This window comes from Telmatherina bonti (assembly GCF_933228915.1).
Source record: "Telmatherina bonti genome assembly, chromosome: 20".
NCBI lineage: Eukaryota > Metazoa > Chordata > Actinopteri > Atheriniformes > Telmatherinidae > Telmatherina > Telmatherina bonti.
In genome coordinates, this window is record NC_136618.1 from 30,166,008 (window position 1) to 30,378,712 (window position 212,705).

Here is a 212,705-nt window from a genome sequence, read left to right on the forward strand (position 1 = left end):
ACCCTGGCGGTCCGATCCCCGGCTGCAGAAGCTGGCTCTAGGGACGTGGAACGTCACCTCTCTGGTGGGGAAGGAGCCTGAGCTTGTGCACGAGGTTGAGCGGTTCCGGCTAGATATAGTTGGACTCACCTCGATGCATGGCTTGGGCTCTGGAACCAGTACCCTCGAGAGGGGCTGGACCTTCTTCTATTTTCTAATTCTGGTTCAATAAAAATATTTTCTTTTAAAAGCAAACAAATAAGATAATTTATTACATATTCCATCAGTCATAAAGTAATATTTAGTTGAACAATCCTTTAATGTTTCCGCTCCAGTCAGGTGTTTTCTGTTCCTCTCAGTCAGACTTCTGCACCTGTTGACAGGTATTTTGTCCCACTGTTCAACAGAAAAGTCTTTAATTTGTCCAGGACCCATTTGTTTGTTTGTTTGTTTTTCTTCAACTCAATTAAATGAAAAAACAGTGTCTTATATTACTAAATTATGTTTTTGTAAATTTTTAGTTATTGTTCCTTTTTTAAGTATCCGGTTATTTGAGTGACTGTTGTAAATTCAGCCTTTTCTCTAATGAACGGGGATGAATACATAACTGTATCATTATTTTTCATTTTATTTTAAGCCGAGCCTTTCCGACTGCTTTTTTCTGTCTGGTTTATGCTGCTGATGAGTCGTGAATTTCCCTGCTGTGAGACAAATAAAGAAATCTTGAATCTTGAACATTTTTTTCCATCTACTGCAAGCCTTCAGCTCTAACCTCCTCCAAGCTACAGCTGGTTTGAATTCTTGATATAAAAGCTGGACATTTCATTTGAAAAGCTCTGCTGCTCTTCCATCTTTAGAGGTATAATCTGCTGTTACTTTGAGATTTCCAACCCAAACTCAGTGCAGATGCTACGTGGTCATGGTGTTCCATTATGTCTTACCTGCCTGCATCCTCCATCCTGCTACCAGGAGTGTCAAACTCTGCTCCTTGAGGGTTGCTACCCTGCAGGATTTGGTTGCTTCGTTGCTCCAACACACCTGATTCATATTAAATGAATCCAACAGCTTCTTGTCAGCTTCTTTACAATGACTAATTTATTTATTTCATTTATTTTAGGGGTGTTGGAGCTTGGAAACCTGAAATACCTGCAGGGTAGCGGTCAGTTTAACACCTGACTGTCCTGTCTGGTACGGTAGATCCCTACTTTAATTGTTCCAGAGTTCAGTGTCTGCTCTGCTGCAGCCACGTTCAGTGTCTCTTTTCAGCCTTCTCTTCCCACACACAGGACTTCTCCATGTTCACTTCCTCAGTCTGTTGGTGGTGCACGTCATGCAGGGTCTCATCCCACCATGAAAGTTCCAGCTCCTCTTCCCACATGCTGGCTTTCACCGGGGGCAATCGTCCAGGCACATCCTGGATTTGTGCTGCTCGGTGTTCATGGAGCACGATTACCTGTCAGGGGCCTAAAATACTGCAATGACCCTTTAAGAACCGCTTTACGTTGCCTGTTGGGGACAGTGTAACTCTGTTCCAGGTATTTATCTGAGCTGAACTCGACAGTTCCACTGTCTCTTTTTTCCCCTAAATGCCACCACACAGAACACACACAGACACGCACACACACACACACATCCCCCCTCCAACATCCACAGGACGTTCAAACCTCAGAGGCTACAAGAGCATGAACAAAATGTCAGAATACTGGAACATTACAATGCTGCTGATTAAAATAAGCATTTACTATTATTATTATTATTATTATCATTATTATTATTATTATTATTATTATTATTATTATTATTATTATTATTATTGTTATTGTTATTATTATTATTATTATTATTATTATTATTATATTATTATTATTTTTGTTGTTATTTATTTTTATTTTCATTATTATTATTGTTATTATTAGTGTTATTATTATTATGTTCTTTATAAAGTTTAAATACAGTTGAAATGTTGGTGATCTGAGACCTTAAATCCAAACAAGTTGAGACGCTGTAAAAAATATAAATAAAAACAGAATGAAATTATCAACAAATCTCATCAAGCCATACTTTATACTTAAAGATGATGAAAAAAAACCATTTCAGGTGATGAAACTGAGATATTTTACCATTTTAGGGAAAACATAACTCATTTGGAATTTCGTGGCAGCAACACGTCTGTAAAAAGTCCGAACAGGAGCAACAAAAGGCTGGTAGAGTAACTGGTACAAATCAGAAACAGCTGGAGGAGCATTTGCTAACTAATCAGGTTAACTGGCAGCAGACCAGTAACATGACTGGATATAAAAGAAGCATTTCAGACAGAGACAGACAGAACTTTATCAATATGAGACAAACTAAATCCATAAAATGTGGAACAATTTCAGAAAAACTGTTCTGAAAAAATGATAAAACACTTTCAACATCCCACCATCTCTACAGTGTTTTTAATCCAGAGAATCAGGAGGAATCTCTGTATCCTGGGTACTTGGGGCCTTCACAATCTGCATGTATCTTCATATTACTTCAGTTTAATCTTATTTTTCTAATAATTGTTTTACAGAATTATTGATTTAGTTTTTTATCTTGTGTGTCTTTATTTGATCTTTTTAACCTTTTAGCTCCACTGTTTCTTCTTCCTCGTAGGGAACCTTCATGGCGGGGGCCGCACCTGTTTGACCGACGGGGCCGTTGTGGCAGGGTTCATCCTGCCAGGGGTGTTGGTAGGGGTTCTGCACTGCAGCCATATGGCTGCGGTGTGGACCCTGGCCTGGGCGTTACCTGTGGCGGTGTCTGTTGGTCACTCCTGGGGCGGCTCCTGACATGGACGGATTTCCCTGATGTCGTTTCCTCACAGCAGCGTCAAGCCAGATACTGATGACAGAATCCTGAAGTAATTAGTTTTTATTTTGGCAGTAATGGTTAGGGGAAGGGTTGGGTTGCGTGCATATGTGTTTTTAATTGTGAAACTATTTTTATTTTTATGTTGTTCAGCACTTTGATGTGCTTTTGTATGAAGTGTGAAGCTTGACTCTGTCACACTTGTTCCTACGCCTGCTGCCCGGAATCTTGGGGTCATGGTGGATGACCAGTTGACCTTTAAGGTCCATGTTGCCTCGGTTGCCCATACCTGCCGATATGCTCTCTACAACGTCAAGAGAATCAGACCGTACCTGACAGAACACACAACTCAGCTGTTGGTTCAGGCTCTGGTCATCTCACGCATCGATTACTGCAATTCCCTACTGGCAGGTCTGCCTGCATGTTCTGTTAAACCTCTGCAGATGATCCAGAATGCCTCTGGTTTTCAACTAACCCAAACGAGCTCATGTCGCTCCACTGCTAATCGCTCTTCACTGGCTTCCGGTTGCACGCATCAGATTTAAAGCTCTGCTTCTGGCATACAAAACAATAACTCAAACGGCTCTCGTCTACCTTCACTCCCTAATCCAGACCTACACTCCCTCTCCACAGCTACGTTCCACCAGTGAAAGACGCCTCGTGTTACCACCAATACGTAGGACTAAAGCACCAGCCAGACTCTTTTCCTCTGTTGTGCCACCATGTTGGAATGATCTCCCAAACTCTGTCCGCTCTGCAGAGTCCCTGTCTACTTTTAGAAGCAAGCTGAAGACTCAGCTCTTCAAGGAGAACTTCAACACTTAGTTTAGCTGTATTTAGTGGAAAGTTGGAGAACTTAGCCCAGTTCTTTGCAACAAACTTTATGGTATTAATTCTTTGTATTATAACATAGGTGATATTATGGGGTGGGAAGGGAGTAGACAAAAAAAAAAAAAAAAAAAGGGCTGTAGCACTTCATGTAAGGACCTGCGTCCAACTGGACAGTCCACCAGCACCTTCCTACAATGTCCTCTACTGTTTGGTTTCATGCTTGTGTTGTTCTCACTCATATTTAAGTCGCTTTGGATAAAAGCGTCTGCTAAATGACTGTAGAATAGAATAGAATCGAATAAAAGTGCGATACAAACAAAGTTTGATTTACTTTGATTCAGGTAGCACAACATGAAAACCAGACATGAGTTTTTTACTGGAAACCACTGCATGGACTCAGGAATTTTCCAGAAATCACAGCTGGATTTCTGTGGAACACAGTTCACCCTAAAATCCACACATGCAAGGTAAAGCTCCATCATGCAAGGAAGTTCCTGAAAAGCTGCTGTTTTATAAGGACCAAAACTCATTTAAACTTGTCTGAGTTAAAGTTAAAAACCACTCTGTGGGATGACAGAATGTTGTTTCTCTTTAGGCGTGTACTACAGCCAATCATCGCACAGGTGAGTTGGCATGTTTACGCCAGATGCCCTTCCAGACACAACCCTCTGCATTAACCTGGAAACGGGACACTTAGAGAACAATCATGTCCCCCTCTGGGTGCAGCAGAGTAGGCGAGCAGGACTCAAACCACAGACTGTCCGGTCTCAAGACAAGTTGAGAGAATAAGATGTGGAATAGTTTGTGGACAGCATGGACGGCGTGTCCTGCAGACTAAAGAGGAGAGGGAGCATCCAGCTTGTTATCAGCCTGCATCTCTGATGGGATGGGGTTGCATTAGTGCCGATGGCGTGGGCAGCTTCCACATCTGGGAAGCTCCATCAATGCTGAAACATCTGCTCCCATCCAGACAGCGTCTCTTTCAGGGAAGACCTTGCAGGTTCCACCATGCTGGACCACATCCTGATGGTGGAACAGGAGAACTGGTCTGCTGCAGTCCAGTTTCACCAGTACAAAACAGCATTAGAATTTAAGTTAATACAGATGAATACATGTTAGAGGAACAAATAATCTGTATTTTCATCCATATTAGAATTAGATATATCAGCGTAAAGCCCATCCAGTTAACGGCTGCAGTATGTTACCAGTATAGTACTAACCTCTGCCACCACAGTGTTGATTCCCTCACTTGATTAATTCATGCTACAATGACCGAAGCAGCATTCGGCTCCAGATGATTATCCAGTCGTACCTTGTTGTATGTGCTTGTTTGTGCCGCAGGCTGCTTTGAGAAGCCTAATGAAGTCCATATAACTGTTGCTTCGCATTAAAGCATGAATCAGTTATGACACAAATGCATAACCATTATCACGCACATTAAGACATTTATGCAAATGGACACACAAATGCGAAGGTTTTCTGCTGGTGTTTCACACTGCATTCTTGGTGCGCTGAAGCGTGATGTTGTTAGTTTTGCAGTTTGAGTCACCTGAGGCTACACATGTCCTGTTTTGTTAAGCACCGTCACAGACCAGGGTGTACAGATTGTGGCAGGTGACAATGCTCTCTGCTTCTGTGTTTGTGTCTGACGGATAAATGTGCATTCAGTAACACGCTACTAAGGATATCTATCGTCTTTCTGTGCATCATTAGTCACACACACACACACACACACACACACACACACACACACACACACACACACACACACACACACACACACACACACACACATGCTGCACCGGCACTGAAACAAAGATGTGCGATGGAGAACTTCAGTCCAGGTGTTGCTGCTGGTGCTTTTCTGACGCCTCCTGATAGTGCTCACAGACTAATATCAATATTTCTCATCTACCAAAACAGGAAATGAAAGAGAGCTGCTTTTTTTTCATCCCTCCATGTAACCCTGAAGACCCACTTATTAGCATCTGCGCCTCATGACTAAGCCTTGATTAAATCCCAGGTATCAATCTGAAACATGACTAAACACCCTGAGAGTGGTTTTATATTGAACTCTTGACGTGGCGTACGAGGCAGGAGCCACTACACATCGTGGTCTTTACAACAGAGAGAAGTAGTTGTGGCATCCCTCCTTTGTGATCAATATGAGGATCTTTAGCTCAGGGCCAAATAGAATTAAGAATTGCTTTCGGATAATGACAGTATCGACCGGCGCTCAGCAGAGCGTTTCAGGCTGTGGCAGGTTAATTCCCCTCTATGAAGGTGTACAGGGAGTCAGTGTGAGTCGGCTTTAATGGTCAAAGTAATTCTCCACAGCGTTTTGCTGCCGCTTCAGCTCTATTCACTGCAGCTACTTTCCTTCTCTGCCCCAAATGTGAAACCACTACAAAATGACTTATGACTTGTTCTTTGGAAGGAGCCTCGGCACCATTAAGAAGTGAAGACATTTTAGCTAAAGCGGCAGAAAAAAAAATAGATCACACTGGTTAAAGAAAAAAAACATCTACTAGCTGCAAGTGAGTGGAGTCATTTACCCTGCCGGGTCGGGAGTCCTGACGCAGCTGGAGGATGGCGCGTCAGGAGTTACAGAGCTGATGTCGACGCTCACATTGTAAAGATGTAACACAATCACAGACAAAAAGGACATTTTCCCCCTTAAATGAGTCAAAGCAAACAGGTTTCCGAGGCAGAGATACGGTAGGACTGGTGAACTAAAACAGTCCCAAACTGGGGTCAATATACATATATATATATATATATATATATATATATATATATATATATATATATATATATATATATATATATATATATATATATATATAAATATAAAATAAATATATAAAAATATATAGTCTGCAGGCCCTGAGATGGACTGACCACCTGTCCAGGGTGTACCTGTCTCTCGCCCAGTGATTACTGGGTTAGGGTTAGTTAGCTTCCCCATGATACTTAACTGGGACAGGCGGTTACAAAACATGATAGATGATCAAATAAATAAATAAATAAATAAATAAATAAATGAATAAATAAATAAATAAACATTTTTAAAAATGGATGGATGGGTGGATGGATGTAGTCTGCATTTTAAAATACATTTAGGATTTTTACCAGCGCTGTGAAAATTAAATCATTAATGTAGAGAAAATCCAATCCAACTTTATTTATAGAGGCTTTAAAACAACACAGTTGAACAAAGCGCTGTACACAGTCCCAGGATAAACAACATTATACCACAGAATAAAAAATATATAATATAAATAATAAAATGACCAGTCACAGTAACACATTATAGAACAATAAAAAAAATTGAAAAGTAATAAACAACCAGTGAAAAAAGGTGACTTTAGGAGCAGATTTCTAAACAGAAAGACACCCAGCCTGTCTGAGGTGCAGAAAGTAGAAAAGAATAAAAACCTTCATTTTTTTACATTAACTACTAACTTTGTACACATCTCACATTAACCCTATACAGCCTGCTGTTTCTGAGACATTTCATCACTTTATGGTGAAAACTTTGCTCAAAATCCTGTTGAACACAATCTGATAGGTCACACCATAATTATTTTGACATGTCACATGGTAACAAATGGTAAATCCCACCCAAGGCCAGATACAGACCTAATATTCCAAAGATTAGACTTTTTTAAAAAAATTTTTTATAGCATTTTTGGAGTTAAAAATCTGCATTTGACATTGTTTTTGCAAGAGAGGCTGATTTTGGGCGCGGAGGTCAGGGCTGTTCATTTCAGCCCCGCATGGACCGCAACCATACAGGTTTTTCAGTGTATCCCTGCTCCAACTCACCTGACCCAAATGAAATGGATCCAACAGCCAATGAAGTTCTGCACTATGAGTCATTAATCCGAGCCAGGTGAGTTGTTGCAGGGATAAAACCTGAAGAGCTGCGGCCATCGTGGGATTGAGTTGACCCTAATGTTGGCGACTTGTCACAGCAGTGAATCAAATCTACAAAAAACATTTTGTTCCATTTTTTATGGAATTTCCCTTTGGGGATTAATAAAGTATTTTTCATTTCATTCATTTGTTTAATTTGTTCTCTTTATTTGTGAAGATTTGGACAGTTTTCCAGCCTTATCCTCAGAAGATGCCTGCAGGATGACCCATTTGGTATATTAAATAACTGATCACTCAGTCGTTGCATGGGGGAAGTTTAGGGTCGCAAACAGCTACTTATGTTCTCTTTAATGCTGTGGCTGAAAAAGTTTGAGAACCACTGAACCAGAAAACATTTGGTTGAAGTTCCTCCTCTTCTTTTCGAGGTGATATTTTTTTTACTTGACTTACCTCCGAGTGAGAGCTCTCCGTTTGCATATTCCCTCTGTGAATAAAAGTAATTTACCTTGCTCATTATGTGAGACGTTGAGGTGTTTTGATGTTTGGAGATGAAAATGCTTTGAGATGAAATATTCATTTTTTTTAGTTGGCTTAATTATGTATGTGTCCACTGTCAAGTTGAAAACTGCTGCTGCGGTGAGGGATGCTTCAAGCGTACCTTTTTGCCAATGGCGCAGAATACATTACATCCTTATTACAGTGAGTGCCTGGCACACACACATATGCAACCTTATGGAAATATTAAATGAAGAGTCTGCACACCCCAGTGGACACACTGAATAAGCATGAGCATCTCTTGTTCCTGACTCATAATCCAAAGCTTGGGCTGATTGTCATTTCGACTCATGCACTGCGTCATCCATTATAGCAGCTCACTTTTATTTTACTAAAGACAAAAAGTCTACCAGTCTGATTGTTCTTCTGTTGAAAATAACCCCTTTAGAGACCAGTTTGGTGCTCTGATATGGGAGCAGATGGTTGGAGCGCCTCAGGTGCAATTTGCTTGGCATTATAAAAGTCACATTCAAGTGCATGTAGCTGTGTGGTCAAGTTACACACCAGCACGTCGAGCTTGGAGGGAGGGGTTCATCAGCAGACCTACATTTTGGGAAATACTCAAAATGGGAGGAAGATGAGAAGACTGGTGTGTAGTAGAGGAGCAAAGCCGTCAGTCTACAACCTCAGCTCGACCAAATCAGCTTCAGCTTCCTGCATTTATCTCGTATTGGTCCTCTTAGCAGAAGATTCCGTAGTTGTGGAGACATTTTCTGCTAAAAAGTAGGCCAATGTGAAAGCTACCAGAGATGTCATGGTCTCAGATAATGGACTCATGTCTATACTGGTCCTGCTGGAACTCAAATTCATTTGATCACAATATGTTCTTACAAAGGCTTGAACATTTTTTGTAATTAAAAGACACACGTAAGGTTGTTTTGACTCTAAAACATCTGATAGATTCCAGTTTTTTTACGCCAACATCAAGTCTTCCTTATGGAGTTCTTCAGGGTTCTGGATTTGGGTCCATCACAGTAAAACACAGAGTGTCAATTAAACTCTTAAAGAGTTGATTTTAACTCAGTTTTTAGATAACATATGATCCCAATCAAACTTAGAGTAAAACTATCTCGACAGCCAGTGGAGACTTTCCAGAGTTAATTCTACTTAATTCAGAGTCAAAATTTCCAATATTTCACAGTGGGTTTTTTTTTCAGACTATTCAGAATAAAATTATTACACTTTATAGAGCTATTTTCACTCAAATTCTAGTTTAAAAATTACACTCTAAGGTGTAGAATAATTGTATTTTTTATTTCTCGGCAGTGTTATTTTTTTATTGTATATTTTATGTATTGCATGTGTTGCTATACAGTTAATTGCTGGAATCCAATATATCAAAAATAAACACAAAATTTACAAGAATACAGTCACAACATTTATTATTTGACCAACATTAAATAAAATAACAAATCATTCCATCTTTATAGTGTCATGATGCTCACCAAAGAAAACAATATGGAACCACAAAATCAGCTGTCACTTGCTTTGTATGACATTTGAATGTCAAAAGGCCTTGGATAATCTAAGTTTTTTACATTAAAGACAACTAAATCATGATTTGTCCTGCTCACTTCATAGACATGGAAATGTTCTTGAACGGTTACTGTACATAGTGACAAAGTGAGCAGAAACAGTTTCTCATTCAGTATTAGAATGGGCTCAGTTTGGCAAAACAGGCATTTCAGACTCTACTTGACCACAAATAATCCAATGTGGGCGATAAACACCCAGTTCACTTTCATTACTTGAACACTACTGGGTACTTGCATTGCCATGGTAATTCCAGAACCTCCTTTTACCATCTGTAAAGACATCATTTTACTGGACCCATGTCTAACCATCTGAAGGATGTTGAAGATTGCCAGATGTATGCCATGTAATTCTGGTGTTTTTTGGCCAATGTTTTGGTGATGTTTTTCAATGACTTGTGCTGTTTCTTGAAAAAAATTGTGCTTACCTTCATAACGCATGCACCAACTGTGAATTACTGGTCCTATTTTTTGAATGGAGCAGGGATAATGGACAAGAAAATGGTGCTTTGGTAACAGTTTTTTATGTGGATACAATGTCTTGAACAGTTTATGGTGTTCCACAATCAAATTCTTGAAATATACACACAGACCTTGAGATAACATAGGTGAAAATACATTCAGTCATTAACTGTACCGCTTAGTGCAATGAAGGGTCATGGGGAAGCTGGAGACTATCCCAGCAGTTTTTGGGCAAAAGGCAGGGTACACCCTGGACAGCTCGCCAGTCCATCGCAGGGCCACACAAAGACAAACAACCACTCACTCCAATGGGAAATTTGGAGTAACCAATCAACCTACCATGCATGTCTTTGGGTGGTGGGAGGAAGACGGAGTACCCAGAGAGAACCCACGCATTCACAGTGAGAACACACAAACTCCACACAGAAAGGCCACTGTCCAATTAAACCAGCAACCTTCTTGCTGTGAGGCCACAGTACTAACCACTATACCACCGCGCAGGTGAAAATACCATGTTTACTATTTGTAACAATAAAAGAAGTAGGTCTCAATGTTGATCAGTAAAGGTTAACAAATCTCCAAACATGAGAGAAACATTTCTCAATAAGCACCATGACATCATTTGACTCTCCATATAAATTCACAGCCACTAGTCTATTGCTTCTCTCCATGATACCATAATCAAAACTTTGTATTCTCAAATTTAACTCCTCCAGTATAACAGGATGTTCTGTGAGATTTGCAAAAAAATAACTTTAGTTCCTACTGGGACACACCTCCCAAAACATCATGCATTACATCAACTGAAAAGTTGTCAGTTGTGTGAAAATATGTCAGTGAATTCAATAAGCACAAACTCTTTACTCCAAAATCATGAGGACAAAATGGATTATACCATTTCTTGACAGTGAGCAGTGTGGGTGTCTTTGGTACGCAACACTATCTTGGCAGAATCCTCAGAGAATTTGGTTTGAAAGTCTCTTTTTCAACTAAACAAAATCTGCAACAATGTCTGGCACTACAAGACTCCACCAGACCAACAGGCTATGTAAGCCTAAATTATTACCAGTAACTTGTGTCACACTGCCATGAACACGACCACCATATAGTGGAATCTCAATTCCATCATTTTCAAACACTTCGATATCTTGAACAGTGGGAGCAAGAATTTCACTAAAATCATGATGTTTCAGATATTGTGAATGAAACAGAGCACATAGGTGTATACTGGTCAAAGAAGAATTCCATTTTGGAGAGAAGTTTCTTAAGGTAAAATATATTGCACCCGATTTATGAATACTTCGCTTGGAACCGAGGGGATTTGCAACTTCAAAGTCATCCTGGAACATTTGGATCTGCACGTTGTGCTTTTCAGCTGAAAACAGAAGGTGAGTCTTCAATAAAGAACCATCACACAAATAACATTTAGCCTTGAATTACCAGTTCTCGAGTTTTTCAACATTTCTGCTGACAATATGCTGACTTTTAAAGATTGACTCCAGTCTAGATAAAATTGGAACATACATGGATTTATCTTGAACAACTATCTGATCATATGTTCCACTCTTTTTATTCCATCTTGTGTCAAATCTTGAGCCATTTACACACTCAACTGGTTCTACAGTTTCCCTCTTATTTGATAAAAACTTCAATCACTTGTATTCTGAATTGAGAGCTGTGAAAGGATTCTCCAACCCCTCAAAACATGCTTCAGCTTTCTTGCACATTTCAGTTTCTCTTTTATTACTAAATACATGTTTAATGACAGTTTCCTTTGCATGTTGTTGGGCATCTTTAGCAATCTCTTCCATGGAATTCACTACACAATTCACAACACTTTGACCTTCGCCTGCTGTTTTCAGATCAGATATTACAGCTACACAACTATTTATAAGGTCTGATGAAGATAATTCTGGCTCAGTGTTTAAATTTTTAGGCACTGTGTCACCATCAGCAGCATTAACTGTGTCAAGAACACTCTCACAAGGTAAAAAGTCTCCTGCAGGATTAAATGAACTGCTAACATGGCATTTGTTCAAGTGCTTTCTAAAGCAAGAATACCTACCAAAAGAACGTGTACATCCCATTTGGCCACATTTAAGATCAAGAGCCCCGCCAGGACAGAGACCATGAATTATCTTAAGGTGTTTTGCAAGGCCGTTTGGTGTACCATGATCACTTTTACAAAGAAAACACTTTTTTGTCTAATTGAATACTCTAATGCACCATTCTTGCTCTCAACACTGCAATACTGGCTTCCTCAACATCAATGTTGTAAATGGCTGTTTTTGCAGAAAAAATAAAAACATTTGTCAGGGAAGGACTGGATGGCATACCAAAGACGTAGTGTGCCATAAAGAGCTCGTCAGAGGCTTCCACTGACCCCGTTGCCTTACATCGAAGTGCAAACTTGTCAATCACAATGAAAAAGTTGTCGATGACGCTTCTTGTTGGTCCTTGTTCCAGAAGGTATGGTTGACTGCTTTGGGGAATCCTGAGATGCTGCTGTACACTGGTTCCAATCTGCATCAGTACATTTAACAGCAGTATTTAGTGACCAACCACTGACCACAGATCAAGTCATATAACTGTTCATGACAAAGAGATAATGTATTTTAAACCATTTTTTAACATGCCTTTAGGAATTTGATGAGGCAGTTGACAACTTCTGATGCAGACATCTCTCCTGGTGTCTTTCAGCCATTCGCAAAGGGTTGTAGCAAATGTAGCAGCGTTAATATAGTAGACATATCACTATCCCAGCCTTCAAACCAAAGACGGACATAAAAGAGGGCAGGATGAGAACATTAAAGGGGAAGTGTGGGCGGGAAAGAAGATGCTAAAGGCATGCCCTCAGTAGATATATAGTGCCAGTATGTGCATCATGCAAAATGACATCAGTGTGGCTAATGACCCCTTATTAAAATGGCACCTGTGAAGAGACACGCTTACGAAGCACAGCTCAAACTGCAAGCTATCAGCTTCGCGGACAAACATGGGAATTGAGCAGCCGTGAGAGAATCCAAGATCAATGAATCCATGGTTCGCAAGTGGAGGAAGCAGGAAAAGAAGCTTCGCCAAATCAAGAACACGAAGCTGAGTTTCCGCGGAAACAAGGTGAGGTGGCCCGAATTGGAAGACTGACTCGAGCCTATTCAGGCTTGGCAAAGGAACTCCAATTCTTTAATAAAGTACAACTGAACTCAGTTCTAATACCGCTGCCTTTTTTAAAACACACGCAAGCAAGCATGTTTTAAGCTAGAGTACCGGTATGTTTTACCATTGTGTATGTGTTAAATACAGAAATAGCACCATAACTGAGACTGTGCCTTATGGTCGTGAAAATACCGTACTTATTTTTAGAGACATTTCTTTTGCCTTTTTTCATTGACTTCAACTGCTAAGCAAGGTATCCAGAACCATTCTCTGGATCATAGTAATGTTCCTATGAAATTAAATTGATAAAGACTGACATCAACATTTCTGAGGACAACTGTGTGTTTAATGTGGAAAGGATCATTTTACTTATATCCATGTGGTGAAAATAGGTCTTCCAGATATGGAAACAGTGCAACTATCCCCTGTGCATACACCATTCTTACACTTTCAGAAGGTAATTCCTAATCATTTCTGCTTCCAGTATGCCTTCCTGTTCTGTCTAACCTGCATTTGGATCCACACCGCCATCATACAGACAAAATGGAGTCCAAAATAATTGTAGTCCAATTACAACAAGTCCATCAAAGGATTCACATTATAATAACTTGTTCATATAAACCAAGTAAAGTAACTGAGAAAACTAAAAGATAGCATTGAATCGTCTATTTGATTTAGTTCTTCTTGCTGAGCTGCATGGGGGGACAGTGGAGAGAAAATTTCACATCTTTGTAATCTGACTGATTGGTTTTATCTGGTTTCATGGAGAAGTATAGCTGAGTATCATCCAGATGAATCAAAATATATGCCATGCTGTCTTTTAATGTTACCTGATATTACTGTATGTGTGATGAGGGGTGGAAATGTCCCAGGAGATAGAGCAGGTTGTTTGGAGGTCAGCAGTTCAACCCTCCACGATGCAGCCCTGTGGTAGGCCAGTGTTCTCTGAGGGCCAGTCCCAAGCCCGAGTAAAAGCCCCAACGAAAACGTGCAAATATGGCTTCAGTAACAGATCAGCAGGTGGCAGCAGCTGATTTGCTGTGATGACCCTTTGACAAAGCCAAAACGGAAAGAGAAGGTATTGTATGTGAAAGATATTGGTCCAAGTACAGAACCCTGAGGAACTCCGTTTACACCACCAGAGTTAAATCTACCAGATTAAAGTCTTAAACCAGCCTAATATGGTTGTTTTGATCAACAGGCTACATACTTTTACTGTTTAATCTGTATTGATTTGTTTTTACTCTGCAATGAGTCCAGCAATGTTCTTGAGACGTTCCAGAGTGGTTACATCTGCGAGAACGCCTGCAACATTTCACTTCCTGCTGACATTTTCCACCTGAGGAAAATTTCTGGAACATCAGCTGGTGGGATGATTTGTGAACATGTCAGCAAATAGCCCAAATAATTTCCTGTTCTCATGCATGTGAGAGTGTGTGTGCGTGTTTATGAAATATGTCCTTCCTGCTGACTCGTACGCTGCTTTACACTCACTCCCTGCTACTGTGGATATGAACAGAAACCTGCATCACCTTCTTCTGCAGCTCCTACGTCTATCACTGTGACATGCTCATATGACCAGCTGTGGAAAAAATGGACCAAAATGTCAGGAGTTTCAGTGCTGTTCATGTGTGAAAATGGCTTTAATGCTTGCTGCCATTAAACGGACACGTCTTTATTAAGCTTGTTAACCAGCTGCTAGCTAAAGCAACTCCAGACTGAAGCTTTATTCTTACAGAACTGTGTGGTCATTTGGGAAATACAAGTTGGGACAAAGCTGGGGCAGGTGATCTTGCTCAGATTTACTCTGGGTGAAGTGGTTCCTCGTCCTGATAGTAGTTTATACATTTTGTAATTATGAACAAAAAGAAATCTAGTTAGACCCCTCAGTTTACAGTAAATCTGTAAAAACTCTGAACAATCCAAACGTTCTGACCCAAATGGAGTTCTTCATTTCTAATATGTTGTAAACTTTCTTTCCCAGCTCCCCTCCTCCCCCTCTCGAAGCGCATACCTGATAGCCACACCCTGCATATAAACAGCATGTTAGGATGAAAATACAAAGTGGTGAAGAAGAAACTCAGAAGGCAAACATGGCTGAAAAAATGCAGGAAGGATTTCCTGACCCGGCTCGGTTTATTTGCCTCCTACCGCTAAACAGCCGAGAAAGAGAAAATCGTTGGTGGTAAAAAGCTGCGATCTAGAAAAGCACTTGGAGAGCACAAACCTCCGCCACGGCCTTTAAAGAATTCCTGGATCAAAACGGTGATCCGGATCATCAAATTAGGTTAGTTCTTCCTTTTCACATTTCCAACTCCTGAAAATTTCATGAAAATCCGTCCATAACTTTTTGAGTTATCTTGAACACATGAAGATAAATGCCGATAAAAACATAACTTCCTTGGCGGAGGTCAGAAAAAAGCCTCGGATCACGCAAGGAGCAAAACCAGCTAAAAACGTACTTTCACATCTTACTAGCTCACCAACATTACCTACTCCAGCTTTAATGAAGACAATTCAGTGTTGTCTCATGTCCGTCAATCAAAGATAAAACTCAAACAGGGAAACATCCTTTAAGTTCCAAATGGGGAAAAACTGCACCCAGAACTTGTAAAGTTATTACCTCCACCAAGGAGGTTATGTTTTAACTGGCGTTTATTGGTTTGTCTGCTTGTTTGTGTTCAAGATCATTTAAAAAGTTATGGACTAATTTTCATGAAATTTTCAGGAGTTGTTGGAAATGTGAAAAGGAAGAACTGATTTAATTTTGGTGGTGATCTGGATCACCGTTTGGATCCAGGAACTTTTTAAAGGCCTTGTCGGAGGTTTGCGCTCTCCAAGTGCTTTTCTAGTTTTTCTATGCAAACGTGAGCTGCAGAATTAAAATAATCCTCACAAATAAAGATGTTCCTACAGCATTTTTTCAGCAATATGATGGGCAGATGCAGAAATATGGAAGTGCAAACCAGTAGAGCTTCATCAAACATCCTTTTTTTTAAAAAATCTTTTTTATTGGATTATCAGGCCCTGCGATGGATTGGCGATCTGTCCAGGGTGTGCCCTGCCTTTCGCCCAAAGACTGCTGGGATAGATTCCAGCTTCCCCACGACCCTTGATCGGTCTCAGCAGTTAGGATAATGAATGAATGAATGAATGAATGAATGAATGGATTTTCAGGTTCTGTCCTCTTTGTAGTTCTATGTAAAGTGTTGATGAACCCATCGACTGCTTTGGGATGTTGTTCATCTCCTCTCTAAAGGCACTAAAGTCAAGGCGTCATTCTCAGTCTTTCCAGCACAGTACAACATGAAAATGAAACGCTGCCCTGTCTCACTTTCAGTTATGTCCAGATGCCACACCGAGACAAACTTCTGCGCAAGCTTCAAAGGCTTTTCTTTGCGCTTCCCTAACACTTCTGCGGTGAATACCGAAGAGGGGATTAGGGCGCAGAGATGCTTGCAGCGCCCTGACAAACATCCCTCTCATCAGCCATGTGGGATTTTTCTCCTCAGCAGCAGTTCTCTAGCTGTACTCTAACAGAATATTCACCTACTGGTTGTTCTGGTGTTATTGCAGTCATTTCCTGCGCTGGAATTTCATTTTGGGGCTCCCCTTTCTCTCCTAAAACCTTCTAGCAGCCCGTCACCCTTTCAGCACCTCTGTCTGGTTCTTGTAAAGGTGTGGGTGGTCATGGTCGGACCCTGTAGTGGTCGCACGGATGCTGAGCTGTGAAATTACATGAAGCCGCCAGGCTAAGGCCCTCAGCAGTCCTCCCTTAATGAAAACTGTTTCCCACTGCGGACTGCTCGCTGTGCCTGAGACAATCTGTTCAACAACCGCTGCTTAATTCGCAGAGACTGAGTGAAAGGGGGACACTGCTGACATTTTGGATGTTCATTTATAGAGTTTTGCCACTTTTTTTTTTTTTTTTTTTTTATGAGACAAGAAAAATACTCTGCAGTTCAGAGAGTGTGTGTGGGAACAGAGTAGGTGTGTGGTATTCATATTCATCCAGTGAAAACAGCAGTGGGCCATCACAGATTAAAACATACACAAACATAAACCACCCACACACACCGTTAGCTCATACCGCTGCACCGCTAGCTGCACATGCTTCAATGGGAGTAATGTGACGTATAGATTCATATCATCAGAAGGGAAACAGCAAGTAAGCCCTGCTTTAAAAGGTCAAACAGTATTCATCAATAAGATGTTTTCATTGTGCTGAGGTGGAGAGAGCCTCTGTAAAGAGCATCTCTGCAGGTCGACTGGGAGATAGTCACTGTTTCACCAGCGTTAATGTCATTTTGTTGTTCTAAAAGTACCAAAAATGACCTTTTTAGCTTTGTGAATCAATATTTGTGGGTTAAAAGCGAATCAGAAACTGTGTGAAAGTATTTCTTTGGAAGATGGTTTTTATCCCTCTGCGCCGCGGAGCTTCTTCACCTCGCCGTTAACCATGTTTCCAACCAGCAGCAGCTACTTTCACTTTGCATGTTTCCATCAGGGTTTTATTAAAGTGAAATTTCAAACTGCAGATTTAAAAAGGTCGACGGAAATGGAAAAAATAAAAAGGGGAAAAGAAAGTAAAAAGGGAAAAAAAGAAAAACTTCCTACAAGCCTTTTTTATTCTGACTCTGTGTTTAAGCCTTTTTTTTTTTAAAGAAGAAGCTGATTCACATACTGACATATTAAATATTAATTCCTCCCAATCATGTGATTGATGAGTGTTTTACAGAATTATCATCAAAACTCTTCAAAGTCTTCTTCAGCTGTGAGTCTGTACCATCACAGATTAACATCACTGGCAAGTTTATTCGCTCCAAACCTGGTAATGGAAACTAGTCGGATATGTATTCTCTGTTTACTGACGTTTGGAAATGCTTTGCTTGTTGGTTGGGTTTAAAACCAAAGACTGTATAAAAGATGGGCGGAGCCTCCGTGACGTCACCAGTAGGTTTCTGAAGAGCTGAACTGAAGCTCATTGGGCGGTTCCTACCATCGCCGTCTATGCCCGAAAATACAAAATGAGCAGAGGTGTATTAAGTAGAAGTAAAAGTAAATATAAAGTAGAAGTCCAGCCATGTTTTTGGATCTACCTGTGCATTTAGAACAGATGTTTTCACTAACAGGCTCATCTACTGAGCTACTTAAATTCACCTGGTTTAGTGACTGGTTGGCAAGAGCTGCTGGACAGTACTTCTACTTTCTACTTCTACTGAAAATAGATGTGGATGAAGTGGATGAAGGGGGGACTGCAGTTTTATGCACTTCTGCATAGGCTTCACTTTTAATTGCCGGAGGCTGCGGCTTCATTGAAATCCGGAGCTGGTCAACACACCATGCTAATTACCAGTGTGTTTTACAGAATTATCATCAAACTTTACATGTTTTTACAATCATGTAAAGTTGGTGCAAAAATTAAGTAAATTAGTGTTTGGTGGACTTCTTCTTTGTTCCTGCCAGTAAATCTACACAGTCGAAATCTTGTTGCATCACTTTGCCAAAAATAAACTTCTAATTGAACAAATGATGCAAAAACTGAAGAGTCGAATATTTCCCAATGTTACGCTACAAGAGTAACCAAGCAAATAACAATTATGGTGCAATATAACTACACAGAGAAGTACCTAAAGCAAACTTAATGGAGTAGATGTAACTACCAGTTTTACTAATGTGAACCTGTTGGTCACTCAAGCAGGAACAGCTAACCACACTCAGCTCTGCTGCTCATCCCACAAATACATTTTCCCCACAAATGTGACTCATTTAACAAGAAAAATAAACAGACTTTCCAGCAGAATCCAATTTATTTCCAAAAGCCTGGTTATAAACTATAAATAACCCTCTAAATATTCACTTTCTCACTTCTTCTGACTTTCTTTTACAATTGTAATGTATTGTTTTGCAGCCCCTGGTGGGGCTCAGGCAACTAAATGATGACATATATGTAGTGCGGCATTTAAAATTAGCATCAGCTCAGGAGAAATAACACTATTCACTTTGTTGTGAGAGTTTTTGTGAAAGTAGTTTCATTTAGATGTCATTTTGTCATCTGCACCAGATGGATGGAAATGTGGAAACCTTAAAGACAGCTAAATATCGAAATATATAATCTTTTCTTTGTCATAACAATGTTCCTCTAACAGTAAGACGTATCAGTAGCTACCACGGGCTGTTAATAGAGATGAACGTAGCCTCCCTGACGTCACCCGTAGGTTTCTGAAGAGCTGAATTGAAGCTCAGTGGGCGGTTCCTACCACCGCCATCTTGGCAGAGGCATGCGTGTCGTCTTGCCCGTAAAATACATATATGGGCAAAGAGGTGGAGCTGAGAGGGGGGCTGTGAGCGTCATGGTGGATGATTGACATTGAGCGAACTCCAAGCTTTCTGTAGCTAAGAGCTAACCGAGGTAACCCGGAGCTAACAGGAGCTAACCAGCTAACGGAAGTAAGCCGGCTAAAGCTAAGTCACGTTGTTAACCGGCTAAAAACCACGGTTGTTCTACGTTCTTCTGACTTGAAGCAGGAGATCCGGTACCTGTCAATCAAAAGGACACGCCCCTAAATATGACGAACTTCGAGATTAAATTACTTTTAAACGGGCGAGTTAGAAAAAAATTCACTCCCCCCACAGTTGTCATGAAGATAAACCTGACCTATTAAACCTAAAATGGATTTTTGAACCAGGCTGTAAACATGTTTATTTCTGCTGGAAAGTTGGTCTTTTTAACATGGGAGTCTATGAGGATTTGCTCTGTTTTGCAGCCACTAGTGGATGAAGGGGGAACTGCAATTTTATGTACTTCTGCATAGGCTTCACTTTTAACTACTGGAGGCTCCATCCATCTTTCATGTACGGTCTATGGTAGCTACATACAGATGAGAGCTGCTGAGATGTTCGGACACAGAACAGCAACAAGCCGGAACTTTCCAGCATCGCTGAGATAATCGCATCTTCTTGTCACTGCAGTGTCTCTCACCTCACACGTATTAATTCAGCTCACACTGCGTTTAACTCTGAAAGGACTCCAGAAATAACGCTGTGTTTGAGTAGCTTCCACGTCTCCACCGAGACATGAACGCTGTTCCAGCCACAAGGACAAGCGAACAGTAAAACCCAACAAGAGCTCCAATAAATACAATATAAATTTAAACTGGGCTGTTCGGAGGACGGCTGTCTCCTTCTGACAGTCACAAGGTGTGTGTGTGTGTGTGTTTTCATGTGTGTGGGTGCACCCATGTGCAAAGATAATTCACACGCACGTCTCCGTAGCCAAAACAAGTATATTTCTTGGCCCGCCATGCAGACAGGCAGCGATATGTTCACCCGCAGGTCAGCAGCTCTGTGCCCTGCGGAGTCATGGGGGTGGGGGAGTTTGTCTGGGAGGCTTTCTGCAGCCATCCTCCCTGAGGGGGCGATTCAGCTCTCTTACTGTCTGTGAATACACAGTTATGGTAAAAAGAAAGAACACCCTTCTTCTACATGTTAGGACAAAGTAAAACACGACCTGGTCCTCACCAGAACCTCCCTTCAGCATCAGGTTCAGGTCTGGACCTTAACTCCTTGGTAACAACAGGATTTTCCTCTTGCAGCTATTCTGTTGTTGATGTGCTCAGAACCATGTTGTGTCACATGAGCCGGTTTTATCAAAGTTTGACACTCTGGACAGCTGGTGCGATGCTGAACATTATGACTAAACCCAGGGAAATGTGGCCGGTTCAGAGGCAACCATGCAAGCCCGTGTCCTGTTCATGAGTTTACAGAAACAACTATTATTTGTTATTTGTACTTAACTTGTATTCTCATTGTGCTGCCATTAACATAAACATTCAAAGCAGCAAGTTTCTGGCTTTAAAAGTCTGTTTCTGACTCGGTTTGATGGTAGACTAACATTCATTATGTGCATTCCTGAAGCTGCTGTTGCCCTGCAGGGTCCTGAGGCTTATAACTGCACCTCACAGCTTCTTTTCCAGCCCGGGGCATCATGTGACACCTATGTTTGCTTTACGACAGCCACAGTTGGAGATTGGAGTCACACTTAAGTCACATTTCCGGTGACTTCAGGCTTGACTTGGACTTAGAATATTTGTGAACAATCTTTTATTTTAATGGTTTTTTTCACGATCTTCTCTCTGTCTGATCTCCTGTCAGCTGTCATTTTCACAAGATGTAAGCAACAAACTGCCATTTCCATGCGATTAAACTCCAGGAGGCAGGATCCACCACATCCACCTCATAACACACCTGAGGCCAGTATGACAAAGCTGGATTTCCTTTTATCCAGGTAACTCCATGGTTAATCCTCGGCTAGTTCACGTCTTCCCAGGGTAAATCACCATGGTAACTTACGTAGAACAGGTTCTGTTCTGGATCAGAAATCCTGTATAAAAGCACCATCTCCTGATTAAACAGGTCTCTTCTGTTTGGCCATTCTGTCAATGAATGAGTGCTGATCATGAAAAAAGCGCTTAAGAAAGACTTTTTAGGGATAAATGCATCATTTTCATGACCAAAAGGCTATAAGGAAATATATAAAAGGAAAGTAAGGAGCTGAAGAAGTTCTGCCTGGCATGTCTGAGTTTTAACAAAGTGACCTTCTGCTTATGTCGTCAGAAGAAGCAATATTCTATAATTTGCTGTATTTATGTATAACAGAGTCTGCTATGGTCCTTCCTAGCCGTTGCTGCGGCGTTGCTTTTGGCCTGGATGATGTGTAGAAATTCTTTATTTTCTGTAGACTGATTGTCTGCTACTCCTTAGTGAAATAGCTGCTCTACAGGGTTTCTCCATGTCGGCTTTTATGCAGATGCCACAAGCTGCACCCTGTTATCTGGACGCGCAGTGTTCAAGATGCAAAAACCTTGAGTTGAATCATGGAGATGATCACTGGCTTCATCATACCCTTTCATCCAGGTCCTGGAAGTCAGCTCATGTAACAGCTGAGGTGTCCAAAGTGTGTTAATCTTCATGGTACCGCTCTTTGGAGAGCTCAGTCCCTGAAAGCTTAAGCATCCAGAACACAGGTGTCAAACTCCAGTCCTCCAGGGCTGGCATCCTGCAGGTGCTCCAACACACCTGACCAAATTAATAAACAGGTAGACAAGAAGCTGCTGGATCCATTTGATTTGAATCAGGTGTGTTGGTGGAAGGAAACAATGAAGACCTGCTGGATACTGGTCTTTGAGGACTGATCTAGAGTTTAGTACCACATCAGTAAACGTTAGTTTGTTCTAAAACGATGTAAAATAACGTTCAGATTGGCTCCGCTGAATGTGTTCAGAAGAGGAAAGAAGCATTAAACTGGGACCAAACTGGGATCAGAACTACTGTGAACAATGCAGTTTTACTGGAATAAGAAATTCCTAAATCTGTGAGGAATAGGTTTTGGACCAGCAAGCATTAAATGAAATGTTGATATTTTTTTCTGTATTCAATTTTTTAAAAGTTTCAGCTGAATAATTTATGTGGCCATCTTACTCTGTTGTTTCCAGCTCTTTTACAGAAACTGTTGCTTCTCTGAGATCACGCTGACATCATATGAACACATGGGAGTCTTGACTTTTGCTACATTGCTTCGTTGATTTGGATGAATAAGGATGGGGTGTAATGTCTCATGTTAAACTAAGGTTGTATTGATCCAACTGTAAGAGCAGCTAAGAACCAGATGGTTTTTTTATGCTCTGACATGGAAAACCTTAGAAATTCGGAAGGGAACACTTTCTTTTTCATATTTCTGAGAAAATCACCCATGTCATAGAATTATCCTGGACAGAGTGTGAAATTCAACCATGACATCTAATATTGTGGTGTTGGTTTACAGAGCTGAAAGATGTAGGAGAGATTGACTCAGACACCTCTGAAACTCTAAGCAACAGCATCCTGCTAACATGTCAACACTAACTTGAAGCGGTTCTGTGGTCTCTGAGTTTTTTCAATGCACATTTTCAGGCCTTGTGAGTCAGAAAGAAAAACCTAAAGCCTCCCCAAGTTTGATTAGAAAGCCATCTCAGAGATGGATGCAACCACTGTGGCATCACCTACTGGTGTGAAAACAGTTTAGTCACCACCATCTGTTTTTCTGGAACCAGAACTGATTGAATCTACAGAAGACAAAGAAGCTGAAAACCTGACTGGACAACAATTACTCAGATATTCAGATAGACGCCTTCCCAGAGGCGGATTAAAAGTGCACAGGCCCATGGGCCCAGAATGTTCCAGGGGCCCCCTTCCCCACCGCAACATTGTAAAAACTGTGAATGATACACTGTGAAATGACATTTCCAACATCTCTCAGCCAATGGTACCAATAGCAATACACTAGACACTCTGGTGTAACTAACTGGCCTTTATTTACATTTTGTTTCATGTCCAAACTGCTGGTGTTTGGCCTACGTGGGCCCCACTAGTCTCCAAATGGGCCCCAAGTGGGCGTGGGCCCATAATGCCCATTGGATAATCCGGCCTTGCACCTTCCTGGTTCTGGCTTTGCTCTGGAGTCACAGAGCCTTGCTACCTTCTGGCAAACTGGCCCACGTTCACACCAGTTTAACCATTAGGAGGACTTTCGTCTACAGAAGTCAACATGACCCTTTTGGCCCTGGAAGTGGAAGTCACCAGGCTGCTAAATATAAACAATACATTCAGATGGCCGAGCAGATTTCCTGAGATGTTATGATGTCACCAGGAGCTCTCACAAGTTTAGCCTGCTAGAATTTAAATCTGTTGCCAGGCAACGTTGTCTATAAACATTCAGGTTTTACGCTAAAGGAATGGTTCCAGTATTTGATCGACTTCAGTTCATCAATCCAAACCTTATTTCAGCGAGAGGTCTGCAGTCAGCCTACCATCTTCATCTGTGGAAGATGCATGGGGAGAGGCAGAACCTGGTCAGCTTCTTCTTCAGTGGTTTATAGAGTGGTAGGCTGCAATACCGCATCCAGCTTCGCTTTCGCTCGTCTTCCCTTTTACTCTTCCAGAATCTCATAAACTTTCAGAAACTTGTCAGTCATTTGGTCTGGTGTTCTTTATTTACTTTACTTTCCTTGTTTTAAGCAGAACTATGTAACTTTCTGACCTCCAAACTGTTTTTCTGACTTATTTTGATGGAACAAGGGACATTTATCGTACATATTCCTGGAGTCTTCGTTGCCCCACAGCATCTCGAGGGACTCTATCTGTCCTGGTTGCAAACAATCCATGAATCGTACTGATGTCCACAATCTTTATTTCTTCTCTGAAGACTCATGGAGCACTGTAAAAACAGGAAATAACAGTGTTTTAACAACAACATAACGGATCAGCCTTCACCGTGTACGCCACGTAAACCAGTGGTAGATAAGAATTGGTGATGTTAAGTAGTGATGATGTCTCTCTCTTTTCCATCCGATTCCCGCTGTCACTTCCGGGTCATGTGACTCATGTTAACTTAACCATTCAATTGGTTTTACCAAGTAAAATAAAAACGTATGGCAGAAACCTTATAAGGTAGAGTGCAAGTATGTAATTCTAAACATTTATATTTAAAAAAGAAACAATACTTAATGCAAAGGTTCAGCTTTGCCATGGTAACACATAAACAATCACACTTGCATCAGCTACAGGGACTCCTTATCAACACATCGGTTGTTTTAAACAATCACTGCTAATTCTTTAAAGAAATGCAACAGGATGAAGAAACAAAGAGACAGAAGAAGAGTTAAGACAACAGTAAACATCAGGCTGACTTTTACTAACTGAAGAGCGCTCAGAGAAGAGCCAGGATGAAAGCCAGAAGCTGAATTAGCCATCATTATGGGGTCACTTGGTGGGAAACTCTGTTATTATGGGGGGGTTTAAATGTTTTTCAGCAGCACTTAGTGGTCATCAGTGGTACTGCATGTTCATGCCAGCTTCACATGGTTGTGTCTGTAAAGAGTCACTGATCCTTCCTGTCAGCCACATGGAGCTGAGAGGAGCTCATCTAACAGAGTGTAGGATGTTTGGAAGTGTTCTTGGTCTGTCCTGCTCACCTTTCTCAGAAGTTTAAGGTGTGGTTGACTGTAAATGAGTGAGTCAGCTGCTTCCTGTCTTGAGAAATGAAAAGTCCAGGAGGAAGAAGGAAGTGAGCTGAGACTACGTGGTGTATAGACCGACGTCCAGCCTACAACACACACTTTGCAGACTGCGACAGCCTGCATTCAGCTCCCGGTGGATACTTTGCCTGGTATTTATTTTAGGAGCTTCCCCATGAGGATGATTTGACCTCCAAACTGCCAGGAGAAAAGAAAATCTCAGGCTTTCATCAGGAGTTGCTTGTTTGCTGTGAGAGGAAATAAAAAAGGGTCTTTCCATCCGAGCTGCGCCCACTCCTCCACCTCTGAAATTGATCTTTTCACATCCGCCTGGTATCAGTGGCTCTGATACGGCTCCACCTGAGCACCTTTACACTGAGTGAGTGTCTTTCAGCTGCAGTGGGGCTGCGATAGTGTTGTGTGGGGGGTTGGTGGTCTGCAAACGGAGGAGGAGGACCTCACATTTAGCTGCCGTCTCCAGGGAGAGATTAAGCAGTTCAGTGTTTGCAGCGTCTCTCTCGATCACTGCCTCTTGCTTCTTCCTCTCTGTTTGGAGCAGGGCAGGGTATACCTCTTCACTCCTCCTCCTTTCTGCGCTTTCTGTTCCTCCTTTCTGTTCTCGTTTCCTCTGCTCCTGCACTCGCTTGTCTTCTCTCCATCCATCCATCCTGCCTGGCTATGTCACTCTGAACCTCCCCCCTCCTGACTGTTTCCATTTTCACCCTCTGTCTTCTGCACATCCGACTGATTCTCTTTGCTAACAGCCAGATGGCATGGAGTTAGCGCACCCCCATGCATCCCACAGCACAGCAGCCCCTCTGTCCCCACTCTGGGATAGGCTGCTTCGGGTCGGCCGTCCCACTGAGCTGATCCTCTTGGTCCTGTGTGGAGCACCGTGGAGCTCAACCACCACTCACATTAATCTCCTAAACGATCTAGGACCTAAGAGGATCAATACTCATTTTCAGGGAGCAGCATGATCCCTTAATGTAGTGGTGGATGGCTGCTTATCCCCCCCCCCCCACACACACACACACACGCCCTCCTCTCTTCTGTTTTAAGTCCCCATTGGAAGAGCAAGAGTCAGTTTTTCATTTCATTTCATGGCCCATTTCAGTAAAAACAATATGTGGCTTTCATTACTGATGTCATCATTCAGGTGAACAGCATCTCGTCAGGACGATTGCTCTTCGATGTTTCTACAAAACCAGGCTTGTAATTACCCGTCTGCGAACCTGCATTTATCCAAATGAAAGATGGAGGTCACGAGCCATCTGAATGCAGCACGACCGCTTCAATATTGTTTCTGTTAGGCGCAAGATTTAGAGTAAATCCAGTTAGGCGCTGTTCGGTGCCCTTTTAACAAACCCGGGTCTGCTTCCATTGATAGTCCACTTTGGAGACCATAGAACTCTAGTTTTCTCGGAAACTGGGGATCTTGGTTCACGTGCAAGAGAATCCTGGTTCAGTTCACTTTCAGTGTGAAAGCAAATTGACCATCCATTCACCCCGTCTGTAACAGTTTGGGTTCATTGATCGAGCTGCCTCCTCTGCTGCTCATACTGAACAGATTCTGGTGAGAGCCACATTAAGCTGGAACGTAACGGTAAAAACTTGCGGTGATTGAGTTGCTTCAGTTCTGGCCAATCAGTGAGCCAGACTTTCTTCTCCTGTCTTCCTGGTCAACTGTCATTTCAGTGAATGTTGTCCCTGGAGTGCAGTTGTAACTGCATGATGTGATTCAGGTGTCTAGAGGAAAGTGTGAAAGCAAAACAAGGTGCAGCTTTTCAGAAATCTCCGCCCAATTGAATGGAGTCCCTCCATAGACTCATAGACTAAATAAAAAGATGGGCGGAGCCTCCGTGACGTCACCCGTAGGTTTCTGAAGAGCTGAATTGAAGCTCGGTGGACGGTTCCTACTGTCGCCATGTTGGCCGCGTCATAACCATCGTCTTGTCCGGAAAATACAAATATTGGCAAAGAGGTGGAGCTGAGAGGGGCATCATGCTGGATGATTGATTTTGAGCGAACTCCAAGCTTTCTGTAGCTACAAGCTAACTGAGCTAACCTGGAGCTAACAGGAGCTAACCAGCTAACGGAGGTAAGCGGGCTAAAGCTAAGTCCCGTTGTTAACCGGCTAAAAACCGCGGTTGTTCTACGTTCTTCTTACTTAAAGTAGGAGATCCGGTACCTGTCAATCAAAAGGACACGCCCCTGAATATGCCGAACTTTGAGATTAAATTACTTTTAAACGGGCGAGTTAGAAAAAAATTCACTTCCCCAACAGTTGTCATGAAGGTAAACCTGACCTATTAAACCTAAAATGGATTTTTGAACCAGGCTGTAAACATGTTTATTTCTGCTGTAAAAATGTATATTTCTGCTGTAAACATGTTTATTTCTGCCGTGAGTTTGGTCTTTTTAACATGGGAGTCTATGGAGAATAGCTCTGTTTTGGAGCCCCAAGTGGATGAGGGGGGAACTGCAGTTTTATGCATAGGCTTCACTTTTAACCACTGCAGGTTGTCGTTTGAGTCCCTCAGACTGTTGTGGTGTGAATGCACCCCAAAGGCCCGTTTATGCTGCCTTATGCGTTGAAATGGGGACGCCTGTTTCTGACATTGTTATACGTCGCTGCTCCCATAATTCCATGTGTCTTTTACATTGCTATAATTGTCATGTCAGTTCATCCACTCGTGGGCAGTGCTGAGTTCAGAGTTCAGTCCCAGATGGACAAAACTGTTGTCCATCTTTTTTAATCTGGCCCTTTCAACAAAATTTGGTAAAAAAAAAAACATTTTGTATTTTTACAATTTATAAATGTGTGATAAGTTAAAAATGATTGGAGTGTTGTTTTCTGTTCCTTGGTATCTATAGGTACTAATATCAGACTGTGTCAGACTGTGTTTTGAGCAAAATTTCTACCATAAATTGTTGCAAAATTTCTCTGAAACTGCTTTAAATAGTTAAAGTTTCACTGCAGCTGCACCTGATCACCTTTAATCATTTCATGTTAGCTTCAAGTTTAGCTGATATTCTTAAGAAGGACCACCAACAAAGGAAAATGGGAACGCTCTAACTTTCCACTGGATGACAAGCTTCCCATTTTTCCAGGGAACTCTGCCATCATCACGCATTTTGAATTGCTGTGTAGTTTATAAGCCACCTAAAGGTATATGACTGTGGAATCTCAACAAAGATCAGGGTTTACCAAACCAAACTGCACCAAACCATCACATCCCAAGCTGTAGCCATGGTGGAAACAGGGCTAAAGTTTATGCAGACAGACCAGTGGCCTCCAGTTACACTCTTTCCATGGTTTAAGGTGTTTGGTGTTTGGAGTTCATTCCAACCAAACATCCCATTACTTGTCTGGTCCATAAATGACATTGTTCCACAACTCTTGGGGTTTGTTCAGATTTGCAAGCAGATGCTGGTTTTATGGAGTTTTTCCACCGATGTAACCCTTCCCGAATAAGCCATACCTGTTCAACCTTTTTCTAAAAGTGTCTAAAGGCCATGAAATGAACATTTAAAGCAGGAGAGTCAAACTCCAGTCCTCGACGGCCGGTATCCGGCAGGTTTTTGTTGTTTCCCTCTCCCAACACAGCTGATTCAAATCAAATGGATCCAGCAGCTTCTTGTCAACCCATTTATCAGTTTCGGTCAGGTGTGTTGGAGCATGGAGACAACAAAAACCTGCAGGACACCGGCCCTCGAGGACTGGAGTTTGACACCTGTAATTTAAAGCAACTTAACACAAGTTTCCAGCATTAAAACTGTGTTTCTGAATCCTTTTGATGGAACATTGACATTCATGTAGAGTTGTTTTCGCCCTGCAGGCAGCGTCCCCGATCTGAAGAACCCCACGCAACTCTTTGTTTTTAACCTGGAGCATCACATGACAGTCATGTTTCACTATACAGCATTCAACACACACCGTTGCTAATTCATCAAAGAAATGCAAGAGGACGTTATCAGAGGAGGAGAGGAACGGAAAGAGAGGACGGGATAGGACAGGAGTCACATGAGGCGCATTTAGCCATTCCATAAGCCGCAGGTTTACTTGTCATTCCCTGTTGCTGAAAAATGACTTCATGATAACAGCCTCTCAATCCAAGGAAAATGGGAACGCTGACTTTCCGCTAAGCATCCCGGTTTTCCACGGAACGCAGCCGTCTCTTTATTGATCTTTGCTGATGCAGACTGTTTCTGTGGGTCCTTCTTTTTTCATTAGTAAAGTTGCAGGAAGGGAGGAGCTGGGCACCCTTCCCTCGCCATGTCTCATGGGCAGCCCGCGCTGGTGGGAGGGGTCACCTGGAGCAAGTTTGATTGTGTTGTTTATGCTAAAGCTATTAGTCTCTGTCTGGGCAGGCTGCCCTGAGAACCTGGACTGCTCTGCTGCTTCTGAATTATTCACCCCGGAGATCTGCCATCCTCCTGTAGACAAGCTGCCCCGTGCAGCTGAACGATAAGCTGACTGTCCGGCACCGGCCAGAGGACGAGGAGCTGCTTCAGAACCTCGATTCACTTCGAGATTTTCTTGTGATTTGGAAAATAAAAATCCAAACACATCTATGGTTCAGATTCTGTCCCATCACTGAGGTCATCCCTCCATCTTCATCATCACATCCGCAGGAATTCACCTCAAACATGTGACTCTGTGTTTTTCTTTCCTTTTCACAGAGCCTTCGTGATAAGCAGTGTGTGTGTGTGTGTGTGTGACGGTTTAGTACTGATTGGACACAGTCTGAAGCTGCTGATCATGCTTGCATGTCTTCCTCCTCTTCATCACCGCTGCTGTGAGCTGTGCTCAGGAGTACAGCGGGGTCTTTCTTTAGGTGGAGGATTGAATCGGTGATGACAGTCTCATGACCTCTTCGTCTCTAACACACACACACACACACACACACACACACGGTGGATTCTTGCTGTGTTTCACCAACACAACAGGTTGGCAGCTCAGATTTAGGCAGAAAATTTGACACATTTGTTTATTTATTTATCAAAACAAACGTCAAAACCTTTAAAAATGTATTTTTTATATTAAAAATTAGACTTTAAATTCTTCATTTTGCTTTTATTGGGTTTTTTTTTCCCACTTTCTTGGAAACAGTTCAGGAGCGTAAAAACACGCACGGCAGCGGGACAGGTTGGACACGTCCAGAACTCTGGCAGCGTGGGTCGGGGAGGTGGGAAGGTGATGTCGTAAAGCTTGTCGTAAACCAGGTGCGGAGAAGGGGAGGTGAAGGGAGGAGGAGGAGGAGGAGGAAAGGGGGGAGAGAGGGGGGTGAGAGAGGAGGTGACTCTCCGGCAGCATTTAGACACAACGAAAGGATCATGGCGGATGGCCCCAGGTGTAAGCGCAGAAAGCAGGCGAACCCGAGGAGGACCAGCGGTGAGTAAAACTAGTTCCGACGCGGAGTTATGTGCCGGTCTGGAGGGTCCACGGAGCGCGGCTCGTGTCGTGGGAAAGTGGAAGTGTGTGTGTGTTTTCTTTTTTTTTTACTTCTTTTTCCTCAGTGACAGAAGTGAAGTAGCGGAGCGCTGTATTCCAGCCTCAGTGTGGACCGTTATACCTGGGTCGCGTCTGTCCCCGCGCCGCACCGTTCCACGCGCCCCACGCGGACCGGAGCGCTCGCGCGGACCTGTTACGCACTCACACGCCTTCATTTAGTTCGGTTCTGTCGAGTTTTGGAAGCCCACAAACAGAACTTGGTCCCGTTTCTGTGAGGAAACGGAACACCTGACGGCGGTTCCGGCGCTCTGTAACTGTTTGGGTTCAGATCCGGGCTCCGGTTCCGGGACGTTGCGCACAGTTCGGCTGGTTCTGTGATCGGTTCGGACAGGGGTGTTTCTGTCTGACCGGAACCCGTGATGTGGTCCGCTTCGGCTCGCGGCGCTTTGTGTTTTTTTATTGTTTTGTTTTTGTTTTTCCGGGAGCAGAAATGTTCGTGGACGTGTTGGTGCCACAGGTTCGGACGGGTTTGCTGACAAACTAAGGGCTGAGTAAAGTATATCTGTGGATGGGGGGTACCCTGGGTTCCGGAGAGCGAGCAGTATCTCACGCGCTGCTTGTGTGAGCGGAGCGAGCGCGCGCCTTATAAGGACCGCGGATCCTCTCCCGTCGCTCGCTGGGAATCCTGATTCTGGACCGAACCTCCTCCTGACGCCGGGTTTTAACTACTCTTGGTCGGGTGTCGTCTCCCTTTAACGCTGCCGTGGACCTGACCCCACTGGGATGGTGCGTGTAGCGTTCACGCGGAAGCTGCGCGCGGCTGCCCCGAGCGGGTCTGGGACTCTTTAGAGCCTCACAAATACTTGGTTACCACGCGGGTGTCCGTTAATGTGGCGCGTGCGGGCCGAACATCGGGATCTGCTTCTTACTGAGGACTTTCTGGGTTCGGTGTTAGCTTTGTCCGGAGCGTGGACCGCGTGATAATGGGTCATTTCCGGCGTTTAAGTTGTGTTTTGGAAAGGAAACAAGCCTCTTTGTCATGGTTCCGCTCGGGTCCAGTCCAGCTGTGTGAGCTGGCGCTTTGTCATGGTTCCGCTCGGGTCCAGTCCAGCTGTGTGAGCTGGACACGCACAAGTGGGATAACGGTGTTATTTGGCTGTAACGGTGATCCGTGGGCGGAAGAATGCAGCGCGTGGTGTTGTGTTGCTGTGGACAGTCTGTCTCATAGATGATTTGGAGAAGGGACACGCTTCCTTCCTTCCTTCCTTTCTCTCTCTTTTATTTTTTGGTCCAAATTTCTCCATTTTGCTGCCTGTTATTGTGACTTTTTGTCAGGATCTCGTGAGCGCACAAGGTGCGGACACACCTCAGATAACGGTTCTGCTCTCAGGGTGTGGAGGGGCATGGTTCCTCCCCTCGTGGGAGGAGAGGAGTCTCTTTATTAGTTCTTCACAGGATGTTCAGTTCTCTCTTCATTGCTGTTCATCTGCCTAATAACAACAAAGTCTGCAGCTTTTCTCCGGCTTTGCTCCAGAGGTCCTTCATGCTTTAGCTCTTCTTCTTCTTCTCTCCCTTTAGAAAGGTAAACTTAGGAGGTTTTTGCTGCGAGTCCATTAGAAGAACTTGTTGCTTGGTGTTGTGTTGGAAGTTTGTGCCCAGCTCATTGATGCTGGGGGGGTTCTGGTTTGCAGAGATCAAGGTGGGCTGCTGTAAACATGGAGGTGTTAACAGCCTGCATGACGACAGGTGTTTGCAATGGACGGGACATTGCAGCGCCCCCCCCCCCCCCTTTCGGAGCAGTAATTTGGGAATAGAGGAATGTGGCCAGTATGACCAGTCCTTCCATAAACCAAGCAGTGCTGTTGGGATGTGAGTCTCCACCATCTGGGCAAGGTGCGCTTCCTTGTTTCAGTTCTTTGCCGGGGGGGGGGGGGGGGGTTAAGTTGTCTTTTTCAGCCATTCTGGCATCTTAACATCTCACCGCGTCTCCAGACCACTGACGTCGACCACATGCAGCAAGAAAAAGCAGCAGTCTGGCTGTAAAAAAGTGAAGCTTAGTTTAGGAGATCCAAGTAAGAAGCACCCTCCCCCCCCTCCTCCCACACACACACACACACACACACCACCACTCCAAAGCCCATCCTTTATTTTTGAGATGGTGGGGGTAAAGACACAGTAGCCGGGGTGCTGCTGATTGCCCCCTGACCTAGGCACCCATGCGTTCTTAGAGTATGACTTCACTCCACCCCCCCCCCCCCACCCCCCCCTCCGGTGCCATTGTGAGGCTTCCAGCATGTCCAATTGTGTTTGTGTTTAAGTCTGTTCAATAACAGGGGTGGGGGGGGCTGGAGTAAAGGAGGGTTGGGTGTTTCTCTGCTTCCCCCTCCCTCTTCTTTTAAACCCGGACCTCCATGTTCCCTGTGGAACAACGAGAGGCGAGGAGAAGGGGGGGGGGGGTACAACAGGTGACAAGTGGAGCGACTGGCAGATGTAAAGTATGACACACGCAGCAGCCATCCTCCACACACACACACTTCACAGTCAGTAATAATAAAATAACACTAACATATTTCTCTAGAAAAAGTTTTGCTGGCAGGCAAGCGCCATGCCCCCCCCCCCCCCCCTTCATCTGACACGTCCAGCAGAATTAAAATGACGTGATGGACGACCACACGTCCAGCTCTGTTCAGCCGGCTTAATGATTAGCCAGAGAGCATTAGCCTAAAAGAAGCTGCGCCAAAGCGGGAGTCACCGTCGGCAACCCCCTTAACTGCGCTTGGATGTGCTTTATTGGGGTTTGTGTGACTGAATGCCTAAATCAACCATTGTGTGTTCGGGGCCTTTGGTGAGAAAGCCTGAGGAGAAGGAGCCTAGTTACCTTTGCAGTTTGCCTGCTCTACCTCATACACTTTCAGCGGCAGAAGAAAAGGGCCATTCAGCGGCCCCGGCATGGGGAGGGAGAGCCCTTTTCACACTCGGCTTGTGGGAAACTTCTCCTCCATACTGTGCATGCCATTTGCATATGACCCATTCTTTTTGCAAAGGTCCCTGTGAGGGTGGAATCCGTGGAACGTTTGCAGAATTTTTTAAATCCCTGTCTCACACAGCCCCCCGAGGCCCTCGAGGGCCCACCTCGCAGCGCTCTGTGTGACATTTTTGTCTTGGAAATGTATCGTTACGCCTGAGTCACACTGGCTGGTATTAACACCAACGTTACAGTGTTTCTGTGTGCTGGGAGCCCCCCTCCTTCCCTTTCCCGACTCAGAATCACCCAGCATGAGCTGAGATCTGCCACATGATGATGATGATGATGATGCGACCCCCAAACATGGAAAAGGGGGGCGGGTGGGCATACAGTTGGTGACATGAGGATGAGGAGGTGGGGGGATGTAGCATCACAGTAGCTCACTCATGAACAAAAACACAACCGTTCTTCTGAAGTTAAGTCCACACCCCCCTTTCCCCTTCACCCCGCCACGCCCCCCACCCCCTCAAAGTGAGACCTGTGGTGTGCAGTCCTGATCCGAACAGATACAAGCTCCGTTTGCTGCATCGTGTCAACGCAGCCAACAGAAAACCACCTTTCTCAGACAGAACGTCAAACTCTTTTAACTTTTATTGAAACCCCCCAACACACACACACACACACAGGTGTGAGGATGGGGGATAATCTCAGCAGCTTGCAGAAGAGGCGAGGTATGAACCGCCTTCCAGGCAGCGTTAAACGCTGTGTGTTGATGTGTGTTTTTAATCATCCGTTTTGGTGTCTGCTCTTCAGGCCCACTCCGAGCCCCTCCTCCTCCTCATCATCATCATCATCACCATCGTCATCATCACCTCCTTCTCTCCCCTTCCTGCCCATCCATCCCTCCCCTCCTCAGTGGAGCGGTTAATGAAAAAGACCGGACTAACACAATGGCCAGAAGGCGGGTCCAGTGAGAGGCTCTTACAACAAAACCTCATGATGGGAAACCCTCCGCGGCGGTTCGCCCTCGGACCACCCCACCGTCACTTCCTGTCTCTTTTTTCCCCTAACGCTGGATGTCTTCTGCCTTTTAGATGTGCTTGACCTTGCTGTGGTCCCACAGTGTTCCTGTCCACAGGGATGACATCAGACGAAGAGTAACCCAGTGTCATGTATCGCGCTCTGAACGCGGCCGAGTGGTGGCTCTTCGCCAGCCGCCGATGATGGCCATATTGATTTTCCTCTCTGTAGCACACAGAACTGATAATGGCCCTCCCGAGGCGGCGCGCATTCATATTCACATCCTGATTCCAGTCGTGCAGCCTTGCTCCGATGTCCCGAGGGCCGCGGTGACTAACGGATCCACGCTGTTTCCAACCAACCAACGTAGAGAGTCGTTACTAAAAACCCAGTTACTAGTCAGAGAGAAGTCTGCTGGACGTCGCTGTGGAAACACACATAATACACACTCATAACACACACACACATGCAGGTTGGACTGATGTTGGTTTTTGTGTGTAAAAGAGATACTTTGTTTTCTCATCAGACGTTTATTTGTTTTATGTTACTGAACGGATTGGAAATCTGATCAAAGAGCAAGAAATCCAGGATTTGAATGAGTCTTCCCAATCAGCGTGTCGTCCTGCAGGTTTTCCATGTTTCCCTGCTCCAACACACCTGACTCTAATGAATCAGACATTGTGCAGAACATTAACTGGTTGTTGGATCCATTTAGTGACAAACCAGGAGACATGGTCATAAACTGGTCATTTTGAAGAAGAACATCTGGATGTAAAAATTATGACTCGTTAAAACTCGTCAACATTATAAACAGTTTATGATTTAAAATAAATTTAATCATTTAAAATAATTAATGGTGAATTTTAGTTCGTTGAGTAAACAAAGTCACGACTCTGAGGACTAAAGTGGATCTTCCCCTCCCTCTGCCTCTCCACCTGCCTACCCTCCCCCATCTCCACCTCTATCTATATTTCCATTTCTATCTCCCTATCTTCCTGCCTCTCCTTGACCCTCTCCATCTCCCTCTCCACCCCCCTGTCCACCTCCCTCCTCTCCTCCCTCTCCACTTCCATCTCCTCCACCCTCTCTACCAGCCTATCCTCCACCCTGACCACCTCCGTCTCCACTCTCTCCATCTCCCTCCTTCTCCTCCTCCACCTTCCAGTCTTTCTGTTACGACTCCTAATGAAGGCCGTATGGAGGATTATTATTTCCTTTGTGACTTAAACTTTTACGGTGACTCACTCTTAGAAAACTCCTGACCTCCACCTTTCTTTTCTTTGCTCCTTAACTTCTGACGCCAACGCCACCAACGCCGCCCTCTGGCTTTAGCTAGAGCTAGCTCATCCAACAGAGAGACAGACAGCGGAGACAGCCACTTATGTTAGCAAGCAACCAAAGCCAGGAGCCAATCACGACAGTTTAATTGGGCCATAAGGCGGGACTTATGTTACCTTTAGAGAGCATGAAAACTTCAGCTGTTTGTGTGACGAAGAGATGGCAGGGGCGACGCAGGACGTGTTTATACGTTGAGAGGGACGTTTTCATACCTTTCCCCTACAGTTACACACCCATGACTCGTGAGAAAGGACAGCCTGAAAGGGTGGAGCAGGAAGACACGAGTGTCAGTTAGAAGGGATCTTATCTGTCTAACAGACATACAAGCGTAACTATGGTTTATCTAATTATTCCTCACACACGTGCTGCTAGCATGTAGTGTGTTTCATTTACTACCTTTCTGTTTGGAAAACCCAACCGCTTCCTCCTCCAACATGTTGAGGTGTTTACTGGCCCCAACAGGCATGTGTGATAAGTGTGTGGGAATGGGAAAAGTAACCCTCTAACCACTTTCTAACATTGTAACCATGGTACCAGCCCCCTCCAACCGAACTGATCAACATGTTACCAGACTGTGGATCGTCTATGGTTACACGATCAGTATTCCACATGCAGATGTCCACTTCTCCCGACCGTGTCCCCCCACCTCTTTGTGTCTCGTCAAAGTTTTTAACCCTCCCGAGCCCCGACGTATTCACTCCTTTCTCATTTGTCTCGGGGGCAGCTGCCTTGGCTCGGACTCTCCAGCGCCAGCAGGTGCTGTAGGCATGCAGCAGCTCAGCTCTACAGCGCTCATAAATAACACCTGACAAAAGTATGAGAGCCGGCGCTCAAGCCAGAGCAAGGGGAGGAGGAGGAGGAGGAGGAGGAAGAGGAGGGGGTTGAGATTGAAAGTTTCCTCTGGAAGGAGAACAGGGTGTGGCTCACGGTCAAATACTGGCCTTCCCAAGAAGGACATGTTCAGAAAACGGAGCAGAGAAACCAGGTGGATGTTCCCTCATTTCCTCCTCACTGCAAACTTTTCAACAAACCGCTTTCATGCAAATGTCTCGTATAAAAGACAAATATGTCTTTTATAAAAGGGTTGTTTCAAAGACAAGGCCAGCTGGAAGTGACTGGTTAAGAAGAACCTGAAGAATAAGAGTGTTATCTTATTCCTGATTAGGCTGTAAGTGCACAGAAGCATGTTAATTTGGGCTCTAAAAGCACCGGAGGAGGTCAGAGAAGAATTCATATGCACACCTTTACAATCATCACCCGTAATGAAGCAGCACTCAGAATAAATGAAGCCATAAATCATCCCCGATCAAGGGCCATTAATGAACAAGGCTCCCAATGAAAGCTGCACTTTGTGCTTCTCGGATTCACCCACATCACACACACATCCTGTCTCATCACAAGCTATCGATCAGCCTCTCGGGGCGAAGGTTAGTTTGTCATTTTCTCTTACCTCACCATGAAACAAAACCAGGAAGTGTGAGAGAGATTACTGCCCAGGATGCAACCTGAAAGCCCTTTATCTCTGTGAAAACAAGAGGCTTCCTGCGGCCCTGCTCCCATCCAGGCCACCCCGCCCCCCAGTCTTCCCCCTTTAACCCAGCCGGGCCCCCAGCACCTGTGGCAGCCTATTTAAGGATCCTGACCAAGGCCTGTTGAGACCACAGACCAGGAAGAGTAAGCATGACAGTCTGGATTGTAACCGCTTCACGCCACTGAGGGTAGAGGAAGGTTTTCTCTTCTTCTGCTCAAACTTCTCCCGTAGCGGCGCGTCTTTCCGGTTGGAGAAACATGGCGGACAGGTGATCAGTTGTGATCGCCCACCAGCCCCGGATGTTGTGTCTGAACCTCAGAAAACACTCATTTTAGTTGCTGCCACTGCTGGTGAGGATGGCTTGTCTTGATAGAAGCCTGCACTGAATTTCAATGACCGCCCCCCCCAGCCCTCCGCCCCCCTTTCTGAGCCTTATTGCTGCTAACTGGCTCCTATTCACTGCAGTGTCCTGACTTCCTAGAGGGACCTAGATAAACAAGGTCTGTTCAGTCCCTGAAAGGACCAACCCCCCCCTCTGGCCTGCCCTGGTCTCTCGTTGTTGCAGTGCCAGGCTGCAGCGCACCACCGGCGCTGTCAGCGGCCGGCATGGTGCCATCAACACTGAGCAACACTTTCAGAAGGACTAAACTTAACTGTAGAAGGGCTGCCTATCTCTGTGTGTGTGTGTGAGGCAGTTATCAGTGGGTGTGGTGTGATGATGCAGACCAGGCTGACTTCCTGTTGTTATAGTCCATCAGGGGAGCTCAGGGGTGGGGGATGCTCCCATGAGATTACCCTGTGAGAGTCACATGGTCCGGCTGCCTTGCATTGAAAGGCCACGCTTTCTGTTTTTTTTTTTACCGTTTTCACTGGATGTGTGTGTCTCGGTGTGTTTAATGTGATTTGGGAACGCATTCCTGATCTTCACCTGAATTCTGACCTGATGGTGAAATTCCTCTGTCGGTCTTCCGCTTCTGTTTTTCTTTGGTTTCTCTGCCCGTCCCTCCATGGGGTGGGGGTGGGGGTGGGGGTGGGGGTGGGGGGGGGGTGGGGGGGGGGGCTCTCCCTCTCCCCCTATCTGTCCAAACCAGATGTTTAAAGGCTGTTTGTTTGGAAGTCACTTTGATTGATGCCCACCATAAACGGCACACTGCTCCTCTACGGCAAAATGTTTTAAAGACCAAATCATACAAATGGACCATTTCAGTGCATCAGCAGTCCCCCAGCAGTCATTTCCCACATGGGTGTGTTTGCAGGTAGAGATGATGGCCCGCTCCCAGCTCTAATAGCCCTCCCAGTCCAGCCCAGCTCCATCGCTCTCCGACTCAGCAGCTAATTTAGAGCAGTGCCCTTGTAATCGAACGACTCGTCTGATAAATGTATTGAATCGGGACAGATGTCCAGCGGGGTGTGGTAGTGACACAGCGTCTAGACGTGCTGAGAGCGGAGCAGGCAGCTCGGACGTGATTCAGATCCGAAGGAATCTCACCTCTGTCGTTTTAACTCAGCTGCCAAGAAATGGTGTTTTAACCAAATCAGGAGGACGGAGAGGTGCTCAGGGCAGCTGAAAGTCTAAAGTCCACCCTCAGAAATGCCAAGAACATGAACTGATCGTGCTTCAGTATACTAACAGGGTTGTAGCCTCATATTGGGGTTAAGCTTGATGCAGCCCTCCATTTGTAGGAAGCTGAATTCCACCTAATAATGGCGTTGTCCCATGATAGATACTGTTGATGTAAAGCTGTTGTCTGTTGAACACAGGCATGCTCTCTCCTCTGTCCTCGGGGAGCTTATCCCCCTCAGGCTGTGTTTTATTAAAAACCCAGGTTTAAATGGACCATCCTCTGATCAACAAGCAGATTAACCAACTAATAAAACATACCTCACGACATATAGAGCGGCCCCTCGGAGGCCCCTTCCTATTAATATACAAATATGGAGGATTACTGTCTGCTGTCTGCGTGGCCGTGGAGAGGGGATTAGGGTCCTGGTCCAGACAGATTGGATTTAATGTGTGTGTTAGACTAAATGATTGCTGCGCTGCAAAGCCCTCATGTACGTACAGGCTGATCTCTGCTCTTTGGCTCAGACGCCATCGCATCCTGTTGTGTTTGCTGGATCACTTACATGCATTACGTTTGTGGGTCAACTCTCTCTCCAGCCAAATAAACAATACGTTGAATGAACATAAAAAAACATAGAAAGACTTCTCATCTCATCTACGTGTTTGGTTTTAACATTACACAAGTGTATTTTATAAAAAATAAACTTTATTGTTAACAATAATTCCTTTTATTTACAGCAGCTTGATCCAGTTTTATTTATTTTGTTTGGTCCAATTTAAAATGCTTTGGTCCAGCTCGGCTGAGTTGTCAAGTATGGCTGAAAACTGGTGAAATCCGAAACGTACTGGATACAAAATTATTTTATGGTTTACATTTCAGATCAGGGAGATCAACTCCGGTCCTCGAGGGCCGATTGTCCTGCAGGTTTTAGGTGTTTCCCTGATCCAACACACCCGTTTCTGACTGAATGTCTCTCCTCAGCAGCTTGTAGTCAAGTTTTACCAAAATACGTTGAGATAAATCTGATTCAGATGTGCTGCAGGAGGAAATATCCAAAACCTGCAGGATGACGGCCCTCAAGGTCTGACTTAGCCCATCTCCGTCTTAGACTCTGGTGAATATAAAAATGACCCAGTTTCTCTTTTTTAGCTTTTCTTGTTGATTTTATAAAGGGTGCATCATGTGCGGTATCACCATCTTTTGTCGGCCAATCAGGCCCTGTTTTCACCGATGTGTCTGGGTCGATACGTAATGTTTTGCATTTCCAAAACCTGGGAATGGAGCCGGGATATCCAACCTGAACCGTCCTACTTTCTCCGTACCCTGTTGTTGGGATCCTAATCTTACCAATCCAACCCTAAAGATGGAACTTGACCCACTGCAATTCATTGATTGGTCAAAAGCATTGTCTCTTCCTGTGCGACTCGGCAGTAAGCTCAAAGCAGGAACATCTCCGTGTTACGTTGGAGAACACAAACTGCTGGATGTCCACAGTTCTCCTTTATTTCTGTGTCCCGTTTTTCTACAATTTGTGCCGTGACACCATGCTGTAAATGTGTCTGTCTGGCTTTCACCACAGCTAGCAGGTAAGGGTGCTGTTGGCTGTGGCCCAGCAGGGAAACCCCATCCTGAACTGGACCTGTTGGTGGGCTTTAATCGTGCTTTTGGGAGCTGATGAACAGATTTACTTTCCACTGGTGAGGAAAGTCAGTCGCATTGCGACATTCATTTTACCACGTCAGATATTTTCAGTCAGCACCATAAAAACTATGTCTGTAACGATACGCTTTTGTCCCCATTAGAGTCAGATTTGTTTGTTCTTTTGGGTTCTGATTCGACTTAAATTGCAATTCTCGCTATTTTTTTATATTGCTGATTTTTGTAGTGACTATAAACAAAATATATATATCTTTGCTTGTCATTTTTCTTGATTTCAATCAGGAACAAACAGCTCAGTTGCCAGACCATCATTCTGCTGCTATAACGCCAAAGAAAACACGTAAAAAGATCAATAAAACAATAAAAATGACAAAAATGTTATAATAGATTTTTTTTTTTATTTATTTGAACAAAAAGTTTTGATTTTAAAATTGCAGGGGTGGCAGTGGCTCAGGTGGTAGAGCCACTTGTCCTGTGGCCTGATGGTCGGCGGTTTGAGTCCTGCTCCTCGGCCACGAGGAGGATTGTTCTCTGAGAGCCGGTACCAAGCCCGGATTAATGCAGGGGGTTGCATCCGGTGTAAAACATGTACAGATTAACCCAAGCGATGACTCGCTGTAGCGACCCTTTCAACGGGACAAGCCGAAAGGGAAACAAATCTGAAGCAAAAAAATCCCAATATTTGATTTTTTTGTTCAATTTGATTCCCCACCCCGAATAAAAACGAATAAAACCTGTGAAATCAACATGATCAATTGATGATCACTGAAGAAACTTTTGCTTATTGTTGGATAGAGACTAACTTTATGATAGTATATTCCCCTTTTCTCCGCTGATATTAGGTCCAAAGTGATCATGTTGCTTTCTCTGTTATTTTTCCTTTTTGTTTCTCTGTTAGCTTATAGCTAGTAGCTTCATGTCCTCCAACTGGGAAAATAGCACTGATAGCTTAGCAGAGATTACTTTAAAGTCCTGACATCCTCTCCGTGAGCCCTCGTTTCAGCCTCCTCATCCTCCGGGAGTCGGGTTGGTTAAACTCCCGGAGGGACGAAGGAGAGCCGACTCCCCTCGGTTCTAATCACTAAAAAGTGAAAACACGTGTAGCATCCTATCCAGCAGATGTCCTACAGATAGCACTGGGTGTGTGTCCTCTGCCTGTTTTAACATGCAGCCCACACAGACACACACACACACACCCACACAGACAGACAGACACTTGTGTTTATACCCAAGGGCGGCCAGCTAAAGGAGAGCGAGCCCCTTAATCATGTCCCTGTCCCACGTCCTCGTTATCAGACACGATTAATGAGCTCTCCATTAATGAAAAAAAACATGGGTGCCAACCTGTCCTGTAGAAGAGACGAGGGGGGGGAGGGTAAGCGTAAACGCTCCCCAGGTGGACTGACATCATCCTCCACTGTAGATATGATAGCTGTCATGCTGCAGCTTTGTTGGGGGGGGGTAAAATCTCTAAAACCTCTCTCCATAGTTGTGATTGTTCGAAGTGAACCTCTGGAGTCTCATCTGTTGTGTCTTTGTGTGTCTGTCTTCCTCCTTTGTGTGTGCTGGCTATACGGCGTAAGCAGGGAGGGAGTAAGGGATGAGGAGAGGCTGATGAGACCGTGGAAGAGAGAGAGGGGGGGAGAGGGCGGCAGGTGCAACGGACACCCGGCGCAATCACCGGCATTCGGCTAAAACAGCAACAGGAAATCAACGTTGTCTTGGCAACCTGGCACTATCGATTAAGCACGGCCGTCTGTGAGCTCACATCGCGGTCCCGGTGGAGGTGGAGAGCTCGGGTTTCAGGAGAGAAGGAGGGCGAGGAGCAGTGGGAGGAAAAAGGAGTGGCGGCATGGCCTCCCTCCCAAGTGAAACTCATCAGCACGTCGCTGTGGATCGCTCAGATTTCTAGCGTTGCTCCTCCATCACCTCCCCGCTCCAGGCCTCCTCGGACACACCGTCAACACTCCCTCTATATCTCTATGGGCACGGTTCCGTCAGAGTTTCCAGACCATTAGTTCACATTGTGGTGTTTGATTTGAAGACCTGGTGGCACACGAGGAGGTGACTCTGCCTCGTCGGCAGGCGGGTTGCTGAGCAAACCGCTGTGATTACACCATAATTGTACACTGAAGTGGAGATGTTGCATAAGCCCCGCACAGGAGTAATCGATACGCAATATTGACCTGCTAGCAGGAGTATTTTTGGCTGAAGCTGCTCTCTCTACCTGTCTTTCCTTCTCTTCTTTGTGCTTTATGGTCCAGCAGTGGAACATTTCTGGCCTTCAGTCACTTGTTACACACGGACATTGATGGAGGAGATTTCCTGCCTTTTTTCTTTCTTTCTTTGTGGACAACAGCGTCCCTGTCTTCATCCCACTGACTTCCTCCTACCTCCCATGGTCAGCTGAACACAGAGCACTGCTCTGTCCGGCCATCATGTGGGTTTTACAGCCTTGTTAACCCTCCGATGTCTCCTGCTGCTTCCAGTTTGCAGCCCTAGCAGGTCACTTTTTACTTCAAGTATCTCTGGTCTGTAAAACAACAACCTGTTTATCTCGGTTGATGGACAAACCATCAAACTTATTAAGCAGCAACGTTGAAGACATCTCCTCCGACTGGACTTGGTTTTAATGACATTAAGGTACAATGTGGCGCATGTGGCCCAGAGTAATGTCTTACAGGCCTGCAGGGGCGCCAAACGTGCCCACTCTCCTCTCATCTCTCTTTATTTGGGGCTATTCTGGGCTGGGCTAATGTGGCGGCGGTGCTGCTGCTGAGTGAGTCAGCGGTCATTAGGGCTTACAGACAGCACTCTGCCAGAGGCCACAGGAGCCAGTCAGTCTAATGATGAGGCTGAGGAGGTGCCGCGGACCTGAGTAGCTTGGGGCGTCCTATCCGTCCAAAGAAGCCCCCTATGGCTCCACCCAACAGTGAGATCTTCTTTTTGCTCATTACATGATTGTTAACCCTTAAAACTCAAAGCCTTTGTTGCTATGTTTATTATTTTAATGTAAACAGTCATGTAGAAGCTCAATCCCTTCGATCCCAGTCATCATCCGGACATTCAGCCTCGGCTGTCAGAATATGAAGCTGAAAGAACCGGATCAACCGGATCAGTTAGAGAACCGGATCAACAGATAAAGAAACCTAAAGGTAGAACTTCCAGTATGTTGTTGAAAGAGAGACCAAGACTTTTCTCATCTATTCTCTCAAGTTTTGACTTTCAGGAGAAAAAGTATTGGTATTGACACAAACACATTCCTGTGATAGACTGGTAACCTGTCCAGGTGTACCCTGCCTCTCGCCCAGTGATTACTGGGAGAGACTCCAGCTTCCCCGCGACCAAGGCCGGATTATCCAATGGGAAATATGGGCACAGGCTCAGGGGCCCACACCCACTTGGGGCCCATGTGGGGCCCACGTAGGGCAAACACCAGCAGTTTGGACATGAAACAAAATGTACATAAAAGCCAGATAGTTACACCCATACCAACAGTGTATTGCTATTGGTACCATTGGCTGAAAGATGCTAGATTTGTCATTTCACAGTGTTTCATTCACAATTTTCACAATGTTGCGGTGGGGAAGGGGGCCCCTGGAACACTTTGGGCCCAGAGACCTGTGCACTTTTAATCGGGCCCTGCCCGCGACGCTTAATCGAACTAAGCGGTTCGGAAAATGAATGAATGACTGAATGATACAAACACAGAACAGAAACTATGAGCATGTTTACACTTTTTCCTCAGATTATTTGTTGCTCTTTACTTATTTATGCTGCTATTTTCCTACTATGCTCAGAAAACCAACCCAACTCAGCTGCTTTTTGGCATTACCATGCATCAGAACTGTCTTCTTGGCTTTATTCCGGCCATCGAGGACCTTTTTTCAGATACATTTAACTTTTTGCTCATGTGTTGATCTTTGTCTGTTTCTGACTGGATATTGATTTAAGATCTCTTACAGGAAGTGGCTTCCTCATCAAATTCTGGGTTAAAATAGAGCTCTCTCAGCAAGACACCTGTAATAGTGATCATTTTAATCACAAAATGTGATAAATAATATCCTAATGGTATCATAATGTACATTCATTGTGGATTTACCATTTAGATTCTGAATAAACACATGTGGCAGGATTGTAAACGTGCTGTAAACTTTTGTAGATCACCTAAAGGATAAACTATTCATCACAATTCACCCCACAGAGTTACAGCCTACCATTCCTGAGAAACTCTTGACAATATAAGCGATGGCATTCGGAGCTCTGGTGGAAGGGCTAACTGTGTGAAGACCATCAGATCCAGTCTGGTTCCCCTCTGAAGAGATTGACTGGACAGGAATGTAAACATGGCAGCCATATACACTGCTGTATGTACCACAGAGAACCCCGGAGCACTTTGTCGGGCTGAAAAATGGTCCGGAGCAAGCTGTAATCGAAAATATTTAACCTGGGAGGGCTCAGACTTGTACACGGAGACTTACAAGGACAGCTCAGCATTCCTGCCCCTCCACTCTTTTAACACCTTATCTCAACCTCTCACTCTAAAATAAGATGCACTCACACCATGTCACATGGCAGCAGCCGTCAAGCTCCTCAAATACCCCATGGCTCTAGGAGGCCGGGTGGTGCAGGTACTGGCCCCCCCAACACACACACACACACACACACGATGGCTGATACCTCTCCGTGCTTCCAGGACTGAGTCAGATGCTTTAAGTGGTGGAAATCTGTGTTTCTGCTGCTGTAAAGCTGCTGATCGTTTCACATCCCAGTGCAGGAGAAAAGCATCGTGAAACAAGTGTTTCCCCTGATCCTCCGGGCCTGTTTTGATGTGGTGATGTGACTGTTGAGCACAGGTGCTGCCACCCTGAGTAACTCAGAGCAGGTGGCAGCCACGATGACGCCGTTTGAGGTGGAAGACCTGCAGCAACTTCAGCCGCCTCCCCCCTGAGATCATCCCCTCTCCAGCTTGTAAAGGCACTGCTTCAGCTGTTCCTCCCCTCCTTTCCTTCACCTTTCATTTTCTCCTGAGGCGGATGAAAGGGAAGAGGCCTGCGGAGGCGTGGAACCAGTTTCCCAGTGACAGTGGTCACCGCAGCCTCGTCTCTCCACGCCGAAGTCCAAGCAGCTCATCACTCAACAGCTTCATGATGTTGGTATTCTCCCCAATGTCTTCTTCTAGTCCTCTTCTATGCCTCCAACAGCGGGCACTGGGCCAGAGGTGCTAAACAGCATCTTCACCTGGTGTCTGAGGCTCCTCTCATCCTTTATTCATTCCCATTAAAGGAGCATGAGAGTCGTTCTGCTGCTCCCTGTCCATTAGTGCCTCCAACCCAGTCCCCTGTACAGAACAGAACCAATGAAATATGCATGCAGAGGCTTCCCTCACACCTGTGAGGCTGTAAGAGGATGCAAACGGTACAACTGGGATATAAACAGTCTCATGGGATTGTGTCTTTTCTCTGTGGGTCGTAAAAGTTTGCACAGATCTCTAGTTTGATTCTTTGTTTTTTTTTACCGTTACATCGAGTCTCGTGGTTGTTCAGCTTGTAAAGAGCAAGACGTCTTTATGTGAGGAAGCTTCCTGTTCTCCTGAAATATTTATAATGTGAAACATAATAATACAATATGTGCGCACAGACACCTCCATGCTGAAGCTGGCAGAGCACCAAAACCTCCCCCAGATCAGCCAGCAGGTTCTGTTAGCGTGCACACAGCCGCGGGGAGTTGACGATGAAGACGGGACAGGAGTATTTCTGCTCTGTATATGTGTGTGTATCTGTCTGAGCTCTTTGATGAAGCTTTCTGTGTTGGTTTTTTAGTCTTTTTTGTGGTTGTGTTGGGTGTTATTTCCATACCGAATCTCTTCTTCTTCTTAATTTCATTCAATTCAATTCAACTTTATTTGTGTAGCGCCACTTCACAACAACGTTGTCACAGGACACTTTACATACACATCATTTCAAGCCAATTCATACATTTCCTATAATAGAAACCAACTGATTGCATCTAATCATGACTTCGATCCAATCCTCCACCTGCATGCGGCGACAGTGGGAAGGAAAAAACTCCCCTTTAACAGGAAGAAAACCTCCGGCAGAACCCGGCTCAGGGAGGGCAGCCATCTGCCTCGACTGGTTGGGGTGGAGACGACAGGAAAGACAGATCAACATGTACAACTGCACTTATTCAGGAAGACCTGCGGAAAAAAGGAGAAATAGTTAAAGATGGCAATATTGGCATTTATTTATACATTAATATATTAGAGTAATAGAGCGAGGTACTTCTCAGTGCATCAGGTAACATCCCCATTGCTACAAAAGTAATGGATGGCTAGACTACCCATAACTATAAGAGCAAAGAGCATAACCTGGACAGTTGGGTCCCGTACATGCAGACTCCAACTCAGGAGATGCTCATATCCTAACTATAAGAATCATGGAAAAGGAAGGTTTTCAGCTTAAGCAGTTCTTAAATGACAAACTGCTACAAGGCCTGTTTGTATGATGTTGATCCCAAAATAAACCTGAGAATTCATTTGAGAGTACTACAGATGTGTCAGAGTCATGATACATGTTACTGTCTTGGAGGAAATTCACCTTCAAAGCAGAAACTGTTCTAAAGCAAAGTGAAACCAGAGGACAGCAGCCCAACTCGTCTAGGAATGAGTAAAGTCGTGTATGATGCAAAAGTAGAAGCTAAAAACGTAAATCTAAGCAGTTTTCCAGATGTTTTGATTGAGATGTTACACAGGTAGTTATATCAGGAAGTCATTGGCTGTCGCTGATGATGGATGCCTCTGTCAGTGGTCAGTTATTGAGGGATCCAGAAACACCATGAGGATCCAGAACCAAGTGAAGCCAAAGATGGTTTTATGACAAGAAAGCATGTTTGTAATTACTGAGGAAGTATGGAGTAATATGATGTCAAACATTGGTTAGGCTACTAGAGATGCTGGATGTAAATTTATTCACTAGAGAATTGTGGTACTGGTACTATTATACTCTGTCAAAAATGTTTCAGATGAGCCTGTTTCAAGATAGTTACTGCTGGAAATGTGGCAATGGCACTTCATGTTTTCTGGAAGCGGCCCTTGGTGTATTCTTTTTGCATTGAAGTGATGAAAAAACTGGAAAAATTAACTGAACTACCTATTCCTAAATCACCACAACTGTGTCCACTGGGAGACCAGTAGATCTCCAAAGGTACTGTTTGGACTTGTGTTGGCTGGATCTGTTGTGGCTGCAGGACTAACTCTGAGGAACTGGAAGAATCCCCACAGGCCTCAGGTTGAGTACTGGGTTAAACTCATGATGAAAACCGCATCATCTGAGGCTCTAACTGCTCAGCTAAACAATGTCCAGGTTAAAAACAGGCCACATATGGAGTCATTTTCTGTCGTTTATCACATCACGTGACTTTGCTTCCAATATTTAATACCTTCCGATGTCCCATCTTTCCTGTTAGAATCAGTCAGAATCAGAAAGACTTTTATTGCCATTGTCTTCGAACATTTCACAGACTAGGAACTTGTTTTTCAGTGAAAAGGTTCTAAATAATAAAAATAATAATAAAAACACTGAATAATAATATAAAAGTAGAAATACAGCTATTTTACGACTATTTTACAAATAAGGTAAAGATGTCAAACTATGTTACTGTTCTCTTGATATGTTCTTTGTTCACTTGTTTAGAAAATCAATGAAACTTAAATGACAAAAAAGAGAACATGTTAGTGATCAGCAGATCTTTAACACCTTGTTTGTGTGGTTTTGCTGGAAGAGGAGAAATTCGCAGCGGCTCTTTCGGTTCATGTTTTCCATTTGGATGCTGATGCTTGGTGGAGTCTTGCAGCTGAGTTCCTCCCCACCATGTTGCTGCTTCCTAGTGAGTCCAGAGAATTCACGCTGACCCTCACACAGGGGCTCCGGTGAAGACGAGGGAGGGTAGCTAATGTTGATGCCATGCGGCAGTGCGTGGGGGGGGGTGTAACTGGGTGAGCACCTGTGCTGTAATCCAACAGATACTTCCAGAGGAGCCATTTAAAGTGAGTGCAGGCATTACAGAGAGGTGGATGAGGAGGTCAGGATTTTCCTTTAATCCTCACACGGCTGCTGGCAGAAGAGAGTGATGGGGGCACGGAGGCAGCAAGCTGCTGTAACAGGATGTTTTTGGAGGGTAGGGGGTAGCGGGGGTGGCTGGCACCATGCCACTGTTTACTGAAAGAGAACAGTGGACACTAATTACAGCCTGTTAAAATGTCACAGGGGCTGCGCGGTGAACATAGCTGCAGAGACATTAACACATGGTCACAAAACACCAGAAGACTTCAGAACCGCTCAGCATCCGGTCCGAAAGTCCACTAACATACACAACACGTTACAGTAGCAGCTTCATGGCTGATTTGATGGTGATCTATAATCTGGGAGGCTTTGATGCACCGCCGTGCTTATCAGCCAGCTTCTGTTTGGCCAGGCTGCAAACGGCAGTTTTAACAGGATGACAACGCCGCCGCTTAACCTTTGCTTGTTTTCTGCTCGGCTCTTTTTATTATTGCCGCTGTGTTTTTTTGTTTTTTTCTTTGTTTATGCATGGAAGGATTGACGCTATCGGCTGTGAGTCTGTGTGCAGGCATCTCTCTGCTACCGCAAGCAGAAACGTCAGGATGAAAATGCACTGTTTATCTGGCAGGATTGGTTCTTTGCAGCGCTCTGGTCCCGACACATCAGATGATACTTGTTGGTGTTGAGCACGTAGTGGGAACCGCGGCAGACAGCGGAGGTGTTGGTGGTGACGTGCGCCCCTCACATGGCGCCAGCTGCTTTTATTGGACAATAATGGGAGACTGGCGTGGATGACTTACAGGGACGCACCCGCAACCCTCCATATGGAGCGTTTTACTGCATCTGTGTGGTGTGTTTTCCGGCTTCTTTCAGGGAGAAAACCTGGAGCTGTGTCTTCTGAAAACATGGCTGAAGGGCCGTGTTTATGTGTTGATGTTAACCTCTACAGCATGAGGCCTGTTCTCCTGCCTCCTGTCCAACGTAAAGGAAGTATATCGTCACAGCTACATGGGTTATGACTTTGGTCTTAAACGCGAGCCAAGACGTGCTTCTGTTCTGCTTCCATGGATCTTTTGGAGCAGTGTGAATGCTCATTTGAACTCTGATGCGGACCAGTGTTTATGTGGTTCACCTCGACCACCTGTCGCAGAACGGCATGTCAGATAACTCATCGCCTCTCTGGCTCCTCATACTGGACAGATCCTGGTGAAGGAACACCACAGAAAAAGCAGAAACCCTACCTCTGCTTTACTGTATTGTTGGTAAACGAACCGTTTTGTGTCCTGATCGACCCATCAGCCAGATTTTTTCCTTCTTCCAACATCATTTCAGGGAATATCGTCCCCTAGTGAGGGATTGTTGTAACTGTGTGATGTTGTCCAGGTGCTGTTGTCTGGCTGAGTAAAGTACAGTGTGAAAACAAACCAACCCAAGAGAAGGTGTGTGTGTGTGGTTTTCCCTAACCAACTGAACTGGGTTCCCCAGGTAATCCTGGTGGGAATGTGGCCTCAGTGTGAATTCACCTGTAATACAGTAGAAAAAGTAAAAGATTATTTGCTCCTAAAATAAACCTACATTACGGTCAGTGGAAACCAGTAGACAGCAGCCCAGTTCATCTGGGAATGACCAGTTTAATGTCTGGTGAGGAACTCTTCTACATAGGTCTGGGCGATTAATCGCATTTTAATCTCAGTTACAATCTGAGTTTTCATCGATCATAAAAATAAAAGGGTGTGATTATTTTTCTCTCTGCAGTTTCCTCTCCTGCTGTCTTCAGCTGCTAACCGAGCGTCTCTGGCATTGCAGCGCTGTGCTGTAAACTCCTCCCACAGCCGCTTTGCTTTCATTCAGACACTGTTGCCAACTTGGCGACTTTCTTGCTAAATCTGGAGACTTTTTTTGTTAAAAGCGACAAATCTTTTACTGGAGTTATTAGAGACTTTTCTGGTGTTTTGGCGACTGACTTGAAGGCACATATTGTTCTGCAGTTACTGTAAGGAAGGAGCAGCGGGAGCCTCTCCCGTCCTAAAGCACTCCCAGGCGGCCAGTCTCAGTCGGCTCCGGCTGCAGGTCAATGTAGAATAACTGCAGTAGGTTGTGGAAGTTCACCTAAACATAGTTTATACCATTGTCAGTGACAACTGGCTGCATTATTTTCCTATACATAGTTTGGCGAGTTAAACACTGTAATATCCCTCCGTTGCGGGGCGTTACCATAGCAACGCGTTAACCAGCTGGTTCAGATCAGCCGTCTTTTAACAGGTGAATGAGAGAAACGCGTTGCAGCCTGACAGCCGTTGTTTGGCATAAAACGTACATCCAGGCCAACGTAAAATAGTTCCTATATAAGCGGTAAAAGCGGATTAAACAACTCGGAACCGTGCATTAGACGGTTATAATGCACGACACGGAGTCCAGAACACCACGACGCGCAGCGTTGTTTAAAAATACTGGATAGTTGTGTTAAATAATTGAGATATCAAGTTCAGTCAAAATAATTGAGATAAATTTTTACATATTCGAGCAGCCCTACTTCTACAGTAGAAAACATGAACCTGAGAAGTTTTCCAGGTGTAAAGGTGCAGATAAAGGTGCAGTGAAGGGAAATATCTCATCAGCATCTATGAAAGGTTAGAGTCAGGAGATTGCAGAGCTGGAGCCCATATTCGCCTTAGAGACACCATCAGGATGCAGAAAGAAGTGAATCCAGAGGTAATTTTCTCATAAAGCTGATTGGGTCTGAACTGTGTGTCATTCAGACGTCTGTGGAGCCTTTCAGCTGAGTTTCCCCTCCTTTTGCATGTTTGGATTGGTGCTCTCCTGTCCTGCTCTCATGCTGCCTCCTGTACAGATTGGCATTGGCGAATTATCAAGCTGACTCGTCTGCATGACGACCAGAGCTCAGCCGGACGTTGAACTCAGTTCGGTTAGACAATAAGGCGTCCATTGATGACGTCATCTCCTGGTCAGGTCTCCACGCGGTCTCGGGATGAAGTATTCAGCTAATGGACTAACAGTATTAGTTGATGAGATTAACCTAGACACGCACCGCCATCACATTACTGCAGTGCTGCATTAAGCAACACGCTTACTGTCCTGTTGTTATGTCAGCTGCTGTAAGTTCATTATTTCTTCTTCATCAAGATGGCGCAGGCCAAGACGCGCTCATATGCACCCGACTCAGCTGACTGACTGCTTGGTCACATTAGTTTCAGTCACATGCCAGCTTCCTCTGGAAGAGTCCCGTCCTGTTCCTCCGTCTGTCCGGCAGGTAGTGGAAGTGTCGTGTCAGCTCTGTGATAGCCCCTTCAGCTTCCTCTTTCTACCCCCCAGGCTGTGTTGTGGAAAACGAAGACATTTATGTGAATCATTAATCCCGTAGCGATGAGGAGAAATGTTTAAATAAGACAAACAGCCGGAGTGTGCTTCCTCTCTCGGTGCACGTCCGCCGTGAACACCTGGGAGAAGCAGCTGTAGGTGGTGATTACAGCTCAGAGAGTCCAGAATAAGCTCTCCTCCTCCCCGCCTGATCCCTTGCTCTCTTCTCTCCTTCTCAGCCGCCCTCTTCCAGCCTCCTTCTCTCTGAATCACTCCATCATGCAAGAAGGAGGACAGACGGACACAGTGGTGTTAAACTGCCTCGGTTTTCTGTGTGTGTTTAAAGTGTGTGTCGTCATGTATGTAAAGTGTCGGCCCGGCTCATCAGTATGGAGAACGTTGAATTCAGCTCTCACAGGATGAATAATGTTAGCTGAACGTTGCTCCATATGACCACCCTTGTCTCCACCCAGCACCAGTCTGTGTGTGCATGTGTGTGTGTGTGTGTGTGTGTGTGTGTGTGTGTTTACTGTGCTAAAACTTCCATCAATCACACACCCAGGACCTTTCAACAAGCTCCACACACACGCTGCTGCTGAGTTTATTAAAAGGCAAAGTGTTATCACCGACCTGTCTGACAACATCTGCATACAGCTGAGCTCCAACCACACACACACACATATTTACATACGTGTGTGTGTGCTTAGGGAGCTTAATAGTAAGAAGTGACGATAAGAAGAGCTGGTCCTGGTTTTTGGGAATCACCACTGTAGATCTGCAGAGTCAGACCCCTGGTGGGACTTTGGTTCTGAACCTTGGATCTCCATCTGTAAAACTGTCAGGTTCTCGAGGTTTTCCATCCTGCAACACACCAGATGAAGAATGTCTCGTTCCCAGGCCTCTGGGTGACGGGATTCAGCTGTGTGATCCAGATGTGTTGGGGAAGGGATGCATCTAAAAGCTGTAGGATTGTAGATCTAAGTACTGGTACAGATCAAATCCCCCAGATTAACCCTTCAAGTTGGAAAATACAAGTCAGGTTCACTAGTCTAAAACATTTGTTTCGCCGACTCGAGAACCAATCAGAACCCTCTCATCCAGGGGTGTCCATCTCTGGTCCTCGAGGGACACAATCCAGCAGGTTGTCCATGTTTCCCTGCTAAGAGACAGAGTTAAATGTCTGGATCATTGTGGAGAACCTCATAGGCTCTTTGAGTCAGGTGTGCTGGAGCAGGAATACATAAAAAGAAAAGGGGCAGCCCTCAAGGACCGGTTCTGGACACCCCTGCTTTTATCTCTAACCAGTAACAGAGAGTGGAGAGAGCCAGATTCCCAGCTTCCACAACCAGTCTACACATCGTAAAGTACCCAAACGGCCATGTGACCGTTGCCTAAAGGGGAGCCGGTTTGTGGAAACTCAGAGGTTTTCTGGACAGAAACGTGTCACTGCTGCTGACTAATGCTACGAAGGTTTCTTTAAGGTTGTATTTATCCATAAACCATAAACTCTGTGATTGGTTAGGGATCAGAGAGAGGTGACTGGTTGTTGAAGAGGTGTGTAAAACGTTGGGAAACGTTGTGTTCTTGCAGAATGAAGTCGTATTCGTGGTGGTTCAGGTTACAAAGCCTGTCGTAGCTTCATAAGGAACAGGAAGGCTGGTGTTCAGGGTCATGTGCAGCTCAGTGGAAATTCCCGCAGAGCAGCAGGGAACTCACACACTCTGCTCTGTGTGGCCCAGGATGGCCTCCGTACCACCAGGCTCTTCCTCAGCCCCGACACACCCCGCTGGGATGAGCTGTTTAACGGCTGACGTGCGCAGAAGAAGAATCCCAGAAAACATCTGGGCGTTCGGTGATGTCACACGGGACGTCCCGAGAGTCCGCTCCAGTGATCGCAGTGTGCTCTGGTAACGAACGTCCCACCCTGTTGGCTGTTCTGGGTGTGAACCCCGCACTGGCCTCCACGTTGGAGCCTCAGGGAGGAGAAAGCAGCGTCCGAGAGGAGCTGGACGGACTGGAAACACCGCCGTCTGAAAGTAGCAGGGTGGCATGAATATCTGAGCCAGTATACTAAATGAGATCAGCTCCTCTTCTGTCTGACTGGTTTCTGAGGAGGAGCAGCTCGTTTGGGGACTGGTTGGTTTCCAGTCCTGCTGATGGTGGAGGGGACTGGTTGGTTGGGCTGAGACGGCATGAGACGATTTAATTCGATTCGATTTTTGGGTGCCGATTCGATTTAAATTGCGATTCTCACAATTCTTCAATATTGTTGATTTTTGTAGGTTAAAAGCAAAAAAAAACATGTATAAAACTTTCTTTTTGGTCGTCATTTTTCTTGATTCCAATGGGAAAACCAACACCAGACCATCATTCTGCTGTCATAATGCCCTAGATTACTAGTTAAAAGATCAATAAAAACAATAAAAATGACAAAAAATTTGTAATGTATGTTAATTTATTTGAAAAAAAAATCGATTTTTTTGTTCAAGATAATCGATTTTAAAATTGTGAAGCAAAAAAATCCTGATTTTCAATTTTTCAATTCGGTTTTCCCGCCCCTACTGGCTGAACTGGTTGGACTGTCCATATGTCCCAGTAGCATCCCAGAAGACAAACCTATCCACACACACTGCGACGTGCACACACGCCTGGTTTAGCAGCATGTCCACCATCGTGGTCATTTAGCAGCAGGGTAATGGTGTGAGCAGCACTGGTTGACCGCTCTTCGGCTGGAGTTATCCTGAGGGAGACAAGGGGCGAAGTGGGGCGGGGCGTAACTTTTCCTGATCACACAGGAAAAGCCACTTAGCCTGAGGAAAAAGGAAAGGACACTGAGGGGGGGGGGGGGGGGGAGGGTGCTGGTGGAGGACTTAGGTGACAAAAGAGCTTTTGTGGATGTAAGTTTACAGTGTTAACCCCTTTCTCTCCCACTTCACATGAACAAGAAAAGCAGTGTGACACTGAGCCTGGGGCGGTGTGTGTGTGTGTGTGTGTGTGTGTGTGTGTGTGTGTGTGTGTGTGTGTGTGTGTGTGTGTGTGTTGGTAGGTGTGCAGGACGTCTGGCCTCTGGAGTCTTGTGACAGAGCTGACATTCTGCAAACTGGTGAGTGGTCAGTTGTTGTCCATATGACCCAGTCAGACCATCGCTTCCCGTTGACCTGCTGATGAAACCAAAGACCAGCCCCTCCCCCCTCCCCCGCCTCTTTCTGGGTGATTTCTGCCCCCAAAACTCAGACGTCTGTCAGGCGGCGCCGCCAACACCTGACCTTTCCTGAGGCGCTCACACCAACACCAACGTTACCCCGTTTCATCACTCTGTAAAGTTTCCTCCCTGCTGTCACTTGCTGGTTGTCTGTACCTTCCACCCCCCCCCCCACCGCCACCGCCACCGCGGCGTCCTCTCGCAGCCTCCATCTCCTGGCCGTCCTCTCACTCAGCCTCCCTGACAGTCGTGATACTCCCCCCCCCGAGGCAGCCGTCAGTTCAGATGAGCATCGTACGTGACAAGCCAGCTTTGTCTTTTTAAGCCATTAGCGGTTCTTCTCCTCCCACCTTTGCCATCATTCCCCTCCACCGTTTATCTTCCCTGCCCTCTTTATGTGCACGTCTGGGTGTGCACGTCTCTGCTGACTGGCGGCCGCCGTATTAATCTGCATAACAAACACATTCTTTGACCGGGGAAGACTGAACGTGTGAGGGTGCTGAACAAGGTTTACACGCAGGTACACAGGATTTAATGGGACTTTCCAGTTGGAGGATTGTTTATCCTTGTTTCTTCCTCCCTCTCTGCCTCCCTCCCTCCCCCTTTCATAGGCTAGTGCAATTCTCCCTGCTCAGTACTCCCCCACAGTAAATTGTCAGACCTAATACAGGCAGGAATGTCCAGTCACCTGCTCCTAAAATGCTGCAGCCCTGTGCTACACTAACCTAATATAGACGTGCACTGCACAACCTGGTTGGATAACAACGTTATTGCTCATTGCATATATTTAAACACACACACACACACACACACACACAACTCTGTCCCTGCTTGGCTGTTCATCCACAGTCCTGCAGGGTGGAAAACTGAGTCATGTTATGTAATTATGAATGATTTCTGGTTTTATTTATGGATGGAGATGGAGACGTTGCTGCATAGATCAGGCAGCCACTTGTTGATGACAAACCTGCTGACAGTGCAGGTGGAAATGTGGTCAATGTGACGCTGCTGATCTTATCGCCCTGTGAAATTTAACACGGAATTTAATTTTATTCAAGGTGTCATCAGAGAGCAGTTGAGTAAATTAAAGTATTTAAACAAACAGATGTACAACTTGGTGTGTACAATTAGTTTGGTTTAATAATAATAATTTATTTTAAGTAGTATTTTAATCAATAATTCACAAAAAGGTTCAAAGCATTTCAGTAAGAGCTGAAAATAGTGAGGACAGACGGATTAAATGCTCATTTTCCAACCATAAAAGCCTGAAAAGTCTCTAAAATATTCTCTAAAGTTTTATTTCTTCTTCTTGTTTCTCTGTTATGTTGTAACGAATGAACCTGAGGTATGTGGGAAAGATAAAAATGCAAGTTTATATGTAGGTGTATGATGTATATGTATGAAGAGAGTATGAATATGTAGAAAGGCGTATGACCACCTATAAACGTATATATATGTCATTGCTTTGTCTCTGTGAGTGTATGTGGATCACCGTGGGTGTGTATATGTGTATGTATGGATGTATTTATGCGGATGTGTACATGTCTATTTATTCCTTTTTGCATTTAGTAAAAAGAAGAAGAAGAAAAGAAAACTGACTATTTAAGGGATTATTTTAACAACTGCAAGGAAGAAAATATTATAATTGTAAAAGTATGAAAACATCAGTATCACTTCCTCCTGCTTCTTTTCAGACTCGATAATGACTCTATCTATCATTCTATCTATCTATCTGTCTATCATTTTATCTATCTATCTATCTATCTATCTATCTGTCTATCTATCTATCTATCATTTTATCTATCTATCTATCTATCTATCTATCTGTCTATCATTCTATCTACTGATTTTTCTATCTATCTACCTACATACCTACATATAATCCACCTCTCCCCATCCGCTACATCTTATATCCAGAAAAGGCCTGTTGTTGTTTACTGAAGGTTAAAATGAATGATCTTTAAGTGATTTTGGCCGTAATGTAACAGCTCTGAAGTCATATGAACATCTGAAACTGTATTTATGGTGATTATTGTCGTCGTTGAGGTTAAAGCCAACTGAGGCGGCTGCTGCAGCGTATAGAGGTCGGTGCTCCGGCGTTGCTGTAGCAGGAACCACGTTCTCTTCAAGCTCCAGCTGCAAAGCAGCTGAAAGAACAAAGTGTGTTCATCCGCTAACCTCAGTAATGTGAACTTGAACTCACCATGTGTATCAAAACTGAAAAGATTGTGTTAAACATCACCTGAAATATGTGTTGGATCGGATTACAGCAAACTAAGATGGTTCCAGATATTTGGACCCTGTCACTCATCTTTTCTCTCTGGCAACACGTTTCTGTTGGTTTGTTTCGGAGCAGAGCCGGCTTGTTAGGTCTGAAAGCGTGAGCGCCTTCAGGCAGTCTCTGTGATAAAATGTCACATCTCAACACAAAGTGGAGAAGCAGCTTTCAGACGGCGTCAGGCTGGATGGAGGCTGACAGCAGAGGTGACAGGGTTGTTTTATCCATCCCACCACGCTCCGACCAGATCTGACGGATTCCAACGCCATGCTAACCGGGTGTGTGCTCGCTCCTCTTCCTGCTGTTGCACACGTGTTACACGCTGACGGAGAGGAAACAAGTGTTTACCCAGGTGTTGGCCAAATATTGGTGTTGATTTTTGTTGTGTATTTTTGCTGTTGGGGCTTATTGACAGCGCAGAGGAAGAGCTCAGCTGACATACGGCAGCATGCAGGACTGATTGGTTGATATTGACGAAGAGGGAACACAGTGACGGAACAAAACAAGAAGAAAAAAGAAAGGAAGGTGCTTACCGGAAGCGTGATTGCAGGTTTTCTGGCTTCACCACAATTGACAGCAGATGTTTCCTGTCCTCACCTCCTTCCCTCCCCCCTCGGCTCACCCCCGGCTCCGGCACCCCTTCCTTCAGTCTCACCTGCTGGTGGTGCATGAGGCGGAGGAGAGGGAGGGAGGATCTTTGGACCTGGAGCCGCATGTTTTGGGAGTATTCCGCAGATATTGTGTGAGCGCCTCAACCACAGAGAGCTTTCGGCTTTCCCAGCATGTCTGCCAGGAGCTTCACACACAGACCACACACTCTCACTTAGGTGTACCCATGTTATTACCGTGGATGGGCTGTCTCACCTCCAGAATAAACAAGGGTTGGTAATAGTGTAAACTCAGTGGAGAGTGTGTGTGTGGTGTTCAGTCATCCTCTGATCCCTGCTAGCCCACCTGGCCTTATTTAGAAGAGTGTGGTTCATCCGAAAGCTCATTATCCTGGACAGATACACCATCAGCAGCCTCTCTGATTGGTCAAAGGACAGAGCTCAGAACAAGCATCCTCTACCTCCGTTCCCTTTACTCACTGACACCCACAGACTTCCTTTACACCCCCGAGTATCATCATGCAGATTTAGAGAACAATCGCTTCCATTAGCATTAGCGCTGTTATGAAAAGTGCTCATCAGATGGCAGATGAGTGACCTGCCGAGCCTCATTAGCCCACATCGCTGAGACCTTGATCAGCACCATTAAGAAGACAAGAGCTCATTGCCTTCGGGCTCAGCTCTGAAGTGATTCTCGCAGAGGAGCAGCGCCGCTCTGCAGGTCGTCCCGCCGTGTAATCCGAACCACTTGTTTGCGTATTAGCCCAGGTGAACTCTGCACCTAAGAATATCAGGGGAGTGTTTTACACCTCCGGCAGTTGCGGTGCAAGTAAATGGAGAAAATGAGTAATTGTCCGGTCTGCCTGGTGCTATTTTTACTGATGCTTCTGCTTTTTGACTTCCCATTCAGATGAGTAAGAGTCAGCTGGTGTTGCTAGGGGAGATTATGGAACTGTGTGTGTTTTGCTTTAGGTATCGGAAGTGTTTCCCAGCTGTAACCGTGTTAAACCTGTTAAACATAACTACAACTAAACCGAGTCTCCACTCAGGACCGCTGTGAACAAGCTCGCCATAAAAATCCCCGAATCCTTTGTTTTGTTATCGGCACTTGAGCTGACCTTCCTGACTCTGTGGGAGGAAGGCCCATGTTTTAACAAAACCAGCAGCGTTTACCTCAGCACTGAATGAGGCGCCTCACCTTGAGACGCATACTTGAGGTTTTGAATGGCATGGCTTTGTTTTACTCTGGTTTAGAGTTGGGTTTTCTATAGCTGTTGACTTCCCTGAGAAAACGGCATTGCAGAGCCACAAGGGCAGACTCAGTGACGGCAGAGTCTGTCGTCCTGGAGGATGCCTGTGGTAGTTTAACCGCTGTCTGCCTGGCCCTGAGCTCAGGATGAGATAAGTGGCGTACCTCAATGGAGGGAGCCGGTACCAAGGCTAAATATAGAGCCAGAGGAGAGGTAGAAGGGCAAACAGAGTCGCTGCTGCTTGTGATGAGTCAGTGTGTCTGATGAAAGGCAGAGCGACAGCACAGCTCACAATGTGTCAGTAAGTTACCTGAAATTAGCAGGAAGCGAGCGCCACCTTTGATCTGTCTCTGTAAGAGCCAAACTCGGAGAAAACTGTTTTGGTTGGACATTCCAGACATTCCTCCTAAACGTTCTGGTACAGGAATGTCAGCTCCAGCATAGCAGGTACGGATTTTAGGTTTCTTACCGATGTCCTCGCCGGTAATGAATCAAGGTGAAGGCTCACCGCAGACGTTGTGTTTGTTCACTGCGTCCAAACCTAAACATCACTTACTCAGACGTACACTCACACCTCGAGGGCCTCAGAGCACACCGATAGTCCAATCCCAGTGAGACTGGGATATTACCATCCCTATCTGGCAGGGCTCAGAGTGGGAAAGTGTTGGGTATGTGTACAGCGCTTTAGTCAACTGTGTTGTTTTAAAGCGCACTATAAATAAAGTTGGAATTGGAAAGCACAGATTGTTACATTCCTCAAACAAATCATCAGGATTGCTGTGTAAGGATTGACGATAGTTTAGTTTTTTACTTGTAGTTACACTCTGTTTAGTTGTAGTTTAGTTGTAGTTACACCCCGGCATTACACAAGGTGATGCCCCAGTGGAGTAGCGCTGGACCTGTTTTGGGATCGACCCAACGAGACACCATTCCTGTGCTGGTAATGGATACAGCCTGGCAGGTGCTGGGAGTCCTGCAGGCTTATTTAAGATCGGCTGACACGGACGGTCTGGCACTGTCTTTCAAAAGGCCAGGACAGAGGGACGCTGAGGGTGGAGGCGTCCACAGCGTGTGCAGGTTAGATTTGTAGGTAGAAAGCGTTTTAACCAGTGTGTGTGTGTGTGTGTGTGTGTGTGTGGACAGCGCTGTGGTATTTTTTCAGGTGTTCAACACATCCCAACTGATGTAGAAAAGCAAACTTTCGGAGCAGAAGTAAGCGCTCCACTTCCTCCACCTACCAGCGCTCTATCTCTCCGAAGCGTAGGCGTCGTCCTCCTGTTGTGTGCTAGCATGCTATCGCTAATGAGGCCAGCTGTCCAAACGCTCAGCCGGCTCGGCCAGAAGGGACTGCAGCCTTTGTTGATGCTAGGTGTTACATCTCCTGCTGGAACACACACTTTGTTTCAACACCACCAAACATTTGGCACAGGAAGGCCACCACCCCCCCCAATCACACACCCCACCTTCTCCTCACCCCCGTCTGCAGCTCCCACTTTTATTGTCCGCGCACCGTTGCCACCTCCCGCCTGCGCACAGCAGCGCATTGATTTTTCTCTCTACAGCTTTATAGTTGATCATTTTCTCCTGACGCTGCTGGCGGAGAGTGTTGCCTTTGTAATCGCTGACCTCAGCTCCACACCTGAGTGGCCGTGGCCCTAAAACAGCCACTCACACTCACCCCATAGCGCCGTCTGTTTCACACTGAAGTGTTGCGCCTTGTTTGGGCTTCTGGACAGGCAATGCATCACCTAGCAGAAAGATAGGGGGACTCAATCGCGTAATGTTGCCTGATTTACCAGTTAGGAGCTAAAATAGGGAGTATTTCTTGTCCAGGAGATGTGCGCCCCCCCCCCAGACAAGTCTGTGTTGGAAATGATGGCGTGGAGTGAAAGAGATAAACTCTGATAGGATGTCACAGCTGCAGCGATGACCCTGCCAGCCATTCAACAAATAACTCTGCTTCTCCCCTCCTTCTGTGCCACCTTTCATCCTTTCCCACCCCCACACCTCCTTCCTCCTGCCTCACCCCCCTCTATATCAACCTGAACCCCGCTCGTCTGCGGATACCGACTGGTTGTAACGACCCGCTCGGAGCTGAGAGACCTCACCGAAACAATTCTCATTGATTGAAACAGAAGCTCGCAGTCCTGCCAGATACGCCTCCTCTCGCAGAAATGTAGAAAACATTCGCAGCCACTTCAGAAAGATCTGGGCGAGTAGGTGGGGAGTGTAAAAAAAGAAGATGTTAAGGTGCTTTGTACTGGCAGTGCATAGTCAGTGCAGGTGGTGTGTTTGTGTGTGTCCTCTGCTGACTGGGCTGCTCTCTCTGGGAATTGATTTGGCCTCTGAGAGGATCTCTAGCTCTGCTGGAGGAGTGTGTGTGAGTGTGTGTGTGTGTGTGAGTGTGTGTAATGGAGAGACACTGGAAATGAAAAGACGACACGTCGGAAACAGGAGCATTTACTCGCTGTAATAACCCAGACTCTCTCTGCTGCACTTCATAACACAAGTGACCAGACCACAGGCTGGTACGCCATAGCTGCATCAGCTGGAACCATCACAGCGGGGGGGGTTGGGGGTTCATTGGTCCACAGGGGGCTTATCTGGAGCATTGGGGTGGTTGCTGAGGCCAGGATGGCCTGGTCCTTTTGGGTGTCGGATTGGGACCTGGGTACAGCGTCCTGCTCGTACCAAGCATAGACCGTAAATGAAAGATAGACGGAGCCTTCGGGGGTTAAAAGTGAAGCCTCTGCGGAAGTGCATAAAACTGCAGTTCCCCCTTCATCCACTAGGGGCTCCAAAACAGAGCAAATCCCCATAGACTCCCATGTTAAAAAGACCAACTTCACAGCAGAAATAAACATGTTTACAGCCTGGTTCAAAAATCCATTTTAGGTTTAATAGGTCAGGTTTACCTTCATGACAACTGTGGGGGGAGTGAATTTTTTTCTAACTCGCCCGTTTAAAAGTAATTTAATCTTGAAATTCAGCATATTTAGGGGCGTGTCCTTTTGATTGACAGGTACCGGATCTCCTGCTTCAAGTAAGAAGAACGTAGAACAACCGCGGTTTTTAGCCGGTTAACAACTTAACTTAGCTTTAGCCCGCTTACCTCCATTAGCTGGTTAGCTCCTGTTAGCTCCGGGTTAGCTCGGTTAGCTCTTAGCTACAGAAAGCTCAAAGTTCGCTCAATGTCAATCATCCACCATGACGCTTACAGTCCCCCTCTCAGCTCCACCTCTTTGCCCATATTTGTATTTTCCGGGTGAAACGACCCCTGTGCCCCTGCCAAGATGGCGGTGATAAGAACCGCCCACCGAGCTTCAATTCAGCTCTTCAGAAACCTACGGGTGACATCACGGCGGCTACGTCCATCTTTTTATATACAGTCTATGGTACCAAGCCGGCCAGAGTCTGATGGGGCTTTCGCTACATGGGAGGGGGGGGTCTCTGGCTGGCGCCATCCGCTGTCGTCTCCGTGGTGAGCTGATTTAGCCCGCCATACCCCCATAAATACATAAGGCAGCATACTTTGCATCTTACCTGCATAAATTAATTAACAGTTGGGTTTTTAATGACGATTTATACCATGACGATGAGGATTAATGATTTTTAAACTAGATAATTTTGATAGCATGAAACTATGAATTATATTAAAAACACACACAATGTTTTTTCTGATGAGTAATAGATAAAGCTGCACATTCAGCCCGAGTCTGGACGTTTCGGCGCAGTTTTGTCAGAACACCTTTGGGTCCTCCTCATCGGCTTCTGATCCGTGGAGGAGGCGTAGTTGTATTTGCGGACATCAGAGCGGAGGGTATTCTGCACAGTAATGTGTATGTTTGTACAATCATCGTGTTGTTGTGTAGCTTTACTACCAGTAGCCACACTTACAGTCTTGTCACTGGTCACTTTTTCTATGTTTTTCGACTTTGCGTCTCCGTCTCCTTTTGCTTCCCCTCTTCCCTTGTGTCCACCTTGTCAGGTCCAGCATTACAACATAACTTTGCAGCATCCAAAACGTTTGTTTTCAGAGCGACTTTGTTCGACACAAGGCAGCCAGACCCTCTTTCTGCCGCCGTGATCCTGGACAGGACAAGTTTAAAAACCCAGAAAACATCAGCTCCTCTCGCTTTAACGGCTTCCATCCTCGTGGAGGTCACTTCAAGTTTCATCCAATCTATTTAAGTTGGCCTGTGCTTTGTTTTAATTGCTGTTCCACCCCCCCTCACTTCCTCCACATGCAGTCCCTTTAATAGTTTTGACATTTAAATGACATAGTACGTATATTTAACCCTGCCAGCTCAAAGCCTCTCACATTCAGTGTAATTAAGAAGCACACACACACACACACACACACACACACACACTGTACAGCTTTTATCACCTTTATAAGATGTCGGCGGCGTCACTCTGCTTTAAAGACTAATTAAACAAAGACTGTCTCATCGTAACCTCCTCTCTTCTGCTGCAGTGACGAACTACAACAATGTGGTGGAGGCGGGCTCAGACTCGGACGACGAGGACAAGCTGCACATCGTGGAGGAGGACAGCAGCCTGGCGGACGGGGCCGACTGCGACAGCACGCTGCCGGACGACGAGCATCACCCGGCCGTGCACGGCTGGGACACAGGTGAGGCTCCCTTCTCCTGACTGCAGGAGCTGAAAGCCGGCATGTCACACAGCGGTGTTTGTCTCATTGTGAAGCGGAGCGTCAGGAAGCGGGTGCTACATGCAGAGGCTTTCTAACTAAAGCAGGAAGCAGGACGTTAAACACAGACAATGCCAACACAGGGAGAGACCTTCAAGTACACAAAACAGCCTCTCATTAAAGTGCCAGCGGTGAGCCTTACAGCACCGGTGGGCATTTCATCAGGGGGCGCCGTGAACTCCTTTTTACCTCAAACCGCCTGGCAGTGACATCAGAGGCGGCTGGTTGCCACGGGAAGCGCTGATGTCATGACCCTCTCTTTTTCAAAACAACCACAGGTGCTGAAGGATGTTGGTCTTTCGACCTGAGCCCAAGGCCTCTGTGATGCATGGTTGTGTGTGTGTGTGTGTGTGTGTGTGTGTGTGCAACAGTAACACACCAAACCTCATCAAATATTCAGCAACAAGCACTTTTACTTGAAGGCTGTTGCAACCTCCACGTTTTTGCTGGATTTTACACAGCAACAGATGTGTTAGGTAGGTAGGTGTGTGTGTGTGTGTGTGTGTGTGTGTGTGTGTGTGTGTGTGTGTGTGTGTGTGTGTGTGGAGGGTGGGGATATTTAGAAGACATAAAATTGTCTGGTGTCGTATCAGTTTTGGTTTAGGGAGGATTTTCTAAAATTCCTCACATATGAGTTTCACTCAGTTTCATCTTTATGGTTTCAGCTGAACACACACACATAAACAGTGTGTGTGTATGTGTGTGTGTGTGTGTGTGTGTACACACTCAGCTGGAGGAAGATTAAAGTGTTGCTGGTGAACATTAAGCGAGTGTTTACCTTCCCGCACGCGTCTTGCGGCGCTGAGCAGCCTGGCAGCCGTCGCTGTGGAGGATCCTGGTCAAACTAGAAGAAAAGCTTTAAAACAAACACGTTTCTCAGACTTTCATCCTCCTCTCTGATGGGTTCGCTCCCCAGAAACGAGTGAGTAGCGTGGCGTGGCCTTGAAAAATGACCACCACCCACTAATTTTCTGCTCAAATGAAAGCCCTGACACCCCTTCTCATGAGACTTCAGAGCTCTTGACGCCTCTCCTTTTCCTTAACTTTCTAACCTCGTGTCGTTTTCTGTTTGTTCCCGCCCGTCTTGGCTCCTCGCTGCCGGCTGCTGTCACTCCTCCTGTATGGTGGAGTAACCCGGCGTTGTGGCGGGAAACTGCAGCACGCCGTTCTCCTGTACATGTACTAAACTACAGCTCAGACAGCATGCGAGTGGAGCTGCAGAACGGCGACGTAATGAAGCCGTGACAGCAGCAGGTTAAAGAGAAGAAACGACTTTATAGCTGAGGTTGTAGGATAAATTTGTCTTTACTGATTATTACGTATCATATCCGTTCCAGGGACAGTTTGGACACCGTGTAAAATGTAAGTAAAACCAGAATGCAACGACTTATAGAGCTCATCAAGTCATATTTTATTCCCAGAACATAAAACCAAATCAGATGAAACTGAGACTTTTTATCATTTCATGGAGAATCTGAGTCTACAGTAGGGCTGGGTAATTAATCGGATTTTAATCTCAACTACGATCTGAGTTTTCATCGATGATAAAAATAAAAGGGTGTGATTGTTTTTCTCTCTGCAGTTTCCTCTCCTGCTGTCTTCAGCTGCTAATCGAGCGTCTCTGGCGTTGCAGCGCTGTGCTGTAAACTCCTCCCACAGCCGCTTTGCTTTCATTCAGACACTGTTGCCAACTTGGCGACTTTCTCACTAAATCTGGTGACTTTTTTTGTTAAAAGCGACAAATCTAGCGACTTTTACTGGAGTTATTAGAGACTTTTCTGGTGTTTTGGTGACTGACTTGAAGGCACATATTGTTCTGCAGTTACTGTAAGGAAGGAGCAGCGGGAGCCTCTCCCGTCCTAAAGCACTCCCAGGCGGCCAGTCTCAGTCGGCTCCGGCTGCAGGTCAATGTAGAATAACTGCAGTAGGTTGTGGAAGTTCACCTAAACATAGTTTATACCATTGTCAGTGACAACTGGCTGCATTATTTTCCTATACATAGTTTGGCGAGTTAAACACTGTAATATCCCTCCGTTACGGGGCGTTACCATAGCAACGCGTTAACCAGCTGGTTCAGATCAGCCATCTTTTAACAGGTGAATGAGAGAAACGCGCTGCAGCCTTACAGCGGTTGTTTGGTATAAAACGTACATCCAGCCCAACGTAAAATAGTTCCTATATAAGCGGTAAAAGCGGATTAAACAACTCGGAACCGTGCATTAGACGGTTATAATGCCCGACACGGAGTCTAGAATACCACGACGCGCAGCGTAGTTTATAAATACTGGATAGTTGTGTTAAATAATCGAGATCTCAATTTCAGTCAAAATAATCGTGATTATAATTTTTGCCATAATCGAGCAGTCCTAGTTTATTGTGAATCTGATGCAGCAACACGTCTGTAAAAAGTCGTTCCAGGATGATGTTTAGCATCATTAGCATCGTTAGCATCTCCTCTCCTTCTAACATCTGGAAACATCTGGGAAGTGATAAGAGCAGCTGCTGGAGTTTCAGGAGAGGAATGTCGTCCCGTTCCGGTCTGATGCAGGATTCCAGCTGCTCTACTGGACCTTGTTGCTGGATTTCTGCTTCCATGATGCTCCAGATGTTTTGTACTGGTGAAACTGGACTGCAGCAGACCAGTTCTCCTGTTCCACCATGCTGCTGGGATGATGCAGGATGTGGTTCAGCATGGTGGAATCTGCAAGGTCTTCCCTGAAAGAGACGTCGTTCTTTCTGGATCGAGTTCACGTTGCTTCTTTGTGCACAGTAAAGATTAACGCCCTGGACGCCCTCTGGAGTCCATGCAGTGATGGGAAAACGTAACCTCACGACACTCCCCATGTATGCGTTGGTTCTGTCGGGGAACTCCAGCTCCCTCCAGCCCATAAGACATGCATGTCAGGTCAATTGATCAAGTAATTTTTAATTATCATCTGCCAAATGACTGTAGAATAACCAATCATGTCTGGTTTTTAATGCCGCGCTGCCTGAACATCTTGTACATTCAGTTTAGACACACAGAGATTCCTCCTGAACGTTTGATATCATACACAGTTACATGTTAGAATGTATAACGTCTTTGTAATTTTATGTCAAGTAACATTTTTTATGTTTTTAGATCCAGTTTTTCTCAGCTTGGTGAATATCTGTCCATCTTTCCATCTGAGCGACTCTGCCTCTCTGAAATGCTCCTTTTATTCCCAGTCATGAATTAACCTGCTTAATCACCTCTGCCAAGGAGGTGGTGTTCTTACCGTCATTTGTCTGTTTGTGTTCAAGATAACTCAAAAAGTTATGGATAGATTTTAATCAGATTTTCAGGATTTATCAGAAATGTGAAAAGGAAGAACTGATTAAATTTTGATGGTGATCCGGATCACCGTTTGGATCCAGGAACTTTTTAGAACTGTGGTCCTTAGCGGAGGTTAACGCTCTCTGAGTGCTTGTCTAGTTGTTAAATGCTCCTCCAGATGTTCCAGATCTCTACCAGTCACTCTTTCAGCCTTTTGTTGCTCCAACTTTTTACTGTTTTATTGTTGCTGCATCAGATTCACAATCAGCTCATATTTTCCATTAAATGATGAAAAGTCTCAGTTTCATCATCTGATATGTTGTTTATGTTCTTCTGGGAGTAAAATATGACCTGATAGACAGGGCCGGATTAAAAGTGCACAGGCTCCTGGGCCCAGAGTGTTCCAGGGGCCCCATTCCACACCATAACATTGTGGAAATTGTGAATGAAACGACATTTCTAACATCTCTCAGTCAGTGGTACCAATAGTAATACACGAGACACTGTGGTGTAACTATCTGGCTTTTATATTCATTTTGTTGCATGTCCAAACTGCTGGTGTTTGCCCTACGTGGGCCCCGAGAGGGCGTGGGCCCCTTTGCTCGTGCCCACAATGCCCATTGGAATAATCTGGCCTTGCTGATAGGATTGTAAATCAGGGCTTTTTTGTCTTTATTACATTCCAACTTTTGAGGTATTTAGGTTGTGTGTTAATAAACTGTATCCTCAGTGTTCCTCTGATATTTAGTGAAGTTTGAAGGTCTCGTGTCCGTTACGGGGACTTTGCAGAGCAGGAAATCTGACTTCCCTGGTTGTTGCTATAAGGCGAGAGACGAGCCACCCCTCTGCACCGGAAAGGACGGCTCTCCAGAGACCAGGGAAGACCATCCAGCAGAGACACTAATGTTTGATAGTGCAAAGCTCCGGATAAGCAAATCACCCCAGACGTGGAAATACCCCACATCTCTCCTCCTGTTTCCCACCTGCTGATTTCAGATTATCTACGTCGTTTTCTGACAGTTGTGTAATTTTTGATTTTTTTCCCAGAACTTGACCTTTGATATGCGTCTCCTCTGCAAGATAAAAACTCTGAACTGGTGTGGATGCACGACCGCAGGAAGCAGTGAGGTCAGAGGTTGTCCAGGGCAGGAAGTGCATCGTGGGACGCTGCTGTATCATGTTGCAGAGATGTTGGCAGAGAAGGATGAGAAAGAGAAGAGGAAAGAGTGGGTGGTCCGCTGTATTTGTTGTAATATGCACTGTAGTTGCAATAAATAAAGATCTGAAGCGCAGCAGAAAACATCACGACGCCGGAGTTCAGGAGCTCGGTGAACCGATTCTGCGCGTGTGCAGCGGTGCGTTCACTTCCCTGCGTCAGCACATAAGTGTCCTGTGTGATGTTTCATGTCTGGGCGAGCAGTCTGATAAGACAGAGCCACCTCAGCAGAGGCTGTGAACCCTCCCGGCTCTGCTGTGAACTGAAAGAGAGACAAACACACATTGGGAAAACAACAGTATTTATGTCACACACTCCCAAACGGGACTCTGCCCTGCACACACACACACACACACACACACACACACCCGGCGTTCAGTCGCCTAGAGGTGAGACTGTGTGTGTGGATGCTGAGGAAAAGTCAGCCTGATCAGCACTTCCACACACACAACTTGGGATTTTTCTCATCATACAGAGCTGTGAAACGATACATGCCGCCTAGATATAATGCCACCCCTCTTTCCCCCGGAGTGGTTGTACGAAGCGACTTCAACGGCGCTTTTGACTGCTCATCCAGCAGCTCGGAAACGAACCTAAGAGTGGAACGTGTTGGACGTAACAGAACATCTCTGGTCAAACATGGTGGTGGTAGTGAGATGGTCAGTGTGCTCGATCGCTGCTCTCTACCAGTAAATCCTGAAGGAGAATGGAACTTTTTCAGATCTCTGCTCCAACATGGCATCTCCATGATGAACAGATTTCCTCTCTCCAGCCACAAGGTTTATTTCAATCCCAGTTACAGTGAAGGGGAACACTGGTGAGACTCGCTGGGATGTGTCTCGTACGTCCTAAACACAGCTGTTCTGTTATTTCTGTATTTAATGAACCATCTTAATGTTAGATTTTTGTTTATTTAGAAAACTTTTCTCACATTTTTTATAACTAGACTCCATATTTAGGCCACAGAGACAGTTTGACTGGTAGACAAATCTGACGACAGGACCAGAGTGGAAAAACAATGTGGAATGTAATTCATTTTTATTTATTCTTACATGTATCAGGACTTATTTATTCTTTTTTTTCATAAAATAGATAGAATATATTTTCCTCCCACTGTCCATAGACATGCATGTTAGGTTAATTGGGTACTCTAAATTGTCCGTAGGTGTGAATGTGAGCGTGTATGGTTGTTTGTCTCAGTGTGTCCTTGCCATGGACTGGCGAGCTGTCCAGGGTGTACCCCGCCTTTCGCCCAAAGCCAGCTGGGATAGGCTCCAGCTTCCCCGCCACCCTTCATTGGATTAAGTGGTTAGGTAAATGAATGAATGAATGAATATTTTCGGAACAAAGATTCAGAAGTACATCTGAAACCACCTGTTCATGCTCCCCACAGCCTTCATTTGGAAATAAACTGATATAACGTGTAAATATCAGTACATGTTCTCTGTGAAGTATAAATGAAGACGGTACACAGCTAAACTCTTCAGCCTTGCCTTCAAGGTTGGTTCTTCTATCTGAATTCCTGTTTGAGCTCTAAACTTCTATCAGATCGTAAGACTGTGCGCGAGCATCGTTTCTGCTTCTGATAGACGGTTCATGAGAAATCTCCAAAAACAGCCAGTTTGGAAGCATCTGTTCTCCAAGTCCCCCCGTTTAGAGACCTCAGCTTCTAAGAGGTAAAGCCCAAGCCCACTTCGGTTACGCCGCAGGACGATGATCTCCTGCACACCAGCAAGTCTATCTCTGAGTTGCCCAGAACGGGGAAAACTAAAAGGTTTCAGAGTTGCAGTCTGGACTTGAACCTGGCCGAGCTTGCTGGTTTCATCAGACCGAACACTTTTCAGCGTGACTCAACTAATTCTGCAAAGCAGACTGGACCAAAACTCCCCCATGTGGTAATAAAGACTCACAAATGCGGTTCACTGCAAAACTGCAAAAAAGTATGTAAGATTTCAAGGCGATTCTTTCCACCACCAGGTGGCAAACACCAGGTCGTGAACAAAACCACAAAACTGCTACCTCCACAAACGACCACAGGATGGCAGTAGTGAGCAGCAACCCCCCCCCCCCCCCACCCCCACCATGCCAGTTCCAATGAGGGCAGGAATCGCTTGTGAGCTGTAGCTCAGAGCCGCTCTGCAATAAATGGGCTTATACTCCCCCTACTGGTGGAAAAGAAGTACTTTTTTTTTTTTTTACTGGTCAGAAAACATTCAAGAAGGGTCATTAATTAAACTTGTAATTTAATAACGCATCAAATATGGACAGACTGGAACCTACATTTTTAAAAAAAACTATCTAATTATGATTGTAGTTATTTTTTTTAGTTAATTTATTTTGAAAATATTGAAAATATCTTACATAATCCACCTTTAAAAAACAAGAAAAAATATACAAAAATGAGGTAAATGTTGCTTCAAATAAGATCAATTATCTGCCAACAAAACAAGAAAATTTAGCTTGTCAAGAGTTCCAAAACAAGTAAAAATACTCTTAAAACAAGAGGAATTCTCTGGCATAAAAACTAAGAATTATCTTACCTTTAAAAAAATAATCATATTCATTCATTTTCTGAACCGCTTATTCCAATTCAGGGTTGCGGGGAAGCTGGAGCCTATCCCAGCCGGCTTTGGGCGACAGGCAGGGTACACCCTGGACAGCTTGCCAGTCCATCGCAAGGCCACACAGAGAGAGACGAACAACCACACTCATGCTCATGCTCACACTCACTCCTAGGGGCAATTTAGAGTGACCAATTAACCTATCATGCATGTCTTTGGGTGGTGGGAGGAAGCCGGAGTACCCGGAGAGAACCCACGCATACACGGGGAGAACATGCAAACTCCACACAGAAAGGCCACTGACCAAACCAGCCAAGGATCGAACCAGTGACCTTATTGCTGTGAGGCCACAGTGCTAACCACTGCGCCACTGTGCAGCCCAAAATAATCATATGTGTACTCAATTTAAGATTTTTAATCTTAGATTTCAGTTTTTGCTGTGTTGTTCGTGTGGAGGACGGAACAACGGGTTATCAGGGTTTCACACTGAAAGCTGCTCTGGACTGTTCTTTTCTTTTACCATATAAAGTAAATCATCATTTAATACCAACCTCCCTTTCATACCCAGGGATATCTTTAAACCTGCGGATGTATTGATTTTCTCATCTAACCCTTAGTCCGAACACAAATTAACACGTTTCTCAGAACACCGAAGTGTTTCCTCCTGCAAGCGGAGGAGAATGTGTCTCAGGATGCTGCTGAGGTCATGGGAGAAAAGCCGTGTGAGACGGCGGGTTAGCAGGATCTAATGTGGAATGAGAATTCCATGATCCGACTTTCTCAGCACCTGCTGCCTCACACACACACACACACACACACATGTTGACCAAAAAGACAGCCTCTTTGTGTGGCTGCTCTCTCAGGGCCGGAGCAGGGTGGAGGTTTCTCCCAGCACTCTTTAATAACCATGGCAACAAATGACTGTAGCGGCATTGTTTGGCGGCTTTGTTAAGGTGCACCAGAGGAAGCAGGAGTGAAGCTGTGTGAACCGACGCTGGTATTTACTCGGCTTCACCTGCTCCCATCTCTAAGGGGAACGCAGCTGACCCCGTCCGTCAACACGCTCGGCTCGGATCGCTCCGTGAAACATCTGCAATCCCGCGTGGAGGCCGAGCCTCTCCGCAGAGCACAGCGTTTGTGGATCTTCATCTGAGCAACGCAACAGGACAGAATTCATCACCTAATTATCAGCTCCAGTCACAACAAGGAGCCGAGCTAACACCGCCAGCAGAGCCGTGATGCTCGCAGTCGCCTCCGGCCTCGCATGCTAATGACTTTTTAAATACCATAATGTGTTTCTCCCTCTTTTTTCTGCATGTTTTAGCCACGCTGCTCGCTGTGACTTTATCACTAAGCTCTTATTTAAAGATGAAGGCGTCATTTGTTGAGATAGGTGTCTCTCCCTCCCTTTTCAGTGAAGGAGGACTGCACTTCGGATGCTGAGGATGACGTGAGCACAGACGCCCTGGTGGAGGAGATGCTCCAGCAAGGCGACACGGCCGTCATCTACCCAGAGGCCCCCGACGACGAGCCTCAGCGCCAGGACACCCCCGACACAAGCGTCCATGATGAGAACGGTACGGCACATTTCCCACCTGAGAGCTCGCAGTCGGCGAGCTGTTGTAGCAGCCACGGCGTAATTACTTCCCCGTCCCCCGACGCCCCCCCAGGGGACGACTGTACCTGCTCCCCGTCTCACCTCAGCTGTTAACTCCACCCCATTAGCAGCACTCTCAGACATCATTACGCTCTGCTGTTTGTTAAGTGCAGCACGTTGAGGGTTTTATGGCTCCAGGGCTTTTTGGCTTTTACCTGCTTCCACAGAGGGAAACAGCAGAGGGAGGGAGGAAGCAGGGGGGGGGGGTCAGAGGAACAGCAACACCTGAGTAAATCTGTCACGTCTCTGTGAGCTCTGACTCACGCCTACCTGAGCCGTAATATGTGTGTGTTCCCGTCCAAAGCCCTCACCTGGCCCACAGGGGAACTTAATACATCACCTGTTAACAAGGTAATGCTTTACCTGTGTGGGAGCCCGATCGCTGAAACCCTCTGTTCAGCAGGTGAGCCGCCCCCAGCATGCTGATGTGATGCTGATTTTGTTGTTTCTCTCCACCAATGCAGCTGATTCTAATCAAATGGATCCAGCAGCTTCTTGTCAACCTGTTTTTAAGTTTTGGTCAGGTGTGTTGGAGCATTGAGACAACAAAAACCTGCAGGATCCCGGCCCTGGAGGACTGGGATCCGAATGGAAAGAGCTGAATCTGGTAACAGAGGTGGATTTACCATCACTGGTTGGGAACTGCCGCTCTACAGCAAACCAGGAATGTTTGTGTCAGGACGAAGTTCAGAAGCTGCTGCTCACCTGGCTGCTGTTTACCTGAGAGGGGGGGGGGCTCATTCAGGACTTCAAAGAGCTTCAGATGAGTCCGTGTTCAAGCTTCCTCCTCTCTGCTCTCTTTGTGAACCAGGAACTCCTGACTCCTTCTCCCAGCTGCTCACCTGTCCCCACTGTGCACGGGGCTACAAGCGCTACAGCTCCCTGAAGGAGCACATCAAGTACCGGCACGAGAAGACGGAAGACAGCTTCAGCTGCCCGGAGTGCAGCTACAGCTTCGCGTACCGCGCCCAGCTGGAGCGGCACATGACGGTCCACAGGAACGGGCGGGACCAGGTAGAACCGCTTTGTTTCTGACTGGAGCTGGAGCTCAGAGCTGCTTCTCCAGCAAATAAACATGAACTTTTGCTCTTGATTGATTAATGATATTGTGACATGAATTAGCAGCAGTTTAAAGGTTGTGTTTACGCTGTGTATCTCACCGAGTGACCCTTCACCCCCCCCCCCGTCTGACAGAGGCACATCGTGCAGACGGGAGGCAATCGGAAATTCAAGTGCACTGAATGTGGCAAAGCATTTAAATACAAGCACCACCTGAAGGAGCACCTACGCATTCACAGCGGTGAGTGGACGGCCCCCGTCGCCATGGCAGCGTATTGTGTGTGTGTGTTCCCGTGGCCACAGATGTTTGGGTCCGCGCTGAACCAATATTTCTGTTTTATTTCTGTTTGTGTGTATCGTGTTTCTCCTTCTTAATGTGCCATGAGAGTGTTTCTTTTGGCTTTATGGGACAGCAATTAGAGAAGGGCTTTTCCCAGCGGTGCCGTTACATCAGCGTTTAAGCATCGTTGAGATGCATTAGAGCTTTTTCCTGTCGCGGTGCTCATAGCCTAGCCTGCTCATTTAGCTTCATTCACTAATGGAAATCTGTTTCTCCCCCCCCCCCCCCCCCCCCCCCCCCCCAACCTCTTTCTGCCTCTCTTTGTGGTTTGATTCAGGAGAGAAACCCTACGAGTGCTCCAACTGCAAGAAGCGCTTCTCCCACTCAGGCTCATACAGCTCACACATCAGCAGTAAGAAGTGCATCAGCGTCATCTCAGTTAACGGCAGGCAGCGTCTAGGGGGCGGTAAAACCCAGACCCAGGGCCCACCGGTGCTACCCACGACCCCCTCCATCCTCTGCAGCCAGATCAGGGAGAAGCTGGAGCACAGCAAGCCCCTGCAGGAGCAGCTGCCCCTCAACCAGATCAAGACCGAGCCGATGGACTACGAGTACAAGCCGACGGTGTTGACGTCTCCTGCTATGGCCGCCATGAGCGGTGGGGTCTTCAGCGGGGGCGCCGCGGCCCCTCTGCAGGGAACGGTGCAGGCGGTGGTCCCTCCCCACCGTAGGGCTGGTGTCGCCCATCAGCATCAACCTGGCGGACCTGCAGAACGCTCTCAAAGTGGCGGTGGACGGTAACGTCATCCGGCAGGTGCTGGAGAGCAGCGCCAAAGGCCCGATGAACTCAGGGTTACCCACTGGAACGCTCCACGCCCCCCAGCAACAGCTCATCTCAGCCATCAGCCTGCCGATTGTCGGTCAGGACGGAAATGCCAAAATCATCATAAACTACAGTCTGGACCCCAGCCAGGGCCAGCTTACAGCCCAGAACCTGAAGAAGGAGCCAGGGATGCCAGTTCACCCTACTGACACCTTCAAGTACCAAAAGCTCCCTGAGGATCTCACCGTTAGAGGTCCACGCCTCCCCGAGGCTGCAGAAAACAGAGGAAAAGACCACTAAAAACTGCCTCCTCTGTGACAGCTGTCCTGCTGGCCTGGAGGCTTTCCACGCCCTCAAACACTGCAAGAAGGAAGGTCTGTGGCTGAACGGAGCCGGCCTGGAGAAGTCTGAGTCCACCGTTGCTGCCCTGCTGTCAGAGGGGGGGCTCTGCAACCAGCCCAAGAACCTCTTGTCCCTGCTCAAGGCCTACTTCGCCCTAAACGCAGAGCCCAGCAAGGACGAGCTGGACAAGATCTCCGACTCCGTCAGCCTGCCGGTCCAGGTGGTGAAGAAGTGGTTTGACAAAATGCAGGAGGGTCAGATCTCCCTGGGGGCCCCAACACCTCCCTCAGAGGAGGAGGACACCTGCGATGCCCTGCCTGTGGTGTCGCTGGTCCCAGGAAAGGATTTGGCCGCTATCAGTCCTTCTGTGAGTCAGGACAGCCCTACAGAAGCCACTCCAGCAGAAGTCAACGGCGCTAACAGCCGTCCCGCCTCCCCCTCACCACTTAACCTGACGGCAGGTGGTCCCGTCCAAGCCGACACCCCCCACAGCACTGAGGGACCCCTGGACTTGTCGCTGCCAAAGGCCGCCAGGGACGAAGCGGAGAGAGTGGCGCCTAAAGTCGGCATTTATCCCTCCGCTTCCTCCGGCCGCACCAATGAGGAGGAACCCCTGAACTTAACTTGCACAAAGAAAGACGCATCACCACTATCGGGCGTGGGTGGCGGCCCCATCGCGCTGTACGCCAGCCAGCCAAGTGCCAAACCCCTGGACATCGTAACCACGATGCAGTGCCTCCGAGCGCTGGCCACCAAAAACAAACAGACTATCCTGATCCCCCAGCTGGCCTACACCTACACCACTACAGCCAACAGCCCCGCAGGGACCGACACGCCCGAAACCATCCACCTCAACGGGGTCAAGGTGCGCCAGCGGTTCTGCTTAAACCTCTGTGTGTGTGTGTGTGTGTGTGTGTGTGTGTGTGTGTGTGTGTGTATGGGACCAAAGGACATGAAGCTGCCCTTTGTTGTACACTCCTCATTGATCTGTTGGGATCTGTTGAAACGCAGCTCCTCATTGATTTATGGATGTTGTATTTTACCTCTGAGCGACGTGGACCAACAGAGATCCTCTCAGTATTAAAATAAATGGTAGAGAGGAGAAATTAATTAACACCAACCATTACTTTATCATGTGAGGTAAGGGAACTGGTTTGGGATGGGCTGTTCCTTCTCCGTCTGCGCTGCGCTACTTTCACACCATTACTACAGAAACTACAGGAATTTTAATACACAGCGCTGATTTGTAGATCAGATGCACATTTAAAACGTGTGTTTTCTTTATCTTTCTCCTGAAACATCGCTTCCTTTCTGACAGCCGTGCTCGGGTGTGTTCACACGACGGCATCGGAGATCACGGAAACAGTTTGAACAAGCTGCATTTTGTAATTTTACATTACATTCAGAAGTCCAGACCCTTTTCTTCAGACCTCCACCGAAGCCTCGCTTCCAAAACCCAGAAATGTTCCTGAAGGGTTGAGGGGGGGTGGGAGAAATGGCAGCTGAGTTTGATAGACGCATCACCCTCCAATCATTTAGAACAGGCTGGTTAAAACGATTGATGGTGTTTTTTCAGTCCTATCTAGTCCACAGACGACTAAATAATTCTAATTTCTTGTTACAGTATTAACCCTTTCATGCATAGAGGCCATATAGTGGACACCTATTTGCAAGCTTTTTTCTTGCATATTCATGAGTGAGGATGTTATTTTTGTAAATAAACCACTTCAGTGGATGTTAGTGAATCATCCAATACATTTCCACTCACTGGAGAATAAATAAATATATGATATAATTGAACATAATGTAATTACGCAAGTTCGCCTTTGCTATAAATAGGAAAAGAAAATGATACAGCTATATTTCATAGAAGATTTACATAATATAATTATGATTTTATATTATTTTATCAATGTTTTAGAGAATACATGAAATAAATCATAAATCGTGGTAAATTCTAAATATAACTAATAAACAAAAAAAGGTATCATGTCTGTAGAGGTAAATACTGTATTTAGAAACATTTTGCATTGTTTTTTTATTCATTCATCCATGAAAGAGTTCATTAGCTGTCTGCATTCAGGGTGAAAAGAGGTTTCAGGCATTTTAGTATAAAATGTTCCAATAAGAATTCTCTTACCCAACCAAGTTAAAATAGTTCAAATAGACCCAAAAAAATATATGAAAAACCTGGCGCTGCTTTTAAATTATGGTTCAAGAAAAATAAAAAACAAATAAAGAAGATAAACTGATATTTAGGTGAACAATCCCTGGAGGCGACGGCTGCCATCAGGTGTTTTCTGTAACTCCTGCACCTGTCGGCAGTAGTGAAGGGAAAATCATGTCAAAAAACCAAATATCAGGATTTTTTGCTTCACAATTTTAAAATCAGTTTTTTTGGTTAAAAAGTTTTTTTTTTCCAATTAATACTAATAATCCATTCCAAAGGTTTTGTCATTTTTATTGATCTTTTTACTTGTCCACTTGGACCTTATGGCAGCAGAATGACAGTTCGGCTTCGGTGTTGTTTTTTCCTCATTTCCTCGGGGATGAATAAAGTATCTTTGATTTGATTGATTGAAATCAAGAAAAATAACGAGCAAAACCAAGTTTTGTACATTTTTTGTTGTTTTTTTGTCTATGAAAATCAGAGAGATGTGACAATCTAAATAGAATCGGGACTCATCAGAATCGAATCGAATCGTGACAAAAGCATATCGTCACATCCGTAGTCGGCAGGTATTCTGACCCTCTGCTCATCAGCACAATGCTCTAAACTGTGCGAGATACACATAAATGTCCAGCGACACTTTCAAAACGAAAGTGTGCAGTACATTACATTAACTTGAATTATGCCTTTAATTGCAATTAAAAGCGGCTGGGATGGGAATCAGCACCTCCAAATCTGGTCCTTAGCCGGAATAGGGTGGATTGCCCTCTCCGGGTCGGGAGTGAGGTCCTGCCTCAAGGGGAGGAGTTTAAATTTCTCGGGGTCTTGTTTACGAGTAAGAGAAGGATGGAGCGTGTAATCGGTGCGGCGTCTGCAGTAATGCGGACTCTGCGCCGGTCTGTCGTGGTGAAGAAGGAGCTGAGCCAGAAGGCGAAGCTCTCGATTTACCAGTCGATCTACGTTCCTACCCTCATCTATGGTCATGAGCTGTGGGTCGTGACCGAAAGAACGAGATCTCGTATACAGGCGGCTGAAATGGGTTTCCTCCGCAGGGTGGCCGGGCTCTCCCTTAGAGATAGGGTGAGGAGCTCAGTCATCCGGGAGGGGCTCAGAGTAGAGCCGCTGCTCCTCCGCATCGAGAGGAACCAGTTGAGGTGGCTCGGGCATCTGGTCAGGATGCCTCCTGGACCTCCCTGGTGAGGTGTTCCAGGCACGTCCCTCTGGGAGGAGACCCCGGGGAAGACCCAGGACACGCTGGAGGGATTATATCTCTCGGCTGGCCTGGGAACACCTCAGGATCCCCCCCGCAGAGTTGGCAAATGTAGCTGGGGAGAGGGAAGTCTGGGCTTCCCTGCTTAGGCTGCTGCCCCCGCGACCAGACCCCGGATAAGTGGTAGAAGATGGATGGATGGATTGGAATTAAAAGTTTCATTTGTTCTTCAGCACAGAAACAAAGCTGACTTTCTCTGCAAGGGTGTCGCAGTTTGCGGAGGATGTAGACCCAAATGCAGGCAGGTCAGGCAGGCAGGTGCAGGAATCAGGAGGAACCGAGGACAGAAACAAGACAGTAACATGACAATAAACTGGCAAAGTGAAGTGGAAGTCAGGGGGTGTGTGTTTACACATCACTAGGTGATCTAATGACACAGGAAGCAGAAAGCAAAAGCAAAAACACTCCATAACTTGATGAGGGCTAATTCAGCACCCGTGCATCCTGTCTCTTCTCTGAGATCTCTGCAGCCAGTAAAAGTCAGTGTGATTCGGTGGGATGGTGCTGGAAATGACACTGCTTCAGCGCGGCATCAATACGAGCCCGAAACACGAGTTTTAAGGTTAAAAAGTTACGTAGAAATTGTTTCCAGCTCAGTGACTGCTCCAGATACCAGACAGAGGATGTGGTTCAGTAGCGCTGAATCGTCCATGTGGTTTGCTGGTGAAACGAAGCGTCTTCCTATCAGGCGTTGAGCCATCTTCCTCTGTGTTTAGGAGGAACGGCAGGACGTGGGCTCCGACGGCTTGTCCACCATGGAGGAGCAGAACGACTCCGACTCGGGCCCCGCCAGGAAGAAGATGAAGAAGACGGACAGCGGCATGTACGCCTGCGACCTGTGTGACAAGATCTTCCAGAAGAGCAGCTCGCTGCTGAGACACAAATACGAACACACAGGTAAAAACACACACTCTGAAGCGATCCCATGTGTGAAAATAACAAAGCTGTCTCAGCGTTCCTCAGCGTTGGCTCAGAAAGATGAGTCAGAGTGCAGGCGAAGGGGGATTTCTGAGCCCCAGTGAGCAGAAGGGTGGACACCCCCATTCCAGCAGGTCTTACTCAACCAGCAGCAGAGGTCTGAGAGTTTCTTTCCACCCGCTCCCACCTCTGAAAGCTCCTGAATGTTGCAAGAGGCGAGCTCTGCTCGTGATTTGGGCTGGATGATGATTCTGCGGCCAAGCTGGAGGTCAGCTCTCAGAGGCCTTTTAGATTCTTGTTCTGTGTTACTGCGATACCTGGCGCCGAAAAGCGCTTCCCAGCTCCAAGTGACCTCATCTGAGGTGAAACCGGCTGCTTGTGTTGAAACTTTCTCCTTGGAAACGCTGATGATAGATACCGGTTGCAGCTTTTACACAACAGCGTGGGGGTTTGGTCTGAAACCTGCTGTTTTCTGTTTCTTATGGACTTTTTGTTGTTTTTTTTAAAATCTGTTTTAGGGAAGCGACCTCACGAGTGCGGCATCTGCAGCAAAGCCTTCAAACACAAACACCACCTGATCGAACACATGCGCCTCCACTCGGGGGAGAAGCCCTACCAGTGCGACAAGTGCGGGAAGCGCTTCTCCCACTCAGGCTCCTACTCCCAGCACATGAACCACCGCTACTCCTACTGCAAGAAGGAGACGCAGAGTCTCCCAGGCGGGGCGGAGAGCCCCGAGGAGGACGGCGAGCCTCGGGCCGAGACGGAGGCTCTGCAGGGGCCGGATATGGCCCCGTCTCTGCTGGACTCGGACGAGAGAGGGAGCAGCACCAGAGAGGACGAGGAGAGCGAGGAGGAGGAAGAGGAGGAGGAGACAGAAGGCGTGGTGGACATGGACGAAATTCAAGTGGTGCAGATCGGGGACGAGGGAGGGGATGAGGAGGTGGAGGAGGAAGCGAAGATGGAGGAGGAGGTGCAGGGGAGTGCTCAGGAAGAGGAGGAAATCATCAGGAAGGAAGAGGAAGCAGAAGTGGAAGGAGGCGCAGACACACAGGAGAGCAAAGAGCTTCCTGAGGAGGAGGAGCAGGACTAAAAAAAAGAGGAGCCAAACTCCTCCACGGGACACAATCAGACTCCTCCTCCTCCTCCTTCTCCTCCTCCTCCTCCTCCTCCTCCTCCTCCTCCTCCTCCCAGACGTGGTCTGCTCACGCCGACGCTTCACTACTGTGTAAAAAAACAAAACAAAATCCAGGTGTGCCTGAAAATACTGGTGACTTTTCCACAGGAGGAGCGCTGCTCCTCGTTCGGAGGATCCATTTGTAAAGAGGAGGCGAAGAGGAATTTTAGCAAATGAAGGACGCGCATTATACAGACTATGGAAGTTAGAGCCGACACGTTTTAGATAATGTTTTATTACTAAAACACCTTGGGTCCTTTCTTTTTATCAGTGTTACTAATTTTATCGCTCATATTTTAACCTTTAAAGCTGTACAGTTGGGAGATATTTCTATGTTTTTATTGCCAATGAACAAAAACAAAAAGAAAAAAGAAGTCAGTATTTTGTTAAGTTGGAAGTACAATAAGAGAATCCTGTGCACTACAAGTGGCTTGGTTTACCTTCAGACGGAGTTGTGTTGTCTACCCTTCAGTATTATCCACGTCCCGCTTGCAGCTCCTCACGTTACGCTTTGTGTTCTGGTCCAATTGGGAGCCTTAAGAAGAAAAACATCTTTTTTTTAATGTACAAGTCAGTGTTAAATAGGAATGAACGGATAAACCTGGGCAGGTGGGTGCACCTACCCGACCACTGGTCATCGTTTGTTTAATCTGGACGGTTTGGCACATAACCTCCCTCTAACCTGCGCCGCTGCAGATTAAACAAACTACAGGCAGCTTCTGATTGACTTCAGGTAGAGAGCTGTCTGCTCACCCCGTCTCACCCACCCACTCCGAGCCCTATGCAAACCCAGAAGGAAGACCACAGTAAACCAGAGAAGCATGCATATCAGAAGTGCCATTGAATATCTCTGATCAGGTATCAGATGGACGATACGCCGGAATACTGTTGCCTCAGACTGGCCGCCACCAATCCCAGGTTTTTAGGTGACTTGCTTCTTTTCCTGCTCCGAGGGACTAACAGGTATGTTCCGGATTAACCGGGAGATGCTGAGACGAGCCCACCTCGCTTTTACCCCACAGTATTATGTTGCTTCATGCTCGGCTGCAGTGTGTGTACTGTATGTTTCCATCAGTGGCAGTATTATCCCCCCCCCCATGTAGCCATAGAGAACGTTTCTATTTATGTGTTACTTTTTTTTTTTATATCTCTTTATGCTTATTTATTACACCATGTAGTGTACAATACTGTAGTTTGTATTAATGCGATAATATATTTTAGTTTGGGAAAACGAGTGAAAGCCTGGAAGGATCCAACTCCGGCATTCCTGAAGTGTTTTTCTTCTGTCACCTGCACCCAGAAGCAGAACCTGTGACCTCTCATGGTGGTTTTCTTTCTCTCTCTCTCCCCCCCTCCCTTCCCTCCTCTCTACTACTAATCGTATGTCTACTAGCATGAGTGTGTGCTGTTTTTATTGAAGGATGATCTTTAACCACACAGACTGTCCTTGTTGCCAAGCCAAAATAATATTTCTCTATGTTTTTTTTTCTTTCATTTGTGCAAATTTGTTTTTCTTTTACACCACAATTACACACTTTTATAAGCCCCGCCCCCTTTTAACACCCTCATCTTTTTTTTTTTATAGTGATTGTTTTTGTTTTTGTTCTTTTTTTTTTTATGAGTCCCCATCTCACAATAAAACACATCAGTTACAAGCTGCTCGGTTTGTCGTCATTAATGACATTTTCTCCTCTCTGCTCAAGTAAATATTTCATAAAGTTGGTTTTTATTTGGTTCTTTAAGCAAATTGTTCAGGAAGATCTTTAATGATGGTCCCAATGGTTTTTGTTTTTATTCTGCCTTCTGGGCGCTTACAGTGTTTTGGTGATGAAAAGCAGAAATAACACCTTCTCCTCTCAAAAACTGTGTCAGCAAAATAAAAAATTATTGATCCCAGAAGAGAAACTGATCGCATCACAGTTGCTGCACATCACCATGAGAATCTCCCAAAGCTGCTCTGCTGGACTGAGATCTGGTGACTGTGGAGGCCGTTGGAGGACAGTGAACTCATCGTCATGGTGGAGATGATGTGAGCTTTGTGACATGGTGCATCATCCTGCTGGAAGTTTCCATCAGAAGATGCTACACTGTGCTCAGAAAGGGATGGACATGGTCAGCAGCAGGACTCAGGTAGGCTGTGGAGGTTAAACCATGTCATGGTGGTAGTAAGGGGACAAAGTGGGACAAGAAAACACACCCTAGCCCCGCCAGCAGCCTGAATGGTCATACAGCTGGCTTTCTGACCCTTTTATCTGAATGTGGAGCTGAACTGGAGACTCATCAGACCAGCAACGTTTCTCCATCTTCTATTGTCCAGTTCTGGTGAGTCTGTGTGAATTGTAGCCTCAGTTTCCTGTTCTTACTGACTGGAGGGAACCCGGCGTGGTCTTCTGCTGCTGGAGACCATCTGCTGGTTGGAACCAGTGTTTACTGGACTTCCTGTTGTCTTTCTATCATCTCCAACCAGTCTGTCCATTCTCCTCTGACACCAACCAGACATTCTGGTCCAGACAAACTGCTGCTCGCTGGATATTTTCTCTTCTTCAGACGTTCTCTGGAAACACTAGAGATGGTTGTGTGTGAAAATCCCAGTAAACACTCAGACCAACAACCATGCTGCGTTCAAAGTCACTTAAATCTCCGTTCTTCCTCATCCTGATGCTCAGTTTGAACTTCAGCAGGTCGTCTTCATCATGTCTGCATGACTAAAAGCTGCCGTGTGATTGGCTGATTATATTTGTCTTCACATGCAGTTGAAGAGCTGAAACTAATTTGTCTCTTTCTTTTGGTTTATGTTTTTTATTTTTTACATAACAAATAATTGTCTCATTGTCTGAAATCACTTTTATCTAAGTCTCTGGTCCATCTGTGGTCTTCAAGGCCCACCATTCTGCAAGAGTTTCCCTGCTGCAACACACTAGATTTAAACTAAATCTCCAACCAGCTCTGCTATTGAGCCGTTCCTTTAAGTCAGTAGTGCTGAAACTGAGGCTGTAACTGGGGATCCCTGGTCTAAGAGATGTTTAATCTGGGAAGTGCGACTTCTTATAACGACCCAGTCACGAGTGTGATCAGTTCTAATCAATACTTATTGTTTAGAAATAAAGTTGAATATTCAACAAAAAGCTTTCAGACCACACCGGGTTGGATGTGGAGACGTAAGTAAGGATCACGCTAAAGGTCTTTCAGTCCAGCCCGAAGGTCGACATTATTGATCCAGATTGGGTTTCTAGGTGGGGGCGACCTCCCTCTCACCAACCAGCCCCTCCAACTACATGAATTAATAATGGAAGGGACTAAAAATCCATAGTCAGTGGAGGAGCTGAAAACGATACAACAGCTGCAGAACAACTGGGTTTCATTCCTGTGTTGGTTTGTCTGACTGCAGAGTTTTAGGTGAAGTCCATTAAGGTGCTGCTGGACTGGGTAAGAAGCGGGGGGGGGGTGTCTGTCAGAGGTTTTTCATGCTGTCATCAGGTCTGACCGGTCCCTGAGAGATTCCAGCATCACAGCCTCCAGCAGCATCTTAGCTCTACCTGTTATAAATGTCTGTAATACCTGTTAAGGCTGCGCTCTGAAAGCCCACAGAGGTCAGCGTTGTGTGGCCCTGGGCTCCACGCTCGCCGTGCACAGCTGCTTTTACAGGCCAGTGCAGGAGCCAACATGCTGCCATACGTTCTGCTGGCCTCAGCATTTCAAAGGAAAATTGAAAAGCTATAACTGCTAAGAGGATATGGAGTGCTCTTGCCAATAATGGTGCAAAAGCCTGATGGAGTACCGCGGCTGCCGGGACTCTGACACCGAGCCAAGCCCAGGGGGCTGAAACTCCCCGGGGAAATTTAGAGGAAAGCCGAGAGGAGGAGGAGGAAAGAAAAGCCAGAGCTCAGGAAACAGCAGTCACTTAAATATCATGTTCATTTACTCAAGCATTAAATAGCAGAACACACACACACACACACACACACACGCTGTGTGTGAGGTGTAAAGAGGCAGGTTAATATGTCACTTCACGTTACAAACTGCTGTTTCAGAGTTTGAACACACTGGTCAGCTCGAGCTCGTGCATGAAAATCTGTTTATCCCGATGACAAACACGCTGTGAATAAATGTATGTTTCCACACGCTGGTAGAGCCGTCACACGTATGTTCCCACACCGCTAAGCAGCTGCTGAGAACCAGCAGTCCAGAGGAAACAAACACCTAAACAGAAAGTCAACAACTCAGCTTTAGATATGTTTTTATTTTATGGGATGTAAAATGTAAATAAAACTGATTTATAAATCCTATTAAGTCATATTTTATTCCCAGTAGAAGATAAACAATGGACAGGGATGGACTGGTGACCAGTCCAGGGTGTGTCCTGCCTCTCACCCAAAGGCTGCTGGGATAGGCTCCAGCTTCCCCGCGACCCTTCATCGGATTCAGCGGTTTTAGAAAATAAATGAAACTGAGACATTTTATTATTTGACAGAACAGCAGCAACAAAAAGCTGAAAAGTAAAAACTGGAGGAGCACTTAGCAGCTAAACATGTTAATTGATAACAGGTCAGTAACATGACTGGGTGTAAAAGGAGCATTTCAGAGAGGCAGAGTCTCTCAGATGGAAAGATGGAAAACGTTTACCAATCAGAGACAAGCAGTCTGAAAACATGTGGATCAATCTCAGAAAAAATGTTCAACATTAAACTGTAAGATGTTGAAGAAAACACCATCTACAGTGTTTAATGTCATCAAAAAATCAGAAGGAATCTCTGTGCGTACAGGACATGGCTCTAAATCTTGGGGTCACCAGCAGTGATCTTTGGCCCTTCAGGCAGAACTCCAAGACACTTTACTGAAAATACCTTCTTGGACTCAAGATGGACTCCAGAAATCACTGTGTGTGAACCAAGTGGCAATCTCCTGCGGTTAAAAGTGAAGCCGATGTGGAAGTGCATAAAACTGCAGTTCCCCCTTCATCCACTAGGGGCTGCAAAACAGAACAAATCCCCATAGACTCCCATGTTAAAAAGACCAAACATGTTTACAGCAGGAATAAACATGTTTACAGCCTGGTTCAAAAAGCCATGTTGGGTTTAACAGGTCAGGTTCACCTTCATGACAACTGTGGGGGGAGTGAATTTTTTTCTAACTCACCTGTTTAAAAGTTATTTAATCTTGAAGTTCGGCATATTTAGGGGCGTGTCCTTTGGATTGACAGGTGCCCGATCTCCCGCTTTAAGTAAGAAGAACGTAGAACAACCGCGGTTTTTAGCCGGTTAACAATGTGACTTAGCTTTAGCTCGCTTACCTCCGTTAGCTGGTTAGCTCCTGTTATCTCCGAGTTAGCTCGGTTAGCTCTTAGCTACAGAAAGCTCAGAGCTCGCTAGATGTCAATCATCCACCATGACACTCACAGCCCCCCTCTCAGCTCCACCTCTTTGCCCATATTTGTATTTCCCTGGTGAGACGGCACGCATGCCCCTGCCAAGATGGTGACGGTAGGAACCGCCCTCCGAGCTTCAATTCAGCTCTTCAGAAACCTACGGGTGACGTCACAGAGGCTACAGCCATCTTTTTATATAAACATCTGGAGCATCATGGAAGCAGAAATCCAGCAACAAGGTCCAGTAGAGCAGCTGGAATCCTGCATCAGACCAGAAGTTCATTTCTCTGTGTCTTGACCAGAACGCTGTTTAATGGAAATGAGTCTGAAGATCGTGGAAGTTTAAGCTGCTTTCGGTCCGAGTGCAGAGATTTCTCTGGATTGGCTGATTCTTCAACAATTTATTCAACATTCGACCTTCTGGACCTTCATCAAGACATGAAATGCTCCACATTTCAGCCTACTGTCCTCGTTGACGCAGCTGCTTCTGTTTTGTTTCATAATTGTCTTTAAACAATTCTGTTTTATTACATTTTTTAAATAAAATAAAAAAAAGGCTAAAAAAGTTGCAACTCAATCGAGTTTCACTTTTTAACTCATCACCTCCATCACTAATGCAGACACGTTTCCTCCTCGTGCCTCCTGACTGAGTCCTGTTGGTGTTTCTCAGACATAATCCTTGAAAAATCTGTCTATAAATGAAATAAATGCATAATTATGTTTAGATAAGTTTGTTGCGTCGATCTGCTGCAGCTGAACTCACTGCGAGTTATTACGTCTGCACAGTTTCTGTTGCTGGGACTGGAAGCTGAAAGCTTCACTGCCATTCATTCTCAAAACTCTTTCACTCTTTCTAACTTACACACACACACACACACACACACACACACACATTTAACATTACTGTTCTAGCAGATCGGTACTTTCTCTTCAGGGTGAGGTTCAGCGCTGACTTTCACCACTTCCCCCCTTCGTTACCACACTGAGACTTGAGTTGCACTAGAAAAACACCAGCGTAACCACAATCGCCTCACAATCCCTGCCTACACACACACACACACACACACACACACACACACACACACACACCGAGTGCAGGTACCTGCCCTCCCACATTGCTGGGACAACATGGAACAGCTCTCAGTCATGACTAGAATAACAAGGAGCTGCACAGAATTCAATTAAATGGTCTGCTCTTTGAAAAGCTACCACCCACCTGCCTGTGCACACGCACGCACACACACACACACACACACACATGCTACATGATGCTGAAAGTTACACACCTCCAACCAGCAACCCACTGTTGTATACTTTGGTCTTCCCACACATACAGGAAAGCATCCATGAACACGCAGGAATACAGTCTCCGCTGCGCGTGCGTGTGTGTGTGTGTGTGTGTGTGTGTGTGTGTGTAATCCCATTGTCCCGTCCTCCTCAGAGAAGCTCAGACCTTCAAGCATCGTCTGCAGTGCTGTCACCTGATTGGCTGCTGGAGGTCAGAGGATAAGCCCATAAAAAGGCGTGACATCTCTTTACACTTCCTTAAACGTTCACCTTTTTGTCCGCCCTTGTGTGTGTGTGTGTGTGTGTGTGTGTGTGTGTGTGTGTGTGTGTGTGAGTGTGTGAGTGTATGTACTCAAATTAATGATGAAACAAATGAGAGCAGTTTAATTAAATGAACGATACATGTGAATGTTACACCTGCTCATCATAAAGCAGACGTCCTTTGTCCAAGTTGTCTCCATCATCATCATCATCCTTCTCTTCAAACCATCCAGCATGAAGCAAAGGAGACGTGACATTTCCAGCAGCAACTTTCCTCTTTCCTAACCCCAGCCTTGGCAGATCTCAGTTATTTTGTGCTAAAATGATAATTTATATATATATATATATATATATATATATATATATATATATATATATATATATATATATATATATATATATATATATATATATACTGCATGTACTCACACACAAATGCAATGCTTTCAAGAATTTTATAACAATGCTGCAAACAATTTAAAGTGATTAAGGCTAAACATATGTAACTAGCAGGCAGCTAGTCAGGGTGCATGAAAGATGAGGATCTATTTGCAGGGAAAATATGCAGGACAAATGGTATTTAATCAAATAAAAATACTGCAGCAGCAAAAAGGACCTATAAGAACCAAAAACAAGAAAATAAAGAGCTTAAAGCGTACACAGAAACACTCAAGGTCTCAAGACAAGTGGAGAAAAAAAAACATGCAGATGTGAATAATGATGCTGAACCAAAGCAAGCGGTATGCATGGTGAGAAGTCTGATGACAAGAAGAGGAGAAATGTTGTTTAACAGGAAGTAGACTGAACTGAGGAACAAGCTCTTCCAAATAAAAACAGGAAACACAGAAGACATTAGAGAAGTCCAGAACAAAATTACTGAAATCCACCAGAACTGAACCAAGTGCAGCTTATTCTAATCTGATTACAAACTATAAAACCCCACTTGCTTTAGATGAAATTACTTTAAATAAGAATTTTATTCTTTTCATTAAATTAGATTTGAAGCCTTAATCTGGGACCATTAATAGGTCTATAAAACAGCAACATGTAATGAGTCAGAATTTCTTCAAAAGTGATTATAAGCAGTGATTCTGTAAGGAGGAAAACACTGAACTGAACCTTCATCTGAGATTTTTCTGTGGTCAAACCAGGTAGAAAGCCTTCGTAGATCTGCTGTATGAACTCCAGAACGGCCGGAGACAGGATCTATGTTAGACACGCTCCGGGAGATGTGATCAGACACGCTCAGCTTCGTGTTGTAAAGTATAAAAGTTTCACATCTTTGCCTCTGAATGTGGGAATGTTGTTGACTGGTTGTATTATATGAGCCCAGCAGCTCGTCTTCAGCATGTTCGCTTCGTCACTAAAACCAAGCTGATGTTATTAAACGTGTTGCAGCAGAGATAAAAATAAATGTTTAAACTGATCACTGAGATTTATTACAGAACATTTTCATCGTCTGCATGTTCTGGTTTTAGCTGTAGACCCGTTAACTTTAAATGGGATTTATGCTCTTTGAGTTTTTTTTCTTATTGGACAATAAATAAATCCTATTTTCCAAAAATGATTTATTATTTACTTGCTTAAACTTTTGGTTTTTCATTGTGCAGCTGTATCTGCAGGCAGGAACGAGCTTTCATTGTTTTAGAGGCCATTTATGTGTTTTTGTTTTCTTTTATGAGAAATGGCTGTTTGGTAAGTTAAATTATTTTTTTGTTTTATGTTTTAGTATATTAGGTTATATTAAACAGATATATCTTTATTTAAAGTCTGTTATTTAGCTTTTTGATGAATGTGAGAATGGTGAAGGAAGACAGGTCATTTATGTTACATCTGGGGGTGGTGTTTGTTTTTTTGGTTGGAAATCAGTGTCAGGTGGTGTGAGACAGGATGAAATTACTTCTTTTTTTTTTACCACTTTTGTTGGTTTTTTGTTAACTGGAACAAATATATAACAAAAATATATAAAGAAAAATAAATTATTTTTAATTTTCTAAATCCTTTCCCTTTTAATTTGGTTGGGTTTTGGAAGTGCGTACAGAAATCAGACAGTCCACGCTGCCTCCGCCTTTAAATGTAACGTGGAAAAGGCTGGTACAATTGTTGCTGAAGAAGCCTCTGACTGAACACACAGGTGTTTCCTGTAGAGGATGAGCAGAACTGTCCAGTCTGCCCAGCTCCAGAACCACACTGCCCACTACAAGATAAAAAAAAAAGACACTTCAGTTCAGAAGATTTACACCATACATTCCCTGAACTAAGAACCGCCTGCAGGCTGCAGTGGGAAATCTATTAAAACCAGTAAAACAGTCATTTCAAGACTATTTTAAGTAAAAAGTCCTTTTTCTTTAGGTGGAATTTCTTTCCCACTTTGAAGAAAATATCTTAAAACATCTGATTCTCTTTATTGAAGAGCTTCTGTTTATAGTTTAAATAACAAACAAATAATTTGGACTCATTGAAATCAATGAGATTAACGTTGTTAAAAGCGGCCGAAGTGCTTTCAGTTGAATCCATCACTCATCTCTCTACAGCGCCACGCTGGAGGACGTTCTGCACAACGTTCTGCAGGTGGAGGTGAGGACGGGTGTCCTGCTGAAGTCCAGACTGACCAGGATGAAGCAGGAGTAAAACCAACAACCTTCCAGTTACTGGACAGCCTGCTACTCCCCTCCTGCAGCCCGTAAGGTTTTCAGTGTGTCCCTCCTCTTCGGGCTTAGCAACCACATTCGTAGACATAACTTTTTAGCTCTTATGTCCTCAAGTCCACATGTGATCCTTTCATTTTATTCTAATTTGGTCCAAACAAGACTAAATAACAAAGTGAAACAAAAAATGCATGTAAAACAACTGCTTGGGCCTAAAGAGGTTAAACCACCCAAACGAACCGGTCGTTGCAGAGCTAGAGAGGCAGTGGGATTCAGGCGTGATGAAGCTCTGCCTGCTGGCTGACGGGACCAACCTGAACTTCTGTTGATACTTTTGCTCCAGTTGTGTTTGTGGTACTTAGTTCCTGTTGCCTTTGTGTCTTATGTTACGGTTTCTTGTCTTATTTTGTAGAGTTCTGTTGTCTTTACTTCCTGTTTACTTTGCTGAAACCTCCTCTGCTCCTGCTTCAGTTTGACTCAGAGTAGAAACAACACCTGGTTCCTTGTGTTTGTTGCCAGTCATCATCATCATCATCATCATCACCATGTGTTTCCTTGTTTTTGTTTCCTTCAGTCTCATTTCATTCTGTGATTATTAACTGTTTAGTTTTTCTACTTTAAACAAACCTGGAAAGCCGGACTCTCTCTCTGTACCAGCGTAGAGTCTGGGGTCTCACATCAACGGGTTTCTAGGGCGGGACAAACAAGCGTGGAAAAAACCAGTCAGTAAAATGGCGGACGTGACAATGTCTGGAAGTGTTCAGTAGAGCGAACGCAACAGAAGTAAATAAACATGCCGTGCAGGACATCGATCGCTCTGTAATGAATATAGAGCACTCTAGTCTGCCTTGCCAGGCTAATTTAAAACATTTACAGCAAAAAGAAACAAACTCACGCTACGTCCGTGCGCCATCTTGAATGTTTTGAAGAATACGTGGTGACCATAGACTTTATATAAAAAGTTGGGCGGAGCCTCCATGACGTCACCCGTAGGTTTCTGAAAAGCTGAACTGAATCTCGGTGGGCGGTTCCTACCATCGCCATCTTGGCAGGGTAAAAAAAAAACCATCTAAAAACCGCGGTTGTTCTGCGTTCTTTTTACTTGAAGCGGGAGATCGGGTATCTGTCAATCAAAAGGACACGCCCCTAAATATGCCGAACTTTGAGATTAAATGACTTTTAAATGGGCGAGTTAGAAAAAATTCACTCCCCCCACAGTTGTCATGAAGGTAAACCTGACCTATAAACCGAAAATGGATTTTTGAGCCAGTCTGTAAACATGTTTATTTCTGCTGTAAACATGTTTATTTCTGCTGTAAACATGTTTATTCCTGCTGTAAACATGTTTATTCCTGCTGTAAACATGTTTATTTCTGCTGTAAACATGTTTATTCCTGCTGTAAACATGTTTATTTCTGCTGTAAACATGTTTATTTCTGCTGTAAACATGTTTAATTCTGCTGTAAACATGTTATTTCTGCTGTAAACATGTTTAATTCTGCTGTAAACATGTTTATTTCTGCTGTGAAGTTGGTCTTTTTAACATGGGAGTCTATGGGGATTTGCTCTGTTTTGCAGCCCCTAGTGGATGAAGGGGGAACTGCAGTTTTATGAACTTCTGCGCAGGCTTCACTTTTAACTGCTGGAGGTTGCCGCTTGGTGGTAAAGCGAGGCAAGAGTCTCCTCAGATCAACCAATCAGAGTTTGTTTCAGACCAAATCTCAGTGAAGGGGAGGCACACCAGACCAGACTGAGTCGCTCTGTATTGAATATAAAGAGCGCTCCAGTCTGGCGTGCCAGGCTAACTGTAACCTGCTATGTCGGCACTTTTTCTTGCGTATTTAAACTTCTGATGCCTTCATCCACCTCTTCATCCTCCTGGCTCCACATTTAGGTCCTGTCCCCAAAACCCATTTACCTAAGGACCTGAACACAGTGTTTCCCTGCTTGTTTTAGGATATTTCACAAATTTTTCTTTTTCTCATCTTCAGATAAGTCGTGTTTTCAGAGAGGACTGCTGGTGGGAGGGTTGGAGAGACGATTTTACAGATAAGATCCTGTGTGAAAGGAGCAATATGATCTAAAAAAATCACCAATCCTGGTCCTCAAGGGCCGGTGTTCTGCAGTTTTACCATGTGTTCCTGCTACATGCACATTGATTTGAATCAGGTGTGTCGCAGCTGGGACACTTGGAAAACCTGCAGGAGACCGGTCCTCGAGGACCAGGATTGAGGATCCCTGGTCTAAAACAATATCACAGAGAGATGCGTGTGTGTGTGTGTGTGTGTGTGTGTGTGTGTGTGTGTGTGTGTGTGTGTGTGTGTGTGTGTGTGTGTGTGTGTGTGTGTGTGTGTGAAATAACCAGGTTTAGGAGTTAGTGAGTAGATAAGGAAGAAGTCATACAGTCTTAGACAAGCCGTTTAAGCAGTGCAGAGAATCTGGATCAGGTTTCTGTTTCTTCACCCTTTAACTTTCACACCGACCAAAAGATTAGAGAAAAATGTTTCTCTGTGTTTTTCTGTTTGTTTTGGACAAGAATACACAGAATTAATTATTTTAGCAACAGGCTGATATGTTTTAGACCCTACACACCCAAACCAGTAGCTGGAGATGCTCGGGCTGGTTTATTTACACGTTTTTTTTAGAGAACTTTATCAAAGTCACTGCAGATTTACTTTCAACAGATGGTGGAGCAGGACCTAAAGGGTTAAACTGCAGCCTTGTGGTCTCTGAGGACGACAGAAAACCACAGCGTGATGCTGGACTGAGACTCACTCAGCAGCCAACAGCTGAACGCTGATAAGCCAGCTCCCAGCCTTCTCGTGTTCGGGTTGGTGCTGGTCCTCCTCCTCCTCCTCCTCCTCCTCCTCCTCCTCCTCCTCCTCCTCCTCCTCCTCCTCCTCCTCCTCCTCGTCTCCTGTTATGACTGTGTCCAGCATCGTCCAACATCGCCGCTCTGCTGCGCTCCACCTTTGGGTCCTCTCTAGGTGTGACTCGCCTCGGCAGAGCCTGACCTTTAACCCTGGTCTTTCTCTGATTCTGCTTATAGATGTCCCTGTGTGTGTGTGTGTGTGTGTGTGTGTGTGTGTGTGTGTGTGTGTGTGTGTGTGTGTGTGTGTGTGTGTGTGTGTGTGTGTGAGAGAGGATAAAATAAGTCATGCAGCATTCTCAATCACGACTTCTTATTTCCAGCAGCTTCTCACATCCCTGCTCGCTCCCACAGTACAGTGTGTGGTTTTTCTTCTGTGGATTAAGCCGACGGCTCAGAGAGCACCTGTTGTTGTCCGTCTGGTAGTTATCAACATTTTTTACTCCTCTCTTCCCCTGCTGCAGCTCCTAAAGTCAGCTGAGCCACTCGTGTGTCTACAAGTCTCAGCTTAAACCAGGGCGGGATGTTTGCACAGGCTCAATGAAAGATGCTGGAATTCTGTCTCCCAGCAGATCATCTGCAGTTAGAGACGCTTTTTGTCCTTCAGGGTCACATGACGACGGTGAAAGCACGAGGTCTGAACGTTGCACATGCAGAATGAAGAGTCTTTGTTCGGTGCTGACGGGGATGAAATACTGAAGCTTTGCAGCAGCTGCTGAGAGGAAACTTCAACGTAGAACTGGACAATATATTGTAGAAAGAAACGTTTATAAACATAAACATGTCAGGTGTTGAAACTGAGACATTTTTTCATTTTGTGTAAAATCTGAGCTGATTGTGAATCTGATGCAGCAAGATGTCTGTAAAAAGTATTTCCAGGATGATGTTTAGCATCGTTAGCATCTCCTCTTCTTCTAACATCTGGAAACATCTGGGAAGTGATAAGAGCAGCTGCTGGAGTTTCAGGAGAGGAATGTCGTCCCGTTCTGGTCTGATGCAGGATTCCAGCTGCTCTACTGGACCTTGTTGCTGGATTTCTGCTTCCATGATGCTCCAGATGTTTTTTACTGGTGAAACTGGACTGCAGCAGACCAGTTCTCCTGTTCCACCATGCTGCTGTGATGATGCAGGATGTGGTTCAGCATGGTGAAACCTGCAAGGTCTTCCCTGAAAGAGACGTTGTCTGGATGGGAGCAGATGTTTCAGCATTGATGGAGCTTCCCAGATGTGGAAGCTGCCCACGCCATCGGCACTAATGCAACCCCATCCCATCAGAGATGCAGGCTGATAACAAGCTGGATGCTCCCTCTCCTCTTTAGTCTGCAGGACACGCCGTCCATGCTGTCCACAAACTATTCCACACCTTCATCCAGGTTTCCACTCAGAACATTTTAAATGAGCTTTGGTCCAGAGAAGACGGCGTGTTTCTGAATCCTCTTCACATATGATGGAGCTTTAACCTGCATGTGTGGATTTCAGGCTGATTCACAGACGGGGATTTCTGGAAGTCTTCCTGAGTCCATGCTGTCAGTCTTCAGTAGAGACCAAGACAGCAAAAACTGTTTGGCCCAAATGTACATTTTTGTTTGGCCAAATTTGATTTACAGTGTTGACAAAAGGAGTGGCTGACAAAACTCAGCCTCATGACCGAAATGTACACACATCCAGGCCAACAACTGACATCTGCACCACATCTGGCCCATACAACACTTGCCCAGTTCCATAACTGAACCATAAGTGTCAAACGTAGCCTTGATCCAGTCGTGTCACTGACCTGATGCCAAAGAAAGACATTTGGCTGGATATAGTTTGCCTGTTGACTGTAATAAATAAGTACTTTATTGTGTACATGTGAGGGTATATAAGCTAAACTACCAGCAAAAACTAAATAAGACACACCAGAATAACAGATTCTAGCTTTTGAAGAAATGGAAGAGGAAGTGACTTGAATTAAACTGATAGGTTGTTAAATGCTCCTCCAGTTGTTCCTGCTTTGTACTTTTCCAGTCTTGCTGCTCTTGTTCCAACGTTTTAGAGATGTGTTTTGACTGTTTTGGTCTCTGAGGAGTTTGGAGGTCAGGTAAACATCTCACACAAGGTGAGAAGCATCACTCACCTGCTGGTGGTTGTAATATTCAGATCATCCTGAATGCAGTTGTCTCTAAATTTTAATGTTTGAATTAAATTGGGACTTTGACTCCAAAGCACTCCTCTTCTGTCTGCCAGCATCAGGACGAAATCTCAGAGCTCCAGCGTACACAAATCTTAGATTTTATTTCCTTAATTCCAGTGAAATATGAGCTAACTTTAATAAAATGAGTGATAAGTTAGTTATATAGAAGAATACACAAAGGTTTCAGTGACTGATGCTTTGCTTTGAAGATGCAGCCATGCCTTGAATGACAGGGGCAGAGCTAAAGGAATTATCAAGGTGGCCTGGTCTCCTCTGACTGATTGGACACCATCAAAGGATCAACACATTACTGTTGAATGACAGAAATATGTTTCTAAACCTGCATGGATTACTAGTGTTTGAAATTAGTTCCCTATTTATTGGTCCTTTTAATTAAGATTTATATTATTACATTAGTGGTTGTAATTAGTACAACTGCAAATGTTATGTAAGATGATTAACCTAATGTTAGGATGCAGCTATGTGGCAGTGCTAATCTTGTTAGCATTAGATTTGTTAGAAAATGTGGGAAATATTATGTCATCTTTTATTTTCAGTGAGTGAATTTGATGACTAAACATCAACTCAGTTAATTATGATTTTTACTTTAGAACTGAAAATAAACTATAAAGTAGCTCAAAGAGAACTTCAGAATCCACGTTAGCGCTGACGAAGCTAGTGCTACACGATCCAGTTACATTTAAACAAGAGGCTAGCAAGGCTACTCAATTTTAAAATAAGCAAAAGTTTGACTAAACATCAACTTAGTAAATTATGATTTTTACTTTGGAACAGAAAATAAACTATAAAGATGCTCAAAGAGAACTTCAGTAACCACGATAGCGCTGACGAAGCTAGAGCTACACGATCCAGTTGCATTTAAACAAGAGGCTAGCAAGGCTACTCAATTTTAAAATAAGCAAAAGTTTGACTAAACATCAACTTAGTAAATTATGATTTTTACTTTGGAACAGAAAATAAACTATAAAGATGCTCAAAGAGAACTTCAGTATCCGCGTTAGCGCTGACGAAGCTAGAGCTACATGATCCAGTTGCATTTAAACAAGAAGCTAGCATGGCTACTCAATTTAAAAATAAGCAAAAGTTTGTAAGTTTGGAGGAAAATAAACTGCGTTCAAAGGAAGAAATAGGTGATTTTGAGCTACTAACACAAGCCATTGTGGTCAGAAACAATAATCCAGTCCACAACTACAGACAGTAAAGCTGGATTTATACTAGCACAGCGTCTGCGTGAGGTTGGCTAGGACATTACCGCCAGAGAATCCAGGTGGACATGCGTCTCTTACAGACCTGCCTGTTACATAGGAGGCCCCCCTTGTTATTAATCCATGTGTGATCCTGTGTCTCTGGATTTCTGTATCTTATCCCTCAATCTGTGCGTTAACCACCATTTTGAAAACAACCCACAAAACATTCCTGACTTTGTTAGCTTCCATGAGCTCATGAAGATGCTGCACCGTGTCAGCCATTGTTGCTCTAAACCAGGAAATGCCTGCTAGGGCTGAAGAAGTTCACTTTGTGGAGTTTACCGGCTGTAACTTACGCAGATTTCACCAGCAACAGCTACACCAGTCCTGCCATAAGCAGACGCTGAACCAGTATAAATCCAGCTTAAGCCAGGACTGCTAGGGGGGAGAAGCCATTGGCCCCCTGCTACCACATCAAGCTCTATATCCAGAACACAACGCAGCAACTTTACTTGTTCTGGACGTCTTCAAACTCTGTGTTTGAAGATATTAGAGAGACATGAGAAATAAAATATGTCCACAGTTATTACAGCAGTGTGTGTGTGTGTGTGTGTGTGTGTGTGTGTGTGTGTGTTAGCGACAGTAACACAATCTTTTTTTTTTCATTTCTCACATGGTTATACAAAAGGTAATAAAAAAGACTTTACAGTGCAAAAAAACAAACAGAGCTCCATGCTCGAAAAGGAGCCAAAAAAGAAAATTTCTTGTAATATCCGCCCCTTTTTTTAAACGAAAACATAACGCACCAATAAATTGTTATTAATTTTCTTTGCGATACTCAATGAGAAAAAGAAAAAAAAAAATCCTTATCATAGCATAACATGCCATATGTCTTAAGTTGTTGACTTTACCTTTGCTTTCTTAAGTAGTAAATGAGTATTATGTACTTTGCCAGCATCGGGAAGAATTACAATCTTTTTCTTCCTTCTAATTCTGGTGATATATGGACATAATATGAATAAAAAATATTAAAGTGAGCCGTAGTTGGTGCTAGAAGAGTCGTAAGAAGGCTTAAGAGGTGGATGTTTAGCTTAGAGGATGCAGCTGCACCTTGACAAGCCCAACGGTTTCAGCAGGTGGTGCACGAGGAGCTCCAACTCCGCTTCGTTTCAGCGCCAGCAGTGTAGTCCTGCTTCACCTACACTTCCCCCTCATCCAGGATGACTCCTTTGTGTCTATTTTAGAAATAATCTGCAGATTTTTTTTTTGCATGTACACATCTTACTTCGCCTCGGGGATGCCAAAGGAGCTCATCTCACCTCGCTTCCTTAAACTGATCTGAAAAGCAGCAGAAACATGTATTAAAGGGGTTTCTGCGTCTCGGAAAGAGACATTTTCATGCTTCCTGTCCCCATCTAGAGCATCCGTCATGTTGTTCGCTTTGCTTATCAGAAGCTCAGATGAGGCTGGAAATGAGGCTTGCAGTCAGAGGAGAGGGTGACGGCGGGGAAATGAGGGGAAGAAGAGGTGGGGGGGGTAAAATGAGATGATGAGGAGGGATTCTAATCAGTGCAGGCAACCTCCATTCTCTCCTTCTGTTTCTGTCTGTCCCCATTTCCTCCAGAGCTTTTCATTAAGACACCAGCGGCCTCGTTTCTGTCCAGCAGCACCGTGACCTTTTGATCCGCGCCGGGGCCCCTGCGTGATGAAGAAGACATGTTTGTGTTCCCTCTCTGGCTGGTAAAACCCCGCCTCCTGCATCTGTCCTGCTCATTGCCCCCCCCCCCCCAGCGCCATACGGGACAGGCCATGATGGGGAGAACTGAGCTGCTGAACACATGACATGGTAAAAAAAAAAGTAAAATATCAGAGATGATAAAATCCCAAAATGGGACGTGCCATGTGTGTGTAATCCAACCTGCCTCCCCCCCCCCCCCCCCCCCCCCTCCCACCTCAGGAAGGAGAACAGGTTGAGCCCCAGCTTTCTGTGCCAGATGGCTCCACATTGACAAATCAATTAGGCTCCACCTCATCACCAGGGGGACTAGGTGGGGGCTACAAACCTGCTCACCCCACCCCCAACCACCATGGGGTCCTGGGTCGAAGGCTCCATCTCGCCTCGACTTAATCACCCCCCGATCCCCAGAAATCCGGGGTAAAGGGGGCGAGGAGGTAAGGAAAAAAGCAAACAAAGAGGCTGGCAGCACATGAATCAGCCAGCATCAATATGGATGACTTCCATGCTAATGCAGAGGGGACCCCAGCTTGATTTTGTCAGTGTTTGTGTGTGTTTAGCAGCTCAGTCAGAGCTGATTTGCCATGAGCTGAAGAGCCAAGCATCTCTACTTGTTTTTCCTTCTCAGTGTGGAGGTGGGAGATGAGGAGGAGGAGGATGAGGAGGAGGGAGGGTGGATGTTTGGGGAAGTTAATCCACAGAGAATAAACAGCGCAGCCTGGAGCAGGAATGCATCTGGGTCTAAGAAGAAGGTGAATCGGTGCTCTTGGCTTCCCCCTGCTGGGAGTGGGATGCAAAGGAGTTGGGAAGAAGGAATCTGCGGTCAGAAAGGCGTCAGACAGTCAACGCCAAACACACATCTGTTACACATCCTATGTTTTATAATCCAAGCATTGATTGCAACACATGAAACTTCCCATAAACACAATCCTGTAAAAATCTGCATGCTGAATGTCAGGAAATATATATTTTTAAAAAAAGGATTTATGGCTGAGCTGAGAGCTGAAGTTTCATCCATGTTTGTTCATCTCCACCTGTTTAACTGCTCCTCAGTACAAATATCTGATCAGCCAATCACACAGCAGCTTTTAGTCATGCAGACATGATGAAGACGACCTGCTGAATTTCAAACTGAGCATCAGGATGAGGAAGAACGGAGATTTAAGTGACTTTGAACGCAACATGGTTGTTGGTCTGAGTGTTTACTGGGATTTTCACACACAACCATCTCTAGTGTTTCCAGAGAACATCTGAAGAAGAGAAAATATCCAGCGAGCAGCAGTTTGTCTGGACCAGAATGTCTGGTTGGTGTCAGAGGAGAATGGACAGACTGGTTGGAGATGATAGAAAGACAACAGGAAGTCCAGTAAACACTGGTTCCAACCAGCAGATGGTCTCCAGCAGCAGAAGACCACACCGGGTTCCCTCCAGTCAGTAAGAACAGGAAACTGAGGCTACAATTCACACAGACTCACCAGAACTGGACAATAGAAGATGGAGAAACGTTGCTGGTCTGATGAGTCTCCAGTTCAGCTCCACATTCAGATAAAAGGGTCAGAAAGCCAGCTGTATGACCATTCAGGCTGCTGGCGGGGTCAGGGTGTGTTTTCTTGTCCCACTTTGGTCCCCTTAGTACCAACATGACCTGGTTTAACCTCCACAGCCTACCTGAGTCCTGCTGCTGACCATGTCCATCCCTTTCTGAGCACAGTGTAGCATCTTCTGATGGAAACTTCCAGCAGGATGATGCACCATGTCACAAAGCTCACATCATCTCCACCATGACGATGACTTCACTGTCCTCCAACGGCCTCCACAGTCACCAGATCTACATCCAGCAGAGCAGCTTTGGGAGGTTCTCATCATGATGTGCAGAAACTGTGTGATGCTTCATGTCAACATGGAGACAACATGTCAGGAATGTTTCCAACACCTTGTTGGATCTATGACACCAACAATGAAGGCGGATCTGGAGGAAAAAGTGGGTCCAACCCGGTGCTGAAAGATGCTGACGCTGAGGTGATAACACCAGTAATCCTACTCTTCACCAGTGAACATGCCAGAGGTCTGACTCCATCCTGAACTCTGCAGTAGGTGTGAAGGTGGGCGGGTTTAACGTGCTGGGAGGGGGGGGGGGGGGGGGTGGAGACTGATGGAAATGTGTGGGTGCCCTCCTGGCTCAGCTCAATCCTCCCATCCTCTTACTCATCCCCATCTGGGGGCAGCGGCGAGAAAGAAAGAGAGAGCTGATGCTGAGACCCCTGGGGAGAGATTAGTGCTGACAGCACAACAAAGACTGATGCCAGGGGCCCCTCAGCTCTTCCACAAATTCAGATGTAATGTATGGCTTTAACCGCGCCAACGGGGGATCAACGTAATATATGATCGACCCACTTTGCGATGCGCTCGCCTGGCACTGATGTAAAAGCGATTTATGCCCGTAAAAATGTGCAGGCTAATTAAGTAAGACGCTGGCGCGGGAGCAAATGCAACCAGCTTATGAGGGAGCTGGCAAGCGAGTCGGGGGCCCCCCCTCCGGAAGACGTCTACCTGCGGATGGAGCAGGAAAACTTGGGAGACAGGAGGGTCAGAGTCAGGACTCTGCTGGCTCAGGATGCTGATCTTTTAATTGAATTCTTGTTTGTGATTTGTCAGTGGGGGGGTTGGGGGGGGAGGGGGGGGGGGGGGGGGGAGTCCCCAGCCTGGTGGTGTTGGGGGTCTGGGGGCCTCTGTAATTACGTAGGGTCTTTCCAGCAATCAGACCGCTGTGTGGATGAAATGTCCTAATTACAGCCTCAGTGGAGACGACTCCAACAGGGAATACATGTTAGCTAACAGCCTCCACTGCCAACAGTGTTAATGAGACAGGGAGAGACCCCCCCCCCTCACACACACACACACACACCCCAACCATATTAATCAGAGCACCTATTTCTTCCTTTGTCTTCGTCCCTGCGTCAGTCGTCCTCACAGCCAGCCTCCACCTCACATCTCCATCCAACCCCTCCCTGCTCTTAATGAAGGAGAAACACACTGAACACTTTCAAGGTGTAATCACTTCAACGGCCCCCAAAACCCACACAGGCCCTCGTGTAAGGGTGGGGTCTCCAGGGGAGGAGGGGGGAGGTAGGGCAGCCTGTTTCTCTAATGAGCTGCCATGTCGCACAACCAACCCGGATCGCTGCTCCTCTGATGATGAAGGAACACGGTGTGGGATGGTAATCTGTGAGCATGGAGGAAGACGTTTCTTTCCCCAGATGCACCCCCCACCACCAGCACCCCCCACCCTATGGGGCTTCATCTTCCTCCCAACTCATCTCTCTGACAGAGGAGAGGAAGAGGAAGCTGAGCTGTAACTGTCCGAGGGTAAATAAACAGATACTCCAGAGAAGAGCCATTATCTGTCATGGAGCGCTGATACAGTCTTCCCTTGTATTTATTGCCTACTTAATGGCCTTGATTGTATTACTGAAGGTACGGAAGGAGAAAAAGAAAAATCCATCGCCAGCTTTCAGCATCCTGCAATTACCTTATGTAAATCCCGGTGTGGAATGTTGATCCACTGCTATTTAAAATGCATTGAATTTCCATGGAAAATGATCCAGTCCTGCAGCCGGCAGCTCATTAATAACAAGGATGAGACATTTGGAATACTTACACGCTTGCTTAGCATCACATGCGTGTGAGAATTCAGCTTCACTCTGCAGATCTGAGGCGCATTCAGAGGAAAGGACGGCTTTGAGTCCCGGTGAGCTGCTGAATGAGTCATTCCTGACAGGAAGTGGATCTTCTTCCCTCGCACAATGAGATGCTCATGTTGGCTCAAGTTTGGATGGTGTTAAAGGAGGAGGCAGTAGAACGACCTCTGCGTTCTGTTTGCAAGATTGAAGCGGTTGCATTTGGTTAAAGCAGGAAAATATGTCATTTTTCTTTCTTTCTTTCATTCCGGGAAATGTGACGAGTCACTCCACATGTTTCTGTTTTGGGTTGTCTCACCAGCTCCACAGCGATCCCATCCAGGTTCATCATCCCAACCCACACCGTCTCTTTTCCAGGCTTCTGCAGAGACGCGTGGATGAGGCAGATGGCTGCCTGTCCTTGAGCCGGGTTCTGCCGGAGGTGTTCTTCCTGTTAAAAGGGAGTTTTTTCCTTCCCACTGTCGCCGTGTGCTTGCTCAGGATGGGAGATTGAGTTGGAGCTTCTAACTCAATATGTTGGTTTCCTTATATATTATGAATTGGCTTTCATTATGTTTTCTTCTCTGACTGTAAAGCATCTTGAGATGGCATTGCCATGATTTGACGCGATATAAATAAAGTTGAATAGAATTTAATTGAATTCTGTCATTTCATCCAGGTGTGTTGGAGGAGGCGAGCATCTAACAGCTGCAGGATGGCAGATCTCCTGGACCGGACTTGTCCTGTCCCTTCCCATAGTTTGCCGTTGCAGCAGCTCTGGTCACGTTAAAGCTTGAGTTCTGGCACCTGCCTGCCTCCTGATGGTGAATTCTGCATCCATCTTCACTGCAAACCAAGAACCAACCCACAGCTTGTGGTTCTGGAGAAAGTTTATGGTCAAGGCTGGCTTAAGGACCCTCAGAGACTGTCGTCATGCTGCTGGGGACATGATTGACTCGGCTCTTTCCATCAACACTACTGCATGTAGAAACATCTGACATTGTCATCAGTAAGTTGTTTCTCTTCCTCAGCAGGGATCCCAGCTCAGTCTCACACTCCTCCTCCCTGGTTCTGGTTCTGATGGATGGAGGTTTTCCTCGTGTCCTCATGCAGCTCAGGATGGAGGACTGATTAGATCAGAAGACGATACATTTAAAGGTTAAATTCTGGTCTGGTTTTACAGCTCCGGTGGCGTTTTCCTCCTGCCTGCAGGGTCATCACAGACTTATCAACATTCAGCTGATGATGATGAAGATGAAGATGAAGGCCATCATGCTGATTGAGCTGCTGAAGTTCAGGTGCTGAAAAGCGTCTCCGTGCACGGCGGTCCTCATGCAGCCTCTCTGCCGGCAGCCCACCTGCTCATGGCGCAGAGGAAGCTGCACATCCATGAATCTTTCATGCTCCATAATGGCTTGTTCACATTACCTGCCCACACCTCGGCCTCCGCGGAGCGGGCCGAGCCGGAGCAGAGCAGGTCAGGCCTGGATAAAACCCACTGTGAGCATATGGAGCACTTCAAAGACGTGAAAGCCCGGCGGGCGCGGAGCTGTGGTCGCACCATGAATTATAGAAATGATCTAATTGTTTTCTCATTTGGAAATACTGGTCCTTCTCTCTCTGTCTCAGCTTCACCATCTGCCGTTTCCAGTTGGGGGTGTGGACACGATTCAGCGCTGCCCACCTCCAACACGATTGTTGAATCCAAGGTGGTCCGTTGTGTCAGAACAGAGCCGGAGCGAAGTGGATGTCAGTCGTCGTGGTGACAACAGACGGAGAAACTTCGTCTCCTGGATGTTAGTGGAGCTGCTGTTTCTGTCAGATCCTCCTCAGACTGAAGCTTTTTCTCTGCAACCTCCTCAGCAGATGGAGCCCAGGCTCTTCTCAGGTCACTGCAAATCCACAGGAGAACTTATTAAAACAGACTGAAGGCATTCCTGTGATGATGGAAGCAGCAACGTCACATAAAACCTGCAGTGGAAACGGTCCGAAACCACCTGCAAAGATCTCCACATCCAGTCACCCAAACATGAGCCGGGTCCCAACCCCACCCGGCAACATCCACCACCAGTAAACCTGAACTGGATGGGACTGTCTTACTGGGGTTAAATGCACCACATTAGACTGGTTTTAGCTGTAATTATGCAACAGATTCCAGTTTATTCATTTAAACATATAGGCCTCCCAACACGGCAGAGTAACGGAGTTCTGCAGGGTTCTGGACTCGGACCAGTATTACTGGACAGCATGGGATGTACTTTTTTTTTATTATTTTTCTTTAGAATTTATTTTTAACTAAACAAAAACTTTAACTTTAAAACAGAATAAATAGTCATTACAACAAACAAAACACGCTTCTTAAGTTCAATAAGGGTCTTGGAAGTAGTTGAACATTTATCTGGTCAAAAACCCCCTCGTAAATAAAACCCTAACATTATACTGGATGTCTGAAATTTAATGGACATATATTACATTACAATAAAACTTAAAAAATAAATAGTAAAATAAATCATAATATATAATCCTTTCAATCCATATTTGCCTCATAACTTTTAATTATCTCATTTTCTGTCATTTGTTTAAATTTTCCTGTTGACTGACATGATTTTATTTCTTCACTGCAGCTGTTCCAGACTTAAACTCATCTTGAAGAAATACAGTGGAGCTTAGCATTTGTCTTCACAGCAGGTTCTTTAAACACGCATGTTCCTCTCAGGCTGAATATACTCTCTTTTAACTGAAAAAGCTTTGGATGCTGTTGGGTAGTTGATCCCTTTTAACTTTGTACATGATTTGAAGTATCTTGAATCTTAATAGGTCCTTAAATTTGAGTATTTTCAATTTGATGAACAGAGAATTTGTTGGTTCTGAGTAAAAGGAATTTGTTATTATTCTTACGGCTTTTTTTTTTTTTTTTTTTTTAAGAAGAAAGACAGAATTTAATGTTGTTCCCCAAACTTCTCCATGAAACCAGATTAAACCAGTCCGATGGTCACATTGCAAAGATTTCTTGAGGACAAAGACCTGGACTGAGGTCATGTTTGGACCTGAAACCTCAGGAATGACTGAACGGTATTATCTTGGCTTCCAGAACCACAGCGAGGAACCAGACCGGGATGTGTCCTTTACCTCGGGGATCCCCAGTCCTGGTCCTGTCCTGCAGGTTTTCCAAGTGTTCCTGCTGCAACACACCTGATTCAGGCTCAGACAAGCTCTGCACATGTCTGCTACATACACACTGATTTGAATCAGTATGAAGGATGCTGCATTCGGGGTTCTAATGAGGTTCCAGCTGGTCCAAGATGCTGCATTCGGGGTTCTAATGAAGTTCCGGCTGGTCCAAGATGCTGCATTCGGGGTTCTAATGAGGTTCCAGCTGGTCCAAGATGCTGCATTCGGGGTTCTAATGAAGTTCCAGCTGGTCCAAGATGCTGCATTCGGGGTTCTAATGAGGTTCCAGCTGGTCCAAGATGCTGCATTCGGGGTTCTAATGAAGTTCCAGCTGGTCCAAGATGCTGCATTCGGGGTTCTAATGAGGTTCAAGCTGGTCCAAGATGCTGCATTCGGGGTTCTAATGAAGTTCCAGCTGGTCCAAGATGCTGCATTCGGGGTTCTAATGAGGTTCCAGCTGGTCCAAGATGCTGCATTCGGGGTTCTAATGAGGTTCCAGCTGGTCCAAGATGCTGCATTCGGGGTTCTAATGAGGTTCCAGCTGGTCCAAGATGCTGCATTCAGGGTTCTAATGAGGTTCCAGCTGGTCCAAGATGCTGCATTTGGGGTTCCAATGAGGTTCCAGCTGGTCCAAGATGCTGCATTCTGGGTTCTAATGAAGTTCCAGCTGGTCCAAGATGCTGCATTCGGGGTTCTAATGAGGTTCCAGCTGGTCCAAGATGCTGCATTCGGGGTTCTAATGAGGTTCCAGCTGGTCCAAGATGCTGCATTCGGGGTTCTAATGAGGTTCCAGCTGGTCCAAGATGCTGCATTCGGGGTTCTAATGAGGTTCCAGCTGGTCCAAGATGCTGCATTCAGGGTTCTAATGAGGTTCCAGCTGGTCCAAGATGCTGCATTTGGGGTTCTAATGAGGTTCCAGCTGGTCCAAGATGCTGCATTCAGGGTTCTAATGAGGTTCCAGCTGGTCCAAGATGCTGCATTCAGGGTTCTAATGAGGTTCCAGCTGATCCAAGATGCTGCATTCAGGGTTCTAATGAGGTTCCAGCTGGTCCAAGATGCTGCATTCGGGATTCTAATGTGGTTCCAGCTGGTCCAAGATGCTGCATTCAGGGTTCTAATGACGTTCCAGCTGGTCCAAGATGCTGCATTTGGGGTTCTAATGAGGTTCCAGCTGGTCCAAAATGCTGCATTCTGGGTTCTAATGAGGTTCCAGCTGGTCCAAGATGCTGCATTCAGGGTTCTAATGAGGTTCCAGCTGGTCCAAGATGCTGCATTTGGGGTTCTAATGAGGTTCCAGCTGGTCCAAAATGCTGCATTCGGGGTTCTAATGAGGTTCCAGCTGGTCCAAAATGCTGCATTCAGGGTTCTAATGAGGTTCCAGCTGGTCCAAGATGCTGCATTCAGGGTTCTAACGAGGTTCCAGCTGGTCCAAGATGCTGCATTTGGGGTTCTAATGAGGTTCCAGCTGGTCCAAGATGCTGCATTTGGGGTTCTAATGAGGTTCCAGCTGGTCCAAGATGCTGCATTCGGGGTTCTAATGAGGTTCCAGCTGGTCCAAGATGCTGCATTCAGGGTTCTAATGAGGTTCCAGCTGGTCCAAGATGCTGCATTTGGGGTTGTAATGAGGTTCCAGCTGGTCCAAGATGCTGCATTTGGGGTTCTAATGAGGTTCCAGCTGGTCCAGGATGCTGCATTTGGAATTCTAGTGAGGTTCCAGCTGATCCAGGATGCTGCATTTGGGGTTCTAATGAGGTTCCAGCTGGTCCAAGTTGCTGCATTCGGGGTTCTAATGAAGTTCCAGCTGGTCCAAGATACTGCATTCAGGGTTCTAATGAGGTTCCAGCTGGTCCAAGATGCTGCATTCAGGGTTCTAATGATGTTCCAGCTGGTCCAAGATGCTGCATTCAGGGTTCTAACGAGGTTCCAGCTGGTCCAGGATGCTGCATTCAGGGTTCTAATGAGGTTCCAGCTGATCCAGGATGCTGCATTTGGGGTTCTAATGAGGTTCCAGCTGATCCAACATGCTGCATGTGGGGTTGTAATGAGGTTACAGCTGATCCAAGATGCTGCATTTGGGGTTCTAATGAGGTTCCAGCTGGTCCAAGATGCTGCATTCGGGGTTCTAATGAGGTTCCAGCTGGTCCAAGATGCTGCATTCAGGGTTCTAATGAGGTTCCAGCTGATCCAAGATGCTGCATTTGGGGTTGTAATGAGGTTCCAGCTGGTCCAAGATGCTGCATTCGGGATTCTAATGATGTTCCAGCTGGTCCAAGATGCTGCATTCAGGGTTCTAATGAGGTTCCAGCTGGTCCAAGATGCTGCATTCGGGGTTCTAATGAGGTTCCAGCTGGTCCAAGATGCTGCATTCAGGGTTCTAATGAGGTTACAGCTGGTCCAAGATGCTGCATTCAGGGTTCTAATGACGTTCCAGCTGGTCCAAGATGCTGCATTTGGGGTTCTAATGAGGTTCCAGCTGGTCCAAAATGCTGCATTCGGGGTTCTAATGAGGTTCCAGCTGGTCCAGGATGCTGCATTCAGGGTTCTAATGAGGTTCCAGCTGATCCAGGATGCTGCATTTGGGGTTCTAATGAGGTTCCAGCTGTCCAAGATGCTGCATTCAGGGTTCTAATGAAGTTCCAGTTGGTCCAAGATACTGCATTCAGGGTTCTAATGAGGTTCCAGCTGGTCCAAGATGCTGCATTCAGGGTTCTAATGAGGCTCCAGCTGATCCAAGATGCTGCATTCAGGGTTCTAACAAGGTTCCAGCTGTTCCAGGATGCTGCATTCGGGGTTCTAATGAGGTTCCAGCTGGTCCAGGATGCTGCATTTGGAGTTCTAATGAGGTTACAGCTGATCCAGGATGCTGCATTTGGGGTTCTAATGAGGTTCCAGCTGGTCCAACATGCTGCATGTGGGGTTGTAATGAGGTTACAGCTGATCCAAGATGCTGCATTTGGGGTTCTAATGAGGTTCCAGCTGGTCCAAGATGCTGCATTCAGGGTTCTAATGAGGTTCCAGCTGGTCCAAAATGCTGCATTTGGGGTTCTAACGAGGTTCCAGCTGGTCCAAGATGCTGCATTCGGGGTTCTAATGAGGTTCCAGCTGGTCCAAGATGCTGCATTCAGGGTTCTAATGAGGCTCCAGCTGGTCCAAGATGCTGCATTTAGGGTTCTAACAAGGTTCCAGCTGGTCCAAGATGCTGCATTCTGGGTTCTAATGAGGTTCCAGCTGGTCCAAGATGCTGCATTCAGGGTTCTAATGAGGTTCCAGCTGGTCCAAGATGCTGCATTTGGGGTTCTAATGAGGTTCCAGCTGGTCCAAGATGCTGCATTTGGGGTTCTAATGAGGTTCCAGCTGAAAGAAGATGCTGCATTTGGGGTTCTAATGAGGTTCCAGCTGATCCAAGATGCTGCATTCATGGTTCTAATGAGGTTCCAGCTGGTCCAAGATGCTGCATTCATGGTTCTAATGAGGTTCCAGCTGGTCCAAAATGCTGCATTCGGGGTTCTAATGAGGTTCCAGCTGGTCCAAGATGCTGCATTTGGGGTTCTAATGAGGTTCCAGCTGGTCCAAGATGCTGCATTCATGGTTCTAGTGAGGTTCCAGCTAGTCCAAAATGCTGCATTCGGGGTTCTAATGAGGTTCCAGCTGGTCCAAGATGCTACATTTGGGGTTCAAATGAGGTTCCAACTGATAGAAGATGCTGCATTTGGGGTTCTAATGAGGTTCCAGCTGATCCAAGATGCTGCATTCAGGGTTGTAATGAGGTTCCAGCTGATCCAGGATGCTGCATTCAGGGTTCTAATGAGGTTCCAGCTGATCCAGGATGCTGAATTCAGGGTTCTAATGATAAATATGATCAGATTTTATCGTCTTTTCTTATGTTAAATCCAGAATATGATGTAAAATTCTTCTCCTGGCATTTGAAGCTTTAGCAACAAGCTTCTCTGCATCTTAAAGATCTTGATGCTCCCATCAGAGCGTTTTGCTCTCAGACTGCAGGTCTACTGCTGGTTCCAGGAGGTTCTAGAAGTAGACCGGGAGCAGAAAGTCCAGGTATCAGACCCTCTCTTTGGCTTTCGGAGGCAGACATCATCTCTACCTTTAAGATCAGGCTTCAACCTTCCTGATGAATCTTCCAGTCGGGTCTGGCTTGGTGACCCCAATCCGTTCTCTGAGACGTCCCATGATGCACTGGGCTCCTCTCTGCTCTCCATGAAGAAACCAGTGATGTTGTTGTCATTGGTTTGTGTTTCATGTCATGCCTCTTCACCAGCCACACTGGCTTAGTTTTAGCCCCCAACTGGTCCAGGCAGGTGGCCGTCCATTCTGGTTCTGGTTCTGATGGAGGTTTTCCTCTCCACGTGCAGCTCAGGATGGATTTCATCACGTTGGTTTCTTTAGCTCATTTCCATGGTTTATATGACCAGAACCAGAAACTGGACAATGCAGACGTTATGATGGATTAGTCATTGGATCATAACTGGATTGACTGGTACGCAGGACAGAAGAAACACTTTGAGGTCGGACCATTTTAGAACCCGACATGGAAAACATGGAGGCTGATCACAGAAGGAACCACCTCCTCCAGTTTAACCAATGAGAAGAAACTGGTTTCTGACATCATTTAACTTAATATTTAATTCATCACAGACGCTCACATTTTCATTAAAGCAAACATTTAAAGCCCACTTGGCTTCTGTCTGACAAACGGCGTTCAGCAGGAATGAAGAGGAAGCAGAATGAAACCTCCGCCTGGCTCCAGCAGCTTAGCTCAGCACTCACTCCGCCTCCCGCTTCTTAATCAAAACCGGCACCGTGGCAATTACCTAATTAGACATCAATTAATCCACACCCTTCAGGTCCGCGGCCACGTTTGACCTGCAGAGTCATGACAAAGCCGCCGTCGATGAACTCAGACAGCAGATTAATGGAGGCCGATCGGCAGAGGTTGAGCTGCGTTGGAGAAATCTCGCTTCATTTCCTAATTACCAGGTAGGGATGTAACGGACGGAGACGTGGCAGCTTCATCAGTCCATCCATAAGCAGGACGTCCATGTGGAGCAGATTCATTTAATTATGGAATTAGCGGAAAGAGGGGGGGAGGGGGGTCTGACTGAAGGTTAAACAGGAGGAAAAACAACAATTAGTTTCTTTTTTTTTTAATTATTAGCCATAGCAATTTCACAAACAGCAGTTAACTTGAAAATTACATTCAAAATGTGCATCTGACCATGCGAACGCCCCACACACGCCTGCAGACGGGTGACAGTCCATCATGTCTTCTTTTTTTTTCTTTTTTTTTTTTTTCCACATTCGGTGTTTTTAGAGTCAAATGTACAAAAGCAAAAATTCACCATCAAAGCAGACGGACATCCATCACAGACAGCCTCAGCACCGCATCCCTCAGAGCGCCACACAGCTTCACATCAGCCCGGTTCATTCACACACAGGAGGGGGGTGGGGGGGGGGGGCGTCACGCCAACACGGGTTAAAAACACAGGTGAGGAGGGGGTCACTTCATCCGAGTGCCAAACACTGTTAACACTGATTATTGTTCCAGCGGATCCAGAAACGACAGAGAGCTTACACATCACAGACACACAGCGCCACCGCAGGAAGGCCGACCCGGTTCCGGTTCGGCTCCTTCTGCCAGGTGGTCGGTTCGGTCCGCGAGGCCAGTCCAGGAGGATCCAGGTTCTCTGGAAACTCCTGGAAGCTCACACGGACACGCACGCATCGTAACAGCACCACTCTGTCCATAAAAAACCGTGGAGCCGCGACCGTGGAGCCCCCCCCGCCCCCGCCCCAACTCGCCTCCAGAAAGTCCGTAAGTGCAACGTTAGCGGTCAATGGATGCCCTGCTTGGTCCACAGCAATGATCAGTCAGAGTCTCTTCTTCTTCTACCTCCCAAAAACGCACTCGTACTCCATCAGGATGAGCTCCACTATCTGGTTCTGGTAGACCATGTGGACCGCGATGTTCCCCGTCTCGGTCTCCGGCCGCAGCAGCGTCGGGCCGAACACGATGGCGACGCTCTGAGTCGTCATCCGGTTGGCCTCTCCGTGATCGATCACCCTGGGGGAGATGGGGGGGGGGGGGGGGAGGAATCAGATGAGTCCCAAATAGTTTCAAGTTCTTGTGTCTGAAAATCGTTTAGTTTCAGAGCAGCTTCAGGTTTCATCAAGAAAAACAACATCTCACACACGCACACGCACACAGGCTGCAGAGCGCTCCAGGCTGCAGCATAATAGCCTTTTTAAATAGAATCTACATCCTCGCATGCAGATGCACAAAACAATAACATATTCATGGAAGGAGGAAAGAGGAAGATTAAAGCCGCCTGCTGAGGTACGTAAACCTCCATACGCTGAATGTCACGCTATAAATTTCCTGCAGAAACACCACTTCATAGGTACTGAATTACAGCAAACACCGCGCCATATAAATGCAAATAGGAGAGCTGAGCAAATGTCATTGTGAACGTAGGAAGCCGCCGCTGGCTGTGCTGGGAAAGCTGCTGGTTGGAGCAGAGACAGATCGCTGTGCAGAGCCGCTCCGACGGCCGAACGGGTCAAACTCACGACGTCACCGCGCTGCCGATCAGTTCAAGCCGAGCTTAACCTCTTAGTGTTTGTTTCTCTGTGGGGGGGTTCAGCTGGATATCTGCTAACTTGGTGTGTCCGGTCCATTATTTCTCCCCTTCAGTCATAGAAGTTCATGTTATACCACACCTGGTAGGAAACCCGATTGGTCACCTTGACGACGAGGTAAAGCTGTTTCTGGGAAACATGTAGGAAGTACCAAAAAAGATGTTAAAATCCCCTCCAACAGTCTCCTTCTGGAAGGGGGTCAGTCCCCCCAGCTGCACCATCTCATCCTGACATCTGTCTTTACAGGCATCACACACACACACCTGTGACCGACACACACACACACCTGTGACCGACACACACACACACACACACACACCTGTGACCGACACACACACACACACCTGGCGGCGCCTGAACCTCCGAACCAGAGTGAACACCAGCAGGAGAGTCTTACAGGAGATGTAGGCTGGAGACACGTTTCCACTGCCACTGAATTAAGTTGATTCAAGTTTGTTAAATTAATTCAACTTTATAGATTTAAGTCAAACTTACTCCAAATCATTTTACTTTATTTCAAATAAAGAATCTGAACAATTTAGACTTAACGTGCCTGAAAGCCAGCTTAACCCTTCATGAACCATAAAAATGGTTAAAAAAATTTTTTTTTTTTTATTTGGCCCTTTAACAAAATCTAAATCTCTTTTTTTGGGGGTGTCCATTAGTTACATGTGATATGTTAAAATTAATTCAGTGTAACCTCGGCTCCTTGGTGTCTCATACGGAGGATATCAGGATTTTGAGCATCAAGTGATAGAGAAACTGGATGCATCATATACGTCATGTTGGCCTTTATAGGGTTAGATTTAAGCTGTTTCAAACTAAATATTTGGTTTCTTCAAATGTAACTTTATTTCACATCATACCTGAGAACACAGCATGGAAAGAAAGTATTTTAATTGGATACTTTAACGGCAGGAAGGACTGAGACGTAACATCAGCTCCTTGTTTCATCCTCATCCAGCAACACCGTCTGAACGTAAGACAGGAAGTAAAGCACTGGGTAACACTCCCAATCCGCTGAATGCGAGTTTCCCATGAGCCTTTGCTGTAGGAAATGATTTGTCAAGTCGAACTTAATGAATTAACTCGGAAAAACTTAAATCACTTGTTAGAAATGGAAACAATTCATCTAACCTGGTTCTATAATTCTCTGGATTTTATGTTTATTGAGTAAAAATAAAAAAGTGCTTTAGATCGACTGCATCCGAGTTAAACCTCGTTGCAACAGAACACCGGCTGGTTTCATCAAACGAACCATTAACTTTATGTTTTAGGGAAAACTTTTTGTTCCCTTCAGTAGAGAAACTGACGAACGCAGCACGCCTCTGGATGTGATGAAGAACCAGGACAGGAAGTGATGTGATCAGCTGGGGGAAGTTGACCTCCTGTCATCTGCAATAAAAGCACGTCTCGGTCGGGAAACGGTTGCCAAGCCGGGAAAAGACTCTTCTTACCTGCGCAGGTGTTGGAAGAGGGCCTGCATCGTGTCGTGGTTGGGTTTTGGCAGCTTCTTGATCAAGTCTTTGATGGAGTTCAGTCTCTGCTTGTAGTCTGAGGATTCTGCAGCAGAGAGGGAAGAAATGAGCGAGAGTGCAGCGACATCTTGTGGCCGCATCAGGAACTGCAGCTGGTGTTTTTGCTACAGATTACAGAAGTCACTCACTGATGGCGTTCACGAAGTCCCCGAAGGATCCGTAGGTGAAGAGGGGCTCCGGCAGTTCTCTGAAGAACATCTTGAGAGCTCCTGTGGTGACGTGAATGTCCTCCCACTTACTGTCGTTGAGATCCACCTTCTCATCTGAGGGGGAGGAAGAGGAGGAGAGGGTAAACATAAACTCAGTCCGAGCTTCTACAACCTGCTGCTGTCGCTGGGAGGCCGGACCAGAAGTCTGGGATTATTTATAACCACGTTTGCATTCGGATCTGTCGGTTTTTAGTGTGAGAACGTTTCATCTCTCTGACCTGCGTACGTACAGGATGTAGTGGTCAAACAAGGCAGCAGGGTTGTTCTGCAGGCGCTGGTCGGACTGGTGTTGGTTTGAACCCACAGCTGTTTGGTTTGTTTTTATCTCTCTATGTGATGTTTGACGCAACCAGTGTGCTGCAGCTGCGCCCGAACGGCTGCGCCCGAACGGCTGGGCCCCTACGGCTGGGCCCGTACGGCTGGGCCCGTACGGCTGGGCCCCTACGGCTGGGCCCGTACGGCTGGGCCCGTACGGCTGGGCCCCTACGGCTGGGCCCGTACGGCTGGGCCCCTACGGCTGGGCCCCTACGGCTGGGCCCCTACGGCTGGGCCCCTACGGCTGGGCCCGTACGGCTGGGCCCCTACGGCTGGGCCCGTACGGCTGGGCCCGAACGGCTGGGCTTGAACGGCTGGGCCCGAACGGCTGGGCCCGAACGGCTGGGCCCGTACGGCTGGGCCCGTACGGCTACAGCGATAAAGGTTATCTTGTTCTTCACCGTCGCAGCAGTTTCAGCTTCTACGTGTATTTTTTTTAGGACTATGATGATATGCTTTTGTCCTGATTCAATTCGATTCAGATTTTTTTGGGTACTGATTCGATTTATATTGTGATTCTCACAATTCTGCGATATTGCTGATTTTTCTAGATTAATCACAAAATAAATGTAGAAAACTTTTTTTTCTTGTCATTTTTCTTGATTTCAAGTAGGATTAAACAACACTGTACCCAAACCATCGTTCTGCTGCTATAACGCTGCTATAACAAGTAAAAAGATCAATAAAAACAATAAAAATGATGATAATTTTATTATGGATTATTTATATTTGTTTGAAATTTTTTTTTTTTTTTTAACAAAAAATTGATTTTAAAATGGTAAAGCAGAAACATTTCCGATTTTAGATCTTTTGAATCAATTTTCCCACCCCTAATTTTTATGATGAGGTGATAAAAAAAAAAACCAAACAGATGCAGCTCTGCAGGATGGTTAGATATTAACAGGTCTCTGTTGTCAGTGAGACGTTACATAAAGATAAAAAGAGCAACTGTTGCTGTTTCTGACAGATCTTTTCCTTCTTATTAATGTGTGAACGTCTGCTTGGCTTCAAACTCATCAAAAATGAATCTTCCTCTCCATCACTCCAAGGAGACGCGTGAGTGATTTCCACGCGGCTGACAGGACGTGTTGTCTCCGTATCGGGACGTTTCGGATTGGAAAGACACAACAGGATGATTCAGAACATGTTGGATTTATAAACAGCTGATTAGTAACCAGTAAGTTAGTAATCAGCTTGTAAGCTCTGTGAGGATTTTAGGACGGTTGTTTTGCAAACGGAGCCACTGAAACGAAGGTTGAGCTAGGCTGCATCCTGTAAACTTAAATCACACTGAGAAGGACGGAGACGGAGACGGCGGTGAAGGTATGAACGCTCCCTCGCTGGTCAGGGTGGAAACCTACCATGATTGACAGCGAAGCGGAGCTTCTGGATCACCGCCAGGTTCCCGCTCACTCTGTACAAGCCGTCCACATCAAGACCTGCGGGGGACAAAAACCACAGAGACGTCCTGATGCGGTTCTGATGGAGGCGGAGGAGCCTCCTTGTGCTGCTTAACTTCCTGCACTTTCTATAAAACTCTTCCAGAAGGAAGATTTTACTGACCTGCAGCCATAAAGTGATAAATGTGGGAATAAAACCTCAACAGGAACAGAAATTAACGCGCAGCTGCATAATAAACAGGCTGAAATCCACGTGAAGGAAGGTTACAACTGTACTGTGGAGGAAGAACTACGGCCGCTCGCTCTGAAGGAGGCGTGCATGTTTTATATGAAAACAAAGAGCGTGTGAGCAGGAAACATGAGGAACACGGCGGACAACAAGCTCTGACATCATCAGGACACGCAGAAGCTTCACATGTGACATATCACATATCTGACATCCAACGTTCTGCCTGACTAACATCCTCTCTGTAGTTTCCACGTCGTCGTGACGCCATCTGGAGGTTTCCTGCAGAAAAGCTTCTCTTTCCAGGTAACACTCCTCCTGCAGATTCTGGATTGCTTCACAATAAAGCAGCTGAAGTCAGAGACGTGCTGCAGAAACACCTGCAGACGTTCAGGTGTGTGCGGGTCTTACCCGTGTTCTCCACGTGCTCCATACACATTCTGACAAAGTTGGGCACGGAGGTGTTCTCCCGCTGGCACAGGCTGGTCAGACTGCAGCCGAACACCTGATCTGTGGTCAGATAAACACGCTTTAGCTTCCTGAGATCCTGCCTGAGGTCTGCAGAGTCCGCCGGATCCTGGATCTCTACCTTTGATGTAGCCTTTGTCTCTGACGGCCTGATAGGTGGGCCGCCGTGTCAGGAACTTCTTCAGCTTCATCCTGGTTTTCTTCTGGTCCGAAGAGTCCATGCTCACCGACGTCTTCATCACTGACAGAAGAGGAGAGAAAACAACCTCAGAGGAGCAACTTTATTCATCCAAACAGAAGAACAGACATTCAAAGCGCAAACACCAGCCGCTCGCTCGTACAAAACAAGCAGCCGGCGCTGCAGATTGTCTGAACGTCAGAATTTCCTTCACAGGAAAATTTAAACATTTTTCATTCATTAAATATCAAGTCGAAGTCGAGACTGAACCGGGTGTCCAGCTCCGGTCCTGAAGGACCCCCATCCTGCAGGTTTTCCATTAGGGAGGTGACGTATGCTTTTGTCCCGATTCGATTTGATTCAGATTTTTTAGATGTCGATTCTCACAATTCTTTGATATTGATGATTTTTGTAGATTAAAAACAAAATAAATGTATGAAACTTTTTTCGTCATTTCCCTTCATTTTAATGAGGAAAAAAACAACACAGTAGCCAGACCATCATTCTGCTGCTATAACGCCCAAGAAGTTAAATCAATTTTAAAATTGTGGAGCAAAAAAATCCTGATTTTGGATTTTCCAATTTGATTTTCCCACCCCTATTTTCCATGTATACCTGCTCCAACACACCTGACTAATGAATCTGTCATTGTGCAGAACTTTGACTGTTAAATTTACTAAACAGAAGGCAGGTGTGTTGGAGCAGGGATACATGGACGACCCAGAGGACAGCAGCCCCTGAGGACAGACAGTCCTGGACGTTATAGATTGCACATACCAGATCTGTTCTGACAAGAACTTCACGACATGAATGTCTACGGTACCTGCGAGTCCCAGACCCACCTGCATTGAGCAATGCAGCAGCTCCGCCCCACATGCAGCTAAAGTCCATCCTATTACCCTTTTTATTTAAATGAACAAGGATTATGCATATTAATGCTGCTTCCACAGAGGAGAGCTTTAAGTCTCGTCTAAAGGCCAACTTTTATTCTTTGGCTTTTAACGCTGTGTGAGTTGTGTGGTCCTCTGTGTCTTGTATTTGTTTTATTGTTCCTTTTAATTATTTTATTGGGTATTTATTTATTTTTTAGTTGTTTTACCTGTTTTTATTATTCTAACATCACTATTTTGAGTTATTTTTATTTTGTGGTATTTGACTTTGTGCAGCACTTTGGTGACATTCTGTTTTTTTTTTTGTTTGTCCCTGTGTCTTGTCCAGGATTTAAGCAGCAGAATGAGAATTTACTTTGCCAAGGGGGGGCATTACTTGTATGATGAGCCCCTTGATTTTCTGGATTCTCATTTTATGTCTTTATTTATTTTGTATTATTGTAATACAGAATTTCTACTGCTGGACCAGACCGGAGAAGATAGAAGAGAGATGGAAAGAGAAAGAAAACAGCTCATAGAGAGAGAGGAAAAGGGAGAGAAAGAAAGAAAATAAAAAAAGACATTTGCATAAACATATGCAGATACACCCTTATGTATTCACCTATATAAACACATGTACCTACATATTCACAACATTCTGTCTAAGTGGACTGGATCAGACTGGATTAATGAACATATCAATGTAAAAATGGCAGAATCAGCCTGATAATCAGTACCAGAACTGATAACGTCGTGCAGACGGAGAATATCTGGAGTTCCTGGATCATGTGGGTCACTTTGTTTTCTCTGCAGATCAGCTTGTGTTGATTAAATAAAGTTTAAACGCATCGCATTGGTGAGGTCCAGGGGGGAGTTTTGTTCCCTCACCCTCCTCGTCTCACCTCTGTTCTTCTTGGAGTCTCGATGCTCCTTCTCCTTGTCCTGTTTCTCTGCTCCTGGAGACTCAGGCATGTCCTCCTCTATGGCCTCATCTGACTCCCAGGCCTGGACCGGAGGACACACACTCACCATCAGCTTCAGTTTCTCCAGCTTCTCCTCACATCTACTGAAGGAGAGCAGCACTCACGTGTGTGTTGATGGCCTCGGTGAGGGCGCGGTACCAGTCATTGATGACGCTGTCGATCTCCGACTGGATCAGCAGCTCCGTGCCCTGCCGGGTCTTCAGCTGTGGGGGGGGGGAGAGACAGGTCAGACGTTTTGGTGAACGTTTGGACCAACCTGAGCAAGAAGACGAAACAACGGCATCTGTGTGCGATACCTCGATGACGTGTTTCTTGCTGGACTTCTCCTTGGAGGCCCAGTCCACCGTCGCCCCCCGCACGTCCACCGTGAACTCCGGCTTCGACTGGTTTCCGCCGAACTTCTGGAAGGAAGACGCAGCGTGAAGGTGGACGTCTAGGCAGAGGTGTGTGAGGTGAACAGAACATGCTGCTGCTGTTTTTATCAGGTTAACAACATCCGCCAGATCCCAGGAGAGACTCCGGTTACACCGTTACATACCAGAAGCACCATTTAAAACACACACACACACACATCTTCACTGCTGTTAAAGACTGTTTCTATTAGTTCCTGTTAACGTCGTCATGTGTGTGTGTTAATCAGCACTGGTCTGGTTCTGTCCCAACAGACTGGTTAGACGCTCCGAGGAGCTGGTTTCATCTCTACAAGCAGACATTTAGTCTGAGGAAGGAGCAGTGAAAGAGAGGAGGTGAGCAGGAGGCGACATGCAGAGACAGGAGGACGTACAGCAGGAGGTCTACAGTTCACATAGGAGACGGCAGGACGAGGCTTTACGGAGCGCTTCCAGCTGCTGAGGAGACTGAGGAGCAGCTCCGGGATGGAGGTGCTGTGATAGTATGACTTCAGAGAGGAGGAGGGGGAGGAGAAGGGAGCAAAGAGACGATGACACTTTGCAGCTCTTTGAAAACAGGTGATTTTTGCAGAAATGAGACAGAGATGACCGGAAGCTAACGGAGAACTGGGGGCGCTTCGGCGTCGAGGATACGTACCCAGGAGGTGCTGGCGCCCTGACCTTTGGCAAAGAGGAGGGAGGAGCCCTGCAGCACGGTCCACGAGGAGGCCCAGTTCTTCCTGTCAATCAAGATTAAAAAACAACAAAAAACATAAGCAGAGTGAATTTAGAAGATATAAAACCATAAAATTAAATAAAATTTGAAATTTATTGAGAGGATAGCTCCTTGAGACAATACATCTCGTTTTCGAGGGGGTCCTCAACACAGGGAGACAGATAACAACACAATCCTTACTTAGACATAACAACAGCATTCACACTAGACAAAAGCTCTCTAGAAACCCAACCCTTGGTACAAGCCAAATAAAATACATTTACCAAAAAGTCCAGTATATCCATGGACATACACATTTAAATAACAATCGTGATGATTGCACGGCATGACTCAAAGTAAAATTGTTAAGAAGAATACAACATTATCATAAGCAAGAGCAAGTTGTTTGTAAGTATCTGAATATATCTGTCCTAAAGTTTTGCTGAGAAGTGATGGATCTGACCGACACATGTAAGTTGTTCCAGTCTGATGGGGCTTTGAATCTGAATGCTCGACAGACAAATTCTCTCTTAATTCTGGGAACACAAAAAAAAACAACACTGCAAAAACTGAAATGTAAGTAAGATTAAAAATCTTAAATTGAGTACACATATGCTTTTTTTTTTTTTTAAAAGGTAAGATAATTGTTAGTTTTTATTCCAGAGAATTTCTCTTGTTTTAAGAGTATTTTTACTTGTTTTGGGAAGTCTTGACAAGCCAAATTTTCTTGTTCTGTTGGCAGATAATTTATCTTATTTTAAGCAACATTTACCTAATTTTTGTATAATTTTTTATAGCTGAGTTTTTCCAGTGAAGTGCTCAGTATGAGGTTATATGAGGACCCAAATGAGATTAGAAATTGCTTTAAATTTAATGGATAACTAAGGCAGTTCAGGCATGTGGAAATGTACACGTGTGTACTTCTAAATAATGTAAAGCTTTAAAAAGTTACTGTAAAATGCTGGATTTTTCAGTTGGGATTGGATGTTTAGTGATTTTATAGAAAGTTACTCATGTTTAGCTAGCTAGCAAGCAAGCTAGCTAGCTAGTTAGTACGAGTGGGAACATCGAATCGAAAATAAAAAATTTGGATTTTTTGTTTCACAATTAGAATAGATTTTTTTTGTTACAAAATCTTTTTTTTTTTTTTTTTTAAATTTTATGAAATAAAATTAATCCACTAAAAATTTTTAGAAATTTGTATTGTTTTTATTGATCTTTTTACTTATCTTCTTGGGCGTTATAGCAACAGAATGATGGTCTGGCTACGGGGTTGTTTTTTCCTCATTGAAATCAAGAAAAATTACCAGCAAAAAAAAAAAAGTTTTTATAATTTTTTGGGGGTTTTTAATCTACGAGAATCAGCAATATCGAAGAATTGTGAGAATCGCAATTTAAATCAAATCGGCACCCAAAAAGAGAAATCAAATCGGGACAAAAGCATATCATCACAGCCTACTAGTTAGCCACATACAGACAGACAAATAAAACTATCATCCATCAAACTGGTGACAATAACTCTTTCTTAATGGGCTCAGACGTTTATTACACGTATAAAACCACAATAAAACTGTATGAAAAGAAGGAAAAAGCAGCAGATGATGGTCTGTGTACTTTATGTTGCTCGGGGTGGTTATAGAAGAGGTGATGAAGGATTTTTTGGGACGTTGGCCAGCGGGGCTTTAAAATGTCTGCATGACAACAGTACAGTTCAGACAGAGGTGGATTATTTCGCTGTCAGCTTGTGTCAACTGAGGCAATGTGTCACCTGCTCCATATGTAAACATTATGATAAAGTACTTGTACTTATTTGTACTAAAACAAAGGGAAATGTGGTGTTTTTACCATCTCTAGGGTATTAAGCTAATATTTTTCCGGTCCAGCCTCGTTGTGGTTTAATGCCATGCAGAAGAAATTTCATACAACGATGCTCATCTGATACTTATACTTCTGCTCCATCAAGTTTAAAATATTATATGTTGGCTTTTCTATCACTTTCACACAAACTGGGAGAGAGTCTGAAATCTGTACTGTCCAGTGAAGCAGCTCCATCTGACCCAGTTTATCATCACAGATCCAAGAATAACCTCTCTGCCTTCACACTTCTCATCGTTAGCTGTCAGGAAAAGTCACCAGAAGGATGGAAGGACTGGAAGTAACACTTATTGATCCATCTATCAGAACAATCCTCATCAGGCTTGTTCAGTTTCTCCTCTCATTAACTCTCTGCTCAACTTTACCATGATTCTCATGTAACCTGATGCTTCTCAGATGGATCAGTTCATTTTTCAGTTCAGGTTTGATCATTTTTGTAAAGTTTGGGGCCCAAAATTTACAAAAATGATCAGATCATACAGACGACGTGCTGTAAAAGCATAAACTTGCTTTTATCTGGTTTTAAATACTCATTATAAGGACTTTGCTGTGAGGTTTCCTTCGAGTTTTGGTGGTAAAAACATTTTTTCTGTTCCCTGAACCACTCTTTCCAATCTGAGGCCCATAAATCCTGGAATATGTCTTCACCATCAGGGAAGATGGAATAATCTGCTCATTCAGGGTCTTCAAGTATCATCTGACCTCATTCTAAGGACACATAATGTTGCTTAAACTAGACCTAAACTTAGACCTGAACAACGGCAGCATCCCCAACCCACAGAGTGCCCCTATATGCCCCTAGCACCCATCATGGCTGCATCATTTCCTACCTCGATGCTCCCATCACTCAGCAACAGGGTCAATCTGGCGTCATCAGACCACATGAGGCTCCATTACTCCAGAGTCCGATCTATAATGCTCCCTAACAAACCCCTTTGTCCCGATAACGCAGGGGTCTGCAACCTTTACAACCCAATGAGCCATTTTCACCATCAGTCCAGTTAAATAAAGATAATTTAGAGCTGGAAAAATAACCATTTGAAAAACTTCTACTATAGAAAATTTACTATTTTCAAGAACCACAGTTATTTCTATTTTCAGTGTCCATATAAAACAATAAAAAACGCTTTTTTTTGCTTTTTTATTTTAGGAAAATTATGGTTTTAAATAAAGTTCATAGTTTCCAGTGTAATGACAAGAAAAATAATCTTAGGGTCATATTGTTTATATTCCATTAAAAAAGCTAAAAACCTGCATTTCTTATTATATTTTTGTTTGAAAACCTTTGTCCATTTTTTTGCCAGTGTTATCAGGAGCCATTGGGGAAGGTCCAAAGAGCCCCAGGTGGCGCAGGAAACTGGTCAGCCAGGCTGCTTACTGGTTTTCTTATGGTCATACAGCTGTCCAGTTCCAATGCCTGGAGTTCTCTTCCCATTGTTCACTTTCCCTTTTAAACACTTTCCTGAGTTCTACTGGTTATGATCTGATTTCACCAAACATTTAAGTGATCACGATCCGATCCCCCTGTCCAGGGTGTCCTGCCTCCCACCCAGTGATTGCTGGGAAGGACTCCAGCTTCCCTGCAACCCTCAACTGGACTAAGCAGTTCAGAAAATGACTGACTGCCAATCCAATCCCACCATCCTTCCAGTTTTTAATAATGTGTTTAAGAGTTCTTAACCAAGTTTTATTAGTTTGATTTGACCCTTCTAAAGCAGATGAACACGTTTTCCATGACCGCAGGATGGTTGTTTTAGGAATAAGAAGCTTCTGGTTGCATCAGTTGGGGTTAAATACTTTGTTGTAGCTGAAACATCTCCATCCATGCAGGAATTCTCCAATAAGAAGCTCCTATCTGTCCATTTCCACACGTTTTTTGAGGACGGGCAGTGTATCTCCTTATGGCAGTACATGATGAAAACTGTTTAACAAAGCAATAAAGTTTGACACCAACCTGACTTTCTTGCCATTCTCTGTGATTTTGGTGACGTTGAGGACTCCGCACTTCTCCGACGGCTGTGTGAAAACACACACGAACACATCTGATGAGCACACGGTCAGTGTTGGAGGCTAAACTGCTGTGTTCCTTAATGTGATGTCCAAATCTCACCACTAGATGGAGCCCTAACGGTAATGTAATGGAACAGGTTCAGCAACAGGTCTGAGCCTGGACTGCCTGTGTGCGGTCAGATGAGTAAAGTTAGACGTGAGGGGGTGCAGTCAGTCAGGTGTGGGGTGCAGCATGCAGCAGATGGATTGTTGGAAAGGTGGGAAGGTAGACAGTAGTGCTGGGCGATATGAACTTTTAGTAATATCCCGATATTTTTATGACATGTCACGATATACAATATATATCTCGATATTTAACTTAGCATTGAATTAATGCTTTGGTGCATACAATCACATCAGTAAGATGATTCTGTGTCTCCATTAAAACATAACAGTTCATACTGCATTAAGATATGTTGATTTTAAACATTCATGCCAAAAGGATGAAATTGTAACGAAGCAAATTGATCAAAACCGTATTTATTGAACAGTGAAAGCAGTGGCAGAAACATGTCATTTTACAACAAAATAAAGTGCCTTTGCATGATGTAATAAATACAACGTATGAAAATAGGTGCTCTAGGGGGTGACTTTTCAAATGATGAAATAAATTTGTGGTACTACTACCTTTTGTGGCGACACTTTTGCGACATACTTTGTATTCGACAGTTGTTTGGTCAACATCCTCTCTCCAGTATCCAAACCACCGCCAGATGATGGATCCTGTACTATTTTTTTTGGAACAAATTCTTCCTCCATTTTTTGTAACTCGCGCTGCTACCGGAGTTCTCTGCTAGAAAAGTTGCTAGACGCTGCCTCTCATGACGTAGCATGTAGCTCACGTTATGTACGTAACTAGGTGCGCTTGCTTTAACTCTCTGTGCAAAGCGGTGCAGAGAGTCGAGGAGGAGGGAGAAACCCCCCCCACAGCTAAAAACACCTGCGTGACAACAGGATACTCGAATATGACGAATATAGACATTTTCTATATCCCACAGGGAACTAGCCACAATATCTCGAGTATATTCGATATATCGCCCAGCCCTAGTAGACAGTGTTAAATTTATCTGGTGATGGTGGCGAGAACACGCTGAGTATGATGTAGTGAGGTGTGCAGAGTGAGCAGAGATACTAACGGTCGAGGGGTGCTTAGGAGATGAAGGGCAGGAGTCAGAGTCTGGACAGCTCTGCTTAGGCGCCGAAGCACACTCCTACCAACAAGAGGCACAACATGATGAGTGGCAGGTCAACTAGCAGCTAACTACAAGATACGTGAAGACTGAAGGGAAGAGAAGAGCATGGGTGTTACGGTTAATGACAGAAAGCCAGAGGAAACAGGAGGTTAGGGTTTGAGTGGCAAACAGGTCTGAGATCAGAGGTAATTCAAAGAGATTGAGGCCATGATGAGGTTTCCTTCTGTGTTTATCCTGCTTTAATGTCACAGCGTGTGATTGGGTGAAGATCTGCTCTGACGGTATTCTGACAGAGAATCACAGGGAGGTGCTGCTGATTGGACAGAGGACGGGTTTTGGATGGTACCAACTTTCTGACGGTGCAGAGAGAGACGGACTCTCCTTCTGCACGACTTGGAAGCAAATCGCCACAGTTTGAAGGAGAACTGCAACAAAACGGCCAGAGTTTAGCTGCCATACCAACGTCTGTTGATCAGGGAACAGCGTCGCACTGAGACCTCAGCAGAAACCTGCGGATTAATCGCACCTGGATAACTGATCAATGAGAAAAGTCACTGTGCACGTGCTTCCTCACACACTCGTTTTACTCTCCAGCTGTCCTGCAGCTACGTCTACAACAGATAAACATACAGTCTTCACCACAGATGTTGGGGAGTTCTACATGCTCCATATTTCTGCATCCTGAGTGTCCTCCCGTCTGATCTGCCGAGCCACCAAACCAAACCAAAACACACCCTGCTTGTATAAACAGGACACTGCAGAGCGAGCGTAATTATCATTATTTACCGCCTCAACAGCGTTCACTCCATTAAGTTATCGATACCAAACCAAAGGACTTTATTTAACTTTAATCAACTGAAAGTCCAAAGACATGACCTTCAGTTTCTACCAACTTTGTGTTTAGAAAACAGAAACAAATGTAGAACTTTATGCAGCAACGCAATGAGCCGATTAAGTGTGACAGGTGAGGGTGTCAGGATTGGGTATAAAAGGAGTGTCTGCTAAAGGCTTAAGCTTGTTACATCCTCCAGGAGAAGCAAGAACTTTTGACGTCATTTTGTTCTAGCGGACGCGTTTGAAGACGGTTCTCGACACATCGGGCTGGCAGAACTTTTTTCTTGCAGGGCTCCGAGAGGGATCGTGTGATTGGTCTGACATGTGAGGTGGGCGTGGTTAACACGGAGAAAGCATGAAGCGGAGTTGCTGCTTCCATGTTTTTGCTGTTGCAGGTAAAACGGATTGTTTTGATAAAACAGCTGATCGAGGTGGTGAGAAAGTACCAACATTTTTACATGTGGCATTAAAACACTCGGACCCTGCCGCGTGCACGACCTACCCTGCCGCGGACGAAGTTGCTCATTAAATATGAAACTAGAAACTCACTCGGAGAGCGGAAACCTCCGCCAAACACAATGTTAAAGAATCCTTTTAAAACATTCCTGGATCCAAACGGTGATCCGGATCACCACCAGAACTTAATCAGTTCTTCATTTTTACTTTTCCAACAACTCTGGAAATTTTTATAAAAATACATCCGTAACTTTTTGAGTTATCTTGAGCACAAAGATGCCGGGAAAAACATAACCTGGTGGAGGTAACAACCAGGTTCATTGCACATAAAGCAGACATCGCCCCCCGCAGTGACCCCTCCCTGCTGCAGACCTGCTTCTCCTGGAGGATGGATGGACCTGACGGAAAATAAGCTTTTTCTTGTTCTTGCAGCCTCATGGAGGATGGAACAAGCTTAAGCCTTTTGGTGCCAAATTGGTGCCAAAATCCAGTATTTCTAAACGCCTTTGGTCTTAGAGCGTTTATAGAGCATAATACTGCAGAATATCGGGGAATTAAGGGGTGTGTTCAGGCCAAGGACAGAAAACACTCAGGTTGTCATGACCTTCGAGCCCTCAGGCAGCACTGCAGGATAAAACACAGACAACATGAGCTCAGGACGACTTTGGAAAGCAGCATCAGTGTCCATGGAGGATTCCTTCTGTGTGAAGGCTGACTCAGACGTAGATGTTGGAATACTGGAGACAAGCTGCCATCAAGCTGACATCTGTGGTTGTTTCATCAGGACAAGTCAGACCTCATTCTAACAGCTTTGCTTGGTAGATGCAGATTGTTGCCTTCCTGCCAACGTATGGAGCATCGTGACGAATCAGACGACAACCAGACTGTTGAGCTGAAGCTCAGATTCCTTAGAAAGCAGCACCAATCCACAACAGAAGCACCAACAGACATCGTTCACTGCGTGGCCGCAACAGATTCTACATTTCTTTCTGTCCGTCGGTGAAAAGGCTGAAACATTTTCTTTCATTCTATTAAATAATTACAGACTGAACTTTTTAGTGTGTTTTAGGACATAAAGAGTTCCTATAAACCACCTTCTGTTTTCCAACCGTCTCTCTGAGCCCAACCATCAGACAGATGGTTCCTGCCCGGTCCGGTCGTCATCCTACCTTGTCGTTGAGGTCTAAGACGTAGGTGCTGTGCCTCCACTTGGTGAGGACGATGGGATCCTGCTGCTTCCTCTCTAAGCTGCGACTCTTAGGAACCTCTCCGGACTGAGGGGAGATGTTGTACTGCAGACACAAAGAGGAGAGATCGACTTCACAACCCATCGAGTCATTCCAGCTGAAGATTCAGGACCACCCTCACCTCTCCTTTTACTGCCCACAGCACCATTGGGTAGAGACACTGGACATTGTTATCCACAGTCATTGGTAAAGTCCACTGATTGTCTCAATGTCTACACAACACTTGTGCTCATTCATCGTGAGAAAGGAGAGTTTATTCTGCGTTAAAGCCTCCAGATTAGGAAGAGCAGAGCCACTAATAGCCCAACACCGACTCTGACCTCTTCATCTCCTTACAGCTTAAGAATAGATACCAGCAGGAGGAGGAGGGAGCTACAGGTTGTAAACATCACAAGATTTTCCACGTCTACAGACGGGACTTATGTAACGAGGTCTTCCCACCTTTGGCAGCTCCCACTCCGACCTGGATCCGTCGGCGCTGTAGTAATAAGGTCGTCCTTGCTCATCGACGTGTTTTATCCACTGCAAACATAAAGATCTGAATCAAACTAACAGAAACACACTCATCACATCAGCGGTAACTCAGGTCTGGGCGATTAATCGATTTTAATCTCAACTACGATCTGGGTTTTCAACCATCATAAAAAGGGTGTGATTGTTTTTCTCTCTGCAGTTTCCTCTCCTGCTGTCTTCAGCTGCTAATCGAGCGTCTCTGGCGTTGCAGCGCTGTGCTGTAAACTCCTCCCACAGCCGCTTTGCTTTCATTCAGACACTGTTGCCAACTTGGAGACTTTCTCACTAAATCTGGCGACTTTTTTTGTTAAAAGCGACAAATCTAGCAGCTTTTACTGGAGTTATTAGAGACTTTTCTGGTGTTTTGGCGACTGACTTGAAGGCACATATTGTTCTGCAGTTACTGTAAGGAAGGAGCAGCGGGAGCCTCTCCCGTCCTAAAGCACTCCCAGGCGGCCAGTCTCAGTCGGCTCCGGCTGCAGGTCGATGTAGAATAACTGCAGTAGGTTGTGGAAGTTCACCTAAACATACTTTATACCATTGTCAGTGACAACTGGCTGCATTATTTTCCTATACATAGTTATGGGGGGTTACCATAGCAACACGTTAACTAGCTGGTTCAGATCAGCCGTCTTTTAACAGGTGAATGAGAGAAACGCGCTGCAGCCTGACAGCGGTTGTTTGGTATAAAACGTACATCCAGGCCAACGTAAAATAGTTCCTATATAAGCGGTAAAAGCAGATTAAACAACTCGGAACCGTACATTAGACGGTTATAATGCACGACACGGAGTCTAGAACACCACGACGCGCAGCGTTGTTTATAAATACTGGATTATTGTGTTCAAAAATCGAGATCTCAGTTTCAGTCAAAATAATCAGGATTATAATTTTTGTCATAATCGAGCGGCCCTACGGCAACAAGGACAGAACACACCCCACCTTCTCCTGCGTGTACTCAGACACGTAGAGAGTGTGTCCATGCTCGTCCAGTTCCTCCGACCAGCCTCTAGGCGGCGATCCGTACTGGCTGTCAGACTGACTGGAGTGGGTGCTGTGGCAGTTCTCCTCTGAGGACAGCGGCTGTGGAAGAACATGGTGGAAACAACAGTAAAGCATCAGCAGCACACACATCTAACATGAAGTACCTCATAATGCAAATAAACATGTCTTTACTTTTCTTTCACTGAAACACTCTCCGTATAATACGCCTACGTCGTTGACCAATCCATCAACATCCAGCCTTATTTCTTCCCAGTAGAAGATGAAGAACACATTAGATGTGGAAACTGAAGCATTTTATCACGTCATAGAAAATATGAGCTGATTCTTAATCTGATGCAGCAATACGTCTGTAAAAACTAGTTCCATGGTGACGTTTAGCATCGTTTAGCATCTCCGCACATTTTAACACAGAGAAGTCGGTCCTCATGGGCTGCTGTCCTGCAGGTTTTCAATGTATCCCTGTTCCAACGCGCCTGGCTTCCATTCAATGGATCCAACAGCCTTTTGAAGCTTTGAACAATGATTTTTTTGAGTCAGGCGTGTTGGAGCAGGGATACCTGCAGGAAGGCTGTTGAGGACCGGAGTTTGATACCACGGTTTTAACAAGTGTCTGTAAATATTCTAAAACTAAAGGACAACGCTTTGTCTTGCTGAAATCTGTAAGGCCTTTTCTGAAAGAGACGTCGTCTGTTTGTTTTTTTTCTTTGCATGATTTAGTTTGTTTCAGTCACAGACAGTTCATTTCTACATACATAAAGCGATTAACAGCTGAAGGAGCAAAACACGTAGAAACGGAAAGCTTGTATGCACATATAAGTACACACTTCCATCACACGAGTTTCCTTAAATGGCACAAATGATTCCAACAAAACAGCATAAAAATACTAAGTGAGTTTTATTTATATAGCACATTTCAGCACAGTACATACTGACCAAAGTGTTTTACGGAGTTCAAAATACCATAAAAAAAGAAAAAGAACAGGCAAATGCAACAATTACAAAGGAGAAATGAACCCTTCTGCTTTTAACCGGGACTTAAAAGCTGAAATGGAGGGGGCGCATCTGGTGTCAGTTGGTAACTGATATTAACAATAATAATTATAATAAGAATAAAATAAACAGGTAAATCTTCTTTTAAATTATCAAGATTTTTTTTACCTCATTATTAGTTTATTCCCTTCAAACAAACATCTTTGTTTCAGCGCTTTTCTGCATTTTGGAGCAATATATTGACAAATGAGTTTGCAGAAGCTGGAAAGATGGAAGAATATTTTGTTTAGCTTTGAACACAATTTTAAGTGTTTTTTAATTAACTATATCATCAAATTTCATAATATTTGATTTAAGAAATAATGGATGCGTATGATCATAATATCCAGCGTTATTAGGGGATGGAAAATCTAATCGAATATCGGGATTTCTTGCTTCACAATTTTAAAAATGGACTTTTTTGTTCAAAAAAATTTATCTAAATAAAATAATAATAATAATCCAATATAAAATATTTGTCATTTTTCCTTTTATTTTTTTTACTCGTCTTCTTATAGCAGCAGAATGATCATCTGGCTACTGTCTTGTTTTCCTAATTGAAATGAAGAAAAATGATGAGCAAAGAAAGTTTTGTACATTTCTTTTCTTGTTTTAATTTACAAAAGTCAACAATATTGAGTAATCATGATAATCACAATTTAAATCGAATCGGGACAAAAGCATATCATCACAGCCCTGATAATAAAATAAACTGGTAAATCTTTTAAAATATAAAGTTTTTTTTAATGTCATTATTGGTTTATTCCCCCTAAACAGACAAACATAAAACATAAACTTTGTTTCAGAGCTTTTCTGCATTTTGGAGCAATATATTAACAACAATGTCTGAAGTTATATTTAGTTTGCAGAAGCTGAAAAATATTTTTAGACACCGTCTGGAAGAACATTTGGTTTGGCTTTAAACACAATTTCAATATATATTTTTTTTAATCATAAACTATATCATCAAATTTCGTAACATCTGATTTAATAAATAATGGATACATAATCATGGATAACGGAAGCAGGGTGTGGGTGTAGTTTCAGTCATCCAGGTCAGGTAACCCCAAAACAAAGGTGTCTAAAGTCTATCCTTAAGGGCCGCTGTCTTGGAGGTTATAATATCCAGCGTTATTTATCAGTATGTGGCTCGTTTCTGTAACACGTCATTACGTGTCATCTTGTGGGTTTCGCCTAAATGATGGAGCTTTAATCTGCATTTATAGATTTCAGTCCACAGACAGTAACTTCTGGAAGTTTTCCTGAGTCCATGCAGTTAAATCCAGGAGAGAATCAGGTCTGTTTTTATTGTAGTGGTGCCTGAAGACCTCAAGTTCACCCAGTTTCACCTTCAGCCTGGTCTCCTGCACACAGAGATTTCTTCCTGTTCTCTGAATCCTTCCACATTACACACTGTAGGTCCTTGGAGGGTGTTGTCCTGCAAGGATTGAATGTTTCTCTGCTGCAACTCACCTGATTAAAATAAACTGGACCTCTAACAGCTTGTTATCTGGTTCTGTACAAGTCTCTTAATGACAGTCATTTGAATGAGGTGTGTTACTGCAGAGAAACATCCGATCCCTGCAGGAGACCTGGAGGACCAGATCTGGAGATCCCTGCTGCACATGGCGGGAATGTCAGAGTATTCTTCATAATTTAAGGTTGAGAAACATTTTTCTGAAATTTTTCATAAAATTTTAGATCCAGTTTGTCTCAGACTGGTGAAGTTTTGTCCATCTTTCCATCTGAGAGACTCTGCCTCTCTGAAATGCTCCTTTTATACCCGTCACGTTAGTGATCTGTTACCAATTATTTTTCCAGCATTTTATCATCTTCCACGTTTATCTCTTTGTTTGTTCGCAGTTTTGCTCACAAACTACACGTCAGATTTCTGTGATTTTGTTTCTGTAAGTTAGATTCCATTAAATTTTGGAGTGGAAGGAATTGTTGACACAGGAATTATAAAAGGATTCTTCACAATATGGGTGTAAATGAGCTTCTTGGCAGAGGTCTGCGCTCTCCGAGTGCTTTTCTAGTTGCTCCTGTTCCAACTATTTACAGATGTGTTGCTGCATCAGATTCAAAGAGAACTCATTAATGATAAAAATGCCTCAGTTTCAACATCTGATATGTTGTTTATCTCCTACTGGGAATAAAATATGGCTTCATGAGATGTGGAAATGATTCCAGTCTTTTTATTTACATTTTACACAGAATAACAGTTTTTAAGAGGGTTTGGACTTAAAAATAACTAAAAAATACACAGAAATTTGGCTGTTTAGCTGAATAATAATAAAAAAAAAACTATATTTTGTATTGTATTCCAGCAGAATTACTTACATATGATAAGGTTCTAGTTTCTCCTCACATTTTGTTCCTTTAGCTTTGGCGAGAACGAGTAAATAAGATGCAGAAACCTCAAACCACCGGGAAATAATCATCCAGCTACACTGGATGCTTCATATTTACAACTTCTGCCTTATTTATTAAGGTTTTGTTTTTTAACACAGACAAAGAGAAAAGCAAACTCTGTTTCTGTGAGATTTTACAAGAATAAATCAGCCTCATTGTGGACTGGTGAGCTCTCCAGGGTGTGTCCAGTCTTCTGCCTTACAGCAGACTGCAATACCAGAGTCCACCACATGAGGGCGGTGGAAGGTTCAGCAGGACAAAACAGGTGACAAGAAACCATAACTTCCCCACATCAAAGACCCTCCAGCAGCATTTTAAAAGCAGTCTGAGGTGCACCCCCGCCTGATCATACCTCAGCTTCAACCTGTCACTCATCCTAAACCCTGATGAGGTTTTTATACTGAGGAATATACACTGAAGCATTCCAAGTTACATCCAGTTAGTCCTTACCTCACTCTCTGCTGTGCCTTGGCTGTCTCCTCGGACACTACTGGTGCTGCTGAGGGTGTCTCTGGTGCGGGGGGGCTTCCATGTCCGCTCCCCAGTGGCTCGATTATAGTAGAAATGTCTCCCAGTCAGGTCTTTATGGGTTTCCCAGTCGCCCAGAATGTGCAGCGGGGAGCCTGAGGGGACGGGCGGCAGGCTGGACTGAGATATCTTCAGCTCCTGCAGGTTGGTGTAGACAGGTGAGTCGGACCGACCCTGACCAGTGGGCGATGTAGTCTGGAGGAGGAAGAGAACAACAAGACTGTCAGATGAGGAATGCCTGGATTTTTCTGTTTTTTCAACCCCAATATTCCAGCTATGAGTGCTGAGGGGCTTTCAGTGTCTTGAATTCCTTCTAAGGATTCTGTGATATTCCAGGAATTCCACAGACAACGGGAACCACAAAAAGCATCACACAAGTATGCAATGGTTAGATCGGCAGCCATCACATCCTCCATTACAGAGCTGGAAAACGTTGACGTTCACTTTCTGTCACAACAGCAGTATGAGTCAGACGGTCTGCAGGACAGGATGAAGCCTCTAAATCACATCAGCTGCCACATGTGGTCTGCAGACACTTTAAAACTATATCAGTCCAAATCTAACTCGTCTGAACCCGACTTGCTCCAGCCGCCTGACTCATCTGGCAGATAAAAGGACTCTACGAAACATTAAAGTCCCAAAAACTCTACTAAATACTCCGAGTCTGATCCTCCAGAAATAAAAGCTGCACTATGCAACTTCCTGATCTTTAAAGTACGTGTTCCTCTCTTCCATATTAATCAAAATGAAAGTCTGAACCCTGAGGAGTACTGGAAACCAGCTCATACACAGACCAGCACCTGCCCTTAACATCCACTGGAACACAAACTGGCCGTAGTCTTACCTCTGTGCCATCAGGATGACGTAGCGTCAGGTTTAATCTGTCTGACACCCACAATGCAGCCTCGACTCTCCTTCCCAACCAGTTTAAAAATCATTCACACCTTCAGTCTTTTAACTAAAACACATCAGGTGTTGCTCAGGCAGGTAAGCAACTCGTAGATGGCCACGATCCCAGCAACCAACCAGCAGGACGGTTTGGTGGGTCAACAGTTTATAAGCCTGAGACTTCAAGACTTTAGACACCTTTGTTTTGGGGTTACCTGACCTGGATGACTGAAACTACACCCACACCCTGCTTCAGTTCTCCATGACATGATACCCCAACATTTCTCTTGTTTTATATAACTAAAGCTATTTAGCTCCAGTTTCCAATGGCCTGAAGGTTCTAGGTAATACATCGGACTCACATTAATGGGTCACTGTGCAGAACTCAACAAGATGTTGGATCCACTTCATTTAAATCAGGTATGTTGGAGCAGTGGCTCTCAAACTTTCTGAGCTACGACCCTCCAAGATGACAAACGTTGGTGTTTGCGACATCACCCACACGTGGGAACTGAGTGATTAGTTGTGTGGAATATCAGATGGGTCATTTTGGGTCTTCTACATGTTAGGCTGGAAAACAGTCAGAATCTACATCAATAAAGAGGATAAAGTGATTTTTAATGGATTTGGTTCACCATTGTGACAATACACCTGCAGCCCAAAAACAGCTTGTCTTTCAAAATAATTGTCAAATTCAGACTTTTAATATAAGTAATAACTTAATGTGTTGATGTACTTAACATTAAAGAGCTAATTTCACGGATTTATCTCTGCTTTAATGCTTTCAACAGTTCTGGTAAAAATGCCTAATTTATCTGATGAATGCAGAAAGTGTCTGATTATCCTCTGAAATGATCTTGCAACTGGCATCCTGTGCCTGAGAGCCACTGCGTTGTAGCAGGATGCAAGTAGAGGACCAGCGTTGAAGAGCCCTGCACTAAACAGTAAAAGCATCTCCATGGCAACCACGCTGCTGTAAATGTTGCTTAAAGTTGTGCAACATGAATGCTGGTTAAACACCGGGTCGCTTGCATGTCGTACAGAGAAGGCAAGAGGAAGTAGAAGAGGAAATAAGACATAAACCAGTGAAGAAGCGTTGGCAACACTTCACAGTGAACGCTGAGAGGCTGGTTGGGAATAAACTGAACATTAATACACAAACAAACAAGTAAAAACATGAACTTAACCTGCGGAGACATGACAACAGTTTACTTTTAAAACTTGGCAGCTGCCGGCGGTCTCCTGAAAGGACGCAGAAAGCTACGTTTCCATGGCAACGGCTCAGAGCATTTAGCGTTTTGACACTGTATTGGCGCTGTGAGTGATCTGTGAGGCTCATGGCATCCTCGTGGCTCTATAAAGAGGAGTGATGTAAGGGAGGCTGTGCCGACGCCAAACCCAGCAGCCTCCAGTTGTTACAGGTGAGGAATGTGCAGAACAGAGATCAAAAAATCTGAACCCTTTCAGGATGCAGATGGGACTTCCTGATGGGAATAACAGGAATATTTTTCATAGAGATTATTAGCTAATATCCTGCACACATGCCAGAGAGGAGCAAACATTTCTAGCGGCTTCCTGCTGCCAGTTCAGCTGCCGCCAGTTCAGCTGCTGCCTCAGCAGCGACGCGATGTCACAATATGAGGCTAAAAGGATGGAAAATGAATGTATTAACAGATACAGCAGCATAAAAGCCAAACAAAGCATTACATAGAAACTCTTTCTCATCTGCACATCACCCTCAAGTCTTGCCTTTCAGAAGAAAAATACTGACATTGAAACAGAAACTATTTACATATTTACACATTTTCCATATTTACAGTTATTTATGCTGCTATTTACCTGCTATCCTCACCAAACCACTCCAACTCAACACGTTTTGGCACCACTGTGCATCAAACATGTCATCTTAACATTATCCTAGCCATAGAGGAGCATTCATTCTCTTATATTTAGGTCAGTTGCTGATCTTTGGCTGCTCCTGATTGGTCGTTACCGTCAATTTAAGCTCTGATTGGTGGAAAGTTTGACAGAAAGTAGATTCATCATCATTTCTGTGTTAAAATTGACATTCTTAGCAACATTGTAATTATAGTCAGCATTTTCATGATGACAATGTGAAAAAAGGATGTCTCCCGCTTCACGCCACTGCACTACATCGGGAGCGCGCACCGCAACTGCTTTCTCCGTCATTGTAACATCTCATAAACAGAAGGATTAGGCTAATATGAACTCAATAAAAAAAAAAAAAAACTAAATATAATGTCAACACATAGCATACAGCCCTATATGTTGGAACCTGAATCAGAGCCTGAAAACGAAGTGGAAAACAGCAACCCACAGCAACGAATGCAGCAGGATGTCTCTCTTTGGTAAACTCACCAGCCATCGTTGGAAATAACTTTATCCCACGTTTTCCACCCGCCTGATGTATTTGTACATGCCCTTGTTAACCAGTAGAAGGTAACCAATCACTGAACCTTATCCCCCGGGACGTCACAAGGATTTCCAAGTAGAAAAAACTCTCTAAAACGACGCGTTTTTCGTCGCCATGGAAACCAAACAGAGAGCTAGAGTGCTGGAACTGAAACTCAAACATGCGTTTAGGTGATAAAAAACAGTGTTGTTCACATATCTGATGAGGATTCAACACTGTAACACTGTAGAAAGCTCAGAAAACTCCAAATACCATCATAGCACCTCTTTAATGAACTTTAAGTTTATGTATTTGCTTTTCAGTGTTATTTCTAATGTCCAGCAATGAGGCTTGAAGTCCATAAAAGTGCCTCCATGGCACTTTGAATTTGGCAAATGTGGATTTGATTTAGAACTTGCTGTGTTTGTGTTTTGTCATTTCTGTGCTATAAAACTATTAATCTACAGCTCAATTTATAGATCTACATTTAAGTATCAGCCATGTTTTTGTCCCATATTTGCACGACAAACTGACAGTAAGTCATTAAGGGAGTACCACCACTTATTTTGTTCCACTTAAAGCACTGGGTGTATTTATATATATATATATATATATATATATATATATATATATATATATATATATATATGCATATATAGATAGATATATATATGTAGAGAGCCACCAGAAGCAACACAGACCGGTCTGCTCCAGAGCCATCAGAAGGAAAACCGAAAGTTGTAGCTGCTAAAAGAACAAACACGAGGAAGTTTGTGAAAATCACAGTAATAACAACAAAGGTGGAAGCTTCATCATCATCATCGTACAAAGAATCACCTTTTACCAGCACTGATGCAAAACTACACGAAGAGCCAAAGCAGGAGGAAAGAGTGCAACCTGGAAAAGGTAGTGGGGGTTGTTTCCCTCAGGGTGGTGTGGGCTAGTGAGAGCTCTCTGGTTCATGCAGTAAAGACGTACTGAGTGGAAATTCTTGGCAGCATGAAGCTGTAGCACAAGGAGAGAGTGGATCCCTGCTCCTCCTGAAAAACAGCTGCTATGAACAGAGCTGCTCTGCATGTTTCTGCTGGTTTTTATTCAAAAGACAGAGAAAATCTCTCATTTGAAGCATCTCACGCAGTTAAAATACATATTATTTCACCACACTGATGCCTGATAAACATGAGATAAACAGCTGATGTTAAAACACAGAGTCGATGTGGCATTTTGTAAAATGCTCTGCTGAAATAGAAACGTTTGCATCCGGCCAGCAGGTGCTTTGTGATAGAAACCTGGAGGACGATGAAGAAAAGAAGCATCTTGACCCAGCGGGACGCACGCAGCCCCACTCAGGAACTTTTCTACATGTTTGTCTGAACTTCATCAGTGTTTCTCTGGCAGACAGGATGCTATAAATGCTACCTGGAAGCTAATTTAACACTGTAGGGAAGAAAAGGTAGCGGATGCCGAGCAGATGGAACCAGGACAGACGACTAATTCTGACGGGACATGAAATCCATCTGTCCTGGCAAAGCAGACGCTCTGGTCTGTATGAGCCTCATGCAGACCGACCGGAGCGCTTTAAAGCCAGCAGAGTCCACACACACACACACACTCAGAGCCATCTCACCTTGTATCCTGTGCTGCACACAAACACCTCATCATCATCCTCCCCGGCTCTCCTGTAGCCTCTGAACACACTGAAAGCACGACGCATGGCGATGATCGGCAGCCATTAAAAGAAACCGGACACCCGCTGAGGTTTCAATTTCCCCAGCACACACACACTCCACCCACACTCACACACTTGTGTTTTCTCTCCGTGCTTTAGCTTCGGTAGCTCTGGCTGAAGGTGGGAGGAAACTCGAGCCCTGATGAAACAGACATAAAGGGGAACAGGATCCGTCTACCTCACATACTCAGGAAAGCACAGGAAACCGTCTGAAAACATGCCGACCGTCCAGAGTTTCTGTCTGACTCAAACGGAGGCGGACGGGTGGGCCGGTCTGCTCCGAGACGGACCACAGACTGGGTGTCCAGGACAGAAATCCGAACATCGCTGCAGCTAAACCAATCAAAGACTCTTTCAGTGAAAGACTTTGATAAAAGAGGAAGACAAGATTTAACACATGCTTATCTCTGATGTAAAGAAACTTAATAAAACTTCAACATTTCCTGAAATGTTGCAACATGTTTGGTAACATCCTGCAGATCTTTCAGCGCAATGTTAACTCCAGTAACACCATTACAGATGCTCAGACGCTCTGCTGACCCGACGAGCGATGCGGTCGGTAGTTACTGGCTTTTTACTGTCAGTAATTCTGATTATTAGGAGATATTTGGCAGTTGTGAAGACATAGCAACACACCATGTTCTTCTCATTTGCATGCAGATGTCTGCTGAAACGGGTTCCTTTGAAGGGTGCATTCATACCAGCCTTTATCATTTCAATCCTCGCCCCTTGGCAAGTCCTTTGAAAAGTCTGCTTCATTTGGTGTTTTGTGAATTTGCAAGAAAATTTTGTTTTGAATCGATGAAGCAGATTTGTTTGCATATTTCAGCATGAATACAGTCTTAGTCCGGAAGATGTACCCCTCAAATGGGACAGAGTCTCAAACTGAACCACTTTAGCGGACTGTCTTGGTGCAAATGCACCCTTTGAGTCTTAGGGTTCATTCACATCAGGATAGTCCACTAGACTGGGTCTGATTGGGGACTCGGTTCATCCGTAGGGGGGTGTATCCATGTGGACCAAGATTGTGTTCATGCTGCACTTTGGTCAAACGAGACAAACCATTAGAATAATATATCTCCATTCCCACCAAAGGTGGCGCTGCACTGGTATTTAGCAAAAGAGGACAAGATGAAAGAACGAAACAAGAAGAAAAAGATCGCGGTTTTGGGGTTTTTATTGTGTCTTATGCAAGTAAACTGCAGAAATACACTGCAACAATGGACGCAGTATGGACAACAGACGAGGCAGCGGACTCAATGCTATCGCTATGTATTTGCTCACAATGCAATGCTACGCCACATGCAGAAAGTGACTTTTTTTGTAATCCGCTTCCTCTATTTGATCTGCTTGAAACGGGCAGAGACCTGCGTCTGTAGGCGAACCGAGTCCACAAATGAAGCGGACTTTCCAAAGCAGACTCAGATTCGAATCAAAAGGACTGATGTGAACATGTCCTTATCCATACAGTTAGAGAAAATGTGATCTTTGTGAGGAAGCTGTCTCCACATGGGTTTTGATCAGCTTCTCTGTGTTGACAGCCTTTAACTGTTGCTGTAAAGCAGTAAGCTAAACCCAACCTTCCCTCTTTTTTAAAATGCTCCAAAAGATTATTTAGGTCATAATAACACAGAAACAGCTCTGGTGAAGTTAGCATCCTGTGGCCTCAGAGGACTGACTCTTATCTGTACTTGTTAGATCTCAGAGCTGCATTTGGTACCATTGACCACAATATTCTGTTACAGATGCTAGAAGGTGTTGGGATTAAAGGAATGACATTAAACTGGTTTATGTAATAATTTTCTGATGATTCTAGTTAATTCATGTAAATGGAATTTCTCAGGGTTCTGTACTCGGGCCAGTACTTTTCATGTTGTACCTGCTTTCTTTAGGCTATGTGATGAGATAGCATGGAATAACAACATATCTGCACTGATAAACTTCACCATGAAAACCAAATGAAACCAGTCAGTCAGATTATGACGATGTCTTACAGACACCCTATTCCCCAACCACACATTTACTGCACAGGGCTACACAATACAGCACACTACATCCTGCTTTCATTTTGTTGACGATTCGGACATGAAGCTGGATATTTTCTCCTCATCGCAGATCACATGACTCCAGACTGTCACCACAGCAACCAACACGCGTTGTTCCAATTCCAATCCCAACTCATGAAAAGAAAATTTTCTCTCATATTGTATTTTACTCTCTTTGTTGCATATTTATTCAACAAATAGGAATATGAAATGGACTGATTTATAGTTTTTTTTTTCTTAACCTGCTTTGAAGTTTGTGTCACTTCCACCACTTTAAGTTCCTGCCTGCAATGCATTGTGGTCTATTTTGACCCGTGTAGTGACCATTGATGCTCCCTGCTTTTCAATATGCATTGTGGGTAATTTTGACTGCACAACATTTTTCTTTCTGGACATTCGGACACCCCTAGAAAACGGCATGAGCACCACACAGGGGACTATGTAGGGTCCACATTCGGACAAAGCCATAGAGAGCTGGATGAATTTGCTCCTAAATTCATGCAGACTGAGGTTTTTATCATTGGACCTAAGAATCAGAGGACCGTATAGTGATAAAATGACTTTGAATGGTATTACCATGGCTCCCAGTCCTACCACGAGCAACTTTAGAGTTTGTTTTTTAACAGGATCTGTCCTGTTAAAGAACTACAACCATGTTCTTTCATCCTTTTATTATTACTAAAACAAGGAACATCCGTCTGAGAGTGATGCAGAAAAACTATTCCTGGGATTAGTTCCTGCCATACCATTCATTCATTCATTTTCCAAACCGCTTAATCCAATTCAGGATTGTGGGGAAGCTGGAGCCTATCCCAGCTATCTTTTTGGGCAAAGGCAGGGTACACCCTGGACGGCTTGCCAGTCCATCGCAGTCCTACCATACTAGATGACTGTAACTCTTTACTGGACTTTCCCAAGACGTCCTCTGAAAATCCTCCAGAACGTTACGCCAAAAGGTTTTGCTGAGAATTATGAGCAGAGATCACATTTCTCCAGTTTTATCTTCTCTTCTTTGGCTTCCAGTATAATCCAGAACAGGATTTTAAATTCTTCTCCTCACATATAAAACTCTTAGAGACCAGACTTCACTGGATCTTTGAGATGTCATAGTCCCAGATTTTACCAACAGGGCACTTAATGGTAGGACTGCAGGTCTACTTGTGGTTCCTAAAGCAGGGGTGTCAAACTCGAGTCCTCGAGGGCCGGTATCCTGCAGGTTTTTGTTGTCTCCATGCTCCCACACACCTGACCGAAATCCATAAATATGTTGACAAGAAGCTGCTGGATCCATTTGATTTGAATCAGCTGTGTTGGTGGAAGGAAACAACAAAAACCTGCTGGATACTGGCCCTTTAGGACTGGAGTTTGACACCCCTGTCCTAAAGGGTTCTAAAAGCAGAACTGGTGACAGATATCAGGACCCTCTCTGATGAACCAGAGACTGGTTTGGGTTTGGGAGGCAGAAATCCTATGGCTTCAAACGTTCCTTCTTGATAAATCTTACAGTTACGTCTGGCTTGGTGATCCGGATCATCAGCTGGGCGATGGTCCATGATGCACCCGGGTCCTCTTCTCTCCATGTAGAAATAAATGCCGGGTTTTTTTGACTTGTGTTTGTCTTTTTCTTTGCAGGTATCCCTGCCTCACAGTTACGTTTGACCCTCTCTTCTGTCGTCTCCATCCCATTCCTGGTTCTGATGGAGGTTTCCTTTCTTGTTCGAGGACATTTTCCTCTTCACTGGTTCCCGCTGTCTGATGCTTGTCCAGGATGTGGAAGGGATTGGTTGCTTCCTTACTGGGACATTTTTATGTATTAGTTTATACGTGGACTTGTTTTAACTGGATTACAATGGGACTAAAATGTGAAAGATTTACCTGGAAGTGTCTGTAAAAGTACCGTGGGGGTGACTTTGTTGTGAACTGGTGCTGAATGACTAAAGCTGAACTGAACTGAATATGATAAAAGATTAAAAAAATGGTAAAAAAAAATACAACATGTGACATGAGGAGACATTCACATGTGCGATAAGTGCTTCATTGCAGCGTGACCATCCATGCACTGCTGCAGACAAAGAGATGTAGCAGACCTGGGACCACCGATGGGTAATTAAGGAATGAAAGGATGTGAGGAGCACTGGGAATGCTGGGTGTAGAGAGCTACGAAGAGATGGAGAAGGGAGGATGATGAGACGGGCAGAGATGTGCTGCTGAATGCAGAGTGGCTTCCACAGCAGCAGCAGCAGCGCGTCTGCAGCGCCGTGATAAACGACTTTCACACTACAGGCTGGTTACAGTACAGCCTCCTCACCAAGCCGCATTACACATCATTCTGCAGGCGGCGGGGGGGGGGGGGGGGGGGGGGGGGGGGGGGCGGCGGGGAAATGTGTCATTAACTCTGACAACTGCTGGAGAATGCAGACAAGAGAAAAACAGATGACCTGAAGAACAAGAGAAAAACAGATGACCTGATGAGAATCAGTTGGTTAATGAGGAGGTCGTAGTTCACTGCGACTCCCTCCATGCCGACCAAACTGGCGTCCCACTGAGCCACTGCACTGTAAATGAACCCATCGATAACTGTGAGAGCAAAGACGTGCAGGTCAGTGGGAGGGCAGGAGGTGTGGGACCCCACAGTTCCACACCGCCTCCACTAGATGCCACCATCGCCTTGCGAGCTGGAGGTGGGTGGATCTCTGGGTGGGTCTCTGTGGCCATGAGTAGTATGAGGAGGGGGGGGGGCTTCTTCATTCTGTGGCACATGGCAACCCACCCTGCAGCTTCTCCATTGCTGCTGTGTGTTCAGCGCGCTAACAAGAGCTCCGTCTCCAGAAGCGCTGCTGCCAGGCAGAACACGTCATCATCAACATGCTCTTCCATCCGACGACGCCATCCACAGGTGGTCAGACTACGGCGGCTGTAGTTCAGGAAGAAGAGCAGTCGTCTTTCAACTTGAAAGTTGAGGGATCAATTCCAGGCTTCCCCTGACTGTGTACCGAAGTGTCCCTGGGGAAGACACTGAACCCTAAGTTGCCCCCGATGTGCTTATCGGGTTATATATTGAAGTCGCTTAGGATAAAAGCGCCTGCTATATGACTATAGAATAGATTTTATAGATCTCACCCCGAAGCGTTGGCATGAGATGAGATCAATGCCTCCTCCCCCACATAGAGCATCTTAACGGTCTCCGCACGTTTATTTTTACACATCTTAATAAAAAGGTCATGAACTTGGCAGCCGGTCATCAAAGTGATCGGAGAGGGAGAAGATGCGGCGAAACGTCCCGCACCGCCGGACTGGAGCGGTGGCATCATCAGACCTTCACACACATCCAACACCGCGGAGAATCGGTCGCTGCACACACTCACGAATGCAGCACAAATCATAATGATGTCACAGCAAGTTAATTCGATTGAAAGCTCTCATCTAACACACACACGCAGACTTGTGTGTGTGTGAATCCCCGTGTTGCATAATGTGATTGTGTAATTGAATTAGATCAAGGCAGGGTGAAATAGTGAGCTCAGGCAGCATGGTGACTGAGGAAGTTTCGTCTGTCACCATGGAGACGGCTAGCCAATCGGGTGCTCCCGCAGACGAGCGTTTGAAGCAAAGCTGCAGGGGTTAGAGGTGGGGAGAGGGGTGGGGGGTGGAGGAGGACCACATCAATTCTTGGTTCTTTTGTTTTCATCCCTCTCATCTTCCCCCGCCGCCCCCACACCGCCTCCATCTCCGGCTTCTGTCCACCTTTCTCTTCTCACACACAGAAAACACTCCGTTTTCCTCCTCAGAGCGCAGCTTTGTCTTCCTCCCCCTCAGCCAACGCCCTGCCGAGTCCTCCTTCCAGGAGGCACAGCGGTGGTGATGGTGTTAGCATCCGTATGACCAGATTAACCTACATTTCCACATCACCGCGCATCAGTCAGACCACATTCGCCGGCTCCCCCCTCATCACATTTGTGGCCTTTCACAAGCCAACCCCTCCCTGACCTGCAGCAGGAACATGCGCACAGGACGGGAAAAGCTGGAAAACCCTCCAGGAGGAGAGGAATCTTTGTGGAATTCCAGCAACACAGGTGCAGAAGCAGAAACGGGTCTGAGATGGCGCTGACTCAGCGAGTTTTCAGCCCTCGCGGTGATGACAAGCTACTTTCATTTCACGGATCAGAGACTCGCCAGGCAGAGTTGTGAAGCAGCTGACCTTCTGGTTCTGAGCTTACAGGTCAGGTAATGTCTGCAGAAACACATCCGGGTCCGGATGCAGCACTGGAAGCTGATAACACCCCTGCTGCTGCTGCTAAACCACTTCACTGTGGACAAACTCAGCTCATCTGGAGCTTTTGTGTCAAACTGACGTCTTTTCTACCACTTTTACAAACTTGTTCTGAAATCTTCTCTGCCTCCTTTGTGAGGAGCAGAAGGAGGTTTTTACTGCATCTCACGCTGCCTCTTCAAATGTTAATGAGGTAGAGGGTGGATGGGAGGTCGGGGAAGCCTCACGCGGATGCAGAGACTACCGGCGGATAAAGACAATCAAACATTTCCACTGAGGCGCAGCATGTCGGTGGTTAATTCCCAGCCAGTAAATCAGAGTTAGATTCTGTATGGGAAGAAACACAAACGTGTCCCGCTGCTTCTTTTAAAGCCGAAGTTCACACACGCGAGTCAAATCTAAGATGAAATCTCCGATGTGTGGACCTGACAGTGCTGGACGGTGTTAGCATCCTTCTCATCAGCAGTAGTTTCTCTGCATGATTAGCAGCATGAAAATGTTAATCATGTTAAAAATAACATGATATTTAAGCAAAGCTTGGTCATGTGTGGGAGGCGGCGTTATTCCGATCGGGTCATGTGACGTTTTCACAGCACTGAGACAAAACTAGGTCACCTGGTCAGCTGCATCACAAGGTCAGGATCCGAAACTCTCCAAGTGTGTCGGACGCGACACGCTGCTCGATTATGACAAAGATTATAATCCCAATTATTTTGACTGAAATTGACATCTCGATTATTTAACACAATTATCCAGTATTTATAAACAACGCTGCGCGTCGTGGTGTTCTAGACTCCGTGTCGTGCATTATAACAGTCTAATGTACGGTTCCGAATTGTTTAATCCGCTTTTACTGCTTATATAGGAACTATTTTACGTTGGCCTCGATGTACGTTTTATACCAAACAACCGCTGTCAGGCTGCAGCGCGTTTCTCTCATTCACCTGTTAAAAGACAGCTGATCTGAACCAGCTGGTTAACGCTATGATATAACGGAGGGATATTACAGTATTTAACTCGCTGAACTATGTATAGGAAAATAATGCAGCCAGTTGTCACTGACAACGGTATAAACTATGTTTAGGTGAACTTCCACAACCTACTGCAGTAATTCTACATTGACCTGCAGCCGGAGCCGACTGAGACTGGCCGCCTGGGAGTGCTTTAGGACGGGAGAGGCTCCCGCTGCTCCTTCCTTACAGTAACTGCAGAACAATATGTGCCTTCAAGTCAGTCGCCAAAACACCAGAAAAGTCTCTAATAACTCCAGTAAAAGTTGCTAGATTTGTCGCTAAAAAAGTCTCCAGATTTAGTGAGAAAGTCTCCAAGTTGGCAACAGTGTCTGAATGAAAGCAAAGCGGCTGTGGGAGGAGTTTACAGCACAGAGCTGCAACGCCAGAGACGCTCGATTAGCAGCTGAAGACAGCAGGAGAGGAAACTGCAGAGAGAAAAATAATCACACCCTTTTATTTTTATCATCATTGAAAACTCAGATCGTAGTTGAGATTAAAATCCAGCTCTAATATAAACAAATATGTATATATATTCATTTTTATTTTAAGTTTTTTTAATTGTCATTTTATGAAATAGAACAAAGTGTTTGTGGGTTTTATTAATTAAATTCTACTTTTATTCCAAACAGTAGCAAAATTAAAAGGTTTTTATTAAGTATTTGTTTAGATCCAAAAGGATAAAAAGCCGCTTCATATGGAGAAAATATTCATCAGATCATACGAGAGAATCTTAAGAAAAAACAAACATGGCGTTTGTTTTGTTGTTTATGATGGATATAAAAGCAAAACAAAAAGTATTTAAAACAGCCAAACTACTCAAAGTTTAAACACGTTTTTTTTTTTTTTTTACAAATTCATAATAAAATGTTTCTTTTTATTTGTTCTTCAGTTTAGTTATTTACAATTATTTAAATAATTATATTCTTATTGTTTGATTATTGTTTTTATTTATGTTTTATTTATTCATTATAAATCTATTTAATATATGAACATATTTTATTCCAAATTTTTTCTTATGGTATTTATTTTGTTATTTTTCTGCAGTTTGTTCTGTATTCTACTGTCAGGGATGGAGCTAGTGTCTGGAGGTGAAACATGACAGTACAGGTGGGAGAAACTGGAGAAACTGGAGTGGTTTCCAGTATACAGGAGGGGACAGAGTTGTCTCTCCAGAGAAAGACTGAAGGCGTCTGGACAAACTGCTCAATATGTTTCTGTGAAAAATGCTGCTGGACAACATGAATTTCCAGCATTAAAGCCTGTGAAGTTTCAGTTTCAGAAAGAGTGTGTGTGTGTGTGTGTGTGTGTGTGTGTGTTGTGTGTGTGTGTGTGTGTGTGTGTGTGTGTGTGTGAGAGCCATCAGCCGGTCAGCATCCAGCTGATGTGTGACAGACAGGATCCTGTCAGGACGACGATGTGATTTGTGCAGCAGCTTTTCTCCTCAGCATCATCACCTGATCAGTCCAGCCTGAACACACACACACACACACACACACACACACACACACACACACACACACTTTCCTTGGACAGACGTGGCGGGACACATGTTTGACTCCGGTCTGGGTACCGCTCTCCTCCCGTTCTCCAGAACCTGGATCCGTGCCTCCAGACCAGCAGCACACTGGGGTCTGATGGACTGCAGAAGCTCTCCTGAGAACAGGAAGAGGCCTGATGAATGAGTTCTGGCAGCAGGAGACGGACGGGCTGCCAGCACTCCCACAGCAGCCATTTGTTCCGTTTCGCTGCAGAGACGTCTGAGGGGAACAATATTGATGAGGCACCGCAGGAAAATTTCCTCACTGGAACCGGCGCGGCCCAAACTGGTCTTTATGACCGGCTCGGCGCTGCTCGCGGTCGTAAACTCTCCCATCAGGTAAAAACCTGTTTTATAATGACGCCACTCGACAGGTTTCACTGTGAAAAGCTCGTGATCGTCCAGTCGGACGGCGGCGCTGGCCTTTGCGTGTGCGAGCAGAACATCAGCCAGACGTCACACTGGTCACCACCAGCAGCTGCTGCATTTCAAGAACAGATTTTTATGTTTTCTCTTGACGTTCTGCTTGCAGAAGGCAGCGGGAGGAAGCGGAGGATTAGCAGCGTTCCACTGTGGCTGACAGCTAAGCCTCCAGTTAATGACTAATCCTGCTTTAATACCTTCAGCGTGATTGGTCCGAGCTAATTACACGGGCTCAGCTCTCTGGGCGCTGAGTGGCTGGCCAGGCAGAGCGCGGCTGTACGTTTCACCCAAAGATATGATTTTTACGGGACAGAAAACTAGTTTATGGTCATTACTGGTTTTAATCACATGGTCACATGTAGCAGCAAAGATGGAAAAATGAGTTGATTTGAATTCCAGAAAGACATGAACGGTCATTTCCAGGCTACTTTTTCCACATGATTTCAATCCTGCAGCTTAAACAATGATACAGCTCATGTTTTACAGTGCTTCATGCACACACCCTCATCACGAAAACACACATAGAAATACAGTTGTATTCATATGTCTTCATCCCCTTTCATTGAAGAAAAGGCTGAATTTACAACAATCACTCAAATAACTGGAGACTTAAAAAAGGAACAATAAACAAAAATTAGCAAAAATATTAGTAATATTATATTATATTAGTAATATAAGACACTGTTTTTTCATTTAATTGAGTTGAAGAAAGAAAAAAAAAAAAAAAAAACCAAATGTGTCCTGGACAAATTAGAGCACTTTTCTGTTGAACAGTGGGACAAAATACCTGTCAACAGGTGCAGAAGTCTGACTGAGAGGAACAGAAAACACCTGACTGGAGCGGAAACATTAAAGGATTCTTCAACTAAATATTACTTTATGAGTGAGGTAATATGTAATAAATTATCTTATTTGTTTGATTTTTTTAAAAAAAATATTTCTATTGAACCAGAATTAGAAAATAATGTGATGATTTTTATAAAATGTTTATTTATTATTACTTTAGTCAATTTCAGCTTATTTTGCAGGCAGCTGTTTTTTTTCCTTCTTTAATGAAAGGGGATGAATAAATATGAGCACAACTGTATGTCTGGGTGATATGACCAACATCTCATATCCCAATATCACTCATTTTATATCCCTATAATGATATAAAACTGTATAATGTTGTGTCAGTCATCAGTTATGTATCAGATGTTGCTAGGCAACAGCAGCAGAGATCTCCTTCCATCTGGGGGAACTATGGCCGTATGACGTTCCACAGGTAAATAAATACCTGCTGCAGCGTTTGGTCTGGAGTTTATCATGAGCTTTCACTCCACTTGACGCTGCTTTTACTCGTTGACTCTATTCTTTATTCTGTGTTCTTTATCCTGATTCCTGCGCAGGTGATGAAATGAGTTAGTTGTGTCGGAGTCCGTTGTTGGGACTGTGAGCTAGTCTGTTGTCGGTTCCATGTTGGTCTTTTTATATCCAAACCGCATCCAGACAGAAATTTCCCTCTTTTAGGAACAAAGTCATCAGTTTGGGCTGGCTGCTCATCTTTTAGAGCAGGGGTGTCAGAATCCAGTCCTGGAGGGCCGGAATCCGGCAGGTTTTTGTTGTTTCCCTCCACCAACACAGCTGATTCAAATCAATGGATCCAGCAGCTTCTTGTCAACCTGTTTGAGTGTTGGTCAGGTGTGTGTTGGAGCATGGAGACAACAAAAACCTGCAGGATACCGGCCCTCCAGGACTGCAGTTTGACACCGCTGTTTTAGAGGATTATCTTGTTCTGAAACACGTCTGCTACCTTCTTCCTCCATGTTTGTTTATATATTGCAGCGTGCCGTAAAGCACATCTTGACAAAAAACACTTCAGTAAAGCAGCTTATCGTGGCGTAAACGATAGAGCCTTCTATGAAACGATATCGTCCAAACGATACATATCGTCATATCGTCCAGCTCTACATAGAAATGCATGTGATCCAACCTTCATGTTAAAGGTTAGCGGTGTGGCTGTGGAATAAGGACACAGAGCTGCTGCACAGCGTACGTTCAGGTGTGCGCTACAGCCCGGACGGTATTGTTGTCATGTTGGGGAGTCCGAACAAAGCTGCAGCTCCATGCTGGAACGCAGCAGGTCCAGACTGGAGACCTTTTCACATTTCAGTTCCACCTTCCATCCATTTTCTTCTATTTGTCAGAGGAGTCCTGAGGGTTTCCTGACCAGATGGGATACATACCCCCCCCCCCCCCCCCCCCCCCCGTACAGAAGCGACGGTACACATCAACCCTCGTACTTCACACCGCCCTCATACTTCCATACATCTTATGTTGCCATAGTTGTTTAGACAGTTCCTCCACTAGGGGGCAGTGCTGAGCTCAGAGGTCACTTTTTGAGCGGTTGGGAGCTGTAATTTACTGCTGTAAAGTTGTTTACAACCATCTAAAAAGACCAGAAAAAGCAGCAGAAGAATAAAACCACAATGTTTTTTTGCTTTTCTAAACCACTTCTGTTGTTTTATCTGGCACTTCCTGTTACTTTTCTTCTTCTCTGGTTTGTGAGTCGAGCAACGGATACCTAAGCTCCTGTTATCAGGCAGCGCCGGAATAACTGGCTGCAGGGCCGAAGCTTCAGTTTGGTTCTGTAAAATTTTCATAAATGTAAATGTCTGTATGTCTAACCTTGGAGGAGCTGGCTTCAACCTTGAATTTCCCCTCGGGGATGAATAAAGTATCTTTGATTTGGTTTGATTGATTGATTGAAAACTCACTATATAAGACGTGTAACAGACGCAGGAGGCGGACAAAACCGTCTGTCTGTCTGCGTATCCGTCTTCTACGTTAAATGGGGCTTTAAGATGGGGGAGATGGCAGCTTGACCCACTTTCAGATCACCCCCCATTCCTGGACTGACTGGAATAATGATGAAGGTTGGGTAAGAGGTGTTTTCTAGGAGAATTGTTATTATGTTCACGCCAATAGCAGCCACCGTCAGAAAAATCTCCATCCAATCATTTTAATCCGCCCATTCTAAATGATTGGACATCTATGGAACTCAGCTGCCATTTGTTCCCCCCCCCAACAAAATTTAGCTTGTTTGAACTGTTTTTTTCAGGATCTCCTTTACTTTGTACCTTTTTTATGTGACTAAACGAAGCAGAAAACATGGAAAACATCCCGGATGATGGAGATGTTTTCAAATTGTCAGACATGATTGATGTCTGCTGGCTAAAATCTTCCACATGAAGTCATCATACAGACGAGGCAACTAGGCGGCAGTGCGGAGGAAGCATCTGCGGCCTGAAGGCTGATTGTTGCTGACGTGTGCATGGCGGCCTGGTGGCAACAGATCTGAGGTCATGATGCTGAGCCACATGAGGAGCAGAGACAGCTCGGAAAAGAAGGACTCTTGGTACAGAGGAGAACAATGAGACGAGGCATCTGGACAAAAAACAAAAGATTAGAAACTCTTCATAAAAGTTCTCCTCATGCACCAAACAGAGGAATCTCAGCGCTGACTGTGTGTTTAACCATGTCTGGGACAAACCGCCGTCACGTTACGGCTCTCACTGACACAAAGCGCTAGAACGACCCATCAGTCCAGGCTCAAAGAGGAATATGTGAGAGAGGTGTGAAACATCTCATGGCTTATCAAGCTTCTCCAGAAAGAGGACAGGAAGTGTCAGCAGGCGGACGCGACAGCTGCCATCACTGTGGAAAAGCGGGGGAGGACGGCTGTTGTGCTCGCATCACTGCTGCTGCTGCTATCAGGGAGTAAAGGAGGAGAGTCTGCAACTTGAAGGCACTGTCACATCTCACAATGTCAGCCGTGTTCGCTGACAGAAACCATCCTCGTCAGCAGACCAGCGAGTCGAACTGCTGCTAAGTGAAGGTCGGATCCTCGGTCTGGATCAGATCTGGACTTCTTCTGACGTTCAGACAACAAGCGTCAAACTCCCATTGAAGACGGTGGTCAACAGAAACGTTCTGCACTCAGCCTCACGGCTCCATGTTTCCAACAGAAACAGAACAGACCACCATCACCATGGTAACCAGTACTACAATACCATACAACTCACACAGAGACCCATCTGGGTCACTTCAGATGAGGATTCTTCATCACAAATCATCATGATGAATAACTCAATAGCTCCTTTTGTCATTCAGACTCTTTAAATACAATTTTCCTCAGCGTACCTTAACGCATACCTTAACGCTTACCAGTAGACCAGTTACAAACACAACTCCTCCAGAAACAAATCAAACACCAAAAATATGTCTTGTTAAACAAGTAATGGTCCAGTCATAGTCCAGTAAAACAGTAATCCAGCCCCACATCTACTAAGATGCATTGTCAGCTCTTGTAAACTATGAAATTTCACTGTAAGACGTTTTCCACACATTTTTTAATGCAACACCAGTTAGCCTTCATGAACAGGCTGACTGGTGTTGAACAGGTGCTGAACTGTAACATGAACAGTTACTCATTAACCAGTGCACAGATAATGAAATTCTGAAACCAACGACACAGATTGGGCAGATTTACCTCCTAAAACATCCAAGTTTATGCACAAAAAGCTTGTTGGAAACTAAGTAGCTACTCGCTCTGGAACTGCTTATAATGTAGCGCGGCTATTCCTTCCTTTTCCCGTTAAAATCATGGCAAAGCCAACTTGTAAGGCAAAACATACCATTAAAGAATCTGTCATTTTCCGTTGTATTATACCAGTAGTCTAATCTGAAGAGATTTCAGGCTGTGGTACCATGAAGGTTTTCGTTGTTTTGGGGGGAATCAGACAAATTAAAAATGGTTTGTTTTTGGCGTATTTAACCCATAAGAACCCAGCGTGACAGATATGATACATACATACTGAGATATTTCGGTATATCATCACTTTGCTCAAAATCCTCTGGAACACAATCAGATTTTTATCTTCTGCCCTTTAACGGACAACAGGAAGCAGAATATCAAACTATAAAAAACTGACAAATCACATGGTAATAAATGGTAAACATCCCTAAAACAAAGGTACTTTTTAAATTTACATTTCGTCAAAGGGAAAAATAAAGACCTCATATTTAAAAAGAATTGAACATACTTGGATCATTTTTTCATGGGTTGGGTCTTTATGGGTTAATCTGCTTCTACTTCATCCCTCACAACCAAAACCATCCCTGTAGTCCAAATAGCTAAAGATCAGCTTTATGTTTACTTTGGTAACACCTATTATAGCAACTTTAAGCTAAAATTACTTGATTTCTACACCTTCTGCACTCATAATTACCTTTAAAACAAGAGGAGAAACTAAACTAAACCTACAACACACATGTCAGGATATGATCTATCAATCTGATCGGCTCCCGGGTTCTGAAGAGCTGAACATTGTTGGTAAAACTGCTGACGACCTTCTCCAAGCTTTACGACACCGTCACCATCATTACAGCCTCACAGCGAGCGCTGGAGCTTGGTCACTAAACGTAGCAGTGGACATGACCAAGCTAATGGCTAACAGCTCCAACACAACTTACTATGTAGTTGGGGCTCCTCAGGTACGAAAACATGGTCCAAAAAAGAGGAGATGAGTCCAACTGGGATGGGGGAGGGCGTCCCAAACAGGTGGTTGCTACAGACTCGCTGCGTACATACTGCCGTCACACAACACAAGAAGAGGCCTCGGTGGCCGATTAAAGGATCTGAGGATCTATTTAAAGCACCATCTTAAATAGCAGCCCTCATTAGCTGAATGACCTGAACCTTTCAGAGCGGGACTCGGAGGAAGAGTGGCAGAAAATACTGCTTCAGATGAATATGTCACAGTGGGGTTGTTCGAAGGCCATAAAAAGGTCAGGGTTCGGGATCCCAGGGTCATTTAGGTCTGTGGTTCACACGGTCCGCTGACAGATGCTGAAATCTGTTCCAACGGCAAGCCAGAAAACACCACCTGAAAGCAACTTTACATAACCGATAGGGTCCAGTTAATCATCCGGATTAGATTTTGGAGGCTTGTTGAGTCCGCCAGCAGCTGCGATGATCCTGACGCCCCCTCCTTTGTTTCCTGACTCTCTGAATGGAGAGGTTACAACAGGCCAGGATGATGCCAGATTAGAGGCGCTATCTTCCCGGTTAGTAGGGTGGCAGATTGGTGGGAGGAGTTCATGTCGGGGTTGGTGGTGATGAGCCAGATGACTGGCACGCTCATTCAGAGTGTCAGCGCTGCAGTGTTTAGTGGAGGTTAAACTCCACAGGTGTGAAAGTGACACCAAGGCCCTGCTGCAACAACCACAAACGGATCCTTTTAAGTCTGGTGACGTTCCATCAGCTGGGCGATATGACCAAATTCTCATCTTATATCCCAATAACGATATAAAAATGATCAACTGTGGCAGTTTGTTGTTCGGGTAAAAGCCCGTTGCAGCGTTTGGAGTTTATTGTGAGGACTTTGGCCACCGCTTGATGCTGCTGTGGTTCTTGTGCAGGTGATGAAATAAGTTGGTGATGTTGGAGACATTGGGATTAGGAGCTGGCATATTTTACAACTGTTTTCCCGTTCCACGTTGGTCCATTTATATCCAAATGCTTCCATTTGACAGAAATTTCCCCTCTGTTAGGAACAAGCTCATTGCTTTGGGTTTGGCTGGTCATCTTTTAGTGAAGCACGTCTGCTATCGTCTTCCTACATGTTTGTTAATGTATTGCAGTGGGCACGGGCATGCCGTAAAACGCATCTTGACGGCAAATACTGCAGTAAAGCACCTAACTGCGACGTAAACGACACATGAAGTCGAGTTTTTGTAAAAACCAAATATCTTATCTGCTCCAGCCAGTGCAAAAAAAAAAAAAAAAAAAAAAAAAAAAAAAAAAAAAAAAAAAAAAAGAGTCCACGCAAAGTTGTTTTTTAAAAACCAATTCATCCACACATATCCGCATAACTGCGTTGAAGGGGCTAAGCTTTAAGCCACTGAAATGTTACGATCCGGAAAGTTTTGCTAACTCGCTTTACCTGATGTGGATGATGATGATAAATTGTCCAGAGGCTGCATTTGCAGTTTAAAAGCCGATTTTTTTTTTTACATTTTAAATTCCACTATGTCCATAGTCAATACACAAACAGCATTCTGCGTGTGCAACATGTTCCCGGCAAAGCGGTCAAAACTGAATTTCTTTTCCGGCCTAACACACACCTTACACACACAATTTCCTGTCTTATATAGACCTTCATCAATTGGCCTCTACATGCGTTGTTAAGGACATTCATAAGCATAGCAGTGGCACCCCTAATCCTATCCAATCGGAATAACATTCAGTCCCCCGATGTCACTTCCTCAAAACTCAAAACATGCCTCTTGCAAAGTGACCTGGTTAGGTGGCGGGAATTTACTGCCCTTAATCTCGTCCTTCGCCTTCGGTCGTCTATGTGGAGCGGGACAGACGGCAGTGTAAAAACACACACAGAGTGCCTGGATAACGGATAACGCCAACACATGTTTGAGGATGTCCATAAACAAAGGTCGCACATGTGAAGTCATGGTATTTTTTTTGTAGACTAATATGTTTTAAACCCAAAACCCCGGTTATATATGTCCACATGCAGACGTGCAAACAGAGTATTCACACATCTTCACTTTATCTGAGGTTTTTAAAAGAATTGTTTTTCATGCATAAATCTGTGTTTTGGTGAGGACGACAGGCCAAATCAGAGAGAAATATCTTCGTTTTGTGAGATACCTCATGACACAATAGAAATTTCCTTCCATCAAGATTAAATATATCATCATATCATCCGATCTTATTTCAATCAGGCCATGAAGTCTAGAGAAGATCTGACAGCCAACCACGTTTTGCAGCAGATAACAGAAGACCTAGTCTCTGAGCAGCTGGCTCCTACAGGTGATGGAGTCTGTGTAACCATCCTGCTGGATCAGCTGATGAATTATGACAACATGTAGTAGTTCAGGGTGCAGCTGCTAATAAACACATCCAGGTCTCTGTAGCTCAACGTGTTCTGCAGGGGAGACCTCCATCAGCAGCAGGTCTCTGAGCTTCTGTCATCCGGCTCCTATTGGTTGATCCTCCATCTCAACGGAGAACAAAAGGCAACACTTTACACTCTGCAGCCATCTTTTGTTAGACTAAAGGATATCAACACAACGTTAAAAAGGCAGCTCATTGCATGGTGGAACGGGAGATTCTCATCATGATGTGCAGCAGCTGTGTGATGCTTCACGTCAACATGAAGCAGAATCTCTGACACATTTTTAGGTTTATGAAGGCAGTTCTGAAGGTAAACGTGGTTCAACTCAACACCAGAAGGTTGACCTGATAAAGCACGACCCAAATAAACTGCAGCAGCATCAGAGGTTAAATTTTTACTCATCAGATTGTGTGAAATGGTTTCTATCACTGAAAACTTGCTCACTTTGGACGGATTTCTCTTTAAACTGCAGCTGGTAGAGATGAAAGCAGTTTATGAAGTCAGAATAACATCCCGACTGTCACAGAGAGCAACGCCGCATGGTTTCATGTCTGTGGATAGTTAGCTATTAATATAAGCACAACAAAGAGTAGATATGAAAATTTAATGCAGTAAAATCTCTGAAGCAATCATTGGGTGGTGGTGGGTGGGGGTCGCCCTTTGTGTAGAGGCACCCTGAGGATATCGTTTCCTTATCTGGTGCACATGTACCTGGCCATTCATCTTCTTTTAACTGTTATAGGGGCTAGTAGGGCATGGGTGAGGGTAGTTGTGGGTGGGTGAAAGGGGACTATAGGTGTATGTGTGTGTGTGTGTTTTATCTATTTTGATGTATATTGTTTTATTATGTAAAGCACTTTGCATTGTTTTTAAGCACGAAAAGTGTAATAGAAATAAAGTTTGATTGTTCTGATCCAAACCAACCTGCCGTTCCAGCTGATGTAAGGTGGAACAGCTCCTTTGTTTCACACTCAATATGTTGTGTTTTGGTCTTTTATGAGATGAAGTGAGACCATTATTTGAAACTGGACTGAACCAGACCCTGACTGACATGTCTGAGCAGCCAGATCTTATTCAGAACCGTCGTCATCTCACAGTTCTGCCATCGCTGCAGAGAAACGAAGCACTGAGTGTCTCTGCCTGAGCGAAACGAACGGTGAGTCATTAGAGAGTGGGAGCGCCACATCAGGGCATTAACCCCACAGAATCGGGTTAATTAAAAATCAAACACACAGCGAGGATTGCGTTTATCTAAAGAACCTATTTCAGCTTCAGCTGCAGCTAAAAGGAGGAAAGGATGCGAGTCAGAGTGTGTGCTAGAGCCATGCATATGCATCAGTGTGTTCACACTCATGCTGCTGATTCCTACAGCTCCAAATTCACCCCCCCACCTCACCCCTCTCCTCTCCACAATGTGACCCAGATAAAAACCACCCTCAAGCGGCATGATTCCCCACAACTTTTCCTCATCATTTCTCCTCTCCAGCATCATCCTGGAAGCTTCTGCACAGCTGCAGACACTGCAGATGTGCACAACCGGATGCAGAGGCATCAAACCACACATGCAAAGGTCTATACAGCCTTTCCAACACATTTACCACCATGCAGGGAAACACACTCGTAAACTTGCATAAATCTGATTCACACTTCAGGCTGCACTCGCCTCATTTCATATTTACATGTGAAGCTGACATTCGCTCCACATGATGCAGGAGAAGCTGGTTTTAAGTCAGAAAATCTTTTATCTGCTGCCTTATAACAAGAACAGAAGAAAACCTGCTGAATTAAAACGTAACGATGAGACGAAGCAGAAAAAGTAAACCAGCTCATGTTGTCCACGGTGGAGGTCTGACGGCCAACAGTCTGACGGCGTCAGAGAGGAAGTGGTCCGGCTGAGACGATCTGAGGTGACTTCATGATCCAGAGCCAGAAAATCTGAATCGTTTCTGAATATTCAGCAGAGATCGTCCAGAGCCATCGCACACAGCCAGAGGTGTGTAAAGTAGAAGGAAAAATAAAGCCCTGCCATGTTTTAGGCTCCACCTGTGCATGTAGAGCAGGTGTTTCCACCAACAGGCTCGTCTGCCTGCAGTGGAGCTGAGCTGGTTTAGTGACTGGTTGGACAGAGCTGCTGGACTGGACTTCTACTTTAGGCCCACCTGGATTATCCAGCAAACAGCTGCAGTTTCCCTGGTTTCATCTCATTTCAGATGATTTAAACGTGTGTGTGTGTATGTGTGTGTGTGTGTGTGTGTGTGTGTGTGTGTGTGTGTGTGTACGCGCTGTCTGCCTTCAGAAATACCAGTTTGAGTGCAAACAAACATCCTTCCAGCATCTGACCTATGAAGTTAAATCATCTCTGCTTGTTATCACGCTGCAGAATCTCGCAGAATCCACAGGGAAGCTGCACACCAAGCGAAGGGGAGTAGCTTCATAAGGTCAACACACACACACACACACACACACACACACACACACACACACACACACACACACACACACACACACACACACACACACACACACACACACACACACACACACACTCATACAATAACCTAGAAACAATCAGGAAGAGCTTCAGCTGTAAGAACAAAACTGGAACAGGTTTGACTTTTAATGAACTGAAGTTTTACCACATTCAACAAACTGAACACGTCTTGCTGCGGCATGGCTTCATTAAGAATCATTCTGTCGTTTCAGGAGGAGCAGAAGCAAGAAGACGAGCCAGAAGAAGAAGAAAAATAAGCAGAAGTGGCAGAAAAGCGAGAAGAAGTTTAAGAAGAACATGAAGAAGAAGAAATGATGGGAATAAAAAGAAGTAAAAGCGTAAGAAGAAGAATAGCAGGTAGAAGAACTTTGCCCAGTTCTTTTCAACGAACAATGTGAGATTTATTATTTCTGTATTTTAATAAAAAGGACTATTTCAGGGAGGGAACAAAAAAACTTTGCCTGTAGATTTCTTGTGTTGTTCTCACTCTCATATGTATGTCGATAGTAAAATAGAATACAATAAATAAAGGGGAGTGTAAATGACTGTAGAGTAGAGTAGAGTAGAGTATGGGAGATAAAGAAGACTGACTGCAGAATAAAAATAGAATAGAATAGGAAAGATAAAGAGGATTGTAAATTACTGTAGAATAAAAAATAGAATAAAATAAAAGTGAGAAAAGGGACTCTAATATAAGGATTGTGGATGAGAATAGAATAGAATAGAATAGAATAAAATAGAATAGAATAGTGAGAAAGAGGACTAAATGACTATAGAATAGAAATGAATAGAACAAATAAGGGGACTTTAAACGACTGTAGAACAATAGAATAGACAGAGGATTGTGGATGAGAATAGAATAGAATAGAATAGAATAGAATAGAATAGAATAGAATAGAATAGAATAAGGACCACTGATGCTGTCTGTTCTCTTACTGCTGATCAGATCAATAATCAATTTCAGTTGATTAGTTAGTAATGGTTGCCACAGTCTGTGGAAACACATACACACACACACACACACACACACACACACACACACACACACACACACACACACACACACACACACACACACACACACACACACACACACACACACATATACACACATACACACAGAGAATCATGGGAAAATCAAAGGGCATGTTTAAATCTTTGGCCCACATACCATGACTGTGTGTGTTGGGGTGGGGTGGAGATGCGCCAACAGAACGATGCATTGTGTCATGGGTCATGGGTCAGTCAGCCCACATCCCAGAGACTGCCAAGCAGGCCGGCCCCTCCCCTCCCCGCGCCCCCATCGCCCTGCATCCAGCAGGGGAACAGCCACTGTAAAGGCCATTGTTGTGTCGTTCCACGGAGAGGACTGCCTGGTCATCTCTGCAGCGCCGTCACATGCTCTGCCTCTTCACAAAACCCCGTTGCATCATCAGATACACACTCCATGTCACTGAAATCACACACACCTCAGCACTGTGACAGTAAACACACAGAGTCTTTCACGTCTTCCCACAGTGTCCAGGCCGGGGAGGCCGTTCCCGTCCGTCCCCTGGTTGACCCAAGACGGTCCTGACTCACTGTCACAGAGCTGCTTCTGTAGAAAGCAATTCCATTTCCACCGGGCATGTCTCGCCACATTAACGAGAATGGTGCCTTTGTTTGGTCTGAACACCGAGGACACGTAAATGCGGCTCTGTCGACAGGACGAACCGGGCCGGGCTGGCGCTGCTGGTAGAGAAGAACCAGCAGCGAGATCATCAGATCAATCTGGTTAAAGATTAGAAAGAGATTAAAGACTAGCTAGACGTGCTAGCATACAGGGGTCCAAGTCATTTTAGAACAAATACCAAAATGTTTCCTTTATTTTCATGCAAATAAGCACAAGTATGCTTTATCCTATGCTTTAACTATCCTGATGAGTCACTTTAAACTGTTTGGTCTAATTTACATTTTTATCACAACCCACCAGACTGGACCCTGTAACCACCAGACTGGACTCTGTAACCACCAGACTGGACCCTGTGGCCACCAGACTGGACCCTGTGGCCACCAGACTGGACCCTGTGGCCACCAGACTGGACCCTGTAACCACCAGACTGGACCCTGTGGCCACCAGACTGGACCCTGTGGCCACCAGACTGGACCCTGTGGCCACCAGACTGGACCCTGTGACCACCAGACTGGACCCTGTGGCCACCAGACTGGACCCTGTGGCCACCAGACTGGACCCTGTGGCCACCAGACTGGACCCTGTGACCACCAGACTGGACCCTGTGACCACCAGACTGGACCCTGTAACCACCAGACTGGACCCTGTGGCCACCAGACTGGACCCTGTGGCCACCAGACTGGACCCTGTGGCCACCAGACTGGACCCTGTGGCCACCAGACTGGACCCTGTAACCACCAGACTGGACCCTGTGGCCACCAGACTGGACCCTGTGGCCACCAGACTGGACCCTGTGGCCACCAGACTGAACCCTGTGGCGGGCTGGACTTGGCCCCCTGGCTGTGTGTTAGACCCTCCTAAGGCAGCACATCTTAAAATTCAAACAGAAGTCTCGTTTTTGCTCCAACGTAAAATTCCTCCCTGTAATTCGGACCTCGGTGGTGTCAGCGCTCAGCAGATTTAAAGACATCATACTGAGAACATGGCAAACATTTTTCTGCTGCCTGATTTACATACATCTCCATGGTTTCCAACCCCCTTCCCCTCCCCTCTAAAATCAATAGCAGCTGAGGAGCCTGGGGATTGGCTGGCAGATTAACAACAAGCCTCTCAATGGAAGGGGGTCTTAGTACAGGCCAGAGAGCAGCGACAGAGCCCCCCGCTCTACGGAAACCAGATTATTCACCTCTCAGATGGCGGAGAGAACAAGATGGCTTCAAGAAGCAACAGATCAGACACTTTCAGATGGAAGGAAATCCAGAACCTTCCAGAGGTCCAGAATCCTTTCTGGGGTCCAGTTCTATCTCCTGACCCTCACCGTCAGTAAAATCTCCCATCATTCACAGTGATTGGTCCAGTAGGTAGGTGTTTGGTGATTAGCTGAAATTCTGAATGTGTGTGTGTGTGTGTGTGTGGTCAACACCAGTTGAACAGAGCAAATCTGATCAGTACAATGATTGGTGGATGGTGGGGGTTGGAGTTGAAACCAGGATCCAGTACACAACCCCCTTAATCCACAATATAAGAAGATTTTATTTGAATATGCATGTGGAGGTGTGTGTGTGTGTGTGTGTGTGTGTGTGTGTGTGTGTGTGTGTGTGTGTGTGTGTGTGTGTGTGTGTGTGTGTGTGTGTGTGTGGTGGGGCATTTCCACCTGACCTGTAAGTCCCCTCATCCCACAGCTGCTGGTGTATGAGGCTTATCAAGTGAAGCTTGTACCACTTCTCAGATGATTATGTTCGCTCCGTAATCCAGGAAAAACAACGTTCCAGTTCAGCTTGTTTAACTGGGAAAACATGCAAACACACCTCCCACCATCGTCACTGGGAATTATCTGCAAACTCAATCCCTGATGTACCTACACAGCATGATGTCGTGATGTCGTCATGGCGGATGATTGACATCTAGCGAACTCTGAGCTTTCTGTAGCTAAGAGCTAACCGAGCTAACTCGGAGATAACAGGAGCTAACCAGTTAACGGAGGTAAGCGGGCTAAAGCTAAGTCACGTTGTTAACCGGCTAAAAACTGTGGTTGTTCTACATTCTTCTGACTTGAAGCAGGAGATCGGTACCTGTCAATCAAAAGGACACGCCCCTAAATAAGCCGAACTTCGAGATTAAATCACTTTTAAACTGGCGAGTTAGAAAAAAATTCACTTCCCCCCACAGTTGTCATGAAGATAAACCTGACCTATTAAACCTAAGATGGATTTTTTAACAGGCTGTAAACATGTTTATTCCTGCTGTGAAGTTGGTCTTTTTAACATGGGAGTCTATGAGGATTCACTCTGTTTTGTAGCCCCTAGTGGATGAAGGGGGAACTGCAGTTTTATGCACTTCTGCATAGGCTTCACTGTTCACCGCCGGAGGTTGTCGCTTGGTCTACACTCACCACCCACTTTATCAGGTCCACCTTCTAGACCCAGGTTGGACCCCGCTGTCCTTCAGTACTGCCCTGATTCTTTGTGTCATGGATTCAACAACAATGTTTAATCATCTCAGAGATTCTTGCTCCATATTGACATGAAACATCACACAGTTGCTGCACATTTGCCATCAGAAGATGCTACACTGTGCTCAGAAAGGGATGGACATGGGCCGAAAGTTCGCTTCGGAAATCTCCCCCCACCAATCCACCAGCCTGAAGCGTTGATCCACAGCAGGATGGATCCATGTTTTCCAGCAGATTCTGATCCTACCATGTGAATGTCGAGCTGAACTGGAGACTCATCAGACCAGCAACGTTTCTCCATCTTCTATTGTCCAGTTCTGGTGAGTCTGTGTGAATTGTAGCCTCAGTTTCCTGTTCTTACTGACAGGAGGGAACCCGCTGTGGTCTTCTGCTGCTGGAGACCATCTGCTTCCAGGCTGGACGTGTTGTGTGTTCAGAGATGATGGTCTGAATATTTTGGTTGGAACCAGTGCTTACTGGACTTCCTGTTGTCTTTCCATCATCTCCAACAAGTCTGTCCATTCTCTCTTCTTCAGACCTTTTCTGTAAACACTAAAGAAGTCCTCTTCACCATGTCTGCATGACCACATGTTTTGTGTTTCTATCGTGTGATTGGCTGATTAGATATTTGTGTGAACGAGCAGCCGAAGCAAGTTTAAACTATAAAGTGTGTATCATCATATTATAAACGTGTCCATTGTTTGTTTAAATGTACTTTAAAACCCCCAAATCAAACCCTGTTTAGGTAAGAGCAGATGTAGTAACTCAGTAACAGCAGCGTGGTATCAGGTGGGAAAACAACATAAAAAGATGTTTGTCTGCATATTTTCAGAGCGGATAATGCAGACATGACTGAGGTTCATTGTAACAGAGAGGACAAACATGTTGGGCTGTAAAAAGCAGCTTGAGGGGATTAAAAAAACAAAACATTTTTAAATGAAGTGGACTAAATACTAAACAGTGTTTTACAGCAGCTTGCTGGACTTTCCTCTTTTCTTTAAGAGCTGTCAGCTCTTTATGTTAATGGATGAAACTCTGTAGCAGAATAATCTATGACCCGTCAATCAGCTGCACAAAGAGGAGATCCGACCATCCAGCCGAGCTCTGCAGCATCTTTACTGCTGCATATCCATTTCATTAATGGATACCACCACTGCCTCTCTCCCAGTAAAACACAAGGCAGTGAAAGGCTGCAGGCTTTCTACCAAAGAGAAAGCTGATTATCAGCCCAGCGTCCTTTCAGACACACTCTGCATCCCCAAATGGGCGAGTTTAGGGTCCTCGTTGAGCTGAGTCAACCACAGGACTGGTGCTGGTTTGTAGCAGTAGATAGCTGTCTGCAGGGCCGGCCCCAGTTAGGGTGCAGAGCTGCAGAGCTACAGAGCTACATGGCTACATGGCTGCAGAGCTACATGGCTACATGGCTGCAGAGCTACAGAGCTACATGGCTGCAGAGCTACATGGTTGCAGAGCTACATGGCTACATGGCTGCAGAGCTGCAGAGCTACATGGTTGCAGAGCTACATGGCTGCAGAGCTGCAGAACTGCAGAGCTACATGGTTGCAGAGCTACATGGCTGCAGAGCTGCAGAACTGCAGAGCTACATGGCTGCAGAGCTGCAGAACTGCAGAGCTACATGGCTGCAGAGCTGCAGAGCTACATGGCTACATGGCTGCAGAGCTGCAGAACTGCAGAGCTACATGGTTGCAGAGCTACATGGCTACATGGCTGCAGAGCTGCAGAACTGCAGAGCTACATGGCTGCAGAGCTACATGGCTGCAGAGCTGCAGAACTGCAGAGCTACATGGCTGCAGAGCTACATGGCTGCAGAGCTGCAGAACTGCAGAGCTACATGGCTGCAGAGCTACATGGCTGCAGAGCTGCAGAACTGCAGAGCTACATGGCTGCAGAGCTACATGGCTGCAGAGCTACATGGCTACATGGCTGCAGAGCTGCAGAACTGCAGAGCTACATGGCTGCAGAGCTACATGGCTGCAGAGCTGCAGAACTGCAGAGCTACATGGCTGCAGAGCTACATGGCTGCAGAGCTACATGGTTGCAGAGCTACATGGCTACATGGCTGCAGAGCTACATGGCTGCAGAGCTACATGGTTGCAGAGCTACATGGTTGCAGAGCTACATGGCTACATGGCTGCAGAGCTGCAGAACTGCAGAGCTACATGGCTGCAGAGCTGCAGAACTGCAGAGCTACATGGCTGCAGAGCTACATGGCTGCAGAGCTGCAGAACTGCAGAGCTACATGGCTGCAGAGCTACATGGCTGCAGAGCTGCAGAACTGCAGAGCTACATGGCTGCAGAGCTGCAGAACTGCAGAGCTACATGGCTGCAGAGCTGCAGGCTGCAGGGCTGCAGGGCTGCAGAGCTGGGAGAAAGAGCCAGACTCATCCACAGTGCTGTAGTGTGCATTCTCTGTATCCCTTTGTGTTTTTATCAGTAGCATCTCTGTTCAGCACCAGCAGCTGGTGGAAAGTTCTGACAAAAACAGTTTCAGGAAAGTCGATTCAGCGGTGAATGACTTCACAGCAGCTCGTCCAACACCACCGAAACCCTGGAGAGCCGCTCGGTGAAGTTAATGAGCACCATGGGTATCACGATTATACATTGTCTTGGTCCAACTATTGTAAATAAAAAAATTTTTTTTAAAAAGAATCACTCTCAGGTGTTAATTTCAACACTTTTCACTCAAATTTCTAAAATCATGTGAAGAATCTTTATATGTCTAAGATTAATTTATTTTATCTTTTAGTGCCAAAATAGCAAAATAATATGCAAACAAACTAAAGTTACAACTAAATCATCGTTACTGTGGAAGGAATAAATAAAATCTACGTTTATCTCTCAGAGAAAACAGAAGAAGGCAGTGAAAGGCTGCAGGCTTTCTACCAAAGAGAAAGCTGATTATCAGCCCAGCGTCCTTTCAGACACACTCTGCATCCCCAAATGGGCGAGTTTAGGGTCCTCGTTGAGCTGAGTCAACCACAGGACTGGTGCTGGTTTGTAGCAGTAGATAGCTGTCTGCAGGGCCGGCCCCAGTTAGGGTGCAGAGCTGCAGAGCTACAGAGCTACATGGCTACATGGCTGCAGAGCTACATGGCTACATGGCTGCAGAGCTACAGAGCTACATGGCTGCAGAGCTACATGGTTGCAGAGCTACATGGCTACATGGCTGCAGAGCTGCAGAGCTACATGGTTGCAGAGCTACATGGCTGCAGAGCTGCAGAACTGCAGAGCTACATGGCTGCAGAGCTGCAGAACTGCAGAGCTACATGGCTGCAGAGCTGCAGAGCTACATGGCTACATGGCTGCAGAGCTGCAGAACTGCAGAGCTACATGGTTGCAGAGCTACATGGCTACATGGCTGCAGAGCTGCAGAACTGCAGAGCTACATGGCTGCAGAGCTACATGGCTGCAGAGCTGCAGAACTGCAGAGCTACATGGCTGCAGAGCTACATGGCTGCAGAGCTGCAGAACTGCAGAGCTACATGGCTGCAGAGCTACATGGCTGCAGAGCTACATGGCTGCAGAGCTACATGGCTACATGGCTGCAGAGCTGCAGAACTGCAGAGCTACATGGCTGCAGAGCTACATGGCTGCAGAGCTGCAGAACTGCAGAGCTACATGGCTGCAGAGCTACATGGCTGCAGAGCTGCAGAGCTACATGGCTGCAGAGCTACATGGCTGCAGAGCTACATGGCTGCAGAGCTACATGGCTACATGGCTGCAGAGCTACATGGCTGCAGAGCTACATGGTTGCAGAGCTACATGGTTGCAGAGCTACATGGCTACATGGCTGCAGAGCTGCAGAACTGCAGAGCTACATGGCTGCAGAGCTGCAGAACTGCAGAGCTACATGGCTGCAGAGCTACATGGCTACATGGCTGCAGAGCTGCAGAACTGCAGAGCTACATGGCTGCAGAGCTACATGGCTGCAGAGCTGCAGAACTGCAGAGCTACATGGCTGCAGAGCTACATGGCTGCAGAGCTGCAGAGCTACATGGCTGCAGAGCTACATGGTTGCAGAGCTACATGGCTACATGGCTGCAGAGCTACATGGCTGCAGAGCTACATGGTTGCAGAGCTACATGGTTGCAGAGCTACATGGCTACATGGCTGCAGAGCTGCAGAACTGCAGAGCTACATGGCTGCAGAGCTGCAGAACTGCAGAGCTACATGGCTGCAGAGCTACATGGCTGCAGAGCTACATGGCTACATGGCTGCAGAGCTGCAGAACTGCAGAGCTACATGGCTGCAGAGCTACATGGCTGCAGAGCTGCAGAACTGCAGAGCTACATGGCTGCAGAGCTACATGGCTGCAGAGCTGCAGAACTGCAGAGCTACATGGCTGCAGAGCTGCAGAACTGCAGAGCTACATGGCTGCAGAGCTGCAGGCTGCAGGGCTGCAGGGCTGCAGAGCTGGGAGAAAGAGCCAGACTCATCCACAGTGCTGTAGTGTGCATTCTCTGTATCCCTTTGTGTTTTTATCAGTAGCATCTCTGTTCAGCACCAGCAGCTGGTGGAAAGTTCTGACAAAAACAGTTTCAGGAAAGTCGATTCAGCGGTGAATGACTTCACAGCAGCTCGTCCAACACCACCGAAACCCTGGAGAGCCGCTCGGTGAAGTTAATGAGCACCATGGGTATCACGATTATACATTGTCTTGGTCCAACTATTGTAAATAAAAAAATTTTTTTTAAAAAGAATCACTCTCAGGTGTTAATTTCAACACTTTTCACTCAAATTTCTAAAATCATGTGAAGAATCTTTATATGTCTAAGATTAATTTATTTTATCTTTTAGTGCCAAAATAGCAAAATAATATGCAAACAAACTAAAGTTACAACTAAATCATCGTTACTGTGGAAGGAATAAATAAAATCTACGTTTATCTCTCAGAGAAAACAGAAGAAAAGGTTGTATGAAGTATGAGGGCGGTGACGCAAGACATTTCAAACAGCCGTCCCTGTTTGTATGCATAACGGACCAGAAATGGGCATTTAATCCAGTTCAGCAAGCTTCTGACCACAAAGGAATCATTCTGACAGTCCTGTCCTTCGATACAACAAAAGTTAAGGCAACTGCCAAAATACCGTCTTACTTCTTTTTGTTGTCTGAGAAACGCATCTGGCGTTTCTCAGACATGCGCCATGAATGACGGTGCATTCACATCTAGACTCAGTCCGATTAGGGACTCGGCTCAGTTCTAGGGGGGTGTTGGGGTTTTTTAAGTTCAAGTTATGTCCCTTATGACAAGGGTTCAGACTTAACAGGGGTGTATCCATGCAGACAGAGATTGTGTTTACGCTGCACTTTGGTCAAACGAGCCAAATCTTTACAATAATATATCCTCATTCCCACCAGAGGTAGAACTGCACTAGAATTTAGCAGAAGAGAGGACAAGACCCGCATGAAGAAGAAAGTTTCGTCTCCATGTTGAAACAATGGCCGTTTTGGGTTTTTTATTGTGTCTTATGCAAGTATACTGCAGAAATAAACTGCAACAATGGACGCAGTATGGACACCAGACGAGGCAGAGGACACTTAACACCATCTCTATGTAAATACCATAGATCGTATATGAAAGATGGACGGAGCATCCTGCGGCAGTTAAAAGTGAAGCCTATGCAGAAGTGCATAAAACTGCAGTTCCCCCTTCATCCACTAGGGGCTGCAAAACAGAGCAAATCCCCATAGACTCCCAGGTTAAAAAGACCAACTTCACAGCAGAAATAAACATGTTTACAGCCTGGTACAAAAATTCATTTTAGGTTTAATAGGTCAGGTTTACCTTCATGACAACTGTGGGGAGAGTGAATTTTTTTGATAAATCGCCCGTTTAAAAGTAATTTAATCTAAAAGTTCAGCATTTTTAGGGGCGTGTCCTTTTGATTGACAGGTACCTGATCTCCCGCTTCAAGTCAGAAGAACGTAGAACAACTGCAGTTTTTAGCCGGTTAACAACGTGACTTAGCTTTAGCCTGCTTACCTCCGTTAGCTGGTTAGCTCCTGGTTATCTCCAGGTTAGCTCGGTTAGCTCTTAGCTACAGGCAGCTCAGACTTCATTCGATGTCAATCATCCACCATGACGCTCACAGCCCCCCTCTCAGCTCCACCTCTTTGCCCATATTTGTATTTTCTGGGCGAGACGACACGCATGCCCCTGCCAAGATGGTGATGGTAGGAACCGCCCACCGAGCTTCAATTCAGCTCTTCAGAAACCTACGGGTGACGTCACAGAGACTCCGTCCATCTCTTTAAATACAGTCTATGGTAATTACCCACAATGCAATGCTATGCATTCACATTTCCCCAAACAAAGCAGATTTTCCAAGCAAACAGACACAGATAGAAATCAAGTGGACCGATGTGAATGTGTCCTTAATCAAGACAGTTAGAGAAAATGTGACATTTGTGAGGAAGTTTCCCCATCATGCATTTTGATCAGCATCTCTGTTGACAGACAAATCTTTTCTGGAAAATGTCCTGTTCTGTAAGCTCAACACAAACCTATGTCCAACCAACCTTCCCTCCTTTTTAAAATGCTCAAAAAAAAATTATTCAGAGGTCATGGTTGCACAGAGACTGGTGAAGTTAGAATTGATCCTAAAGGACTGACATATCTGCACTTGTTAGATCTCAAAGCTGTATTTCAATCAATCAAACTTTATTTATGAAGCGCTTTTCAACATAAAACATACAACTTAAAGCACTTTACAGTTAAAAAAGAAAAAGAAAACACACACATCATATAAAAGACACTTCCAATAACCCCCTCATCTAAATACATGTAGAAAAAAAGAAGTAAGTTCAGACGGACCAGTAGGGAAACCCCATCAGAGGAGCATCCGGACTATGATTTCAACCACAAAGGCTGATGTGAATGTGTTCTGAAACAGTGCAGAAAACAGAAAAATCAAGGTTACAAGGAGAGACTGACCTCACCAAACTACACAGAACATGTACAAAAAGCCCAAACACACAACATGCGGCCTCCCAGGGAACATTTTCAGGTTTCATAAAAGACCCGTGTTTAACAATGTTTCATTATTTAGCAGGTTTTGATGATCCCATTTATTCACTGCAGGACTGTTTTCATGCTCTGAAAACATTGAATGTGAACTCATATGAGCCAGATGTCCCCAGCTAGCACACCTTTTAGCCCCAGCAGCTGTATGATGCAGACGAACCAGTTCCAACAGAACTGAAAGAATCACGGTTCAGCCACGGCATCTTTAATGACAGCAGAGGCACATGACTGAAACAATCGCTGCTTCCAGACTCCTACGCTCCATGCTTCCAGCAGTCCTCCCACTCGCTGCCATCCAGCTGCAGCTCTCCTGAAGAAAGCAGGGAGCCCACCAACAGCAGTCGGCTCGCAGATCCCACCTCAGATCTGCAGCAAAAAGCTGCAGATCTGCTCTGAAACAGAGTTCAACAAGCCAGAGAGCAGCAAGGTGAAGCGAAAGGAAACCAGTTCCCTGAAAGTCTCGGCGTAACAACACAACAAAACATAACACACCATGACCCGTCGACCCCAACGAGGCAGGAGGCTGCTGCTCGGGGGCAAACAACACGCAGCTGTTAGAGGGATCTGCGGTTATGTAAGCCAGCGTCCTGAGCTGCATCACTTGTATGCAAACACAGACCTGTGTGGAGGGGCCCTGCAGAATGAATGCCACATAACACCACCCACACGTGCTCAAATCAAACACTGGGAGGGGAAGGGAGGCTCAACAACCATGCTGTCCTTACAGCAGAGAGCTGCATGCAGGGACAGAGTAGACCACAGCGAGCATGGAGCGAGCGCGTTAAACAGGTGATGCATAACGAACACAGGACAGCCAGGTGAGGGGCAGCAGAACCAGACGCTCCTGCAGGAGCTTTCAGCGCTGCTGGGTGCAGGTTGAACATGACTGCAGCAGAGCTCTCACTGGTCTGACCCACTTTGTAGGATCTGGTTCAGAATGAGTGACATGGACAAGAATAGATCATAAAAGGGGAAATAAAAAGAGGAATAAATGTGAGAATGAGAGGCTGGATCCACTTCCACTTCCTGACGGTTTGTAATTAAAACGATGAGGAAGTTTTATCTGCTGCTTGTTCTAAACAAATGATCTTCAGCTTCTGCGTTCAGGAAAAGGTCAGAATAAATGATGAATTTTGGTTCAAAGTCACAAGAAGATGTTTCCTCAGAGCTACTTTACAGCGAGCGATAAGGTAGTCTGAAACTCTTTAATGCCAAACCATCCGGAATAATTTACTAAAACTCTTCATCTGAACAGGCTGCTGCTCGGACGACTAAAGACCTGAAGCAAATGAAACACTTCACTCAGTTCTGGTCCTCCGGACTTCCTGCCAGCAGGTTTTGTAGGCAACCCAAGCTGAACACACCTAGAAGACGATGTTCAATGACCTGACCGAGGCGGAACATGACTAAAACATGCAGGGCGGGGGGTCCTGAGGACTGGGACAGAGCAGAGCTGCACTGGTAGGACAACTAGCACTGCAACTGGTCGGGGTGGGAAATCAAATTTAAAATAAAAAAAAAAAAAAATCAAATATATCAGGATTTTTTTGTTTCACAAATTTAAATACATTTTTTTTTGTTAAAATATTTTTATTTATTTGTTTCCCAAATAAATAAAAATATTCCATCATAACATTTGTGTAGTTTTTATCATTTTCATTGATCTTTCACTCGTCCTCTTGGGCGTTTTAGCAGCAGAATGGTGGTCTGGCTGCTGTGTTTAGTTTTTTTTCCCTCATTGAAATGAAGAAAAATGACGAGCAAAAGAAGTTTAGTACATTTTTTTTGTTTGTTTTTTGTCAACAAAACTCAACAATATCAAAGAATCACAATTTAAATCAAATCGGCACCTAAAAAATTTGGAATCGAATCAAATCGGGACAAACGCATATCGTCACATCCCTGCTTACTGGAGTTAGTTGCTGCAACTTCACAACCCAAAGAGGCATTTTTACTCCCAGCTCAGATAAATAAAACTCATTTAGAGCAAGAATGACCTTTAGAGAAAAGACCAGTTTCCAGCTAAATGACAAAAGTGTCATAATTTAGAGGAAATTCCAAAAACCCGCATTTATTTTTGTATATATATGTGTATATATATGTGTATATATATATATATATATATATGTGTATATATATATATATATATATGTGTATATATATATATATATATATATATATATATATATATATATGTGTGTATATATATATATATATATATATATATATATATATATGTGTGTATATATATATATATATATATATATATATATATATATATATATATATATATATATATATATATATATATGTGTGTATATATATATATATATATATATATATATATATATATATATATATATATATATATATATATATATATATATATATATATATATATATATATATATATATATATATATATATACACACATATATTCATGCTTTTCCTGCAGATTATTAGAGGCAGCAACCATCCAGACATTCCATACATTCACCAGCCACCGTATCAGGTCCACCCCGCCAGGACTGGGAAACCATGGAGAAAATCCCAGTTGCTGAACTGGAAATAATTCTGTAAATCAAACCGGTCGTCTTCAACACCGAACCTGACATCAGCGTCAGATCTGTGGCCATCCTGAAGCTGTACGTCCTGTTAGTTACTGCAACTTTACAATCCAAAGAGGCATTTTTACCTTCAGCTTAGATAAATAAAACTCATTTAGAGTAAGAATGACCTTTAGAGGAAAGCCCCCGTTGACCCGGTGGGGCCTCTGGGCCCTGTGGGACATGTGGGAAATGTAATTGTCTTGTTGTATTGCGGATCGGGACACATGTGGGACAGAGGAAAAGAAGAGCAGAGGCTTGTGTGAAGAGGCCGACACCGCGGCAGGAAGCCCCAGAGACAGAGAGGAAAGCTGAAGAGACAGTCACATGACCACAGCTGATGTCTGTTTGTTCAGGTTTAATATTAGATCAGCCAAACCAGACCTTCACCGCTGAGGCCTCCTGTCGGCTGCATACATGTGTGTGTCTGTGTGTGTCGACTTCAAGGTAGGAATGTAAAGTATGCACTGGAAAACAAGCTGAGGCCTCCTTTTCAGCGGATCATGCTGTACTGGGGAGAGGTGGTGGTGTGTGTGTGTGTGTGTGTGTGTGTGTGTGTGTGTGTGTGTGTGTGTGTGTGTGTGTGTGTGTGTGTGTGTGTGTGTGTGTGTGGGGTGGGGGGTTACACTAATATCTGCTGGGATTCACCAGCTCTGCTTCAACCAGCTGGTTTGTACGGCGGCTGTAACGCAGGGGAAGAGGCTGAACGGCTCTTTCTGCAGCCACCGTCTCCTCTACATGAACAACACGTTCATTTAGTTTCACCTGGGAGAAAACGGACGCCATGATGCAAAAACCATCCGATTCACTGCACTGAAATAGCAGCGGTAAACTGGTCAGACCTTTCTGGGAGTGAAGGTATTTTCACCGCACTGCTCAGCTGCACAAGACAACACACAATGCAGCAGAGAGCAGCTGAAGCTCCTCTGATCTGCAGACGTTCAGCTTTAAGGCTGTCCTCCGTCTTCAGGTCATTCATCTCGCCCTGACAGCCGCTCGCATCGTCACGGCTCACAGGTCGCAGCTAATCTCCAAATTCACCCAAACATGAAACCATCCATCCCCTCTTGTCATCCCACAGAAGCAGCCCCCCCCCATCCTCCGTCAGCAGCAGGACCACACGGCAGGCAGAAGGAAAGCTGGCCTGCAGTCAGCTGCTTCCTTTGAGAAGCTCCACAGACGAGTCAACAAGCTGCTGGTGTGTATGCAGAGAGCCTCTTTTCCCTGAAACATGACGGACGGCTGGAGGACGGCGTGTTTCAGGACGTAAACATGTCTGTGTGCGGCGTCCCCTCAGAGACGAGACGTGTAACAATGTAGAGAGGATCTAGAGAGGAGGTTAAATGCTCTGTTCTGTAGGAACGTAGTTACTGCTGGGTTCTGGTTAGGGCGGTGGCGATGTGCTTTTTTTGGGTGCCGATTCGATTTAAATTGCGATTCTCACAATTCTTCGATTTTGCTGATTTTTTCTAGATTAAAAACCAAAAAAAAAAATGTATAAAACTTTTCTTTTGCTCGTCATTTTTCTGAATATTAATGAGGAAAAAACAACCCAGTAGCCAGACCATCATTCTGCTGCTATAATGCCCAAGAAGACAAGTAAAAAGATCAATAAAAACAATAAAATGACAAAAAAAAAATTTTTATAATGGATCAATTTTATTTCTTTAAAAAATTTGATTTCTTAACAAAAGAAATTGATTTTAAAATTGTGAAGCAATAATCCTGATATTCGATTTTTCAATTTGATTTTCCCACCCCTAGTCTGTGTGTGTGTTAGAGACATTTAGAGATTTTCAGAGGAGTCCCACATGGATCTGTACTCTGCCCACTTCCTTTTCTTTTAATATGAACAAGTTCCTGATGTTGTGACGCAGCAGTGTGTGTTAACTAGGGCTGTGGCGGTATGCTTTTGTCCCGATTCGATTCTGATTATTTGGGTGCCGATTCGATTTAAATTGCGATTCTCACAATTCTTCGACTTTGTTGATTTTTGTGGATTAAAAACAAAAATAAAAATGTATAAAACTTTTCTTTTGCTCATCATTTTTCTGAATATTAATGAGGAAAAAACAACCCAGTAGCCAGACCATCATTCTGCTGCTATAATGCCCAAGAAGACAAGTAAAAAGATCAATAAAAACAATAAAATGACAAAAAAAAATATATAATGGATCAATTTTATTTATTTTAAAAAAATAGATAGGGTGCCGATTCGATTTAAATTGCGATTCTCACATTTCTTCGATTTTGCTGGTTTTTGTAGATTAAAAACAAAAAAAATGTATAAAACTTTTCTTTTGCTCGTTTTTTTTTTCTTGATTTCAATCAGGAAAAAAACAACACAGTAGCCAGACCATCATTCTGTGGCTATAATGCCCAAGAAGACGAGGAAAAAGATCAAGAAAAATAATAAAAATGACTCAAATTTTATAATGGATTATTTTTTTTAATGTAAAAAGAAAAAAAATATTTTAAAACTATAAAGCAAAAAAAATCCAGATTTTTTATTTTTCAATTCGTTTTCCCCACCCCTAGCCCTGGTGCTGTATGTGTAGAAAAAAAAAGGCAACTTGACAGTCTTTTAGGATTTCTGCAGGATGTTTTACATAAAGAAAAACTTTTTTTTACATAAAAACTAGGTAAAGTAAGAACTGCTAGAAGTGGCTCAGCGCTTTAAGGGTAAAATCTGAGTTACCATGGTGAAGGTAGCCACCATCAGCAGGAACAGTTCCTTATCCAGCAGTACAACAGGACCCGCCCGACCCGCTCCTGCCGGGCCGGGTTGCTGCACCCGGGAGACGACAGGAAGCGGTGGAAGCTGGTGAGTCGAGGGAAGTGGATTTTCTCCAGGCTTGTTCGCTCGCCTGGCAACAGACCAGACCAGACTAACTCAAACTGGTCCACAGAGGAACCGAACGGGCTGTGGGCTTCACCTGCCGCATCGCCGGTTCTGGCTGTTTCCTGGCTCTCCAGAAAGCCTCGCTGCTGTGGTGAGATTTAGACACGGCGGAGTAAAGCAGCTCGTCTGACACGTTAGTCAGATTCCTCACATGGCACATCACACACGGCATTCCCACTTACACTCGTCACCATGGTGGGGCGCCCGGGAGGGAGGTGACAGACCTATCCTCGGCAGATACGACCTACTTTCTATTCAGGCTGCTTTCTTTGTTCACTCCGCGGTGGAGGGGGCGGCTGCAGCTCGAGGAACAAAGAACACAAACGGCACTCGGAGCCTTAAACGTGCTGACCCTGCCCAGATACAGCCGCCCCAAAAATGGCTCAGGAAGGCAGCAACACCCCCACTGAGCCGAGATCTCCTCCTTCCGCTGTGATCTGCGTCTGCTGCAGATGGAAGGAGGCCCGACTTATCAGTCTGCAAGGACGAGCTGACAGAGGAAATGAACTGTATGTTTGATAGAAGTGGGGGTGTAATCAGGAAGTCTCAATTCCAGCAGACAGCTGACTCCGAGCAGAGATATCAGGCTGAGAGCTCCAGCCTCGGCTGTAATGAAACCACACACGCCTTCCTGCGTTGCACTGCAAAAACACTACAGTGTAAGAAATAAAAACAGATATGCAAATCTCACCAAGTGATATTTTATTCCCAGCAGAAGATAAACAACATGTCAGGAGGCGAAACGGACGTTTTATCATTGGATGGAAAACATGAATCTGATGCAGAAACACAAAAACAGAAGCAACAAGAAAGAGTAACTGGTACGAATCACAAACCATTAAACAAATGGTCAGGTTAACTGGCAGCAGCCCAGTAACATGACTGGGTGTAAAAGGAGCATTTCAGAGAGGCAGAGTCTCTCAGATGGAAAGATGGACGGAGCTTCATCAGTCTGAGACAAACTGAGGCTAAAAACTGTGAAACAGCTTCAGAAAAATATTTCCACATCTGGGAAGCTCCATCAATGCTGAAACATCTGCTCCCATCCAGACAACGTCTCTTTCAGGGAAGACCTTGCAGGTTTCACCATGCTGGACCACATCCTGAAGGTGGAACAGGAGAACTGGTCTGCTGCAGTCCAGTTTCACCAGTAAAAAACATCTGGAACATCATGGAAGCAGAAATCCAGCAACAAGGTCCAGTAGAGCAGCTGGAATCCTGCATCAGACCAGAACGGGACGACATTCCTCTCCTGAAACTCCAGCAGCTGCTCTCCTCACTTCCCAGATGTTTCCAGATGTTAGAAGGAGAGGAGATGCTAACGATGCTAATGATGCTAAAGGTCATCCTGGAAATACTTTTTACAGACGTGTTGCTGCATCAGATTCACCATCAGCTCTGATTTTACACAAAATGAAAAAAAGTCTCATTTTCAACACTTGATATGATGTTTATGTTTTACTGGAGATAAACGTTTCTTTCCACAATATGTTGTCCATTTCTACGTTGAAGTTTCCTCTCAGCAGCTGCTGCAAAGCTTCAGTGTTTCCTTCCAGTCAGCACCGAACAAAGACTCTGCATTCTCAGATTCAGCTCAGATTTTCTATTAAATTATAAAAAAAATCTCAGTTTCAGCATCTGATATGTTTTTATCTCCGACTGGGAATAAAATATGATTTAAAGAGATTTATAAATCATTCCTTTTTGGTTTTATTTACATTCTACACACTGAGTCCCAACGTTTTGGGGAACTGGGGTTGTTCAGCTGGTGCAAAAAGCGGAGAAAAGCCACAAATCCACATGGTTGTGTTTGGTATTTCCCTTTACTAAATGTACCAGAAGAGCTTAGAACCAGAATTCCCCATTTGACGACAAAGCAGTGAAGGCAACATTTAGCCTTAAATGACCCGACTGCAACAGCTGCTGGGAAAAATATCCAACTTTTAAAGCCAAACAACGTCTTTCCAAGGACAAAACCAGCACGTGCAAGCATTCACGTTTCCCTCAGATCTGGATTTGCTAAAGTACAAACAATAAACAAAAACAGAGTTGGCGGTGGCCCAGACAAACATAAGGCGTTTTATTCGGCTACTAAACTAAAAGCATCTGTTTGGGTGGCAGCAGGGAGAGAACGCCATCCGTTCCCCTTTAAAGTGCTGAAAAACGGAGGATTTATGAGCATGTTGCTTAAACAACAGAAGCGCAGCAGGTAAGATGTGCTCATATGTATTCATCCCCTTTCATTAAAGAAAAGGTTGAATTTACAACAGTCACTCAAAAAACTGGAGACTTAAAAAAGGAACAATAAACAAACATTTGCAAAAATATAATTTAGTAATATAAGACACTATTTTTTCATTTAATTGAGTTGAAGAAAGAAAAAAAATCAAACAAACAACTGTGTCCTGGAGAAATTAGAGACTTTTCTGTTGAACAGTGGGACAAAATACCTGTCAACAGGTGCAGAAGTCTGACTGAGAGGAACAGAAAACAACTGACTGGAGCGGAAACATTAAAGGATTCTTCAACTAAATATTACTTTATGCATGATGTAATATGTAATAAATGATCTTATTTGTTTGCTTTTTAAAAAATATTTCTATTGAACCAGAATTAGAAAATAATGTAAAGATTTTCATGAATTTTTTATTTATTATAACTTTAATTTCATCTTATAGGAGATGAATAAATATGAGCCCGGCTGTGGGATGTGACTTACCTGCATGTGCTCCGTGGAGCTGCTGCTCAGCTCGTCTCCGGACTCCGAGTCGTTCCGCCGCTTGTTCAGCCCGTCTCCCGGCGGCTCCATCGGAGCCTTCTCGCCATCCGGGCTTCTGCCGTGGTTGACACCCGCTTTGAGCGGCGGCGAATCCGCCCGTGTCCGTGGCAACGAAGAGCTGTTGCTGTGGTGATGGTTGTTGTTGTTGTGAAGCAGCACCAGTTCTGCAACCAGCTTGCAGTGGTGCGGACTCCCCACATTCTGGTTAGCATCCTTGGGCAGAACGGGGGGCGTGACGCGGTCGGAGGACGGCGACGGCGTGGAGGAGGGCGACGGGCGCCCGAAGCTAGACATTTCCGGCTGAGGCCGGTTGAGGTTGTCATTGGGCTCCCGGCAGATATCAAGAACAGTGGGCTTGGCCCTCAGGGCGGGTTTCTGAGGGGGCATGAGCGCCCGCCGTACCTCCCTGACGTACTGCGCCGGCACGTAGAACGCCTTCGCTCCTTCCTCCTTTTTCACCTGCCACCAGTCCTCGTTGGTCTTCTTCACCAGCAGGTAGCACTCGCCCTGACGAATGGTCACCGTCTTGTCTTTGGCCTTGTACTCGTAGTCGTACTCCACCTCGATGTAGACCTGGCCCGGCGCGATGGGCAGCACCTCTCTGTCCGCCATTACGCCTGGAACGACTTCCTGAACTCAGCTGCTGGCGGCTCCGGCTTCAGGAGCTCCTCATGTCTGAAACTCTGCTCGGCTGCAGGACAGAAGACGACATGGACGTTATCTGTCAATGATGACATCAGAACAGCTAACAGCTAGCTAGGGCGATTAATCGGATTTTAATCTCAGTTACAATCTGGGTTTTCAACGATGATAAAAATAGAAGGGTGTGATTATTTTCCTCTCTGCAGTTTCCTCTCCTGCTGTCTTCAGCTGCTAATCGAGCGTCTCTGGCGTTGCAGCGCTGTGCTGTAAACTCCTCCCACAGCCGCTTTGCTTTCATTCAGACACTGTTGCCAACTTGGAGACTTTCTTGCTAAATCTGGCGACTTTTTTATGTTAAAAGCGACAAATCTAGCAACTTTTACTGGAGTTATTAGAGACTTTTCTGGTGTTTTGGCGACTGACTTGAAGGCACATATTGTTCTGCAGTTACTGTAAGGAAGGAGCAGCGGGAGCCTCTCCCGTCCTAAAGCACTCCCAGGCGGCCAGTCTCAGTCGGCTCCGGCTGCAGGTCAATGTAGAATAACTGCAGTAGGTTGTGGAAGTTCACCTAAACATAGTTTATACCGTTGTCAGTGACAACTGGCTGCATTATTTTCCTATACATAGTTCGACAAGTTAAACACTGTAATATCCCTCCGTTACCATAGCAACACGTTAACCAACTGGTCCAGATCAGCCGTCTTTTAACAGGTGAATGAGAGAAACGTGCTGCAGCCTGACAACGAAGTGGATTAAACAACTCGGAACCGTGCATTAGACGGTTATAATGCACGACATGGAGTCTAGAACACCACGATGCGCAGCGTCGTTTATAAACACTGGATAATCGTGGTAAATAATCGAGATCTCAATTTCAGTCAAAATAATCGTGATTATAATTTTGTCGTAATCAAGCAGGGCTAAGTTTTGTCTGTTTTCTAAAATTTGTGGAATCATAAAGACATTGTTTCAAAGCCACGGTTTAATGTTAACTGTTAATGTTAACGGTTAATATTCATGTTGTTAAAGATAATAGATAATTGTGTTAAAGAATCAAGATCTCAATTTCAGTCAAAATAATTAATCATTTTTGCATTAATCAATTAGCAATGCTAACGGTTAGCATAGCGACTCCGCTAAAAGACCGAGCCTCCGAACCAAACGCAGTTCACACACCAAGCTGTTGCAAACGAACAGAGGGCAGCCGTGAAGCTCGCCAGTGCTTTCCCTCGGTGTAATGAGTTCGCCACCATGGTTTTCCGTCATGGAGCAGCTCAGGTAACGTCTGTTACAGTTGGTCTGTTAAAAGGGAGTTTTTTCCTTCCCACTGTCACAAGTGTGCTTTCTCAGGATGGGACATTGAGTTGGAAGCTCCAATCTGTTGGTTTCCTGATATAGGCTATCATGAATTGGCTTTCATTATGGGTTTTTTTCTGTCTGTAAAGCGTCTTGAGGTGGCATTGCCGTGATTTGACGCTATATAAATAAAGTTGAACTGAAATAGAATTGAATTGTTCCCGTCAGCCACTTGTTCCGCAACGCCATCATTCTTTTTTTGTTTGAGCTTTCAGACAGATGTTCCTCCACGTTAATACCAGACTCCCATTGGTCCAAATGACTACAGGTCTAGTTTGGTTCTCTGGACTACTTTGGGCAGGGGTAGAAACTAAAAAGAATTGAGACTAGGGCTGTGACGATATGCTTTTGTCCCGATTCGATTCCAATTTTTTTAGGTTCCAAATTTGATTGAAACTGTGATTTTCACAATTCTTCAATTTAGCTGATTTTTGTCGATTAAAAGCAACAAAAAAATAAAAAAATAAAAAATAAAACAGTAGAAACTTTTTACGTCATTTTTCTTGATTTCTATTAGGAAAAAAACAACCCAGTAGCCAGATCATCATTCTGCTGCTATAAGGCCCAAGAAGACAAGTAAAAAGATCAATAAAAACAAGAAAAATTACATAAATTTTATAGTAGATTCTTTTTTTTCTTTTTTTTCTTTTTTATTTTTTGACCAAAAAAAAAAAAAAATTTAACAAAAAAATCTATTTTAAAATTGTGGAGCAAAAAGTCCCGATTTTCGATTTTCCCACCCTTAATTGAGACAATTTGCACAAAAGCTAGTTTTTTTTGTTTTGTTTTTTTTAATACATGATGCTCAACAAGCTGGAACACATGAAACTGACGCCCTATCAGCTTGTCTAACCCCTTCCTCTTACTCACCTTATTACCACAACCAGAAAAGTACTACTGCTGAACACGTCCGCTACCATGCCCTGCAGGAAAACTCTTCCTCCTCCTCCTCATTAAACAACAGACAGCCAACACCGATTGGTCTGGTAACCGATATGATCACTGAGGACATCCAAGCCGGGAACCTGATCGTCCTCTGCAGGAGCTGAGGGTGATGATAGCCTGACCCTGCATCTTCAGACCACAATGAGTCCCTGGAGGCTCTGTTCCCTCAGAGGCTGCATCAGAAATAAACACGCTCACTTTATTACAGTCCTGCTCTGCGATCTGGAGTCATTACTGCAGACAAGACGCAGTCAGGAACCTTTAAAAACGTGAGGTAATCTTCCAGGAGACAGCTGGGCCCCTCGCCGCCGCTGCAGGGTTTGTTTTGGGACGAGTCCTGTCATCGATCCGTCTGTCAGAGAGCATCCCATCAACAGTTAACCTAAATAAATACCAAGGCTGCCGAGCGCGTCCCCCTCATATCGAATTCTCTCTCTTCCCTCCTGAAATAGCAGTCAGCATGGAGAGACATCCTGGAAGTGCAGGCGGCAGAAGCAGGTGCTTTTAGCGAGGCGTGAGAACGTACGCGGGCCCTGCCCCGTGTACAGGAGCGTGCATGCGGCTCCGGCCGACAGCTACACGCCCTGAATAGATTTACAGCGCAGAGAGGCGTCTGAGTTCACAACAGATGTTCATGACGAGCTTCCAGACGCCCCCCAGAAAAGGTTGGGACACGGTGGAGGAAGACACCTACTTTCACTTTTATCTGACCGCAGACGGAACGAAGACAAGATCGTTCATGTCTCACCTGATTCACGTAGAGGTTAACACGCCGCGCATCGCGTTCACATCACGCCGCAACAGTTTACGGCTCATAGCGAGTTAAAAACAAGAGATTTGATCTGAAAAGCAGCGGAGAATAGCTGAGAAGGAAACCAACCGTTTAACAATGTTCCTCAAAGGTGCAGATTTCTGAGAGAATATAAATATAGAGAGGTGTATGATCACCTATAAAGGTAATAATGTCATTGCTTTGTGCCTGTCAGTGGATGTATGCAGATGTGTACGAGTATGTATGTGTACATGTATACATACATACATACATACACACGCACACACACATACACACATATATATATATATATATATAGATATAGATATAGATATTTTTTTTTATTTTCTTTTTGCATTTTGTTATTTCTTTTCCATTAAAAAAGAAGAAAAAAAAGAAATGTTTAAGGGATTATTTAAACAACTGCAAGGAAGAAAAGATTATAATTGTAAAGGGGGGCAGAAACACATAAGCGTTGCTTCATCTTGCTCCTTTTCAGACGCTATAATAAATGCTTGATTAAATTGTGTTATTTTGTCTGAAATAAGAAATATCTATCTATGCATCTATCTATCTATTTAGAGATATTTGCATATCTCTGCCTCCTGCAGAGCAAAATCTCATGAATCCAGTCGGTCTGGAGGAGTTCCAGGATGGAAAGTTAAAGCAGAAAGTTTAACCTGGACACAATCTGCATCAGCAAAAGCAGATCGAGCCGCAAGAAGCAGCGGTTACCGTGGGAAACCTTTGCCAAGCTGTGCAGAAAAGACGCTGCATGTTAACCAGGCTTCCAGAGCTTTTCTGGACTGGGAGGCAACTGGGATGAGTCGTTTTCCACAGCTTTGTTAGAGGAAATGAAGCAGAAGGAGCATCCAGACTGTCCAAAAACCTGGTTCTGTGCTGGTTGGATCAAAGCTGCCACAACAATAAAAACCAAAACTCCTCCCAGCAGCGTGGCTGAGGAAGAGGAAGAGGAAGATGCTGTACCTGCGGTGCCAACCCGTTCACAACATATATAAACCTGCATCTCTTTGTGCCTTGTTCAGCAGAAAGGAAACAAATGCGTCGATGTGTTGCAGGTCTGAGATGTAAAAAAATAACAAACCCTGAGATACAAGTAAACAGAAATCTGGGATTAAGCTTCATTATTATCATTATTTTCCTTATTATTCCTATCAGACGTGCGTTTTCTTTTGTTTTAATAAAGTTTCTCCAGTCCAGGCTCGTCCAAATGAGGGTTCAGCCATGAAGTCACTCTGTGGTGTGAAGTAAAGAGTAGCTCCACAGTCTTCACAGCACCAGCAGAGGGGCCAGAACCATCCAGGACCACCGATGGTCTCCACGGTCCTGACCGGCTCACCATGAGTTCACTATCACCGCTAGACTGAAGGAGAGTCCATGAACTGGGCGTACTTCCACCAAGGATGTCATAATGTCACAGCGGTCGCTTGGCAAAGATAAATCTGGAGACTTTTATCCAAAAGACGGAGGCTTCCAACCAGTATCACCACTATAAACAGCTGATTATTAAACTGGAAAGAACTGATTTAAGCTCAAATCAAACATGAAAGACTCGACTTGGAGCTCCCTGATTCAGCCCTGACCAGAACCGGACCTCTGTTAGTCCATTCAGACCCGTCAGAGTGGATCCCACCACCAGCACTGGGAGCTCTGGATCGAAGATGTCAGGGAAGAAAAACAAACTACAGATCAGCAGAGATCCCAGTCTGGACTTGTGTCAGCATCTGCAGAGCAGCAGCTGGAGCAGGATTGTCTTTGTCCCCTCAGCAGAGGACAGATGTGGCCGCAGCATCAGTCCAGCATGTGCTGCAGGACTGCCAGCTCCACAGACATGAACCCTGAAGCCAAGCAGCCTGATGGGGCTATAGAGACTGCAGGGAGGGAGGGGGGACATACGTGGGGGGCAGGGTCCCTTCAACCCCACGCAGACTGCAGGAACACAACACAAAGGAGTTTAATCCATGTGGATAACAAAGCCCAGACCCGACATCACCGAGGATTCCCAGGCAGAGGGCAGGACAGCCGGCCAGAGAAACCCCCCCATCCTCCCTCCTTCTGCCCCCCCGAACCGGGACACACACTAAAACACACCGTGAGGAATGTGGCTCCACAGAGCCCAAGCTGCAGCCTCTCGGTGATGCAGTTTAATCACCTCCCAGCTGGGAACAGAATAACGCGCTAAAACGTGACGGCGCAGCTTCTGCGGCACTTCCAGAGGCTTCATGCGGACAAAGCGGCGCAGGTTCAGCCCGAGTCCTCCTCTCTGCAGCGGCGTGCATGGCCGGGTCCTCCTCCTCTCTGCAGCGGCGTGCATGGCCGGGTCCTCCTCCTCCCTGCATGGCAACAAAGTGGCCCCGCCACAGCGGCGCTACCCTCCCCTCCGCCCCGCAGCGAAGCGCACTTACCGTCGGAACGAACAGCGGCTGAGTCGGTGCTCCGCGTCCACCGCAGCGGCCGTCCGGAGGAACTTCCCACCCCTCTGTGCCCGCTGAAGCGGAGACCTCCAGCCTCTTCAACCCCCCCCCGCCTCTCCGCGCGCCGTCAGTTCAGGTGGAAGCGCGCGGGCCACTTCCGGTGTCCGCTGTCAGAGTAAAACCGGAGCCCCTTCATTTGGTTCGTAGTTTAAAACGAGAAAATACGGCTTTAACTTGCAGTAATTTCTCTGCTGGACATGCTTTTGTTATGTTTAAGGTACTTCATCATTTCACCCAGGCAGGGCCGGATTAAAAGTGCACAGGCTCCTGGGCTCAGAGTGTTCCCGGGGCCCCCCTTCCCCACCGCAACATTGTGAAAATTGTGAATCAGAAACTGTAAAACGATATTTTCTAGCATCCCTCATGTACATTTTGTTTCATGTCCAAACGGCTGGTGTTTGCCCCACATGGGCCCCAAGTGGGCGTGGGCCCCTGGGCCTGTGCCCAAAATGCCCATTGGATAATCCAGCCTTGCACCCAGGGCCAGCTCGAGTCTTTATGGTGTCCTAAACCAGGGCTGGATTAAAAGTGCACAGGCCTCTGGGCCTAAAGTGTTCCAGGGCCCCCTTCCCCACCGCAACATTGTAAATGATACACTGTGAAAAGACATTTCTAACATCTCTCAGTCAATGGTACCAATAGAAATACACTATTTGTAGTTATGTAACTTTCTGGCTTTTATGTACATTTGTTTCATGTCCAAACTGCTGGTGTTTGTCCTACGTGGGCGTGGGCCCCTGGGCCTGTGCCCATATTTCCCATTGGACAATCCTGCCTTGCCCTGAGCGCAGTGGTGTAGTGGGTATACTCTCAGGTATAAAAACAGAAAAAAAAAAAAAAAAAAAAAAAGTGGCCTCGAAAGACTGTTTCAGAAAAAGTGACACATAAGACTGTTCAGTTCACCCCAAAAATCTATCTGTATATTTGCTTATTGTCACATAATTTCTGCTCTTTAGTCTTGGGAGGAGGTAGACAATCACTAAACCAATACTGGTCCAAAGACAACTATCTATTTTTAGTAAACCATCTTTTATTACATCTCCAGATGGAATTATTTTGTTTTTATTTGGACTCCAGCAATACAAAAAGCCCCACTTGTCGTCATTCCCCCCCTCCAGCTCTTTTCCAGCTCTGTCTCATCCACACAGGAGAGAAGTGTGCTTTCAACAAAAGGATTTCAAGGCATCAGGCTTATAGACAAATATGTCTATATTATGTCTCTGTTTAGGCTAAAGTTAATGCAGCTGCTAGCTAACTGCAGTGTAGCATCGGTAACTTTATCTGAGCTACTGGTTGGGGTAGGTACATGTGTAGGGACATTTTTAAATGTAAAAGTAGCATCACAGGGGGTTAAGAAGTAGGTATACTCAATGCTGACTGAGAAATAAGTGCAAGGTACACTCAGTATACCTACGTATAGCCTGGACTACACCACTGCCTGAGTGGCATTGGGGGGCTCGGGCAGACCAGCACCACAGGCGCTTGATCATTTCCTGCACTGTTGATTAACATGTATTTGTATATTGCTTAGATCCTACTGATATGTTTTTAACCTGTTTGGTGTAGCAGATTCAGAAGAATGGTCTGGTATGTGTTCATTTCTTAGGGTGATGTATGAGGGCAGCATACTGAACGTTTGAAAGAACCAGAAAACAACAACTCTCAATAAAACTATTTTTCCTCACGTCGGGAACTGTTGGTATAAAATTACAGATTCACACATTATTTACATCTTACAGACACACTTCTTTCATAAGTCGAATCCAAAAGAGTGAAAAGTGTCATTAACCAACAGTGATGTGAGTGAACAGGAAGAGTGGACTCCTGTTGGGAGCCGAATCTTCAGAAAGGGCGGGACTTTCTTTTTATTGACAAGACAGGGAGCCAATCACAAAGGAAAAGACTGAGGTCATAGTTAGTGACAAAAAAAAGCGGAAAGCCAGATTTAAATTTGTCAGGAAAAAGTAAAGAAATTAGTGAATACAAAGTGATATTATGTTTAAAAAAAACTACTTCAACATTATGATTTTACTCTGGGATGAAATATTTTTGATCAACAATTTGGCCTTTATTGATTTATTTGAGTTGTTTGTTGTGCTGAGTTCTTCATTTAAAGTTTTGATTAAAATATCAAATAGGACGTCCTTTAATGACAAAATAAATAAAAATAAAGCTTTAAGTAAAATACTAAAAAAAAATACAAACATATAAAAACTATTTATTATTGCCAAATTAGGCTAAATTTGAAACTCTGAGTGATATTAAGAGCTATTTAAGATATTTAGATCCATGTTAAAGCTGTAAGAGTTGGCTCTTCTAAGAGAGCCGAGCCGAGAGTGACAGTTTCTACATAAAGAACTGGACTTCCCATCACTACTAACCAAACACTCACTCAGGTACGCTGAAATTGCGATGTGACAGGGTGGCATGGTATAGATGGGAGTAGTGATGTAAAGTCTTAAATATTTAGGCCTACAGCAGGACTTTTAAGGAGATCTGAAGTTTTACAGGAAGACGGAGATGAATAGGAGGAGTTGTGGTGAAGGCTGAAGAATTCATGACTAATGGAAGCCAATGGAATGATTTGTAATGTAGAATAAATACAAGAGAATTTCAGTTATCAGTACAAGTACGGTGTTGGTATGGAGGGTAAAGGAGGCCAGGGAATTATCAATATGACACTGATGGAAATATGCAGACTGAATGATAAGTTTAAGAAAATTTAAGCAGAACCAGAATTTTGAAACAGTGACTGAGGGAAAGTGGGAATGTGGGATTACTGGACATAAAGAGCTGGCTGCCATTTGCAGAGCAGAGAATAAATATACAGAGCAATGGGAATAAATATTGTATTTACAGTAATATTGCCAGTAGATAAAGATAAGAAGGAACCCCAGGATGGTTCCCTGAGGCACACCAGTCTGGTTATGAACAAACATGTTTGTACACATCATTGTTTTGATTCTCTGCTGCTGTCACACTGGAAAGAGAAGAAAGTAAATACACTCTTTCTGCACACTGTTATATTGAAGGGCCACTCCACTGGAACTCACACACTTCCTGTGAGCTTGATGCAGGTTTAATCTTTTCCTCAGCAGGAGGTGGTCCATCTCTGTTCCACCCTGCCTTTCTGCGAGCCCTGATGGTACCTGGAGCCTTGTGATTTGTGGGCTTGACCTGGTTCATTACCTCAGCTTAGTTCTCCACACAGTTAGCTAAACATGGTGACCCCAAGGCACCTCTAAAATCTGACTGGCTCGCCAGATGCCTCCCCAAGAATAAACAACCAAATTCTAACAAATGCAAGTAAAATTGGCAGGTAATGTGCTTTTATTAGTGTTCTACATCAACAGCCAACTTCTGGTCCATTATGCAGCATCACTCAGGAGCCTTCAGAAATTCAGCTTTACTTTTTACATCAGGTGATAACTTTTCTTCTAATAATTGGTTCATAATCACCGAAGCTCCAGATCCCAAACAGCAGTTTTCATGCAAACGCGCCTCCTTTCTCCTGTCTGTACCATAGACCAGTTTTTAGCCCACTGTTCTGAGGTGGATCTGGCAAACCTGGAATAATTTTACATCATGTTTGACATGATGCTGTTTGTTCTCATGATCCTACACATTTTATGTCTATAAAGTTTATTTTCATGTTTTCACGGAGGATGTTTGGAACAGATTTGATGAAGAAGCGAGCAGATAAAGGGAAGTATCATAACCACAGATACATTTTAGGCACAATATTGCTGCTTAGCTGGTAAAAAAGGATAAAAGTTATTTCTGATTGATTAAGTTGAAATTAAATACATCACAATCATATGTTTACAAACGTTGGTGCATAGTCACGGTAATGGAATAGATTTCTCCGGCTGCAAAGGACAGTTCCACAGTTTAACAACCTGACAGTACGTCTTGTTTTAACAAATTACAGATGCAACTCTTTCCTTATTTATTTATATGGTCATTTTTTGTAAATGCCGACTCATACAACCCAAATTCCACACAGGTTGGGACGCTGTGAAATACAAACAAAAAAAAACACGTTATTTTATTCTGGATGGAACATAAACAATATATCTGAGATTCTGGAAAATATGAGTTTATTGTGAATCTGATGCAGCAACACGTCTGTAAAAAGTCGTTCCAGGATGATGTTTAGCATCATTAGCATCGTTAGCATCTCCTCTCCTTCTAACATCTGGAAACATCTGGGAAGTGAGGAGAGCAGCTGCTGGAGTTTCAGGAGAGGAATGTCGTCCCGTTCTGGTCTGATGCAGGATTCCAGCTGCTCTACTGGACCTTGTTGCTGGATTTCTGCTTCCATGATGCTCCAGATGTTTGGTACTGGTGAAACTGGACTGCAGCAGACCAGTTCTCCTGTTCCACCATGCTGCTGTGATGATGCAGGATGTGGTCCAGCATGGTGGAACCTGCAAGGTCTTCCCTGAAAGAGACGTCGTCTGGATGGGAGCAGATGTTTCAGCATTGATGGAGCTTCCCAGATGTGGAAGCTGCCCACGCCATCGGCACTAATGCAACCCCATCCCATCAGAGATGCAGGCTGATAACAAGCTGGATGCTCCCTCTCCTCTTTAGTCTGCAGGACACGCCGTCCATGCTGTCCACAAACTATTCCACATCTTCATCCAGGTTTCCACTCAGAACATTTTAGATGAGCTTTGGTCCAGAGAAGACGGCGTGTTTCTGGATCATGTTCACTTACAGTTTCTTCTTTATATGATAAAACTCTAGAAGTTTTTTATAGCCTTTGGTCCAGTTCATGATAACAGAGAATTTGAAGTCTATCCCTACAATGAGCGTGCAGGAGGCAGAGTAAAAGCGAGCTGAACACCACATCGCAGTACAGCCATGATAGAACCTCAAACTGCATTTGTGGATCTGAGCCTTTCTGAGTCCATGCAGTGATTAGCAGCTGAGAATCACGTCTGTTTTCAATGCAATGCTGCCTGAGGACCCCAACAACACCAGCATCCAGTTTAGACCTTCAGCCTTGTCCCATTGCCACAGAGATTCCTCTTGATTCTCTAAACCTTTTGACGATACTCCACACTGCAGAACTCCCTGCAGCAACACACACCACTCACATAATGGTTCATTAGGAAACTTAGGGCTTGATAACGAGCCGTTCATTTGAACCAGGTGTGTTGCAGCAGGGAAACACCTAAAACCTGCAGAGTCGGTGATCCCTGCAGATTGGGGGGTCTTCAAAGTCTTCACACTTTCAATTAGCATCAGCCTAGTGAAGCTCTGTCCATCTTTCCATCTGAGAGACTCTGCCTCTCTGAAATGCTCCTTTTATAGCCAGTCATGTCACCAATCTGTTCCCAATTAACCTGATTAGTGATCAGATGCTCCTCCAGTTGACTGTGATTTACTTTTCCAGCCTTTTGTTGCTCCTGTTCCAACGTTTTACAGACGTGTTGCTGCACCAGATTCACAATCAGCTCATATTTTCCATCAAATGATAAAATGTCTCAGTTTCTTCGCCTGATACGTTGTTTATCGTCTTATTTTTCTGTCCCAACCGCTTGTTGTAATTGGGTTTGTATTTTGGTCGGTCAACCAGAGGATCGAAGATTAGAGCATCAAGGCCACAGTTCAGCTTTCTTTTCAGCTTTGTTCCATCAAGGTCTGATAAAAAAAACAAACAAAAAAACATCTTTCTAAGGCAGCAAAAGAAAACACAGCAAGTTGTTTTGTTATCTTAAAGAGCCTGAAGGGGACATGCACAGCTTTACGTGCAATTTATGTACAAAATCTACAGCGATTTGGCCGTTACAAGACTAGTCCAGGGTTTCCAGGTGCTGATCTGGGACCTTAGCTTCATGTCTGGATGTCCGTCTGCATCTTTAACTGCTGTTGGTGTAAAAACAGAAGAAGAACATATTTACAGCTGTAAATTGTTGAAAACAGAATAAATGAAAGTCTTTCTGTCACCTGGAACAAAACCAACTGAATTGTTGTCTTACCTTTCATCCCCTCCTCCTCTAAGGCCAGACTGGAGGAGGTTGGCCCTGTTCAGGCCGATCAGTGGGGAGGCTCCCGGCAGCTGGCCTGGTCTGATGGGCTTGGCTGGGTCAGACAGAGGGACAAACTGGGTCACTCCTCAACAAACACTCTAAAATGTTTCAGTGTATTAGTAAACGTCTAATCATGGTTTGTTTCTGCAACGTCATCATCAGTGTGAATGTTTTAACTAGGGATGCTGGACACTGGGTCAGAGGACTGGGCCCAGTTTGTCTTTACAAAGACTTCTCTAACAACATGCGTAAGGTGCCTGCAGCTCAGTCTGAGTTCTGCTTTACCCATCAGAGACAGTCAACCAGAATGCTGAGATGATCAGAAACTGTTCCAGAAGAGCCGCTTGAACATGGTCTCTCCTTTTTGTCCCTTTCCGGTCAAACTGAGCAGGGATAAGTATTTCCAGGGATGTATACCCTGGACTACACCACTGATCCTGAGGGATTTTTTTTTTCCTGGTCAGTCTGTTGTGTTGGGTTCATTTTGCTTTTCTGATATTTCTGACTGTCTCTCTGCGGTTTTGTGTTGGCTGTCTTTTCCTTTACTTCCCTCTTCAGCCAGCTCACCTGGAGCTGCTTTCACCTACCTATGACCGCAGAGGGTCTCCTGCCCATGTTTTTGGGCTTCGCGGCATCCTTAATGCGCTCCATCTCTTCCTGGTAGCGCTTCCGGTCGCGAGCTGCATTTTCTTTGGCCTCCTTGAGGGCGGCCTCCAGGGCTTTGACCCGCTCGACCGTGGCACGCAGGCGTTTCTCTATTTTTGGGATCTCGCAGCGGAGGTCGGCGTTGTCTCGCACCAGCTTCAGACAGAGGCAGAAAACATGGATCTCTGTTGCTCATCACATGCTGAGAGATGCTGGCGTGTTTACGTTCAACTCTACCTGCTTGTGAACTTTGGTGAGCTGCTCCAGATTGCTCTCCAGGAAGAAGATTTTCTGCTTCTGGGCGGCGCTGACCTCGCTGTCATCTGAGTCTTGAGCATTCTGTCCGTGCAAAGCAAAGAGCTGAAGTTAATATACATGTCTTTTCATGCTGCTTGGTGTGGAAGATGACCAGAAGCCTGTATGTGTCTGGATGAGCTAAGTAGCAGCAGAAAGGATGAGTAAAAGCAGGTCAGATTTTCTGTCTTTCAGGAAAAGCCCAGTCTGCCTCTGTTTGTCTCATCTGTCCCCAGGCTGAGGGCTGGAGACCAACGCCACGCCAGGAGCCTCGGGTCCTTACAGCTGCTGCCTTTGAAGAATCCCTACTCATCACAGACATTTCCTGGATTCATTCAAATTTAACCTCGGTGCAAATTAAATGGAGCGTAAAAATCTGGAGATGTTTGTCTCTTTCCAGGTACTTTCTGTGGCTCGGAGCGCGTGTGATGAGAAAGCAGACAGCTGACGAAAGCCGGCACAACACAGACTGAATGATGCTAATCACACTCATCATACACCTCCAGACCTCCAGAGAACAGGAGCAGATCAACTGGATCTGCTGTTTGAGGAGGTGATGGAGGAGTTCATGGCAGACCAATCAATCCAGCTTTTGTTATCAACCTGGAAGGAGTTTCTGACTTGGTTCACCTTGTTTTTTGGCATGTTAGGTTGGTAACAACCACATTACTAATTGAAATAAAAAAAAAAAAAAGATGTATTCCAGCAGCTTGAGCATAAAAAATACAGTAAAAAAGGGGAAAAAAAAAAAAAAAAAAGTCACCGTACACTGATTTACAATTAGAATTAAATTATGTGATGAAAATAAAGTTTATACCTGGCTTTAAATGTTTTGTTTTTACTTTTTAATGTCGAATGAAAGATTTTAACATGTAAAATAACAATTAAATTACCTATAATTAAGATAAAAACTAATAAAATACAGAAAAAGTCCAAATTGAACTATTATTAATTGGATTTATTATCTATTTCTATGAAGGAATCTTGTATTTAGTCAGTATGTTCTGTAATAAAACATTTTATTAAAAATAAACTTCATTAATCCCAGCTGGGAAGCTCGTCCTCTGAACCATCCTTAGTTTTCCCTTGGACCAGTGGGATGCCTGATATGCTGGCACCCAGGAGCAGTTGGGGGTGAAGCGCCTTGCTCAAGGGCCCACAGTGACCTCTATCGCCACTCCAGGGACTTGAACAGCTCCAAGTCCACCTCTTACACCTCGAGGTTGATGCTTTATGTACACTTTGGGTGCATTCACATCAGGATAGTCGTCTAGACTCAGTCTGATTGGGGACTCGGCTCAGCTGTAGCTCGGGGTGCATCCATGCAGACCGAGATCGTGTTCACGCTGCACTTTGATCAAACCAGCCAAACCATTAGAATAATATATCCCCATTCCCACCAAAGGAGGTGTTGCACTAATATTTAACAAAAGAGGACAAGACCGGCGTGAAGAAGAAATCTATGGCTGCTTTGGGTTTTTATCGTGTCTCATACAAGTATACTGCAGAAATACACTGCAACAATGGACGCAGTATGGACACCAGACGAGACAGAGGACCCTTAATGCCATCGCTATGGATTTACCCACAATGCAATGCTACGCCACATGCAGGAAGTGACGTTTTTACAGTCCGCTTTCTGTATTTGGGTCGTTTGAAACGGGCCGAGACCTGCGTTTGTAGGCGGACCGAGTCGCTTCTTTGGTCCGAATCAGAATTTGTTTGGCGTGTTCACATTTCTCCAAATGAAGCGACTTTCTGAGTAAACAGACTCGGATTCGGATCAAAAAGACTGATGTGAATGTGTCCTTTATCTACATCGATTAATATTGTTAATAAATTGACAGTCAAATAATATAAGGAATATTTATAAACTCTTTGTTTCTGTTTGATATGACTGAGATTTGATCTTATCTTATCTTATCTTATCTTATCTTATCTTATCTAGTTGTTATCTAAACTTATTTAGTTGTTAAAGCATTTTCTTTTAAAATTACATATTATTGATGCCCTCCGCATCGAGAGGAACCAGTTGAGGTGGCTCGGGCATCTGGTCGGGATGCCTCCTGGACCTCCCTGGTGAGGTGTTCCAGGCACGTCCCTCTGGGAGGAGACCCCGGGGAAGACCCAGGACACGCTGGAGGGATTATATCTCTCAGCTGGCCTGGGAACGCCTCAGGATCCCCCCCGCAGAGTTGGCAAATGTGGCTGGGGAGAGGGAAGTCTGGGCTTCCCTGCTTAGGCTGCTGCCCCCGCGACCCGACCCCGGATAAGTGGCAGAAAATGGATGGATTTTATTAATATTCAAATAAATTTGAAAACGTTTTCTGCAAATGAAGTTTTTCCTGTTAAACATTTATAATTGACGCGTCACCTTACGTTAGACGTGTAAATTTAGTCTGTTTATGTTTTCTTATCAATATTTCACTGTATTTTAAAAACGAAGGTGAAAAAACAGTCAAATAACAGGATCAAACTGATGCTACACTGGGTTTTTTACAGCGTAAGAAGACGTTTACCTTTTTGACTCTTGTGGCTAAATCCTGGACAAACAGCCTCCGCAGGTTGTGAAGGGTCTGCAGCTCCCGAGCCTACAGGACAAAACAAGAAAAGCCGTTTGAGAGGCCAGTCTGAGGACACTGGGAGCAACAGCTGGTCCAGCATCTTGCCTAACAATGCTGCAACATCTGGAGGATTTGGAAGCTCTGTGCAAACATCATCCACATCTCCTTTTCTATAAGAACATCTCAGACAAAGACTCATTTTCTGTGCGACTCACTGGACTTTCCACCCAATAAAAGCTGCATTTAAAGCTGGATATAAGATGAAGATGTTTTATCGCCTCTCTAGACCAGACCAAACACGTCCAAGGCCAAACCTTGCTATTACTACTTAAAGATACAAGAAGAAATGTTTTTTTTTTTTCTTTTTCTCTTCAGTAAGGTCGACTTTATGCACACAACTGACCACAGTCTCCTCCAGTCCTTTCAGGTCCTGCCTGGCCTGCTCCCGTCTGTCCTGCAGGACCCTGCGGCACGCCAAACACTCGTTATGATGAGCACATACATGCAGTCGTGACAAGAATTTCTCCTAAACGTGAGGTGTTTACGTGAGCTCGTGCAGCTGGCGGCTCTTATCCTGGTCGGCAGCCTTGAGCTTCTCGTGCTCCACTCTCAGCCTCTCCTGCTCCAGCATGATCTCCTGGTTCAGGCTACAAACACGCCACAGACAGAATCACAATACGGCCGCGCATCCTGACAGAAACACGGAGGTTTTGTCGTCTTACTCCTGCAGCTCCGTGATGAGCTTCTCCTTGCTGTCCAGCTCATCTCTCAGGTTGCTGATCTGCTTCTGGTGGGCTTCTCTGTGAGACTGGATCTGCTTCTCCACAGCTTCCTGAATGCAGACAACACACAGCGACGTGTTGTCAGCCAGAATCCTGAAAGCAGACTTCCTTACCGCCTGCTGCGTACCGCGGTACCTTCACTTCGTTGGCAGACTGGATCTCGTTCTCCTTTTCCATGGTGTTCACTTTCTCTGCAGGGACACAAAAAGGACTCATGTTGAATAAAATATTCAGAAACAAAGAAAATAAACTCCATTCTGAACCAGATGTGACAAAAATCTCATTTTTATTTGCTGTAGAAATAAAAAAATAAACTTTATCTACATCAATCTTGGACAAAAAGGAAAGAAATTTGTGTTTAAGTTGATTGTTTCTCTTCCTGAATGAGTCCATGGTGTTGTATGACATCACTGGACAGCCTGATTGGTCACCTTCACCATGAGGTAAACATGAGAAGATCATGCTTCTGTGGAATCAGCAACACAGCTGGGTCTCCAAGCTCCCTGTAGATCCCACAGATCGAAGGAAACCCACAGAAGCTTGGCTCCTCCTCCTCATGCTGGTCACCAGTCTGGTTGCACTGGGAATGCATCCCATTCCACCACCAGGAGCTGGTAAAGTTCAGCCACACTGGTCGACCTTCAACGGGAGATTTGCACGTCTTGTGAGGACACTTCCTCCATTTAGCTGTGTTCATTCCACAGAAGCATGATCCTCACAAGCTAGAACTTGTTGTAAAGAGACTACTCCGCCTTTCCAACCGTGTATAAACCAATCAAATACAAACATCTATACGTTCAATAAAAACTCTAACTGGGAAAGCGCAAACCTCCACCACAGTTCTAAAAGATTCCTGGATCTAAACGATGATCCGGATCACCACTGAAAGTAAGTCAGTTCATCCTTCTCACATTTCCAACAACTCCTGAAAAAATTTAATGAAATTCCATCCCTAACTTTTTGATTTATCTTGAACACAAACAGACAAAGAAACAAACAGATAAAGAAACAAATAAACAAACAAATCGATAAAGAAACAGATAAACGCCGGCGAAAACATAACCTCCTTGGTGGAGGTAAGTATTAGCAGATGTTAGTGTCCGGATGTTTGAACCTTCATCTGTCTTCATCACAGTTCAAGTGAAAAGAACTGAGATGATGTCCAAGATGACTCGTCTTAAACGTATTTCTGAACCTTTTGCACGATATTCTGTCCTAACAAGTGTTTGTCTGAGCAAATCAAGACAAAATATTCATAAAGTTTTTAAAAAAAGATCTGGCATCACTGAAGGTTTTCACTGTAAAACTTTTTTAAAAGTACAAAACTCAAACATGTATCTGCATTATGTACACATATATAATACCTGTTAATAATAAAAAATATTTAATCATTAAAGCTAAAAACAATAAATGAAACACTTTGCTTTCCCTTTTGTAGCAAGAATGCACAAAGATTAAACACAACTGCAAGCTCACACTGCAAATAATTACAGAACGTCATTGACATGGAAGACTTTGTGTCGGACTCAGTGACTAAAAGAGAAATAAAACCTGACAGAAATAACAGAAACATATCAGCAAATTAGTCTGTGGAGAACTGATTACCGTGCAGTCAAGGTCAGAATGAATGAAGGTGTTAAACAGAAACTCAAAGATGTTGAAGGAAAAGTGACACTACCTATAATGTCCACAAGGGGGCAGTGATATCACACACACTGAGGACACAGCATAAACACAGCAACAGAGTAAGTGTGTGTTGTTGCCCTCTTCAAATGGAGATCTCCCAACACACAGGTCAGCAGGATGAGTATTTCTAAGGTCTTTTTGCTCTATAAGAGAATATTAACTATATCAGGACCACCCTGCCAGAGCCAGGATGGATATTAGTGTTTTAATCACATGATCCTCCAGAATAATCAGCAAAGATCTGGTTCAGACCTGCCTTCATTCCTGGTGTCATAGATCCAACAAGGTGGAAACATTCCTCAGAGATTTGTCTCCATCTTGACATGAAGCATCACACAGTTGCTGCACATCATGATGAGAATCTCCCAAAGCTGCTCTGCTGGATGTAGATCTGGTGACTGTGGAGGCCGTTGGAGGACAGTGAAGTCATCGTCATGGTGGAGATGATGTGAGCTTTGTGACATGGTGCATCATCCTGCTGGAAGTTTCCATCAGAAGATGCTACACTGTGCTCAGAAAGGGATGGACATGGTCAGCAGCAGGACTCAGGTAGGCTGTGCTGGTTAAACCATGTCATGTTGGTACTAAGGGGACCAAAGTGGGACAAGAAAACCTCCCCCCACCGTTCCACCAGCAGCAGCCTGAAGCATTGATCCTGACGGCAGGATGGATCCATGTTGTCATGATGTTTCCAGCAGATTCGGACCCTTTTATATGAATGTGGAGCTGAACTGGAGACTCATCAGACCAGCAACGTTTCTCCATCTTCTATTGTCCAGTTCTGGTGAGTCTGTGTGAATTGTAGCCTCAGGAGGGAACCCGCTGTGGTCTTCTGCTGCTGGAGACCATCTGCTTCCAGGCTGGACGTGTTGTGTGTTCAGAGATGATGGTCTGAATATCTTAGCTGGAACCAGCGCTTACTGGATTTCCTGTTGTCTTTCCATCATCTCCAACCAGTCTGTCCATTCTCCTCTGACAACAACTGGATATTTTCTCTTCTTCAGACCTTCTCTGGAAACACTAGAGATGGTTGTGTGTGAAAACCCCAATAGCTCAGCAGTTTAAATCCTCATTCTGATGTTCAGTTTGAACCTGACGATGGAGGAGATCATGTTTATGTAGAACATGTGTGTTGCATGTCAGGTATACCACTCAGCACTGCCCTACAGCGGTATTACTTCATTTGTTCTGTCAGAGAACATATCTGTAAGGGCTCCAAAACCAAACAAAATTGTGCAAGTAAATGACGCAGAAGACGGATGAGATGTTCCACATCGTCCCTTCATAGGGCATAAATGGACTTTATAAGTATGGCGTTGCTGCCATTTAATTGGCCGATTAGATATTTGCGTTAACAAGTAACTAAACAGGTTTTAGTGGTCGGTGACATGTAGACTAAACACCACTAAACTCATCTCTTATATAAATTAAGAGATGAATTTAGTGGCGATCTAATGCTTTTAGATCTAGAAGTATCATCGCTCTCCATACAGCAGACCATTCGGAGGGTACATCACTACTAGGGGTGGGAAAAACGGATCGAAAAATTGAAAAATCGAAAATCGTAATGTGAAAAATCGTTATTTCACAATTTTAAAATCGATTTATTTGTTAAAAAAAATCTTTTTTTTTTCCAATTAAATAAAATGAATTCACTATAAATTTTTTGTCAGTTTTATTGGTTTTATTGATCTTTTTACTTGTCTTCTTGGGTATTATAGCAGCAGAATGATGGTCTGACTACTGTGTTGTTTTTTCCTCATTGAAATTAAGAACAATGATGAGCAAATGAAGTTTTGTCCATTTTTTTTGGGTTGTTTTTATTCAACAAAACTCAGCAATATCGAAGAATTGCAATTTAAACCAAATCTAAAACTATCGGAATCGAATCGGGACAAAAGCATGTCGTCACAGCCCTAATTACTACTGAAGGCTAAATGAGCCTGAACTCGAACCCTACAGTCCTCCATGATGAAACCCAACGAAGCAACACCACCTCAGATGAACCCCATCCACAGGATGACGGCTTGGTTTGTTAAACCCTGCATTTCTAGGTGTTCAGATTCAAGGTTTTATGAAGAAAACGTTGTTTGTTTCACACGTCAGGCGGTTGTTATGCTCACCTTGCGCCTTGATCCTGACGATCTCCTCATTCAGAGAGTCCACAGTTTCCTCCAGCTGCCGCTTCTTCTGCTCCACGTTCTGCAGGCAGTCTGTCAGCGACTTGATTTTAGCTTCATGCTGGACACCAACAGGAAAGATGAGACACGCAAACTCCACAACAGCCTGATTGATCTGCAGAAACTCCTGAACCGTGACAACGTTGCTATGGTAACAGCCTCTGCGCAGGCGGTTGTCTTCAGCGGGGTTACCTGGGAGATGCGGAGCCGGCAGGCGGTCAGCTCGCCCTCGGTTTCGTCCAGCTTCTGCGAGCTCTCGGCCTGCGTGCTCTCCAGCTGTTTGCTGCGCTTCACCATGCTCTTCACCTCCGACTTCATCTTGCTGATGTAGAGTCGGGCCACGGTGAACTCTTCATCAATCAGGCCGCTGCTCTCCTGCTGTACGTGCATTTTCAGGAAACACTAGTTTAATCTCGCAGCAACGTGTCAGATAATGTTTGCTTTGAATTTGATTATTTTTCTGTTGGGTTTTCTTGGAGTTGGACGTCGATCTAAACTAGCTGAACTGCAACACAGCTGACTTTGTCAGTTCAACCCTGTTGGTGTTTATGCTTGTAAATGCTCATATCCAAGCTTTTGTTTTTAGTTTTAGGCTTCTTATGTCAGTGTTTTCTCATAGAAGCGGCTTATTCTGACTGATGTAGTGTCTCTGCTGCCTCAACTTGCAGGTTTTATGTAACCTTTCTTGTTTTGTGGACGACTTCTGTCCGACAACCTTGTTTTGATACAGAGGCTGGATTGGTGCGCGTTCAACAACAAGCTATTGCAAACTTTTACGCCGACGATACTCCGCTGTATACGCTGAAAATCCCACACATCCTAGATGCTTGCAAATCTCACAGCTTGTTTTCATCTCCTGAATGGTGACAAAAAGTCAGAGACCACATGTTTGGTCTCCCCAGATTCTCTTTTGTTTCTAGTCTTTTCCGCTTTTGCATAATGTCACCTGAACTGCTGCAATCTAGGGGGCGAACAGAGGCACAACGGGGATTTAAATCCAGGCCCTCCGACCCTAACCCGCCTCTGTAACCACCGTGTGCTACACCATAATTTCCAGACTGTATAAAACAGCTGAATATAATTTAAATGTAATCCACACCTTTACAGAGCGTGCAGCGGCTTTATGTCCTTCAGCAGCCACATCGATTGCCTTACACTTGAAGGCTGCATCATACACATTTCTTCATGTGTTTTCCATGATGATGGTGTGTGCATGAAGCACACAGTGTCTCATTAGCAGGTAAAATACATTAATTACCACAATGTTGTTTAATAAAAGTAATTCAATGAACTCAGGTATCAGTCAGGGTTCTTTTGGTTGACTTTTATAAATTCAAAACGCTGCAAGAAAAAAAGAATAATCTTGCGTCCTTTTACCTGCTTCCTCTTAGATTTCATTTCAATTTCTACATCCTTCTGTTCACCTTCAGATCCTGAGGTCCCCCAGTTGGTGTCTGAATCTCTATTTTGGAGACTTTACCTTCAGGACTAAAACATTTTGTTCTGCTTCACTTCATCAGAGCTGCAGCTGCATCATTAGAGAGATATGCAAATCCATCCTAGGAGGTTTTTTTTTTTAAGACAAGCCTGACATTTTTTTAAAAATGTATTTATTTTTCACCAGCAACATGTATTGATATTTACATATGTTTACTAATCTCCCGTTACTATGGCTCTAACTGTTGGAGCCAACAGAGCCTAATAGACATTGTGGTTGCCGTGATGCACCTTTTATCTTTTTAAGTGTCTCATTTTCTTTATTTGCCAAACTAGAACTGCATTTTGCTTCACATTGTTCTTGTCTGAAGTTCTTTACAGCGTTTTTCTTGATGCTGTTTAACACTTTTGCCACATTGTTTAGAAAAGTGCTGTATGAATAAAGTTTTGTTTCTGCTTTCATTATGATTTGTTCATCAGGATTACAGAGACGGGGTTTAGGGACAGATTTATGAGAGGTTTTTTTTTATTGGTTTTTAGGAGATAAAAGTGTGAATCGGACTCCTGTGGAGTTTTTTGGGTTACAGCCATGACACTTTTTTTTTCTTCCTTTGATTCAACTTGTTACTTTTATGTATTTTTCTGGACCAAAAAGCTGAATTGGAAGCTTTCTTCCTGTATTTTATAAATAACCAGATCGACAGGGAGAAGTTTCAGCTACTCTGATGAGGTGTTGAGTTTGGGTTGAACAGGAAGTTGATCCTGTTATGAAAACCCTAAAAAAAACCAGAAACCTTGATGTCATTGCTTCCCACAGCGATGCCGATCTCCACCAGGTCTTTAAGTAAAGACGACATCATCTCAGTGACCCTCTTCTTCTGGTGGTTCGTCATCTCCTTCAGTTTCTGAAGCTCAGAGTCGATGGAGGCCAGGGAGCTCTGGTGGTGGAGGACAGAAGTCGTTACAAAGGGACTCCGAGTGTCATCTCCCCAAACAGACTCAGAAACAAACTAAGCTTTCTGCAGCTTACAGACTTCTGATTCAGTTCCTCACTCAGAGCCTCAAACTCCTTCGTTTTGTCCTCAACTTCCTGGCTCTTCTGGTCGTAGTTAACGGCCAGCTCCTCCAGCGCCTGCAGCACCTCCTTCACCTCCTCTTTGGAGGCTTCATTCTCGGCCAGCAGCCGGTTCAGCTCGGTCTGCAGGGTGTCATGGTCGCGCCGAGAAGAGCTTAATAACTGCAAGAAGATTTAAAAAAATCTGATCTTTAGTCTTATGTAGTTAGGTTTGGAAGGAAACAAGAAGACGTACGGAATAGCAGGGCCGGATTAAAAGTGCAGAGACTCCTGGGCCCAGAATGTTCCAGGGGCCCCCTTCCCCACCGCAACATTGTAAAAAGTGTGAAAGATTCACTATGAAACGACATTTCTAACATCTCTCAGCCAATGGTACCAATAGCAATACACTAAATACTGTGGTGTCACTATTTGGCGTTTATGTACATTTTGTTTCATGTCCAAAATGCCTACATGGGCCCCAAGTGGGCCCCTAATGCCCATTGGATAATCCGGCCTCGCGGAAGAGGAATAAAAATGGGATTTGTGTGGAGCTGTAGATGTTTGGGAAGGGAAGACTGGGGGAAACAAGGGGCAGACGGGGAGTCCTGTCACCTCCTCCTGGTCCAGCATCTGCTGCTTCAGTGTCTCCACCAGCTGGGATTGTTGGTTGATCTCTTCATCCTGGGGAAAAGAAAGGATGCCAGAGAGAAATGTAAAAATCACTCATTCGTTTCCACCAGCGGACAAACCCACGGCGACATCTGCTGCCCCAAAGAAGTACGGCGTGTAAGGACGGCACTGAGTCAGCATCATGCCGGTGAACCAGGACTACTCCAGTCCACTGAGGGTCACAGTCCTGCAGGGGTCCAACACACCTGACTCAGATTAATGAGTCTTTGTGCGAAACTTGATAGTCTACTGGACCCACTTCATTTGAATCAGGTGTGTTTCAACAGGGGAAACATCTAAAACCTGCAGGACTGAATGAACATCCCCTAAACCAATAGTCAATAATCAACCTAATCCAGTTAAATCACCCCAGCTCTGACGCTGTCCTGGTTAAGTGTAAAAGAGAGATTTACAGCCTCGTTGCTAAATTTAACCAGAAATATTATTACAACTAAACTTCCAAGAGTTTTGTTTTAGTCTTGAGGAACACAACTATGGAACCAGACATGCTACGGATGGAAGATTCAGGCGACCGAAAGTACAAACTGTGGGAAATATTCTGTTATCTATAGAGCTACGTACAACTGGAACACTTTGCCAAGTAACATTATGAAAGCAAGCAGTAAATATTGGTTTAAAATTCTTTTAAAAAGGCATCTCCACACACATTAAATGGCTGTGTCCTAAATATAGTCTTGATGATGGTAAATACTAGGGGTGGGAAAATCGAATCAAAAAATCGAAAATCAGGATTTTTTTGCTTCACAATTTAAAATTTGATTTTCTGTTATAAACAAAAATAATCACAATACAATTACAATTTTTGTCATTTTTATTGTTTTTATTGTTCATTTTACTCGTCTTTTTAGGAGTTATAGCAGCAGAATGATGGTCTGGTTACTGTGTTGTTTTTTCCTCATTGAAATAAAGAAAAATGAAAAACTTTATTGATTTATTTTGTTTTTTAATCTACAAAAATCAGCAATATCAAAGAATTGTGAGAATCATAATTTAAATCGAATCGGCACAAAAAAAAAATCGGAATTGAATCGGGACAAAAGCACATCGTCACAGCTCTTGTAAATACCATTTAGTAGTCATTGTTCAGTAACCTCTCTCATCACTGGATAAACTACGACTGGAAGAGACCACAATGAGGAAGGTTTTCTCTCTTTTATTGCAGGCATAATAACAGACTGTGACCACAGAGTGTGTGTGGATGTGTGTGTGGGTAGGGTTGTGCTATCACTGTTAAGGTTGTATAGAAAACTGGTGTAATTATGAGAGGAATGTTGTATTGACTCCATGAAGAATAGCTGTATTGTAACAGCTAATGGAGATCAAAATAAATAGAAATGTGACAGATTTGCTACGTGACGAGCACGCAGTCATCACCTTGTCGTCCAGCTGCTTGTAGAGTTTAGCCATCTCTGCCTCACACTTTTCCTTCTCTGCGTCTGTGAGTTTGACTCCGGGCAGGGTGCTGAGAGCCGGTTTGGGCGCCGTCTTGTCATTGTTCAGTGCGCTGTCCAAAGCCTGCACCTCCGCTTTGGCCTTTTCCTTGTCAAACTGCTCCTCCACTGGCACGCTCTCTCCTGCAGGGGGCAGCAACATCAACCGGTGAGGATTCTGCAGTGGGTCATGGGTTTAAGGTAGGGCTGGGAGTTAGGGCTTTCCCTGCTGCAACACATCTGACTGCAGTGTTTGATGTTAAGCTCTGCACCAGTCTGCTTATTAAGCCTGATGTCCTGCAGGTTTTGGATGTTTCCTGCTGCGACACACCTGGATCAGATTAATGGGTCAACATGATTGGGTAAAGCTTTGCAACAAGCTGTTGAGGAGAGAGACCAATGACTTGAATGAGGTGTGTTGGAGAAGGGAAACATTTAAAAGCTGCAGGACTGCGGACAGTGGCAGACTGGGGTGACTCATCCCTGCTGTGGGAAACACAAAGAAGCAGATGGAAATCACAAGTCTTCACTCCTCACCGCCCCGCCAGCGGTTCAGCTCGTTCTCCAGCCAGGTGACGGTGTTTTTCAGGGTCTTGTTTTTCTCCTTCTCTTTCTCCCACTTGCTCTTCCACTGCTCTGCAGTCAGCTCCACATTCAGACTCACTGTGTTTTTAATGGTCTTTGCTCTGGTGACACAGAGGAGAGAAAACTTAGCCAGGAGCTCATTTTAGTAGCAAAATAAAAAAGCACTGAGAGAGCAGAAAGCAGCCAAACAGCTCATTTCCATCCATACGGTGATTTAAAGGCGATGTTCTAGTCCTACATTAATTTTATATGGATGCACCATGAGAGTCTTAGATTCACCAGTAATGAATCCACAGTGTCTTTGCTACATTGTGGTGTTTGTTGCAGGGGTTTTTTTTTCTCTTGTAGTGATGAAATGTTGTTCCTGTTCTGGATGGTAGCATCCACAATGTTGCTGGGATCTACAGTTGTGCTCATATGTCTTCATCCCCTTTCATTATAGAAAAGGCTGAATTTACAACAGTCACTTAAATAAATGGAGACTTAAAAAAGGAACAATAACTAAAAATTTGCAAAAATATAATTTAGTAATATAGAATTTTTTTCATTTAAATGAGTTTAGGAAAGAAAAAAAACAAACAAACAAATGTGTCCTGGACAAATTAGAGACTTTTCTGTTGAACAGTGGGACAAAATACCTGTCAACAGGTGCAGAAGTCCTACTGAGAGGAACTGAAAAAAGAGAGAACCTCCTGCGTACCTCTGTCCAAACAGCAGTGTAGACCTTGTCTCTGCATCATTAAAAGAGGAAGGAGAGCAGCAGATGACCATCGTTGTGCGACAGTTTCCTCCCAAGGAGTCCTGCAGGATCCTGGTCATCTTGCTGTCTCTGTATGGTACATAGCTCTGGCAGGGGACAACGACCACAATTTACAATCCTGGTGAGCCTGCATCATTTCCTCTCATTTCCTTCTTAACCCTGGCACTTCTAGATTAGCTATTACATCATAACTCCAAATAGGATGTACATACTTCACGAGACAGAAAGCTGTCTGGCAATATACTCTCTTTAAAAACAAAAGTTTATGGAGGACGTGTCATCTGATTGGTTAAATTTTTTTAAAGGTCTGCTCAGGCAGTAACCCATGAACATGCCCCTCCAGCACTGGTATCCAGAATTTGAACAAAAACAGCATGATAAACTGCTAAAATAAAGATTACAGCAGAAAGCTGGAAGCTAAGCTAGGTTGCTGATGTCTTTTCTTTGTACAAAATGTATGAAGTGTGTCTTACTTGTGTGAGTATCTTCATGTTTCTAATCTGTTATGTGAGCAACAAATGGAGACAGGGACAGGCTACAGTTGGAGGATTAGACAGGCTGCAGGTAGAGGATTGGAAAAGCTGCAGGTAGAGGATTGGACAGGATACAGGTAGAAGATTGGACAGGCTACAGGTAGAGGATTGGACAGGCTACAGGTAGAGGATTGGACAGGCTGAAGGTAGAGGATTGGACAGGCTACAGGTAGAGGATTGGACAGGCTACAGGTAGAGGATTGGACAGGCTGAAGGTAGAGGATTGGACAGGCTACAGGTAGAGGATTGGACAGGCTACAGGTAGAGGATTGGACAGGCTACAGGTAGAGGATTGGACAGGCTACAGGTAGAGGATTGGACAGGCTACAGGTAGAGGATTGGACAGGCTACAGGTAGAGGATTGGACAGGATACAGGTAGAGGATTGGACAGGCTACAGGTAGAGGATTGGACAGGCTACAGGTAGAGCATTGGACAGGATACAGGTAGAGGATTGGACAGGCTACAGGTAGAGCATTGGACAGGCTACAGGTAGAGCATTGGACAGGCTACAGGTAGAGGATTGGACAGGCTACAGGTAGAGGATTGGACAGGCTGAAGGTAGAGGCAGGGACAAGCTGCAAGTAGAGATAGTGACAGGCTGTAGGTAAAGGATTGGACATACTGCAGGTAGAGACAAGGACAGGCTGCAAATACAGTATTGCACAGGCTACAGGTAGAGACAGGGACAGGATACAGGTATTGGAAGGATTGGAGGATTGGAAAGGCTGCAGGTAGCAACGGGGAGAGGCAGCAGGTAGAGAATTGTACAAACAGCAGATAGATGATTGGAATAGCTGCAGATAGAGGATTTTACAGGCTGGATGTACAGGATTGGACAGACTGCGGATAAAAGTGGGGACAGGCTACAAGTAGAGGCTTGGACACGCTGCAGGTAGAGGTTTGGAACAGAGTTGTATAAAGTAGAAGTAGAAAGTAGAAATCCTGTCCAACCAATCTTTCCCACCAGTCACCAGGTGAATTTAATCAGCTCAGCTCCACTGCAGGTAGACGAGCCTGTTAATGAAAACACCTGTTCTAAATGCATCAGTAGATACAAAAACATGGCAGGACTTCTACTTTATTTTTACTTCTACTTTATACACCTCTGCTTTGGACATACTGCAGGTATTGAAAGGAACAGGGCTGTAGGTACAGGTGGGGAAAGGCTGCAGGTACAGAATTTAACAGGCTGAAGGTAGAGGCGAAGACAGGCTGCAGGTAGAGGCAGTGACAGGCTAGAGGTACAGGTTTGGAAAGTCTTCAGGTAGATAATTGGACAGGCTACTGGTAAAGGATTGGACAGGACTCAGAGAGAGGATTGGACAGGACTTAGATAGAGGATTGGACATGCTGCCGTTAGAGAATTGGACAGGACTAAGATAGAGGATTGGACATGCTGCCGTTAGAGAATTGGACAGGACTAAGATAGAGGATTGGACATGCTGCAGGTAGAGAATTGGACAGGCTACAGGTACAGAATTGAGGACTGGAGAGGCTGTAAGGGAGAGGTAGGGACAGGCTGCAAGTAGAGTCAGTGACAGGCTGCAGGTAAAGGATGCAAGTAGATGATTGGAGAGGCTGATGGTAAAGACAGGGATAGGCTGTGGGTAAAGGTGGGTACAGGCCGCAGGTAGAGGATTGGATAGGCTGGAGGTACAGGATTGGACAGGCCGCAGGTAGAGGATTGGACAGGCCGCAGGTAGAGGACTGGACAATCTTCAGGTTGAGGTTGACTGATAAACACCATCATCCATTCCAGGAAATAAACGTGTCTAGAAGTTTTGTATGATTCGGTGTGTTTGATCTTCTTTCGTCCTCATCTTGGCGTCTTTGTTGCTTGTTACAGGTAACATTTGCTAATAAAGTTTGGACCAGTGTAGAAAGACTGATAGGAATTGTATTTGTGTCTTATTGCTGGTGGAAATGGGACCCTACAGGGTTGTATTTAAGCATAAGAACAAATTCTGCTTTAGAGTGTGGACATGTGGACATGTTATGATGAGCAGATAACCACTTCACCTATCACTGCTTGATCACTTATTTTCTCATGATGCTTTTTCTAGTTACCACACCATCCTTAAATTTAGTTATGTTTTAACGTTATCTGTTTTCAGGACTGTTAATAAACTTTTTACATCATATTTTTCATATTAAATTGGCTCCTGATGTGAAAATCTCTTAACTGGCTCCAAAGTCTTTCCCTCGTTTGACCGAGGTGTCTCACCGAGCCCTCTGCCAGAGCCGAGATGACATTTCCCAGCGAAGACAAGGACTTGTTTATCATCTTAGCTTCATCCAGCACCGTGCCCTCTGCTCCAGTTTTGCCCACCTGTGAAACATCAGATTCTCATGAGGAAGCTGGCTTCCAGAGGACAGGAAGACGTAGAGGTGGGTCCTACTTTCTCACTCCCGGCCAGATCCACAAGGTAGAGCTTCCCGGTAAGTTTCTGCTCAGTCTGAGTGTTTTCCTGCTTGATGTTGATGAGGAAGATGCTGTGACTTCTGGAGCTGTGCTCGTTCATGTCTGTCATGTACATAAAACCCATCAACACACAGTAATGCTGGCTCATCTGTTGCAGAACATGTTTGACCACGTCAAGGTTTCAATCAGGAAATTTTAAATATAAGACTGTGAAGCAAAGCTTGCAGCAATGTCAGCCGATAGTCGCTTAATAAAACTACTGAAGTCATCTTATTTTGGTTGTGTCTCGACTGATGGGAGTGTGGTGGCAGTCAGAAGACTCGGTGAGGTTGAACCCATGAGAGGCGCTCAGTGTGCAAACTCACTTGTGACAGCCACGTGTCGGTTGTTTTTTCCTTCATCTATGGCATCCATGACCTCGTCAGGACTGCACACAAAACGCTCAGTACACCCCTGGGGACACGTGCATTACAAGGAAATGTTGTGTTCATTTCCCCTGCGGCAGGGTGGCTTCACAGAGAGACACTTATGAACAGAGGAGACGGTTTCTTATTCCTGCAGAATAATGCTCTTAAGGGAGACGCATGAAGAGAAAGTTACTGTAAGATCCGTTCCTACTTCATCAGCTGATCATGTAAATGCTAAGCCAGAAATAGTGCTGGACTGTACATGTAGTGTTCCTGTCTCCATTGTGTCAGTCATTCATGCATGCAAAACAGCTGAGATAATCTTATTAAATCCTGTCTCACCTTGACATAAGGCACCCTGTTCTTATCCTCGTGTACAGAAAGGTTGACCTTTGATACTGAAGGTAACAGGAAAGTAAACTCAGACATCATTTCATCATTTTGTTGTTGTATAAAGGTCCAAAAATAACAGAAAACAATACATACCATCCAGCAAGTCCTTAATTTTGTCCAAATAGATTTCAAAGTATGAAACCTGCAAAGGGAAAGCTCAGTGAGATTGTGTCTAGCGTGGGAATCTGCACACCAAACAGCGAGGAAGTGGCATAAACATACTTTGATGTGAAACTCCAGGTTTTCATCCATGGAATAAATGTAGTTGAAGATGTCTTGCACAATTCTAGGAATGATTCCCATCATATCTGGGTCATGAAGTTTCCCCTTAGGAAGGCAATAATAAGAAAAAAGTATGAGCTCTGGCTGTTAGTCTCTTATTTTCAGCATTTTCTCCAGTGGAAACAGCCAATGTTTTATGTCACCTCCATTGTGTGTGTTTTTCCAGAAGATGTCTGCCCATAAGCAAAGATTGTCCCGTTGTATCCCTCCAGAACATCTGTTTCATCATGAGAAACATTTACTGTTGGCTCTGTTTGCCTCGAATCTGCAGGGTATTTGTGAGGCAGCCATTGAGACGACATCAGTGTTGCGCTGCAGAACTTACCTTTTACGATCTTCTGAGCCACAGCGTTGTAGAACTGAACCTGTGTTGTGTTGGACTGGAAGACACGGTCAAAGTAGTATGGCTTACCCTGTAAATACGAAGCAAAGCTGTGTGTTAGCCTTTTTCATGAACAGATGCAGAGAGAAACACTGAATACTATCGATGTTCGATATCAGCATTTTCTTCACCGATATCCGATGTACTGGTTTTGTCCAAGTCTTCATTCTGACATCAAACTGATGCTGATATTTATGGAACAAGTTGTCAAACAAACAAAAGTATCTGGAAAACCATACATGACATGTCTTATTGTCATGTCTGCCGGTACATTACCCAGGATTCTCCAGCTCCTTCCAGTATGCAGATCACCTGTGTTCCCCTTGTTATCCTCTTGTGTTGCACTTGTCTTTCCCTGTTTTTACCACTGTGTTTGGTCAGCTTCCCTGTGTGGTCTTGTCTTTCCTTTACCAGACTTACACTCTGAATGTCTTAATCTGGTGTTCCTCGCTTTCCTACTGAACTTCTTAAATACGTTAATCCTGTGTAATACTTGTGTCCACCATCTCCAAGCTCAGTCTGACCCTTATATTTTGTCATTTTGAGTTAGAGGAGACAAAGCTGAAGAGTTTGATAGATATTATGTGCATGTTGTGTCATTAAAAACATTGAAACCAATCCCATTCATTTCCAATGTTGCATTTTTATACCGCTACGGCTGCTAATGTCTTTCCTGTCCACTCCATCCCAACCATTTAAGGCAGATGGCTGCCCTCCCTGAGCCGGGTTCTGTCGGAGGTTTTCTTCCTGTTAAAGGGGAGTTTTTTCCTTCCCACTGTCGCCTTGTGCAGCTCAGGATGGGGGATTGGATTGAAGTCATGACTCGATGCAATCAGTTGGTTTCTATTATAGGATATGTATGAATTGGCTTGAAATGATGTGTATGTTGATTTGTGTATGTAAAGTGCCCTGTGACAACATTGCTGTGAAGTAGCACTATAGAAATAAAGTTGATAATATCAATAAGCCAATAATAGTATCAGATGTCTCTACTGGATACATTTACATCAACCCAGTGTCACAACAAAGATGCCAACCTGTAACTATGTATTTCATAATACTGAAGCCAAACTATGTGGAATTTATCTCCACACAAAAGAGATTCATCTTTGGATTATTTTAATGTTGTTTCAACACTTCTTGGCAACAAATCTTAGGGCTGGAAAGCGTTTTATTTTGCTTTTTAATAGAACTGAAAATGCATCTGTAGGATGAGCAGCAGAGCTGAGTTTGTGGGTTGGGGCCAAATCTTTTTATAAATGTCCACATCAGTTTCCAATTTTTTTTTCAGCTCTAAAACTGCTCCTGGACATGATGTAGATTCACCCTTTGTACATCATATGTTCTTACTTTGAACCAATAAAAAACCATTTAAAAGCATCCAAAACACATCACAACATTTACATCATAGAGGAGGTACATGCTGTAACTTATAGTGTTTCTACCTTTCACAGATTTTACATGACTGAACATGTTCTAAAATTGTAAAGCCATTAAAAATAGATGCAATTTGAGGATGGAGTATCAAAAGTCTTTATCTAAGGCCCCGTTTACACCACAACATTTTCAACCTAAACAAATCTTTTCATTTGCACATCTGAAAACTACATCTAAGCAGCACTGAAGTGTGAGCAAGGAAAACGATGCACGGCCCAACCTCCAGCGGGTGGTTAAACTTTGCAACAATGCACCCAGGTGTGTTTGCTGCAGCATCAGAAGACCAGGAGCCATGACACAACAGAACTGAGAGAGCTGTTACATGACTGCTTGGAGTAAGAAGAGACACATGACAGCTCAACCAAGCCAATCACACAGAAGCTCTTTCATGATGTCATCACTTCATAGATACGTTTTTATTGTCCTTCAGACATTATGTTAAAGATGTAGTGGAAACTATGATGCACAGAGTCACAAATGAAACACAAAAAAGTATTTTTCCCCACATTTAGAAAACAAGTTGTTCCAGTTGCACCTGTGATGGACTGGCGATCTGTTCAGGTGTACCCATCTCAGTCTCACCCAATGATTCCAGATTCCAGTTTCCCACAACCCTGAATCAGACTAAAGCCTGTTACACACTCCACGAGAAGCGAGAACTTTTTTCTTGTTCTCGAGGCTCCGAGAAGAAAATGACGTCATTTTGTTCTCGCGGACGTGTTTGAGGACAGTTCTTGACACACGTCGGGCTTGCAGAACTTTTTTCTTGCGGGGCTGCGAGAAGTATCGTGTGATTGGTCGGACATTTGAGGTGGGAGTGGTTAACACGGAGAAAGCATGAAGCGGAGTTGCTGCTTCCGTGTGTTTGCTGTTGCAGGTAAAACGGATTGTTTTGATAAAACAGCTGATCAAGGTGGTGAGAAAGTACGAACATTTTTACATGTAGCATTAAAACACTCGGACCCTGCCGCGTGCACGACCTGCCCTGCCACGGACGAAGTTGCTTGTTAAATATAAAACTAGAAAAGCACGCAGAGAGCGGAAACCTCCGCCAAGCACAATGTTAAAGAATCCTTTTTAAAAAAAAGCTCCTGGATCCAAATGGTGATACGGATCACCACCAAAATTTAATTAGTTTTTCATTTTTACATTTGCAACAAGTCTAGAATTATTTATAAAAATCCGTCCGTAACCTTTTGAGTTATCTTGAGCAAAAAGACGCCGGGAAAAACATAACATCCTCGGCGGAGGTAAAAACCAGGTTCATTGCACATAAAAGCAGACATCGCTCCCCTGCAGTGATCCCTCCCCACTGCAGACCTGCTTCTCATGGAGGATGTATGGACCTGACGAACAGGACGTTTTTTCTTGTTCTTGCATCCTCAAGAACAAGAACTCAGTTCTTGCTTCTTGTGGAGTATGTAACAAGCTTAAGCAGTTAAGAAAATGGATGGATGAATGGATGGATGGATGGATGGATGCATAATGGATGGATGGATAATGGATGGATGGATGGATGGATGGATGGACATAGATGGGAGGATGGATGGATGAATAGATGATGGATGGGAGGATGGATGGAAGGATAATGGATGGATGATGAATGGATGGATGGATGGATGGATGAGGGATGGATGGATGGATGGATGGATGGATCGACATAGATGGGAGGATGGATGGATGGATGGATGATGGATGGATGGATGATGGATAATGGATGGATGGAAGGATGATGGATGGATGGATGGATGGATGGACATAGATGAGAGGATGGATGGATGGATGATGGATGGGAGGATGGATGGAAGGATAATGGATGGATGATTGATGGATGGATGGATGGATGATAGATGGGATGATGGATGGATGGGTGGATGTATGGATGGATGATAGATGGGATGATGGATGGATGGATGGATGGATGGATGATGGATGATGGATGGATGGAAGGATGATGGATGGATGGATGGATGGATGGATGGACATAGATGGGAGGATGGATGGATGGATGGATGGATGATAGATGGGATGATGGATGGATGGATGGATGGATGGAAGGATGATGGATGGATGGATGGATGGACAGATGGGAGGATGGATGGATGGATGATGGTTTGGAGAATGGATGGAAGGATAATGGATGGATGATGGATGGATGAATGGATGGATGAGGGATGGATGGATGGATGGACATAGATGGGAGGATGGATGGATTGATGGATGGTGGATGGATGGATGGATGGATAATGGATGGATGGAAGGATGATGGATGGATGGATGGATGATAGATGGGATGAAGGATGGATGGGTGGATGTATGGATGGATGATAGATGGGATGATGGATGATGGATGGATGTATGGATGGATGATAGATGGGATGATGGATGGATGGATGGATGGATGATGGATGGATGGAAGGATGATGGATGGATGGATGGATGGACATAGATGGGAGGATGGATGAATAGATGCATGATGGATGGGAGAATGAATGAAGGATAATGGATGGATGATGGATGGATGGATGATAGATGGGATGATGGATGGATGGATGGATGATGGATGGATGGAAGGATGATGGATGGATAGATGGATGGATGGATGGGTGGATGGACATAGATGGGAGGATGGATGAATGGATGGATAATGGATGGGAGAATGGATGGAAGGATAATGGATGGTTGATGGATGGGAGGATGGATGAAAGGATAATGGATGGATGGATGGATAGATAAGGGATGGATGGATGGATGGATGGATGGACATAGATGGGAGGATGGATGGATGGATGGATGGAAGGATGATGGATGGATGGATGGATGGATGGATGGACATAGATGAGAGGATGGATGGATGATGATGGGAGGATGGATGGAAGGATAATGGATGGATGATGGATAAATGGATGGATGGATGGATGATGGATGGATGGATGGATGGATGGACATAGATGGGAGGATGGATGGATGGATGACGGATGGATGGATGGATAATGGATGGATGGATGGATATAGATGGGAGGATGGATGGATGGATAATGGATGGATGGATGGACATAGATGGGAGGATGGATGGATGGATGATGGATGGATGGATGGATATAGATGAGAGGATGGATGGATGATTGATTGGAGGATGGATGGGAGGAAACTGGATGGATGATGGATAGATGGATGGATGATAGATGGGATGATGGATGGATGGGTGGATGTATGGATTGATGATAGATGGTATGATGAATGATGGATGGATGGATGTATGGATGGATGATAGATGGGATGGTGGATGGATGGATGGATGGATGGATGGAGAGTTGGATGGATGGATGAATGGATGGATGGATAGTTGGTTGTATGGATGGATGGATGGATGGATGGATGGATAGTTGGTTGTATGGATGGATGGATGATGGATGGAGAGTTGGATGTATGGATAATGGATGGATGGATGGATGATGGATGGATGGATGGATGGATGGATGGATGGATAGTTGGTTTTGTGGATGGATGGATGGATGGATAGTTGGTTGTATGGATGGATGAATGGATGGATGGATAGTTGGTTGGATGGATGGATGGATGGATGGATGGATGGATGGATGGTAGATGGATAGATAGATAGACGGATGGATGGATAGATGATGGATGGATGGGTGGTTGGTTGGTTGTATTGATGGATGGATGGATGAATGGATGGATGGATGGATGATGGATGGATGGATAGATGGATAGTTGGTTTTGTGGATGGATGGATAGATGGATGATGG

General features: G+C 44.7%; 3 protein-coding genes across 9 annotated transcripts in view; 1 reads left to right on the top strand and 2 right to left on the bottom strand.

The window, feature by feature from the left end:
• Positions 1–30,575: 30,575 nt before the first annotated feature.
• LOC306771028 (zinc finger E-box-binding homeobox 1-like) lies at positions 30,576–82,649 on the top strand. Its single transcript, XM_079260054.1, is given in 10 exon segments — positions 30,576–30,677; positions 64,012–64,170; positions 72,736–72,897; positions 73,789–73,991; positions 74,172–74,277; positions 74,654–75,033; positions 75,035–75,421; positions 75,423–76,346; positions 79,638–79,818; positions 80,358–82,649. Coding segments are annotated over 10 exon segments (3,135 nt in total). The 5' UTR covers positions 30,576–30,619; the 3' UTR covers positions 80,933–82,649.
• Positions 82,650–110,605: 27,956 nt separating this feature from the next.
• Positions 110,606–182,954, bottom strand: arhgap12b (Rho GTPase activating protein 12b). 7 transcript variants are annotated; one of them, XM_079260259.1, is made up of 19 exons: positions 182,861–182,954; positions 176,660–177,410; positions 132,418–132,690; positions 128,464–128,604; positions 127,450–127,530; positions 126,931–127,053; positions 124,415–124,489; positions 123,184–123,245; positions 119,298–119,379; positions 119,035–119,148; positions 118,547–118,648; positions 118,355–118,453; positions 118,170–118,272; positions 116,342–116,461; positions 116,164–116,262; positions 115,488–115,565; positions 113,731–113,865; positions 113,522–113,627; positions 110,606–111,489 (listed from the first exon to the last, which is right to left on the bottom strand). In XM_079260259.1, exons 2-19 carry the CDS (start codon positions 177,329–177,331, stop codon positions 111,315–111,317), a joined length of 2,640 nt encoding a protein of 879 aa, XP_079116385.1. In that variant the 5' UTR covers positions 177,332–177,410; positions 182,861–182,954; the 3' UTR covers positions 110,606–111,314. The 7 variants fall into 7 exon arrangements, with proteins under 7 accessions (XP_079116385.1, XP_079116383.1, XP_079116384.1 ...); XM_079260257.1 differs by having other exon boundaries at positions 118,547–118,651; XM_079260258.1 differs by lacking the exon at positions 182,861–182,954 and adding an exon at positions 179,588–179,703 and having other exon boundaries at positions 118,547–118,651.
• A 5,845-nt stretch (positions 182,955–188,799) lies between these two features.
• LOC306770984 (kinesin-1 heavy chain-like) overlaps positions 188,800–212,705 on the bottom strand; it is a gene marked incomplete at both ends in the record, with an annotated part of 29,535 nt that continues 5,629 nt past the window's right edge. The window contains 25 exons of the mRNA XM_079260004.1: positions 188,800–188,806; positions 188,920–189,022; positions 189,558–189,771; positions 189,853–189,954; positions 192,429–192,500; positions 192,877–192,937; positions 193,019–193,120; positions 193,196–193,305; positions 193,391–193,446; positions 197,065–197,182; positions 197,314–197,499; positions 199,353–199,496; positions 199,589–199,795; positions 200,228–200,296; positions 201,680–201,879; positions 202,273–202,421; positions 203,021–203,166; positions 205,840–205,944; positions 206,015–206,139; positions 206,403–206,490; positions 206,787–206,842; positions 206,931–206,979; positions 207,060–207,164; positions 207,263–207,336; positions 207,445–207,532. Coding sequence (XP_079116130.1) covers positions 188,800–188,806; positions 188,920–189,022; positions 189,558–189,771; positions 189,853–189,954; positions 192,429–192,500; positions 192,877–192,937; positions 193,019–193,120; positions 193,196–193,305; positions 193,391–193,446; positions 197,065–197,182; positions 197,314–197,499; positions 199,353–199,496; positions 199,589–199,795; positions 200,228–200,296; positions 201,680–201,879; positions 202,273–202,421; positions 203,021–203,166; positions 205,840–205,944; positions 206,015–206,139; positions 206,403–206,490; positions 206,787–206,842; positions 206,931–206,979; positions 207,060–207,164; positions 207,263–207,336; positions 207,445–207,532 — 2,736 coding nt within the window. The remainder of the gene's footprint in view (positions 188,807–188,919; positions 189,023–189,557; positions 189,772–189,852; positions 189,955–192,428; positions 192,501–192,876; positions 192,938–193,018; positions 193,121–193,195; positions 193,306–193,390; positions 193,447–197,064; positions 197,183–197,313; positions 197,500–199,352; positions 199,497–199,588; positions 199,796–200,227; positions 200,297–201,679; positions 201,880–202,272; positions 202,422–203,020; positions 203,167–205,839; positions 205,945–206,014; positions 206,140–206,402; positions 206,491–206,786; positions 206,843–206,930; positions 206,980–207,059; positions 207,165–207,262; positions 207,337–207,444; positions 207,533–212,705) is intronic.

What these genes read in the sequence shown, in the direction of transcription:
- arhgap12b (XM_079260257.1), bottom strand. Translation starts at nt 177,331, where the DNA reads ATGGCGGACAGAGAGGTGCTGCCCATCGCGCCGGGCCAGGTCTACATC. An exon ending in CTGAGTACACGCAGGAGAAG is followed by an intron (nt 127,531 to 128,463) that starts GTGGGGTGTGTT and finishes TTATGTTTGCAG; the next exon opens with TGGATAAAACACGTCGATGA. An exon ending in TCTTAGACCTCAACGACAAG is followed by an intron (nt 124,490 to 126,930) that starts GTAGGATGACGA and finishes TCTTGTTGGTAG; the next exon opens with GAGTGTGCTTCGGCGCCTAA.